The sequence below is a fragment of the Watersipora subatra genome, chromosome 10 (assembly GCF_963576615.1).
Source record: "Watersipora subatra chromosome 10, tzWatSuba1.1, whole genome shotgun sequence".
Lineage (NCBI taxonomy): Eukaryota > Metazoa > Bryozoa > Gymnolaemata > Cheilostomatida > Watersiporidae > Watersipora > Watersipora subatra.
The window spans coordinates 7,728,679-8,011,424 of record NC_088717.1 but is presented as its reverse complement, the minus strand read 5'-3'; the positions used below and the strand labels follow the sequence as shown (position 1 = coordinate 8,011,424).

The following is a 282,746-nucleotide window of genomic DNA, read 5'->3' as shown; positions in this document are numbered from 1 at the left end:
GAACATATGCAATTAGTTTACACTTTATTTTGCCAACCAAATAGTTCATGCTAATGATTTTTACAATGCAACAATGGCAGTCTAAAGTTTACCAAATTCATCATCAGAAATCTGATAGCAGCTGATGTTGTATGAGTGTGGCAGCACTGGCTGACCCCATTCTTGACCCGACTTGAGCGGGAGGAAGGTGGTCGACCAGGGACTAGGCCCAGCTGGATCGAGAGATCAACGGCTGGGCCCAAGAGACCAACGTTTTCTTCTTACCGCACTGATAGACCATCATATCGAAAAAACTGGACAAAGGAGGATGGCACGGCCCAGCCTGGCTGATGGACCAACAACAGCCAAAACGAGACGGTCGGCAACCAGCCAAAAAAGGAAAGACCAATTGCTCCTCTAGCCGGAGGAGCGGGCCGCTCTTCATATATAAGGACCCACTAGCACAAAGCCAACTCACTTACAGCTCACACCTCTGCTTACATTGTAAAGACTTTGCTTTTAGTAGCAAAATTATAATGTTATAACATTATTATTATTCAAATATACTTATTATTCACAAGCTCAAAGTGGCCGGTTTTCACTAGTGTGAAGGTGTGAACAGACACTACGGACCCTTTATATGAGCTCCAACAGAAATTTCCTCTCCATGACGCAAGTACCTGAAGCAACTCAGTTGCTTAGATTAAGTGATAACATCTTAGAAAGCCATAAATGATAAAGTAATTTTTCATCTTTTAATTTTGACAGATGCATGGAAGAATATGACAACCTTCACTAAAACTCTAGACCTTCACTCATATCATTATTATGAGCCACTGCCTGCGATGGAGGAGATGACCTTTTGTTTCTGGTTCAAAGGTTCAAACGAGGAAAGTTCCTGGACCAACCCAAATATAATGAATATTCATAGCTCAAGTATGTTTAGTACGGGTATTTAAGTTGTAGTAATTGTGCCGGAGTGGCAAATTCTGGTGTTATGTATTCTTGTAATCATAGTATACAATGATGATGGTGATGATGATGAGTTGTCACTTTAGCTACCATAGTTGTTCTTCGCTGAAGGCAAAGAACAACTATGGTAAAGCTGTGTAAAGCTAAACCTTTCAGCTAGCCTTTCATTAGCCTTTTTACTAGCCTTTCAGCTAGTGTAAAACTGAAAGGCTTTATACTTTCTTCAAGCTTGACCTGACACCGTTCAAACAACAATGCTGTTTCCAAATTTCCTACCTTTTATAAATTTTAATCCTTGGAAAAAAGCTACCATAATTATTATATAAAAACTGTAATTTCCCAGGGCTCATTCAACAAAATTTTACTTTCTGATTAAATATTATTGTACAGCTTTCAATCTGTTTACCATATAGACGTAAGAATCTTTGGACTCCATTATTGGCATTCAGAGTTCCATCTGGACATACCAGATATGGTATTCTTCTCAAATGCGCTAAGTGGTGATATCTTGGATGAAAAGCATCGACATTGTTGTACATGGGTTCGAGGCAGCCATTTTAAAGTAAGTATACTTTTATACCTTATATCTAACATACATTGTCTTAATGTGTGCAAGAGTTGATCATAGGCTAGCTCTGCAAGATGTTTCAGTATTTGCAGCAGAATCTACATGTAAAGTATATATTTTTTTTCAAAGTTTGTGTGTGTATTTGTGTATTCGTATGTGGATGTTATTGTCCAGCTATAGCTATTATTTTAGCACTGCACCCGCGCGTTACTATGCTTCTGCTAAGAAATTTTTTGTAAGGTTCAATTACTATACTATACTATACTATATGCGAAGCCCAATTCTTCTCATGCGGACAATTATATTTTCTTTGTGGGAAGAGCCTCGACATTCTCTCTCCATTCGGTCAGACAAAGCCAGTACGATATCTCAATATCACATTTGTACCAGTATCGAGAGGTACTAGTATCGAGAGGCTTTCTACCACTGAGCCATACAAGATGTAATGATCCAAGGCGTTATCATATTGGATATACTGTAACCATGCGCTAGTTATTTTAGCAATGCACCCACATGTTACGATGCCCCTGTTAAAAAATTTTTTTCGTAAGTTTCAAGTAATATATATGGTGTCAAGGCCAATTTTTCTTGCACGGACAGTTGTAGGAAGAGCTTCAAAACTCTCTCCGTTCGGTCAGACAAAGACAGCACAATCTCATTTTTACATTTGTACCAATATCGAGAGGTACCAGTATCGTCGTATTCAAAGTTTTGATGGGTAGCTTTTGGTGGAACAGTAACCTTTTTTATACACACACTTTTATGCAAGAATTGTTAGTATTAATTCAACATATTCAGGATTTTTATTTTGTTTTTTTCAGTTCGTATCAGTTGTATCATTACCGAATCATATTTTATTGTAATCGTAGCAAAACCGACTTAATTTAGCTATTACTTATTAATTGTTTCAAATTTGTGTCTAAACCTTTTTATACTTGTTTTATTTTTTAAAATTTATTTGACCTGCACAAAATATTTTCCTCATGAATATATTCCTTACATTCCTCATATTCCTCATATATTCAAAGATGTAAAGCAGATGCAGAGTAGATGTAGAGTAGATGTAGAGTAGATGTAGAGTAGATGTAGAGTAGATGTAGAGTAGATGTAGAGTAGATGTAGAGTAGATGTAGAGTAGATGTAGAGTAGATGTAGAGTAGATGTAGAGTAGATGTAGAGTAGATGTAGAGTAGATGTAGAGTAGATGTAAAGTAGATGTAGAGTAGATGTAGAGTAGATGTAGAGTAGATGTAGAGTAGATGTAGAGTAGATGTAGAGTAGATGTAGAGTAGATGTAAAGTAGATGTAGAGTAGATGTAGAGTAGATGTAGAGTAGATGTAGAGTAGATGTAGGGTAGATGTAAAGTAGATGTAGAGTAGATGTAAAGTAGATGTAGAGTGTTTAAACTGAAAGTTTAAACTCAACTCATAAACTCTCTTTTTTAAAGTTTTTTTCATAAACATTTTTTTAAAGTGGAGTGTAAACTGAAAGTTTAAACTCCACCTTTAAAAGGTAGAGTGGGTCAGATATTACCTCGGGGGGGGGGGGGGAGGGGAGGTGGAGAGAGGGGGGTTTAAAGTGTGTAGCTTCCATAATGTCAGCTGTTTTAAGCTGATCAATAGACTCCTTTCTTGTTATGACGATAATGACTTTTAGACTCAACCGCCATTAAGCTATTTTGAGGTATGTCGAAAAAGGCTTTTTTGTTTTGCAAGAATTCAAACCTGCAACACATCGTGAAAGAAAAATAGTTATTTTAATTAAACGAGTCATTTATGAAAATAGCCATTTATCTTTTGCGCTGAAAATCAAACCTTTCATGTTTCGTAGTAAAAAGGTATCATTTGATTAAGTTAAATTCTAATTCCAAACTTTAGCTTGATCAAGACTTACACTCTCTGTATTAGCTAGTTTGTTATTATTTTCTTAGGAATGAGTTTTTAGTGCATCAACTCATCGCATTGTTTAAGTTTGTTTAAGTTATTGTAAGTTATTGTTTAACTCATCGCCCATTTAAGTTTTGTGGAATAGCCAACTAAAGTATTAGCTATTTTTCTTGTGAAGGGTAGTTTTATGTTCTATTCATATTAGCAGCAAATAATAGATTTTCTTTATGAAGGTTGCTTCCGCATTCCCTATACATAGGGATCACGTATTTGCAGTGTGCGTGGGAGAAGTGTTGAGGAGTGTAGGAGAATAGTTGTAATTTGTTACATGCAATGGTTACAGTGGTACACAATCAAGTCAGATAGATGCTTTGGTCAGATAGTTAGATTGACAGTAGTTAAAAGACTTAGTCAAAGCATAATTTCAAATAATTACATGATTTTAGGCTACAATAACTATTTGCTTCAAATATTTTATAGAATTCGTTTATGAGTTCGCGATAGAAAAATTACCAAAGATAAATTCTTGTTTATGAATATGGGTAGAACTATACGAACATTTATTATGTACCTCATTTTGTAATCTAGGTTTATCAATATTTTGTCACACTCCCTCTAATGTACACATAGAGAACCTGAAAACAGTCATAATTTTTACCATTATAAGAGCTAAGTCTGTCCATCCATCTGTCCATTCGTTTGTCCGTCTATCTGTTCGTCTGTCCATTCGTTTGTCTGTCTATTCATCCGTCTGTCTGAAGCCACGCTTAGAGGCTAGGAGAAAAGATTATGTCCTGCTGGGTTGGACATTCAGCGACATTCAGCTTGCTAGACTGACACTGTAACACCTGCACTAATCAACCACCTACTGGCATTATGGCATAATTGTAGGTATACTTATTACACCTAAAGATATCTTGTGCTGCACTGAACTGACAGAATACTAGTACAAATAAAAACGCATTTAAAACCTCTCGGAATCTGCAAATGAGCAGATAGCATTATTGCTAGCTGATATGCTTAGCTCAAGGCCTATGCTAACAGCAATCCTTGGACTAGTCAGCAATATTGTGTTAGTTCCAACACTCTATAGTACAAAAGCAAAAGATTATTGGTGCACAAAATGTTTTTGGCAAAACCATCTAATGTGATTCAATCTTTAGTGGTACCTCGACAGACAGATACCAGGAGTAATGGAGCTTTATGGAGAGATTCCTCTGCAAGGACATGATCAGACAATTCCTGTAAATTCAACCCTCTTCCTTTTGACTGATCATGACAGCAACAGTATGTGAAGCTAAGTATATGCATGTATTCAGAGTTATAGTTATGAAGGGAGGAACTTATTTAGTGTGGGTGTCACGGGTTTCCTGTGATATAATGAATCAAAACAAACAACAACGCAACTGTATTTTACTTAGACTATGGATATCGGTAAGCCATTGCTATAACCATGACTCTTATTTTACAAGACTCTAATTAGAGTAGGCACGGCTAAAGTAGGTGCCTTTCTGAAAAAAATGGACATAATTTAAAATACATAGCTATCAATAAAATGTGACAGCGCTTATGAGTTTCGCAAAAATAAAATATTGGGGTTTTCATGTTTCAGGGCTGATTTAACAATAGAAAGATTAAAGTTAAGAAAGAGAAGATGTATGTAATTATGATTGAAAAAAAAGTCTCAGTTACTGGATTTCCACGCTTCGAATGGATTTGGAGTTGCTTCCATTTCGAATCATAGAAACGATAAAATCTACAGTGTAAATGGATTTGACTGTATTTTGCTACGAAAGCATTCGTGCGAATTTTGCTTCGCAAAATTTGCACGAATGCTTTCGTAGTGAGACAACTATTTGACACTAAGAAACGCTCACTGCAAATGGATTCAAAGAATAATGCTTAGCTAAGCTCTCTCCCCAGTGAAGGTAAAAATTCAGCGCATTCCATTACAGTCCCACGCGGGCATATTTCAACTAATACTGCCAATGATAAGTTGCTCATACGACAATGATGAAATAATTAACAGTTTTATTCATTTTGTTACGTTCTTCATTAAATAACTGAACCTATCGATTGTACAGGTTAACCACTGCACTGGTGCCGACCTCTTTCTAGGCTTAGCTCTTCTAGCATAGAAAACCTTTTGTTTTACTCATAGCGGTTGTCGCTCATGCGACCTTTGAAGTAATAGCTGTACAGCAAGTAGTAAATGCTGTGGCTGTTTTGTAATATATAGGGATAAAAATATTATTAATATTAAATAAAATTTGTATCAGGTAAGTTGGTTGAGTGTTGATTGAGTTAGTGTAACAAACCTGCGTGAATTGAAAAGTTACTGTGACCCAAAATCGAGCCTTCTTTATTTAACAAGTTCTGTTTTGAGAGGTACATCGCCAGTCTTGGAAATATTGATGAAGTGCAACTTCGAATCGTTGAAATGGTAATGAGCGAATTCATCGGCAGAGGTCAACTCTGAATCTATTCAAAGCATGAAAACTCAGTAATTGAGCCTAATCTGAACTCAATAAATAAATTCTAGTTTTTGAGTTTGAGCTTGTGCCTCTAAAGCTCTGAACCAACTTTCACCAACTAAGCTTTTCCCAAAGAGATTAATAATAATAATTTTAAAAAACAAGATTTCTGTCAACTATCATTATTAGCTAATTATGTTTTATTTCTTAATAATATTTCTTAATATTTATTTTTTGGTTTAAATACAGATACTAGATATATTAGGTATAGAATTTAATATTTTAAAGAAAATGAGGTTCTTTAAGTTACTGAATGACCTAAGGAGCATATATTTCAGTCTTTCCATGGGTGATGTTACTTGCTGATATTAAAAGCTGTCTTCCATCTGCCTCCAAGTTTGTTTTGCTCAGAATAGCAGTGAATCAGTAACCTTTAAGATGAGACAACTCCTTAGTACTTAACACATAACTGCTGGCAAAAAAAATATTTGTATAAGGTCTAAAAATACGTTTTTTGACAAACTTCCAAAATTCTAAAATCTGGCTGAACTGCTGGCAGCTGACATTAATTGTTTTTGTTTTATATAAGAATACTGAAAACTGTTCATGCAATAAAAATGTCTATTGGTACAAGCAGACAAAATCAGACTGTTTGCAAATAGAGTATTGCTAAAATTAGTTTTTCTCAAATAACCGAAAAATATTAGATTGCTAAATAATTGTTTCCCTTGGTGAAAATTTGGTTTCAATTAGATTTCACTTCTAAATTGGAAAAATGTGAACCTTTTAATAGTCTGTATAAAATATTTAATATGTAATATTAAATATTGCATATTAAATTAAATTAACAAATTAAATTATTACAATATTAGATATTAATATTTAATATTTACACTTTAATATGTGGGAATTATTTTGAAGACCATTTCTGCATCCTTTTTGTCTTTTCAAGTTTAAAAAACCCGAACTGCAATAGGTGCTTTCGATACACTCCTGATAGCACCTGCATGCATATGAGATATAAGGCCATCAAATTCCACTCCTGACAGCACCTGTCTACACATGACATATAAGGCCATTGAATTACACTCCACACAGTACCTGTATGTACATGTATAAAGCATATGAAGCCATCAAATTATACCCCTGACAGCACCTGTCTGCGCATGACATATAAGATCATCAAAATACACATCTGACCACCACATGCATGCATATGCCATATAAGGCTATCAAATTACACCCTGACAGCACCTGTCTGCACATGACATATAAAGCCATCAAATTATACCCTGCCAGCACCTGTATGCATATGGCGTATGAGGCCATCAAGTTATACCCCTGACAGCACCGATATGCACATGACATATGAAGCCATCAAATTACACCCCTGAAGGCCCTAAAATCCTACAACATTTCTTTATCACCACCATTACTTGTCTCTTCGATGTAGCAGCAAGTGAAAAGTAGGAATCAGGTTCTCTTATGTTACCATTATTTATGCTATCGAGGGCCAGTCATTTTAATCGAACGTAAATGTATTGAATTTGCAAATTGATTATCATGGTGTTATAGCTGGAGGTGGTCAAGATCATAGAATACTGTCTGGAGACTTGGCTGACTTCAACCTTTGGAACTATGAGTGGTCAGCAGAAGCAATACGTACAATGGGCTGTGGTTCTGTATCAGGGAATGTAGTGAATAGCACAGTCCTTAAAATGAAAGGATCTCTTGCTGTTAGCTTCCAGAATTACCAGTGTGGGTGTAAGTTTAACATACTTTTACATGTAGCATAACAAAAATAATGGAGTGGTCTCGTTTTAGTATCAGTCTTTTGGTGTTTTGATAGCAAATCTAGCTAGTAGCTTCACAAAAATTCATGTCTATTAGCAGATATCAAATCATGGTGGCGACAACAGATTAATCTGTATTTTGCCGAGGTGTGATCTCTCAGAGAATACTGATGCGTTGTTCTCCTTGAGCTTTCATCAAAGTTTATCCTTGTTAACTAGACATTATTTTTTATTGGTATGCTATTGCTGACCAATCTGCATTTTAAAAGGAGCGGCGAATTTAAAAGGTTACTGATGTCAAATTTTGAAATATTATATTAGAAATTATAAATATTTTTTATTATTTAAGATTTTTGGATTGTTTTAGGGAGTCTGACTATCAGGATTATTCAATATCAAACTCGGCAAAACTTGATCATGATCAAAACACCCAGAAAAAAATATGTGCCCAAACCTTTCTAAAATGACATAAGTAGTTATGCATATTGTTTATAAATGATAAATATACGGTCTCATTGGCATCGGATACCTACCTGTATGTGTTGATATAGCGTTTAAAGTATTTAAGGCATGGACAGTTTTTAACCGAAACTAAGCCAAACATCTTTAAATCATTTGAAATATTTTAGTAATGTATCCGATGTTATATTTAAAGTTTAATTCTAACAATCATGAGCAAATACAAAATAAGATATATGTCTATAAAGACATGTAAAACTGCAACCTGAACCAGCTAGCCAGCAAAAGAGTTAAACAAGAGGTGCAACTACTGATGCCCTTTGTTGAAAAAGTCTTTTTTTCTCAGAGATCTAACTGCAACCAAAGTTTGCAGATCTTAATTATAAAACATTTTGGCAGTCAGATTACCTAAAGCAACAAAAAAATCTCAAATGATAAAAAAACATTTATGCTTTTTGATAAAATATTGTCTCAAAAGCTGGCTAACTTTCATCTCAGCCAGGCATTCAAGCCTCTAGCTAGCCACAGCCTTACCTGGCACAGAGAAAGACAGCTTGGCTCTGCTGAATTGCAAGCTAGGCTGAGCTGGAGGAGTAATCGGTCGAGCGCCAGCCAGTCCAAAAAGAACTAAACGACCTTATAAAAAGAAAAGGACAAACCCAGATAAGCTAGCTCAAGAAGAGCCTACAAAACGAGTTATCTATTCTGTCAAATGTAATTTGAACAGTCAATGGTCAACTATCAACGGTAATTTGTACTTTGTACTTTATATCTTTGTACATAAATATCTTCATTTATTACTCAAACAAACAGCTGGTTTTGGTAGAGAGGAAAAGTGGTTACATTTCCTTTACACTGGTAGCAGCAGTTGGATCTTTTGGTATATCAGCTGGAAAAAAAACCATCAAACCCTGAAGGAACTTCCTGCAGCTGTCTGAAACATGGCAGTACGGTACAAACCCAGAGATATTGAGTACCACGAAGCAAGACAACTTGCAGACTGGTGGAGGCTGAGTCGCTTTAAAAGTGGCAGACAGCCCTCCAAACCTCTAAGATGTATGCTAGTGAGTGAGAAACCTCTGTCATAGAAGTCTAACATTCTTGTAGCGCAGAAAAAGATAAGGACTATCTGGCCGACGTGCTGAAAAGGCTGCTGATGGCGCTGTAGACCCTGGTCTCAACTCATCAGTTTAAAGAGTCTCAGCACACAAGTATCGATGATGTAGATTATTTCATAGTCTACTTCCGAAAGGTGGCTGGAGCCAACCAATAGCCTGAGGTCACCGCTCTGTAACATGTAACAAAGACATAGAAGGAGGAAGGGTAAAACTGTGGCTAGGTTTACCAAATCGAAACCATATTTGACACACTCAAGGTTTGGTTTAGCTTGTTTCTCAGGAAGGACTGGCTGAAAGAGCTGAGGACTAAGCTGAGGATTCTGATTACCCTCCAGGAAAATGCCATCTGAGTAGTATCCAACGATCTGCTAAACCCAATTCAAACAAAACAAATGTTCTGCAACACTATGAACAGCCCCATCCTGCAGGGACACTTAATTGCAACACTCACTCCCATGATGACCAAGGCAGTGCAGGCAGTGTTTCTCTAGATTAAGATTGAAGAACATAGGCAGCCATTTGTCAAGATTGTAAAGGAAAACTAATCCATTGACCAGCTTGCACAGATAATGCAGCTGCGAAGCAAGTCCTGCAGCTGTATGATAACAACTTTCAAGAACAGCTTCAAGGAGGCCACCTCGGCCAAATCCTTTTGTGTTGAAGCTGTGGGGAAAAAACATGATCAACAAGACTGCGCAACTAGTACACATTCAAATTGAAGAAAACACCAGAGGCCGCAACAGTAGGGCTGACTACTAGTTCAACAAAGGCTCCTACAACTTGTAACACTGGCGGCAGGCATACCAGTCAACGGACCAGACCAGAAAAGCTAAGGTAAGCTCATGCCCAAAAGATCATAAGGAGAAGGATAGGAGTCAAGAGGGAGGAGTGTTTGGTGTCTACTCACATCTATTAAAAGGCTCTAGAAAAACTTGAGTCTAGCTGCATGGACACAGCCCCAATTAGAGTAATAGAGGTTCAGCCAGAGATACTTCAGTCTAATTTAGGGACAGTAGAAGGGAGTAGACTATACCAATTGAGTACAAAAAACCCGGAGTCAGTGGCGTACCGGATACCTGTCTTGAAAGCCGCAGGTGCAGTCTCATTACCCTAGCCTACCGATCAGCTAGGCAAATCAGATGCCTGCCTTAAAATTTGCAGGCTCTTGAGCGCCTGGGCAGAACTCCATTGCCACAAGCATTTGATCAGCCCCACACGACTAGTTATTTTCTATTAAAAAAACTAAAAGGGCAATTCACTCAGATTTTGATTGACACTGGGTGCAGCACAAACCTGCTAAGCAAGCAGGTGTTTGACCAGTTTCCCAAATCTTTACAGGGTATGATAGAGGAGAGCGATAGTCATAGCCTATCGGATGACAGAACCTGCTCATTGTTTGACAGAGTTATCCTGTTGCCAATACAATTACCAGTTTAAAGGCTGATAAAGTCTTTGGGGTGAGCAACATCAGCAAGAAATGCCATTTTAGCGCTGCCATTTTAAGTGGCTTGCTAGTTTGATGAAATTTCAGTAGCCCATGGTTTCAGCGAGTGGAAAGTAGCTAACATGGACAGATAGGCCCCTGCTGCTGAGCAAGATGCAGCTAGTTAGAAACCTGTTGGTGCTGGCTTGGATTGAGATGTCGCCCGTGCCATGTCGGGTCACCACATGGAACTACTGTTTGTTGGGGTTGATAGAGCACTGTCCTGAGGGAAAGGGAAGCGTAGTCACACAGTGTCGGAATCTCACCGAGCAGCCCCTGACACTCTAATTCAATACCCCAGTGTGAAGATATACTGGCAACTGTACAGTTCAAGGCACAGGAGAACAAGAGCTAGGGCTGTCAACCCACCTAAAGAACTTGTTCCAAACTGAAATGAGCATAGACAGGCTGAGCAGCTAGCTGACCTTTTGAGGCAGTATTGAGTCATTTTCAGTTCGAAAAAGGGAAGGGCGATGTGAGCCGCATTTTTAAAGTGAAATGGCGAACTCTAGTTTATTAAAGGAAGAAACCAGACTCATATGCCAACACCCCCTTTTTTGGCTGTAACACGAGAAAAACATCGAGGCAGATCAATAAGAACAGGCCCTCCTGCAAAAGAGGTTTACCAAGCTCGCCCAAAGTGCCTGGAGCTGCTCCGTGGTGTTAGTCCAGAATATTGACAATAAGTGGCGGCTCTGCGTAGACTATCAATGTCTGAATGCAGTACCCAAGGAAGATGCTTACCCTCTTCTTCAGCTTGATGCCATTTTTGACACCCTGTTTGACAGCAGATTTTTTAGTATGCTGGACTTAGTCAACAGTTATTGGAAAGTACCCCTGGATTTCCAGTGCAAAGGAGAAATCAGTGTTTGCTATTATTTATGACCTCTGGAAGTGGAAGGTTCCAGAAGTGGAAGCTTCCAGACTTCAGACTGACTTCAGACAAACCCCCTTTTAGAGATTTATGTAGTGAGTCTTACATGGCTTTCACTGGACAGCTTTCACTTCGAACTTCATCTTCACTTCTCCACTTAGATAGCATCATTGTCATCGCACCGAATTTTGGAACACAGTGCACTGACTGGAAGAGAGGTTTCAAAGACTGAAAATAGTTAGACTCAAGCTCAAACCAGTTGAATGCAAACCACTGCAGTCTCAAATCTCTTACCTGGAACATGTGTTTAGCAAAGAATGAGTGGGCACTGACCCTAAAAAGACAGGCAGTTTAGGACGGACGTCTCTCAATAGCTCAGAAAGCCTCAAGGCTTCATGGTTGTGGTTGGATACTACTTTCAGTACATTCCGAACTTTGCTACTCAAGGCATGGGTAGCAATAAGGTGAAATAAAGTGACAAGCAAAGGAAATGTGTAAAAATAAGAAAACAATAGAGGGCCAAGCATCCTTTGAAAGTTTGAAGAACCGCAGATTTTTTGCACACTAGGGTATCCCAGTTCAAATCGTCCATTAATATTAGATATGAATGCCAGTGGATGTAGGGTCAGGGTGTGTTGTCTCAGATGCAGGCAGAGCTGAAAGGGTAATAGCCAACTTCAATAAAACCATGGAATTCCCAAAAAAACTACTGTGCTAGAAAGCTGTTGGTAGCGGTCAAGGCCAATAAGCATTTTCAGTCCGACCTGTACCAGTGCCTTTCCCAGTTCAGAAAGGAATAAATCATCCTACCAGATGGCTCAATGGTTGGAGATCTAAACAGTAATTCACTACACCTAGAACACCAGACATGACTGCGCCATGGTAACGCTGATGGACTGAGCCGGCATACCTGTGAGAACTGAAGGCAATGTAAGCTCATTGAGCTGAGTGAAAATCGACCCACTAAAAAGGAGCTAGCCAAGGAGGGCTGTATTTGTTATAGGATTTGAGAAAAACCCAGAAACTGAGTCAAGAGTTTTTAGGACAGCACATGATACTACCGGCTGTTTAGGCCAACCCCTGCCTTAAAAGTAGCAGGTAAAGGGGTTAGCTCGGGGCTGGCTGAAGCCTTCCTAGAACCTTTTGACATACCTTAAGTTAAGACTCGTAGTGTTGTGAGATAAGAGTTGGTAGAGTTGCAGGCAATGAACCAGGGACCTGTGACCAGCGTTTACCAGATGCTTGCGAGTGACGAAGAGCTGAATTGGAAATAGTTAAAACTGAGAGGACACGAACCCAAAAACTGCATAAAATCTAGGAATCTCTTAGGGTATGACCAGATGGAGTGCTAGAAGCCGGGCTATCTTTTATGACTAGCTCAATGGTGCACCGTTTGTCTACCGACTATATGACCTCACATAGGGTGACTATGGCTCATATAGTCACCTCTATCTGTTCTGATACTCGCCAGATCTCACCTGATACTGACAGCAACAGTGAGGAAACTGCTCAGAAGTTGCGAGGTAAAACAAAATGCGAAGCACAGTGGAACATAGACAGCCAAATGAATTTAGAGCTGCACGCTAGCCGACCATGGCAGAAAGTAGCAGTGGACTTGATAGGCCTCTACCAATAGCATGGAAAACAATGAATCGGTCAGCATGCTCACAGACCAGTTTATCCAATGGCAGGATGCGCTGGCCTTGTGAGAGGCCACTACACCAGTAGTAGCTAGCACTTTGGGTGAGAGGAGAATTTTCTACACCAGTTTGCCGGCACAGATCTACACAGACATGGGGGGCAGTTTGAAAGCCAAAAATTGGTGGATACTCTGCTAACTGTAGTTTATGGAGAAGTGGCACACCACCACATATCACCCCCAGTTGAATGGAATAGGCGAGCACAACAGCAGAAAGCTGGGCGACTCGCTCACGCACCGCCCCCAAAAAAAGATAAAGAAGAGTGGCAAGTGTTGCTGCACCAATTGATGAAGGAATGCACTCAACACCTGCCATAATATCCTGGTCAGCACCAAGCTGGGCCATACAGTCATTGATTTTCCTGTTAAGGGAAAACACTGCAGAGTTGAGAGGAGGAGAGATAGTTTTCCACCAGTACTCTTGTCGTAAAAACACTAAAGTTAGAACTGAACTGAGTGGATGCCAAGCTGGCTAAGAAAGCCATAGTGCGAATGGAAAATACAAAAATCCCAAAAAACCTGGAACCAGGTGACAGCCACACTAAAGAACAGACGGAACCAGTGCAGCATCTCTAGACATGTGACTAGCTATTGGAGGGTTTTTGGGTTGCCAGAACAACATCCTTCAGCACTTAGCAGTTCTTTTTGTGTCCTTGCACGAGGAAACATGTGTCTAAAGATCTTGTAATGCAACATCAAGTGAGACAGGAAGACAGCCGGTATGGAGATATGATGTACCACTTAAACTCGCCCCAGTAAAGCTATATAATCAGGAACTATCAATGGAGCTTTTATATGCTGAAGGAGTTGTGCACTCCCTTTTTAATCTCAGCTCACAGGCTCCGCAAAGGCCCACAGGTCTAACACCAGTTTTCAGAAGTGACCAACCCATTGGGAAAGCACACAGGCAACATGGAGTCTGGCCCAATCTTCACTGCCGGCTGAGCCCTTTTTCCAAATCTTGGTGTGGTGGCTTGCATGTTGTTTCCGAGAAAAACAACAGTAGAAGATCAGTCAACTGATGAAGGATGGTGACGTCTTGGCAACGGCACCCAAAGTTACTGAAGATGTTGCGTCTAACCTAGAGCTAAGCAGATAGAGCAAGATTAATGCAAGGGATTTACAGCTAGAGTGTAGGGCTCAGCGTCATTACCACTGGGCCTAGCTAGTGCCACTTCTTGCCAGCATGTTACAGCCCTCATGGACTCTAATAGGGGTAGTGTGACGGAAGCCAGCTAAAATCTATCTCAGCCTAGAATTTAAGACAGCAGCTGGCCACAGCTTTCCTCAACCGGGGAAAGTGGGGCTCGGACCTGCTGAGCCAAGAGACAGGTCGTTAAATGATATGTCACAATCCTTAATCAAAACATTAATGACCCTGTGCAATATTTTTAAATTTGACGCAAGTGGCCCTGCAAAGCCGCTTGTCTTTCTTGCTAGTACCAGTAGTTTGTAAGAGTATTGAGCGTACCTTTTATTCCCCAGTTGGGCACTCTAGACCATTAGGCTTCAAATTCTCTCTGTAAAACCATATTAGTTGGTTTAAACAAATTCACAACACCCATGAATATCATATTAGTTTTCAAAATGCTCATTAGTACCTGATAAGAATTGGCTTTTTATGATTAAAATATGTGTTATCTACGTATTTGAAAATTGTTGTCGCATATTGAAAATTGTGTCCATAAGCATGTTCAATATGTACTTGTTGCTGAACTAACATGTATCTCTAACAGGCCTTTAAGAATTGTATTTAGTATCTCATGTTTAAAAATTGTGAACAGTGTTTATCTTTCGAATAAGCAACTTGTCAAATTAGGAAAGCACATCCCAATACATAGCTTCCTACAAGATATTTAATCCAATTTCAGCATTGCATTTTGTTCTTTTTATATCATGATATTTTTTAGTTCTCGACTATGTGACAGAGTTAGAATTGTTTGTATCATCCAAGATAGTATACCCAACATACATCACGCCTAAAATGATCTTACAAGATTCATCTTCTCCTCTCTCAGTCAACATCGTGTCCTCCAATGACATCACTGCAGTTTATGAAGACGGCAGCCGTGAGACGCTTCTGAGTGATACCCAGCAAGCTATAGATGTTCCCTCTTGCTGGACTAATGTTTCTATTGATCTTCTTTCTGTATTACAGTTTTTTCAAAGTGAATTCCTTCCAGACGCTGTCTATGTCCTTTTTCCAACTAATATTTGGAGGCTTAATCTAACTGACTGCACCTTTGAAATGGTGTGTCAGTATCCATCTGGTTTTTTTGCAAAGCAAATGCAGCAATCATGTCAAAACAAGTCAATGGTAGAGGTTTTATCAATGGATTATTCGGAGTACCTGCTCATCAATGTCAATTCGGGCAAAATAATTGACAGAGTGTTAGCGCCAGAGTTTTCAGATAAGAATCTCTTTTTACTGAACAGCCCAGACTGTACTCGGCACCTAGAGGTGGCGTTTCCAGTGGATAACACTTATCAGCAAGAGTTGATTTGGGTTAACTCAACTTTGGTTCAACTTGATCTAAATACTGGTATATTGCGAAACTACAGGAACATGAGCAGTGAGATAACTCTCATTGATTCAATGACCGGAGCTATTTGGTTAGGTTCAATCGGGATTTTACGGAGAGGGTTAGATGGCTTCTTGATAGGGGCTGAACTTGGGACTCACACTATTATGATTCTGAAGAGTGACCTGCCTTTGGCTCAAGCAAGGTTTCATGTAGCCATCAGTGAGAAGCAAGCCGCCAGGTGCCTAGGCTCTGCTTCAGATGTCCATTTTAATCAGATCAGCCTCGACAGCTGTGGATATCGTTGCACTCATAATAAGGGCTGCGTAAGCTTCACGTATTCACCACCATCATGTGTGCTGCACTTCGTTTTAGGGTTTTTTGATGGGTATGAGAATGAATTGTGTTATGTTGTTTCATAAAAACTTTTAAAACTTTATGTGAATGTGGAAACAATAAATATACTTTAATCAGTAAAACATAGCTTAGTATGAGTTTTTTTCGATAAGCTACAAAATTTGTTTGCAATGATATCTTTGCTAAATTTTTTTGTAGCTTCATGGTTGATCATATTGTAGAGTTGCTTATATAAAGTAAGGCAATGGTTTGTATTTTAACTAGTGTATATGCTGAAATCGAGCAGTTTGGATATATGCATTATTCCGCATCATTTATTGATACGTTCCACAATACATCATTCATTTAAGTTCAAATGTATATTTGGCTACAATATAGTAATATGACGTAGCTGTTGTAGATTTATGATGATTATCTTAGGGTACCTTGATTATATATACATATGTATATACCTGGATATATATATACATGTATATATATATTGCTAAACTTGTAAGAGAAGAAAATTCCGATTTCTGTGGCTACATTGGGTCTAATAGTTTCTGTCTCGCTACCATGAGGCTGGAAATGCGCTTACTCACAGATGTTATAGGCGACTTTCATGGAAGTTACCATTGAGTGTGGCAGCATTTTAACAGAGTATCGAGTATATACATGTGTATGTATAATCTAGAGACTAGCATAGCAGTTATTAATTCAGTGTCACACAATATAACCAAATCGACATCATAATGCAGAGTAAATGCGAAAAAAACATTTTCAACACTGAGTAATATGCAAGTCTAAAGATATATAAATACAATATCGAAACAACATCCATAGAGTTATCACTTGCCATTTCACTTCTCTTAATTTGGGTACAGTTTTTATGCACAGCAGACGCGCTATCCGAAGATGGCTGGAAGAGGGCTTGGAGGTCCATAACTACCCCACTAGAATGAGAGTAGCGTGAGCTGACAGTTTCACAAAGTTAGAGGGTGAGACTGTGGCACTGGTTTGTAAGGCAGAGCACAGTCTGAATATAGACAGCTTTTCCATAGCTTATATGTCCTTCTTTGATGGAATTAGCTAGCTTGCTATTGTTCGAGAGTTACAAACATTGTATATGTTACATTCACTCTCGCTTACTACTGGTTCACTACCAGGCCATATAAAAGAGAGTCTCTTAGACGCAAGTAAACATCAATTTAAATAACATTGACGATAATGTAAGATCTAATTACAAAATAAGTTGATAGTAAAGAGGAGTTGGCGTCAAAGCTGCTTTGATCATTCATATAGTATAGTAGATGCTCTCCAAGAATTCAGTCCTGCGAATTGAAGAAAGGTTGTTAAAGCACCAAGGATATCCAATGTAATATTAGTACTCTCAGCCCGGTAATGCCAAATTATCTCACAACTTTTTCTGTCGTAATAGTTTCTTAGGAATCCAAGTCACAGGATGCGGAATAAGGCTTGACAACAAAACTGACCAAATACCGACGGCCAGTTTAGATTGAGCCATTTAGATTACTAGACGAGTCTTCATCTGCCTTTCTTCTACTAAATCCAGTCCTCATATATGTGTAGACTATGCACCAATACTGACTGTTCTGGAATTGCTAAGTTTGTGTTCCTGATTGTCTGACTTATTCCAGACTGCTGATTCGTCCTCGGATGGTGAACCTAAACCTAATTATTTTTCAATGCCACCCATTTCATGCAGGCAGGAGTTGGTTTTCTTTATAACGATTAATGTGTAATGACAGGTGTTTTTTTTTAAACTCTGTGATCAAAGATAGGTGTAGTGCTCTAGTTTTGTGCGATGACCTATTGACGTTATGTTCTCATCAGAAAGTCACAACTGATCATACAAGCTCGTTTGTAGATGCTCTATACTTTTTAGGGCAGCATGTAGATGTAGCCTGATTAAAGGCAAACAAGGTGACACAAAAGTGCACCAAGTTAAAAGATATGGCTTGTCTGAATCAAGCATTTGTCTCATATTGTCATTGCATAAATCAGTGTCAGCAAATGTCTGATTTTTGCGTTATTTTAAGCTTTGTTAAGCTAAAAATGAGTTCTGAACAACAACACTCGTGTAGGCCTAAATATATCACTAATTCAAAAGGATTTCGTTAAAGGTAGTTTACCTAAAAGGCATCTGTTGACAGTTTGCCAAGAAGCATTCAAAGAACATGTACAAGCATTTTTCACTTTCCACAAATCTGAGTTGAGATTCTTTTGTAACTATTCGCAGCCTATCAGCAAGTCTTTTATATATTAAGCTGCTGCGTGGAAACATTGGACTCATTTTAGAATGACCTTCCAATAACATATTCTATCATATATTCTGAGGGTGTCGGTTTTTCATCATTTTTCAAGCTTTTTTGTTTCATTCAAAGCAAGGGGTGCAAGATTGTTCTCATCTGTCATATTGGGTTCGTCAATAAAAACAAATAGGGACTTGCTGCCCCAGAGTCGGAAGCAAGGCAAAACCTCAAAAAGATATTTACTGTGAAGCGGAGACACAATAAGCAGTTGCCTGGTCTGATGTGTATCAATGGACTTAGAGTTGCTATTTGCTCTATTCTGCTTTCAACAATGTGTGTCCACCCAGTATTTACTCTCTCGCTCATGAACGGATTCACTATAACATTTTTATCTCACATCAAACATGTTTGTGGTAAGGCAACCTTTGGCTGTCGTAGCCTAAAAAATTATTTAAATAGAGTTTGAATCATTTCTTTTAACACATTGAAGCCTGGTCGCAAGATAACTAATTTGGGGAGTTGGTTTCTCCCTTGAATATACAATCGAGTAAACTCGGATGTGTAGTTTCGATATGCTTTTCCAAACTTCAAGTTACATAAATACAAAGTTTTTGGTTGTGTGCGTAATATGTTTACAGTATACTTCTGATGTTTTAAGTTGGTTGGACTGTTATCTCTTGCCATTTCACCAAAATACCAAGAACAGTTTTAACCAACTTAGAAATGGTAAAATGACTGTTGAGAGAACATTAGTTTCTCATGACACACATTAGTAAAAAGCCCTTTACTCATGGGCTATTTGTTTTTCTACTCGTAACACAGTAGTACACATTCGTACTAAATGTCTGAAGTACTGCAGTAATCTGAATGTCTCTACAGTTTCCTCTCAAACACTTTTTTTTTAAAGTTTGAAAAACAACTCTTTACTCTATTTTATTGTTGATTTTTTCATTGAGTTTTTAAAAATAATATTCAAGTCGAAAGGAATTGCGCTATTTAAGTACTTTCACAGCTGATGGAAAGTTGTTAATAGGGTCTATGATCAAGAGACCTGCTTGTACATACATGACTACATATCATGCACCATCGTGTCCCCAAATCAAGGAAAAATACCGTTTTTCTTCCAGAATTCTGAAGTTACACAGTTCAAGTTTGTAAAGTTTTGCAAGTCATGTGAACCTTAACTATAGGTATCCCAAAAAACCTTTAAAACATAACCTCTGTTAATTATCAATCCTCAGTGGTTGCAGGCTGCAACATCTGTTTCCTTGTTTTATGACCAGCGTGTTTTGCGAATTGTATATTTCTATTAAAGTCACCTGTGGGCCTCTTTAGCTGAAATAATAATTACTTAGTTGATTGAACCTTTGACCTCACTCAGTTAAAACAGCTACAAAGAAGCAATAAGGCATTTTCGCTATTATGGCTTTCAAACTAAAAAAATTGGACTAGCTCAAATTGCTTATTTTTATGCTTACATGGATTTAAAAAAATGATTATTTTTGTCTATTGATTTTGTAAAAAGTAATATATTTAAATGGAATAGACCAACACTTACTCGGACAGTAATCTTTTGTTTTTTTTCGTGTTAACTAACGCCTATAGAAGTGGTTACACATCTACTAAACCAAGCCCCTAGTATCGGAGGCTTCAATTGAAAGAAGCAATGAAAGTAGCCAAAACCTGAGTAAACCGTGCTCGATTTGGTTTGGTCAGGCTCAGTTGAAGCTTGAGTTTACTTGTTCAACTTGTTATTAGCAAATAAAATATTCATTTTATTTCATCGCAAATTATTGATATTGATATTCAATATTGATAGTGAATCCAAAAGACAGACCCTCTCGATAAGCCTAATACGACAGGAAATAGATAGAACAGTATTAATTTGTTTCGATTCGACTTGAATCTGGTTGGATTCTTGCAAACTTTGGCAGCTTTAGTTGAAATATGCAAATACGTGAAATTGGATTTTTGCTCTTTACTTATACTATTAAAGTTATTTAAGATAATTTCTGTATTTTTGTGGTTTCCCAGACAAAAACTTGATGACCTAAAACCGCATAAAACTGACCATATCAGTAGGCATAATAAGAGCTCAAGGCACAGTTAGCGGCGCTGACATACTTGTCAGTTTACCTTCCAAGTTTCCAGTCATATAGAGTCCATATATAAGTTCGCACTCATGTTAAGAAATTCAGTTATTAATCTTAATTGTCAAACTATTTGTTCGATTTTAATGGCTAACTGTTGCCCTTTTTTTACTATTGCTGTGTGACCCAGTTTGAAAAACATTTCTATTTGAAATGAAATTATTGCCAATGAAGTAACATATATACCTGAAACAATGCAAACAAGTTACGCAAGCTGAACAGGAAATAGCTCTAAACCAAACATATGAGTGTATACACAGAAAGTATTTGAAAATTTTAATCAATTTCAAATTGAGTCTATGAATGCAGTGCCTCAGCTCAAGTGAAGTCAGTCTGTAATTCTGCCATAATTGGGTTCAGCTCAATAATAGTCTTTAATCGCTTCATACCAGTAACTCATCTGATCCTCGCCATTGATCAGCGCTGTGCCAGACAGCAATGAAGTTTCTATTGGCATTCTCTCTCACCTTTCTGCTTGCAACTTCTTGCCGCGCTGGTAAGTGTCTTACATCAGTTTTCTGTAGGGAAGGAGATACGTGAAGCCATGAAGTCATTTGCTGATATGCTGGAAATAAATGAGGAGTGTTGTAACAATGAGTGATAAAGTAACCATTTTAGCTCATCTTGCAATTTGCAGAACTCTATGGAAACTAGTGGCTCCGCTTTTGGTGTGATTATCTCACTATGATCTCTTTATCTTTCGCTGTCAGCTTTTTTTTCAACAACATCCGCCGTATGGGTTATACTTTATCACTAACTTCCATGCAATTCTGCTTTTTGTTTCCTCTTGCAATCTGTTTGTGTCTAGTTTTCTCATCTTCATATTACGCTTAGCTACATATTTGTATCTTGGTCTGGATCTGCTCTGATTTCTCCTTATTTAATAGAGTTATGAATATAATAGTTGTCTATCCTTCATAGAGTTTTGAATATAATAATTGTTGTTGTAATCACTCATTATCTATTCTGTGCACATATCTCAGCCATCATAAGCCTTTTTCTATCAGTATGTTCGCCATGGACGGGAGACGAGGCCATCATAGCACTTCAGCATTCATGACCATATTTTTGACCTCACTATGATAAATGTGTAAAAACACACAAGATGTACTCACATTGGTGTAGAACTTCAACATTGTTAGCATCAACAATACTCCTTAATATTCTTAGTACAGAAAAGCTGTTTGAAATGTATGAAAGTTAATGGAAAACAATATTGATTAGAAATATAATTAATCTATAGCTATAAGTTAACTGTGTTATTTTGCTTTTGTTTTGTCTAGATTGTTTACAGTATCAGTATTCCTACTTCAGTTAGCTCTTAGATTCAAAGCTACTCATTACTTTTTTATGCAACCGGAACAGACATATTAAAACTTAAAAATATTTTGTAAAATGTATGTTATACTGTTACCTGATACACCCAAGTTGTTATATAATTGCATGACCATAATCAAATTTTCAAAGGTTTTCATGCATCACACTTACCGGGGCAAGTAAAAAGAGCATTACAACTTTTACTGGCAGATACAATTGGTACCCGCAAAGTTAACCTTTGTTTTTACTACTTTCAAGTCGTGTCAGTTGACCTTTTTATTTGTGGATCAGCACAAAGTAAATCAATGTTTAACTGAGTTTGTAATGGTTAATGTTCTGCAGCTGGTAAATTAGTTACACCCAATTGTTAATGCGTGTTAGAACCATTTTTTACAAGCATGTATTGTATAACATGTCCTTTGATTATTTGTAATTATTTCACTACCTAAGGATTCCGGTGTTCATAATTCTTTGAATTTACTTCTTGTATACGTTGTATGCATTTATTTTGAGTTATAGGTCATTATTTTATGGTTTATCCATGCTTTATTGTTGAAGATTAATATTTTCTGTTTATATACAGAATAATATAGTTTTACATACCTTTTTACTCGTTTCGATGCCAAATTGGGTAGAAATATGTTTGTAAGTTGCATGGAGCTTAACTGTTGTAGAATCTATTTGAACAGACATCGTATAAAACCAATTCATAGTTAACTAATCAGTGTAGAAAGCTGTCTGTGAAGTTTGTTAAATCTAATAACATCATGAGCGTAAGTAGAGAATATGATCAACAGGGCCGTATCCTTTTATACTGCAGCTACTGTCATGGCAGTACCATTTTTCTGAGACTCAAAATCTCAGAATTCACGTCATTTTTGCTTGATTTTAATCCTTTTGGCTGGGGAAATGACCAAACAGTTGTTTATCGGTTGCGTGGGGAAACAACGTTTATGCCACTTTCGGTAGACATTTATAAAGTTGTTGTCTAGTAACGTTAAACAAAGGATATGAATGCTAGTAAGTTTTAAATATCATCAACAAGATATTAGTCGATGAATTAAATTATGAAACAATTATCTGAGAGGTGTTGCTTTGTGCTAAAAGCTAAAGAAATCGTGCCTCCTTGGAAAAGAATAAAAGTTGGAAAAACTAGTCAAAATAGGGCCGACTTATGTACAAAAGATTTTGTTCATAGAAATAAATTTATATTTGAGCTATGCATGTAACATGCATAGCAATTTACTACTTGCTCAGTATTATAGACTATAGTATAAGTGCATTATTTTTAACATGGTTCTCTATTAATTTTACTTTTTAACTCTACAATTTTATTTAATTAAATTATTTCATAAGAGACTACTCGTTTCCTACACCATTCAGCATTGTATCCGGTGATAATACTACCTCATGCTAGCTGTGGCCAACCTCTTTAGCAGCTTTCATTCACATTATATTTTTAATAAGCGTTGTTAAAGACAATCTCAATAAACAGTTTTATATTTAGAAAAATATTTTATAATGTCAAATTTTCTATTAGAACATGTGCCCCATCAGGAGCCAAGTGTGCTAGATTTGTACCATTTTGACTAGTTATACTAAAAAATGTTCTGGGGGAGAACCCCGGACCCGGGGGGGCCCCCCACCGAGGGGGCACTAGGCACCCCTTTCGAACTCTTCTCGCAGTACCATTTTTAAAAAGGTAGATACAGTTCTGACGATCAATGAGCAGCAGGTGATAGCTGAAGACCTTTGCTGTAGACAACCCTGCAACATAAATAATTTGTTCCAAGAACAATTACGTTATGGGTATTTTATGTTATAAAATGCTTAAAACACATGTAGATAGCTTACTCCGTTCCAAGATCTTCTCAAATTCGCTCTTTAAACATCAAAAAGAAAAAACTAGACTTGAATTTTAATTTAATGGCTGCGTAGTAACTGTGGTATTATAATTGGTTTATACCGACCATTTTCCCTTTTTTCATTACATGCATTTGGTTCAAGGTCCATAATTACAGTAATGTTACATGTTATGTAATGTTGTAATGTAATTTATGATGTAATGTATGATGTAATGTTACATCAAGTTAAAGAATGAACAAATTACAATTTCAATTTAAATTGATCTTTTTATTTTTTTCTACAGCAACGCCTATACTGCAAAGAGAAGGAAAATTATTGTATATGTCTAAAAAAAAGTAAAAAATATTATATATGTAATAGACACTCCAGATACACTTATATACATTGGCAAGAGAGAAAGTTTTGTTTTTAAGGCTAACTATGGGGCTTTCGTTATTCAAATCGAGTTTAAGAGCTTGAATTGACTTGACGCTTGCGTTACATAAAATTTTTTATATAATTATTTACATTCAGTGGAATTTAGAAAAAGGAAGTTTATGTTATAGGTGCCTTTGCTGAACTTTATTTAAAATTTCTTTCTGCAACACGAGGTAATACTAACTGCTGCCCTCGGCAGTTTTTAGTCTATAGTTTGACCACGAGCTTCCGATAATACTGACTACAAAAATTTGTTCCAACATGTTTGCTATGCAGTTGCTGACATCAAATCCAGAACTTCATTTCCTATTTCTGTGGCATGCCTGGAATAGTTTTTAAGCCAGCAAACATTCTTTGCTGTTTACCAGAATATAAGCTTGACGAATTTTTATACATGATTAAAATTTAACTGTATTCATCAAGTTAACATAATTAAATTGCTACAGTTTGCTAGTACCCTGGCACTCCGGTGCGCTGGAAGACGCTAGTACACTATATCGCCGTATCTCGGCGTTGATGCCACAACACTTCGGTGATCGTCAATGATAAAAATGTTCACACTATCACAAACCCATGCACAAGCATTGTTTGCATCAGCAAATACTCCGTGACGTAGTGTTTTTATTTCTTTTTAAAGTTTCGCGAAAGAAACCTCTTTGTTTTCGTTTGCTGGAATACTAGTCCCACTGCAGCTATAAATAAATAAATAAATCACACTATCTGTGGCGAGGAATTACTATCGCCAAACTGGTTTACATTATACAGGCGGTCATCGATGCTCGACGAAATATCGGGAAAGTTTGACATCTGTCAACTTTATCGACGTGTCCACGTTGTTTCATTGATGCCATCAGTTTACGGTTCACATAGTCGACGATGAACGTCAAAAAGAAAACGTTGACATACGGCAATATAGTGAGAACCGGCCTCAAACACAAACAATAAGCATGCCATATACATAATATGTATATGCACAACTATTCTCAAGAGCTGAAATGTAGGTGAATTATAGCCCAAGTGTTAGAGTGTCAGACTGCTAAGCCAAATGTCAAAAATTCGAAACCATTACAAAGCACTTTTTTATACCAAACTCTAACCATGGGTTGGCACAGGCAGACGGCTACAGCTATGATTATAGCAAAGAAGAGTACCCTGGCTGTCCATTGCATGGTGAGAGATTGTCATAAGCAATAACTTGCAGCAAGTTTGTTGAGTGGTGCAGGGGAAAGCTTGCCTAGCCGCTAAGCTGAACACATGAGTTCAAAAACCATACCATGCAGTTTTTTCAATATCTCGCGGGGCTTTGGGCAGATGTACGGACACACGATTCTTATTATAGTAAAGACAGTTTAAAATTTTTGAAACATTTTCAAGCGGTTTATTTTAACGGTATCTTCGTAGACTCTAGTCATCATATGCAATGCACATTAATTATTTTACTGGGTTGTGCTGGCAGTTTAGTAGTTTGGTGAAAACAAACTACTAAAACAACTCACTGTCAGAATGAATGAGGAGTTTTACGTTGCTTTGTTGTAGAAGTACAGCACCGCGAGTTGGCCACGTACTCGCAAGCGAATACAGACTCTTATCTCTGGCAAGACTTCCTTCCCGAATTAGCAGAATTCACCTACTGTTTTTGGTTTACTGGTCACAAGAGAGTTCTGAGCGAAAGTCCTCAAATTTTCAGTTTTTCCATAAAAGGTGAATAAAAGAATTCAGCATCAGTTTTAATAGGTACAGCAATGAGCAAAAAGATATATGTAGCCTTAGATCTTTAGATATGTTTGTTTTAAGCCATAGATTTGAAACAGTTATACAAACTTTTGGTTCTATAGCTAATAATTTAATAAAAACTGCTCAACAACCAGTAAGTGAATGAAAGTGCAGTCTGTAGTTCTTAAAACTAGTTCATTCGTTAGTTAGGCAACTTTGCACTGTGTCAGTCTGATGCCAACTTCTGCCTTCAAAGTTCTGATAAAAATAATAAGTGTAGAAGAAGTAGCAGAAGGTTGGAAAGTAGGAAAAACAATGTTATGTTCTATGTATATAATATTGACTTAAACAAGCCAGTAATACGCTTGATATTTTGCGCTTCTTATTTTGTTATTTCGAACTTAAGGAATATTGTAAAAGTGTGTAACGAAAGTGTTTTTCCATCAACACACACAATCACAGGTTCTCAACTCATTTCAACTGCCGTGATATGAACAAGTTGCATACAATCACTACTAATTATTTTGAAAATATCATTGCCAGCTGCTTTAACAATCTTTCACCTAATATTCGTTCACTTAGCAGAGAAAGACATTTTAAACACTATTTGTCAAACTATTTATTCTAGTGGCTAACTGTTGCCTTTTTTGTTTATTATTGTTGAATGGGATAATTTGAAAAGCATTTCTATTTGAAATGAAATTATGGCCAATAAAGTAATGTACATATCTAACACTGAGCCGCATGGATGACATCAACTAAATCAATATCAACGTTAAAAAACAATGAGCCAGTTAGTGATATCTGTTGGTAAATGCACTGCTCAAATGGGTCTAATGTGATTAGGCAGTCATGGCAGTCATGAAAATATCTTTTTTCTGTGTTTAAATGTATAACTCGAGAGCTGGCTCCACACTTGTTTTTAAGTGATAATTACTAAATTTTCATACAGCGATAGAGTGGCAGTAGACCCTCATATGAGGCTGCAATTAATCCACCAAAACAGCCGTGTCAGTCTCATTCTGTCGTGATTCAGTGTTGCTGTTTGAAAACAGAGTACTTGTTCAATGCACCATCGTTGTACCATGAAAGCAACCTTAGCGACCAACGACGATCTCATTTGTGCGTGTACATAAGTCATGCTTTCTTGTTGCTTTATATGCAGACATATGCGTTGACATAAGGTGTCGCATAATCATTGATCCGCTATAGCACCCTATGGAAACATGATCTGCTTGTCGGCCCAATGTAGTGCCTTGACGCTGACACATTCAGGTGTCACTATACTATCGCTGTATAGAAACTTAGTTAATAAATGGTTTTGTGAGGGAGAACAAAGGAGCGGAAGCAAGTAGCTAAACATCAACCAATCATTGGCCATATAATAATGAGTTGTGGTAACATAATTCTAATGCTTTATTGAACCAGTTTGTATGTAATGTCTGATCATGGCTTGTTAAAAAGTAGTTTGTTTTGTTGATTGACATGAACAAATTCTTTGTTCGAAAACTTTCTAGTGAAAATTAATGTACCATTTGTGTTTTTACACTTGTGGTTTCAGAGATTGATTAGTTGTAAAGTCAGCCAATCAGTGGGTACAACCTTTGAACTATTTTGTTCAATGTTCGTTATGGTGAACACAGTGTGAGGAATAAGTTAAAAGGTTATTACTCTACATCACACCTCATTCCAACTGCTAACACTAAATTAGGTTTTTACTAATGTGTGGCCTGCCTTTAAATAAAAGAAATCATTCCAACAATAGTGTAGATATATTTTAGTGGTTTGTATGAAAATAGCAGTTCAGGGCAGCAATAAATTCGGTTTATCATTATTTTGAAGTAGCAAGCAGTTTCAAAAATCCGCTTAAAGATTTATTGCAAAATTTATGACAAAGCCACCAAAAAATATTTCTGATTACATTAGACAATGAGTGAGCTCATATCACTCTTATTTACTCACATGTTAGAACTGCGTTTGTTCTTACTTACATTACTTACTTGAATTACTTACTTACATCACCTACTTACATTACTTACTTACTTACCCTATTTACTTACATTACTTACTTACATTACTTACTTACATTATTTACTTACATTACTTACTTACATTACTTATTTACATTACTTACATTACTTACATCACTTACTTACTTACATCACTTACTTACATTACTTACTTACATTACTTACCTACATTACTTACTTACTTACATTACTTACTTACATTACTTACTTACATTACTTACTTACAATACTTACTTGCATTACTTATTTACATTACTTACTTACATTACTTACATTACTCACTTACATTACTTACTTACATCACTTACTTGCATTACTTATTTACATCACTTATTTACATTACTTACATTACTTACATCACTTACTTACTTACATCACTTACTTACATTACTTACTTACATTACTTACTTACTTACATTACTTACTTACATTACTTACATTACTGACTTACATTACTTACTTACATTACTTACTTACATCACTTACTTACATTACTTACTTACTTACATTACTCACTTACATTACTTACTTACATTACTTACTTACATTACTTACTTACAATACTTACTTGCATTACTTATTTACATTACTTACTTACTTACATCACCTATTTACATTACTTACTTACATTAATTACTTACATTACTTACTTACTTACACTACTTACTTACATTACTTACATTACTCACTTACATTACTTACTTACATCACTTACTTACATTACTTACTTACATTACTCACTTACATTACTTACTTACATTACTTACTTACATCACTTACTTACTTACATCACCTATTTACATTACTTACATTAATTACTTACATTACTTACTTACACTACTTACTTACATTACTTACTTACATTACTTACTTACATCACTTACTTACTTACATCACCTATTTACATTACTTACTTACATTAATTACTTACATTACTTACTTACTTACACTACTTACTTACATTACTTACTTACATAGCATGTACACATGATGTTGTTTATTTAGTTCTAATAGTAAGTAACATTGGCCAATCCGAACACACTTTTATAGCATATAATCCATAAACTTTCGCTTCCTTTTCTATCTGTTAGCACTATGATAAAGGTTACTACTTCACATGCTGAGAATAGTACTGAACTGAAATTTTGTATAAAAAGAAAATAACGAGAGGTTTTCAACCAAGTAATTGCCCCTAACTGCTCTTTTGTAAAACTTTCTAAGTCTGTTTAACTCTCTGCTCCATTTCTTTTAGGAGACATAGACCATTACGTAGTAGGATATGAATATAATGCTTGGGATCTTCAGCTTTATAGAGGTCTGAGAGGAAATCTTTTGAGTCCACTGACAACAGAAGAGCAATACATTTGGGATGAAGAACACCGGCATTGTTTTACATGGCAAAAGTACAAGTTGAAGGTAGTTATCTTCTATATTCATTCAGTCATATAATACTTACATGTATAGCGACTCTGTTAATTTAAGAGATCATGTGAATGATTGCATCAGAGATCAGTGCAATTTATTTAGATTTATCAAGACAGCTTCTACTGCAAGACTGTTTATCTCCGTTGCTATAACAACAGTCGTAAGTTGTAAATCTTTCCTCTTTCACAAGCTCTTTTGTAATTTTATCTCTCTTCCTTCGCTCATTCTTTTGCTCTTTCTCTCTCCTTTTTCTCTTTACCTCTCTTTCTCTCTCTCCCTCTTTTCCCCTCTCTCTTTCTCTCTATCTCTCCCTCTCTCCCCCTCCCTCTCTTTCCCTCTCTCTCCATCTCTCTCTCTCTCCCTCTCTCCTTCTCTCTCTCTCTCCTTCTCTCTCTCCCTCTCTCTCTCCCTCTCTTTCCCTCTCTCTCCATCTCTCTCTCTCTCCCTCTCTCCTTCTCTCTCTCCCTCTTTTTTTCCTCTCCCTCTCCCTCTCCCTCTCTCTCCTTCCTCTCTCTCTCTCTCTCTCTCTCTCTCTCCCTCTCTTTCCCTCTCTCTCCATCTCTCTCTCTCTCCCTCTCTCCTTCTCTCTCTCCCTCTTTTTTTTCCTCTCCCTCTCCCTCTCCCTCTCTCTCCTTCCTCTCTCTCTCTCTCTCTCTCTCTCTCTCTCTCTCTCTCTCTCTCTCTCTCTCTCTCTCCCTCTCTTTCCCTCTCTCTCCATCTCTCTCTCTCTCCCTCTCTCCTTCTCTCTCTCCCTCTTTTTTTCCTCTCCCTCTCCCTCTCCCTCTCTCTCCTTCCTCTCTCTCTCTCTCTCTCTCTCTCTCTCTCTCTCTCTCTCTCCCCCTCTCTCTCCTTCCTCTCTCTCCTTCCTCTCTCTCTCTCTCTCTCTCTCTCTCTCTCTCTCTCTCTCTCTCTCTCTCTCCCCCTCTCTCTCCTTCCTCTCTCTCCTTCCTCTCTCTCTCTCTCTCTCTCTCTCTCTCTCTCTCTCCTTCCTCTCTCTCTCTCTCTCTCTCTCTCTCTCTCTCCCTCCCTCCCTCCCTCCCTCCCTCTCTCTCTCTCTCTCTCTCTCCTCCTCTTCTCTCTCCTTCCTTTTTTTCTCTCAGTACTGAGATTGCATCTCAGTACTGAGAGAGAAAGAGGAACTGAGAGAGTTAATTTAACTTAATTCATACATCTCAGTACCATTAGGTTACTGTGGTAATTGCTGTATGAACCTAAATCAAATCTTCAGCTGCCATTTTTACTTTTGACGGTAAGAAAAAATTCATTTTAATTTTTGTTAACACTGTATGAAAGCATTAATTATTAATGGTTTATCGTAGTGATATAACTCTGTCACTGACGTTTCACAATGCGTGAAAATTGTGTTCTCTCTTCAAATTTTTTTTTAGATTATATTACTTTTGCATCATTCAACAGTTCTATTAAAATCTAGTATCAAGCTTGGTGTTGCCCAAAATTTCCTTTGATTTTCAAGCTTCAAATAATTTTTTCTAAAAGATTATTTTCCTTTTCAATTGAATAGTTCAGATTTTTAGTGCAAACTGGTATACTACTTTCACAACAACAATCCATGAATGCGTTCATTGAAGGAAATTGTATTTAATATATGCTAAGGTGCATTTTTAAGGTCAATTTAAAAATTAAGGACAATTGACCTTGAGTCAATTGTCCTTGACCTTGAGTCAATTGTCGTTGATGCATGCAAAGAAGCATTTTTGAGTTTGCAATCAGTGGGTGTTTAAGAGACTGTTTCTCAAGAAGCAGACAAAGTTTGAAATCAAATAGTTTTGGTATCCTTATAGAAGGCACACAGCATATGCTTATAAAGTTTGGATGAAATTAATCAAAAAATGTTGAGACGCATAGCGTTTATGCAGACTAACAGACAGACAAAATGACAAAGTGAGGTTTATTATTATAGATTATTGAGTGTCTTTGATTTTAATATTTAAAAAATGTTTTTCATAAAACACTAGGTGAATGCTCAGCGTTGCACAGGTAATAAAAAAGCTTTTTGCGCAGAAAATCAACATTTATTTATCATCCAATTTTTAAATGAAGGTGTTTGTTTATTTCTGTTGTGCGAAAAGTTTAATTAAGTTTATGCTATACCTATACGTCCGTAAAACCTCTAATTGAATGTCAGGACACTATTTTTTAATCCTTCATTTCTAGCGGCAGTCAATTGGAGGTGGCGTTCAAGTAAAGGCTGGCGTTGTATTTTTCAAATGGCTCGTAAGAAATTTGGAAAGATAAATTTAGCGCTTTTATGGACGTAGAGAATGGCGCCTATGTCTGCCCTCTTTTTGCATTGGAGCAATATTAAAGCTTTGGGATGCAATAAGTCTGCTAACTTACCTCCGACTTGTCAAATATATTCTAATCAATACGCATTGACAAATTGAAAAATATCTCTACCAGTTGATATCTTTTGCTTGCAATTAACCTACAATGATATTATAGCCTGTGTCCCGCTTTGAAATTTATTTGAGTTTCCAATTTTTATTTCATTCTGAATTTGGAGACATGTTTTTATTTTATATCTATATTTACCAATGTTGCATAAAAAAACTATTGCACTCATAGGTATGTTTGCTACAGTTTGCAGCCAAAACTAGCTTTTTATGTCCAATAGAAGAAGAGTTACAAAAGTCCATCAATCGAATAATTAGATTACTGCAAAGATGCTATCAAATAATATACTATAAATCTGCAAATTTATAACCTATATAATGATAATCTATCAAATGCTACAGATATATATTCATGAACAAGTGACATAAACTAACCATACTTATATTACATGCTGAAACAGAAATTAACGTTTTTAAAACAAAAATATTTGGAATGTTTGCTCGGATAGCTGCGTTCTTATCATTACTTTCGATGGAATGAACATCTTCTGGTTGTCCAATACCTTTCATGTCTTCTGACCTTAACTCTTTATCTGCACTGCATAACTAGTTGCTATTAGCATTCAAACAATTTTTTGGCAGACCAATACTTTTACGTGCTGCATTTAGCACAAATGCAACGCGTAAAAGCTTTACTCGCTAAACGTCACCTTTGAACCATCGTAAATGTAAATCGTTTTTATATGCATGTATTTCGAAGTATCAAGACTGCATTAAACAATGTACTACTATTAGCCAGAGACAGTTATTAATTATTTTTATGGTGCTGCTTTCAAATTTTCAACGAAATAAAGCTAAAAGCTTTGGAGTTGGACAACGAGAGAATCAATTTTTATTGATGTACTGTGTTCATTACAATTTTGTTGACACTTTTCTACTGATCCCTCAATATTATGGGTTCATAAAGATCAAAGATTTTCAAAGTGGCGTTCAAATAGAGGTGGCATTCAAATAGAGGGTGACGCTCTATTTTTCAAACCTTCCCTCATAGTGGCAGTCAAATAGATAACGGCGTTCAAATAGAAGTGGCACTCAATTAGAGGTTTTACGATATATTTATGCCATTGAAGGAAGTCTGGGCACGGACTTTTTTTCTGGTAAAATTTCTCTTGTAGCAAGTTAGTTCAAACATGAAAGGTAGGTATTTTAGTTATTCAGCATTAAATATTGACAAGTGCATAACTATGTGCACAAGTATTCTATAGTAAAGCCAGTTGGACGCGTTGTCTAATGGATAGCAAGCTTGTCTGCAAAACTGGAGCCTCAGAGTTCTAATCCAGTGTGAAGTGGATTTTTCATTTCTAAAACTTTAGGGCTGTAGCTGGACGCACTAGTGAAAAACACTGACATTTATATATATGAACACAAGGAACACTAACATTGTTGTTTGTGGCATGATTAGCAACTGCCCTGCAGGCGGAACCAAAAGAGGTAGTTTTTTCGTTTAGACGATCAACCCTTACCAAAATTTCTTGAACTGTTTTATTTGACTCACTGATTCAACTAGTGAATACATAAACTATATTTTGTACACTTCGGAATGCTAAACTTCTTTTGTAAACAATTGACATTTTTTGACTGATTTAACTTCATTTAAAAAGGAAGTAGCAAAAGGTATAACTTTCCAACCATATTGGTCCTCGTATTTCACGATTCTATTAAACCCGACATTGTTCGATCGTCATGAAACCTTAACAAATCCAAGTTTTTGTCCACACTACTTTTAATGCACGATTTCAACAAAAGAATTTTTCAAGTAAACTATAAATTAGTGATAAATCTCGATTATTATTGCTCTTGCGCTTGCCGCTGCTGGCAGATCTCAGAATTATTGACTTTTCAATTGCGTAAAGTAGTTACGTCCTCTAGAAATGACTGATCTATTCTCACTATTATCAAATATTGATTACTCTACCATGTCAGATTACAGCCATACAGTGATTATTTAATATTGATTACTCTGCCATGTCAGATTGCAGCCACGCAGTGATGATTTAATATTGATTACTCTGCCATGTCAGATTGCAGCCACGCAGTGATGATTTAATATTGATTACTCTACCATGTCAGATTGCAGCCATACAGCGATGATTTAATCAGAGTCAATTTGAACCGAGGATTTGTATAGCGTTATTTACCCAACATTGAGACTTCGAAATCAATAGTTAGGCAATGCTAGTTCAAACCATGCTATTTCGTTGTTTAACCAACCTAAATCAGATGAATAGCCGTACTTTGAATATACTGCCTTAACCGCTAGGATGAATCTGCACAAAATTTTAGTATATTTCATCAGAAAGTATCTGTACTTTTCTATTATTTGCGGTTGTTTTCAATGTTTAAAATGATTTAACAGCTAGAAAGTTTTAAGATTAAGATCGACAAAATTTGATCGCTGTTAAAATGCTCAGATCAAGCAGAAGTTGGATTATGACGTCTATTATTCGAACGATCCGCAAGTTGAGTTACTTAGCAATCGAGCGTTTCAATGAACACCTGGTGATGCTGATTTAACATCAGTACTTGACCCCATAGGTCAAGTATTAGCCTAATTAATGACTCTATAAATAGCTAAGCAGTATTGTCGCGCTTAGCTTAGTAGCGATCATTAGTAACGTTGGCGCATTGAGACTGCTGAAATCGAAATAAAAACGACTGAAGCGTGAAATTGTTTTTAATGTAATAGCCAACGATTATCTAATGCGCATTAATCGCAAGTACCGTTTCCATGATTTGCAAACACGATGGATTCGATAAAGTTTTGCGGATCGCAAAACTCGCTTAGCTTGCGAATTAATGCGGATAGCTTGCAGATTTATGTCGTTTCCATGACGCGGATAACTTGCGGATTGGCTCTAATTTGCGAATTATGCGGGTCATGGAAACGCAGTGTATATGAAACATGCGGATTATGCGAGTCATGGAAACATAGTGTATAGTCACGCAGCGCTGAAACTTGAATGCAGTATCTGATATCAACTATAGCAATGATAGCAACTAGTGATCGTATTTCGCATGTATTTTTCTTGTGAGTGTTTTAACTGAAATCAAGTTTTGTCGATATTAATCTTTAAACATCCTGGCAGCCAGATCACCTCAAACCTTTAAAAACAAATCTATTAAAGTTTTGTCTAAGTTTATCTTTAATGAGCTGAAACAAACGTGATACGCTGATGTTCCTACTTTCAAAATACTTTATCGGTGTCAATACTGTCTCACCAACACTCATTTTTTGGCTGTTTATAATTTCCAATTATGAAGCATTCATTTTTGTTCTGTTTCCGTTGTCATTTTGTTTTAATAACGTTTTATTTTATAACTTCTTTTAGTTATTAATCACTTTTAATTCAGGGTGGTTCCCTGCCTCTCCTATTTTCTGTGTTCACTCCTTTTTCATATATTTTTAAAGGTTTACAGATTTATGATTATCAAAGTGTTATGCAATCTTTGTTACAGTGGTATGCCGATTTTCAGTATCCAGGAAAAATGGAACTATACTTTGAGTTTTCTATCAACTACCCCTACAAACCTATATATGATGGGAGTGCATTCATTCCCCTTCATGACCAAGACTGGTATGCAACAGGTACTAAGTCTCTGTTATTTTCTTTTGAAACCTGATTGCTATTATTTAACTCGCTAATTGGCCTTTTTCATGCAAGGATTACCTGCAGGCAGTTTTCACACAAAGATGAAGTACCTACGAGCAGTTTTCAAAATGCAAAAATTCTCCACAAGCAGCTTTTACATACAAACAGTTTCTACACAAGGAATAATTACCTACAAGCAGTTTCTACCTACAGACAGCATTCAAACATGGATTAGCTACTCGCTGTCATATTAAACTGCTCAAAACACTACTAGGTTGTCCGAGTTTTTGTATGTTTCTCCACAGCTTCTTGGAACACAAATACTCAAATGATGCTGGGAAATATAGCTGATATGAACATGTGGGACTATGTGATGTCAGACGCTGCCATAGCAACATTAAGTTGTTACGCTCGTGGCAATGTTGTGAGCAATGCAACGATAAAGGTCCATGGAACTATGACTACAACAACACCAACCTACCAATGCTTAGGTAAGTTTTTGTCATCTCTTACACGCTGCAGCTTTTCAAAGAATAAATCTGTACGATAACAAGAGCTGTGCCTTTTCATCCGTCTATCGGAAGTCATATTTAGAGGTTAGAAAGAAGTGCTTTTAGCAGGATTCGACCTCATGACTTTCAGCTTTATAGCCTTAAGGTCCGGCCACATGTGATGATTTTTTCATGTGTTCTGACCAAAATCACAAAATGAATGAAAAACACAGCATTATTTGGCTGAAATTCAGAGAATTGTCAGAGCTGTGCATGCACACCGAATCGTCGACGAAACGCTTGACTAAACAAATTATTAGCAAGCACAACTTTAGCAGCTTTCGCAGTTTATATAGTCCAAGATACATAATGCGACATGCAAAAAAAATGCTAACCCGATTTGCCATAATAAATATGATGCAACTGACTTGATTGCGCTAAAGATGGGAACTCTTTTTACAACAGAACTTTTGCTGCTAAAAACAAATTGTTATTAAAAAAGAAACGATTTGTAGCTATGCTGTCCAAACGATAAAAACCAACAATAGCGCAATTTAGGCAGTTGCGTCGTATGTACTATGTTGAATTGCGCTGGTACTTTTATTGTGTCATAATACGAGTCTCGAACTATACCAATCGCAAAAGCTGCGAGAATTACGATCGCTAATCATTTGTTCAACCAGCTAAAAGCGTTTTGTCGTCGATTTTGGTGTGCATGCACAGCTTTGACAATTCTGTAAATTTCGGCAAAATACTTTTGTGTTTTTTGTTTATTTCATGATTTCGGTCAGAGCCAACAAAAAAAATCGTCAAATGTGGCCGTCCGTACCTTAACAGTTTAGCACTAACCAACCACCTGTAGTTTCAGAATAATTATGCAGGTAGTTGTTCTCCGTGCTTTACACTTGACAATCTCTCATTTGCCACTAGATTGCCTGAGTACTAGTACAAAGTGGAAGGAGGTTTAAATTACTGCGCCAAAGCTATAGACCCACTAATAGATGACACGAGATGTATATAAGTATCCTAGCTTGGTAAAAGTTTGTAAATCAAACATAAAAGATATAAGCCTTTTTTAATGGTTTTGGGATTGTACAAAACGCTAGACTACAAGTAATGATAAGAAAGTGTATGTTAAAAAATCAAAACTGTTCTCTGCTTACAGCTATCTCATTCATATCAGAGCTATTTCTGTTATTGTCTGAGACACTCATCCTCACTGCTCTATTTACCGCGAAAATCTATATGAAAGTTAGACAAAAAATAACATGTTTATACATGAGTCTAACAGTAAGTCTAGAGCCTGGTTACACGGCAAACTTTTTAATGGAGTGCTTCACTAACAGAGTGTGTACAGAACAGAAGGCTTCCGAGTTTGAAAAGCGAATTGATTGAAATATATTTATATGCATATTTTGCTCCATTAGTCATTGAGGTTGTGATTTCAGGGGAAAATAGAGGCAGCAAAACACTGGTCATCAACACGGTGGTTTATCTACCACATCACGTCAGACTAGTATTGGTTTCACAGCATCCTGTTAACTCTAGTAAATTGATAGCTGTTACCTCAGAAGACACGGTCATAGAACTGGACATAGAAGGGAGGTGTGAAACTCTCATCGGTGGAAGTCAGACGCTACAAGAGTTTTGTCCCGTCAAGAACAACTGCACTCTGAACAATCAGACAATGCCTGGTATTATTCAGTTATTTTATCACCAGTTCAATGACTTCGATAAGTTTATTATTTTGGTGGATAATGGTTATTTTACTTTCAGATATGACACATGCTATTTAGATTTTCATGGGCTTTTTGTGGAGTCTTCTTCTCCTCGATATATATACAGAAACTGTAGTAGATTAGCCATTGTACACATAGTCGATAACTATAACATGAATATTACAGCACTAACTATTCAGATTAAAAATGACATTTACAAAAGGACTGAAGATGTCCCAACATTTTTAGGCCGTTATCGTTTACCTACAAGCAATGTTGACTGTTCTTTGTTCTGGACTGTATCTGTCTCTGCCTCAATAGACGACATGTTAAACTTTGCGGCCATCAATTCCAAACTGGTATATCTCAACACAACGTCTGGAACATTGAGCTGGTATACGAATGATGAAGCGATGGATATAAGGCACGCGGACACTAACGTTTTGCTAGATAAAAGGATTGATCTCATAGCAGAAACATCTGGAGACCAACTCATTGCTAGCAGTTATGAAATGCACGCTGTTTTGTTTCTGTTCGAACAGGAAGACCTGAACTCAATTTTACACACATCCTTTCGCGTTACGTCAGACGCCTCGATGTGCTCTTTAACATCATTACAGCCAACGACTGACGCGAAGAATCTTGAAAGCTGTATGTACAAATGTGCGAAAGATGATTACTGTGTAGCATTTTCTCACAGATTTGATTTTACTTGTGGTATTTATTACAACAACACTGCTGGCAGTCTGATAGGTATTCAGACTCAATTTGATTGCTATGTCAAGTCTGCCAATGAAAACTGAGCGCCTAAAGAGTACGGCACTAGTAGAGCTTCATGATATGACGATTTGTTTAGTTATCATTTTTAATATAAATGATTTGAAAATTGCACTATTTAAAGAGATATTGTCAAATCGTATGAACGATATAACTATGTAATAGTGACTCATTTCACAACTGACAATTTTCAATTTGCAATTCAATCAGTGGGCGATACTGAAATTAAAACGTATGGGCTTTCTAGTTTTACAATAAGCTCGTTCAATGGCCTTCCACACACACGCTGGCATTCATAAAATAAATGTTTGTAATTATCCCGCCAACAAAACAATTTTTTCTTAAGTGAAAGTGTACAAAAAGTATTAGCAAAAATTTTAAAGTTTTTTACATAATAATAAACAATAATATCGCGATATATCGCAAATCATCTATTTGCATTATCAAATCGTATGCTGTTGTTTGCACATCGTGAAGCTCTAGTTGCTAGTAAATATCGCAGTGAGACAATTTAATGTACTTTTTTGCTTGTCAGCAATATGACAGAGACAGCATGCAGAGGCAATTTTATTGCTGTGACTGCTGCGTGCGATAGAAAATGTTAATACACTTTCAGTTTTTATACTAAAAGCACCAGTTACGTCAACTTTCTAGTTTAATTGATGATTCATTGCTATTTTTCTTTACAACAACTGCTATAAATATATTAAAATTAACTTTAAATCGTATTATGTATAAGATATATTGTTTAGAGCAAAGTGGGAATATCAAAAATATAATATGTTGGTATGCATGTGTATTATATTTATAATGGCTTCATCACTTATTTACATGAAACATTTTAAAAACGAATCTAAATTTAAATTACACAATGAACTCAGAGTTGTCTTATTTCTTCTATTACCTCCTTATTGCAATGTATTCTCAGAATTTTAGTTTTGTATCGGATTAAAATTAATGATTTTGCACAGTGGTTGACGACCTATTAACCTTTAGACCAACTAACTTCTTTTTAAAACTAGAGCTAAAAGTTCTTTCCAAATCTAGTTGACCAGGAAGTCCTAAAACTATTTATATTTTCCTTTGTTTTGTTTGCGAGCTACATGCACACGCCATACTCACAATATGGTCACTCACAATATGGCCACTCACAATATGGCTACTCACAATATGGCTACTCACAATATGGCTACTCGCAATATAGCCCCACACAATATGGCTACTCCCAATATGGCCACTCACGATATGGCTACTCCCAATATGGCCACTCACGATATGGCTACTCCCAATATGGCCAATCACAATATGGCTACTCACAATATGGCTACTCACAATATGGTTACTCACAATATGGCTACTCACAATATGGCTACTCACAATATGGCCACTCACAATTGGCTACTCACTATATGGCCACTCACAAAATTGCTACGCACAATATGGTCACTCACAATTGGCTACTCACTATATGCCCACTCACAAAATGGCTACTCACAATATGACCACTCACAATTTGGCTACTCACAATATGGTTACTCACATTATGGCCACTCACAATATAGTCACTAACTGTGCTGGTGTAAAAGAATATTTAGGCGTTTGATAGAAGCATTCAAATACAGACCTGCGACAAACAACCACTGTTTCATTCAAAAGATGATATAAATTCTGGACCATTATTATCTTGATATGGTAAGTGTCATGTTGAGTACCTTTATAATAATTGGTCAATGATTATTTACATATTAAACAGTTTGTCTGTGTGTGCGTGCGTGTGCATGCATGGATACATGCAGGTGCATGCATTCGTGTGTGCATGTGCACATATGCATGCGTGCATACGTGCTTACACGCATGCATGCATTCATGTGTGTAAATGCATGTGTGTATTGAAATGTGCATACATGTTTGTATGTGTGCATTCACATACGATTGTGAGGGTGTGGATGGTATTGCCTGATGTGAGAAATTTGTATATTAAGTCAAGCTGGCAGTCAAGCAGGCAGTCAAGCTGGCAGTCAAGCAGGCAGTCAAGCTGGCAGTCAAGCAGGCAGTCAAGCTGGCAGTCAAGCTGGCAGTCAAGCAGGCAGTCAAGCTGGCAGTCAAGCTGGCAGTCAAGCAGGCAGTCAAGCTGGCAGTCAAGCAGGCAGTCAAGCTGGCAGTCAAGCAGGCAGTCAAGCAGGCAGTCAAGCAGGCAGTCAAGCTGGCAGTCAAGCAGGCAGTCAAGCAGGCAGTCAAGCTGGCAGTCAAGCTGGCAGTCAAGCAGGCAGTCAAGCTGGCAGTCAAGCAGGCAGTCAAGCAGGCAGTCAAGCAGGCAGTCAAGCAGGCAGTCAAGCAGGCAGTCAAGCTGGCAGTCAAGCTGGCAGTCAAGCAGGCAGTCAAGCTGGCAGTCAAGCTGGCAGTCAAGCAGGCAGTCAAGCTGGCAGTCAAGCAGGCAGTCAAGCTGGCAGTCAAGCAGGCAGTCAAGCAGGCAGTCAAGCAGGCAGTCAAGCTGGCAGTCAAGCAGGCAGTCAAGCAGGCAGTCAAGCTGGCAGGTCTCTGTGTGTGTGGGCACATGTAGCACATAAATTACATAACTTTTTATTATATATTTCAATACATCAGAGACTTGGCTTTCGAATGAGCCTATATTCAATACACTAAGAATAATAGAACTATGAAAAACAGGGTGTCAAAAGTATGCCCTGCAAAAAACACTTGGTTCAGGTTCTCAAAATGTGATGTCATAATTATTATTTAGCCTTAGGTAATCGATTCCTTTCGCTGCCATTGAGGCTACGCTTTTCTGTGACAATCGGTGCTGTTAAACTCAGAAAGCGCTAATAATAAACTAGGATTCTAGATAACCAACAATGCCCGGGATCGTGCTAACGCCCGACCAATACAAACACATGTTCTGGGTTAATTAATCATGCTTCAATGAATGTACTGTCGTTGATAAAGGTAATGAAATCACATCGATTAAATTATGACCTGTGGTTTCGTGGCCCTAGAACTATTATGTCAATCGCACTTTCGCGAGATCGGCGCAATACTTTAAACTAATTAGTCTCAGTCGCGACCCTCATCATCACAGTAAAATGAGAGGGCTAGTGCATAATATCATCGGGGAAAACATAGTATGGTGCTTGGAATCTGATTTATTTATCATAGAAATAATCTTTACATGGAGAATTAATGACACTGATTCCTTTGTCATCTTCATTGGTTCTCTGGAGTTGTCCTATCTTCGCCTGACACTAGCGTCATTATCGTAGTTGATAAATATAAGCGGTAAGCAATAAAATAGGCGGAAAGAGCACACAACACCGCATATAAAAATTGTGATGTCACAATTTCCGAGCCTATGCCAGTAAACATTTTTGCAGTAGAGCTTTGGGGAAATCCTATAAACACCAACCAATGTCCGTCTCACCATGGCAAACAATAGCTCATTCGAAAGCCAAGACTCTGATGTATTGAAATATACAATAAAAAAATTATGTAATTTATGTGCTTTAAAGGTTGACTGGCAACAAAATTCGCATTACAGTTATTCGATATGAAAAGATTCACCATGTCTGCTCTGTTGTGTTGTAGGTGCAAAATATGTGGAAAGGTGATTACAAGCTCTTAAAAGCTCAAAAACGAACAGAAAATCGCAGCCACACGAGACCGCCGTAGTTTGGATTCCCTTTCCAAAACGGCTCAAATGTGATGTAGTTGTGAAAGATGGTTTCTGTTTACACCTTCTTGCAACTTTATTCATCGAAATATTTTCACAAATATACTTCACGCATTCAATAAAACTATGTCTATTGTTCTTACGCGTCTGTTTTATTGTCATTGTAATGCTGTCACTTTTAGCACTGATATCTTATAACTTACCGTAAAAAATCGTTAAACTTTTTAACCTTAACTCGAAGGAGTACATATCATTGTCTGATAATCATGACGAGCCTGTTGGTCACTTGTGATAATCGAAAAGTGCTGCAGAAGTTATTTGCGAAGTATTGGGTCACATGATCAGATTACGACTTGACGATTGAATAATACCGAAACAAAACTGTAAAGTAGCGAGCATCTATATTTGATACGGGGTCTTCGGTAAAACCCGAAGTGTTTGTCATAAACTAGTGCTACGATAAGTTTAATATTGAGCTTTTTATTGGCCTTTCAATTCACGTGAGAACATACGTGTCAAGATGATAACCAAATTGCGTGGTTACGTCATCAAAATAAAGAGATTCCAATCTACGGCGGCTTTTCGTTTTTGAGCTTGTAATCACATTTCCACATATTTGGCACCTACAACACAACAAAGTAAGACATGGTGAATCTTTTGATTCCAAATAACTGTAATGTGAATTTTGTTGCAAGTCAACCTTTAAGGGATATATGATGAGTGAGGATGTTTTGGGTGTGTAGAGTGTCTGGAGAAGTTTGCATGTGTGTAGAGTGTGGGAGAAGTATGGTGGTGTGAGAGTGTGAGTTTATGTTTGTATGAGTGTGTAGATGTGTTGGCGTGTGGGTGCATAAGTATTTGGGGGTGTTGACACAATGGCACATGGATGTGTATGCATTGAGGTTTGTTGGTGTGGGTTTGTGAGGGTACGTGTTTAGGCGGGTTTGTGCATATATGCTCGAGCAAATTTTGGTGTTCACATGACCTTTGTGTTAAAACTTTCAAACAGCTGCTCGGAATACTTAGCAACTGGCATGTAAACTATTGACCTTGCAATGAAGATTTTATAAACAAAGTTTTTTTGCATTTTTTAAGTTTTATAAAATTTGATCTTTATATTAAAAGTAAGTGTTGGTCTGTCATTTGTCTGTTTAGTTATAGCGATAAAATTTTAGGAATTAAAATGCATTTGAGAGAGGATTCGAACTCACAACATACAAATCACAGGACTACAAACAAACACACCTACCCACTAGGCTAAACTGTTCTCATCATTTTAAACTTTTTTAGTTTTCTTCAACTCGATTGCAGGTGACAAGCTAAATGTGTCATTTTATTATTAATTAATAATACCTTTCGTGTTTGTTTTTTTTAAATTTTTTGAGCCATTTCAAAGTCCATCATTTTTTAAATTTTAAATTAATATTAATTTAATTTTACATTTTTAATGTAAAATTGCATGTTTAAAAAAATTTTATTTTGAAACATGCGGTTTTAGATTAAAAATGTAAAATTAACGTTTAAAAATTTGTAATTTTTAAACGTGTATTAATTTACAAACTTTTCAAATGTGAGTGTAACTGCATATTTGAAATTGAAACGCTACGTTTAAAAATTTGTAATTTTTAATCGTGGCGTTTAAAAAATTTTAATCTTTTTTGAAAATTACAAATTTTAAACGTGATGTTTCAAATTCAAATATGCAGTTACACTTACATTTGAAAAATTTGTAAATTAATACACGTTTAAAAATTACAAATTTTTAAGCTTGTATTTGTGTGCGTGAATAATTGTCAACAAATAAGCAGCAATTTGTTAATATAGTATTTAAAAGCTTTTATCTGTGTTATGGTTGTTCTATCACCTCACGCCATCATCCCTTTTCAGTCTTTTGACAGATTACTGTCTATTACAACTTTTTTAATGTACCTTATCCGTGTGAAGCTACCAAATATATATACTTATTTCACAATGACATTTTCTTCCTAACACTACAGTTTTTCACTAACTAGCTATTTTTACATTTATCAAGATACAAATTGCCAATGTAATTCTATTACTGTGATTATGTCAAGTAAATAGGAGATAGGCTCGTGAATTATATAAAATCTATTGATTAATATAAATTTTTAAAAAAAGTTTGTTTTATTTTAGTGTTTATTTTGTATTATCTCAGCTACCTGATGCTATTGGAGTTAATAACTCGCAATTTTTGTCAAATGAGTTTATCTACATTGTGTCAAGCAAACCCTCTAATAGCAAATCCTTTACTATTGTTAGAGAAGGGAGCAAAACGTTATTGATATACTTTATATTGCATGTTTTCAATTAACCTCTGCAGCTGAAAGATCGTATTTTTGTGTGCAATGCCCTAGCGAGTCTATCTGTGACGTGTTAAACGGAGAGATTAACAGGCTTAACAAAATTTGTAGTCCTGCATTGCTTGTAAATTAATTTCAAGATTCAATTTTACTTTTACTCCCAGATAATATTGAAACACTAAATTATTTGTAAATATTTATGTGCAAGGTTCCTCTCGCTCTTTCTTTGCTTTGGGGAAATTGAAGTTTAAATGGGCTTGTTTCATAATTGGCTTTAAAGATAACTCAATTTTAGTAGCTTTTATCAAAAATAATCGGTTTTTTTTCTATCGATTGCAATTGTTTTTTGATGTTTGAGGTAATCTGAGTGGCAGAAATCTTCAAGATTAAAGTCAACAATATTTGACGTCAAATATTTGACAAAATGACGTCACTTGTTGTTGTCGTTGGTATAGTTGATACCAGTTATTACCTTCAAGTTGCAGCATGACGCATCTCTATTCTGTTGGTCTCTTTGCAGCTGTAGACGCCATAATGGCACTTTTGGTTGATGTGAGTATTTTAACCGTGATGAAGTCTTGTCGATTCTAATCTTGAAAATTTTTGCAACCAGATCACCTCAAACAAAAAAAATCAAAAATGATAGAAAAAAACCAATATTTTCTCATAAAATCTAATAAAATTTTGAACAAAATCATTTTTAACTCAAGCTAGTTTACTGAAATGCCAGAAGGAAACAACTCTTAAACTATCGAAGGTATACACACTACTGCAACAAACAAAACACCTCATACTTCAGCGGATCAAAAAAACATACAACCATCATCCAATTCTAATCTACAAGCATATTCGAAACCTTCAGTAAAAGTAATCCAAGAGAAAAGAGGCGTCAATTGTCCAGCCAGAAAAACTGCAAAAGGAGATTGGAGGTAATTACCTGTACCAGCTACTCCCAGATATGATCGCAATAACAAGCATTTATAATCTCCGCAATTCGGTACATTTCCCTGACATATACGAGCACCAACCTTACCAATGGACAATAAATTACGCAATAATGGCATCATCTCCTAATCGACCTGCAGCAAACAGATGACGTACCCATAAACAGCATTCACTTATATACCAACCCTCTGTAACATCTAAATACAAACCTGAGTATTCAGACGTATTCTCACAGGCTAGTGAAGACACCTATAAAAATAGCAGTTGCAATTGTTCATTCTCTTTTGCATAAAACACCTGGTAGATGTGCGAGACCAAGCTTAAAAATGAAATTGTACAAAATTTTAACATAATTTATCAGAAATTATTGATATTTTTCTATCTTTTGCAATTGATTTTGATGTTGAGGTGACTTGACTGCCAGGATGTTTGAAGATTAAAATCAACTAAACTTGGTCACGGTTAAAATCAGGGCTTCAATAAAATACTTTCCAAATTATGGCACATGTGCATCCAAAGTTCAATCGACTACATAAAACTCACTAATTTAGTACACTGCTACAAAATTTAAACATTGGCTCTATTTTTATTCATTTTAAAATTGATTTTGTTTAGCCTTGTTTTATATTGAGATATTCAAATTAATTTAACAGTATTTCTACACGGAAGGTTTGACATTCTCTGCTGTCGTAACACCAACAAAACATCAGAGAATAACTCACTCTATACTTTGGCTAGCTTTGAGCTTTGCGAGCAATCTATTTGGCAAAAAAACATGCAGCGTTCAATGACTGAATTATTCGTATTAACTGCAATAGATAGAAAACTTAAATGGGTTTCAACTGTCTATGCATTTAATCAGTCACCTATTTAAAGAATTCACTCGCAGTATCAAAAGACTTCATAGTGTATATTGATCAAAAGCATGAATAGGTCAGCATGAGTTCAGGAATTGCATGCAAAGATGAAATGTTATCATAAAATGCGCTCTGCAAATATTGATTATTTAACGAATCATGCACAAGTCCTTCAGGTAGCTGATACCAGCCGATGAGCCACACGAAAAGAATTATACTGCTTGCTTTGAACACTGTTTAAGAGAATGTAATGACAGCCAAACGTCTTATTCCTCTTGGTTTTCTGGCTTCTATACCGCTTGCAGTCTCCGAAGGTAACATATTGGTTCAATATTTTGTAATCATTTGAGCTTATAGTAAACTTTGAGTTTGAAGTGGTTTTTTTGGTAAAATAATATAATCAAGTATTTGTTCTCTACTATGAAATAGAGCAATGTGACGAATCTTCTGTCTTAAAAATGTTTTATAGCTGAGTTAGTATTTCCGCCGTATCGTAGCAGAAATTTTTTATGCGTAAATTTATGCACTTGCATTCTATTTTATAATCTTTTTTAATTTGAAAATATATTAATTTTCATTTGCCTTCAATACCATTTCTCTTTATTTTAAAACTCGTGATCGTTTTTACTAATAATTTTGCATATCTCTGACTAGATTTGCATAAGGCTCATCCATGCAATGTTTTGAATAGTTTCATATATAACTTGCTGAAGTTGTGCATCACTAAATAATTTTGATAACTTGTGAGTTGCAGAAGCAGGGAGTGAACAGCCATATGGCTTAGTACCTAATCATACAGGCAAAATAGCATAATTAACTATATATATACATATAATGTATATATATATGTATATATATCATACATATATATATATATATCATATATATATACACATATATATATGAATATATATATAGGGGAGGGTGAGGTAAGTTGAACCTATGTCCAAGTTGAACCACCACAAGATTTGCCTTTTTCTGGATAGCTTTTATCTAATTTATCAGTCACATGACTAGCGCAGCGTGATTACATCATTTTCTCTGAATAGTCAGCCAATACAGACTTGCAAGCTAAGCTAAAAATTTACATAAGTCAATTTTACTGCCTAAAAGTGAATATGATGGCATAATAGATTTTTAGGCTGGAAGGCAGACATTCATCTTGGCTGCTTAAAATTTTTTACTGGTGGATGTCTATTGCATAGAAAACAATTATTGGATATTGTTATTTCAATTGAACGCAAATTTTAGCTTTCATTTAGTGAATCATCCTTGTTCTTCTTTTGGGGCAAGTTGAACCAGGGCTGATGGGGTAAGTTGAGCGTATGTTCAACTTACCCCATCAGGAATCTTTGCAACTTACCCCAGATATTTATTTGTGTATAGGCATGCATTTGCCCTATTTTTGATGCCTCGAAATTATTTACGACAAGCAAATTCTGGCAACACAAGCCAAGAAGTGACGGATCTTGCTCTACTTGAAGTTGCTGTGGAAACTTCAGTTAGGAAAGTAGCTTTAGCACATGGCATAGATTGAATTACCCTAACACGGTATGAGTTGAAGAAAGAAAAAAATGAGCAAACTGTGATCAGCTATTCTGGCATTGGGATACCACACATGGTCTTCAGCAATAAGTTACAGAAAGACTTGGCCTCTCATATGAAAAAGCTGACCAATTCTTTCTATGGATTGTCTAAAAATTAAACTTTGAAACTGGCTTATGAATTTGCAATATAGAATCAGCTAAAAGTACCACCAAGTATCACCAAGAGAAATATTACCTTGCCCGTCATATGTCAGAAAAACATTGAACAGAGGAAGAAAGATGAGAAAGTTGGCTTTAATTACTGGCACACTTGTCAAAGAGGCTATTGAGATTGAAAAGCAAAGAAATCACAGCCTAAAGTCTCTTATGTTGAAAGTTATGAAGATTGTTAAGCACACTGTGGTCGAGAGTTTTGACACCAACCATGATGAGCCAGAACCTGTGCTATCCAAACACTCTAGTGACAATGCAAACACAGATGAGAAAGTTTAAGCCAAAGACGTTCAAGTGGGAACCTTCTTTTTTGGTAAATACAAAAGAAAAAAAACTGTTCCATGCTGCTCAGATTGAAGCCATATCTGGTCAAAAGTATGATATGGATTCCCTGAAAAGAGTTAGGCACTCCAATCGGTTTTATCATGCCCACAACAAAAGATGCTGACACTATTAGAAGTGGCAGAATAGTAAGTCCTAAAACCTATTTCAAAGGGCATTAATGGCTGCAACGTTGGTGGTTTCGCCTTTCAAATTGACATTAAAAACAACAATATATGCTAAATGTAACTTATATTGTTATAATTTACTGCAAGATATATTATTATTATTTGAAACTTTGTTTCTTATAACATTATTACCATATGTTCAACTTACCCCAATAGGTGGTTCAACTTGGAACAGGGTTGGGGGAAGATCAACCGATTAACAACCGTTTTTAAATATCAAACCGTAAACAAACTTTTATGGCTAATCACTTGTAAAGATGATGCTACATAGCAAACAGTCCTATGTTTCTATTATTACAGTTTAGGAAAGCAAATATCAATATGTAGTGAAAAATCTGCATTTTTGTAAAAATGGTGGCAACTTACCCCACTCTTCCCTACATATATATATATATATTTATATATATATACATGTATATATATCATATATATATATATATATATATATATATATATATATATATATATATATATATATATATATATATATATATATATATATATATATATATATATATATATATATATATATATATATATATATATATATATATATATATATATATATATATATATATATATTTATATATATCATATATACATGTATATATATCATATATATATCATATATATGATATATATATCATGTAATCATATACTAACAAAATTTGAGACAGTTTAATAAAATTTTAACCCAATTATATAATGCGACTAATTCTTTTATGCTTGTTAATGCAGACTGATTTTTAGGAAGTTAAAATGGATTTGATTTGTAAAATCTTTTAAACCATATTTATCTCAAAAGCAAATTTTCCTTTTTAAGTAAATTGATAAGATTATTATTGCTATTGTTCAGTTAGTGAAACTCTCCTCAAAATCTTTTTGACCTGATAAGCATTAGTGTTCTAGGATCTGTTTAGGATGTATGGATGGCAACAATGAATCGAGTACTCATTCGTTGATATTCACTTTATTCATTTAGTTGGTTTTATTTTGCCAATAGTGAGAAGTTATCCTCCAAGCACTAATACGAAATGCCTTAGTGTAAGTAGGTGAGTCAATAATGACTAACTGTTGTGAATCATATAGCATTCTGGAATATAACAATAATACTGTTAATTAATTATATTATTGTTAATAATGGAATATTACTGTTAATTCGGATGCTCCTTTTGTTGAAAAGTTGAAAACTTTGCGCACTCTCAAGTGATCCTTTGAGGTGGCCTCCCAAACCAGCTCAAAAACATTGTTAGAAGATAAACTGTTTATTTTAGCTAAAGTCATAAATAATCTAAATGGTTGTGACGAAAAGCTAAGCTTGTTAGTTTAATGAGAGATAATAATATTGCTTGCAGCAAATCGAAAACAATTAGTTAAAAATGTAGAACCTCACAAAAGCCAAGGAGTACCTAATCAAACTTTCAATGCAGATTTATTTTGGTTGCTAGCCAATTACAGTGGAGTACAAATGCACTGCCACTAGTTAGGACTGGATATTAGTTGTTTTCATGGGCTTCTTTGAAACCAGGGCTTTCTGATTGAGATGCTTACACCCATAAGCAATGCGAGCTGTTGTTCACAAAGCTAAAAGAATAGACTGTGAAAACAAATAAAATGCTTTTGTCATCCCAACTTGCCTGTATAAATCCGGGTTTTCATTTCTTCTAGATATCAAAAATACATGTACATATCATAATATATCAATAATATCAGAGATTATGCTATCGAACGTAATCTCTTTCATATATCAACATTATGATATCGAGATATCATAATGCTATCAATCCTGAAAATGATTAGAAAAGAGAAAAGCAAAAAAATTCAGAGTTTAGTGAGTTGGTTGTTTTTTATATGTTGCTGCTGTGTGAAAACGTTAAATTCTTTTTACAATAAGCTTTCAATAACATATTGTTATCATATATTCTTTGAGAGTCTGTTTTTCATAAATTTTTTAACCTTTGTTGTTTCATTTAAAACAGAGGGATGCAAGATGACTCTTATCAGTAATAGAAGCATTGACAATTTTAAATACATAGGGAGCCATTGTTCCACACCAATACTTTCATGACATCATGCGAAATAAACATAATTTTAACAGAAACTCGTATTTCCGAATGCTTAAAGGATAATAAACAAGTTAGTTTACATTGTTCACTGTATTGTATAAATTCAGATATTTTGACCAAAGGATGGGAGACATTGGAGCAAACTACAGCTGTGAGTAAATACTAAATACCTCTACCAATTTTATCTACCACCCATGCCAGAAACAACATTTTGTTTCTGGTTGATAGGAACAGAAGGTTTAAAACAACAGCAGTCATATATCCTGAGCATTTCCAGCCAAGGTTATGTATTGATAACAATCCCTCATTTTACACTGAGAGGATGATAGCAGAGCCAACGCTAACACATTTATGGTATGCAAAAGCTTTCTTTTTTGTGAGTACAGCAATTTGTAAAAACTCAATTTTGATTTTAAAATTACACCAAGTGCAATAAAAGTTTGAGACACTTTTTACAAGTGTGCTTTAGCCATTATTACAGCAATCCAACAATAAAAAAAGCATTTTTTATCTTTTTACTGTTATACATACATTTTGGGAATTATGTGACTTTGGGTTTGTACTGCCAGCTGAAGTTGAATGGTGAGAGTTGAGTTGCTCTGTGAGAATTGCGTTGATCATTGTGAGTTGATTTGATCGGTGAGAATTGGGTTTATCTGTGAGGGTTAAGTTGATATGTGAGAGTTGAGTTGATTGGTGAGAGTTGAGTTGATCTGTAAGAGTTCAGCTGATCAGTGAGAATTGAGTTGATCTGTGAAGGTTAAGTTGATCTGAGAGAATGGAGTTGATTGGTGAAAGTTGAGTTGATCTGTGAGGTTTAAGTCAATATGTAAAAGTTGAGTTGATCTGTGAGAGTTGGTTTGACCTGTTCGAGTTGAGTTGATCAGTAAGAGTTGGGTTTATCTGTGAGAGTTGAGTTGGTCTGTGAGAATTGAGTTGATCTGTGAGGGTTGAGTTGATTGATGAAAGTTGAATTGATCTGTGAGGTTTAAGCTGATCTGTGAGAGTTGAGTTGATCTGTAAAAGTTGAGTTGATCTCTGAGAGTTGAGTTGATCTGTAAGAGTTGAGTTGACCTTTGTGAGTTGAGTTGATCTGTGAGAGTCGAGTTGATCTGTCAAGGTTGAGTCAATCTGTAGAGTTGACTGACCTGTGAGGGTTGAGTTGAGTTTACCTGTCAGGTTCTGATTTTATGTGTGCTCTCAGCTTCTGGTGCGTTCAAGTGTATCACTTCCAGTGTATGTACAATAAGATAGCTTAGTCTAGGTATACATCTTAGTTTAGTATACAGTCTTTGTATTCTGTATCTATTAACAAGTGTTTTTGACCTGTAAAATAAATGTGACACGGAAAACATACAAACCAGTAAAGACTCGTACATGCAAAACACGTGTATGAAACAGTTTATGTACAATTGGCAATGGAAGCAGTAACACCCATTCAGCAATTTACAGACAACCATGAAAGCCTTGCTTCTAAGAATGATAACTCATATATAGACAGTCACTTGACCAAAAAAGGCAGCCTCGGATGTCGTTATAGCTTATTCACCTATTCATTGAGCCTGCATGGTGTTCTTATATATTGCCCTAAGTGATCTGCCTTCATCTATCTTTATGTAGCTTAGCTTTGCTTCAAGTTCGGTTTTTCAAAATCGCTAACCATTAGTAACTATTTTATGGGATTTCTAGCACGTGGATAGGATGTTCTACATGTATAGTTAAGAATTATTACAGACATCAAGTACATACCTGACACACAACAATATGTGTGTGTACATGTATATACTAAATCCATTACTTTGGGTACATATATACTAATGTACTGTGTATATTCTTGTATGTGTATGTATGTTCTTGTATGTGTATGTTCTTGTATGTGTATGTACTTGAGATATTTTGCATATCTGCATATGCATATCTGCATTATGCATATTTTGCATATATGTATACTGTGTATATATAATATATACACAGTATACAGTATATATACGTATGTATACACACTATCTATATACACAGTATATATACATATAGGCATATACATATATATATATATATATACAGTGAAACATGGATAACTCGCCCTCGGATATAGCGAACACATGGTTAACTCGAATGGATTTTCTTGGTCCGTTCCCACGCAATGATAAATGGCTCTATATAACTCGAACTCAACACTGTTAATTCAAACTGTTTTTTGCCCAACGGCTACCGAAACGGTTGCTATCGCTTTAGAAAATCACTTTATTCCAAGCCATAGAGGTAAACCTCAACTTTTCGTAATTCATAAGCGTCGTTATTACCTCCATCGGCAAAATATTTTTGTCAATGACTTTTCTAAAGGTTTGGTGAAATTTGATTTATACTGCTATACGATGAATAGCACGGGCTAGCCGGGTCACGCGCAAGGATTTTTGCCACGCACATACAAAACAAAAACAGCATGTTGTTTTTGTATTTGCGTGGCGAAAATCCTTGAGTGCGTGACCATGCTAGCCCGTAATAAATAGTTTTCCGACGTTGATTCCGTGTTGAATCAACGTCGGAATGTTGAATGTTTAAAACGTCTTAAAAATTGTTGTAATTAAACGTATACGTTGTCTTAGCTAAAAAAAACTATTCATCATTTGACCTAAACACAGAATACGTGTGTACATTCAACAAGTATCCATTCAAAAAGCGTGAGTGATATACAATGTACCGTAAAACCTCGTAAAACTTTTAATTTAACTGCCTCGGAGTGTTGCTCTTAACGAATCCCAGGTAAAGTAAGGTAATCTTTGCATAAACTTCAAGAAAAATCGGCAAAATTGATCGTGGGTAAAACGCTCAAAAGAAAAAGATGTCTTTTCTTTTGAGCATTTCAGCAACGATCAAGTTTTGCCAATGTCAATCTAAAAACGTCCTGGCAATAACATCACCTCAAACAACAAACCAATCTCAAGTGATAAAAAAATCTCTATACTTTTTGATAAAAACGTTTTAAACTTTACATTAGAAGCATTTAATTTGAAACAAGCCATTTGTGCTTTTGATTTATATTATAGTTTGTATATGTACATGTATCTACTAATAAATAAGTAAATACATAGACTTGTGACAGTGCTCTGATAACTTGAACGCTCTGATAATTCGAGCAGTTTTGCTCGGTCCCTTGAAGTTTGAGTTATCCGAGTTTCACTGTATATATATATATATATATATATATATATATATATATATATATATATATATATATATATATATATATATACATATATGTTTTAGGATGTGAATGAATATAAATATATATATTTATAAATATATTAATATCTATATTTATTTACAAATGAATAATATATATGTAAATATATATATAATATATATAATATATGTGTATCATAAATATATATAGTTATATATATGTATATTCCTTACATATATATAATATATATGTAAGGAATATACATATATATAACTATATATATTTATGATACATATATATTATATATACTATATATATTTACATATATATATATTCATTTGTAAATAAATATAGATATTAATATATTTATAAATATATATATTTATATTCATTCACATCCTAAAACATATATGTATACATGTATATATATATATATGTATATATATGTATATATATATATATATATATATATATATATATATATATATATATATATATATATATATATATATATATATATATATATATATATATATATATATATATATATATATATATATATATATATATATATATATATATATATACATATATATACAGTGAATCTCGGATAACTCAAACTTCAAGGGACCGAGCAAAAGTGTTCGAATTATCAGAGCGTTCAAGTTATCAGAGCACTGTCACAAGTCCATGTACATGTATTTACTTATTTATTAGTAGATACATGTACATATACAAACTATAATATAAATCAAAAGCACAAATGGCTTGTTTCAAATTAAATGCTTCTAATGTAAAGTTTAAAACGTTTTTATCAAAAAGTATAGAGATTTTTCTATCACTTGAGATTGGTTTCTTGTTTGAGGGGATGTTATTGCCAGGACGTTTTTAGATTGACATTGGCAAAACTTGATCGTTGCTGAAATGCTCAAAAGAAAAGACATCTTTTTCTTTTGAGCGTTTTACCCACGATCAATTTTGCCGATTTGTCTTGAAGTTTATGCAAAGATTACCTTACTTTACCTGGGATTCGTTAAGAGCAACACTCCGAGGCAGTTAAATTAAAAGTTTTACGAGGTTTTACGGTACATTGTATATCACTCACGTTTTTTGAATGGATACTTGTTGAATGTACACACGTATTCTGTGTTTAGGTCAAATGATGAATAGTTTTTTTTTAGCTAAGACAACGTATACGTTTAATTACAACAATTTTTAAGACGTTTTAAACATTCAACATTCCGACGTTGATTCAACAAGGAATCAACATCGGAAAACTATTCATCACTGGCTAGCCGGGTCACGCACTCAAGGATTTTCGCCACGCAAATACAAAAACAACATGCTGTTTTTGTTTTGTATGTGCGTGGCAAAAATCCTTGCGCGTGACCCGGCTACCCCGTGCTATTCATCGTATAGCAGTATAAATCAAATTTCACCGAACCTTTAGAAAAGTCGTTGACAAAAATATTTTGCCGATGGAGGTAATAACGACGCTTATAAATTACGAAAAGTTGAGGTTTACCTCTATGGCTTGGAATAAAGTGATTTTCTAAAGCGATAGCAGCCGTTTCGGTAGCCGTTGGGCAAAAAACAGTTCGAATTAACAGTGTTGAGTTCGAGTTATATAGAGCCATTTATCATTGCGTGGGAACGGACCAAGCAAATCCATTCGAGTTAACCATATGTTCGCTATATCCGAGGGCGAGTTATCCATGTTTCACTGTATATATATATATATATATATGTAAGGAATTTCCTTTGGATTAAAACAAACGAAAACCATACTCACTTTTGTTGCTTTTTATGCAGGATTTCTAACAATCTAGATCGTGCCTGAGTAAGGCCGGCAGAACCCTTTACAATAGTACTTCCCCTGTGTCTGACATCTATCTGCTCTCAGGCAATCGTTCATATTGTCAAAGAATCTCATGTTTTTGGTGAAATATAACACGATCTAACTAGTTCTTAGTGGGCCAAAATAGAGTTCACAAAAATAAATGTTTTTTCCCATACAGTTTCATATATTTTTCATTCCACATAAATAATTCTCTAATTAAATAATGCATAAGCTCCCATGACATGCGCACACTCATTCTTTCAATTCAGACTCAAATCAATGTCTGTCACAATCTGTAGTTTGTCATCAGGCCATATCCAGGATACGACTCAGCATTCTATTTGCCATCGGAAACTCTGTATGTTCTTTTGAACTATAAAATAAATTGTCTAATGTAAGTAGAAAGCTGATTGGCTTATTGAGTATGAAACCAGTGTGATGTCAGCGGGCAGCAGTTACATTGTCTAAAAGTTTAAAATGCTTCAAGTTGGATTATCTAAAAACTGTAATATTGGGCAAACCCAGCATTTTGAGAAGGTATTGCAGCAAACGAGAGAGCTCATAAAAATTTTTATTCATTGTGTTTAGAAATTGGCAGTACTCTAACAGTACAACACTCATTATACATTCTACCAGTACAACACTCACTATACACTCTACCAGTACAACATTCATTATACACTCTACCAGTACAACACTCACTACACACTCTACCAGTACAACACTCATTATACACTCTACCAGTACAACACCCATTATACACTCTACCAGTACAACACTCATTATACACTCTACCAGTACAACACTCATTATACACTCTACCAGTACAACACTCATTATACCCTCTACCAGTACAACACCCATTATACACTCTACCAGCACAACATTCATTGTACACTCTACCAGTACAACACTCATTATACACTTTACCACTACAAAACTCATTATACGCTCTACCAGCACAACACTCATTATACACTCTACCAGTACTACACTCACTCTACACTCTACCAGTACAACACTCATTATATGCTCTACCAGTACAACGCTCATTATACATTCTACCTGTTCAACACTCACTATACACTCTACAAGTAAAACACTAATTATAGACTAACAACGGGTCATGCTGACTACAAGAAGTAGATCTTACCGTCCGTTGAAAAATTTTTGGTAAACCTCTTATTTCAGGAATAGTTTCACAGATCTTTTCAGGATTGGAAGAATCATAAAAACTGTAACAGAAGTTTGATAACAACATCCATTGTATTGTGCTTTTTTCATTTTAAAAGAAAAAGTGCGGTTAAAAGCCTAAATTCCATGAAACAGCACCATAGCAGTAGTTCAACAATTACAAGCAAGCTAACGGTGACAAGTAATAATTTGTCTTACAGGTCAAATTGGCAACAATTTTGTGAACCAAACAGGATAACATCTTTCTCGCCCGTAAACAGCATAGAAATATTAGTCCTTTAGGTTTGTTGATAGACTATCTGGTTTTTAAGGGCATAATATTTTATTAGATTACCAAAAACACCAAGCGCAGCTAAAAGCAGAGCTGGCTGGAAACGTTGGATGAGACGAGACTAAAAACAGTAATTTTCAGTCTGACAGCATTGTGATGGCGATGCAAATGGTCTTTTAAGGTTTCGCCTCCTTAATTTTGTAGACGGTTAGATGGATTTGAGTGTGTGTTATATCTGATTACAAAACAGCTTTGTACCACTCGTCTACTAAAGCAGATTTTTGTAGAATTTTTGCTGACCCGTTACTTCCTTTGCAGCCACACAGAGATATGCTCATCATAATTGAAAAAGAGAATCTAGACTGATTTTCCTACAGGTAAAAACTTTCCCAATTCAACTAAACTATTATCCATCAGTCAAACTAAAACCAGGCAGGTGTATCCCTGTGTTGAAACAGATTAGAGAAATCCTCAGAAGGTGTAAATTCTATTTAAATAAATCCCACTTTGTCTTTGTGTATGTGTCTGTTAGTCTGCGTAAACTCAATGCGTTTCAACATTTTTTGCCAAATTTCATCCAAACTTTATTTGCACACCTTCGTGCCTTCCACCATGTTACCAAAATTATTTGATTTCCAAACTCAGTCTGGTTCTTGAGAATCAGCTTCTTAAACACCCACTTGATTAAAAACTTTAGAATTCAGTTTCCTTTGAAAACAATTGACCTCATGGATTGTTGGCGATAAACAAGTGTAGCAACTTGCATTGAAAACCTATACAAAGCAAGCCATTTAATTAAAAATGAAGATCTCGCACCCTCCCGTTCACCAATCCTACGCCTTACCAATGCAGCCACATGAGCTTTAAAAGAATTGTCAGGCGATGCCGGGCTTAATGCTAGTTATTGCTAGAAACCAAAGGCAGACTTTCAAATCTCTTACAGACAGTTGTACGGAAGTATAATATCAAACCTTAGATGACTGAGTGGATTAGAATTTTTCATGCCGTAGTTCCTTGTACAAAAGTCATGTACTAAAGATGTATTTCCGTCTATTCGTTGAGGTTTATTTCTCACATCTGAAATAGAAAGTGAATGCGTCGCCAGACTGTAACTGTGGCTTACAATTGCATATTTATTCTGCTTTGCATCAATTAACAACTTCTTTTCCCACTTTATACTTAGTGCGTTACCAATTTGTTTATACAAAAAGATTAATGAGAACCTGACAGATTTTTCTTTTGTCAAGAAATATGTTGTTCATAAACATGAATGGAACTCTTACTTCAAGTACAAAACTTGCTAACTTAGACATCGGCATGGCAAGAATTAAGGCTTTAAATGCTCAAAAACAACATTATCTCTTTTATATCCTTAACACTACCATCATAAACATAATTTAAAATTTTACCATAATGCTGTCAAAGTTTACGGAAAATTCTATTCATTAATAAAATAAATATTGTATGCTGCACCTCCTTCGCCCAAATTCAACTCCTTTTCTATGACCAGATCCCACCACAGTTTGTCCCTGACTTTGAGTAAGAGTTTGTTCGATGGCAATAGTTCGACGTCTTCACTAATTAAAATCTGCAAGATATACATAAGTAGTTCTATAACAGTATGTGACTGAGTTACTACAGGCACGCAACAATATGTGACTGAGTTACTACAGGCACTCAACAGTATGTGACTGAGTTACTACAGGCACACAACAGTATGTGACTGAGTTACTACAGACACACAACAGCATGTGACTGAGTTACTACAGACACACAACAGTATGTGACTGAGTTACTACAGGCACACAACAGTATGTGACTGAGTTACTGCAGACACACAACAGTATGTGACCGAGTTACTACAGACACACAACAGTATGTGACTGAGTTACTACAGGCACGCAACAGTTTGTGTCTTAGTAGACACAGACACATAACCAACACAGAACTTGAAATTAATCAAATGCCAACTATTATATATTCAGTTTTTATAGAAAAGTACAAGGAAGTCGTGCTTTTCAAGAAAAATTTCAAATATTGGAATAACTTTGCTAGACCTTTTATAAATTCTAAAGCTTCATGTTTAAACAAAGCAGCCATTCGTGTCAATTGGACAGGTATAAAATTTCTCAAACTGATGACTAATTGAATTCCCCACTATTCTACGCTACACGTACCTGAGGAATGATGTCATCATCCAGATGCGTGTATGCTTCAATATCATCTAGACATTCATAAATAGTATTACCCCGAATCTTTAGATAAGGTGCTGCTTTGATCAGTGCCTTAACAATCATCAACTCGATCGCTCTCACTTCTACATCATGGTAGACTAAAATTCACAAAAATGAAATCTTTGACGATAATTACGATACTCAAAGAAGTTATCTTCTCTGTTTATGTTTCAGTAAGCGCAAATGAGCTTGTCCACTTGTAGTTGTAACAAAAGCAACACTATTGCCTCTGAGAATATTATTTGTTCATTATAGAGTTGTTTTTATATAGAGTGCTGCTTGGAATTGGGGTTACCCTTTTCCGTGTATATTTTTACGTTACTAATATAAATGTTCTAATATAATACTATTTTGTCATAACAAATAGCTGTTTTGCTCAACTATGTTTTGAGCTGTTCATGTGTAATATCAGACTAATGGATTTATTAGATTTTTTTGGAATTTATTGGAATAAATTTAATTTTGAAATGCATCTAGAGAAAATTTGATCAGGGCACTGGTAGCGGTCTGAAAATGCAGCAATTATATTAAGTACACAGTTACAGCAACAAATATACTTCAATAGTTTTGATAACCTTCTGTATAAACTACAAGTTCAATGTTACAATTTCAGCCAAGTTTTAGTAAGCCCAAAATTTGGCTGAAATTTTGGGCTTAATAAAGCTTTCAGCTAAAACTTCAGCCAAAAGTTTGAAATTTTTGGCTGAAATTTCAAACTTCAAATGGCTCAAAGGTTCAGCTGAAAATTTGAAATTTCAAACTTTTGGTTGAAAGTTGAAATTTAAAATTTCATATTTGAAATTTCAAATTTAAATTTGAAATTTCAGATTCAAATTTGAAATTTCAGCCAAATTTCTACTTCATTGATTCTCCAAATTTCTTTCCCCATGCTTGATTCGCATAATTATTTGTTGCACAAACTTCTTCACAAGCTAACATACTGTGAATAGTTCAGAGAGTGCAAGTCTGATAAAATACAATTACTTGCATGTTGTGTACATCTGGCAGACATGCACTTGCGACTTGCTCAGACAGGTGTCGAAATTTAAATCCTAGCCTCGATGTCACTTTCACTATTTGAGTTTCCGGGAGATTAACTGCCCGGTCAACTTTGCATCATGAGTACCAAAATCATTTTTGATTTTCATAACTTTTGACTATAAACTATACGTACCTTATCTCATACTCTACATGCTATATAGTGCATGTCAGCAAAAATCTAGATATTTTACTAACTTTGGCAAAAGCTAATTCTATCATTGTTAGGTATTTTTATTTTTGCAGGAGCTGAGGTTTGGTCTCAGAGCCACACAACCCATTGTTGAGTATATTTCTCTATGACTAACGTCTGCGGGAGACCCTGCTCGGTCTTTCACGGCACAGTAACTAGTTCCCCTTTTACAGACTCAGAAATAATAACGCATGAGAGTGGAGTGCTTTAGTGTATATTTGCATATAAACAGCCAAAGACTACTCTGTCATCTCAGAAAAAGTGCCAGCCTTTTATATGGTTGACCCTACGCCAACAACAAGTGTTACATAACATGGTCAAACTCTTGATGGCAGTTAGGGAATTAAAACAATCTTAGATTAGTTTGATGTGAGTTCTGACTAACCTTCTGTGTAGATGTTATACCTCGCTGAGCACATTCTAAATATAGAGGTAGCTGTATCTGATCTCGCACACAACTGATTCGCTCCTTCTACTGAGATCACTCTCAGTCCTTCTATCCATTCATCAGAGCTAAATTCAGGCTTCATCGCTGACAATATACAGACTTGCTTTAAAGGTTGACTTGCAACAAAATTCACATTACAGTTATTTGGTTTTTAAAAAACTCACCATGTCTTACCCTGCTGTTTTGTAGGTGCAAAATATGTGAAAATGTGATTACAAGCTCTTAAAAGCTCAAAAACAAACAGTTAATCACAGCCATCACGAAAACGCCACAGGTTGGAATCCCTTACAAAACGGCTCAGATGTGATGTAGTTGAAGACGATGTGCTTCTGTTTACACTCTCATGCAGCCTCATTCGCCGAAATATTTTCACAAATATACTTCATGCATTCAATAAAACCAGGTCTATTGTCATTACGCATTTATTTCATTATTATTGTATATAATATAAATATAATTAGTATAATAATATGTATATACAAAAGTATCATTGTTGACAATAAACAGGCTTGCTCAAAGAAAACAGCCAGCTTATGAGTCATTAAAGCTAAGTTTGACTCATCATGATCAAGGTTTTGTTGAAATATATACAGGTTGTAGTTAGCAGATGTCATAAGACCTTGCGGGTAACTGCCCTCCATATTTACACTTGTTTAACTCAACACATGGCACTAATGCTATATTTACTAACTTTCCATACAGTGATAGTGTAGCAACACCTGAAACGCTACACACGTTGCAGCCATAGTGTAGTGACCCAGGTGAGAGCGCTTGTCGATTTTATACGGACTCTTGTTGAACCGCTAAGATGAGCCAACAAGCAAATCACATTTCCATTGGGCGATAGTAAAGCAATGGTTGTGTGACACATATAAAACAACAAATCAGCAAGACCTATACAAGCTCACAAGTACTGCGCCATTGGTTGCTAAGGCTGTTTCCATGACACAAAAATGGCGCATCGTATGGGTGTTTCACTTCTAAACAGCTACACTGAATAATGGCAACATGAGAATGTCTCGGCTGTTTCAGTGATGGTTTGCAGCTCATTATGAGGGTGTGATGTTACGCTATCACTGTATGAAAACTTAGAAAATTACTTTTCGTATTGACTTTTGCCCTACTTATTGTTTTCTCATTAGGTTATTCCAATACTCATCAACAAGCTGTTAGACTTACTGAAACTTACTTATTAGACTTACTGAAATGCTTGAGATTTTGGTGACAGTTACATATTCGAGTGCAACAAGTTTTGTATATTCGTGAAAGCTTACCATGGTTGCGCATAAAAATCAAATATGTGTATGGCTCACAACTGTTACATAATAAGCGTTAAATTTTGTCAACAGTGATATTACAGCCATAGCATAAGCGCAAGCAGTTTATATTCGTGTAATATAAATTGCTTTCAGATAATGAAACTGTCTAACTGTGAAAGGTTTTAAAAACATTTTAACTATGAAAGTTAAAACTTCATTCAAATCCTTAAAGTAACTTTTATTTATTAGATGTCATTTTTTTTAGAGGTACTGATGTACTTGCGCAAAATTTTAGGAACTTTTCTCAGAAAGTAATGGTATTTTTTATCATTTGCGATTGTTTTTGATGTGTGATGAAATCTGATGGCCAGGAGGTTTTACGATTACAATCGACAAAACTTGATTTTGTCGAAGATTTTGATTGTGGTTAAAACGATTCAAAGAAGAACGCGTGAAAAATGATGTCACTAGTTGTTATCGATTAGTGCGTTCAAGTTGCAGCATCACACGTCTCTAGTCTGTAGGTCTTTCTGAAACTAGGGACGTCATGATCACACATTCGATTGATCTGAAGTCAAGTGAAATTGCGATCTGGGAACCAAAAAAGTAAATTGTTATATACCTTGAAGCATCTAATACACTAAACCAGATCAAAATAACCAATTTAAATCACACTCATTTAAAGAGTTATGTTCTCTCTATTGAGCAAAAAGCAATAAGTACAATATAGCTTTGTGTTAACATAGAGTTAGCTAACTATGAAATTGGACCAAGTTCAAAACCAGAGCAAATCTAGTAGCAGCTGACTTAACAAAAGAAATATGATCTCTATCGATATCGTGTGTCAATGCATTCTGTCGATGGAGAACAAAGAGGATTAGAAATTATCTCCCTACCGTTGAACAGTTGCGCATATACAGTGGTAAACGTAATTATACGACCACCTAGTAATTTTTTGTGCTCTTTGACATTTATGGCATAAACTCACCTGTTTTATTATCTTAAGACCATTCATATTGCAAATATTTGACACAAATATTTTCGATGTATCAAGACACGCATATATATATTAATATATATATATTAATATATATAGATAGTCACACATATATATATTAATATATATATGTGATATAATATATATATCCCGGGATCACAAAACTATCCCGTGATCACAAAACTGATTTTGTGATCCCGTGATCACAAAACTAGATGGCGATTAAGCCTCATCATTACGCATTATATATATATATATATATATATATATATATATATATATATATATGTATATATATGTATATATATGTATACATGTATATATATGTATATATGTATATATATGTATATATATGTATATATATGTATATGTATATATATGTATATATATATATGTATATATATATATATATGTATACATGTATATATATGTATATATATACATATAATATATGTATATATATATATATATATATAATGCTGAATGATGAGGTTTAATCGCCATCTAGTTTTGTCAATTTTAATTTTGGAACATCCTGGCAGCCAGATCAACTCAAGATCAAAAGCAACCGCAAATGATAAAAAAATATTGACACCTTCTGACCAAATCTACTGATATTTTTTGTGCAAGTTCATATTTAAATCTAGTTTATTCCAAAGCGTTTAGCAAAAAACAAAAACTTAGTATTACCAGCGTTGGTAGCTTGTCGCTTATGATTTTCTTGTAATAGAAGTCGTTGTTGATCATAAATGTAAGTTACTATCTTTTGGATTAATACAGACAACTAACGAGTAAGTCATACCAAGGTCGCTAAGTTATACCAAAGTCATGAGGTCATACCAAGGTCATGAGGTCATACCAAGGCCATTAAATTATGCTTAAGTCATGAGGTCGTACCATGGTCATACCAAGGTCATGAGGTCATACCAAGATAAAAGTGATCACGGGCTAGTCCATCCCACCTGTCCACATCCATACCATTTCTCTTATTATTGATGATGTCATACATAAAGTTTTTACTCTCGTCACGTCCGGTCTTCTCTTCCTGTTGTACCAAAATTGGTAAAGCAATAGTTATTGTGCAATAGTGAAAATTTTATTTGCAAAAAGACAGCAATTAAAGCTTTATTATTTGTAAAAGTACATTTAGTTATAAGCAGAGTATATTTTTTATTTAGAGCATTTAAAAACTTTAAAGACTAAAGTTGAGTAACTAACTAAAAGTCAAAAAGCTAATCAAAATTTTTCCTATGAAATTAACTAATGTATATATAAATATAACAAAAATACATAAATTCATGTAAATCAAACTATTTTAGTATTATTTAGAGTAAGTTACACTACATACTTCTATCACTCACTCTACTCCCAAACCTATACATCATCAAACTTATGCTTTCATTTACGGGTTTTTCAATTAAAGTAGCACCAAAACCTATACTTACTTTATTAATTCCGTTTTGACACTAATTTTTTACAGAGTATAAAATATACAATGCATCTGTTTTAGTACTGTACTTTTTGAAGGATTTATTGCTGTTTAGAACAAGTTTAATTAAATAGAACACACTCCTAAAGGAATAAAAGCTCCTAAACAGCTTGAGATATGAAACAAATAGAGTTAATCTGCGGGTTGCTTTTATATTATTAAAATCAAATTTACCTCTATTGTTTTGCCTCTAATCAGTGATTTGACAAAATTATGGTCCTCTTCACTAAAACCTTCTGCACCAAAGGTACATGTGTTTCTGACGTAAATAAAGCTAAAAATGTCAATTGACGCTTTTTCATGGGTCCACTGTTTAGCTGGAACTGCAAATGTATAAGCAAGCTTTAAAAATTAGTTTGCTTGAGTATGATATGTACATATATACATGTACGTACATTTATTAGCAAATACTGTAGTAGGTCATAATCTATCCTTAATAGTTGTTAGCAAAGAAGATCACTCCCACAGTTTGTGCAAAAACACTTATCAATAGAATAATGCAATTACGTGTACGTTATCAACACACTATCATTTCTTATTGGTTAAATTCTACAATGCCTTAACCAATTAAAGTTACTGTTACATGTCATAAAATCGTAGAAAGTACTTTTATAAAAATAAAGAAGTACAAGTAATATACACAACTTTACTTCTACTGGCCACCAGTTATCATTTGCATACCAACTGTAACCTGTTCCACTTTCCTTACTAGTTGAAATACTCTAAAGTAATTACCAGCAATTGGTTTTTTGTTTAAAATAGGTTTAATCCTCCTATAATACAGAAGAGTTATTTTAGCTTTGTTATTGTCAGGGTACAGCAAGACAAAATACATTAAAAAGAAAAATGAGGATTCACCCAAGTGGTTGAGAAACTCTTCAAATGTATGGGAGAGGGGTCCGTGTCCAATGTCATGGCACAATCCTGCAATCTATAAAAACAAACATAAGCTGAACATCATGTGAGGCGAACTCACATGAAATTAAACTAATTTTTTGGAACTTTAGATTTTTGCGATTTGTCAACAGACAAGCGCTATGGTGGAACGTTGCTACTTGATTGCTACTTTTCATTATTTCTACCGTTGCTGCCTTTCATAGTTTACCCTAACTTACCAACTTAGAATACAAACTTATCTAATTCACATGCTGATAGGTTATGATGTGGTTTGAATCTTACTCCATACATGTAACTATATATCACCTCGACGCAGCGGATGTCATTGATGGAGATCGCAAGCTCTGGCTGGTTTTTCTGTAGAATCCTCATTACTCGTCCAGCAAGGTGATAAACTCCCAGGCTATGCTTGTATCTGCTGTACCACGCTCTTTCAAACTTATAATATTTCCCTCCAAGCTGAACAAAGATAATAAAAATAAATCGCAACAATTCTGATACGCTCATTGCAACTGTTATTTCTGCGAATCCAATGATCACAATTTTATGCATTACCATTTTGTAGCAGTTTTATGCAAGTTGGACAGATTTTTTTCAAAGTTTGAACACTGTCTGAGAAATTATCAACTGTCACAAAGTTTTAGAAGAGATGCGCTAAGACGGAGTTACAGAACTATTTACACACAGCGAGCTGTAGAGGAGTTGAGGTCAAGTATATTTGGAGATTAAAAAGTGTAGGTGACCTCTGATAGTCTTATATTATAATAAAACTTGTGTCCGTCTGTGTCTGTCTGTCTGTCTGAAGCCACAGTTGAAAATTGAGAAAGAAAATCGCACTGCATTGCACAGAGTTCGAACTCGTATTAATTGGTGACAAAACAAACCAAAACATATTTCAAAAAGGTTCGTACTGGTTGTCCAGTCTGACCACTAGAAACTAAGTTAAAAACGATGAATTGAAGCGTTAAAACTAAAACAGTTTTGTAGAGCCTTATTTGCTTGAAAAAGTTCTCACCTGGTTTATCCGATGCAAGCGTTGAAACTGCTCCGTGTTGATGATAAAGATAGCGAGAGGACATGTTATAGCAATCTCGCCGTACAGTTGATCGTGCTAAAATACATATAAGAGATAACATGTACATATAATTCAGCTATATTAAAGTAATATATTAAACTTGTAAGCATTATCATATTAGCTATCCTTAGACATCCAGTCTTTAGTCTCCAGTTTAGCAAAGGAAATTAAAATACAGTGTTCATTTTGGTTTACACATGGAAACTCGTTTGGGTAATCATACTTGACTAAACGCGATGTCTCACCTACTTTAGTTACCATGGCAACGAAGTATTTTACAAAACTCATTTTTATTGTTTATTTTTATTAGTTATGCTGTTATTTTTATGATTATATTTTAGGTAATTTTTTAAAGCGCGACTTCAATTATCCCATAATTGTTCAAACATGTCTGTAATCACAAAAACTGACAGAAAAATTATTTGACATTCAAAGCCAATTTTGACCTTGAATAAGGTCGGTTACTGAAAACATTAAGGCTGCAAAACAATTTACGGGGTGGTGCATGGTTAGCGGATAAGAATCTTACTACTCAACTACCTGTAGTATCATGGCTGAAGATTATCGTGAGCTCCGAAAGTTGCTTGTAATGTCAAAATTATATCGAAAATACTGATAGCGTGTAATGATGATGTCATATAACATAGTTTAGATTCTCATGAGAAAATAAAATAAATACATAAGTATTATTCACATATTTTAGGCATAGATAGTTTATCAGTATTATAACCATAGTTCACTCTCATCGATTCGCGATCTAAAAACTGTTTTATGGCTATTGTAATTAACCTTAGCTAACATATATTGAGGCAAATGCTAGAAAATAAAACACGTAAACAAAAAAATATAAAATTTTTGGTAGTGCTTCAATAAATTAAATGCCTTTATTATAAATAATTCTGGATTATCAATTAGTTGTTTACTTCTGGGTCAAACTCCCAAACACAATTAATGTTAGGAATTCAGAAAAACTCCTTTACGATGCGCCAGTCCAAACTTGCGTTCAAGATTGAGATCTATATGCTTGCATTTGTATGTATATATAAATCTCAGTGTTAGTTTGTCATCTGTATTCATAAGTTCAGTTATAGCAATAACTGTGTACAGACTTATTATATCGGTAAAATATGCACGCTTGAAAGGCCTGTGAAAATGCTATTGGTTACTACTAGCACGCTTGAAGATCATGATTGAATGAGAGATAATGATGAGTACCATAAGCATTACAGGCACAATTATAAGCGCAACGCTTATTATAGTGAAGAGCTTAAGTTACTAGCTCAGGTTACTAGCTTAACCTGGTTAACAAGGTAATTCGCTACTGTTTATAAGTGGTTTTAAATCTTGCACAAGCGCATATGTTGATTAAAAGTAAACGTTCTTTGCAAAAACTTTTTTTATTACTCGTGCAATGCCGGGCCTTTATCTAGTATATAATAAAGTACAGCTGGTACACATATATAAGTAAGGTGCAAATGTGCTCTGCTCTTCTTCCTGCGCTGACCTCTTGATATATGGACACGTCCTGCTCTTACTTTGCCCCATTCCAAGTCGTCTTGTCTTCTTTCATAAATTTGGCTGTTTGGTCTGAATCGAACCGATCTGAAAGTTGGACCGGGTACAAGACCAGTTGGCTCCGACCACATTATGACATTGAAATTAGCAATCAACTGGCAAAATATTCCTAACAGACTTATTTTTAGCAGTTTGATAGTTTCTACTTTAGGATAACTAAATTTTTACAGCATGCGGTTTTAAATATTATAAAATTATTTAACATGCTGTAAACTGGAAAAAGCCTAATAGAGCATTTGTTCTTATGGATATCTATTGCTATTCCGTAAATAAATGTTAAACCGAATTTAAAATATATTAATCAAGGCTATCTAACTTTTATTGCTCAAAATTTTTCTAGCGCTCCAGAATAGCTTGCCTGTAGATCTACTACCTTAAAGGAAACTGATGATTAAACACCTGTAACGTGTGTGTCAATTTAAACAGGATGGCACAACCCCAAACTACATTCTCTGAACAAATGGTTAGCTTAATGGTGCCAGGCAAGTTCATTTGGTGGTCAGATCGAGCTGCCAAAACTATAGCCTGAAAACCAGAAAAGCAAATTGTTATATACCTTGAAGTGTCTAATACACTACACGAGATCAAAGAAACCAATTTATATCACACTTATTTAAAGAGTTATGTTCTCTCTATTGAGCAAAGAGCAATAAGTACAATATAGCTTTGTGTTAACATAGAGTTAGCTAACTAGTAGATTGGACCAAGTTCAAAACTAGAGCAAAGCTAGTAGCAGCTGACTTAACAGAAGAAATATGATCTCTATCGATATCGTGTGTCAGTGCATACTGTCAATAGAGAACAACGAGGATTAGAAATTATCTCCCTACCGTTGAACAGTTGCGCATATACAGTGGTGAACGTAATTATAGGACCACCTAGTAATTTTGTGCTCTTCAGCATTTATGGCATAAACTCACTTCCTTTATTTTCTTAGACCACACATACTGCACATATTTGAGAAAAGGATTCTAGACACTATGTGTCAGCCAACTAAAGTATTCTCAAGAACTACAATTTATTTATTAGGCACCCATTTTATCCTATTCTGTGATTAACAATACAAACTAATATATTATAATGCTAATATACTATTCACCCGACTAAATATTAAAATACTTCTAATACTCGATTCACTGTCAAATAGTTACACAAATACAAGTGTTAAAAAGCATGTGAAATTTGGCCAACTTAATTGACGAATATGAGTTTTTTTTATTGAGTTTTTTGTCACGATGTACAGAGACCGGTATTATCCCAAAACCAGGCTAAAAATACAAATAAAAGTTAATATTTAATAATATTCATATGTAGAACATCCTTAGAATTCTATTGCTGTCAATATTTCTATAATTCAGCCAATAAATACTTATAAAAAACTATGAATTAATAAATAATAAGTAATTATGATAAGTAATAACATCAAGTAATAATAATAATGAGTAATAACCACTTTAGTTATTCACTACATGCTGCGATTTTACAACGGAGTTGTTCGTACTTGCTGCTAAATCTTATCTGTAAATCGTATTGTTTGTAGGGCATCAAGAAGATACGCAGAGTGTCTACAGCATCTGCCAGCGGCTGGTTCTCATTTACCCACGGGAGCTTCCCTAATCAGCTCTAATTATCCTCTTGCAGAATGAAAGAACCCATCTGATTGTAACCTTCAGTAACTTTAGGACTGGAAGATGATTAATGATATTCATGCATTATTTATGATTATGTTGTTTTATCACGCTTTTCTCGTTTGTTATATGCTGTAAAACCTTTATTTGAGCACCATGACACTGTGTTTTTCATCCTTTCCCTCATAGTGGCTTTCTATTAGAGGGGATGTTCAATAGGCGGTAGAGCTTGATTTCTCGACTGGCTGGTCAGAATTTTTGAGAAAATAACTTTAACTCTTTCTACAAGCTAAGCGATGCTAATGTTGCCTATATTGTGAACTCTTCTTAGGGCAGTGCTGTCAGCGTCAGCATGAGTGCTAAATGGTTTTTAAATGTTCGACGAAGTTGAAATCGATTCGTTCATTCGTCTTATTCAATTCGTCATATTTACCAACTGGTAATTGGTTTGTGGTCCGATTGTAGACTTTGTTGGAAACCTAAAAAGCTTATACCAGATTAGTAGAGTGTTACTTACTCCTATAAATAAGTACAGAGGTTGTAGATTTTTAGAAATGTTTAACAGTATATCATAAATACATTGGTATATCAGCCTTCGCTACAATGTTGACCAAGTTGATGAGCAAAGATATGCGATATTACAGACCATGCTAAATGGCAATCCATTGCTTACAAGAAGTTCGCTAAATGCGAGGATGTAACATTTGTCCTCAATAAGCATTGGACTGTCTCTAAATTGGTTACACTTACACCAGGACGATCTATCAAAGTTGTTTCTATGTTTCCATGCTGACAAAGTCTGTTTAGTGTAAAATGAAAAATGGTTGTACAAAAGGCTTTGTCTCAGTTGATGATGCAACACAAGATTGGAAAAATGCTGCATAGTGTTTGTTTGTTGTTTACAGCTGTCATTGACAAAGTAAAACATGGAATTGACCTATCATATTTTGCAATGTTAATAACTCCTAAAACACAAGCAATTGGAATGGATATCGGTGGTGTGCTTCATTGGCTATAAAAAGGTGACTCATTTGGTACGGCCAGAGTTTGAGTAAATTTGGAGTGAAATCTTAAAAAACAATGTTTTAAGTCGTAAACAGACTATAAGTCACTCCAGCTCTCGGCAGGAATGCTACTCTGACAAATCATCCTGGTTTAAACACACCTTCAATTCTTTACTAACAGTTGCTTGCAGTGTGAGAATAGCCTGGGTAGCTGAGATAGATTATAGGTTCAGCTCCTGAGACACCTAGCCTTAAATAAACCTTTAAACAATTATTGCGCTACGTATAGCCTATTCAGCATCTGTGGAATAAGTAACTTTGACAGCATCATTACCAATACATAAGAAAAAGTTGTAACTTTGGACTAAACATTTTATTTAAAAAAAAAATTTGCATGATTATTATGAAACCTAAACTAAATTTTAAAAGTTTTCTGTGAGAATTTAGCAATATTTTTTACATAAAAGGAAGGGTTAACAGCAGACATCTTGAGCTCATCGAAAATGGATTTTTAAACAAGCAAAGTTTTCTCCAACTCCTCTACTTCTTTTTCTTCTTTCCTGACTTTTTGCCCTTTCCTTTCTTTTTCTTTCCTTTTTTGAACGCGCCGAGACCTTTCCGCACCATAATTCCTCGCCACCATGACTCAAGTTTGATGCTAGCCTTCAGCTCGATCGCTTCCTGCTCCTCCTTTCGTCTCACCTTCTCCTTTTCGATTCTGTCTTCAACTACCACTTGCTCATACTCGGCGTACTGCAAACATTAAATTTAATTAAAATTAAATTTAATTCTTTGTAAATTTAATTCCTTTCAACTTTCCAATTTTTTGTCCATAACCAACTAATTTCCGAAACATTTCATTACTGTTATTACAATCGAGTTTAGATATTTTTCTTTACAGCTCCTACATTTGTCAATGCAAATACTGATAGAGCGTGTAACTCTAAAAGGTATGGTAAAATTTCAGTGGTTTGAACATAGACCTATTAACTATACTTAGTTAATAGGTCTATAGTTATAGGTATTGTTAATAGGTCTATGGGTTTGAAGGTTTCTAAATACTCAGGTAAGTCATTAGCTGCAGTGAACAATAAGACTAGCTCTATATTTTCGTAGAACAAACAAAAATAAAATGGTCATAAATTCTGAAACTAGGATGATCTTTATTTGGGAGAGTCCTGAAATACACTGTCTTTAGTCTCTCTTTTTACCTCATGGTAAAAACAATAACTAAAGTCAAATGTTTACTTATGATCACCTCTACATACAGATATTTGGAGATGAGACATGAATTGTAACCATATGCTTGATTTGACATATGAAGCAACTTCTCAATACAACAAAGTTTTGAGAGTAAATGTAAAAAAGCCGATAAAAATAACAAATAAAAAATGGAAATAATAAAAATATATACATAGAGTTAATTTAAACTACCTCCGCAAGTTAGAGCGAATTACACCAGACATTTTATCACTCTCTCCCACCAGACCTAAACATTGCCAAACCTATCAATTCACATGTTTCTAAAGTAAATCAATAAAAATAAAAATACAATTTTTTTCACTAAAATAAAAATATTTTTACTAGTTTTTACTTTATTAATTTATTTTTTGTAATACTTTTACATTTTCGCATTTTGATTTATTTTAAACTGGCGGTTATCCTGGCAACACTGGAGATTTTTTCATTTTCAACCAAAGTCAGCAAATCATGCGCGTCATGGAAACTTAGTGACTGTATTTTGTTCAATTTGTTCTAGTGCCAAAAGGCAGTGGCAGATATCTCAATTAATTACTTCTAGCATTGCAGGTTGACTTGTAACAAAATTCACATTACAGTTATTTGGTATCAAAAGATTCACCATGTCTTACTCTGCTGTGTTGTAGGTACAAAATATGTAGAAATGTGATTACAAGCTCTTGAAAGCTCAAAAACGAATAGTTAATCGCAGCCATCACAAAAACGCCGTAGTCTGGAATCCTGTGCCAAACCGCAAGTTAACTGCATCATGGAAACGGCATAAATCCACAAGCTAAGAGAGTTTTGCGATTCACAAAACTTTATCGAATCCATCACGCTTGCAAATAATGGAAACAGCACTTACGAATGATGCGCATTAACATACCGTGACAGCTATTAAATTTTAAACATTTGCACTACTTCTGATATCTTTTCTCAATTGAGTTTCTCATGTTTGCGTTGCTAACACAAGCATCGCTAACTGCGTCGATGATTATTAACTTATAGCGTACAATTCTTTACCTTTTTTCGCATCATACGAATGTCCATAGAAACACTTAATTCGCAAGATAACACAACTCCAAACTTGCATGATACACGTCATGGAAACACAGTAAGTGAAAACTTATAACATTATTTACCCTAACATGCGACTAGTTTTGACACACTTTGCAAATATCTGAATGAGTTAAAGGTTGACTTGCATCAAAATTCACATTACAGTTATTTAATATGAAAAAATTCACCATGTCTTACTCTGTTGTGTTGTAGGTGCAAAATATGTGGGAATGTGATTACAAGCTCTTAAAAGCTCAAAAATGAACAGTTAATCGCAGCCACACGAGACCGCCGTAGTTTGGATTCTCTTTCCAAAACGGCTCAAATGTGACGTAGCTGTGTTAGATAGTTTCTGTTTACACTTTTATGCAACCTTATTCGTCAAAATATTTCACAAATATACTTCACGTATTCAATAAAACCATGTCTATTGTTCTTACGCGTCTGTTTTATCGTCATTGTAATGATGTCACTTTTGGCAGTGATATCTTATAACTTACTGTAAAAATTTGGTTAATTTTTTTAGCCTTAGCTTGAAGGAGTACATATCATTGTCTGATAATCATGACGAGCCTGTTGGTCACCTGTGATAATCGAAAAGTGCTGCAGAAATTATTTGCGAAGTATTGGGTCACATGATCAGATTGCGACTTGCCGATTAGTCCAAGCCGAAACAAAACTGTAAATATACTGCATCTATATTTGATACGGGGTCTTCGGTAAAACCCGAAGTGTTTGTCATAAACTAGTGCTGCAATAAGTTTTATATTGAGCTTTTTATTGCCCTTTCAATTCACGGGAGAATATCACGTGACAAAACGATAACCAAATTTCATGACTACGTCTGAGAAATAAAGAGATTCCAATCTCCGGCGGCTTTTCATTTTTGAGCTTTTAAGAGCTTGTAATCACATTTCCACATATTTGGCACCTACAACACAACAAAGTAAGACATGGTGAATCTTTTGATACCAAATAACTGTAATGTGAATTTTGTTGCAAGTCAACCTTTAAAGTATTCCACTATTTCACATAGGATTTTACTGGATCTGCTACAATGCACTGATTATAGCAATAAGTTCTAAAGCGCCTCTTGACATGTAAGTACTTACTAGTTTGGTGAGTTCCTGCAGACGTTCCAGGTCTTTGGCTTTTGAAGACTTGAGGATGTCAAGCTCTCTTGATTTTTCCTCTGTGTCTTTTTCGTATTTAGCTATCCAGTGCTCAAGCTTCCCCTCAAGCAGCCCCTGATGAGTGCGGAGGTACTGCAAAATGTCCTCATGGCATCGCGATTCCTCGTCCAACTTGTTCTTGATTCGCTGAAGTCAAACATGACTATCAAAGGACCTGCTTTAACAATGAGCGAGGACAGCTACAGCTAGAAGACAACTCCCAATAAGGAAAAGATCCATCTAGATAGCAAAAACTTCTAGATAGTCAATCATAGAGGAGGCATAGGACGCAGCGTAGAAATACAGCACAGCGTAAAACAGACAGAAATAGCTTCTCATTATCTGCAAAGTGTAGTCAGATCGTTGCGAGCTTGGACAAGTTTCAACTAATATTCACAAAGAGTCGCGAAAAAAAGGCGAGCTAAATTACTCTACGTACTTCTAATTTTTTACCGATGAGTTTGAATGATTAATGAAGTCACTGGCAGCTACACAACTATTGCATTTAGTATTTACAGTGAGTTGAAACTCACTTGGATTGAAGTGAATTTGAAAAAATAATTTGATTTTATGCATCAGATTATTCAGTAATAAAATAAAATAAACTCTGAATTTGTCTGTGTTCAGCACAACCTGAGTTGCTGGAATCATCATCGAATGTAGGTTTTTGTGAATATGTGTGCAAACCCATACGCATGTATACGCGTGTGCAGATACATACTTGAACAGATGAACACATATACAAACGCATTTATATGCGCACACACACACACACGCATGCACGCACAGGCAAGCGCACACACAGACACACGGGCACACATGTCAGATAGCTATAACAAGTGAAGTTGTATGTATCACAGTACTTACATCAATCTCATCCTTGAGCTCCTTCTCCCCCATCGTGCACATCTTCTGTGTCTGGCTCACCGAGACGTTACACACCTTCTTTATGTATTTTTTCTCCATGCTTGTTTTTGCCTTCATTTCCTGCAGCTGGTCCTTAAGGTGGGCAATCATCTCCATTCTCATCTGGATCTAAAAACAAATATTGCACGACGAGTCAGACGCTTATAAGTTACCAATCCATTTGACTCGGGAGAATATCTGGTTTAAATTGTTATTTGAAAAGTAGATATGACATCACCCGCTTCCCATTATACGATTTAGCGATTTTGTTGCGTAACTTTGAAGATCCTCAAAAAACAAATACACAGAATAGAGAAAACTTTCATAAGGTAATCATTTTAATAAATCGGAATTTTTCTCCTACTATTTCTATTTAGAGAAATTACATTATTGCGTTTGGTAAATAACTGACAAATTAAAAACAGTCTATGTGCTTAGCAAGGTTATTCCGTATAAATGAATTACATCTTACCTCAGATTCCTTCTCCTTGCTAACATTAATTAGCTGCTCTTTCAAGTTTTTAATGTGCTTTCTTCCCTCTTCCTCTCTAGAAGAAACAATCTCATGTGTTAGTATACTAGATGAATACCCTGCGTTGCACGGATAATTAAATAATTACGCGATGAATTTGAGTGACTTAAGCTAGTAACTTTAGCAAGTCTAAATCTTTACTATAATAAGAGATGTGAAGCAAGCTTGATGTTATGGCCGTCATTGCGTTATGCATCAGTTATGCTAGCACAATTATGTGCACAATTATTAATTAGTATTATTGTTACTACAGTGGGATGGGCAGTGTAGTGGGTAGTATGCCTGTCGGGAGAGCCAGAGGATCTGAGCTCAAATCCAATGCCAAGCAAATATTTTTGTTCCTAACACTTTATCACCATAGCTGGACATTTGGATAACAAACACTGAGATTAATATATATACTAGCCGAATGTCCAGCGTTGCACGGGTATTAAAAAAAGCTTATAAACAGTCGCAGTAATGCAGTTGCCTGCCACTTGCCATTAGCCTGGCATTTTGATAATGTCTAATTTGAGTACGCTACTATCTGAATTGCTAAACTTACCAATAAGAGCCGTGAGAGCAAGCTTTAGTGACATTGCTTAACGCAGAGTGCTATGCGTATTCTAAGCGACATAGCGACTCATGTCGCCTAATGAAATCATTGCCTCTGGCGTAGCCTAATTGGGAAGATTATCGCCTGGTGATCGAAAGGTTTCCGGATCAAATCCAGCATGAAGCGGATGTTTACATGTATTTCCTAAATTTTAATAGCTATAGTTGGACACACCGAACGACGTACTTTGAGATTTATATATAGAAAAAAATAGATTAGAGAGTAATCCTAAAATTACATTGCAAAGTATATTATGTATAATAGATTAAAATTTCATGGACAAAACAATAGGCTGAAAAAAATATTTTCAACACCAAAATCTTTACAGCGCGTTATATAGTCTGGGATTGTAACAAAATGAATTGATGGTTTATGGTGACTGCACAGACTACCACAAACCCCTGTTATGAATTATGACTCACTTTCGTATTGTGTCTTGCAAGCGCTGTTTACGCACTTTCTCATCCTTGACAGCATCCACAAGAGCATGGTAAGTGTTGGTATCATTCAGCTCATGGATAGTTTTTATTACTATACTCTCTAGGAAGCCTCTGAAGTGTACAAAATATAAATATAAGAACAGGTGAGCTGGTTAACCGGTAGAAACATCTATTTCCATTAAATCTTTAAAATTTGTGTAAGCATTTCTGAATAGAATGGTGTGATGTACAATTGATACGACGCGTCGCTGGCTTTGCATGAAAATTTCATTTTCTTGATAATACGATCTGTCAAGACTTTGAAAAATACAAAACAAAAGACACCTGCTGTAACAATTCAAAAGGTAGCTTAAGCAGAAACATTAAAAAGGGCGAGTTACAAAACATGGCCCTCAGGCTACAAGATATATTAGCTGAACCAAAATAAAAACAAACCTGCATACAATATGATGACCAGCTCGCCATCATTGAACAACTGTCAAATAAGTTTCTGCATGGGAGAACCAATGTTACTCAATAGGAAACAAACAGAATAACAGCAACTGATAACATGAAACTTGAACAATATAACCAAATAGTAACATGTATACCAAGAAGAGCAGCTATTGATCCTAGATAACATAGACAAAATAGAAAAGAAATATTTTGTGAACGATTTTATAAAATACTTCTTAAAAACCTTTTGAAATGAGTAATCATTTTGATGATTTGTTTTGAATAAATTTTACATTACCTAAATTATTTCACAATAACAAAGTTTAAACAGCAAAAGATATGCATTCACCAACCCATATTTAACATTTTGTAGCAAATAGTTTTGTTGCATGATGATATTATATGCCTACATAATGAGTAGATATATATTAGATTGTAAAAGCTAATGAGATTATTATGTACACATAATTGCATGCTACTTATCAACTGCTCGTGAAAAACCAGCAGATGATTATTTCCTTTACCTGTCTTCTTGAACCTTGGACAGGTTATCCATTGTCAAAGGATTTTGTTTTAGATTTCTTGACATGACGTTGGTTGAGTTGGTCAATTCCTTTCCAAGTTGTTGAGCTTTAGCTCTGCTTACATGTTTAGTGGCAGAACCGGCTCTACCATGAGCCACTGCCCGATCAGTCATTACTTCTTCATAAGCATTCTCAAGATTTTTTTGTTCATCTACTAAAGTGCTTATTTCATCTTGCACAATCTTCAAATACAAACAGCGCTCTGTCGTAATTATACAAAACGATACTTTTCAAATTAAGGGTGGCCTATATTCAATTGATGGCATGTGTATAGGTCAGTAAAATTGAAGCTGCCAAGCTGTTTCAAATATTGTTGAATGTAACAATATTTTAAAGTTTTGCAGGTTCAATGTTACTGATTTAACTTATCTAACGGGATATCAAAGCTAACACAAATACCTGCTTGGCATCTTTTCTTGATTCATAGCTTCCTGGCATAATAGCACCTAAAATAGCTAATTGATCAGCACAGTCCTCCAAAACTGAAGCAGTACATATTGCCTCATACGTTTTTAGTGTTGCCAAAGCTGCACTTTTTCTGCTACTGGCCGACCTATTTTTCTGCAAACCACGGCTGCCACTATCCGCCATGATTGAATAATGTCGTCTTTTATCAAACTCAATTTAGTGATAAAACTCCAAATTCTGCTACTGCTCCAAAAGGTGAAAACATTATGCGGATTACAATAATAAACAATTCGATCGGCTGAAGCAATGTTATTCACGTTGTTGTTATGACAACTGCGCAGGCGCATAAGGAAATTCATTTTCGCGCAAGGCAAAAGGAAGCTGGGCGGTTTCCGGTTTATTTGGGTCAGTTTTGTAGCGTATAGATGTTTGTATTACCGAAATGATTTAGAAGTTTGTTTCTAATCACCATGTCGCGCTCAGGTCAGGCTAGAATTGCAGAGAAACTGACTATTCTCAATGATCGTGGTGTGGGACTGTTAACACGACTCTATGACTTGAAAAAGACTCTCGCAAATGCGGAAACTCGTCCTGAAGTATTCACTGACAAAAGTTTGGATTCGGTAATTAAGGCACTCGAAGGGAAAAAGTTTCCTAATATAGGCAGCAACTATAGTAGCCAGATCAACGTAAAGGCTAAAAATGCAATATTGCAAACTCTTCATCAACATTATTTCACTTTAGTGGATATGATCGAGTTTAAAGACAATGTTGGAGAGTTGTTGGTTATCATCGATGCTAATCAAATCCACTTTGACATATCCCTGAACTTTGATTTGACAAAAAGGTATTTAGACTTAGTAGCTACATACGTTTCAATGATGCTTATGCTATCGAGGATTACAGACAAAAGAGCACTTTTAGGACTATACAACACAGCATATGAAATGCAAAATAGTCAGCAGGAGAGTTCATTTCCACGGATGGCACAGCTAGTTCTAGACTATCAAGACGTGCCTATTAAGAAGATGTGTGAAGAGTTTGTTCCTCATGTCAAATGTCTCACGTATGCATTGCTATCGCTCAAGGTAATTCTTCCACATTCAGCTCACTTTTGAGTGCAACCATCGATATTAGATCTTCGCAATATTGCCTTTTTTATTGCTACTTTTTGTGATTTTTGAGAAGCCAACACTTTTTAATGGCAACTTGAAACCTTTTGCAAATATCGTGTGGTTATGAAGAAAGATTTGGGTTCAAGATTGCCTACATGTTAGTTTGGTTTTATTTGCACATTAGTTTCACTCTGTAGTAAGTTCTTGTTTAGCTCTACCGGTCTATTAAAGCATACCTTACATTAGTGTTGTGTAATGGAGGTCACTTATTTAAATTTTTACTCATTGCACCAATTGCATTTACATGCGAAGATGTAGGTTTGTCACACTAGTAAATGTTCTCTTATTGCCTTAACAGTGATATGGTTTTTTTAGGCTGAAGCAACTAGAATCATTAATTAACCATGATGATTTTTTACCAGTTCGTTGCGATATTTGAAATTATTTTCTACAAATTTGATTCATTTGTGCTTAATTTACATTTAGCTGCTGCTAATATATCACTACGTCTTAAATTAATAATTGAAAAATAATAATATGGAGCTACTTTTTGCATGCTTAGAGCTGATAATGATCAACAATTAATATAGTTTTTCTCGGTCAACATTTTTACTCCATTGTATATGCTTTATGTACTATGAATTAACAGGAAAAATTGGTGAAAGCTCTTTTTTTTTGTTTCGTCAAAAGACAGCATTACTGTGTGACATCACCGCTACTCAGATGTTTTACGTTATGAGCCTTTCTGATTTAAAATAGATGTATGACATATTGACAACAGGCCTTGCTATAGCACAGGACGTCTAATCTTTGCTCTCTTGTTGTACTTTCTGCAGTCAATCTATCAGCGCCGAGACTTATCAGCCGATAAATGGCGATCTCAGCAGTATCTCAGCGTCATTGCGGAGCCCAACAAGCTCATGGAGCCGGCACGTAGTGAGACTGTCCCATGCGAATACCTCTCTATAGATATTATGCAACGCTGGGTCATTCTCGGCTTCCTTGTTATTCACCAACAGGTACCGTAGTTATCTATCATTTGTTCACTCCACTCAATTGTTTCAGTCTTATTCAGTTGGTTTTTTATCTATTAGGCAATATTTTGTACAAAGATCTGCAGTGTCCGAACTTTAAATCTTTAATATATTGTAAATGTTATATTTTAATGATAATTTGGTACAGCGTTGCCATACCAAATTTATTAATCATCTTTGATATTTCAATGACTGCCCTAGTGTATTGTTTCTTTGTTTTTATATGTATTGACTTCAACCATAACTGCCACGTACGACTTTTATCGTATTTTCCATGTAAATCTGACACGCTGACTCTGATTTTGTACTCAAAACAAAGATTGGTCCATTAACTTTCAATGTCATGAAGGCTTTTTTAAAGCATTTCAATATCTGTCCCAAAAACAACAAAATCGGCGTAACAAGCTTGTGATAAAATCGCGCTCTTTTGAGCTCATTTTTCGCGACGTTCAGCCTATTAAACATCCTGTGACAAGCTACGAGCAATTTTAAATATTTTATCTACCTTTCATAAAAGACTGAGAAGATTTTGCAGGCTGAATCTAGATAATAATGGGTTTTAAGTCACCCATCTCAAGCATTCTAAATCGGACTGAACATCCCTAACTTCCGTTCCTAAAAAGCTAGGCTACGTCAAATATTTATGGGCGGAGCTTGTTGTGCTGTTTGTGTTGTTTTCGAGACCGATATTAAAACACTTTAAAAAGCCTTCATTACTTTGAAAGTTAGTGGATCAATCTTTATTTTGCGTAGATAATCGGAATCAGCGTGTCTGATTTACCTGGAAAATACAATAAAAGTTGTACGTGGTAGTTATGGTTTATTATGAATTGTTTTATATTCATATTTGTACGAATCAGTGTCACCAATTGGTTTGCTGATACCAGAAATATAAGTTTTGCAATGATTTAGGTTATACAATGAGTGCAACCTGAGAATTTTGCATACTTTTTTCAGTAATATTACTTTTATATTTTTGTTAATGTCAAAACCAATTTTGGTTTTCCGAAATAGTGTATTCAGTTGCCTATACAATATTTTATATAACTGAAAAAAATAGGTTTTTGCATTTTAGTCGAGCTAAAAATGGGAAATTCTGCTTACAGTGTTATGTAATATTTAAACCCATTGAAAACAAGAATTCAACGATAAGTGAATTTTGCTAGATTTACCTGCTGTTGTAATAGCTCTCTATATAACATTGTTCATGTTGGTGGGCAACCACACTCAATGGACTTGTGGTAAATGCCTTAGCTACGTTTCCAAAAGACTAGATGCATCTATACATTACATTAGTAAGGAGTATGTGAAGTAAGTAAGGAGTATAAATGGGTGATGTAGTAATAATGTCGTGTCCTTAGCATTAAATACTTTCGACACCATTGCAGCATTACAATTGCAGCATTACAATTGCAGCATTACAATTGCAGCATTACAATTGCAGCATTACAATTGCAGCATTACAATGAGTTTGTCACTGTGACCTGAATAGATTATATACCTTTACATTTTAACATTTCGTTTGATCTCCTAAAATATTTTGATCAATTATTCGCTCAAGCGAACTATGTCATTCAAATATCTGCTTAGTTCTCTACTTTAAGATAAATAAATAGTGATATTCTGCTCTTGGTTGAGATTAAAATACTTCTATGATTGTTTGTCTAGCTTATCCATAGAGGTAAGCTTTGACAATAGGCATGTTCAAACTGCAGAAATAGTAGGCATTGACAGGTAGTGTCATTAGGCATCTGCAGTCAATGACAATAGTAGACACTGGTCCCCACTGACAGGTGGTGCCTACAAGCCTTGACATTAATAGATAGTGGCAGGCAGTGACAGTAGGCATCTGCAGCCAGTGACTATAGTAAAAAGTGACAGGCATCTGCAGGCGATAACAATATCAGGCAGTGGCGGGCAGTGACAGGTATCTGCAGGCAATGACAATAGCAGACAGTGGTAGGCAGTGACAATAGGCATCTGCGTATAATGACAGCATTATGCAGTGGCAGGTGTTACCTACAAGCATTGACAATGGTAGACAGTTACAGGGAGTGACCTTAGGCATCTACAGTCGGTGACAGTAGTAAACAGTAACAGCAGGCACTTGCAGGCTGCGACAATAGCAGACAGTGGCAGGAGGCCCCATGCAGGTAATTAAACTTGACAAACACACAATATGAAGTATTTGATTTGGTTTCTAGTTGGCAGAGAGCAACGCACTTGAGTTATGGAAGCAGGCCCTAACCTCTGGCTGGGTCGTGCAAATATGGAGAGATGAAGTATTGCATGTGCATGTCTACGTGGAGAGATACTTTGAAAAGCTCAAGGGTTAGTTATACTTCTACTAGGTAAAGGCCTGTAAGTTATATAAAATCACTTGGTTTCAAAACGTAGCTTGACAATTATGTGTGATTAGTCGCTAACATTGAAATTTCTTTTCGTTTTAATTTTGCTTTTTCAAAATATAACAAATTGTGGAATACAGCTCTTTGTAGGTGATTACACAAAATCGTGAGTAACTGTTTCTACGAAATTGAAGGGATCAAAGGTTAAATATGAATCATTAATGCTTCAAATCATTTTGTGAGTTTATGTGAAGTTTTTCTAGACACGATTGCGTATAAACTCATAAGCAGCGAAAGATCACATTTAATACATTCATGTTTCACTCTATGTCAAGGATCAATTGAAAGTCAACCCTTTTGCCAGCTGCTTTAACAATCTTCCACCTAATATCCGTTCTCTTAGCAGAGAAAGGCATTTTAAACACTATTTGTCAGACTATTTATTCAATTTTAATGGCTAACTGTTGCCCTTTTTTGTTTTTTTTGTTTTACTATTGTTGTTTTGTTGTATGGCCTAATTTGAAAAACATTTCTATTTTTGAAACAAAATTTTTGCCAATAAAGTACTATATATATATAAAGTTTTCGCTTTAAGTAGTTTAAATTGCTATTGTTAGCATACGTGTATGGTGTGATAATACTATAATTGATTAATGTAGTGAGGCATTTACTTAAATGTTTTCAAAGGTGGTCAACTTTCATGACCACAATACTTGGACAAAAGGAGGTGTGTTTACCTTCCATATGCTACACAGTCATGGCAGTGTCAACACTCTCTACTGATTACCGTTTGATGGTTGCTTAGCCTTTAACAAACATTTCATCAAATATATGTACATGTTTTGATACGGATGAGCCTACATTGTACATGCAGTTTTTATAGCACAATAAATACTATAAAAATTGTTTTATCTTGTTTTTGAAATCTGCTATGCGCATTTTTATTACTTTTTGGTTTATGGATATATTAGTATATATGTAGGATATAGTATATATATATTAGGATATATTAGTTTATATATAGGATATAGTATATATATTAGGATATATTAGTATATATATTAGGATATATTAGTATATATATAGGATATAGTATATATATTAGGATATATTAGTTTATATATAAGATATAGTATATATATTAGGATATATTAGTTTTGTACCATCTGATTCCCTTTTCACTGCTGCCTTGCAACAGGCTATGAGAAACGCGCAAAAGAAGTGAAAGATGCCCACCAGAAGGCACTTGTGGAGTCTCCAGTTTTTCACAAAGACCGAAGGAAGTTTCTTCGGATGGCCCTCAGAGAGGTGATTTACACTTGCTTCTACTTCGAAGCTTGACAATTCTTTATAGGCCTTGATTGCTATTTGGGCTTGCAAACCAGCCGGTGTCTGTGTAAATCCTTTTTATAGTTGATAGGTTTTTTGCTACTTCATCATTTTCACTATATCTAACCTCCATAGGGTCAAGTCTTCGTAAGGTCAAGTCTTCGTAAGGGCAAGTCTTTGTAGGGTCCTTTCGGGTGTCTTCATAGGGCCAAGTCTTCGTAAGGTCCTTTCGGGGGTCTTCATAGGGCCAAGTCTTCGTAAGGTCAAATCTTCGTAGGGTCAAGTCTTCGTAGGGTCAAGTTTTGTTGGGTCAAGCCTTCGTTGGGTCAAGTCTTTCTTGGGTCAAATCGTCGTATGGTCAAGTGTTCGTAGGGCCAAGCTTTATATTTTCACGTCTTCATACATGTTTAATAGAAGGATGCTACAAATGACCCATATTGAAGTATGGCAATGCTGTGATAGAGTTTATCAGTGTCGTACTCTACGTGTACACTTTTTATTTCATCTCGTCATTTGTCCATGTGAGCTTTCTCTGCTCACTTCCATACTAACCATTTCCTGGCAAACCTGGCATTCTCAGCTCATTTGACATTTGCAGTAGCCTGCGCAAACTGCCGGTTGACATACATACATAGACATCACATAGCTATGCTCCATGCTATGCTATATTGAGGAACAATGTATTCATATAATATTTTATTTGTAATCAATATTATAATAAGAACAGTGTTCGTCTGTCTGTCCAAATCCACTCCAAGAGCGTTAGGAATAAAGTTGTCTCGGGTGGGATTCGGACTCCAGTACTCCAATTCGGTACTTTAACCACCACACCATTAAGTTATCGTATCTGCACTTGAAGGAAAGGCAACAATTATCTACATGCGTTGAACTGATAAAAAATATGTCAACAACTCCTCTTGCATAGTTTCGCTTTGCAAAATCTTGCAAAGACAGATAACATCTTTGCTATTTAAACAAGCCTAAAGTCTTTAAGTAAATAAATCTTTACTTAATAAAAGCCTTAGCACCTTACTATGTGACTAATGGGAATTATTGTGTTAGTCCTGCATACATGTGGTCAGCAAATCAACAGGCTAACAACAAAGCAAAGATTATTTGTATGCCGAAATCTGAATATGAAATTTTACATTTTAAAAGTTATAAAGTTCTAAAGACAAATTATTTTTAAATTCATTGCAGAAGCTATGGAAGTATCTCCAAAATGTTTAAGTATTTGTAAAATGAGTTTACTATTTAGGAAAGCATATTATTTTAATTAACTTAGTGCAAAATCTGAAGATTTTATTGTTTGCGCAAACATGAACTTAGTACAGTGTAGTGCAAGGTGTGTTTTTTGCATTTAAATGAGCTAACATTTGTGTGGGGGTATACTAACTTCCTTACCTTTTATTTTTTCTTTGTGAGCAGAGTTTTCTCTTTGTAATGAGAAGCTTTGAAGTCTACCAGCATAAACCTTATGCTCCTATAGTCTAAAACAAAGCAATCACCTGAAGACATTTGGTGCGCCATTTTCATGAGTTGTAAACCGAGTTAAACCTTTCTATTTGAACTACATGTAAGCTGTATTCCGGAAGTTTGTATGAGCTTTCAACAAACCAATCAATAATTAGTTTTTATAGCTTAATTAAAATACAACGAAGAGTCAGACATCTAGCTGAAGCTTAGCTCTTTCTACCAAGTCAATATATTTTATATGATTAGAAAAATTCAAATTAAGTAGAGCAAATCGTATTGCTTGACTTAATTATTATTATTAATTCTGTTATTATTATTATGACAGCTAGTATTCCTTATTTGTAATATTGTTAATTCTTCAGTTCTTACCTGTTGAATACCGTTCTTTTCCAGCTTGGTGATATTTTCTTGATCTTGGTAGTCTTTTTATAGTTCATAAACAAGTTTTGTTAATCACATAATCCGATTTAATGATTTATTGCAGCCAAATTCACCATTAGCAATCTTAAGAAATCCATATAAGCAGACTAATCTGTGAGATCACATGATTTCCCTGTACCCAGTGGACTGGAGGTCGCACCATACTCATATCACATAATACAGGCTAATATCAAAAGCATAATAAGGTGTTAAAGTTAAATAACTAGACAGAGGTTTGTTTCAATTCGACCGACTAAACATTTTTCATTGACTCATCACTTTATTTTATCTTCTTATCTACACTTTGGTTAGTTTCGCTGACGGGCATTCTGATCATAAACCTATCCCTTGAAATTTGGTTTGTCTTCCTTCATAAAGGGGGTTAAATAGATGCTTTTAGAAAGCTTTGAAGGTTGAAAGTTTCTTAGAATGCTTCTTTTCAATGAAACTTGAAGTTTATCCATCCACTTGGTGTTTCTTTAATTTCATGTGTAGTCACCCCCTTGTTCCAGCTGACACTCTTAATCTTCTACGGGATATTTCTCGTGTGGCCACCACCTTATTCCAGCTGACACTCTTAATCTTCTACAGGATATTTCTCGTGTGGCCACCACCTTATTCCAGCTGACACTCTTAATCTTCTACTGGATTACTGGCAAATCTGTTTTAAGCATCGCCATTTAAAAATATTCCTTAAAATCATCATGCTGCCAAGCGGCTAATGGACTGCCTCCGACATACTATGCATGCTTGATGAGAATGTGAGGAAAAATGTACCTGTACATACCGATTGTTTGCAGATGAACCTGCTGTTTATTGATCAGCCTGGCCTGCTTGGACCTAAGTCTATGCTAGCCTTCATCATGCTCAGCCATGCTCGTGACGAGATCCACTGGCTCCTTCGTCACGCTGACAATCTTCCTCAAGTAAAGGGTAAAGCAAAACCCAACCCTGAGGACCTCAATGATCGACATCTTCCAGAGTTACTTTTTTATATAGAGGAACTTCGAGGTATGCGTAAATATGACCTTGTTTCTTCCCTGAGCAAGAGATTTTGCTCGGAAGTCTAGCTTCCTGCATTTATTGCGCTTTTCATTTGAGCAATAGGTTGTGTATGGAAATGGCTATGGTTGAAATTAACCCTCCAATCAGTATTTGCAGATAACACATGTTGTTTTTACTGCAAATTTTGCTATTAACCCTTTCACTGCCGTACGTGCATTTTTGCAAATTTCCCAGCAATTACGTAGTAACTTAATTGTATTATTCGTTGACAACGTAACCAAAGATCTTCAAGACTTTTACGGGGTTGACAGTGTTGTCTGAAGATTTCTCTATAAAATTAGCCAAAATTCACTGGGCAATTTTAAATTTTTGTTTTTGGAATTTCCAACTCCAAAACGTACATTATTTTCTTTCTGATGTTCGAACTATTTAGTGTTATTATGGCTTTCGTAAGTACCGCCGAATTAGAAAACAAAAGATTACTTATGTTGATGACATTATAGCCGATTCAGATTTTTGTGATTACACAGTTGATTAAAGTAGCAGCACTGACTTGGATGATGTTGAAAGTAATAGTTTTGTAAGAGTAAGGAACATTGTAGAGTGTTTTAACTTCGTAGCGATTGTAGCTTCACATAGCTTTATCGATGCACAAAGTGTAGATACATTGAATTTTTTGCATAGCAATATTTATTAACATGTTGGAAAAATAAAATATATAACAAAAATGTTCTAGATAGAGTTTGAAGTTGAAAAAAATTGTATACATATTATGAAGCATAATTGGCAATTTTTGGTAAAATGACTGGCAGTAGGCTGATAGCTAAATTTGTACACGGATGGCAGTGAAAGAGTTAAACTAGCTTATCCAAAACTGCCTCAATGCATTTATTTAAAAGGAAACTGACTACATACATGCTGATTGGTGAGTAAAATAACTCAACAGTAAAAAAGTGTTAATGCTTAATAGAGGAATTCATAGTGAAGACATTGAAGTGTCAGAGTTATGTGCATCGATCCATTGTAAGCCGAGTTTAGATAACAGCGATGATGCTATCAAATAATATGCTATAAGCCTGCAAATTTATAAGTTATATAATAATAATTAATTATTAAATGCTACAAACATATACAAGGTTCAAGCATATTCAAGATGCTCAAGATATTCAAACATATACAAGATTCATATACATATTCGAGAACAAGTGACATAAACAAACCATAGTTATAATACATACGGAAACAAAAATTACTATTTTCGAATCAAAATATTTGCTTCCTTTGCTCGGCAGGTTGCTGATTGTTTTTATTGTTGCTTGTGTATGGAATCATTTTATCTTCTGGCTGTTCAATACTTTCCGCAGTGTCTTCTTGTCTCAACTTTTCTTTTGCACTACTGAACTAGTCAATATTAGCTTCCAAAATGCATATATTAGCCTCCGACGCATGCGCAAGTTATCGTCTGAAAATAGTAGTACCAGATTCCATCGTAATTGTAAACCGTTTTTCACATACGTCGAAGTATCAACTTATCAAGACCGCATTAAACAAGGAACTAGTATTAGCCCGATACAATTATTAATTATTTTTATGGCGTTAATTTCAAAGTTTTAAAGAAAAAAACCCCAAGCCTTGGAATTGAAAAATGGTCTTCGATTCGAACAGCAATCACGAAAGAATTCATTGTTATTGATGTAATTGAGTCATTATTAGTACTATTTTGTGGACACTACTGCCGATCACTTGCTGTCATGGGTTTGTAAAAATCAAAGAATGTCAAAGTGGGGTTCAAATAAAAGGTGAGGCTCAATTTTTTAACCCGGTTTTTCAGATAGTGGTGTTCAAATACATGTGACATTCGAATAGAGGTTTTAGGGTATATGTGTCATGATCGCAGAAACCATGGTTAAGTCGGGATTATAAGATTTAGAGTTATCTACACTAGCAGAAGAAGAAATTTCTCACAGCCATTTTGCAAAAAAATTTTGATTCTAGCTTAATTACAGCAGATTCTATGGTCAAAAAACTGAATGCACGTTTACCATTAGTGCGAAAACATAGTTCCGAGAAAACTTGCGTTAAAGTTTGAGAAACGAAAACCAATGCATAATTTTGTGTACATTTCAAAACGTCATAGCAACAAATATCAATTAGCTGTGATATTTATCTAGATTTCTGTATTTATATTCAAAAAATTATGCTGAATTTAAAAATCTAAACAGATTTTAGCTGGTTGTCATAGAAATAGCTTTATATTTATTAAAAAAGAACGTATTACTTAATTTTGCAGATATTTAAAACGGCTTGGCAGTATCGCGATATTGGGCACAGCCAAACCATCAACAAAATCTTTAGAAAAATAACAACAGTAACATATTGCACACCATCGACCACTATAAACTTCAATCTTGTAAACTCGAATGATTGTTCTTAAAATTAAATCTGAAAACAATCTTATAAAATCGAATAATTATTCTTTCAATTAAATATTGTAATAAGCTTGTAAGAATTGTTAGGAAAATATCATCGTAATTCCCTTTACTTTCACTGCTTTTGACGTCAGTTGGAATACCAAAGTACTCATTATAAGTGTCCAAAATGTTAAAGTTATCTTTAAAATCGGCAAAAAAGAAACGATTATATTTATCGGACACCATTTTTCAGTACTTCTTGTTTAGCATAGCAACGGTTTTAAGAGGGTTTTTCCGAGGGTTAAAGACTTATATTGGCTAAACTGACTTCAGATTCAGAAAGATCACTCTTTGATTAGTCCATATGCACGTGTTACAAAAATCGTTACCAATATTATAAATTCAGTTAGTGCAACTTCAAAGTCGGATAACTCAACTTCGTGATTTGCGACTTAACCATGGTTTCTGTGACCGCGACCCATATGTATCCATGTATAGATAGATTTTTACAAGGAAACATCAATATTTTGAATATTCATGTTGTTGATCTTTGCGCCCCAAGACCGAATAACCACTTTGTATATTCTATTTTGTAGTTAGTTTTCCCTATTACTATACCTGATTTATTCTTTTATCACTCAATTTCAACTATTCATTTACGACTATATGAAAACCGCAAGCAACTCGGATGCAAAATTATACGGATAATCACAGTTTTGGCGTGTAACCATTTATGGGGAGCAGCTTATCGAAGCCGTCTGGCGTTGACTCAGCTAGTTTTAACAATTGCGCACATATTAAAACTAGTTTGTAATACTTGCGCTAAGATCCATCCTAAAAACCTTTCCTGGTTGTTATGGACAGACTGAAACTGGATCTGATTAGGTTCTTTCATAAAGTATGCTCTCCGGAAAGCTGATGTTCGAGGTTTTATTGTGTAATACGCAAGCAATAGTACTGTATTGCAGTATTATTACTCCTTGGCACTCGCTGTTGTAATAGTTACTTGTTGAAGTTTGGTGTGTTGCTTTAAACATAGTCTCCTTTGCAGGTTTGGTGAGAAAGTACAGTCAGGTGCTGCAGAGGTACTACGTGCAGTATCTCAAGGGCTATGACTTGGCCGAGCTCACACAGGTCGTTTCGGGTCTGGCAGATATCGGAGAAGATGACAGCCACATCCTTTCCACTATATCTCACGCCCTTGATGATCTCACTGTCACGCAGGTCGTCGAGGGTGCTGAGTTTGACTTCAATGGTATCCGCTTGGACTGGGTGCGTTTGCAGGTAAGACGGCTTAAATATGGAGATAGAATACTTACACTACCGTACCCGCTTTATTATATTAGTGTAAAGCCTTTTATGGCAGCTGTTTCCTGTTTTGTATCCTACAGGCCTACACCAGCATTCCTAAAAGTCACCTGCCTCTCAGCAAAAACAGAGGTCTTGCCAAGCTCCTAAATACCATCATCTTCCACACAAAAATGGTCGACTTTGTTGATGAGATACTCAATGAGACATCGGATTTGAGTCTCTACTGTTTCCATACGACCCTCTTTGAGCAGCAGTTTAGACAATGTATGGAATTTCCAGCGCAGCATCGGTATGAAAGTTTCAACGCATATTAAATCTGGTTTTCCCCATGTACTTTATTCAAAATTTTAAATCTACAAAGCACTGAACTGTGTGAATTTTCCTTGCCAGTGTTTGCCAACATCAGTCTATGCTTCCATAGTTAGCAAGTTTTCACTGTTGGTCAAGTCTGGAATTCAAAGATGAACTTGCACAGAAGTCTAGTAGATTCTATCAGAAAGTATTTTGTTATCATTTGCAATTGTTTTTGATGTTTGAGGTGATCTGACTGCCAGGATGTTTTAAGATTAAAATCAACAGAACTTATATATAATATCTGATAGTTTAGTGTAAAGCAATTATATTTTTAAAAAGTTTTTTATTATATTTGCTCTGTTTTGGAGAAATTTAATTTTTTAAGACTAATTTATTTTAGTTTAAAGTTAGCTGATTAAATATTTTGTTTCTAAAGCGTAAAGCAACCGTTCAAAATAGCTTTTAGTTCCCAAAAAAACTTTTGATGCAGCTTTTCAGGATAGGTTTTACTTGGGTTCAAACTTGTTTGCTCATTGTTGGCAAGAATTGAAATATTGCAGCTGATACGCAAGTGATAAAAATGTCTAGGTATGTATATTAACATGCAGACTTGAAGCTAAGTTGTAAGTTGAGAATATTGGGCATTACAACTGTATGAAAAAATACTAATAGCAAATGATGAAATAACTTTAGGAAATTGAGGGATCTATGACTAAAGTTTGTTAGAGGGCATTTGTTAGCTAATAGTTCATTTCCAATGAACATGCAATAAAAGACACTAATAAAATATTCATTTCATCTTCTTGTAACGAGTTTGACACACACGTTTTATCATTACAATAGAAATAGCAAAGGTTATGCAGTAAAATTTTTACTTATATTATAATTACCTATATCACAGCATCAGACAAATACATACAACTAACCAATGAATTTTAACAAGGAGTCGCCTACTTTTTCTATGAAAAAAGTTTATGTAATATCAATTTTATATTGACTTTTTCTGATCCCATTTAGCTAATCTCTGTATCAAAACAGGGTTAAAATTGTTAAGATCACGGTTAAAACGCTAAAGAGAAAAATACGTGCGGAATCGTGTCACTAGTTACATTCAAGTTGCAGCGTCACACGTTTCTAGTCGGTCGGACTTTTTACAACTATAGTCGTCATAATTTCACTTTATTTGAGTGTTTTAACCGTGATCAAGTTTTGTCGATTTTAATCTTGAAACATCCTGGCAGTCAGATCACCTCCAATTTTAAAAACAATTACAAGTGCAAGAAAAAATAGAATACTTTCTGGTAGAATCTACTAAACCTTTGTGTGAGTTCATCTAGAACAACATATGCTAAATATAATTACTATAAGAGATTGGCGTTACGTTCTATGATGTTCTTTGGAGTTGTACCATCCTGTTGTTGCAGGTACAGCGTAGCATTCCCTCTCATATGTGCTCACTTTCTTACTACTGTTCACGATGACCTTTGTCCTGAGGAAAGGCAGTCCATTGGTCAGACAAGCGTGCAATACTGCAACTGGTTTCTTAAAGAAATGTCTGACGAGGTAACAATAAGCTGCTTCACCTGCTGTGTGAAGGATGCTTAGATTTTGGAAAATGTTACAGTGGTGATTTTTGTGTGAGATGTCATTGGTTTCACTTGTGTTGTGATTAATTTTGTTTGCGATCTCATAGAATTTGAGCAGCTTGTAAGCTGCAGACGTTCAACATACAACTTGTATGTAATGTTGCGTGTGTCGTCTGTGCATTATCCAGAACCGAAAGTAACAATCGCTGTTTACACGCTTCGAATGGGTTTGGAGTTGTTACACTCCGATTCATAGAAACTGTAAAATCATTGAATGCCATTTCTCTTCACTAAATTTGTGTGAAGGCATTCGCTGTAATGAGAAAATCTTGGAAAGAATTTTAGAAATTTATAGTGCAATTCCGAATCTTTGAACTGATAGGGTGCAAATTCGTCAGCAGTGGGCAACTCCGAACCCATTCGAAGCATGGAAACACAATGATTGTGTTGCATTCCAACTGTCAAATGTTGGCTATATTGTGCTGCTCAGTGGAATAAGCTGTTGATAGTTTAGGTTCTCAATGTGTTCTCAATGTAGTCGTGTAATCAGATTGCTTTCATTAGCTGGTAGGTAATATTATTACCAAGAGCAAACAACTGTAAAAACTTAATTTTAAGGCTGGTCATATTTGGTATGCAGCCGTGGAATACGCGTTTGTTTTATTTTCTCCCTTCAGGTAGTAATACAACTATAATGAACCCAGGCTAAATCTAACACATTATTCATGTCTATTACAAGGTGCTTCATCAAAGTTTGTTGTTTTTATTAATAGAAATTAGCTGTTTTCTATTTTAGTGTATGAAGGCAAAAGCAATTAAAAATTGTTGACTTTCCCTAGCTATGTACTATAATTGTAATTGGTAGAATTATGTTGTTTGTGTTGCAGGTCAATCAAGTGATAACAGCAATTTGTGAAGAACAAGTGATGCTGAATGATAAGGTGCTGCCCAAACATTGCGTGCAGAAGTTTCTCTTGGACTCTCGACGTCCTGGTCAAGGTTTGCTCCTCGCTCTTTTCTGTGTTTGCCTGTATTATTTTGCTCATAGTCTGGGAACTGTATAATATATCAATTAATGTTTGTGGGATTGGGAGATGCTTTATTAAGCGATCAAATTATCTCACAAGTACATGTAATCTTCTTTTTGCTAATACGGATGCTGTAACTTAAAAACTAGTCTTCTATAGTCTTCGAGTTGCTATAACTACTCGAATGATTCTTTGCTATAACTATTCGACTACTTCTATGCTATAACTACTCGACTGCTTCCTTGCTATAACTACTCGACTGCTTCCTTGCTATAAATACTCGACTGCTTCCTTGCTATAACTACTCGACTGTTTCCTTGCTATAACTACTCGACTGCTTCCTTGCTATAACTACTCGACTGTTTCCTTGCTATAACTACTTGACTGCTTCCATGCTATAATTATTCGACTGTTTCCTTGCTATAACTACTCGACTGCATCCTTGCAATAATTAATCGCTGCTTCCGAAATTTGTTAAAGATTTTGGTTAATGAAATTTGTTAATTTGTCAGTTTTTGCAGCTTTAGCTGTTGGAAAAACACTTCCTTCTTTCACAAATACTCGTACTCACTCTAGTCTTGGATCCAGGATTTTGAAACTGTAATAAGAAGGCGCATAGACTGTTTAATATTATTCCAGACCGTAAACACAAACCATGTGCAGGAGAACTGCACTCATATGTACTGCTTTACAAAATTGCAATGTTTCAATAACTGCAGACAATGTTATTGCTCCGGAATATTTTGAGATGGCGAGCAAATTTTCTAGCATACCTTGAATTATGTTAGTATCTTTGATAAGGATTTATCGCTTCTTCAGCCGCTTAGTTGTTCTTCACGGAGTTACCACCTTATGCTAACTAGTCCTGGCACTGCCTCAATTTATGGAATTGACGGGTTTTGGAGAAGTGACAGCGACGTTCAAACAATAGAAATAAAATGCGCTGACTCTCATGTTTAATTAACTCGTTACACAAACAGGTAGAAGAAAGAACCAGCGCACGCAGTCATTCAAGACTCCTGGTGAGGAGAGTAAGAGGAGACTGCGTGAAGAATTTAGCAAGTTAGACAAGCTTCATATGGCCCTGACTGAACTCTGTTATGCGCTCAACTACTCTACTGTCATCCAGGTCTGGGGCCATGGCTTTGTGCCTCGTGAGTTCTTCATCCACAACCTTGAGGCAAGGTTTAACAAAGCTCTGCCAGGTAAGCATCATGTTGATATAAGGCTTTGCGTTGTGGACTCGGAAGTTACTGCTGCCCTGTGATTTGAGAGCAAAAGACTTCAATTGTAGTTTCATATTATACTATTACATATTATGTTATTTTCATGTATAAAAAACAATTTACCTTCATATATTATAAATGCTATTCTAAATACATTTCACTAATGTTAGTTGTGAAATTGCGGTTTAAACATCTCTAACGAAATTGTTGCTCTAGTTGGTTATCCCAAGCAGTAACTGTAAAAGTAGCTCAACTTTGGTACTAAATCTTTGAATGCTTTACAATAATTTGAAAAATCAGACTGAAACATGGGAGATAATCACCCAAGCTGTCTCTTATCTAGAATAATTTTTAAGAACATACAGGTGCATCAATGACGTGCTATGAACTATATCTCGTTTCTAATAAACTCTTTTGGTGTTATTTAAATCCTATTACACGGTAGTCACAGTATACCATGCATATAAAATCTTATCGCATTTCGCTCAGCAACGAGATGATGCTGACATGTTTCCTCAAACAGGAATGCTGATGCACACTCAGGAAAATGATATAATAGCTAAGCCATCTGAGGTTCTCTCCGGTGTGAGGGCGATGATGGATGTACTGCAGACACTAGAAGACTATATTCAGATAGATGTCTCACGGATATTCAACAACGTCTTGCTGCAGCAAACGCAACCGGTTGATGGATACATCGGAGAGCCTACCTTCACCCAGGTGGGTTAACAAGTTCCTAACATCATTAAATCTGTTCATATGCCAAAATAATAAAAAACAATCAATATTTATATGATACTAGATGAATGGCCGGCGTTGAGATTTTTATATAGTCAAGTCTCCATAACTAATGCACGTCTTGTGATCAAGTAATAGTTTGTAAATAAAGTTTAACTAAATTAAAATTTAAGTCAAAATTGATTTTCAAATACAAGTTAAAAAGCATTTTAATGGTTCTGTGATTAAAACATGCCAAGTTGAGGTAGTGTTATTGGTTGTAACTAAAATTTGTGGGTAATTGTTAGCTGGTAACACTCAGTTTACAAGAAGTTCATATGCTAATCTGGTGAGTCATTCAGGGAGTTGAAAATGCAATGATGCATCACCAGACTAAGGCCTCAAAACCACGGCTCACCAATGATTATTTTACACTGCAGACATCTAATTTGGCCATCATTACTCTTTTTGTAATAATACTTAGGCTTTAAGGATATTGAGTGAGTGTTTGTGGGTGAGCATGCTCGCACTGATAAGGGATATGACCATATAGTGATATGACAAGAGGCCAACAGTCCTCTCACAATGCAAAGTCTGCTTTTTGCAAAGCTTCCAAAAGCTCTGTTTTCACTATAAGCTACAGCAATAACTGGTTGTTATTACATTGAGTGGGCAGGAAATAAATTGCTTTCCTGTTAAGAATCAGTAGAAAGCAGTAAATATGTAAAAGAACCCCTAGTTGGATACTGTTCAGTTGAGCATGAATCAAGACTTATATTCAATGGTATGTCGCAGTTGCTGCTTGTCTCTCTGCTCTTAAAAATCCAAATAAGACTTCACCTTAAGACCTCCATTCTTTGTATGAAGAATTTGACCTTATTGATCTATCTCTGAATTGTCATAGATAGATCAATAAGTGACTAGATAGTAGTGAGTCACTCAGTGTGCACTGAGTCACTACTAGTTAGTCACCAGTGACTCACTAGTAGTGAGTCACTAGTAGTGACTCGCTACTAGTGAGTCACTCACTACATACTTTCACATATAGTCACTCACTACTAGTGAGTCACTAGTGACTCAGTTGACTCACTGAGTCACTAGTGACTCAGTGCACAATTCTTGAAGATTGAGATTAGAAAAATTTCTTGCTATTTGTTTTTTTCTTGTATAAGTTTATAGTTGGTTGTCTTGTATGTTTTGTAGAAATACACCAACTGGTATCTAGAGGTTTTGTTGCGGCACGTTTCCATGGGCCACATCATATATTCACCTCTACAGAAGGCCTTTGTCAGTCTTTCTTCTGAGGAGAAGCTTCCTTTTAGTGCTGAGGAGTTCTCAGATGTGAGAGAGCTGAGGGCATTGAGTGAACTTCTTGGGCCTTATGGTATGAGGCATTTGGGTAAGAGTGCTTTTAGAGCTTCATAGCATGTGACACATAGGTAAGGGTGCTTTTAGAGCCCTTAACACGTGACACATAGTTAAGGGTACTTTTAGAGCCTTATAGCATGTGACGCATAGTTAAGGGTGCTTTTAGAGCTTCATAGCATGTGACACATAGGTAAGGGTGCTTTTAGAGCCTTTAACACGTGACACATAATTAAGGGTACTTTTAGAGCCTTATAGCATGTGACGCATAGTTAAGGGTGCTTTTAGAGCTTCATAGCATGTGACACATAGGTAAGGGTGCTTTTAGAGCCTTTAACACGTGACACATAGTTAAGGGTACTTTTAGAGCCTTATAGCATGTGACACATAGTTAAGGGTACTTTTAGAGCCTTATAGCATGTGACACATAGATAAGGATGCTTTTAGGGCCTGATGACATGTAATCTGCTTGATCAGGAGTTGGTTTGTTGTTCCTCGGAGATGATTTGTTTCTCTATTCTCTATACTTTTATCTAGGAGAGCAACTCATGTACAGGGTTGCCTTGCAAATCAATGAACTGAAAGCTTTGGTGATTGCTAATAAGTCTACACTAGCCCAAATCAGGACTTCTTTTGAGAAGCCGGACACGATGGCTGAGTTGACAAAGAAACTGGAAAATGCTGATAATGTTCTGCAAAGGTTAGGTGGTATTCGATATTTGTCATTTTCACTGTGGCTTAGAATCTTAGATTGATGAAGGACTACATGTACACATGATTGTACACATGTACACATGTGTACAATCATGTACACATGTGTACTACATGAATGACTACATGTACACTCCCTGTGAATCTCGAGCGCTAATTTTTCACTAAAATTGTTTATATTGTTATATTTACTATAAAAATGTGTGAAGTGTTTATTTTTAATTTTTTTTTCACACTTATGTCCTCGGATAAAAGCTTAAAAGTTAATTAGACCAAGAAGATAAATAGCTTGCAAGTGCAACATTTGATCGATGTGTCATATTTTAGTAAACGGGTCTGGCTTCGATTTTATTCAAATGTCATAAAAGTAGCATTCAGTAGGGAATCACTCAATCACTGAGATTTAATTTTCATTGAATTCAAGTTATTGTAGCACCAAAATATATATTCAAGTTATAAGTGTAGCACCAAAATATATACTCAAGTTATAGGTGTAGCACCAAAATATATATTCAAGTTATAAGTGTAGCACCAAAATATACTACCGTACTTTTCGGACTATAAACCGCACCCCTACATAAGCCGCATCTGCTTTATTCTCCAAAAACGATAATAAAACAATACATAGGCCGCACCTTTGTATAGGCCGCAGAACTCAGGGCGGTGCTTTTTAACTCGGCAGCAACTTTGCTGTTTAAAACGGAACAGCGTCTAACGGCACTGTTTCGTATTAACCGATGCTTTTTAACCTAGTGCCTAACGGAACCGTACCGTTAGGCATTGTTCCGTATGTTCTTTCACCGCTAGAGGTGCACTAACCGGAGATTCTGGTTAATGCGCCCTAGCGGTGAAAGAAAAAGCCACAGATTAGCCACACCCTTATATAAGCCGCATGGCTCAAATCATCAGAAAAAAGTAGCGACTACTAGTCCGAAAATTACGGTATTTAAGTTTGGATTTTCCAGGTCTTCGTATAATGGATTTATCTAATGAGCGATATTTTCACTCAACCAAAAGGTAACACCAGTATTAGCATTGAAAACATGCTAATACTGGTGTTTCCTCTAATTTACTGATAAATACTTAGTAAATACCATAGATATAATAAACCCATATACAGTCAAACATGGATAACTCTTCCACGGATAGCTCGAACACATGGTTAATTCGAACATTTCCTTTGGTCCGTTCCCACGTAATGATAAATTGCTATAGATAACTCGAACTCAACACTGTTAATTCGAACTGTTTTTTTGCCCAACGGCTACCGAAACGGTTGTTATCGCTTTAGAAAATCACTTTATTCAAAGCCATAGAGGTAAACTTCATCTTTTCGTAATTCATAAGCGTCATTATTACCACCATCGGCAAAATATTTTTGTCAACGACTTTTCTAAAAGTTTGGTGAAATTTGATTTATACTGCGATACGATGAATAGCACGGGCTAGCCGGGTCACGCGCGCAAGGATTTTCGCCACGCACATACAAAACAAAAATCGCATGTTGTTTTGTATGTGCGCGGCGAAAATCCTTGAGTGCGTGACCCGGCTAGCCCGTGATGAATAGTTTTCCGACGTTGATTCCGTGTTGAATCAACGTCGGAATGTTGAATGTTTAAAACGTCTTAAAAAATGTTGTAATTAAACGTATACGTTGTCTGAGCTACAAAAAACTATTCATCGTTTGACCTAAACACAGAATACGTGTGTACATTCAATAAGTATTTATTAAAAAAGCGTGAGTGATATAGAATGTACCGTAAAACCTCGTAAAACTTCTAATTGAACTGCCTCGGAGTGTTGCTCTTAACGAATCCCAGGTAAAGTAAGGTAATCTGCATAAACTTCAAGAAAAAACGGCAAAATTGATCGTGGGTAAAACCTCAAAAGAAAAAAATGTCTTTTCTTTTGAGCATTTCAACAACAATCAAGTTTTGCCAATGTCAATCTGAAAAACGTCCTGGCAATAACATCACCTCAAACAACAAACCAATCTCAAGTGATAGAAAAATCTCTATACTGTTTCATGAAAACGTTTTAAACTTTACATTAGAAGCATTTAATTTGAAACAAGCCATTTGTGCTTTTGATTTATATTATAGTTTGTATATGTACATGTATCTACTAATAAATAAGTAAATATATGGACTTGTGACAGTGCTCTGATAACTTGAACGCTCTGATAATTCGAACACTTTTGCTCGGTCCCTTGAAGTTCGAGTTATCCATGTTTGACTGTATATATAATATATCTATGGTTTATATCTATGAGTTTACTACATCTATGGTAAATAAACTAATTTGCTGAGCACCAATGTAGATTGGATTTGAAACCTGGTCCTATTGCACTTATTACCCCATTTGGTGGTAGGTAAATTTTGTGTGATGCGCTCTGTGATCCAAGCTGCGAATTACCTAGGAGCTCTAGTTTGGTATCCATAATACTTGCAGGTTGACCATCATCGGCATGCTGTTATCTTTTCGGCATATGCTTCAGGAAGTTCTATACGACAGTATGGTTGCCCACGCTCCATTTCTCATGTCCTCCATCAAAGATTTCTCTGACAATGTCCCTACAGGCTCTGACAAGATATATGTCAATGAGATGGCCGGCTCAGCTGGTATATTCTTTTTCCATACTCTTTTGGAGTTGCCCTTGCATTATTCGAAAGTTTGGTTAGTCGCATAGGTTGTATTCACTGTAATTGTTATTGTGTCCAGCAGTTATTCTATTAGATTATGGGAGTGTTATAGATTATAATATCGTTATGGTAATTTAATGATGCATTTAGCATTCCAAGTTTGGGACTTCCTGGTTTAGCGGAACTTGCTCAGAGCGTTCTTCGGCTACAGCTCAGCACGAACCATTCATCAACACCGTGTTTTATAGATCCATTGTCAATGCTTTGATGAAATGTCAGGCAAGGCATTGATTTCGTGTTTGATTGTCTCTTTTTGCTTCCAAAAGCTCGCTTTCCTCAACCAAAAGTAATTTGAATAAAGCCCTGGATTGTTTCACCCGAGCGAACTGCTTGTATCGAGTATAATAATGTCAACACAATAGCTCAATTATAAAAAAACTTTCAAGACAACTGAGCAATTATAGTTGAGGCCAGCACTGTATACACTGTCATACACACTTTATCGAAGATGGGCAACAGTAGATAGGCTACTGTATGAAGCAGGGATGGCCAAACGGTTTTGGTCATGATCCGTTACAGCCAAATCTGACAAATTAAAGATCAACAAGCTGAAGATGTGTATTTTTATTTTTACCGTACATAAACATGCAATTACTTGTGCACATCTTAAAACAAGGCCTCAAATATGATTTAAAATTTTTTTGCTTGTATAAATAATTTGACTATAAATCAGTGAATGAATGTGCTGCAATAACTATGTCTGATATTAGTGAGAAAAATGATGAGTTGGGCTCTGACTTCACAATACTATCAAAAAGCGGTTTTTACTACTTCTAGCGACTCTTAAAGTTCATGAAGATGAGGATTTGTGAGTCGTGTCCTATGATTGTTTTTTACAAAATTCATTGCTGAAAACAATGAATTTACAAAATTCTAAGAAAAAGTTACAAGTTTTTTTAAACTAAATTTAAAAAAATACTTGAAAAAATCTTTTTGACAGGCAACTTTAAAGATTCACAAAAAAACTACAAAGATCCAGCTCTAGATCCGCAATTTGGCCGCAGCTGCTATAAAGTGTGTGAAATTATTTGGCTTTTTAACAAATCCGGCATAAAAAACCTAGGCGTTTTTAGTGTGGGGTCAGCAATGACCTGTTTTCCAATGGCGCTTGCTTTGTTTGACTCCATGGTCATTGTTTTCTGTGAAAGTTTATTTTCAATAATACTAGTACCCTGGTTCTCCGATGCGCCATGATAGATCATTATGTGTAATGGCTTTGTGCACAATTATTTTAAAAAGTAGCGAGGTGGTCGAGTGGAGTGGATGATAGCGGGTCTGGCTGCTAACTTGAAGTTTCAAATCTCGGGTGATGCATTCTTTTTCTCAACCTCCAACCGTTGACTATTTGGATAGTCACGGCTATTATTTTAGTAAGCATGTTTAAATGGTTGACTGTTAATTTCTGTTTAGCTGTGGCAGTCATTATCCTGTGATTCAATTGTGTTAACAGTGCTGTCAATTAAATGTTTGGTTTCTTCCGTAAAGATTTTCTTTTGGCAATTTAGGTAAAACCCTTCAGCTTCAGTGTGCTTTTACCATATGGTCGTAATTATTTCCGTGATCAATTAGTCCTCCGTTTCTATGCAGGGTTTGAGTGCTCCGTTGATCCCCTTCTAGTTGCTGCCATACGCAATCAAAAGCCTGAGCCTAATGAGGATCAATATAATATAGCTTGCCTGCTCATGGTTTTCATAGCCGTGGCCTTGCCTAAACGCGCATCTGTTGCAAGTTCTACATTTGAGCCAAACCTGCAGGGGCACAGTAACAACACACACTGTATCGGTGAGTAGACAACCATGTTTGGTCTCTTCTGTTTTTCTACTAGTTGTAAGGTCTGCGCTAGAAGACGTTGTTGCTTAGCTCTATCCGATTTGTTTCTAGCTTTGCGAGTATATTTAACTCGTAACCGCCAACAAGCTAAGTTCAATCAAAGTTTGTAACTTTATAATCACTACAAACTTTTTAAAATCAAATTTAATAAACATTTTACCAGATGTTTCCTTTCACAGGCTTAGACAGTTTTAATTCACTAAGAAACCAGGATGTTTCACTTAACTGTGTTAGTCAATGTACTGTTAGCTGCATAGGTTTTGCTAATGCTGATTCATAGCAGCCTTTGAGATAAATTTGCTTGAGCAGTTGTTTACTACATAATGTAGGCAGCATCCCTTAAAATTCGCCTCCGGAAAATGGCAGATCAGCAAAATGCAAATTTTCCTCTCAGCTTTACTCAAGAGTCTCTTGTTACACAGGGTAAAGTTTTCTTTTTGCGCTTTTAATGATTGGAGTGTGAAGTAATTATTAGATGGATTTCAGTATAGACAAAACTGCTGTACTCACGTAAAGGTAGATTTAATATAAAAAAACTGTCCAGCCAGTTTTTTCTAGGTAATACCACCAATAAAAAGCTGCCACAAGTGTACTAAATAGAATGTGTAATTTGGGACATATTCAGGATTTCAAACTTATTATATATTTGTTTGTCTTTAGTTTGTTGAAATTTTATCATGTTATGTTCTTTCACCAGAGTATCCAGTTCTTGTTGATTAGGATAATCTAATCATAAAGTTCACCATCTGTTTACCTTGTTATACAAAAGGAACTAGTATCAAGTCTTAAATGAATTAGGTTAGGTCCAATGATTGCGTACCGTAAGTCTTCATGCTCAAGTCGCGCGGCTTGGCGTTGGGCGCAGCTTCTGGTTCAAGATCATAGACCACGGCTAAAAGCCATTCTTTTAAAACTTACGTGGGGCTCAGGGCGGTTTCTCGCTAAATGCGGTCTTTGCTCAGCTCTCGCGCTATAACCATAAAATCGCATTCATCGTACACTTTTATGTACGGGGGTTTTGGCGATCTACTCGTTTATTTTCAAGGTCGTGTTAATCGAATACTTTAGACTAAGGAAGAATTTATCGCTTTAAGTCGAGATGAATTCGTGACACATGAGTGAGCGACAAGTGGTTGGGAGCGGGTTAATACCTGCTGACATCGAAGCAGAAACTATGGACCAAACTTTCCAAAATATGACCAAACGAAGATTTTCTTTAGTTTGAATTCATGACATCAAAATTCTTGGTGTTTTTTTTGTATTTTTTTAAAATTTAAATTCCAAAGGAATCTTCTATCTATGATGAGGTATGTTTAACTCACCACAGTCTTAGGTTATTAACACCTTTTCATTCTTGACCGGCATCTTTCCATAAACATGAAGCCCTCTAACAGCGCAATAAAAATCTAGCTGAGACATGGCAAGTAAGTTCTTGATGCAAGGGTTCAGGAATTTTAATTCGAACTTGGAAGTAAAAGAAAATTCTTTTCACATGTACTGATGTAGCCTGTTTCCTTATTCAAGAGGACGGGGGTATAGCGAAACCTGTCTCAACACTCTTGCTCTTGAAGGGGTCAAAGACGACAAAACCTGTCATTAGCCGCGGTCTGTGGGCATATGCGGCTTGTTGGTAAGGGCGGCTAGATACCACAGACGGCTTGTTGGAGGGTTATCTTTTCCTTTGTGAGTCATCTGTTTGCAAGCAGAAGCCGCGCGGCTTGAGCGTGAGGATTTACGGTAATGATTTTCCAATGGTGTGATAACATGCAATGTTTTCATGACGCACATGATGCAGATTTGGAGTTGTGCGCTCATTCAGTTACCGTGCAATAAGTGCTTCAATGGACATTCACATGATGTGAATTAATGCCATGGCTTTGTTAAAAAGGTAAGAAAGGCGACAAGACTACCTCGCTAATTATTGGCCCATAGGGCAATAATTAGTGACACAATCTTGTCCCACTTAGCAGCGTTGAAACATTAGCACATTTGGAACTGCTCAAATAGAAATAAAAATGACTGAAGTGTGAAAATGTTTAGAATGGAATTACCCGCGCAATATTTTCTAACGCATCATTCGCGAAAGCCGCTTGCATCATCCGCAAGCTTGAAGCGTTCGATGAAGATTCACCAGAGACAAAGTCACAAAACTCCCTTGACTGGAGGGTTTTTGCCGTTTCCATATTGCGAATCACTTGCGTATTGATGCAAACACATGCATCATGGAACCATGGTGATAGAATAAAATGTTAGATAGGTGATTTTGCGTGGCTAAGTCCAAGATGGTGCTTTCGTATTTGTTGTAGCCAAGGCGATAAACCAGCTCGCACAAGCCATGTTTCTTGTGCATTCGCCTGACAACGATGTGGAGGCTCGACTCAAGGAGTTTTTAGCCTTGGCTTCTGCAAGTCTTCTGAGACTCGGTCAAGAGAATGAGAAGGAGGTTATACGTACACGAGAATCTGTCTATCTTCTTCTTCACATCATAGTTCAGGAGTCTAGTGTAAGTAGAACTATACATGTATGTGCAGTTTCGACCGCTTCATGCATGGATCGTTAATTGGTTGGTCTTTGGTTAGATGAGAGCACCTGTTGAAGTTTTGCCGCAGGTTTTACTTCAAATTTGTAAGTTTTAATACATGCTGGGACAGTTATTTTTAGCAGGTTTTCTACTAATAGATGTGGAAATGCGGGAGGCAGCTATAATCTAATTTAGCCCTCATGAGTGTACCTGATCGCTATCAAGTCATAGCAGCCTGTTATGAATGTTAGAATAACTACTAACATAGGTTATCACCTGAATGGCCCTTTTTAACTACTGTACATCCTATCACATTATCGGACAGTTTAAAGCTTGTGATGATCATAGTAGTGGCATGCTAGTAGTAACTTCACAGATGCTCCAGAAAGTTTATTTTATCATCAGGATTTTTGTTAAGCTTTTAACTCTGACATGTATTCAAGCCTGGTTGTCACATATCCCACAAGCCTTTTCAGTCACATCATTTGATTTTAATACATAGCAATTCATGGAGGTCGCAAGACCATGCTTTCATATTTGAAGACCTCAACAGAAGAATGATCAATGTCACAATCGTTCAAACTGGGGATATAGCCATTTTAAAGTTTAAAAACTTGGACATTGATCAGTTTTGCAAAGAGCTACGTAGTTTATTTTAAGTAGAGATATCCCTAAACCTGAATCATTTTTGGTGAAAGTTTGTCACAGAGACTTTGTGGCCAGAATTATCTAATGAAAGATAAACCTAGTATTTTGAGGAAATGTGACATTGATCATTCTTTCGTTGAGGTCTTCATTTTATTTTGTACCTTTCATTGGATTAGCGTATTGTCGATGATACTTGTTAGTGTTGTCAAAGCCCGAATCAATCTTGTATCTTGTCTGACACTTCAGACCTGGAAAAAAGCTTTACCAAAAGGGCAATTGTGTTTGTGTGTGCATTGATTTCCATTGATCCTAATCATCACACAATTTGTCGAGGTGTGATTGTATGGGTTTGGGCATGCTCTGTATTGTACTGAAAGTATATGCTGCAACTCGCTTCATGGTCGTAAAGTGAGGTGCAGGTCATGATATACATGCACATTAGCTGTTTTTTTATTGCAGGTGTTGAGCATGGATTTATTGGAGTCGTGCTTCCCATATGCACTGTTAAGACATGCCTACAGTGCGGTAACAGGACACAATAATACCTCGAGCAACCGTTAAGTTCTCACAGCAAGCATTTGGATTAAAATTTACTTGTGAGATGGGAGCTATTTCACTGGGCCAATTCTACATTAACATACACTTTCCTAGTTTGAGTTTTATAATTACCACATATTTCTGTATTTTCTCTTCAATTTAATGAACTCATGCATCATCAAGAAATCACTGACTAATTTCTAAAAGAAGTGACACAGTGAAATCTGTCCTATTTCTTGGGTTGGATTCTGTCTGTAAAATTAGCTTGATAATGGACCATATAGATATCATCATGCCGGTATTGTATTCCATTTGACATGTGCTTGTCAATTTTCTCTTTTTTGCGTTAATATACTTACTAGGCTGATTGAGGTACGACAATTTTTTTTCTGTTTAGTTTTCGGTATGTTGCCATTTTAGTACTATGAGGAAATTTTTACTTTTCTATATTTCTTGAATGCTATTATATTATTAATAAGGTGTCTATAATTACACCGCTTAGGTGAGACCAGCACTTGCATACATTCATCTTCCACAACTACCACCTGCAAAATAATGTGAATTGAGTATGTATTACTTGTAGGCAGTCTGTATCAACTAACCAAAGGCAGCTAGGAGTTAGTCTGTTGCAAGCAGAATCTTTTGCTAGTTGACCATTTTTTACATGGTTGTAGTGGTAGTATTCGGTTTTGCACAAAAAATTTTCAGATGAGCATTGAACCTTTTTTCTTATAATTTTCTATACTGGCGCTATTTCTAACCATTTTATCGCCAGTTAAATAAAGTAAAATTACCTTATAGCGCGGTGATTGTTGTAACGTTTTACGCGTGATTTCTGAGTTGTTTTCTTCGCGCTTCGCAGTTCCCGTTTTGTCACACTTCTCGGCGATGACCATATTTTTTTACAATATTATCCCACAAGTTTCCAGTGTCAAGGACGTCTAGATCTGGCTCATTTGTCGATGGTCTGAAAGAAGCCCTGACTAGTTGTATAGACACTTAGTCTACAACGTGACAAAACTCTGCACACCATATAGCCGAAAGGTTTGCAAAGTGGATTCTTAGACAGCCATGCCCTTGAAATTCTTTATAATGACACACATTGTATATGAAAGTATTTGTGAGTTGTCGACTGGAACATTGCACACAAGCCTTGCTGTACGCTGACAGGCGAACACAAGCTCCCATTAAAATCTTTTCCGAGCGCTAGTCGATTTTGCAAAAAAAGTTGTTCCCGTCAGTATGGAAGCACGCGTTATCTAGAATTTGAAACAATTTAGCAGCATAGTTTCTATTAACATTGTTTAATATAGAGTTGCGTAATATTTTGCTTCCCATATATAATATTTCGTATTCATCGGTTCAAACATCATTGTTACTTCATGTTCGCTACTTGGTTACGTGTGAGGTGTTGCGATGTAATCAAATACATCCGTTGGCTTTAAAGCAAGGAATAAGATGGCGAGCGACGTTTAACACCATCATGCAAAAATGAAACCAGAACACTTTAACAGCGATAAATTATGTTTGTAGGCTTTTTGGGATCAAAATAAAACCACGTCAGATGTGTCCGATCGAATTTCTCATTTCCGAACAATTTGTTATGCATATATCTCCCTGCTAAAAAACTATATGCGCTGGCATTTATTGTAGAACCCGGACAACTACATATATTTAATATTCATTCATAGTGCTGTATGATGTACTATTTACTTTCAGGTGTTGATAAAGTTTAGGTAAGGAACTTACAGCTGGCCAGCCTCACTAAGTTCTGTTTCACTATTTTCTTTTTGTAGCAATCTCAGCGCTTGTTCTTCTCTCCCAAAAGCTCCTTCAGGGATGCTGTGTATCGAGTTGACTTACTGAGAGTGGGCAACTCCAAGATAATATTTTTTTGGTTCTCTTTACATTCCAAGACAGGTAAAGTGTTGGTGTGATGCATTCGCTTGTATCCCAATCGATAGTCAAATGAATGAATGATGAGAACAAAAACTAGAAATTGTGTAATCTGTACTACAGGTATACTAAATCATGAAACGTTGAGTGCATAACCTGCAGTGCATGTTATTTTTGTAAACAAATTGCCAAAGACTAGCATCATCGATTAGTTGCTATCATCTGGTCATGTCAGAGGGTTGTTTGAAAACTAGCTGATCCTTTTCACAGTGTTGATATTACATTAATAGATGTTGCACCCAAAGATATGCAATCACAAATGCGATATTAGCTACACCTATACCATAAGGTTCTCAACAATTTTTTATTAACCTGGTATCTGTGCTTGCTATATGGCATTTTTTCCAAACTCAAGACACTGTGACCTGAAAGACAGTTGCTTAAAGACTGCTTTTTTGCTTGTTCCACACATCTTTTTACTTTTCTTATTTGTGCAACCTTTAGCCCTTACGAATATTGTGCCTCTCCAGGTCTTTTCTAGACAACCCCGTCAATGCTTTCAGATATCATTTACATACAAAAAGCTCTTTGATATCATCACCTTGGAAAGACCCATTCACTGGGGTGACACAATTTAATGAATCACCTCTATTATTAGATGAATGACATGCAGCTTAGCAAATGGTAAATTTGCACTGCAATCACTCATAAATTTTTTAAGGATTAATCCACTTGCAGACAGTGCATCATAAAAAATGAAACCTCGCTTTATTATTAAACCATTGCGTTGTGTTACAAGCCATACTTGATTCCGTTAGGCGTAATTAACTTTATTTAGCAATTTTTACAAAATGTAGCATTTTAGCTCAAAGATGGGAATCACCACAATCATGCGAACATTGAGTGTCTATCTAATGTCATTTGGAGCATTCCATGAGATTTTTCATAAATGACCCATATGACACCAATCAGCTTTGAACTCCTATATTTTTGGACCTCCGCTGTCTTACAACTTATGCAGAACTTCAAACAAACTTCTGCTTACAAATACAAAGGGCATCTGCACACGGACTCTGTCTCCTATGCTCGTTGCAATCTTGATATGCAAAAGGGTGGCAAAATTAGAAGTGATAGCATGTGGTAACACCATTATGGATAAAAAATTGCAATCTGTAACCTGGTATAAGTTTTCCTTGAAGATAGCCATTATTTATTATACATCTTCTAGTGTGACAAGTTATATTATTTATAACAATTTGACTAGATTGAATACATTTGCACAACAGGTTTGTTAGAACATTTTTCTCTATGGACATACAAATGTTATAGTAAAATTGAAATGCACACAATTTGTGCATCTGCATATTTTTGAGTTCGTACATATGACACTTTTGGAAATGGTCACTTTTGCACCACCTCCTCCACCGTCTTTGCATCATATAGTTATAGCCTTTACAGCCACCATCACTTCACTTTGTTGCAAACATTGCAAATCATTTTTTTTTAAATGTTTTCTCAAACGGCGTCTTCTTGTCTTTCTTGCATCGGGCTTGTCAATACTTGGTCTTCCAACATGATTGCATTGCTTCTGTTAGTCAGTGAATAAGCCTTTTACAATGCTAGTAGTCTATAGGCTTAAGGTCTATAGTCTAAGGCTAGTAGTCTTTCGTTCGCCAGTCCCGTTTGAACTTTATGTATCGTGTGTAAGCATTTGTCATGGTTCCATCAAGTATGGAAAATTCTACCTTTTTACAGTTCACTGCTTGGATTCTCCCTGTGCCTATCTTCTAATCATTCAAGTCAATGCCTATCATTCCCTTATAGTAATCCTTGACTATCTGGGTATCATTTAGGTATGATCAAATCATTGCTGCACCACTTTCACTTGTCGAGCAGAAGCATCAGTGCTAAATGATTGTATCTGTGTCAGGCCTGACTTTTTCAAATTTTGGAGTAATTATCGATTCGTATCGTGAGTTGATTCATATTGTCCATGAAGTTTTGTGCTACTTGTATGTTTGGAATTACGCTAGTAAACCACAGCTTGAATTCCAGCTACTGCTCGAAACATGAAAACAATCTCAAAATTAGTTTAATGTCTCCAGATTGAATGCCTGTTTGAACAAGCAGAGTCATAAAAGGAGTTGAATTAGAAGTTGCCAACAGAATTCGTATTCAAACATGCTGATAAAAGCCTGCTTAGTTTTCTCATCAATATCTTCCGCGAGCTTGCCTTTACAGTTTTCTATAATATGGGATTCTTTGCAAGCAGCACTGGTGACGAAAATTTGTTCCTTTTACTATGACCTCCTACAGTTTTCTACCCTGAAAAGATTTTATCAAAATTTTCTGCAGGCTTGTTGTCATTCATGCAGTAAAAAACAAGGTCACTCAATTATCACTCCAAATCCAGCCAGACTCATCACTTTCAAATGCAACGCGCATTAAACAATATTCCCATGGTAATAAACTGCGTGCATTACTTTGGTCACTCCATTTGACTTGTTAAGTAGTTTTCCTAAAGATATTGTTAGTCACAGATCTGGGGTAGTTTCTACATAGTAATAATACAAAAAATTTTGTAATTGTCTTGATGGTAACCAGCTATTTTAGTATAAATTACAAACAGCAGTATAATTCATTAAACAAAAATTATTCAATCAAATGTCACTTTGCTCAAACCCAATAGTAACATTAATCTGTTTTTCTCACAAAAAAGTTAATAAAGTCTTGAGATTTTGCATATTCCATCAATTTGCTAGATTATCTGAATTTTAGCAGAAGTGAACAAGTTGGCAACTACTTTAAAACTCATCTTTAAAATTCTTCTGATATAGTTTTTACTCATGCATATAGGGTAATAATACTTGTACATTCAGGCTCATATGTACACCATTGAGGGCTTAGTTTCTACTTACCAAGTTACTTTATTATTTTATAAACATTATCTACAGGGCACTGCAACACAACAGTAAATCCAATCTATGTGGACATTATCTTCTTGTAGAGGTATTACAATACCAGCTAAATGTTGACAGAGTAACAGGTAAAGATGAAGTAGTTGGAAAAGAGTGGCGCGGAAACTGAAAATCGAAAACAGTGTCAGTTTAGTCTAGCACTATAAAGAGTTTATCATAATACTTTTTGTGCAATATTTTGGGTCTATTAATAACAGATTGATAAATATTGTGCACAAAATGATGGGTAAACGTAGATTATAAACTAGCCAATAATCATTTATAAATGATTATTTGTTTTTTTTACAAGGAAATGCTTCCAGGGCAAACTCATTTTTAAATACAGTGGTACCTTGCGATAGGGAGTTGAACACGTTCTAGTCCCAAGATCGGATTAAAAAAAACTTGTATTCCAAACAATTATTACCCATTTAAAATAAAGGATATAGATTTACTCTTTTCGAACTCAAAATGCTCCTAACCCATCCCATAATCACTCCCATAACTATTATATGCACTGTATGTACTATACAGGACATTTGAATGTGAAACACTTTTTTAACTAACAATTTAAAATCAAAGAAATATGTTAAATAAAAAAAAATACAGTATTCTTACCTTCAAGACAGATGAATACACTAGCTTATAAATGACAATATAGAAAGGAGTGAACAGAGGAATACAAGTGGAGGAGCATGGCATACAAATACAAAATACAAGGAGCAAGTGTCGATACTAAATGTAGGTGTAGGCGTACTCTTTACACACGGTATTTTTGCACTTTATAAAACAAATTGAAGTTGCAATTCCTTAACAGCAAAGGAATTTCTTAATAAAACAACTGAAACAGACAGAACTTTCCCTTTTTAAAATTAATCATGCTGCCTTTCTAGATCACAATCGTCATGCTTGCGTGTTATTTGTTACTTTATTTTGATAGGCCTGCATCTTTTCTAACTTAATAGTCTTCTTTACAGACTTCTTAGACGCCATGGTCACCAACACATAATTTTACCAAATATGGGATCAATTAGGGCGCAATAAATAAATTATATGCGCCGATGCAAGCCAATCAAAAAAGATATCTAGATATAACTTAGTGGGAAAATTATGAACTAAAAGCTTCTGTTTTGCACTAACACTGCGAGCCAAGCTCATTTCAAAATTTATTTTGGGTTTTAAGCCGAAATTCAGCTTGAATTTGGACGAGGATTTAAAAAGAATCGAATTTAATGTGGCTCGTAATTCATGATACCACTGTAGTCAGTGTGGAGCTGTTATTTCTAGAGTAGACTATTCACATGCTAGAAATTTTATGGCTACTTTTACATGTTCTTTTTAACAATTAGCAATGAGTCTCATATTCAGTCATATTGGATAATTATAAAACCAACATTATATTTCAAGATATTGTAATATAAAACTACTATAAGGCAGCCATCTACAAGTTAAAACACTTCCCTAGTTTAATTACACACTAGTTTAGTTGGTTTTGCTGCAAACCTAAATACAATGAAACATGGATAACTCGCCCTCGGATATAGCGAACACATGGTTAACTCGAATGGGTTTGCTTGGTCCGTTTCCACGCAATGATAAATGACTTTATATAACTCGACCTCGGCACCGTTAACTCGAACAGTTTTTTGCCGAATTCACAAACGTGGTTTCCGTTCAATTTATTTCGAAGGAGTTTCCACTAGTCGCGGAGCTGAGACTACTCTGCTTAACGAAAGCGCTTTTTATACGCGTATAGTGTGCATATAATTTCCCCCGTATAATGGAACCGAAAAAGAAATCGTATAAAAATGATTAATAGGGTCGCTAAGACATTCGCTTAGTTACGGCCAAGCTATAAACGTTAGAAGGTATTAGCGATAAAAATTTAATAAAGATAGACACAGCATGCAAAATACATAATGTAACAGTGATTATATGCGGATACATAAAGATAAAATGTCACAAATAGGCTCGTGGCTTGGCGTCCGCTGCAACAGACATCCGCTTTACGATGGCATCACACAAGTAAAGAAAAGCGTGGAAACCTTTTGACAAACTTAGAGTACTCGAGGAAATCGAAGCAGGACAAAAGCTATCAGCATTATCAAAAAGAGAAAATCTTCCAAAAAGTACAGTGTCAACATGGATTAGACAAAAAGAAAGAATAAGATCGTTATGTTACCAAAATTCATCAAGGCTAAGAGATCGTTCAACGTCGCACGATGATTTGGATGGTGTATTATTGACATGGTTTAGACAAGTGCGTGTAGTGAAGGCGTATCTATCGATGGGCCAATTTTGTTAGAAAAGGCTAACAAGTTTTTAAGGACTATAATAACTGTTTAAAATCTATTTCTACAATAAGTCACACTGTTGATCTTTGTCAAAAAAATACCTTGGCACAGACTACACTCGATAAGTTTTTTAAATGAAACAACTGATCAGATGTAAAGCATGCTTTTTGCATTGGTCATAAATGTTTACTTATGTCCAGTTTTAAAAATTATCAGAAAGAATAGATATTTTTCTATTGGGCTGAGATTTGTTTGCAGTTTTAGGTGATGTGACTGACAAGACGTTTTAAGATTAAAGTTGGCAAAATTGATCTCGAGTAAAACACTCAGAAGAAAAAATGTCTTCTGAGCGTTTTAACCGCGATTAGGTTTTGCCAATTTTAATCTGAAAAAGTTCTGGCAGTCACATCACCTAAAACAACATACAAATCTCAAGTGTATAAAAATATCTATACTTTCTGATAAATACTTTAAAACTCTACATCAGATGCCCTTTAACCATTTCAGTCATACAAGCCTCTGTGGAGGCTTGGAGTTGTCTGCACACAGTCCTCCTAGCCTCTGTAGAGGCTTTAGTGTAACTATATTTGGCATAGACTAATTTCAGCTTTTGTCTAATCCAAATGAAGTCTTAGAGTAGCCAACCAATAAGAAGAGATGCTAAGCTTCCCTTATTGGCTAATATTGAACCATGTTACAATGAAAGTTTTCTGAGTAAAGGCCAATGAAAATATACGGAAGAAAACTCACAACTACGCGGCCATTTTTGATTGTTGAAAGTTGTAACATTTTGAAGTGCTGGCTTATTTATGGATTTTTCTAGTGATTTTGAGTATGATTCAAATGATTTTGTGGACAATGCTACTGGAGCTCATCCTAGAACAAGGGACATTGTTTTTGATGCTGACACTGGTGATGATGGCTCACAATTAGGTGCTGATTTCGACTGGGATTCAGATTTTGATCAGCTGGACTCAAATTCTACTAGTACTGCTACTACTAGTAGACCTACTAGTACAACTGTTACTGGAGCTGCTAGTACTAGTACTGCTACCAACATTCCTACTGGAGCCTCTGGTGATGACGGTAGTTCAGGAAATCTGGCAGCACCAGGTTATCTGGGATTCATCCTGTCTGACTTGGATAATACCCCAACACCCACGTTCGACTGGCAGCCTACTGAGAAAGTAATGTGCAGCCCTAACTTTGACCCAGCTGCACCACATGGACCAACAAGAGTAATGCCTGCTGATTCAAAGCCAGCTGACTTCTTCATGCTGTTCTACGATGAGAAACTTTTACAATCAGTATGTGATTTCACGAACGAGAATGCTGCCAGACGAAAGATAAGCGAGAGTACCATCCACAGCGGTTATGGAAAGTGGACTAAACTCGAGACAGACAAACTCCGAGCGTTCTACACGCTCCGAGCATTTATAGAAATGTTCTGCAAGGATAGGCAGCGAAGTATCTGGAGACCGCAGTACGAGCTTCTCCAGATGCCTAAAGCTTCAACTGTCATGTCATTACGACGGTATGACCAGATAAAACGTTACCTGCATTACTGTAATGAAGAGACGTCAATTCAGGATCGTAGCCATCCTGAATACGACAGACTTTACAAAATCAGGTTCCTCATCAACCACATGAAAGAGCGATTCACAGCAGAGTACTCTCCCTCCCAGGATCTGTCAGTAGACGAGTGCATGATTCCTTTTCGGGGTCGCTGGAGTGGGAAATGTTACGACTCCTCAAAGCCAATCAAATGGGGAGTGAAAGTCTGGATGGCGTGTTGTGCTTCCAGTGGATATGCGCTAAACCTAGATGTCTATTCTGGGAAGGACAGAGACTTTGAGGACTTGACCACAGTGAAAAACTCTGCCGCAGTAGTACTGAAACTAGTTCAAAGTTACTGGGGTCGAGGCTACCATGTAGTTACTGATCGCTACTACACGTCACCTTATCTTCTCCACTGGCTACGTGAGCTTCAGATGTCTGGTACTGGTACATGTATGACCAACAGAAAGGAGTACCCGAAACAGCTAATAGCCACCAAAGCGGAAGCTCGGAGGTTGGAGCAAGGGGATTCTAAGTGGCTCCAGTGTGCGAAAACAGGAATCGTAGCAACCCGCTGGAATGACAAGAAACCGATCTACTTCCTGTCAAACTATGTCAGAGCTGAGCTGTCTGAGCAACCAACTGTAATCCGTAGAAATAAGAAAGGTGAGAAGCTGACAGTGAAGGCCACACCATCCGTCATCGTATACAATCAGATGATGGGTGGTGTGGACCTCAATGATAAAATGGCAAGACTCGATCGCTCTCGAAAGTCATATAAGTGGTATGCGCGAATCGACCGCAAATGCTTTCACTGGTCCCTGTACAACGCTTATGTGCTCTATAAGCATGGCCAGGAAAAGCCGATGGAATTCAGAGACTTTGTCCTGCAGATACTGACGACATGGATAGGTGAAAAGTCATTCTCTCGACAGTCAACTAGGACAAACACACCAGCTGCCACTCCCAACAATCCGGAGATACGTCTAGACATGAGCAAACTACACTGTCCCGAGTGGCCTACTGATGGGTCAAAAGATCACCGCTGTGCAGTCTGCCAGAAAAAGTACCTGATAGAATCGCAGCAAAATCCAGAGAAGGCTTACAAAGACTTACAACACAAATCAGTCAAGAGTTCAATTCGGTGTGAAACCTGCAACGTGTACTTGTGCATCAAACGCGGTTCAGACTGCTGGAAAGCGTACCATACCAGAGTTCAGTATTGGAAGTAAAAATCGCGAACATTTTCTCTTTTTTTGCAACTTCGTCAATCCTCTGTTATGTTTTCAGTCATGTCATAATAATAAAAATAATGTCTTTGAAATCATGTACCATTGTGTTTTTGTCAAATTTTTATATTCACCAAGTTTGACATTCTATACATTCTTCAGTAATTGAGCTACAATTTTGCTACTTATACCATTAGAAAGCCCAAAGATTTCTGATTTGAATGAATATAGGTGTTCTTATAAGAAAAGTTACTCCCAGATGGTCTAAATGACAATATTGTAAAATGAGACATAAACCTTCACTCTAACAACGAGAATGGAGAATAATTAGATAATTGCTTAATGGCTTGGGGACTGAAATGGTTAACTTACAACAAACAACGTATACTTTAGTTTTATATATACGTGTAGTTTGTATATGTATCTACTGATAAATACATTCACTTGTGACTGTGCTCTGATAACTTGAACGCTCTGTTATCCATGTTTCACTGTACTTATAAAGACTGATTAAGCTTGCTGGTAATATTTGATGATTATTTTCAACAATCAAGCTCAGCAGGGTCAAACATATGAAAGTAAAGCTGTTATCACACTGTTAATTGTAAAACGTTATGGCCGGATGATAGAATTTGTTTATATGATTTAGCTAGTGCCTTGTGCTTTCTTTTACTTGGAGTTTAAGTTTGTTGCTGTCGCTCTGCACTTTTTTGTATTTAGGGATTTTGCAACAAATTTTTTATAATTATTTGTAATCAAAAGCACCTATTATATCAACGTAAATTTTTCCCTGAAACCATAAGCTGCAAAGGCTCTTTTCAATACTGATCTTGGCAGATTTTCATGCTGTTAATAGACTGGTTATGCACCATGACACCGTTCTAGCATCTATTAGCTGTCAAATATTCCATAGAACAGTATATAAAGTCAGTAGATTAAAAAACCGAAATGCAATTCTGGTCATTTGGCTATGAGGTTTGAAAATTTTGAGAAACATCGTTTTATTAAACAGAAAATGCTGCTTCAATTGAATGTAATGATTTTAAGAACTTATTTATATTTGCACAATTTAATTGCGCGATATGCAAGAAATGCTTCAAATTTCGATCGAACAAGCATTTTTTAAATGCAAAATGAAGGTTCTTATTCAATGCCTTAAAAATTTAAATTTATTCTGATATGCCCATATATGCAAAATAGATTAATTTGTAATCAGCCTGTAGCCATTACAGCATTCCTACCTACAACAATGCATTGACCTAAAATGCTGTAAAATAGGAAATAGCTAAAAACTATTATTCATTGTTCACTCAATGCAATCATAGCAAGACGTCACGATCATTTCTGATTGTACGCTAATTGAGTCTGGATAAAGATACTGTGTGCCTTATCAAAATTAGAGTTTATTTCTGTGTGTTTTTGTTTATAGAGTGGTAAGTACTTTTGTAATGGACTCACTTCAGGCTGGTATCTTCATAATACATTGAAAATATCTTTGTAGCTTTACCTTTGCAATGTGTAAATATAAAATACTTTTTTATCTGTGGCAAGCGAGAGATTGAAAAAGCTGTATACAGATTCAGGGAGACAATAACTTTTGTTCCTCATACACTCCTTTCAACACATGCTTTTTTGTTCATGTAGAGTACATTATAGTCTACACTTGAGTATTCGCTATGTTTGCGATGTTTTTCTATTCTGCATGGCAATGCATGAAGCTTGACAATGGCGATAACAACATATTTCCCTAGTAGTTCAGTATTTTTAGTATTAAATCTTGTTGCTTTATAAATAATTTTTAAAACTTACGATATGTATGGCTTGCAACCGATTTTGAAAGTATGCAGGTTTAATCAACTAGCTACATAAAATGAGGCAAAAAATGATAACAAGAAGTGTTTTTGAGGCTGTTTTATTCAGTCAAATCGCATCTTAGGATTAAAGCTATGTGTGAATGTGTTGGCATACCATGCAAGGTTTGAGCTAATATTTCTATTGACATCCAAAGCAATTTCTAGTGTATGATGCCCAACATCTAATGATAATTTTCAATTTCATATATGAAAATACAAACACTAGTCAAGATTAATAATAAAATACAAAAATTAAATCTTTGCTATGATCAGAGATGTGTCTGTCCTTCTGGCTGAAGCCATGCTAAGAGATTTAGGAACAGATTTACACGAGTGAGAATCTAACTCAAATATTCCATCTCTCAGTCAGGCATGCTACCACCTGCACCACTTGATCACCCTGCTACACCACGCAATAATTGTGCATATAGTTATTACACATGTTGATCTTTCATGGTGCTGGGACCGGAAGCATACTAGTAAATTATAATAGCCGTAACAATATCAAATGCAAGTTGAAGAGAGTTATGTCAGGCATTTCTATTACTCATTCTGCGGTTCAATCTATGCTTTGTTGAGTGTAGAGTTTTCGTCAAACTCAAAAACTTCTTTTAGTGGGATTACGTGTGAGGATTGATTTCACTGATTTTGTTCTTTATTTCTTAAAACCGTGAAACCTGTAAGGTTAAAAATACAGGATAGTACAGGATATCATATGGATATGGCATGATAAACTTGAAATTATCTATCAATTACTAATTAGCAATAGTGTAATATTTATAATGTGCAAAACAATAATAATGTATAAAAGAGAAGCTAACCTGTTCTCTGATAATCCCATTTAGATTTGATTCCGTGTATCTGTATCTTGTATGCTATCTGTTTGTTTGGCTTGCTAAGTTCAACTGTTTGTCATAAAAATACCACCCAAGTTGTTTAAAATACCACCCAAGTTGTTTGAGTAACAAGTTGCTTGTTACCCAAATCCATCGTGATTGGCCGGGCAGGCGTCAGGCAATCAGTGCAGCACACCCAACCCCCAGGAAGTGCGGTGACCTCAGACTCACCGCAAAACTACAGAGGGCCAGTAGGGCAACAACAAAACAAATGGCTCTAGCACACCTTGCTCAATCTTAATACTCCCACCTAAATTTCGATGAGAAATTTAATGAGTAAACGTTTATTTGTTTTTTTTTTCGATATACAAAACTGAACATAGTAGTAATGAGGTAGAAGGTTAATATGATTATTCACACAATAGTACAACAACCTTTTGTATAGGTCGTTTTAAAACTAGGTGGTTCCATTGATAATCCCTTTTGTCCAGAAATCGGTTTCCCAAAGTTATTGTAATGTTTTGAACTAGGCCATCCACTCCTGGGGCCACTTCTGTCACTCTTTCTATTTTCCAGTCATTTCTTGTGGCATTCTCGTCTTTGATCAATACTACATCTCCGTCTTTGACATGCTCCTTGGCATTTCTCCACTTCTGTCTGATTGTAATGCTTTGTAAATACTCGGTTCTCTACGCCTTCCAGAAATCTTCTGCTGCTAGTTGAGCTGCTTTCCATCGATTAGAACTGTACAGATCATCGTCTGAGAAGTGTCTAGGAGGGGGTGCTAGCAGTAGCTTGTTTTTCATGGTTAAGATATGATTTGGTGTTATTGCATTGCCTTCGGGGTTGTCAGTTAAGGTTGTTGTCCAAGGGCGGTTATTGATAATATTTCCGGTTTCGTAGAAGAAGGTTCTCAGCGTTTTGGTGTCCAGTCTGTTCTTCAATTTCATGGCCATGGAGTTTAATACTGCTCTTATCGAGTGGATCATTCTCTCTGCAACACCTTGGTGGCTTGCGCTTGGTGTGTCGAATTTGAAATGGATGCGATTCTCCAGTAGATAATGCCTCATTTCCACGCCGGCTGTTTTCAACTCCATTTCCATTTCATTATTTGCTCCAACAAAATTTGTTCCGTTGTCGTAATGGATCACCTGCATTGGTCCTCTTAGCGCCTTGAAGCATCTCAACGCTTGTATAATCGAGTCTGAGCTCATATCCTCTAAAATCTCTACGTGTATGGCTCTTGAATAGATGCATATTATTTGGAGTCCCCACCTTTTGAGTTCAGTACGTCTGTCTTTAACATAGTAGGGTCCGAAGACATCCATTGCTATGTTTTGTGAATGGTGGTGTAGGTTCCAGCCTTTCTTTGGAGAGCTCGCCCATATGTTGGGTTTCAGGCTGTTTTCTCAGTCGAGCACAGCTGACACAACTGGCTAGTAAGCTCTTGACTTGTCTGGGTTCATTTACGATCCAGCATATTCCAGCATCCCGAATTGCAGCTAGGGTGCTTCTGCGTCCAAGATGAGATATTTGCTCATAACAGTGTTTTGTCAGCATGTACGCTAGATGGGAACGTTTGGGAATGATGATTGAATGTTTTTGTTGGTAGGTAAATGCTGTAGAAGCTGAGGCTCTCCCACCAACACGTACTATACCTGTGTTGTCAATCTTTGGGTTGAGTTTTCGTAAAGACGCCTCCTCCTTCAGAGGGTAATGGACTGTTTGCACAGCTGCTATTATGAATTCTTCAGTTTTCTCCAAATCGCTGATGCTCAATTCTTTGAGTTTCAGTTTTTTTTGTTTACCACAGCTCTTCAATATTGCTATACTACTCACCAATTTCTCCCAACTGCTGTATCGTTTGAATATCTCGACGACACTACTACTGTTAGTTGTTGCCATCGTGGCTAGTACCTTGGCTCGTACTTCTGGGTCCATCTCGTCAATCACTTTTTCTACTTGATTTCCTTGGATGAAGTCTGGTATGTTAGACTTGCTAAGAAAATGTGGTCCCTTGAACCACCTTTCATCATCCATAATCTCTTTCGCAGATGTTCCGCGAGATGCTAGATTCGCTGGATTCTTGTGTGGGAACATAGTTCCATTGTGGAGGTTCAGTTGACCTCCTGATCTCACTCACTCTGTTAGCGACATACAGGTGGAACTTCCTCATGTTGTTGTAAATGTAGCCTAGAACGACTTTAGAGTTCGTCCAGAAAATCTCTTTGTCGATTTTCATCCTTAATGTCTTGCGCAGGGTGTTTGCCAGCCTTGTAGCTAGCACTGCTGCTTGCAGCTCAAGCCTAGGAATTGTTGTACTTTTTTTGAGGGGCTACTCGAGATTTGGCTAAAATCAAATCGCAGCTGATTGTGCCGCCATCCCTCATTTGCCTGATGTAGGAGCAAGCTCTATACCCAGTCAAGCTGGCATCAATAAAGTGATGAATTTCTGCAGTAATCACATTACCAGCTAACATCTGTTGGATGTCACACGTTACTGCTATGGGTTCTCTCCGAAATCTGAGGAGGATTCTGAGTAGAGAATTCATGTAGTCTGGCCCAGATAGGAGCATGTCATATAGTGAAACTCCGCCAAACTTGGCACTGGCATCGAACACCACTCGTAATTTTTGCTTGTTTGTGTCTAACCCCAAAATGGGGTATGTACCACATCTGTCCGTTTGCCGTTGTGGGCGGTGCTTCTTAGGCATGCCCAGTCTCTTTTAGATTGTCTATGAATGTCGCATACTCTGCTTGATATTTTGAGTTGGTCGACAACTTCCGGAGTAGGATTTCCAAGCAACTCAGTACTTGCTTTCTATTGTTAGGCAATTTGGGCAGTTCTGATTTGAATGGCAGTGGCATCACGTAATTGCCAGCTTTGTTTTGGGTGGTTGAGGACTCGAGTGTTTTATGAATTGCATGTCGTCTTGTGAGATGTACGATTCTTCATTAGTTTCTTGAAAGTCCCGTTCTAATATACAGAGTAGCTGTATTTCTTTGGATATATTTGCTTTATAGGCGGCTCTGCCTTTGGTCTTCTCCGTTGATTTTATGTACCCACTGCACATGGTCCATCCAAACAGTGTCTTCACACCATAGGCTTTTCCTGTCTTGCAACTTGTTGCTGGTCTGGTTTCAAGTGGTTAAATCACTTCGGTAGAGTCCATCCCTATTAGAAGCCCAACTGGGATATCCAGAAATGAGGGTATCTGATTGGCAATGTCTTTTAGGTGAATGAGTTTTTTGGCCTTCTCATTTGTCGGTAGTTAAATCTTTATTGCAATATATTCCATCACGCTTTTAAGCACTGATGTATGTGTAGCTGTTCATTGAATACTCGCATAATATTACGTCGTCGTACCGCTCTGTTTTCTGTGATGGGTCCGTTGATGGTGTGGATAGTCACGTTCCTTTCTGTCTCTCTAGCCTTAGCTCCTACCATTTTAAGAATGTCCTTTGACATGTAACATGCATCCGACATGTTGTTGAGGAGAGCATAAACGAGTATCTCTGCCTGTACCAACTGAGATGTAAACTGGCACAGCCATGCTTATTAAGCTGCTTTTCAATCCAGTAGCTTGGCAGTTTAGTGTCTTGCTTGTGCTGTGAGTTTTCAAAGTCTCCTGCTCTTCAGGTCTTTTGGGTGGTGTATTAGTCATGCTTTCAAGCTTGTTCTGATTGTTGCTTGAGGGTCTTCTTTCTTGGTAGTGATTGTCGCTCCAATTATTTTCGTGGTTGGCCGTTGCGTATCACTTTTTGCACTTGAGACATTTTAGCCTTTTATCACAATCCCTGAATCTGTGTCCAGACTCCAGACATTTGAAACATAACCCATTCTTGCGAATGAATTCTTCCTTTTCAGGTTTTGTCCTTTTTTGCAATCGATAGCAATCTGAGCTGCTGTGGTTTGTGAATCTGCAATAAATACATCCATTTTTGTTTTCAGCTGTGGTAACAAAGCTTTTAATTGCTCTCGGGTGTGCTGTAGTTCTGTCTCGTTGTTGCGCTCCTTTAACTTGAGTTGCGGATGATCGGGAGCTTGACGTGTTCGAGCTCGTTCTCTCTCTAGGTTTGTTGGCGTGGCTTTACAGTGATTGGGATATTGGCAATGTCATTATGTGTGCTTCTTCGTTGACAAATTGCGTAAACTTTTGAAAGTCAGGATGTTGTCCCTTGGTGAACTCGGCCTTAGCTACAATGAGTATCCATTTCAGTTTTAGCCATTCAGGTAGCTTCTCGACCATTTTTTCGTTTTCCAGGTAGTCATTGAGTACTCGGAGTGTCTTGATTGAGGTCATTGTACTTTTCAGGTGTCCAAGAAAATCTCCAAATTCTCTAAGTCCTTGTCCTAGATGGTTTACAATTCTCAATGAAAAATCTCCAATAAATTCAAAATGAAAAATTTCCAATAATTCAAGATTCAAGTTAATTACTTGATCTAATAAGTTGACTGATTTCTTAATCAAGTATTGTCAATGTTGTACAACTAATTAGTGTCATTCACTTACTGCCGGTTGAATCTAGTATATCTTGTTACGTAGGCCTATCACGTTGCTATTATTAGATTGTGTGGTTTAGTCAGATCTTACCAGTCTTTGAGGTGGGCTGTTTACCTTTCCTATTTCACCTGGTAGAAAATTGTCACTTTTAGAGGTATTATAGCTGGTATTGCGCTGGTATTGCTGTTTACAGTTTATCGGTTTGCTTTGGAATAGTTGTACTGGATACAGTTTGTTGTTACTCCCCGCAATTGTTTTTTTAGCTCTTGTGTAGGCTCTTTATTTATACACTATGGCTGGTTGACTATCTCGAAAGTTTTTGGTGTTATTTACAATTTATCTTATTCGCTGCAGCTGTTTAGCTCTTGTGTAGATTTTTCATACACTGTGGCTGATTACTGTTTGTTTGGCTCTTGTGTCGTTTCGTTGCACACTGCGGGTGGCTGACTATCTTGAGAGTCTCTGGTTTGCTGCTCTTGTGTATGTTTGTACACTGGCAGATTGACTTTGCTTAGCTTAACTGTGTCCTTTCTTTTACATTCCGGTTTGTTGAACTTTTGTTTAGCTCTTGTGTATTTTTCCTATACACTGTGGCTGGTTCGACAGTTGGTTTATTTTGTGTTTAGCTCTTGAGTAAGGCCATTTTTGGCAGGGTTGTGACACGCGGGACATTTAAACGCTTCCTCGCATACTTCTCAGCTCAAACGCGAAATTCTGGTGTCATTCATACTGTTTTAGAAAACAATTGACATCGACTATCACTGAATGAGATTTCATCTTTGTCATGCAGTGCATTAACAAATTATGAACCATTAAAGGTGGTGTGACGCGCGGGACCATAATTTGGCATGAAAAACTATTCTTTGATCAATTGGACAAATCTTCTGAAATATTGGACTCATAACATTATTATTTGACGGGATCAAAACTCTATTGCCCTTCTATTAGGAATACATACCATTTTCTTTCCAGGCCAAAGTTTAATGATTCTGTAAGGTTTGAAAGAAGACTACCACCTGTGACGCGCGGGACTGTGACGCGCGGGACTGTGCCGCGCGGGACAAAAATAACATTATAAAAAATTTAGCATTTTTCTATGTTTTGTAGTTGTCATACCACAAATTTTTATGAGTTGCAGTTGTAACATTGAATATACTCGTGCTAAACCAACCAATAGTTTAAAATTGCTATATACAGTCAAACATGGATAACTCGAACTTCAAGGGACCGAGCAAAAGTGTTCGAATTATCAGAGCGTTCAAGTTATCAGAGCACTGTCACAAGTCCATATATTTACTTATTTATTAGTAGATACATGTACATATACAAACTATAATATAAATCAAAAGCACAAATGGCTTGTTTCAAATTAAATGTTTCTAATGTAAAGTTTAAAACGTTTTTATGAAAAAGTATAGAGATTTTTCTATCACTTGAGATTGGTTTGTTGTTTGAGGTGATATTATTGCCAGGACGTTTTTCAGATTGACATTGGCAAAACTTGATCGTTGTTGAAATGCTCAAAAGAAAAGACATTTTTTTCTTTTGGGGTTTTACCCACGATCAATTTTGCCGTTTTTTCTTGAAGTTTATGCAAAGATTATCTTACTTTACCTGGGATTCGTTAAGAGCAACACTCCGAGGCAGTTCAATTAGAAGTTTTACGAGGTTTTACGGTACATTCTATATCACTCACGTTTTTTTAATAGATACTTATTGAATGTACACACGTATTCTGTGTTTAGGTCAAACGATGAATAGTTTTTTGTAGCTCAGACAACGTTAAAGTTTAATTACAACAATTTTTAAGATGTTTTAAACATTCAACATTCCGACGTTGATTCAACACGGAATCAACGTCGGAAAACTATTCATCACGGGCTAGCCGGGTCACGCACTCAAGGATTTTCGCCGCGCACATACAAAACAAAAACAACATGCGATTTTTGTTTTGTATGTGCGTGGCGAAAATCCTTGCGCGCGTGACCCGGCTAGCCCGTGCTATTCATCGTATAACAGTATAAATCAAATTTCACCGAACCTTTAGAAAAGTCGTTGACAAAAATATTTGGCCGATGGTGGTAATAACGACGCTTATGAATTACGAAAAGATGAAGTTTGCCTCTATGGCTTTGAATAAAGTGATTTTCTAAAGCGATAACAACCGTTTCGGTAGCCGTTGGGCAAAAAAACAGTTCGAATTAACACTGTTGAGTTCGAGTTATCTATAGCAATTTATCATTACGTGGGAACGGACCAAAGGAAATGTTCGAATTAACCATGTGTTCGAGCTATCCGTGGACGAGTTATCCATGTTTGACTGTATATTGTATTTATTTTATTTAAATATAAAACACATATAACTTGAAGATTGTCAGACTTTCATGCAGTAAACTATTTTTTCTTAAAAACATATTCTGCCGTTATGATTGCCTCATTTTCTAGTACAAAGTGTCTCAGTGACCTGGTAGTTGATGTTTGAACAATAACTGGAAATACTTCAAGAAAAAAATTCCTGTGGGTGGTTCTTATGTCGTCGAAGTTTGGCCACGTGAACTGCTTGCTGCTTACGTGCACGGTGTATGCACTTTCTAGTGTAGCTACCTTCATTAGCTTCCCCTGTGAGAAATTCTCCAATGCTGACTTCGGAGGCATAGGCCACTGCGACCAGCGTTTGTGGTAAGAACTGAGTCAATGTTTGTGAAGTATCTCCTGTGGTCACCTTTTGATGTGATGGCAAGATCGAATGCCATGAATTGGAGGTGCAGTGGACCAGCGTTCTTTGCAGATCCTTGCTGCTTTAGTGATCATATTTTCTGAGATATATAAAATCATCATTGGTTTCACTGATTTGAAGTTATTATTGTTGCAGCTTCTGCAAATTACTTTGCTGAGTTTACGACATACCATCCTCGATATACTGCTATTAGAACCTGTTGTTTGATGCTTTCCCCAACACCATCTACTCTACCTTTGCCATGCGATGTCTCAAAAAACTCCAGTCAGCTGGCATTCCCATTTCTTCCTTATGGCCAATCAAGTTTTGAACTGTGAACCGATTTTTGATTTGCGAAGCGGATCCATCACTTATATAATGAATATGTTGCCAGTTATTAGTTTCTGCTTTCAGAAATTTCACAAGTTCTCTATTAAACGTGTAAACAGCATCCTTAGTGTGTTCTAGGCTATCATTAGCTATTGCACAGCATTTGTGGGCTAGGACTCCATCAGCTTATAATAAGTCATGACAGTGAATACTGTCACCCCTATTGTGGTGTAGTAGGTGCTTTGGATTTCTGTTGCTTGCTTACAGTTAAAGTTCTCACTGAAATCTTTGTGAATGATCACTTCCCCATTTTTCAAATTCTGTTTGAGGTAACTGATTGATTTGTGTTGACGGTTGGAAGTGTACATATGAAGGTAAAGTGATGTCTGTTGGTATTTCAGCAGCACAAGCAAGTCAGACGATGGCATCAGATCTTTGAGCCTGTTAAGGAAGCCGTTTTCACCATCTCTCCACTGATAGAAATTCACATGTTCTTTAGCGCTAACAACCAAATTATCGATTGGATCGGCGCCACAAGAGTCACATTCCCTCTTTACACATGATTCATTTTCCATGTTACACACAGTTCTTTTCAGTAGCTCATGAACAGTAGTAGGAATTTCCAAAGAACAGACACTGGCCTGCCGCGGTCCCAGTAGAGCTAATTCTGCATTTTCGCAGTATTTGCAAGCACAGACAATTTGATCATGTCTAGAAACTGGTTTGCAATTTACTGGGCCCAACTTTTTAAATTTACTAGGGCTCACCTTGACATCTAGATATTCCTTACTGAAAATCTCAACGATGTCATTCAATGTGTAGTTAAGCAGGTGTTTCCGAAGCTTTCGTCGCTTGTGGACAGGAAGAGTGACATGATATTAACAGCAGTTTGGCCGTCATTAGAATACATACCAGTTCAGAAAAAAGTCATACCGTATCTAGAAGGGAAACATACTTTCTTTACTGACTGAAAATTCAATGCGTTGGTGAAAGAGAATTTTTGTGACCGTACTTTAAAAATACACATTTGGTTCAAAGATTACCTCATGATTTGCACACATGTTTTTGTGTGTATCAGAAGAGTAGGCTAATATTGACAAGCTCCAGATTCTGAGTTACAAAACATCGTAAAATAATTCTAATTCATTATTTTTCTCAAAGAAACTGGCTTTTAGACTTGGAATATTTAGCATTATTTTCACATGCCAGGGTACCAAAGAGCACTCCCAAACAAAGACAGACATCACCATATTATTAAAAATGTCCCGCGCGTCACAAATACTTCCATGTACCTATAAAACAGAAACTTGCAGTATTTTCAGCAAATTGGCGAGTTTGGCTAAGCTATAGCAGCCCAAAATCGAATTTTAGATAAGAACTTTTCATCTCAGATAGCTTAGGAAGAACAGGCTGCAACTAAATGCACTAAAATTGTGACGCGTGGACAAACTTATTTTTGCTCACCTGAATTATAAGGAAAAATTTGCATTTGCTTAGAAAAAACACCTGAGCTAGAAAATCCACCCTTGTATTGATTATAAAATGGAAGCAAAATTTATTTCAGAATGAATTGCAAAGTTTGAGAGGATATGATCAGTTGTCCCGCGCGTCACACACCTTACAGTAAAAACCTACTTGCAGGCCCAATATCTTCATGAGAAAAGATTTCATTGTGAAAACTTTTGTGTTTCCACATGTCTGAACATGTTTACTCGCTAATTAACTGGAAATTATGGTTGCAAAAGGCAGAAAAAAAATTGCCTTTGTGTGTGACACCATGCTTGGCCTTGCCATCTTGTGTATTTTTCCTATACACTGTGGCTGGTTAGACAGTTGGTTTATCTCGTGTTTAGCTTTTCAGGCCTGCTAGCAGAGCAGCTGTTTCTTCATATCACTACTCTTCGGTGTGTGGAGGGCGAGGTTTCACTGTAGAGTTTTCGTCAAACTCAAAAACTTCTTTTAGTGGGATTACGTGTGAGGATTGATTTCACTGATTTGGTTCTTTATTTCTTAAAACTGAAACCTGTAACGTTAAAAATACAGGATAGTACAAAATATAATATGGATATGGCATGATAAACTTGAAATTATATATCAAATTACTAATTAGCAATAGCGTAATATTTATAATGTGCAAAACAATAATGTATAAAAGAGAAGCTAACCTGTTCTCTGATAATCCCATTTAGATTTGATTCCATGTATCAGTAACTTGTATGCTATCTGTTTGTTTGGCTTGCTAAGTTCAACTGTCATAAAAATACCACCCAAGTTGCTTGTTACCCAAACCCATCATGATTGGCCGGGCAGGTGTCAGGCAATCAGTGCAGCACACCCAACCCCCAGGAAGTGTGGTGACGCCAGACTCAAAGCAAAACTACAGAGGGTCAGTAGGGCAACAACAAAACAAATGGCTTTAGCACACCTTGCTCAATCTTAATATTGAGTGTACACTTCGGTTTACGGGGTATCTGCGGTGAAGTAACAATAAACACCACTTTTTACAGATCATTATTTTATCAATTAATTATTATTGTCATTAATTAATTTTACAAATGAGGTTTTATATTTTATTTTACTGGGGTTTATAATGCATCTTTCACTACTAAATAAAATGACTTGAAATATTCATCATTGGTTTTTGTCTAAGGAACAAATTAAACAAAAGTCGGCGTAATCATAACGCAACGTAGATGCCGGTTTTCACATGCAAAGCAAATATTAAGGTACATTAACTTTGTTTAATAAGGTTTGACTACTCAAACTAAAACATCCTATATTTTACCCACGATCACACCTTGACATGATATTGCTGGAACTATGTTAAATAGTATGTACATACAAAAAGTATACATCTAGAAAGGAGTAAACAAGTATACTCATGAGCATGACGTAGCACCTTGTAAATGGGTAGTGCATAAAAGTTATATATTGCTATAATTCTTTCATGGGTTTTTTAATACTGACCCCTTTTTGTCTACCTATAAGTCTACGTTTTTGTGGATTTGGGAAAACTCACCCCCTTGTGGTCATACGAACATCTGCCTTTTTTTGGGCATATGCACTCCTGCTTGCTCCTCTTTTAAAAAACAACTGCTCCTTCATGGACCTTAAGAACACCTGATCTCTTTCTGGTCTGAAGAACATTACCATTTATGGGCTTACAATACCTGGGGATGAGAATTGCTTCAGTTGCTAAACACCTACCCTTTTTAGACTTGCAACCACATGCCCCTCTTATGAGCTTACGCAAACTGCTTCTTTCTTAGGCATAAGAACATCAGCTCTCTGCTTATCCTTAAGAACACCTGCCTTTTTTATGGATTTAAGAACTATTCTCGTTTTTCCTTACAAATATCCAGCCCTCATTTGGACTTGAGAATATATGTTGCCTTGTGCTCGTACTAATGCCTGTCCATCCTTTAGGTCTGAGAACAACTTCCATCTTTTGCCGTATATAATACTTAGATTTTCTGTAAACCTGAGAATATCTACGCTTGCTGTGAAATCGGAAATGTCTGCCTCATTTTTGACATCAAACACATGACCTTATTTGGGCTTACAAACACCTGCCCTTGGATTTAACCTTAATTTTTTCATTGATATTCAAAGTATGCAATTCCAATTTTCCCTCATCTGTGAGTTATTGTTCATCCAAGTCTCATGAAATTATTAACAACACAACTATTTCATCTTAGATTAACTTATACCATTGTAAGGTGATAAGTCTGCGGCTGGGTTAGATGAAGGTGCATCAAAATGCAGTTGCATAACTTCTGTATTTGCTTAGTTCATGGTTCAGGTCTGCAGATAATTTTAAAAGTATAAGTTGTAGGAAGCTTAAATACAATTAACTATACTTCTTGCTACTAATCGCATAAAAGTCCATCAATGTATTAGATCTTGCCTAAAAACACTGGCAACTACACTATTTTAATTTTTAAGAAGGAAACAATTACATGCTGAACACATTAATCGTGTCAGCGGAAACCCGAGCTCACATCAGAAATCTAACTAGCGTTATTACTGCAGTTTAATCCGACCAGCATGTTAAAGTTAGTTTCCACTATATCGCCGTATGTTGGTGTTCATCCCACAATGGTTTAGTGATCGTCTGTAATAGCAACGTTCACAATCACATCGCAAGCCCATCCACGTTTACAACAGCCAATAGTCCGCAGCATAGCATTCTCATTATACAATGCGGTCGAGGAAATGGTTAGATACTAGTTCAGAAGTTTGCTATCCTTCGTTTTTTCGTGACGTAATTTTATCCCTGTCGGCCATCTTTATAGACAATTTTATCGTTAAAAATACGAAGCTTTTGCAATAAATGTTTGAAAACGATGCTTTTGTTTGCAATTATTTTATTATAGTATCGAAACAACACAAAAAAGTACTATTAAATAAAAGAAAAATCATTGTTTTCTACAAATATGGCGGCTTTTTCGTGAACGAGCGCATGTGCAAACGGCTGGATGACGTCAAAAAAATGATGAATTGGCTCTAGAATGAAATAGGCAGCTTTTACTGTCACTTGGATGAAATAACTTTTTCTATAACTGTTCTTCATTACATGTCAGTGATTTATTCTTTTAACAGGCTAGAATTCTGCACATTGAAGAAGATTTAACTTTGTTTAGCAGAAGAACAAAGCTAAGCCGGTGTCTTCAAGCTAAAGCCTAATGAGATTTGAAATACGGTATATAGACCAGGTAAGTTATTTTGTATTCAACCCATTGCATACTCTGTATAGACTAGTTTATTAGCCAAGCTACATAGTTATCAAAGCTAGATAGCTAGCTAAGCTAGACGGCTAACTAAGCTAGATAGCTACCAATCATTGAATTTCAAAGCTACATCCTTGAATCAATTTTTGAACAAAAATCGTCTAGTAGTTATTTCAAGGAAAAATAAAAGTGAACACAAAGCGATAAAATGAAAGCTTAAAATGGTTGAAAGTGAAGAGGCTGGACATGCTAATTGAAAATTGCGGTAAACAAGTATCAAATACAAAAAAAATATATAACTGAATTATATTTGTTGAATGTTTTGCAGTCTAAGTTAGAGTTGCGCCATATCTCTATCATCACATCTACATTCATCCCATCTCCTGTATCAGCAAGGCTGAACCTTTATTCACCAGAAAAGACAAACCGACGATTACAACATTTTTGTTGAATATCATCACTCTTTAGTTCTTTGCACATAGTTTTGTATCCCGCATTTAGTTTTCTAAATACATAGTCCCACAACCAAACAGAGCGAAGCGATTGGTTGGGAGATTTATGATAAATGCACATGTGCACACAACTCCCAAAAATTATTCATCAACGATGAGACAAACCCTTGTATCAAAATTTCATCAACAAATTTAACCATCGTTTTGTAGAGTCGTTAAAGTATAATAATGTTACAAAACACATACAAGCCTATTTAAATATGTTACCAAGTCTTTGTAAACCGTCGTTATTATCTTAAAACTTACCCATCTGATCGGATTATACACAAATAGACAGATTTATTTGGACGAAAATTGCCACAAAATGCTTGAAAAGCTCGGTTTAATAAAAGTTAAGACCGAAAATTGAAGCGCCAATAAAGCCGTGCGACAGATTGTCGAACTATTTAGCAGTGCGCATTTCACGAAAAAACCTTACTAATTTCACCAGTCTATGGCCTTGTTTACTTGTAATCGAATTTATTCGAAGGTTTCTGTAATAAACGTAGACCGTTTGAGGGTTAGACCAATTTACAGGTATAAAATTGTGGTACACAGTTTATCAGCCTATGTTTTTTTTGTCAAATCACTGAAGGTTTCATTGAACTATTTAAAACGTTAGCCGAAATTTTTTACAACTTATGTACAAGCTAGGGGCGAACTACAATGCCCCTTTATGACGAGGCATTCCTCTCGATCTAGCATGGGGTTTGGCAATACACAAGTGTCAAGGTCCTACCACGGCTAAAGCTGTCATTGATATAGGCCACCACGGAATGACCGCTGGAATATCGTTTGTTGCTCTCTCTCGAGTTCGAAACATCAATGACTTACTTGTTAACAACTCCGCTAGGGAGCGCATCACTCGATTAGCTATCAATGACCAAATCTTACAACGCAAAAGAGAGGAGACTAGACTGCGCGACATTCAACAGATACTGTATAGCCTACTTATAACAGATATTGTACTATCAACAATTAACCAATTACTTGTATACCTGGTTTCAACCCAACTTTACCTCCAAAATAAATTGTTAGTTACACCTTTTTAGAGTCGTGCTCCCTCAAATTTATTTTATATCATCTCAAACAAGTCTCATTTACACTATACTCTGTCAATTCCTGCTGAGAACTACTTTTTCAACAATCAACAGTACCCTTTCTTTTTTCCATTATCACTTTGATCGTGGGCTGTATGACAGTGGAATTTCTAGTTTTATATTATTAATTTATTTTGGTGTTTGCCTAAAATGTTTACTATTAAGTTTTTTTTTAATTGTGGACCGGCTTAAGACATACTAGAACTCATTTTATGAAAATCATTACCAACTATCAACGATATCACCATATGAAGTAATTACTGGAACATAACTTTGAATGTCAAGGTGTGACTGCAATAAAAGCACAACTTTGATAAAAGTAAAACTTTAACACAATGGTAAAGTATTGCAATCGCAAACTAACTTAGGCTTGTCAACCCCGCAATAGCTGACCTTTGTGGTGAGATCAGGTCTATGTCATTTGCACGGCTCTCTTTAATTTTAGTTGCAGCTTGTGTAGGTTAAGATTTGGTTCGCCTAATTGGTGTCATAGCCTTAGATCCAATAGTTGAAACTTGATATATTTTTTGTCTATCCTGCTAGTTCACAAACTTAAATAGAATAGCTGCAGCATTCGCTTGTTCAAGGTGCAAACCTAATTGTTATTATGAAGATTTCAGGCTATTTTTTTACTTAAAAAGCCAGTTTGCATAAGCGTAACTAATGAAATTGGTCTATTTATATTTTAACATCTCAATAGCTTTGCTAAAACCTTCAGAGTACAAAAAGTGAAATGTTTTAGTAAAGACCTAGTGGTCATTATCCTCAAATCAAGTCGGAGGTTGTTTAGATTTAGTTATTGCCGTGTAGTAGAGGAGTCCTTTCATTCTTCAGACTATTTATGAGTATTAAGACTTCTCGTAACATATTGATATACACCAATGCTGCTACGTATAAGTATATCATCTATAGGTATTTATAGTTGTCTTCTCAATTGAGGAGACAACTCACTACGTCATTCACATTTTCCATAAAATTAGTAGATCTTTTAAACCCTTTGTTACTACGCATTCTGTAAAGGTAGGGCCACACGTATCGTGTAATTTCAACTAATCTGGGAAATTCCATTCGTACGAAATTTCTGACCTGCCACACGGAGTTTCCCCACAACGGATTCGTACGAAACTAACTTTCAACTAGCCAATCAGAACGCGGTGATAAGTTGAAGCCGATTCCGTTTCAATCTTTCTGGATATGCGCCAAAGAAAACGACCTTCAACATTCAACTAACCTTTTCAACCGACCAAACAAACAACGATTCGTAGGAATTTCTGACGTTTCGTCCAATTCAGGATTCGTTCATCGTGCGCAACCAACGATGGATGAATTCGTCCAAATGTCAATTCGTACGAATCATTTCGTCCAAATTTCGCCGATTTCGTGAGAATTTCGTCTCGTGTGGCCCTACCTTAAGGGTATCCCATGTCATTACTAATGCCACTCTCTGCTAGTAATGATGGTCATTGTCAGGACTGTCCAATGCTGCTAGTAGCTGTGCAAGCTGTCAGCTTTGGAATATGCTACAAGTAGCTAGCAATACCGTCAGTCATTGAGCTACTGACAGTAACCTATAGTATGCTGTCAGTAGCCTAACACTGTGACAGTTGTAGATTATTTCTATGTAGACCATGTTGTTATCAGTCAGAGCGTGCTGCGAGTAACTGTATACTCTTTGAGTCTTTTATGATAAGAATCAGGCTGATGAGCTCACACTTTCACGGTTTTTTTTCCATATTATGCCTCACCCTAGTATGTGACCACACCCTTTCTTATGGTGTAGGATCAAAAACATTTTATGAGAAAGTATTACATATTAACATTTTACTTTGCAGTGCTGAGCATTAAATGAGGTGTGAAAGTGACAAAATCAATAAACTGAATTTAAAATTGTTACAGTTCAAATAATCTGCTTAATCTGGAGTACTTTCTTTGATAAACAACTGATGATTGTTAGGTGATTTTGCTAGCAGACAATAATGCAGGTTAATTACAAATGCAAAGTTATATGACTCTCCACTCAACTCACTAAACAGTTTAATGCTTATGGCAGTTCACCATTTTCTGCTCTCTTAGGATTTAAAAAACTTTTAAATAGATTAATGTGACTCACTAAAACAAAGCTTATCACTAACATAGTTATGCATACATTTTCTTTTTACCTGATATTGGATACTCCAAAGAACGACATTTAAGTCTAATGCTAGCATTATTGTATTGCTATTACGATTAATCAAGTTGGCAAAGTGTAATAAAACTTATTTAAATGTAGTGACACTAAAATATCAACAGCAAAATTTTTTGACTTTTCATTATGCGCATATGAGTATTGTATAGTCAGCAACAGACATGCATAGTTGTCAGCATTCAATAGCTCATTGCACAGTGGACTGATCAAGGGAGACAAATCATTTGCATAGGCTTAAACTGAAGCAAAAAGTTATTCTGTATAAAGATGTTAAAGCATTTGTGCTACATATCCTTTAATGGCAAGGATAACTCGATGGCTAGCCTAAAGCAATAAGCGCTATGTAAGATGTTTGTAATTTAGTCTCTTGGGTAGGAGGCAGACAACTCCTAGTAAATGTGACAATTTGTAACAACCGTATAGATCCCTTTGCTATGGCAAGGTATATAGTACTACCACGTGCTGAACTCTTGGCGTGGTAGTTTCTCTAATACTGTGAAGTTATAAAATTCTATATGCATTGTTCATGGACTTTTTTATGAAATCAATGATCTATCAAGGAATGGCTAAATTCTTAAAAACTCTGTGTTGATTATCAAATTATTATCATTAATAATGTTTCTGTGCACGCCAAGTTCTCTTTTCAACGTTCAATACGTTAGGTGCAGGCCATCCTGACAGAATCTCTACTATCCATCGTTTTTTTTGACGTCATCAAGTCGTTTGCACATGCGCTCGTTCACGAAAAAGCCTCCATATATGTAGAAAACGATCGTTTTTCTTTGATTTATTAGTACTTTTAAGTGTTGTTTTGATACTAAAATAAAAAATTGCAAACAAAAACATCGTTTTCAAATTATCATTGCAAAAGCTTCGTATTTCTAACGATAAAATTGTCTATAAAGATGGCCAACAACGATAAAATGACGTCACGAAAAAACGAAGGATTGTCAATGATTTCTCTCTTATCATAATCATCCTTGTATAAATCTGCATGTCACACGCTTAAACCTGTTGCAGGTTGCACTTGTTTGACTGTACACAATATTAGCATAAACAGAGGAGTACAAGAAATCATATTATCACATATTTATCTCATATTGTAGAAGGATAGGCATTCATGTCTATCAATGATGCATTTAAGAAAAAGTAATTAATTTCCATCAAGTTAAGTGTACAACGCTCTAAGTTGACACTCTTTAAGTCACTGCATAAGGGAGATGTTCTGTTAGATTCTAGGATTTGGAGCTAGTTGCATGTTTTTCTTGGAGTCCGGTTGGTTACGTGAGACTGTTCACATGTCATTAATCAATGTGACACTTCCTTCAATTCTGTCCTGCGTCTTTGCTTAAAGTAGTACATAACTACTGTAAAACGTATATTTGAACGCCATGGCGCTCTATTTGTCAACCCTTGCTTTAGAGTGGCACTTTATTGAAGGCAAGGTTCAAATGAAGGTGCCGTTCAAATACAAGTTTTACGATATTTGTCACACTTGGAGTATTTGTAATGTAGAAAGGTACATTGCTGAGCTAGAAGCCATTTTGTAGGATGTGAAAGGTCTGCATATTCTGATAGTCCAAGCAATGTTAGATGTAAACTATTTACAATGGTTGTGGCAGCAAACCAACAAACAAAAACATTCTTGTACTTTCAGGTTTGATTATTAAATACATTGTGGTTCAGGGAGGCTGTTTGAAAAGAGAATTGCTCAAATTCCTTTACGATTTTTCTTATTACGATTTTTTCAGTTATTGTAATGCATTTGAAGACAGGGAAAATCAAGTTACTGCAGGCAACATATGAAGTACACTGAATTTCTCACAAGTAATCAAATAACAGTTAAGGCTATACTGAGAATGTATTATCCGATCTCCTACCCAGTCGTCGTTTTTGCAAATTCTGGTGTAAAATAAAAAAGTGTCGAAATGGTTTATGTATCTTATTTAAAAAAAAGAAAATAATGCCCTAGTACACTATGATAAACACCAAATATGGTCTGTACTTTGTGAATGATACAAAACATGACTGAACACGATGGTTGAATTTTAAAGATAGGGACAACGGGTCAGTTTTTATCTTGGTAGAAAGCTATTCAAGTTTTGAATTTTTATTCAATATTTAGAGCAAAGTATTGAAATTCTAGTTCGATTTACGATTTGTTCAAGATCTGAGCCGTTCGAAAACCGAGATTTGACTGTACTTGGGATACTTACTGTAATATTTTGGGCAAACACTTTGTTTGGTTGAATACTTAGCGCAGTTGATGTTCGAGAGAGTTGTCTGCAAGGTCTGCCGAGATGTAAAGTTCAGGATATACCTCTTGCTACATTCAAATGTACCTATGATTGTACTCAGCTCATATCTAATTAATTTGATATGTAGACACGTAAAAAGAAAATAAACAGAGCCTACCACAAGAGAGGAGATGGCATCTGAAGGCATTCCACTCCCATCCTATGGTCTACCCGTTCCTATGGCAGATGACACAAGGTCTTACCCGCAAAGGTCTGTTTCAGGTTTTCTTTGCCAGGCAGTTAATGTCAGGGAATGCATGAGGTATAACATCTGTATAGAGTTTAAATCCCTATCATTATTTTTTGAATATTTTGTAGCTTTTTATGTTTATGAAAACCTACAATTAATACCTAAAATGTTTGTCAAAAAAATTTTTTGTTTTACAGTAAATTAGAATACCATGTTTTTTAACAGAAAATGGCGGTCAATAAAATTCAACACGTTTCACAGCAGCAATTTGCAGCAATTCACAGCAGCAATTGACTTTAAAAAAGCTTCGATCGCAAGGCGCAAGTTTAAAAAGATTAATAAGTGTTCATGAGATTTGAAATTCTTAGCAACCATTGCCGTCTCAAATTTCATTCGTACTGAAGGCTTTACTAAAAGGTGTTGCTCTATAACATCCACAACAACTGTTTGTCATCTGCTCCGTGAATGCTGTCCATTACTACGTCATGTATTACAAGTGTGATACCGTCGAACGCTTTTAAAACTAAATGTTAAACAAGAAATCAATTTGGTAAAAATGATTTTTACATAAAATATCAGTCGTAAAAATGAGGTTAAACCTTACTTTTGCTCTATCAGTTCATGTTTGTATGAATTGTGGTTTGTATTGATCATTTGAAAGCTATCGCATAACTAATCTCAGATGGATTAATCTGGCAGTTATTATCTCAATAAGAATTCTGATTGTGACCTTCATTTGACCTTCTATTTCTTGCAGTTTTAAAATTTTTGGTTTATCCAGTTTTATTGAGCTTTGTTTAGTAGGAAGAAATAATATACAGAAACATGCGCAGTGATGGCCATAAATCAAAGGTTAACAAGTAATAAGATATTCTCTAAGTTTCCATGATACCGGTAATCTGCTAGTTTACGTTATTCGCAAGATAAAAGCGTTATTCGCAAGATAGAAGCGGCAAAAGCCTGCAATTCAAATGAGTTTTGCTACTCGCAAATTTCTATAGAATGTTTCACTTCGGCTTTTACTTAACTTGCGAATGATGTGTGAGAAAATTCCATTTTAAACATTTTCACACTTCAGTCGTTCCTATTTTGAAAGCGCGCTGGTAAGTGTGTCAGGAGTGATCCGCGATGAACTCTCGCATAGAATTCCTAATATTTTCTAACAAAGCGCTCGCATTAATCCGCAACTTGTGAATATCCCAGTGAAAAAATTTAACGCCCGGTGACGCCATTCCACACAATGGAAACATAGTGATGGAAAAACTTGTTTTTTACAACTGTTATTACATATCCCATAATCTTTGGCCAAATTTTAGGCCATAAAGGCGACTGAAAATGCATTTTCAAAAAGTGGCTCCAAAAATGCACAAAAACCTGCTTGATTTTTTTAACCTAATCTCAGCTGAAGTTTCTAACCATATATGCTAGGTCGAGTAGTTTGGAGTAGTTCATCAGCAGAACACATCCGCTTTCATCAACATCATTGCTTAATTTTGATATGAGCAAAACCAATTTTTTATCTTAGTTTGGTTGCTTCTTTGAGTAGGACAACTAGCTGCAGAGTCTCACACTCACAACTAGCGATTACTATGATTAATTGATTGCGAGAGAGCCTCGTTTGGCCCTTCTCAGCGACAGGAATCTGTCATTCTTTTGTTTATTCATCTATTAGTATTCAGGTTTGACAGCGCCTGCATGCAACTGGACCAGTTCCATCGCTTGTTTGTTATCCTAGCGCCATTGCCAATGCGTATTGGCTCCCATATTTTATAGCCATTGTCTCCACAGCATTTGTTCAATAAATACCGCTGCCTCAATTTACCAGCTCAACCACCGCTGACTCTATTTTTAGCCTTCCAAGGGAAGTAGACTTGGTAAGAGCTTTGTTGTGAATGCGATATGTCAAAGCTCAGCCAGATCTGACCATTTCCTTTGCTATTTGTTCATTGCTATCACTGACTGGATATTCCTATGTGTTTCGGTCACCGCACCGATACACCTGGACGTCTTACGCTTTACCAAGACTCTCTTCTCAATGATTTATGTTGTCATGCTGCTTCAAGAGTGTGCCGAGCTATTGTGAAAAATATGCTGGTTGTTTGGTGTGGTATATAACATTAGCACGCTTGCTTCTAACCGGTTTATATCCATCCCCTTTGACTCTTACCTTTATAGCACGCAGTAAAGGTGGTTGCTCTATTGTGGTTGCTCTATTGCGGTTGTTGGCTCTGATGCTTTGATCCATTCCCTTTGGCTGTCTAACTTATTTTTGATGAATATTTTTTTCATCTCTTTTATTAAATTGCAGATTCAACTTGTTTAAATGAGGTCTAGAAATGATCACGGACTGTATGCTAAATTTTAAAATGAAACAGTATTTTATAAACAGTATTGTTAGAACTCATGTGTCTGAACCAATTATGTATTTAATGGGGAATAGCAATAGCACTCACTGGTCATACTCAAGAGCCAGCTTTATATTGCTTCTGTCTGGTTTAAAATATATCAGTCAGTGAAAAGAATTCTTATTGTACAGTTCGTAGCTGAAGTGCAAAAATTAAATTAAATTTTGAAATGGTTGCCCTTTGAAATTCACCAATTAGATTTTTTTAAATAGAAAGCTCAAGGACCTAACCGAGCCTCCAAAGCCTGTGAATTTGGAAGTTTTAAGCCAGTAAACGTTTTTCTGGGTGAGCTTTCCATTATTAGTCCCTATGTGACATACACCTTTTGTTAGTTTGTCGCAGGTTGTTTTGTAAATTTATGCTAATGTGACACTTGTAAATCTGTTATGTAAAGTCATTTAAAAGTAAAATTATATACATTTTCTCCACCACATTTGGCACATGTATCCTTGTCAATGTCATAATCTAATATGAATAAATGTTCAAGTTGTTTCTCACATAAAACACCTAAACGTGATGAAGTGAATGTATACTGTCTATAGACACGCACAGAAAAAATGCCTTCTTGTGTTGCCCTAGCCTAATCTCAAAATAGTGATCGTAAGGGTTTAGTGCTATTTAAGTTCTTCTACTCACCCGAAGGCCATATGACTTCACTAAGGCTATGATATTACTAGTTTATGACCTCCAGACATGTACCAATTATATACTTCTAACTAGTCAGGCATTAACTAAATAGCGACGCTGGATTATGACTGCAACATCTATTGAAATGTTTCAAAAACCAGATGATTTAAAGTGAACTCATAAAACATTTTGTTTTAAAAACATTTCAATTGGCATTTTAACTTTAGTAACATTCAGGCTGCCCGCTCTGGCCTTGGTTGCTAAGTTATTCCCCTCTGAACTATTTAAACCAATATACAAGTGTCAACATTAATACTGTTTAGCATTTGCTAAGAAAGTAGGCTGTTCACCAGCGTGTTAAAGAAACTTGCGAGATGGAAGCAGGTTTATAAATATCAGCAGGCTTATCTTAGCTCTCAATTACTTCATTATAAGTGAAACACAGTTCAACTTGTATATATTCGAGCGGAGTGACTCCACATGTTGCTTAGCATCTGATAATCATGTTTGCAAACAATACTTATTCAGCGCAAATTGTTACAGATTTTTGTCCACCTTTTTCGGGCTGTACAAATCTGTCAAAACAACTTCATCCAGTTATTCATTGTTGTTTTATTCAGTTATCCTCCAGTAATATCTACAGGTAGAAAGTAATTTTGTTCTTGAAATGATTTACTGAGACCAAATTCAACTATACTTTTGAGTATTATTTTCTCTGATATGGCTTTCTTCCATCGCTGTCATCATGTTAGGATAATGCATCACGATTTTCAAGTGTTTAGTAGGTGTCATTTATATGTTAATCATTTAAACATGGAGACCGTACTTACTGATTGTAAGGGGAATAGTTTTTGTGAAAAAGTGCTTCCTAACTGAAATTTGTTTTAGTTTAGTAAGATCGTATACACTTCGTTTTGACTCGTCTTAACACAAACCCAATGATTACAACTAATGCATCTGGTAAAATTACTCAACATATGGCTATAGAACTGTCCATCATGAGAGCTTTGCTTGGTAAATCTATTGAGCTGTCAGTAAAGGATAACTTAAAATATCAACAGCAGCACCTAGTTATTGTTAATTAATCGTACAAGTATACATGTGCAAAGGAGAAGATAACTTTTGTAAAACGCTTGACAAGTTACATTCATGGAGCATAGTTTTGGTCCTGCATCTATTGGGCACCATGCCAATCTAACAACTTAATTCTTTTATGATCAGCAGAACAGAAAATCATTCTAATTCCATAACAGTATGGGTTATTTCTAGCATTAATTACTTCTACTCCGCCTCGGCATATACGCGGGAGGTACTTTTATTCATTTTGTTGTCTCACACCTTGTGTGTGCAATTCATAGCTATATTTTTCTTGGCCGCTTGTTATGTTATGGTAAGTTATTTAATAGATTGGTGTAGGTGTATGAAAACAAGGTAAATCATCTTAGCAAAATGACTGTCATCGGTATAAGTATTTTCAGCTGAAGTGACTTACGCAAGATCAACAGCATTCCTGTCAGCTTGTATCATAGAGTTTTAATGTCCTTATAGAAATACTACATGAGATAGTAGCTGTGCATAGAGTAACAATGGGGAAGTACTAGAGATCTGAGCTTTTATTGTTTATTCACTCTGTATACAGAAAAAATCTGGATGTTTTTAACAAGTAATGGTTAAACCCGCAAAGGCACACACTATTTATTTATTATGTTATTCTATGTAGCCAAGTTAACTTAATAATTCTAGCTCTAACTTTCTCTTAAAACCAACAAACCTATTTGAAATTAGCCAACACACACATATTTAATATTGGACCTAAGGTGGTAGTGATCAAATCTCAAGGAGTTGTCCTCACAACCTTTTGCATCCGCTACTGCATTACGCATCACTGAGGTTTTGCACGCATTTTGCAGCAACTAAGCGTACTTTTAGTAATCTTTGTTGGTTGCTAAGGTTTTTAGTTTTTAGCCCTGCGTTGTCCAGGATTTAATTCATTCTCGATCAGATAGCTCGCAGCACACTGGTAGATTTTTAATGCAAATTGCTACAACTGCTTTCGCAACAACAATCTGTGACCACATACATTGAGGGTAATTGTCCTTAACTCATGTGAAGGTGCATTCTTGAGTTTCTAATATGGGTGTTTAAGAAGCTGCTTCTCTGCACTCAGACAGACTTCTGAAACCAGATGCTTTTGGTGAAAAGTAGGGAGCATATTCGTGGGAAGTTTGGATGAAATTTGGCCAAAAGTATGAAGAGGAATTTAAAATGGAGGCAGATCAGGACGAACTCATGGCAGATGACTGCTTATAATCAAGCTGATTGAAGATCTGCTACCATACACAAGTTACAGCCATAGACGGTCTTAATCGCTTCGACTGACTGCAAGGGAGGGAAAGATTTTGCAAACATAATGAGTCCTTCTACCCAATTTCATGACTTGAAAATTTTCGGTTAACCTTTACAAAGTATTTTTTAAAACAATCTTTCATTGGAATAAACCATAATATATCCTTTTTAAATTTAAACTAATTTTGATCAAGTCGACAACATCATATTGTTACGCAGACTAACAGACAAAATTTATGACAAACTGGGATAAATTAATAGATTTATTATATATAATATTAATAATAAATTGTTCATAACCTAGTGAATACATCATAAATTGCTAATTAGGGCATGGATATCGGATATGCCAACTGTTTATCCTAGATTTTAGTGAAGTAGCTTTCATCGATGTACAAATAATAATAATATTCATTACAACTAGTTAAGATTAGCATGCCTTCTCTGGTGACGTTTTTGCATGTTTTCAAAGTGCCAAGCTTTTGTGCAGGGGACTTGTCTTACATGTATAGGCTCTTTTGCACTCGAGAAATGGCCCACAGTGTAGAACCAAATATATAACAACGATGTGTTCAGTGGCCGGAACTGATGGGTCAAGAGATTTGCAGGTGGTCCAGGGCAGCGGGTGTAATATATCAATCATAAGATTGTCTCACAGATATTTGTGGGTATTGCGTGATCGCTCTTTGGCATCTGCTTGATCAAATCAAGACACGCTTGCTTATGAAATGTTCATCATAGTGTTTGTAATATCTAGAGCTTCTATGCAGATATCTTGATCGAAGGTCATCGTAAAATGACTAGTTGTACTTGGAAATATGATGTTGTCGACTTGATCATAATTAGTTTAAAAAGGATATATTATGGTTTATTCCGGTGAAAGATTGTTTTAAAAAATACCCTGTAAAGGTTAACGGACAACTCAAAAAGGTATGAAGGCATCATTAGTAGTACCTACATAATATGACCAGTTGGTGTTTCAATGTTTCTTGTGTAATTTTGACCAATTTATCAACATTTTCAAGTCATGAAATCGGGTAGAAAGACTCGCTGTATTTGCAAAATCTTTCCCTCCCTTGCAGTCAGTCGAAGCGATTAAGACTGTCTATGGCTGTAACTTGTGTATGGTAGCAGACCTTCAATCAGCTTGATTATAATCAGTCGTCTGCTATGAGTTCGTCCTGATCTGCCTCCATTTTAAATTCCTCTTAGCTAAATCATAATAGCAGAGTCTAGGCCTTCCCTGATTTCCCTTACTGTCACATAGTTGCGAGTATAGTAGTTGATGTGGACGTCGGTGACACGGCCCAACCATCTCAGACAATTTTCAATAAAGAATTCAGCCATTTATGATTCACCTGCCTGGTTTACGATTTGTATGATCCTGTGCTGCCACTTGATGTTCATGATGTCCCTCAAGTGTTTCATCATCACAGTATGTAGTTTATTTACTTGTGCTAAATTGTCCATGTCTCTGCGCTGTGTAAGAGAGTTTGATATTTGCAAAATTGAGCGAATTTGTGTTTCAGTCGATATTTGCAAAATATCAACCGAAAAAATTGCGATGCAGTATAATCGTATTAAGATCACTTGTGAATGGCTCGGAATATGATCAAATTAAAATCACTGTCTATGTGTTGGATTATCTAAAGAAATGTATGTTCAAAACCCTTATTCACGAAAGGATAAGTCGATAGGTTTGTGAAATATGACTTTTGTGAATAACTAATTTTTATGGACAATTTTTAAATTTCCATTTTGTGTAAAGGAGGAATCTAGTGTTAGTGTACTAGTTGTGGGAAGACACAAGCCGATTGGTGTAATTCTATAACAATAATTCGAAAACCAATGCCGGGCGTATAAATATGATATAGACCTTTTCGGTATTTATACAATTTGCTCTGACCTTGAATGATATCGTGAGGTGGTAAGCTGATCGCCATGTTTTCAACTATAGGCCGATAGCTTATAGCAGTGCTCAGTAAGTATCACTAGTGATAATCTTCATCTTACTAGGAGTTGTTATAGCTAATATATTTGTAAGATTTTATAATGTCTGCTGTGATGTACAATGGGTAATGGCGAAGTAATGACCAAATCGAGCTACATTGTCTCATTTTCTCTCATTGGCTAGTATGTGGCGTTGACATGAAAAGTTCATGTTTGTTTTGCAAAAAATGGCCTTATGTCACAGCCAACAGCTTTCCTCGCAAGTGTTTTTGTCTTTCAGACTTGCTTTATGCTATTAACAACAAAATCATTGATAAAAAGCGAAATGTCATTATTATATTGTTATGAATAAACGTAATTGTAAAATGTTGTCAGTTATCATTTAAAGTGGATACTTTTTGGTGATTTAGTCAATCTAAAGTTTCATATAGCAAAGTAATGATATTTAGCATCACTATAGAGCAAGGTTAGAGCTAAAGCTAGCAAAAGGGAGCCCAGCCAATGTTAGTCTGCTCTGGTTCTGTTACTGAAGGCTTTAATAAGCTACGTAGCACTATTTAGGCATACCGACCAAATTTTACAATGTGGCTTGCCAAATGCTGCACACGCGAAGTTTCACCTTACAAAAGCTGATAAGTTAAGCTAGAAGATAGCTATCTGGTTTCTGTTTACGATACTAGTAGAGCTGGCTTCAAACATGACAATCAGGTTATACAAGCCGTAGTTGTCCATATTGTCATGCCACAGACACAGTTAACACAATATTCTTCATCATCTTTAAGGGCCAGTCACATCAAATTTTAAAGTATTTTATCAAAGTGTCAACATTTTTCTATCATATGATATTTTGTTTGTTTTTTTAGATGGTCTGACTGCCATGTTTCAAGATTAAAATCAGCAAAACGTGATCGCGGTTAAAATGCTCAGAAGAAAAAGAGGTGCTTAGACTTCTCTAAGAATGATATCAGTAGTCATGCATATTGTTTATAAGTGAGAGATATACAATCTCATCGGGATCCATACTCATATGTTTACACAGCATTCAAAGGAAAACAATGGAAAAAATCCTAACCAACCTATCTTTAAATCATTTGAAACACATCACAATGTATTTGAGGCTATATTTAAAGATTCTTCTCAAGCAATCATGAGCAAATACAAAATGAAATATATGTAAATAGAGCCGCGTAACATTGCAAGTTGAGCGCAATAGCCGATGTCATCATACGAGGAACAAACAGGAAGTATGACTACAGACATCACATTTGGAGAAATGTTTTTTTCCTGAGCGTTTAAACTGTGGTCATGTTTTACCGGTTTCATTCTTGAAACATCCTGGCAGTCAGATCACCTAAAACAACCGACAAAAATCTCAAACGATAAATATTCTTGATAAAATCTTTTCAAATTTGGCACAAGTGACCTTTTGAATATCCTGAATGGTAACCATAGTAATGGCTTATGTCATTGTTCACAAGTAAATACAACTAAATTAATTACTTTATTTTCATACCATCATGAGTCTACATGTACTAATGAGGCTATATGGACTCATTAGTACGAGTGTACTAAGGTTAGTTACAATGTATGTTGCCTTAGGTCGCTTATGAGTGGTTACATAAGCTCAAATTGAGAAACAGAAAAATCGTATATTCAGATTGTCTGCACCACTTCAGTTATGATAACTACCAATGAACTATTCATATTCGGCTGAAGCAATATGTCTCAGCCAATCGTGCAACAGCGAATTTTAACAGTTTCCCAGCGATCACTCATTGATCAACATTGCACATGAAAAATTTATTTCATAAGTATTTAGGCTGTCAATATTTATATTAAAAGGAAGCGCTGAGATGTGATCTATAAGTATCATTGGATGTTGTATAATGAATTGTGTTAAGCAATGCCTAAAGGAAATAAATAGTACATTAACATAACTTGTATATGCAGTGAGTCACATGCGGACTCAAGCTGTGAATCTTTCAGGAAAACAAGTATCTTGGAAGGTTTTTCTGAAATGTTTCTTATGACCCGTGTGTATGCGTACCTGTCTTTCGAAAGGCGTACCTGTCTTTTGAAAGGCGTACCTGTCTTTCGAAAGGCGTTCGGGTACCACTCCCCCTTATCATATCAATAAAGCAATTAGGCATTTGTGTGTCACACCTCAGATGGTATTACTACCTGCAATTGCGAATCCTAGCATTCATGTCAATAACAAATAATATTGACTTTTCTTTAAATACACAGTACGACATAACTGAAGTAAGCATTTATTCTTTGCATTTTATCATTGTATTTGCATGCTGTTCCACTGTAGTTAAAGATTTTCATAGCCATTATTTTTGAAGCAAAAACAATTATGCATGGCTTTTTCCTTCAAGAATTTTCCTGTAAGACGATTTACTGTAAGATAAGATTTCTCTAAACTTTAAAAACACATCTCATAAAAAGCACAATTGTTTTATGACAAAATTTTATGTTATAACTTCTAATTAGCTAACAGTAACGGTGGTAATAAATGTTTGTAAGAGTCGGAAAAAAATATACAACATTATTCCAAATCAGAGGATTGTGGACATGGATGTCATTGTAATCCCACGAACACACGAGCGGAGCGGAAGTGTGGGAGTTTTTATGATAAATGCATGTACACACAACTTACGAAAATTATTCATCAACAATGAGACGAACCCTCGTCAAGAAATTTCATCAAAAAATTTAAGCATCAGAATGTAAAGTCGTTAAAGTATAATAACGATACAAAACACATTTAAACCTATTTAAATATGTTACCAAGTCTTTGTAAACCGTCGGTATTATTTTAAAACTCACCCATCTGATCGGATTATACACAAATAAACAGATTAATTTGAACGAAAATTGCCACAAAAAGCTTGAAAAGCTCAGTTTAATAAAAGTTAAGACCGAAAATTGAAACGCCAATAAAGCCGTGCGACCGATTGTAGAACTATTTAGCAGTGCGCATTGCACGAGAAAACCGTGCTCATTTCATCAGTCTATGGCCATTTTTACTTGTATTCAAATTTATTCGAAGGTTTCTGTAATAAACGTAGACCGTTTGAGGCGTAGACCGATTTACAGGTACGAAATTGTGGTACACAGTTTATCAGCCTGTGTTTTTGTCCAATCACCGAAGGTTTCATTATTTGAAACGTTAGCCGAAATTCTTTACAACTTATGTACAAGCTAGGGCCGAACTACAACGCCCCTTCATGACGAGAACATTTTTTATTTTGCTACATTTTTATACGCGTGAATGCTCCTACCCGCTTTCTGTTAAAGATCGCTTATCAAAACCATTCTACATTCAACGCAACCAACTTTCAAACTGTGTATAGTACACAGTAGCTTGCCATTTTACTTCTAATTTTGCATTTCAGAGTTATAATAAACATATTTCTTTATTGTTGTTGAATTACATACATTACAGTAAATTAGGCCTACAGCTTTATAACACTTTTATAACAGTTTTTATTTTGCTGCAGTTTGCAGAAATCTTCGAGACGCATGAACGCTCATAGGTTTTCTATTATTGCTGTATTACTATATTAACAATATTGGTTATTTCAATAATATCAGTGCATTTTACTTATAATATTGGCCAACATTGCATTTCTCCTATTGCAAGGGAGAGATATAAACGTGTAATATTTTCCTTTCATTGTTGTTGTTTGTCATGACCAAACACTTTTTAAATAGATTTTCTAAAAACCTATATAAATACCACAACTTCTCGATATTGCTACCTATTACGTTTTGAAATGTAAACAAAATTGTGTATTGGTTTTCTATTATTACTATATTAATAAAATTGATTATTCTAAGAATATCAGTGCATTTTACTTCTAATATTGGCCAATATTGCATTTTTCCTGTTGCAGGGGGAAAATATAAACATCTTTTCCATTCATTATTGCTTATTGTTGTATATAATAACACCCACACCCAGTACATTACAGCTACCATTGTAGTTATCCTATTGCACTGCAGAGCCATTTGATTGCTAATATTGCATTTCTCAACCATCAGTACCCTTTATTTTTTTGCCAATATCTCTGGCCATCTCTTTAGTCGTGGGCTGTATGACAGTGGAATTTCTAGTTCTTATTATATATTCATAAAAACATTGAAATGTCAGTACAGCTGGATGTCTATAAGTAATTACTTTATGAATGTAATAGCGGGTTCATACTATTGAGAAGACATCTTTGTTAATAGTTAATTTCTAATCAATGTGTGTAGTAGCCTACAACTCACTGAGGCTGCACTTTAATTAATATTCTATGAAATTACTCGTTTTTGAAATCTAAAATTAGTCCCAAACTGCTGCGATTCAATTTTTATATGTTATTCCGAAAGCATAAAGAAATGAGATTGTTTTCTTCTAAATGTTATGCTATATTAGCATTGGCCCTACATATACCTATACTATTCAAATGTACAAATCACAAAGTGCATGTAGATAATAATACAAGAGTTTTACAAACTTTATTCAGTATTATTCTTTTATTATTCTGTATGTCAGACCTAAATTTACATTCAATATTTTTCCCACTCCTTGCACGCTTCCTTCCCTTTTCCCTCACCCACATCTTCCCTTTAGGCGAACATCTATTTAGATGCTGCCTACCACTTGTGCTGACTCTGCATTACCTCATGTAGGCCTATATATAGCAAAGATTTGGAAGGTCAAACTGTTGTCATATTCATGTTGCAGCTGTTTGTGTATCTTCAGTCATTGCTTTTATAATATATGAATAACTGTAAGGAAAGCAAGAAAAATTAAACAGTAATAAATTTTGCTTATTTTTCAAACAATATAATATTAATATTTTTAAACAAAGTTTTATAAATCTCTAATTAGAAACTGCTTCAGTCAGCTGAGTAGATAGTAGTTCGCATTACTATAATGACAATATGTGTTTAAATTACAGCTCGCTTGCAAGCTTGCTGAACAACCGTAATTTGTCATGAGGAAGCTACTGATTAAAGTGAAGTTGTCTGTCCTTACCCATTGTAAAATGCTTTAGTACGCAGTTGTCGTATACCCTTTACTAGCATTACTCATGTGTCTTCTTATCCATTAATCATTGGTTTTTTGTCAGAATGAAGCCTGTGGTTTTGGTTATGTTATGGTTTGCCTATTTATGCCATTGACTTAATATACATATCTACAGGAACACTGCCACTGGTAAAAGCCTCAGACTTCTGTTGAAGTATTCTTACAATTAACATTTATCAACAAAAAATAAGACTAGCTCACTATATTAAAAGGCAGATGGTGCAATTTGTATTTATTTTTAAAGATTGCATTGCAAAAGCTTGTTTTACTTGTGATAACCACAAATAACATCTTTAAATCTATTAAAGACCAGCTTCAGAGATTTTAAACGCAAATGTATTTCTGATTGTTATTGTTATATCGTTATTGTATTGTTATCGCTGATATGTTGATGAAGCCTTAAGGTACAAACACGCTAGGTGATATTTAGTGCGATATTGTGCTGCGTGGTGCCAATCTGCACTGGACTCCACTGGATGAGTTGATGTGAGCGATAGCGCTAGACTTGTTTAATCAGAACTTTATCGCTCGCGAGGTGCATTTTGATTGGTAGTTTTTCCCCCAGAATGTAATGCTGCGGCTGCTAATTTTTGTGTCAATGTTTATCAACGTACAGCAACAATATTTTGCAATTTTATTACGATTGAAACATCAAAATGAACACAATTGTTCATAGATTTAATAAGAGCACACCCAGTTCTATACGATTCATCACACAATAATTACAAAGATACCAATTACAAGATTGGAAGTGAATTGATACGCAGGTTGAACATCTTGAAAATGATAAATATTTATTATACTGAACATTAAAAACTACTCTAAAGTAAATCATATAGATAAGTCGGGAAATAGTGTCGTTAAAAAATAAGAATCGTTTTGTTATGTTTTGTTGTAGTGTGCGATTCATGAAAGTGAGATCGGCCCAATAAAGCATAAGTTTTTAGAAGGCCCCAGGTTTACTTAAATTTATTAACAACTCGGAAGAAAATAGTGATACGGAATTTTATTGGCTGTTTGCGAGTATGCCCGCGTTATCGCTCGCTGGTGAATCGCCCAAGTGTGTGGGCACATGACAGCGATAATTCCGCACTCCTCATAACACTTGTGATAAAATCGTCTAGTGTGTTTGGGCCTTCCAAAAATGAGTTGATATGAAGCTCTAGCAGTTGATTGACATTTATTTGTTTTAATCTTTCATATGTTCAAAAATATTAAATTTGCATTCTGAAAATAATGAAAGGGAAAGATATTTGCAAAACTCTAAACTGCATGTGTATAAGGTGATTGATTACGTGTTTAACTTATGTGGTCGATTATGCAAGCCTGTTCAAGGAGAACATAAATTACTAAGTGATCAAGAAATTAGGATGATAAATCTCTCTTTTTAACCAAGAGCCATTAAAATAGTGTTGTAATGTTTTAAGCTGTTCTAAAATAGATTAAGTAATGGCTTGCAGTATTTTCACAAATATTTGTTATACATTACATAAAGAGATATTGATAAATCCTCTATTTGTGATGCTCTAATACTAATACATCTATCAGACGGTACAATAAGAAATATTGATATGTAGGCCCTCAGACCCGATCAGTCATTTTGGAAACAAGGAGATACATATTCTGCAAACCATTAACATGGTGTGGCTGGTTAAAAAATCAGATTAAACTATGAGGCAGCAACCACACACGAAAATACCGATAACTCTCTATCAATTTAGCTATTTACTGTTTACCATCTCATGAAAGTAGTGCATATAATTTTCTCTGTCTACTTCTTTTTCGATTGAGAAAATAGTGTTTTGGGTTTGTGGAGGACGACCGACTACAGGATGTGGAATAGTCTGTACACTCACTCATTATCAATCTTTGTGATCATCACATCCGCTGTGGACTCTAATTAATACTGAGCTAGTCATACCATTGTTCCCTCTGTCTCTTTCCTCTTCCTACAATAGGCTCTAGCCACGAAGTCCTTTCAGTGTCTGCATGATAAATGGCTCTGTAATTTGACTGAGGGATGCCAGAATGTTCGATGCAAGGTTTTCTCTATTAGAAACCGATTGCTATTTTGGTATGTACTTGTCCTGATTTTTGACGTTTGGCTCGTTCTCCATGCAATGGAATGGCTGCATAAGTTAGAGAGAATTAACATACCAGCAAGCGCCTGGAGCCGCCAATCTGTCTTTCTTCATCCTTTGTGCCTTTCTACCATAAGTATTCAATATCTAGGAAGTTCCCTGTATAGCTATAGCATTTATCCTTTTAGCGCTTTGTTATCTGTCCTCAAAAAATCATGAGTCGCAAAAGCAGAGTTTTTTTACTGTAAGGGGTCAATCAGCAAGTTATGGGCTTCTTATACTTCAAAACCTTCAATTTCGTTCGATGATTAGTCATAGTTTTTATGATTTATTCTTTTTGAAAATAATCAACACTTCAAAATCCAACTAGCCTAGTCTAGTAGATCACACATATTTAGTTAGCAAAGTCAGCTGAGCTTTTAACGCAGTTTGTTAAAAGCTTACAAATGTTATCAAAATGGTCAGTTCCTCCTGGTTTTTTTATCAATCACTGCTTCATCATGCTTCAAACGCATGCTTCCTAGAAGTTGTCATTCCTTCATGAGAGTTATTCATTCGAAGATTAAATTGTATGATTTCTATACAGTCAGAGAAGATCCAGTTGCATAAACTTCATTTGATTACCATGCCAAAACTAAAAGAGGGTCACTAACTAATGAATCAGCTACCCGTTTTATGTTGTTATGAGCCTCTGTTTTCATCACTATTAACTACAATGTCTGCAATGCTTTGAGGTCATTTAAATTAAAAGTTTGCTGGTGTCATCATCGATGATTTAGGATTTTCATCTTGAAACATCATTTTTATGGCACCAATTTTTTATTTTAGCAACCAGATTTGGATGGCTATCGTATAGCGCTGAACTACAACATGCCACCTTGAATACAAATCTTGTATCTATATTTGAAATATTTTAGGACTACTATTCCATTTTGTAATGAGTCCTTCTAAGATAATGTTCATCCAAGAGTGAACAGCATAAAAAAGCTTCCTTCAAAGGATAGCCATAGTTTTTTTTACATTTTTGTCTATAATGTTATGACATAGGCTTGTAAAAGCAGCGACTACAAAAAGGTCATAGCATAGTAAATAAATTCTGGTTGCTCCTGTGGCAAAACATGATTATGTCGTCTGACGTTGCGACCTTTCTAATTTTTATTTGCGTTCAAGTTTTTTCAAGTTGCTGGTGATTTTATTTTTTATACATAAAACTTTAATGTATTTATAATTTTATAGTAAAGTAATACCTGCCAAGAAGAATCATTTCCAGAGGTCTATCCAGTTATTGCTAAAACTTATGTAGTGGTTACGCTGTATATTTTAGCTTTCTGTTCGACCAACCTTTTTCTTTTTCAGTTGAAACTTGAGATTTTAAAATTATACGCACCAAATCACCATGAATTACGTTTAAATGTTAGCTATTAATATTGCGGTATCAGATGTAAAAAAAACTATGGTATTGCTACTGAATGAGTGGGATTTTGAAGTTGCTTGTTCTGTTCTCATAGGACATCCTGCTAAAGCACGTTTTTAAAGTACGCAAGTCGTGTCATTCATTAATATATTGTCATATATATGTAAAATATCAATATATCGATCAATATTGTCAAATGTACATGTAAATTTCGCAAGAAGCTGTCAAATCTTTTCAAATTTTATTTTCAGACAAAATGGTGATCTTATAGAAATGAATATTGGTGGCAGTAATAGTTGGTGGGTAGATAGGCTGAGCTATAGGAAGTATACAGGGACGATCATTGCACGAGCTCTGAAAGAGGAGGTGCGCATGCACCGTATCATCTACTGACTTTGCTATTACGAGTATAATAGTACTATTAGGAGTATAGTAATACTAGGAGTATAATAGTACCACTAGGACAGGGATCTGCAACCTTTTCCACTCAAAGAGCCATTTGGATCCATTTCCAGCAGAAAAGAACGCAGTCGGAGCCACTAACCAATCCCCTTTGATATTTTATATTAAAAAAAACTACATGTTACGTTTTTGTTTAGCTTTTAATGCTTTTATACCATGTTTACAACATAAAACGAAAATGTGTGGCATGTATAATGATCTAGCTGCTGAGAAAACAAAATTACACTTTTGAAAAGAACTATAAAATAGCTAATAATAACTTGAGCGTAACTTGAAAATATTACGTTGTTTTTAAGGCTACTTTCAAGAAAATATGCAACTTAACCTTTAATTCAGTCTTTCTTTTAACAAAACGTTTGCAAAAGTTGACAATAAGATTTTTTTGTAAATTTCTCATTACATATTAAGCAAACTGGTGAGCCGGTATCATCAGCAGTAAAAGCAAACAAATCAGCCCACCTAGGATTAAATGTTCTATATTCCTCCGTCTTATTTCTTTTCTTAGTATTCGCCATAGTTTGCTTACCTGAAGTAAAAAAATCAATAAGTATCGCGTTGGCTGGTGTAATTTGGCAGTTCTATTGGAGCATAAATGATGGCGCATAACAAGCGACAATGTTTGATTTATCATCACAATTACAATTTTTTGAATTATTTTATAACATATAGTGATAAAATTCTATATTATTATGATTTACTTGGCGTATGGTAAAAAAGAATAAAGGAGAAAATTTAAAGTCAGAGAGAGCTGCAGTGAGAGGATGAAAAAGCCGCATGCGGCTCTGGAGCTGCAGGTTGCTGACCCCTGCACTAGGAGTATAGTACTACTAGGAGTATAGTACTACTATGAGTATAGTACTACTATGAGTATAGTACTACTATGAGTATAGTACTACTATGAGTATAGTACTACTATGAGTATAGTACTACTATGAGTATAGTACTACTATGAGTATAGTACTACTAGAAGTACACTGTATATTACTACTAAGAGTATAGCACTAATAGGAGTATAGTACTACTAGAAGTGTAGTACTGCTAGGAGTATAGTACTACTAGGAGTATAGTACTACTAGGAGTATAGTACTACTAGAAGTACAGTACTACTAGGAGTATAGTACTACTAGGAGTATAGTACTACTAGGAGTATAGTACTACTAGAAGTATAGTACTACTAGGAGTATAGTACTACTAGGAGTATAGTGCTACTAGGAGTATAGTGCTACTAGGAGTATAGTACTACTAGGAGTATAGTACTACTAGGAGTATAGTACTACTAGGAGTATAGTACTACTAGGAGTATAGTACTACTAGGAGTATAGTACTACTAGGAGTATAGTACTACTAGGAGTATAGTACTACTAGGAGTATAGTACTGCTAGGAGTAGAGCAATACTAGGAGTGTAGTACTGCTAGGAGTATAGTACTACTAGGAGTATAGTACTACTAGGAGTATTGTACTACTAAGAGTATAGCAGTACTAGGAGTATAGTACTACTAGGAGTATAGTACTACTAGGAATATAGCAATACTAGGAATATAGCAATACTAGGAGTGTAGTACTACTAGGAGTATAGTACTGCTAGGAGTATAGTACTACTAGGAGTGTAGTACTACTAGGGGTATAGTACTACTAGGGGTATAGTACTACTAGGGGTATAGTACTACTTGGAGTATAGTACTACTAGGAGTAGAGTACTACTAGGAGTATAGTACTACTAGGAGTATAGTACTGCTAGGAGTATAGTATTACTAGGAGTATAGTACTACTAGGAGTCTAATACTACTAGGGGTATAGTACTACTAGGAGTATAGCAATACTAGGAGTGTAGTACTACTAGGAGTATAGTACTGCTAGGAGTATAGTACTACTAGGAGTATAGTATGGCCAGAAGTATGATAAGAGTTAAAATATTGATTATCGGTTGATCTGATGACTTGAAGTTGAACAATAAAAGAGTGACCAAGATTTCAGTGCAAGTTTACATGCTGGCTGACATGGACCCTGCAACTCGTTTATGAAATAAATTTCTATCTAAAGATTAGACAAGTGAAAAACGTTTTAACCCAGATTTGTTGAAGCTGGTCGCAGAGAAGTTGCCTTTGCCTCACTTTGACCTTGTGTAATCTAATTACTGTTGTTAAATTAAACAGTTTATACATGTCATCATCGGACTGTATATAATTACTTGCGCGTTACACAGCTTTGTGTTGATTTGCTGACTAGCTGACACTGCCGTGCTGACTCGACTGAGATGCTTGTCTCATATCCTGCCTCAACTAGAATCAGGATTTTCTTTATCCCCTACGTTCCCCTCATGCCAATGTTATTTCTACTGGAGAGTCTTTTGGCAAATGTGTGTTGTGCAGAATAACTGCCATAGACTTGTATATAATTAGTGGCTCTCATCAACTGCCTAGGACACATCGTACTTTTTGCTGCTTGTGTAAACTGCTGCCGCTCAGCCACATCCTTGCCGCGTGCTTATCTGCTTGAGCAAGATATTTAAAGGTACGATCTATGAGTGGGTAGCTTTCTCAGTTTATGAGTGACGCTGATATCTTTTCTGTTTTTTTATATTGGTCAATGGCCATTACACTCTAAAAACCATAATTCGGCTGGAGATATTTTCATGTCTTCGATTTCCAATGATTTTTTCTCAAACTCTAGTATGGATTTTTCTTATTGGGTTTAAACCTTTTTGTAAAAACCTTTTTGGTAATATAGAGAGTGGTTGATGTCAAGTCGTGCTTATGAAGCATTCATGTCACTGTCCACATCGTCAGTCGACCATCGCTGTTTGTCATAGTCTAAGAATGTTTTTCTCGGCTGACTTGCGCAACGAGAGTTTGTGTTTAAGCGTTTGGGATTTCTAGTTTATAAGGAAAGCTTTCTTAGGTCAAACGATTGATTTGTTTGACAGAATAAAGCAGATTTTAATGACAAGGTGTGTTTTATGTTTAAAACTAGCCTGCGTGTATACGCTCCTGGTTTTAAATCTCAAGTTTCTCCCATACTTCCTGTCATTGTTATGATAATGTAGGCGAACTGTACTAGGATTTTTAGTTGAGAGGCCTTTTGTTTTTTATGTAAGAAATTAAATAAAATTTTTCGTTTGTTGGGATATTGGAGACTTGCCTCAACAACTTTAGATAATCGATTTTGCTTACACAGAGAATGAGGGTTGCTGTTACAAACACTTGAAATGTTACGGAGTATTGCACTTGAGGTATTTTCATGTATTTGTTGTCAGTTCTTTATTCAAAATTTCCCCTTATGCGTTGTTCAAGTTTGTTATCAAGATGCCATCATTTCTTTTATCTACCCAGTGCCATTGTCAAAATGTTAAAAAGGTTTTAACATTGCATTCCAGTCTTTCAAAGTTTTTGTACTCTTCAAGCCATCTTGAATGTATTTAGAGCGGATAAAACATGTCTGGTATATTATTCTGCACTTGCCTGAAACACGGCCTGCCTGCTTGTCCTTCACCAACTAGAGGTCATTGCAGAAGCCATTTCATGCGTTTGCTTGTCTGAACCGATGAAATTGCCGTTTACCTGTACTAATTGATATTAAAAAGGCCAGTTTAGTAGGGCACTCGCTGCAGGTGTCATCGGTGGCTGTCTCGTGTCCTCTCAGCCTCTTTGTTTACACAGCCAGCTCTGAGTACTGGAAACCGATCTTCTGACAGATACTTTATAGTCCAAACAATATCAAATAGACTGTCAATGTAACTGTCTCGTCTCTCTTGGCTTGTCGCTGCCAGCGATCTATTACGTCAGCAATTGCCTTTTATGATTAGTCCTAGTTGGTATCATGTCAAGTAGCTGCCAGAGATTTCTATAGTTTCTATTTATTTTGCATTTGAAATATAATTGGCAGGTTATTAGTTTTTGAATAAATCAAAACTTGGCTATTTTTAGGGACAAAAAATGCTTTGAATGGTTTATTTTTGTACTGCATGAATCCTACCATTTCTATGATTTTCCAGTACTTTGTCGACATACTTGGAAATATTCGTCAAATGACCTCCAACAAATAAGCAATTTTAATCATTTCAAGTCACAAACAACACTTTAATTCACGCCAATTGTCGCTGTGTATTTTTTTCATCTAAATATATTAACCATCTGCTAACCAGGGCCCAGCAGCATGACTAGCTATCTTACTGCGCACTTGGCTCCTCATTACGCCTCCTTTTTTCACTGCTCTGTACTGTTTTTGATGAAATAAAACAAACTTTTCGTTTAACCATTATTATTGCCATAGTAAGCAGTTTCCTTTTTACTAAAGGTCATTTGCAATCCGATGTTTTTTTCTAACAGACTGGTTGTAGGGTCTTCAACAACTATGTAATTGTCTATAAACAGTTCCTAGCTGGCTCATGGTAGGTTTTAAATACATTCTGGTCTTATTGTTATATTTTCCAACTTAATCGGCGCCTGCATGTGTAATAGTAATTTATGCCTTCCTATTTGCAACAGTTGTGATATTTTACTGTATCAACACTACCATGTCTGATAACGTGTGTAATTTAGTTGGAAATACCTTGACATAGCATTGCAGGTACACCTTGTCACCATTCAGACACTTGCTACAGATTGTTATACTGCGAGTCATTCTAATAAAATTATCACACTCTATATCAGCACCAAACACAAAGCACTAGACTTCTCAGCACCATTGTCATAAAATTTGTAACCTTTCCTATGGCAGCAAGAGGGTTAATTAACTTTTATTGCAATTATTCACAAAATGGTAATGTTGGTCCTTTAGTGACCTCTTTTCGTTCATTGGGCTTGCATGGTGACATCGTAGCCTCTAGATGCTGAAATTGTTTAAAATGGAATTGCTATATCGAGTATTGCGTCCACTGCACATTACGTGCTGTTCTTTGTGTATATACATGGCATAAACTGAGCCCAAGAAAAGTTATCACCTTTCCTTCAAGAATCTTACGGTATGATCAGCCCTATTAGAGAGTTTAGTAAAATAGAGTCCATACTTAATAATGATAGTAGGGAAACAAAGCGAAACTTTGTAGCCAAGTTTTCTCAGATAGGATCTGATGAGTAAACAACACCCCTAAAATGTCTCGGGCCAAGGCTTCCAAGTGTTGAAGAATTTAGTAAAATAAGGTCCATATTTCATATGGAAAGCCTTTGACATACTCTTTAATTATCTTAAACTCCTGCAAGTTCTTTATTTAAATTTATTTTCCATTTCTCTCATTGCTTTATAGCAATATCATCGCATATGCTCAGGTCTCAGTTCTTGCGTCTACTACTACAGGTGTTATGTCTATTAGTACGGGTGTTACTTCTACTAGTACGGGTGTTACTTCTACTAGTATGGGTGTTACGTCTACTAGTACGGGTGTTACTTCTACTAGCACGGGTGTTACTTTTACTTGTACCGGTGTTACGTCTACTAGTACATGTGTTACATCTACTAGTACGGGTGTTACTTCTACTAGCACGGGTGTTACTTTTACTAGTACGGGTGTTACTTCTACTAGTACGGGTGTTACGTCTACTAGTACGGGCGTTACTTCTACTAGTACGGGTGTTGCGTCTACTAGTACGGGTGTTGCGTCTACTAGTACGGGTGTTACGTCTACTAGTACGGGTGTTGCGTCTACTAGTACGGGTGTTACTTCTACTACTACGGGTGTTACTTCTACTACTACTACGGGTGTTACGTCTACTAGTACGGGTGTTACTTCTACTAGTACGGGTGTTGCATCTACTAGCACGAGTGTTACGTCTACTAGTACGGGTGTTGCGTCTACTAGTACGGGTGTTGCGTCTACTAGTACGGGTGTTGCGCTGAAGATGAAAACAAAGCTATTCTTATATGGATTCCTGTTTTGTTCAAGATTTCGTCAATTAGAACTTTATGTTAGGGCAAGTCTATATAGTAGCTATGTTTAAATTTATTTAAATTATTATTTGTTATATATGAAATTTTTATCTAACAAGCTTATTACCTTAGTGTATTGTACATAATCGTTTTTTCCAAGTAGATAACCAACTATAGCTCATCTTGAAAAAGGCTGTATATTGCAGCTATGAATACAAAGTCCACTAGTTAAAAACAGCTTACAAGGTAGTTTTACAACCTGGTAAAGCAAAAAAGGCTGTAAATGATGATGAATGTATGAACATTGTACGGCAACCTAAAGATTTAGGCAATAGCTGATTTCTGTAAGTTCTAATTGTTGTATTTTCCTTGCGTCTTTTCTTTCCGATATGTTAACCTTACTAATGAATTCCAATGGTCGACCAGTTTGCACCCAGATATATATCCAGTTGAGATCAAGCTGGAAGTTATTTGTATCTGCATGCTGGCTTGTGTGCAGCGCTATATGATTTGCTATAGACATCAACAAAACTTACATAGTATATAATTTCAGCATTATGTTACCCGTGAGATTCACTCTAGTGCAAAAATTAAAATAAAATTAAATAAAAAAATTTTGTAACCAATCTAACTTGGGTTCCATCAATTTGTTGCCCTCAGAATCATAAATGACAGCACCCTATCTGTTGAGCAGTATTTGCAAAACTGCAATGTTATCTTTTTCTACATTCTGGTTTATATTAAAACTAAATTTAAATTTACTTTCCTGTTTCTACCCGCTTTACAGTGATACATTCAAACGCTGCCAACTATGCACTTTCACTACTTGCTATGTAATAGCTCATATGAGCATATTTAGCAAGAATAATCTTTTCCATTTTGAGCAATTAAAATAGGTTTTGCATGATTCATTGTTGTTTATAATGTCTAGAAAAATTTGATAAAGAACAAGTTCAAAATTGAATAGCAAAAAACTTTGCTGACGTTCAAAATATTGTAGCGGTAACACGGAGAGGCGCAGTTTAATAGACAGTGATTTTTGATAAATTTAATTTGTGGAAACCTTTGCAAAAAAATTTGCATAAACTTGAATCTTAAAATGTTCTGTTTTACAAAATGATGCAGTAATAACACTCGACAGATTCCAGAAAACACTTTAGCTAGCTGAGTTGATAGTCAGCACTTTCGTTGGTGACAATATTGCTACCGATTAGAATAAAGCTGATGGGCAATGTGGAATTGTACCACTGACCTTATCGAGGTGGCCATTGCAGTTTGAAATGATTAAGAGTGGTTGATAGTTATTTATATATGCCGCTTGCCAGTAATCATGTAAATAGAGGGTAGCAGGAAACCCCATACACGCCGCAGCACTTCATCATGAAATAAACTTGGCATATTCATGATAAATTGAGTAAGCTAGGCGCCGACTATAAACCTCCCTCTTTGGAGTTGTGTTCTTATAATGCAAGCACTTTTTTATTGTAAGGTCATGCCCTTATAATACCTCCTTCCCACAATGCATCTTAGCATTGTAATACCTAGTGTGGCTAGCTACTAGTGCGCCGATTAGCTGCTATTTTTTGTGCTCTCTGCTTCAATGTTTTATGATAGGCGCTCGCTAGCATACATAAGTTAAGCTCTGATAAGTCATTTTACTCACGAGTCTGCTGCCAGAACCACAAGCCAGCTAGTCTTGACCGAAGATAAACCTGCAATATACATGTGCTGACATTCGTAGAGCGCATAGTTCACCTCGACTACTCCTTCCTATTACGTGTTATCAACAGAGTTTACACATAGCTGTATGAATGGTGAGGTGAGTGAACACGATTACATAATATGCTATTATATAACTGCCGTGGGGTTGATAACCTAGGAGGCAGTCATTGATGCCTTTAACCTCGCTGATCCTTTTGAATTTACATGTAGCGAGAGGTTTTTATAAATGAGCTATGAGGGAATCATGCAGTAGCTATGTGTAGGCTTTAGATAAAATGGTAGCACGTGTTGTGATATTTTACTGTATCAATACTACCGCGTCTGATAACAATGTGTAATTTAGTTGGAAATACCTTGACACAGCTTGGCGGGTACCCATTGTCACCATTCAGACACTTGCTATGGAGTGCAACACGGCCTTGAAGCTTAGCACTTTCTATTTCTATGGCAGAGTGAGTGTCTGCAGTGTCATTCTGCTCTGGATGTTGTAGGAGAGATTGCGCCGTAGGCTTAATTTGCTTTGTTCATTCAAGGTCTAACAAGTTCTGCGTTCGTTTGGCGTTTGCATTCCAGTGTTTTTTCAAACTATTTACTTTTTCCCTCTAGTTGAAAAGAGAAGAAAGTCGAATGGGAAATGTAATTTCTGTAGATTGTTTGTACTTCTTTGTGTGCATTTTGTATGTGAAGGTTTTTTGAACCTCTAGTCACGACTTGAAGTAATGAAAGGCTCCTTTGTGTTCAGGTGAATAGCAGTCAGTAGTCAAAGAGTTGGTTAATGGACGTGTTTAACTATAGTCAACACCGCGTTTGTCCCAGTGAACTATTTCTCTATAGCCAGCTCTGTTAATCCTCTTAAGATTACTACTCTGGTCAACATCCAGCGCGGCCCTGATGAGTGCTTGTTAATTAACAATTTCCAAATACTAGCTAGTGCATTTTTGAATCTAGAATCTCCCGAGTTATGTTTAAACAGCCGTCACGATGAAATTGAAGCTCGGTGTGATGGCCAACACTCTAGCCTAACATCGAAGGTGTGACGAATTCTCGCCGACGTAGACTCAGATGAGGTAGTACTGATGAAATAATCTCAACCTATGATTGATGGTAGCATTTGGAGAGTTGGTCTTTTGATTTGTGAAACATCTGAGGCACTTGGCATTTGGTTTGACAGTTGGAAAGCGTCGTCCTTTCTATTTAATCAACAAGCTATTGCTGCCAAGGTACCTTGACAATTGATCACCAAATAATAGTATTGAGAAAGTGAGTGTGGTCTATAGCCCATATCTAGTGATGATTTATGAGGAGAGATTGAAACTAGGGCAGGAAGCAAGACTTGTTACTACCTGATAGACAAAGCACCAAAAAGAGTCTTTGAGATGCGACACGACCAAAAATTATCTTTGAGATATGACACAGGGCGCAAAAGAATCTTAGAGATGTGACACTGAACTAAAAAGAATCTACGAGATGTGATCCAGGCTAAAAAAATCTATTACGTGTGACGCCAGGCCAAAAAATATATTACATGTGACACAGGACCAAAAAAGAGTTTATGAGCTGTGACACAGGGCCAAACCAAATCTATGAGATGGGTCGTCTCGTCGCTGTCCCATTTTCATTGCTATAAAAATATCGATAGCATCTATTTGCACAATGAACGTGTATTTCATGGTAGGCGCAAGTCAGCCATGGTTAATTGCGTTTCTCTCATGCGCCTTTTATCTGCTTTCACATCAGCATTGAGTATGTCTCGCGGCTGAATAGAGGGTTTGTAAGGCAGCTAGAGAGAGGCAGTAGAGCAGAAAGTGGCCATTGAAACAAGACTGCTGAATAGAATATAAGCTATTCTTGTTTTTATCTCATCCACCTTACTTAGGCCATGGGGTGAGCGACTTCTTTAGGGTAAAGTCTATGTCGGTGACTGGCTCCTGGTTGTGGCAATTTGACTGTCAAGTAATTAGAGTGAGGAGGAAGTCTTGTTCTAGTCTTGGAAACAATTAGGCTCTATGTAATGGCTTGTACTGGATGATGGCTGTACCTATGATGATGGGCTGGAGATCCTCGAGGAGCTAAAAAGTTTCCTCTAGGGCATCATGACTATTCAAAGCCGAGTTAACTGTTGCGATTTTACAGAGAAATAGGGAAAGGAAATATGCAATGCTGTCAAATGCTGACAGCAAGTTTGGCAGTAAGGTCATGCCTCTTTACCAGTAATTCTAAAGATTTGATGTTTTGGTTTCTCTCACTAGCCATAGCTGTTACATAATTTTTTAGTTGCTTTCACTGTTTCAATTCAATATTATGTATAAAATGTAAAATTAAATTCATACTCTATTTCCAGATCTGTATAAACACTGCAGTTTGCTTCTAGAATCTTTTACTGTTTCAAGGTAATGTTCATTTTATCCACCCCTGAAAAAAAGCTTAGTCGATTGCTGGTGTATTCAGTAGCTGACCCTGATGACTGCCATTGACTTTATAAATATTTGTCAGGTAGTCGCTGTATATATAGCATTACTGGAATAACAATCATTCTTGCGAGATGCCCTACTCGTGTTATTTTACGGGCTTAACCTCTCCCTCGACACGCGAAACTGTCCATGCCTATGGCTCCTTGCTGTATCCTATTGCATCATTGTCTAGCCGTAACGCTGACTCGGGGCTTCCTCATGGACATTGGCAGACATATTTCCATCATCGTTACGACGATTACGCCGGCGTTACGACTTTTAGCTAAACATCCAGTTTAACAACTGTAGTTACCTAATATTTGTAGGAGGTTCTTTAGATTGGTGCAGACTGTCGCATAATTCGCCAAGGTAAATGTTGGAAAAGTCTCAGCGTGGAACGTCCTCGCTCTGCTTCTTAGTGTCGTTAGTTTTCGACTAGACAATTGGTTGAAAAATGGAAAGGCTCGACAACAATTCTTTGGCTCAGTGTTACGGTTCAAGCTTGTTTCTTTTACACGAAAGCCTTTTTTAAAACCTAATGTCGATAGCATGCGTCGCAAGGCTGAAGCCTGAATTGTTCCAAGACCGAATTAACAGTTTAATGGTACAAGCTATATTGTAGTTTAAAAGTGCTCAGAATAGAAACATAGTAATTTATGTAGTCTAGCTAACTCATAACGTAGTTTTTTATAGCTAGGTTTTAGAAAATGTTACAAAGATGGTGATTGAATTCCTTCATATGTTCGTTACAAATATTTTCAATATTTCTGCAACTTGTATCTTTATATATTTTTTCAGATTTTGCAGGTTAATTTCTATCACATTGTGTGTTGTGATTCTTAAACCTCAAAATACATTTGTAGTTCATTTTAATAACATCCTAAACTAGTACTAGTTCCATGTTTTAATTTCTTCCTTTGTTGAAATAGTTTATTCAATTTATGGCAACATTTTAAAAAACTAAGTTTTATTGTAAAAAATAGTAAGTCGTTCATTAATTTTAGATTGCTCATAAGTAGCATCTTGTAGTCAGGGACTTGGCTATATGGTCTATAAAAAATATGAATATGGACCGTGAAAACCGAGCAAATAATAAGTCTTGTGCAATTCCTCACGAAACCAAAATATCCATAATTGTGTTCAGGAAGATGTAGGCGCTTATATTTGCTTGCTGCTCCAGTGCAGACTTATCCTCGAGAGTTGTGTCGTCTGAAGAAGGCAGTAGGTACTACCACTCTATAGTTGTACAACGAATAGCTTGTGTTTCCCTTGCTTAAACTGAAATTATAGATGAATTTTAATAGATTTTCTCAGAAAGTATCAATATTTTTTTATTATTTGCGATTGTTTTTGATGTTTGAGGTGATCTGACTGCCAGGATGTTTATAGATTAAAATCGATAAAACTTCACGGTTAAAATGCTCAGAAAAAAAATGTACGAAATGATGTCACTAGTTGTTATCGTCGCAATAGTCGATATGGGCTATTTCGCTCGAGTTGCAGCTTTACGCGTTTCTATTCTGTTGGTCTTTTTACAACTATAGACGTCATAATCGCACTTTCGCTTGATTTGAGCGTTTTAACTGTGTGAAGTTGCCGATTTTAATTTATAAACATCCTGGCAGTCAAATAACTTCAAACATCTAAAACAATCGCAAATGATAGAAAAATATCGATACTTTCTGATAAAATGTACTAAAATTTTGTTTAAGTTCATTTTTAACAGTAATTACATCCATCTCACGCATCAACTTGGCTCATCTCATATTGTTTGTTGCTGTTTCTATCTAATACTCTGGTACCAGATGATCTTCCATCCATATCTGTTAGGAGGCTAGTTTTGGTACGGCGCTGTTTCTGATGGTTTTCTCGAGAAGTATATTAATTGCCTAGTTTATCGTCAATTTAACTCTCCCGGTACAGTATCCGCGCTCGCATTGTTTTTGTTAAAGTAGTCGTTTGCTAGCTAGTAATCAACTTCAGTGACTATTCAAGCAAATTATTGAAAGCAGTCGATCCAAATGAGATGTTGTGAGGTCACCTCTATCGACTACTACTGCAGGTGCTTGTAAGAGGAGTAAATCATATGACCACATGACTTATTTTAGATGACCCTCATCTTCATTAGGCCTATCCATTACTCAAAGCTTGTAATCCAGTTATAGGAAGTTATCACTCTGCTTCAGCCATCCATGCAAGTACTGAATAAGTATTTGACCATATGTTAGACAGATATACACGTTAACCGCCAGCTGGTTCGCAGATAGAAACTCGAAGGGATGTGCTTGAGCCATTAATAATAAGGGGTTTGTGGCGCTAGAATATTGTGTCAACACACGTGTCAACTGATGGAACCAGAATGAATGATTGCCTCACTGCCGAGGTGGCTAGTACTTCATACATGCATTTAACTCATGCTAGAAATAAGAATGTGACCCAGGAGGCCTCATGGCACGGCTAACTTTAGAATTCACACAAAGCTTGACAAGCCATCTCATGGGAGCTATGATAAATAATGCGTTACGAGTGGAGAAATGCATAATGAAAGCTTCTCAAGCTTTTGTGCCGGACAGCAGCCATATCTCGCCTGCTCATCGCCACGGGAATTGTGAGACCTTTGAAAGCTTTGTATGCTTCTTCATTTGATATTTAGATGTGTCACTGCAGTGGTCGATATGTTTAAATGTAGTATTCGTTCTTTGGTGTGATATGCTTATTGGTGAGATCCTATCTATGTGTGCTCGCTGTCGATTTGTTACATTCCGCAGTTTTTTTGTCATTTCTATTTGGGTTGTCGTGCCATCCTGTTTAACGTGCGTTGAAAAAAGGAGTATGTGTGGCGTGAGAAAGACGAGCTTGCCAAGATACCTAAAAGATGTCCACTAGCAAGATTGGAATCGCCGGCCTCCAATAACTTGCGCTGACACCTCGTTATTGAGCCACTTACAAACCTGTGAATGCTCTTGTCATTTGTGATGAAGAAGACAAGTCTGTCAATTGCCTATCCTTTCCATGTTCTCCCTACTTTCTCTCTCAGCCTCATTGTTGGCTCTTCATTCATATATATTCAGAAGAGGTCGCCGAGCTGGAGTGTTTCCTGTCGTGTATGTCAGTTTTTCCTCCACATTAGCATGTTTTATTCCCGCTCATGGGGAGGTTCTGAGTCAGGGGTGGTACCCGCTGGCTGCTGAGAAAGTTAGATTATGCATATGATAGTGTCAGGTTATATAATTACATGAGGGAGTGAGATGCAACCGAGGGCTAGATATAATCTCTAATCTAGCAGACTTAATGCAACACAGACAGCCGATGCCGAGCGAGGAATGGGCTAGGAGCTAGGGATAGCTAGTCAGTCCGCTCAATCTTCATCTTGTTACTCGCATTGTGACTAACCATTTGAAACATGTTTTTTGGCATTTGGGAGATAAGATAACTTGGTATGTAGAAAAGACTGCCAGCTGAGCTTAGCAAGATGATACTGCAGAGAATTGATTCGCAATGTAAGAGACATGTGCTATGGGCTGATCTTTCAACAGTAATCAAATGACGCTGCCGACTCACTGACTAGCACTGAGTTTAACTTAGCTCAGCATGCCATATGTATAGCATGTGTGCATGGATGGGGAGTGTGCTAGCAGGCATGTTCAACTTCTTACCACCCTTCATTACCCCTCATTACCCTTCACCCTCAGCCTCACTCTCCTTCAGCTCTCTTTGTTTGCCATCTGCTCAAAAAGGGACAATAAGTCATTTTTATTGGTTCTCTTTCACACAAAAATAACAATAAACACAGCCAATCGCAGCTCCCGCAGGTCTGTCCACTCACCCTTCTCCACCGTCCCTTCTTATTGATTATGTAATGAAAGGTCAGTGGCTCAGCGACTGACCACTGGACAGTATCCTTTCCTCAAGGCCATACACAAGCTCTGAAACCAGCTAAAAACTATAACTGCATTAGTAGCATGCATTGTTGAAGCGGTTATTGCATAAATTTTATCATGAGTTTATCACTATGACAACGATTAGCACAGCTTTTGTTATGTAGGATTTGGCTTCCTGTACTGTTGCCGAGGAAAATTCTCATGGTCTTGCATTGAAGTGTGATGAGGCACTCTTATGGCTTTGTTAGGCTGACCACCTTGTCAGGTCCTCGGTAGCGCCCTAAAATTCCATTACAGTCTAGTTTACAAATATAGTATTTAAGAACCTTTTAGATTTTCTGGAAAAATCATTCGTATAGACAAAATAGGAGTGCTGGCTGCGATTGTCATTGCTGTGTTCCGAGCTTGCTGACCATTTTTATTAGGGAAAGTCTGCATTCCAAACACTCATCGATGTTATTAGGGTGATGGATTAGATACAGAGTGTGGCACAAAAAACAAACGACAAAACAAGTTTGATATCGATAAATAACAATGAGTCAACCGTATCAGATGTCAATTTGTCACTCACTTGCTTCTAGTTGTACTGAAAAAGTTTAATACGCTGTGCATAGGGGATAGTGGTAAGGAAGGATATGGGGGTCTTGACCGCTCATGAGTAAGTTTTTCTTAATATCTTCTAGAACAAAGAAAGGTTTTTGCATATTAATAAAAAAAAACTAACCATTGCTAGATTTCAAAATAGTCTCGGGTTAGCGGCAGTAATTGTCTTCTCTCAGTTTTTTACTAATTCTGTTAAAATAATGGATGAGGTATTCGCCTTTGCTTGCAATCAACCATGATTTGATATCATTCTTTCCAGCTAATTGGTTAGAACGTGCACTATCCTTCTTGCCGTATGATGGACGCGCTTCTGTTGGATACGTCTTGGATACAATTATTTTTACTAATTGATAGCATAGTAATTGATATGGCGCGTATTCCGTGCATGATGGGGAAACAATATTCTTCTTTCAAGCTCCCCAGTTAGTCGGTTGTGCACTAGATGCTTGTAACAGTTGGTAAATAGGATTCTGTATTACAAATGCCAAACATGTCACCGAGCATTAGGAATAGTTCTTTCTGTAATGAATGGATGACTAGATAATGTCATATGCTCTCCTTCGCAATTCTACATTGTCGCTAAATTAATGAAAAACCATGCAAATACTACAGTAACATGTAGTAAGTATAATATTATAGTTTTAAATTAAAGACAAGCTTTCATAGGGTTGTCATTATCATGTTTGCAATCAGTTCCCTGAGCTTATCCAATAAGGATATTGTGTACATTTGTAAAAACGTGAAGTTGAAAAGTGAGCAGTAGGAAGATAGTAGAGTAGAGATGATACATAATCCATTCCTCGATGGAAACAAAAGACCCAGAACTTCTAATGTCCCAGATCGCATAACAGTTAAAAACCCGACTACAAGATCTCGTCTTCTTATTTCCACATTTGTGATGTTTTAGCGGAACAGAATTGACGCCAACTAGCCCCAAGCCTGAGAATCCGTACGTCATGACGACACAGGCAGCTTTACCGCAGGCAGCGCTGCTGTTTAATAACTCTAAGGACTCAAGATGGCTGACTCTGGAGGTTTGCAGGGAGTTCCAAAGGAACAGGTGTACCAGGACGGAAGAGGAATGCAAGTTTGCTCACCCTCCGCCACACGTCGATCAACAAAATGGCCGAGTCATGTGCTGCTTCGATAGTATAAAGGTTAGTATTGTGGTCTATGAGAAGGGTCAGTATAGATGGCAACATAGACTACCAGTCTATCTGTTGTAACTAAAAAGAGAGTTACTACTACCTAGCAGCATTAACTCGGTGATTACTCCGTAAATTCTTTTGTTTCTTTAGAACATTGTATTCGTTATACTTGCTAAAACCAAACTAAACCATTTCATCATCCTCTGATGTATATTACACTCTGATAAATGTTGCTAAGCGTGCTAAACAAATTTGTTACTCAGGAATTGTCTGCCCGCTTTTTTCATATTACGAGCGTTAATGATTCTTATCACCGTCATGTCATCTCGACTGCTATTCATCGACTCACAGATAGACATATTTAGAGCTTTTCTTTTTATATTTGACAGCCATATTGCGTTGACAATCCTTTCTAGTTGACAGCGCTAGAAATACCTGGACTCAAACGCAAGATATTCTACCAAACCGGTTGTTGTTTAACCGTGAAATGACCCTCAATGGCTCATTAGCTCAACAAAATTATTTAGAAATTTTTTGATGTTACAAGACGAGTATCGGTGGTATTCTTTTTCGTGTTCAACTGAATGTCAACTATAAACCGTGAATTTCTGACACATCTTTGATGACTGGCACTTGAATAATATAAATATTTGTTCTTTTCATGCCAACTGCTTCATCAGAACATAGTTGAGATGGCTGTTTTATTATTTGCTGCCCTCTTATACCTCTGAAAACTTGACCTATCAGTGACAAAACTTCATCCAGTTACGCTTGATATCCTGCAATGGCTGGCTGTAGAGAAGACTTGACTGGCTTTGTCGTTTCTTTGGCTGCTCGATGGGCCTGATAGATGCATCTGCTAGGTTTTGCTGCAGGCAATCGGAGAAATGGTGTTTGCTTTCTATTTGTTTGATGATATAGGTTAAAATTATCTCGCGTTTCACTATCAATTGCTACGATGAATTGGATAAAAAACGGAGTTTGTCCAACTGTCGATACGGTATTGAAAGAATCAGGCACTGGAAGACAAAATAATCGAGTTAGTTATGTGTACGCTTGCGTCGCAATTCTCTCCGATGTTTGCACAACGCTCACTCGACACTTGTCTGCATCCACAGAGCTTTATTGATCGACAGAATGCTGAGTGCACTAGACTTTATTGCTATCCTTAGAACAAGAAGTGCCGTGCACAATGAATTAATGTAAGCTTTTTTATTGGGATCACTCAAAGCTTGCACATTGCTCTTGTCTCTTGGGACCACAACATTGTCTCAATGTTCTTCCAGGCTGGATGGCTTCTCTCAACTCCTCCTGTATCAACCGTTTGCCTTCGTATTACTTAGTAATATCTAAAATGCTTGTGTATAAATCAATGCTGGTGAGGTTTGTCTTAATAAAAAAGATCACTTTGTGATAACTAATGGTTGAATCACTTTTCAATGCTGTCCAGTCATAGGTCAGTTTTAATCTTTTTAAAGTTGTCTTCTTTCTATAAAAAAAGGGTGGACAATTCTTACGACAGAATAATTTGTTTCTTCATTGCTAATAAATGGTATAGGCTTTTGCCAAATGTGGTCTATTGTAAGATTAACTGTTGTAATCTCTAGATTAGTTCTTGGTAATAGCTAGAATGTAGCAATGTGCCAGTTAAAGCGGCAAAGCTCCGCAAAAAAGGTCTGGCATTGAAATCTCATGATGGCCAGATAGTAGAGGTGGAACGGGACAGGTTTTTTAAGTTTGAGACGAGACTCGAGACATTGTCTTGTAAAAATTCGAGACACGAGACAGTAAAAGAAGGAGCATTTGGTGATGATTTCACTACACAAGGACTAGCGCACTTGATATATTAAATTGATAAACCTCTTTTAAATTGAGTTTTCTCCTGGTGTAAACGATTTAAATACAACATTTTGTTGTATTTTGTAGTTTGTTTTGTTTGTGTATTAACAGTAGTATGTGAATTATATTTAAATTGTACTCATGAAATTATATGAATTACTGTATATATTCTTACCTTACATTAAACTAACAATAATGTCATTGTTACCCGGAAGACGGACTATGGGTGATACGGCCTTTTGTTCGTTTCTCCAGGTTCGGGCAAGTTTTATCCGCAATTGGTGGTATATAAAAGAGGCCCGAGTTTTATGAAGGTCAGTTGGTGTTTGGACACAATACGATAAAATACAGATATTTTACCCAGTACAATCTTTTTTATTAAATCGGATTATCCGGAGGGTAATTGGGTACGACCCGGTATCTGTTTTAAGGACACAGAACCGGACTACAATATATTAACAGGGCCATTGTCCGGACTACATGATTAGACTCGGTGGCCAACATAATCAATAACAACAGGTAGTAACGGACCTGGTATAACTTTAAAGTCAGTTGCCCGCAATCCATTACGATATATGGAGTTGTTGTTACCGCGAGAAGCGATGTTTTAACAGCCGTGCGCAAGCGCTCTAGTTCTATTTCCTGTCTCGAGTTTGGCAATAGTTAGGCCGAGACGAAATCGATCCGAGACGAGACAGGTCGATACTCGAGATGTCTCGTGTCTCGTTCCACCTCTACCAGATAGAGCTTTTGGTTATAAATGGCATACATGAGATGAGAATTGCTATTGTGTATTTGAGAACAGCAAAAATCTTTACCCAAGTTTAGTCTAATGCATATTCAACTACAAAAAGTTCCATCCATTTGTGCTATGAAAATGCAGCTTGTGTAAAACACGAATAGTGTCTTTGTCTTCTAGTTGAAGAGTTCTGTTGAAAAGTGTTCTCATTCATTTCATATTAAAGTTCTTGACAGAAGCATCAATGAGGCAAAGTCCCCCGGGCTCTGATAATTTTGTGTTGGGCAGAGATTCAGGCTCCCAATGATTATTAAAATCGGGATAGAGGATATTCGCGATACACTGACTTCCTTTACTATTCATCTAGACGATATCAATCATAGCAGTGTATGGGCCTGTGCCACTGTAACATATATGGCAGATAGTTATTGCATAGTTTAATTTTTTTAATGCTAAAACCGAATTAATTGTTTTTTTAAATCGCAAAGCATAACTGTAGATTAATAATTTTTTTTCTCAAAAATCCCAACTATAGTTTCACATTCACATAGCTAGTGCTTGGAAAATTCTATTTTCTACTTCTCTTTGGGATTCACTGCTCCTGTTGTAGCTTTTTTGTATAGCCTGAGTGTTATCGCTTAACAAGCAGCAGACAGAAGCAACCTATGGTATGTAATATCAGCTTACAGGAAAAGGCTGGCCCTAAAAATAATATCGCATACGCTAATAAGTGTCCTGATTGAGTAACCATTGATGCCTATTCATCAATTGATCTTCAAAGCATTGTTTTAAACTTAGCTTTTATGTAGGATTGGCAAGTAAACTAAATTTCTGTAATACAAAGAGTTGTCAGCTCTTGCCCTAGTGTTCGAATTTAAAAAGATACTGTTTAATTGTGTGTTTTACAACTAGGAGTGAATAACTACTAGTTATTACAATATGTATTTGCGAGCCATTCATCAAACTGTTACACGATTTCTTGTTATTTGTATACAAAAAGTTGTACTAAGTTTTAAAGTATTTAAAAATTCAGTTAATTATATACCATTTTAAATCTATAATGGATGGCAGTGCTTATCTACCCTCTCCCCTTCTCTTCTCTCCACCTACCTTATTAAGGTTGCAACTATTCATAATAACCAATAATGAATATTTGTGCTTGCTTAGCGCTTGTATGACAAATTACAGCGAGTACGTAGATTTTACAATGGCAATATTTGCTCTGTTTGCCGGATAGAGATAAGTTTTAAAGTGTTTCTTCTTCATTAAAGCAAGCTTAGTCTGACTCATATAAGCCTAGTGAATTCACTCTTTTCTATCCTAACCATCTACTACATACCATATATTGATCATGACATTATCTTGTCTTGTACAAATGTAAAGGGCATTCTCTGCAAAGAATGCTCATCTCCCTTGGATGTCGAGTTCAGTTTATCATTCATTGACCTTTGGGACAGCGTAACCACCCTGCTAAACAGTTTACCAATTCTTTCTAACCCAATTTCAACATGATCGTTGACAAAAAATGCAAGACCCATATTGTTTACATTGAAGCAAGGTAGGCTGCCCAAACATAATTGTATTTGACACAATGTAGCCTTAGAACCATAAACGGTAGCATCTGTATGCGAGGGATTTGTGGTTGCAGTTTCGTTAATGTTAGCGTCTCGTCCTACAGTTCTAAAGCGTAATTAATCATCATAAAGGTTTATAGTTTTATTTCGTGGTCAGGTTGAATGCAGTTGGCAGACGTTTGCCTGGTGATAGCTTTCAACTAGCGGCATGCTTTGGCACTTAGAGACAGGTTCTCGTGTAACTAAGTCGTAGGTGATTGGTTTGCCGAGCTACCATCGTTAGCAGTGTTCTTATCTATCAGTTTATAAACTAGCGGGCTTGCACTAGCATATGCTGGTTACCGCTGGCTGTTGAGAAGTTTATCAGTTACAATCGAACTACGAGTGAGGCTGGACTAGGAACTATAACTTGTTAACTTTTCTGCCTCGAGTTACTACTTTAGCTGGTGCGAGGAGTTTACCAGACAGTAATAGACTGGCTCTAGTGTAGCATGTATCAGGGTAACTGGATGCCAGCAGGGCAGGTCGGTTCACAAGATCCATACGCAGTCTACAACATGTCAACTCCTCAGCCTTCTCAGGAGGAACAACCGCCAGAGGCAGGGGTAACAGTCTATATTCACCTTATTTATTTCTTGAAAAGGAGTACTTGAACGCCGCTGTTTGTTTGGTTCATTCTCTTAGACATTCATACGAAGCCACATTAAATTTCATTTACAAGTCTTACCCGCTTCAATTTAACAAAATATTTGGATTCAATTTTCTAAAATTTAGTATTTTCCTGGTTTAAGAACTTCTGCCCAGTGTAATCGTTTGCTAAAAGCGATACTTTGGTGTTTTGTACAATGAAATACATACGAACATGTGGCCGCTATTTGCTTTGACTGATGGTTTTATAGATGAAAACTTTTGACTAGTGGCTGTGCGCGTTTGTCTTATCACTCTGAGTCAGCGTTCGTAAATTCTGTCAAGAATTTGATGTAATCAGCAGAGCCTAGGCTCAAAGGTTTTTTGAAGATAGTTTTGTTTTGCGTTGAAATGTCATTCCCTTTTATATAAGTGAAGCTTATATGTTTGTAGAATTTAGCAGGTTCATTATGTTCCGCCATATTGTCTATGGTACTCGCCCGTCGGTACACCTCACTCTCTTTTCTTTCGCATCGAATCACGCATCTAATGATTTATGGACCACAATGCTGTACATGCACTCAAGTCTTCTCTGTCAGGCATAGATGTGTTAACAGGTCTCTCTCGCAATATTGAGTTTTAACAATCTCACTGATAGGTCCTTTCATAACCTTTTTATATAGTCCAATATGTTCATTGTTTTTACCCTTTGTTTTGGCAATAAAAAAGTCAGCTCTCAGTTGAAACCTGTGCTTCTGCATTCCAATTAGGTTGAAAAGCAGTGCGGCCTTCCCTATGCCTCCAATCTCTCTAGTATTGCAACATCAGCTACTCTAGTTGTTGAAATACATTCATCTCTCCTCGTTAATTACCCTCCACTTATACATTGCTGCTTCAACAAAGCTGCTAAGTATTTGTGAATGTCATCACGGCAGCATTTGATGGCCCTGCTGACATTTCCTAATGAACTTAAAGCAGTCATTTTGCCATAAAGTAGGTGAATATGAGCTATTTTGGCGCAGATAACACCCTCACTGGTGGCTCATCATTTGTACACGGTTTATGCTGGTAGCCGACAATGCAGTCTTTAGGCGTGTTATGAATATGGGAATAATCTACAAGACAGATTGTAGGAGATGCAGTCAGTCTAGTTATGCGCAGACTAGCAGTGATAAGTGATACCATGGTAACTGTATTCTTGAACGGTCTGCTTTTGAAATCTGTAATTGATAGCTTTCTCACTGTTGGCTCGTCACTGTCTTCTCCTAGTCGGGCTACTATTCATGCAAGCATCCTATTCTACTAACTCTGGCTTTGGAAAACACGTAAGCTCCCGAACCCTAATGATAAACCTGGGAACCAGCAGTGTGTCAACGAATGACCTACTTAGTGCCGTCGGCAGGCGAAATTTTATGCCTTTGTCATCTATAGAATTTTGAGTCCTAGTGTTTAGATAATCACTCGCCTAAGGTTTGGCATAACTCAAAATAAAGTTGTTTAAACTTCTGCGAGAGATCACTGTCAAGGCAAGTTACAGATGGAAGAATTTGAAGGTTTGTTTATGGTACTGCTAGCTCATCAGCTGTCAGCAGTTCTTTAGGACGCTGCCTTACGGACAGAATCACAGTGACGGGGCTACGACCTAATAATGTCTCTGTAAGGCTGGCTCGTTTCAATTCAACATGGCGGTGTTGATCATCTTGAGCTCCTGGACTACCTAGCCCATCCAAGGCTTTGATACACCTTATCAAACAACTTGTTGGGCTTAGGCCACGCTCATGGCGTTTACTGATAAGTTTGTTGGTTCAACCTATCGCCGCACGAAGATAGTAGCTAAAACTTCTTCATCCGTTATTTAGCTTGCAAATTTGGGATAGATAAAGCGCAAATATCAAACTATAGGTTACAATTTACCATATCAGCGGGCACTTGATGATTCAAGTGTAAATCACTTGCAGTAGCCTGTCAGACCGTTGTCATAATGAAATAATGGTAGTCAAGGTGGACGATAGGTCGTCGAGCAAAGCTAGCTGCGTTTTTCAAACTCAAACAAAAATTGACTCCTTTTTTACATGATGATTCGGACTTACCCAGTCAGAAACTTGCTTCATTGCGTTTCAGCTACTATTCGTAAACCTTCAAAACTAGTCTTGCCATGGAGTGTCTGTAGTCATTCGCATCGGCAGCAGTTCTCTAATATAGTGTCGATACACCCTGACATTAGGCTGACAGGACACACTTACATCACTGTGTCTTATACCAACATATGGTTCCAGTCACTGCATATGGTTGGCCCGAGAATATTATTCCCTTTACATTTTGTATATAATAGACTGAAGTTAAACCTTATTCGTGTCTATCACAAGCCGTTTTGTTCAAAATTCCCTCATTGGCAATGCCAGACTCAATTTCCTACTCAGTGGACATGTAGAAGTATGAGTCTGCTAATCCTACTGTCATTGCTAACTGTCCTGGACAGGGTAGAAATTTCAAGGAGTGATTTTGAGACATTTGTAATGTTTTGGAATCATTAGCTAAATCTAGCAAGGGTAGCAAACCTTTCACCACCATGGGTAGTTATACCACATTGCTGAGCATAACCATAACAGATGTCCACGCTAGAGATTGGTAAGGCAGCTAAGATTAGTAAGGCACTAGGTTGTTGTCTTTAGCGATAACTTCAAACATGAAATAAATGTGTTATGGCTATGATGAATGGATCTACATGTACATACGGCATCTAGCCAATCTCCTAATGGCTGCCACCATGGTCTGGTCGACCGACTGGCTGATTATAGAGATGAATAATCAAAGTTTACAAAAACACGTCAAGGCAAAAAACATGCCAAAGTTAATAATTTAAACAGTCGCTGTCATATTTGTTGTCTCAGCTGCAGTTGCTCTTCCTTCCTCCCTCTACTCTTCTACTAGAGGTTTTCTCATCATCTTACCCACTTTACTACATTATGACAAGTTGTGAGTACGCCCTCTCCTCTCTCTCCTCTCTCGCCTCTCCTCTCTCGCCTCTCGGGCATTAGCTACTTGAGGATATCATTGATCAGGTGGCCGTCATCCCTTACAACGCGGTACCGTTTGGCAAGTCTTAGTAGATAAGACTTGAATTTTCTCACAACTCACTTCAGCCATCTTGTATTTGTACACAATTGGGTGCGATAGCCTCAGTGATTCACTTATTCACCCGCAGGAGCTCACCGTAAGGTGGTCAGATAGGTCAGAGACGAACAAGGATTTTTAGATGCATTTTTTGCTGTAGGCTATAGTATTACAGATATACCATGTTTATGTGTGTTTGTGTGTGTATTGATGCATTCAGTTGGTAAGTAATGGACAAGCCTGTGTTCTATTACAGGGAAAGTGCCAGAGAAAGGAGCCACCATGTAAATATCTCCATCCGCCTCAGCATCTCAAGGAGCAGTTGCTACAGAATGGAAGGCAGAACCTTGCCATCAAGTATGCTTTTTACAGTTGCTTTGTTTGAGTTTTTGCTAGCTTTAGCTAAGTCCGTCATTCCCAAGTGCCAATATAGCAACTGCTAATATGGAATGTATTTCACACACACATATATATATATATTGGTACCATGATAGCATGATGATGTCAGTCCTTCGCATTACTCGTCTCTGATTGGTTTGTTCCGTTTGGGACGAACATACCTTTTACATTTTTACAAAAATACAACAAGTAATACGGTTGCTGCCGAGATACGTATTCATTATTTGTTCGCAACAATCAGCAACTGCTAGTTTTAAATTGCTGTAACGTATAATTGCTAATGTTTTAGTCGGGTAATCACAAACCATTACGTATACGAGGGCTCTAAAGAAACCATCCTAGAAAGATATTTTCCAGATTCATAACTACCTGTTAAACATGACTGTGTTAGCCTAAGTACCCAAGAGTAGTAGAAGCAGAAGAGCTCGTAGTGTACAATTTACCGGCGCGTGTATCTACCTAGGGCCATAGCATTAGGCTGAGATTGTTCCGCCGCTGGTGAAGCTGCTTTGACATAAAGATTGCTTCTTGTACATGTAGATATGACTGCATTGTGTAGAGATATAGCATTCTCTTATTGCTCTCTCTATATATATATATATATATATATATATATATATATATATATATATATATATTATATTGAGAATATATATTATATTGAGAATATATATTATATTGAGAATATATATTATATTGAGAATATATATTATATTGAGGATATATATTATATTGAGAGTATATATTATATTGAGAATATATATTATATTGAGAATCTATATTATATTGAGAATATATATTATATTGAGAATATATTATATTGAGAATATATATTATATTGAGAATATATATTATATTGAGAATATATATTATATTGAGAATATATATTATATTGAGAATATATATTATATTGAGAATATATATTATATTGAGAATATATATTATATTGAGAATATATATTATATTGAGAATATATATGTATTGAATAGATAATATAATACATATATATAGTCTACAAAAAGCCTTTACATATATTGGATTGAGAATATATATATTATATTGAAAATATATATTATATTGAGAATATATATATTCTCACCAGCATATGGCTTCCTGATCCAACCAAAATATTGCATACAGTGATCCCTCACTTATGAGGACCAGAATCCCCCACGATAAGTGAAAATCTGCAAATTAGAAACTAATTCTGTTAATATATCTACATACAATCCAAAATTTTTACACCGGAACACATGAACTGCTTTTTAATTATGTTATATTTATTTCTTATATAATAAGTAAGTAAATTGAAGTTATCTTGATTGACTGTCAGTTGATATTTCAACTTCAGTTCCAGTATTTTAAGCCAGAGAATAGTAGTAGTTCAAACTTGGCCTGGTCTGTATATTTGTACGTGTGATTAACTGAATTCATTGTAAAATGAAAGTCACGCTCGTAAATGTATTTTATGTATGTATATTTATGTATTTTAATTTTATTAATGTTTTTTGCTGGTAATTTTCTTTTGTTGTTTCGAACGAAAAACTTTAACCGTGAAGTACTGAAACCATACCCTAGGACACTTTTATTTCACTAGTATTTAGTTTCGTGAGTAGCACACAGTAAAATTTCGCTGCAGCTTAATTTCGCGGCTTTATGAGTGCAAAAATATAGTGATGTGAAAATAAATGCAGTGGAACAAAGAGATTAGATTCCTCAGGTCCAGTTCGCTAGTAAGTAAAAATTTTCAATTTGGGACTAGTTTGTATTTGTAAACCGCAGGTAGAAATGTGTGGGTGAGATCGATAATTCAATTTGATCGCTTGCTGCCATTTGTTTCTTGGACTATCAATGACGTCTAGATCCCTCCCATCGTGACTTTCACATGTCTTTCACACTCAAGTCCCAAGAAGAAGAAAATGGATAACAACCAATTTCACAACCAAAACTATAACATGGTTGGACCTGGTGAGGGTTGTTATTGTTTTTGGTTGGTAATAAAATTCATCACTACAATAATTATTATTCAATTTTATGACTTCACCTACCAGACTTTCATCCTCATCAGTTACAACTTCGGTGACTAAACTGATATCATCATCTTCTTCATTTGTCTTGGCTTTTCCAAAAAAAATTGTAATCTTAATTTGCTTTGCCATGCTGCTCAGTCGGTGTATTAGCATTTAGCTGTAATGAGTTTAGCAGAAATTGCCCAATGGGCCCAACCACACGACAATTACCTGCATTTCAAATAGGATGATTTTATTGTGGATATCAGTGAACAAAGCTATTTAATTTCGCGTTGTCGCTCGTTCGTTATGATAGTTTAGTTTCGCTCATGAAATTTATGCGAGAGGATGACTCCGTGAAGATGCGAAAGTAAGATGTCGCGAATACATAGGTGTCCTAGGATACAAAGGTGAGCAGCAAAGTAGCTGGGGCTTACTGTGTGTCAGTCTTGTCATGCTCTAATATGAAAAACTGATGGTTGTAATCTAATCGCGTATTCTGCGCCATACCTTGACACTGGCTGCTGCTGTTACTTATAAGCCCAGACCATAGCCGAACAAACATCACCTATACGTGCACTGGTAGGGTTCCCTGTAAGGAAAATGTGCTGTTACCCTTTCCATGCATATCCTTGCAGGTATCACTGGAACCAAGTATTAGCACAGAACCAGATTGCAGCACAGATGCCTACCGCCGCGCCCCTGATGCCTAGTATGACTGGAATACCTGGCATGCCTGGCATGGCCGGTCCCATAGTAAGTACCAGCTCTGCTCCGTGCCTCCTCATTGGTCACTGGCTTGCCACCTTTTGCTGCTCACCTCTATCTCGATTCATTTCATTTCACCGACTCTGCAACCAAACCCTGAGACTTGAAGCTGTGTAATGTTAGATAAGAGGTTGTCTCAATTCGACGGTGTCAAGGTTGCAGTGTCGGTAGGCGGGGGCAACTCCCAGGTATTAATGTGTTTCTCCCGCTTGTTCAGTCCAGATTGCCCGCTGCTTAATAATATGATTATTTCCCACACATTGGATTGGGTTTTAGAATGCAAAGTGTGATTTCTTCACCATGTTGCTAACTGCAAGGTGCCGAAATTTATAAGTTAGTACGAGAGTTTGATTTGCCTGGCTCTTGGTCTCTAATGCTGCTACATCGTTCCTCTATTGCTCGTATTATATTTAGCTGACAGTGTTTCATCTTGCTTCCGCACATGCTGCCAGGGAATCTGTGCTCAGCTCTCAGCGGCAGCCGCTGACCATGCAGATTCCAGTACTAGTTTACTATTGGCAATGATTAGCATGTATGCTGCCAAACATATTTTAGCCTTGGGGGTCATATTGTAACATTTGTAAGTGTAGAAGATAAAATCTTTTCGCTCTTCTACCCATGCTTTCTATGAGTTTCAGCAGGCTCGGTATAACTCACTGCATCTACAGCTGAGCTCTTAATTGCATTGTGGGCAAAGAACGGGTGTATGCTCGCTGCCCCATCCACGATTGTGTTGCTAAAACGCTCATTGATCACTATCTGTATCTTTTTCTTGCTGGCCCTGGATGGTAGTAGATATTTGAGTGCTGCCGCGACTGCCAATGCTGGTGTACTGCATACGGGGCTAACCAATCAGCAATTGATAACGGTTAGTACAACCTGACCTTGACCTGCACTCTAGCCAAGCTCTCAAATCAATAACTCCTTAAGTCCTCCCCTAACCTTTTTCTGGTCACAGCTGGTGTTTATAACCTGCTCCTAACGCTCGTCATGCCTACCCTATAAGCTTTAGCTCAGCAGAAAATACCTAAATCCATTATTTATTTCCGGCAGCATCCTTTACTGTAGTCGATATTGTGTATGGCCAAACGTAAAATATGTTATTCGCTAGCCACTTGTTAGCTCAGCGCTCGCTAGCCAATCTCCATGTCTTCCTCGATAAGGCGCTTGCAAAAAAAGTTCCGAATGTTTTTTTAACAGGCATGAGCTATAAACGCATGTTTGATTGTTCCTCGCACAGAAGTTACACTACAAATTGCTCAGGTCGTAGTTATGTTAGTTCATGGAACTGTGTCGGAGTAGTATAAATACCGCTTTATATTCAGACCAGCAATAGATATCTACATGTGTAGCAACAGCGTCGAATGCATATTATCATCTTGCTAGATACAGTAGTTCATAGTTATTCATAGATAGATCATTCATTCATAGATAGATCAATAGATCATCCATTCATAGATAGATCATTCCTCTGTTCTAGCGCTTGCATGTTCTTCACCTGCTTTCACATTCGCAAAACCAGAAATGCTTCTCGCTTGCTACCAACATCGCTTTGGTTAGACTTGTAAAAGTGCCTGCTTTTCATAGATTACCAGCTCGTGTTTAATCTTTGCTAGTTTACTGAATGCATATTCTCCTTGTAGAGTAGAATAGAATCAGAGCACTTTGTCTCCTAGTCTGCTACATGTATATATGCGTGTCCCATGACCAATCAGGTAGATTGTTACATTGGTCTGCTCATGGATTCATTTCTGAAGATATTTTAATTTTTTTATAAAATTCAACACCAAATTTCATCAACTTTTTGCATCACAGTGTTATGTTCCCTTCACTAAAAAGGTTATATTTTGTTTATGTTTTTGGTTTATTATGTTCACTGCTAACTACTGAGTGGTTCACGACAGAAGCAATTGCGGTAGTGATCCTCTCACCATTGTGGATTCACCATACATTCCAAATCAATTCTCATTTTCATAAGCGTAAACGGCGAGTAATCATTGGGGTTATGAGCCATGAGCAGACAACTTCATGGGATTCGCGTGTTAGGCAACCGACTCTTTGCATATGTGTGGCTCTATTAGTTATTTCATTGACTCTTGCTCAAGTACTTTTACGAAACCATATAAATGCATCGCAATGATTATGTAGTGGCTCTAAAGTTCTCCTCAGTTCTTAATAGCATCAGCATCCATTTTGTTTTTATCCACTCGAGTGTATAAACTAAAATAAAAGCTTTGAAAAGTTTTATTAGTTCTCCGTACAACTCAGTAAGCCACCCTTTAATGGTCTTGCTTTGTATTTAGCAAATAAGGCTTCAAAACTCAGTCTGATCTATGAAATTTTGCTCGTTCGTTTGTTATGGAGAAGCATTTGTAGCTACGGGGATTTACTTGTTGCTCTCCTTATGTTGCAGCCTAGTCCGTATTTATATAATCAGTATCCAGGGATGCCTGGGGCACCAATGCCAGCTGGCATAGGACAACTCCCACTACAATTTGCCGTCTCTCAAGGTGCGCCTGCTGCTCCAGCTGCTACGCTAGAGAGTCAGGGTACGACCTTAGCATGACCTTATGCCTCATTTCTGCCTGAGACTGCTGTTCGCTTGTCTCATGCGTTTCTCACCATACTTCCTCGATCAACCTCTCTTAGATGATGTGTATCTGTCAATCTATGCATGAAGAAAATATGAACTTGGTTCACTACCTTTATTAAAATGTTGTTATTTAATTTATAATTGCTCAATTGCTACTTATCGGTTAGTTGATTTGAGATTTGATAAGAATGTCATGTATAATTAAGTATATAAGAATGTCATAGCATAATATAATAAGATCAGGTGACAGTTACAAGCTTAAAGATGAACTTGCCCAACATTTTTAGTAAATTTTATCGGAAAATATCGATATTTTTCTATCATATACGATTGATTTTGATGTTTGAAGTGATCTGATTGCCAGGATGTTTCAAGATTGAAATTGATCAAGCTTCATCGTGATTAAAATGTTCATATCAAGCCAAAGTGTGATTATGACATCTATTGTTGCAAAGAAACTGACAGAATAGAGACGCGTAATGTTTCAACTTGAGCACAATATCTGATATCAACTATTACAATGATAGAAACAAGTGTAGTCATTTCGCATATAATTTTTTATTCCGAGCTTTCATTTGCGATTAAGTTTTATTGATTTTAATCTTGAAACATCCTGGCAATCAGATCATCTTAAACATCAAAAAAATAATTGCAAATGATAAAAAATGCCGATAGTTTTGATAACATATACAAAAATGTTGTGTACGTTCATCTTTAAAGGCTGCACACTTATCAATCTTCACTTTGGAAATTCTTTTGGTCGATTTCACTGCGATAGATGATAAGAGACGGACAGTGTTGACTGTCTGCTAGTACATGTTGGTTGGTAACAGTTGCTCGAGCTGCTCTTTTAACCCCCCATTTCGTTGCTACGCTCAGCTCTTGCCTTTTTCCAGCTCTCGCTGTCTTATGGTAATCACCTCGCATTGTTCACAACTGAGCACGGTTGCTACGACGATAGTTTTTTGAGATCGCTTGAAAATTTCATATATTTTGCCAAAATATGGTTTCTATGGTAAATGGAGCATGTTTTGTTAAAAAATCTTAAACTAAAACTGTGAAAACTAATGAAATACGTTGATAAGTAATGCAATCAGCTCAAGAGATCGAAATTGACATTATTTCTTTATTGCTGTTGTAGCCTTAGCCCAAATTCCTAGCTCATCAGCCTCTAGCACAACCCCTACAGCAAATGGACAGAAGGCCCCAAGAGCTGATCGACTGGAGGTATGTTTTGCGGGCTGGTTGGTGGTAAATTAAGACCAACCTCTCCGTTGAGTCACACCGTTTCTCCAGCAACCATGTCATTGATGTATTGCAGGGCCGCAGCTTCATGGTCTGGAGTTTTCTTCCCTTTATTATTGCTAGACGCGTAGAATGAGTTCCAGTGGTTTGCCTTTCCCGTGTTTGCTCATGTTACTCCCTTCTATTTTACTAGTAACCGAGTTGTCCTGCTAGGCCTCGTAGACTGCTTAGTGCCGCCTAGTCTGCTCTCTGTTCTCTCCGCAGCTCTGCCGCCGCTCTCCCTCCAAACGCTGCGTCCTTCAGCAGTCCTGTCGCGCTATTAGCCTCAGCTCTTTAGCGTCTCTTTTCCATATCCGCTTCTTAGGCTACGCAGTCTTCTGTCTCTTTCACGCCACACTAAAAGATGACTTCTCCACGCACGCTTGTTAATGAGCTCTGTTATATTTTAAGTTTGTCTTGTACGCCAGTGTATCGGTGCTTAGGTTCAGTGCTGCGTAACCAAGGTCGGGAGCAGACGGCGCGTACTGAGCAGGTTACTCGCCACGCATTACACCAAAGCATACCTTTTTCTATTACACCTGCCAAACTAAACTCTGAGCCAAGTTTTAATCTTTCTATTAATATTGAATATGCACCCCTTTGCTATGTCAATATTGTATAGCTTCGCCTATTACACTGCCAGTTGTTTGAAAATACGATCGCTTTTGTTACTAGTCCGATCATCTGTTACGTCTGAAAGTGTGAAGTTCTCTTCTTCTTACAAATTACATGAGCGATGCTCAACTTCTTCATCTATGAACCAACACAAAAATTTTAGAGCTCATGATGGGGCAACTCCCGATATACTCTTCACACTTTCAGTAGTAGCATAGATTTTGTGTTTGACCAGCGTTAGCCCTAGTTTCTTTTAGAGAGTGGAGTAGTCCGATTTTCTCTGTTTTACCCGCAGTTCCCTGTTACTAGACTATTAATCTCTACTACCTAGTCTGTGCATTAGATGTTGTGTTGCCCGCTTGCCTCTTTCCTAGCTTTAGTGCAGATCAATGTTTAGGTTTGTACGGAGTTCAGCAAAGACGGGTCGTGTCCCGTGCCTGAGTCAGAATGTGATAAGGCACATCCGCCTGATTATGTTCTCACTGAGAATGACCTCGCAATTGTCTGTATGGACTTCGTCAAGGGCAAATGTTCGAGGGAGCACTGCAAATATTACCATCCTACTGCCAAACTGTTAGCTAGAGTCAACCAGAATCGGGCAGCGGTCGCTGCCGTTAATCAGGCAAATACTCACGCAGCTCAACAAGCCCTAAGCCAGGTGCTGGCCGCGGCTGCCTTGCACCAACCCCCAGCAGTTCAAACGGTACAGTTCACTCTCCTTACTTTCTCTTGCGCACCAGTAACGGCCAATGACTGCTAACTCTGTACAAATATCAAACGACAAAACTTAAAGTTACCAGAAGGATGTAGTCGCTTTACATTTCTAAACATTTTCCTAGTCCATGCTTCCGCCTGCTGATTAACCCATCGAGGTTTGCAGCTTTGACTGCCATCCTCGAATCTTATTGTTTACTTTTAACAACTCACAATTGTATAACCCTCCTCGCATTGGCTTTCCTTTATTCTAACCAGGCAGAAGTGTGGATATCATAGCGGCCGTCTCTCTTACTTTAAAAGCTTTGCAGTTGTTGTGTTACGCACTACGTAGTTGTTTTTGTGTCCAGCGTGTGCACCAGCTTTTCCAACTGTTCTGTTTATGGTTGTGAGTCGGGCTTACCCGGCAGTACACAACGTTTTTCAGACCTGAAATACAGTTTTAATATATTATGTTTAGATTTTTGAGAATGCTATCTCTGCTGAGTTCAGCAAACTCTTCTTGTCTAATGAATATTTGTTTTGTAGGTCGGTTATACCAGTTACATTTTACACGAGTTTGTTTTATTTTACTCGGCTGAAATGACGGCCCTGGTGTATTTTTTACTTTTAATACTGTAAGCAACTATGGGCTCCCAACTGGTGAAGATTTATTAAGTATTCGTAGCGATTGTTCGCAACTAGCGCCAAAATAGTTTAAGCTTGCATCTATCGCAGTTCTACTAGTGCTACACATTTATTCATTAACTCTATGCATGTAACGCATCAACTTTCGTTATTTCTGTCGAAGTTCACTAGCGTATTGGACTGCTTCCGCTGTTGGCATTGAGAATTTCATTGATAATGCTTTGTTTTACTTTTGCTAACACCGATTGCAAACTTATGGCCGCATGCCTCATTGCCTGTTTATTTTCTACTGCTCAAAGGAAGGATTACAACACTGGGCCAGTTATGGAATTGTTGACTTTTTGGATTTGTCTTTTCTATGCAGTCATTATAGCGGGGAAGATAACACTAAATTTTCACTAAAATGTTCAAATTTCTATTTAACCATCGCAATATGACGTTTAATATGTTGCAAGTGGTGACCATATTGGCTCCACAATTTTTTAGAACGGCTATGGCTTACTCATGTTCCAATTCTGTGCTTTTGTGCAGGAGACGCCATGTTGAAGTGTGTTTGGTTGAATGCCTTCCAACCTTTGGTATAATGCAGGCTTTAAAACTGCTTTCATATCTGTATGATTAGAGTTTGATGTTACGAGCACGGCATTGTTACCTGCACCAGGGTGTCGCTCAAACAGGCAGTGACTGAGCTCCAGTTGTCTTGAGTATCAGCATATCACCATTGTAAGCTTCGGCGCTATGGTGGCACTGACATTCCAAGCACTGGTTCTTGAGTGTCACTAAAATGCCACCTGTTCTGTGACATCACCGGCACTTGTGACACATCACATTTACTCTAGATGGCATGCTCAATCTTATCGCTGCTCAATTAGCTGCAAGCACTGCTTTATTACTCTCTTATGGCTTTGCGTTTCTTAAATCATCGTGCCTTTGGCAACCACACCAAATTGCGCGACACAGTTGAGCTTTTGATGAGGCATAAGTACAAAGTTTCAATATTTAAAGAAAATTTTCTAAATTAAATAATTATAATATTAGCTACACACGTTTGTTGCAGTGATAAGATTGAGTGTTTCATACGTTTGCCTTGGCAAAGGTTTTCAAATAGGCAGGCTCTGTAGAATTGGAAGCTAGATTGTGGTTTATCATTGGCATCAAGTGGAGGCAACTCGTCAACTATAGGCTAGCTAGCAGTTGCCTTTGCTCAAATTTCTATTTGCTATTCTCTCTGGCAGCAGCTTGGCTACCAGCACAGTACAAATGTACTCTTACGAGGCAATCTGGCCTGCAAACTTCCTCTCTCAGTAGGTTATATTATTCAAGATGAGCTAGTTGGTGGCCAGGCTGCTGTCATGCCAATCTTATGTTAGTGCATGTTCTTAAGCTACTTGTCTGGAGTAATCTTGCATCGTAAGCCCGACTTAACTGGGTGCCATATTTTTTCTCTTTTTATTTGGCCGCTTCCTCTACTACCACACAACGTACCAAACATTGTCATCGTGGGTGAACAAATCTCTACACCTGCTGACTGAATCGATGATCGATTGCTCGACCTGACTGCTGCTGTGTGCTGCACCTGCCCTGCTGTTGCCTGCCTGCCTCGTCCGTGCCACTGCTATGCTACTGCCTCGCCGCTCTCTCCCTCCTCCCTTTCTCATCCTCATTTCTTCTACTCGGCTCTGCGGACCCTTTCACACGCATCATTTACCGCTGCTCTGGTTGCCACCAAACACTGCCCTTGCACTCACCATGGGATGTTTCCACTCTGCAGCCCCAGTCTCTGCTCGGACTCGGCCATGGTCACTCCGCGAGTGTAGCACCTGCCGCCGCTCTCTCAGCTGCTGTGTCCCAGGCGAGTCAGGCGCAGATGAATCCATACGGCGTGTACCATAACGCTCTTGGCATGCACGCCGGTCTCGGCGCTGGGCTCACCGGGGCATATCAGTCTGGCTTGGCTAATCCTATGGCGTCAGCAGGTCAGCTGTCAGCGGCAGCCGCAGGAAGTGCGACTGGAGCAAGTCTACAAGCCGCGGCGGCATCAGCTGCATCCCCAGATTCTGTGCTTAGCCAACAACAGCAGCAGGCTAAGAAGAGACCGAGAGACGACGAGCTACTTCTGGTACTTAATACTAGTCTACTTAGGTCCAGTCTGTCGGTTGCCTCTTGCCTAACTCGGCCTTACTTAGCTGGCAAGCTTGTTGATTCACGCAAATCAGCTAGCTTGCTGCCGATGCTCATGCTCAAATAGGCTAGCGGCTAATCGAGGCTTCCACATTCATACATTTCCTCAGCTAGTTGTCCTTGTAACGAATGGGTTCTGCTTGTCGCTTTACTATTCGCACTCACCAGTTGTTCACTATTGTGTTTGCATTTATTTCTACTCACTGCATGATTCTGGCCAACGATGCGAAGAGTCGTGCTCTCCTGCCTACCAGAGAGAAGACAGAGGGCTAGCCTCTGTTATTCTAAAACTTGCATTTTCCAAATAAATTTCTCTTTTCGTTAGCGGAATCCATTCGGGACATAGCAACTAGATTATTTTTATTTAAACTTATAAGTAAGGCAGGCTGGGTGGAAATTGAAGCCATAACCGCGCAATGAATCTAACAATTTTTCATCTATGATTGTAATGACTGTTTCTTAATAGAAGCTTTGCGTGTTGAGAAATGCCAGCTATGAACCTCTCTCATCAAATCTTTATAATCAGCCTTGTAGCTATTTTGTTGATTTCCGTAATATCGAGTTCATTCAGTACTCTGTCATTTCTTCATGTCCGCCTTATTTACGCTAGTGGCTTTCTTTGTGCCGCTGCAAGACACGTCTTTCTCTGCTCGCATCGCTGCTCCAACCTACAGAAGCTGCTCTCAGGCATGCTCCGGAGCTATCCATTGCTGCCACGCTGCCGGCAGTATTGTTAGACGGCTTTCCCAGCTTGCCTTATTTGAATTAATTTGTGTAGCACTCAAACATACCCCTTTTCCTATCAATTTGACCATATTTCCGTTGAACTTTTGCCAGAGCGTACGCCTTGACCTTTGGTTGCGGTATCATTCATTGCTAGCAGAGGAGTTTAGCTTTTATCCAAGATTTCTTTAGGTCTTGGGACACGTGCATATATTCCCGCTGCGTCTTGGTTGTTAGTATGATGAGAACTAACCGCATGGCTGTCGGCACTCAATTCTGTACATCCTGCCTTCACTGAGCATTCGGCACTCCGCACTCAGTTGACGCGCAGACACACTATTTGTAATCGTGCTTGCTTGTACTAGACTGAGTGAAAGAATTCAAACCAACTGGCTTGCTGCTATCGCTATCACTTAGCAAATGCACTTCGGCGTCTACTCAAAAAACACTAATCGTCATCACCGGATTGGTTAAGCCTGTAGTTTGATGGTGTTGCTGCCGGACGAGTAGCTTCGTTACATTTCTGACTATAATTATTGCAGTCCATGCAGGGTATGCCAGGTGTTGGCATTCCTATGAAAAGACCAGCTCTCGATGCCAAAGGTGGTCTTGTGTTCAATCCCGCAGCCTATCCACAGTTTGCCTATGCGCAACAACAACCGACCTATGTGCCATCCGTTTCCTGTAAGTATTGCTAGTACAAGCAAATGAGTAGTTACCCTCACCATGTGCATATAACTCCGTATGTTTAAATTATTTTGTATTAATCTCGTTTACTTCTCTGCCTAACACTTCATTTGTTTTGGTGCAGCAGCGCAGGTTGCCAGCTCACCTTATCAGTTACTCAGCAATGGTACTGCGGGTGGCAGCGTCAATGGCGACCAAAGTACGGCTGCCGGGCCTGCTCCTCGCATACAATTGATGAGTAACAATGTTGATAACGTCAATTATTACGATGACAACTCTCAGGTACTTGCTCTCCGATGGCTGCATGTTGGCGGGTGTCTATCGTTATGGGTGGCAGACATAGAATTGCGTATCCGGTAGAGATTGTATTATGATTCTGGCTAGGTGGCTAGTGGGTTTTGAACAAATCGGGAGGCCAGGCGGGTGATTACTTCCAGCGATTTTTCTCTCTGTCTGTGATTTTAGCGTGCTAGACACCAGACTCGCTTTTGTGTCAACCTAATGTACCTTTGGACTGATTCATCTGAGTCCTACCTAGTAGCGCTCAGAGGGCTAGCATCTCTCTATCAGTTTCTAGCTGACTGCGTTTACTATTATTATAAATATTTACTGATTCTTCATAAAACCACTCTAGATTTCTGAGGGATTACAACTTGTGATTTTTGTGTTTGTAGCTTCTTGTAATTCTGTTTAAGTTGTTGTTACGTCATCTCAATTGTTTCATTCTCTGCCTTTTATATCTACTGTTTTTCTCATTTTCTTCATTCGTCAGTCACATACCTCTATCACCTCCAGCTCTCTAGGTCTATGCTTTCAATGAAACGAAGTTACGTACATTTTCTGTCGTGCAGGCAAGATATTATACTCTTTGCTGTCTCTTGTTTTTAGTCTATGGTTACGATATGAGTCAGCACACACCAAATTATATAGGTCAGTTTCAAAGCTATGCAAATGGCTGTTGCTTCACGCTTGTCTATATGTTTAGACTCAGTTTCCAAAATAACCATTTCAGGCGATACAATGGGTTTGCTGGTTTGCCTTGCTCAAATTAGAAACTCGCCTAGGCTTTAATAAAATGGACATTTGCATGAATTCTACACATCACAATTTTCCAATCGCACTATTCGTTTAACGATGGCCATGTCGATACTAGACCATTTCATTTACTCTTCTCAAGCTCTCTCTCTCTCTCTGTATCTTCTATGTGCGTTCACCCTGTCATTCCTCTGCCATTTCCTCGTGATTCGTGTATTCATTGCAGCTGCTCAGATGCCTCCTGCTTGGCTTCTGCGGTTAACTTGAATTATGGCCAGTCGCCATCTTTTCGCTGCTGTCACAGCATTTCCTCGAGCTACGTGTAGCGACCTTCCTTGCTTTTCCTCGATATATTTTTATCTTTAATATTATACTTTATTCTTATTAGTCGTATCATTTATACTTCTCGTTGTTGTAGTTGCTGGACACCCTGCCGGTGTGCAGAGATTATAGATCGGGTCAATGCAACCGCCCGACCTGCAAATACATTCATCTATTAGACGGTAAGTTTTGAACTTTTGTATCTTTACACAGCTTGGTAAGGGGGGGAAAATCCTGCTTTGGTCTTAATGTTATTATTTTGTGCTCATCCATGTCTGATTATGTGATCAATAGAGTTGATTGCTTCTGTCTGGCTAGCCACACTTGCATGTTAAGTACAATTTCTATCAAAGGTTGACTTCAGCTATAAGTTTAAAATTGACCTTTCGTGTTACTCGTCAAATCTTCTTGGATATTCATATGCCTACTTTTTGTGTTTTTCTTGAAAAAATTGTCTGTAAAGGTGAGAAACTCAATCTTGGTTTGAAAGTGTTTTAAGTGAGGCCACTTTTAGACTTCATGCGTTGAAACCCGAAGGTATTCATCATAGACATGGAAATCGTTGTGAATGTCTCATCTCAATGTCTGTTGTTTTTAGATCATGTAGAGGTATCTGATGGCAAGGTGACGGTATGTAGGGACAATGTTAAGAATAAATGCCTCAGATCTAATTGTAAATATTTTCATCTACCGTGGTACGTCCTCCTACGCCCGACACAAAACCAATAGCAGCCAGTGCATTAACACTAACTACACAGATTTATGAGTATTTTGTTGAACCGGCCAACTCACTTGTTCTATAAGAAGCTCCGTATAAACGCAACATCTCAGCTCATTTTGAAGGGTGCTGATAAATGACTGCATCAAATCAAAACCAACACCGTATATTGACCAGGGAAACGTTGTGACCTTGTCAAGGCCGTTTGGCAAGGCATACCTCCCTTGAGCCCAAAATCAAACTGCTGAAAGCGAACATCCTACAGTCAAAAATAGTATTTTAGCATTTGTAAACATTTTAGTAGAAGGAGTCGTGGCCTGCCATTCTCATTGTCGTTGCCACACGGTGTTTGGATGTATTATTATTACTATTATAAAGATGTATATTTTATTTGTTATAATTAGCATTGTTTAAACAGGTTTTCATCAATCTATTGTTGAATGTTATATTTTAAGAGAATAGTTATTCTATGAATTTGAGATTTAAGTTACTATTATCGACGTTTTAGAAGTTTACGAACTTCGTAAGGACTTATCGTATTTTTTGTTTGATGTCTGAAATCAGAACATATAATGTTCTTTCAAGATATTTTCTGTATTCACCAACCGGTTTTACCCATTTCTGGAGACTGATCATTGTTAGAACAAGTCGAAAGTGCATTGCAGTGTGCAAACATCTACAACTGCTTGCTGCTGCTGTCGGCTTTGCTAGGTGCCACTTTGCTTAAACAAATGCTGACTCAACGACTTTGATTTAGTCAGCATTATTATTTGAGCAGCTGCTCGAAACGCTTCTACTAGACAAAGTGCTGGCGGGTGGCTCGCCGCGCCCCCGCAGTCTTCAGATATTGACCAACGCTTAACCCCCACTTTACTTACGAGTAGTGCGCCAATGTTGCTTATTAAATATCTTGAAAGAAATTTTTGCTTGCATGTTTTGTTATTAGTTACAACTGTATCGTGCTTGGTTTATTCATTGCTACACCAACTTGTCTTTTCCCGTTTAGCTTCTTAGTTCAATAAAATCTACTTTCTTCTCAACCAATCAGCAGCTAGTCTGATTTGTATCAACCAATCAGCAGCCAGTCTGATTTGCTTATGTTCGCCTCCTGCAGTACATCTGCAATGCTCGGTGTGGTGCCTGCTCACAAGACAATCACAGATACTTGCGAGGGTGCGCGTGCGGCTGGTGTGCCAGTGTGACAGAGTCTGAGAATACCTATCTATCTTTGTTACTCAGAGCTTGGGCTTGGCTGCTCGTGCTATTGTTGTGCACCATCCATCCCAGTAGCTGACACCTTGAGCTCTCTCACTCTTATTCCAGCCATTTTTGAGAGACTTCAGCTTTTTACGCATCCATGTTCAGCAAGTTTTCGTTTCACATTTCGAAGTGAATTTAATTTTGCTATGACTTTCATTGGGCAGAATCTAAGCGCTCAAACTAATCAAGCTTTCGGTCTATCATCTCGTGGTCATAGCAAACAGTCATTTCCGTAGAAAGTTCAAAATTTGGTATTCTTTACTGTTTGTAATAATGCATCAAGGTATTACCATGTGAGCCTTCACTGTAGCTGCTTGTAGCAGAGGAATATGACTTACTGTTTTCTTATTCCTCTCCGCTGCCGCTATGCTCGCTGCTGACCTCATTTAAAAGTCACTGTTGAGAATTTGCATTTCTCTGTTGCGAGCCACAGACTTGATTTTATCAGCTGGTATATATTGATTCTTTGCAGCAAGTGTGAACTCTTGGGCAGTTATTGACTGCATGCGCTTTTTACTTGTTCCTACTACACATAATAGACTGCTGGCCTTAATAGATGCTACGCTTACCAGGGTGGTGTTAGGTAGATGCCCCGCTTGGTAAAGCTTCAAATCGCTACAAGTTTTAGCACCGCTAGATTGCCCACCACTACCATTTTGCTTCCGACGTGCACAAGACAATTTTGTTTTGACAATGAAGTAGCCCAGCTACTTATAGTACTATGTAACTGTATATTCAATTTGTTACTTTTGCATATTTAAGTTATAAGCATGAATTATATAGCTATGATAAATTATTTGTAATTGTTAGGACTACATTTCTACTAGTGAAAAGTATTGTCAATATTTAATGGCGAATAATGGTGAATATTTTTATATGGAGAACTTGTTAGTCTTCCAATTTGTTGAAGGTCAAGGTTTTTTTATAATGCCAAATAATTTGTTGGCTGTTTACCAATTCGTTGAGTTTAGCAGTAAATATATACCAACACAACTATTCGCCGGCTTGTTTCTAGTCAAATGTTTGAACATGTTATAGTGTGACTAAAAATGCTCTGTGGATATCAAGTGAGTGCATATGATAATAAACAAGCAAAACCTTCACAAGACTAGAACAAAACATCATAAGAAAGAAGCAGTCATGCGCGATATGGTAGAACAATTATGGCACGATGTCGCAACTCCTTCAATTATTGCTTACACTTGTGTATCTCTGCTTTAGCAAGCATTTAGGGTTGTTAAAGGGTGAAAATGAATACTGGCACAATAGTTGGTTCCAACAAGTTATGGTAAAGTCTTTATAGTGAGTGAAGAAATATTCATAGAGTTCATAGAGTAACAAGTTAGTAGCTGGTAAAAACAAATGCATCATCATTTCAAAAGAATGCACTGTCAAGATTTTAGATCTCATACCACACTCTTCTAGATCACATGGTTGTAAGCTCAAAAAGAGACAACCTGTTTTGCTAAAATCCAGAGAGGATAGAATTGGTGGACCAAACAAAGATTTAATATTTTCTGTCAATAATTTTAATGTTCCCTTCATTAATAAGTTGTCATGCTGTAAAACATGGCCACAGTCAAGAGCAATGTGGAAAATTGCAATCTGTTTGATGAAGACAAATTGGATTTGCAGTGGCTTTTGTCCCAACCGATACACGATGCATATGCCATTCCGTGAGCTATGAATGTTTGCTCATGGACGCCAGTGAATAAGTGAGACATAGGTCCTCTGGCATATATGGCCACGTCTTCTCCTGCATGGGCTGCCGATTTCTGGTGAACCAACGCTGGATACTCTCGGTCTTCCTCTAAAAATATTAATGTTGCAGATAATCGCTGTTCACATATGTAGGGAGTGCATCCTTGTAACACAACAAATTGAGAGGCCAACCTAAGATAATTTTTACAACTTCTTCATTCCTTGCTAGCTTTCAAAAATAGTGGCTAATCACTGCGGCATAATTCATGGCGCAGACCATTTTTATGGCTACACCAAAATAGACAACTATGCAGAATTAAATAGTTACTATGCTTTCATACAGCGATAGCATAGCGGGACACCTTTATATACCGCTGCAATGTCATTATGGAAACAGTCGTGTCACTCTCACTCTGTCGTGATTCGGTGTTGCTGTTTCGAAGCGAAACACCTGTACTATGCACCATCTGTGTGCCATAGAAACAGCCTTTTCGACCGACAGCGTCGCACTTGAGAGTTTAAGTAAGTCTATCTTTCCTGTTGCTTTAAATACAGACATATACCTTAACATATGGCATCATGGACATACAGACATCGCTCTACTATAGCACTCTATGGGAACATGGATTCGCTTGTCAGCACAGCGCTTAGACACTGATGCAGCCAGGTGTCACTACACCATCGGTGTATAGAAACTTGGGTAATAAGTTGATGGATAAGAATGAGTGATGTCCCTGACATTGTTGTTGAAATTTCATTAATCGTTACTGCAGCATCATCAGTATATCAATTACGTAATCTCAGCAATTTGTGATGGTGGAGTTTGAGATGTGGCTCATAGTGTTATCTTTTTTCAACCAAAAAGTCGTGAGTCGATAACAAAAATCACAGATTCGAAAAAGGGAAATTTGAGTTTGTGAATTGAACCAAACAATATAAAAAATTGCGTTTTCGATATATTATTTTATATATATTATTCAGCTGAAGAATGTTTGAATGAAAGAATTTGAATTAACAACTTCGATTAACATCTGAAGCTTTCACATAACTAGTACAAAAAAGAATATTTTTACCATATGTAGATAGCTGTTTCTATGGAACACTAGAGTTGTTCAAATTCAACCTTCCAATACAAACAGTTGTCACTGAAAATGGATATAATGGCGTCGCTAGGAGACAAACTCTTTCAGTCAATCACCGATGTGCCAGTCATTCCTGTGCTGAAGAAGACCAACACATGTATTCAGCTGCTACTCATAATACAAACTGGTTGATTATATAAACAGGCTTTTTTGCCGATGTTGGTAGCCTTTACTTGAAGGTTACAGACACACAAGCGCAAAATTCAACTTTATTCAAGGTTGTGCTATTTCGAGTTACTAAACCTCTGGTCACAAATTGTGGCGACATTGTACTTAATTACAGCTTTTGGAATGCCAAATAAGGTAGTCTGGCTAACGAAGCGAGATTATTCCCTTGAATTTATTTAATAAATACAATAAATGATTTGAACTTTAGCCGCCTAATTTTTCTGATGACAATACGCTTCGCAACGCAAACAGGAACAACCGCAATGTGTTTACTTAGTAGCAACACATCGAGGAAATATATGTAGACACGAATTTCGTAGGACGTTTTGTAATATTCCGCGCTCACATATCCGACCAAAAAACTGACAATGTTAGGTGCTATGTGCAATATTAAGCTTGAACATAGACATCTGTATGAGCATGCATTGTTTGGGTCTCATGCACTGTACCATAGTAAGTGCCACTAGCATTCACTCTTTCATCCTCTGGTCTATATCCTGGTCCGTGGGCGTACGAGAGAATAGTATAGAGCCTTCCGGAATAGTCAAGTATGGTATCCTTGTAGCTATTATTAACCACAGATAAGATGCTCTGTCCCCTTTCTGTGTAGCCTGCAGGATATACATTAAGGGAATCGCACACCTTCAGTTTTATTTTCAATCAACTTTCTCCTTATTGCTACACAAAGAGGCCTATGTTGTTGTAAAGAAAAAAATTTGCATGTGTAAAATAAAGTAAAACAAAAATATATCTTTACTATAGTAAGAGCGGTATCGGTCTGTCCGATGGCTACTCGAAGCCAAGGTTAAAACATTGCTTTCACCGAGACTCCAACTCGTGACATTCACCCTGGTAGACAGACACCGTAACACCTGTATCGATAATCGACATCGTGCTGCTACTTATTCTCTGCACTTCATCGTCACATCTGACGATCTCTCATGCCACGCTAGACTACCAGGGTTGAATTATATATAATAGAAATACCCCTATAAATCGTTCTCTCTCTCATATACAGCAAGAAAGCTAAAGATATTTTTAAACTATTTTAAATTAATTTATTTGTTGTTTTGTCATAAGTGTGAGTGCTGATAACTCCAACGCCTGAAAAACATATTATTCAAAGAGGCAAACAGCAGCTCAACCAGCAACAGGAAGTCTATATAGGAACCCACAAGGCACGTATGCACCAAGCTAGGACCTGCCTTCCTGTATGTAAAGCCTGAAGTGATTTAATATTTCATGCTTGCAAAGAAGTTCATTCTGTACCGTTAAATTTTTATTAATTCTGTTCATCTCTTGCTAGAATATTATACTGTTAGCGTACTGAGCAGCCCCAACTGAACGTAAATAATAAAATGCTAAATTAACTCCGGAAAGTCGGCAAGCCACTCCCGACAGCTCTCTGACATTTTGCAGTTCAATCGCTTGTTGTGTCGCAACCAATAACAATTCTTTTGCTGTATTTTCCACAAAGTTCTCTACAAGATGCAATGTGTTTCAAGTAATATACATGTATCAACAAACTAAGCAATTTTATTTATTATTTTTATTTCTCATAACTACAAAATGCGTTGCGCAATCAACATGATCTTTGCTATGTGAAATCTCCAGGAGTTTCTGATTCTGCGGCAACAAATCAAAGGCGTTTTAGCAAAGCTTTTAGTCAATCGATCTGACGGGTAAATTACTCTTATCTCGCTGTCATTTCTTACGCGCTTTTGGTTGTGGAAGCTTCTCAGAAGTATTAAGTCTAGAAACGGTTTCTTTTTTTAAATAGTTTAGAAGTAGACCAAGTCAAGGCTTTCATATTGTACAAACATTCAAAGAACCTTCCCACTCTAAGCTTCAAGCAATACAAAAGAGCGTTGATCACACAACCTCTACAATCCCACTCATAACTCATCGCGGTGTTTGATGGAAACATGTCCTCTGTAGTGAAAAATAATAAAACTACTATGATGACGAGGTTTCAGTGCCCATCTATTATGTACATGGATAACATAAGAGGTCCCAAAACATGTGTAACCCTATTTTTATGTTCTTATAATATTCCTGCATTTTAGTGGTGGTTTTAAAATTATTTCTCCAAACTATTTTTGTCCTGTTTTTATGGAATGGAAGAATTTAGTAAAGCTGGCTAATTTGTACATCATTAGAAGGGGAATTTTGTACTGAATAAGATGCAATTTTCAATTTGAGAATATACCAGTTTCTTCTCAAATTATGAAAGATTAGTCTATATACGATCATGTCGCCTTTTGAAATTTTTTGGAAAACTAATTACAACTTTAAAGAGTTAATAGCTTCATTTTCACATAATTTAGTACAATAAATACCAAAGTTTACATTGCATCAACCCGCAACAGCATAGTACTTACTAACATATTCGGTATTAAACCACCACAAAAACTATGATTGGTTACTTTTTCAGTTTTTTTTACTTTATTTGCAATAAAAGTCAAAGCTTCTTTTGAGCTTGTTTAGTTTAGCTGGTTTCATTTGCTGAGTAAAAATTTTACACAAATCACATTCTCTACATACAGACGACTTACACCTTTGGCACCAGGTAATCGGAGAAGGCTAGATATTTGTGGCATTATAACAAACTCTCAATATATTATTAAAATTGTTAGCTCAAAAGAGTAGATAATTCAAAAATTTACCATGTCAGGCAAGTTTGTCAATCAACTTTGATGCAAGGAAACCAAGTGGTGTTGATGAATTTTTATATTATTCTTTGTTATTTTTGTTATACTTTTCACTTTATCTCATTTATAATCTCAACATAGATAGTATCTTACCAAATAATTTTATTTGTAAAGCTTATGCCACATAAATTGAAAACAATAAATACTAAATATTTTTTGCCGGTCCTTATTTTATAAGTCAATAAATAGCCTTCATATATTTAGTCTCATTTTCACCATGAAAAATGGAATCCAACTATAACGAATTGTGTTATCTTACCTCCAAACATAAAAGAATGTCCGTGGTCAGCAGATACAACAACCAGAGTGTCATCAGTTGATGTCATGTTCATAACGGTGCTGACGGCATCATCGAATGCAAGTCCTTCTTCCAGGGCTTTTCTCGCTCTGTTCTCATGATGTCCTTTATCTATGGCAGCTCCTAACATTTGCACAAGTCAAATAAAAATAATGTATTACTGCTGTCATACCGACTTTATAAAATCTAAAAGTCATACTGATAATTTCATTGAAATTTATTTGACTAGCTCTTTATTTTTAAATCTGGGCACTTGAATCCGACAGATTTCGTATTTGATTTCAAAGGAATCTGAATACCGGTAAAGTTGTTTTACTTCTAGTATGGTTGTACATTAATCCCACACCCCTCTTAATTTATACTTGGCTTTCAGCTATCATCAATTTCAAAGATGCAGTCTTTTTTGTTACCAAATTGTACTTTAAATGAATCATACTGGGTGTTGAGTAGAAGGCTGACCTGTTCACACCCAGTATTCACTCATCAGGTTGTTCAGCCTAATAATATGAAAGACTACATCCTTAAAATCAACAGTAGCTGAAGGCTTTGTACAATGTTTATCAAACTATTTATTGATTTAGCTCCATACTTTATGTTTAGCACTCGTTATTAGCTTCAAGTAAGTATCTTATGGATAGTTATTTACTTCAGAAGTATATATATATATATACTAGCGGAATGCCCGGCATCAGCTATTAAAAATCAGCTTATAAACAGTGGCAGGTCATGTAATTTCTTACCATTAGCCTGGCATATTGCCAATGGCTAATTTCAGTAAACAAAACTAAGTAATAAGAGCCGTGAGAGCAAGCATAAAATGGTGTTATGCTAAACGCAGAGCGGTATGCTTATTTTCACTCATATAGCGACATATATTGCCCAATGAATCCATCAATCTCACAAAGTTTAATTGGTAAGGTATTTGCCTGGTGAACGGAAGGTTCCAAGATCAAATCTTCTGCGATACGGATTCTTCATTCCAAAATTTAAATAGCTATAGCCGGGCATACACACATACAAACTTTGAGATTTATATCTATCTATATACATTATGTATAATATATATTATAACTTATATTATAATTATATTATAATATATTATATATACCATATATAAAATGAGAAACTCCTATTTACATATATTTTCTGCTATATATATTTATATATACAAATGCATATATATATATATATATAAAATTGGGTAAAAATAAAAGTTAAAGTTAAGTTTAAAACAACTTTATTACTAATAGTTTCATATTGCCATGCAATAATCATCAGATAAAATTGTTAGCACTGAAAACGACTTATATATAGATGGAAATAAAAGCGTAGGTCTTAAAATACCTAAATACACCACTGATACGTAGGATTAAAATTAGCAAGCAACACGATTTAAAGCCTCAACAATGCAGAAGTTTAAAAGTTAAGTCTTAAAATTGCTTAAAAGGAATGTGCCAGTATGTCTACATGTTGAAACTAGTTCACAGCGTTTGTTTAAGGTAGCAATGTTAGGATTGTATATAATATAAAATTTCTCATACAGACATAGGTTGCATCTGCCTGTGGTCTTGTTGTATGATGTAGCTCTTTTGACTATGCTCCACTTGATGTTATATTCTATGCCTTGGTCTTTTAAGGTCCATATGTGCTTACTGAGCTCGGTGCTTGATCTTTTCTCTACATTTCTAAAGGTTGTCATATGATTGTAATAGCGTTGTTTGAATGTGGTGTCAGTCAATCCTATGTAAAGTTCGTCCGCAGATTGATCATTGGTGGTGACTGTCGCCTTATATATAATTGACTTGCTCAGGCACTTTCCTTGTAGTGGGCAGCCATTCTTATGTCGGCAGTTGCATTCTCTTGGTTCTGTAGTTATAGGGGTCTCATTGTGATGCTGCAGCAATCTGGTATTATGAGCGCTAATGATACTGCTCACATTGTTCATACAGCTGTAGCTTAATTTCACAAAGTTTCTATTGAAGATCTTACGAAGAGCGTGTGATTTAGGGAACTCTGTGTCCAGGATATTAAAGAAAATCTTACCGATGTTATTAGCTACATTTTTGCTGAATGGCGGGTTGTACCATAGTATCGGTCTTCGTCTGGTATTCTTGTCTCTGTTTTGCGCATTGTTAGTCGGGGCAGGCTGAAACACAAGCTTGTGTTTGTGTCCGCTTAGATTGAGTGCCTGCTGGTATATGTCAGTTTCGGTGGTAAATGTGGAGTTGTCTGATGACAAGCTGCTCAGTCTCCTATTCATTGTCATCAGACAACTCCACATTTACCACCGAAACTGACATATACCAGCAGGCACTCAATCTAAGCGGACACAAACACAAGCTTGTGTTTCAGCCTGCCCCGACTAACAATGCGCAAAACAGAGACAAGAATACCAGACGAAGACCGATACTATGGTACAACCCGCCATTCAGCAAAAATGTAGCTAATAACATCGGTAAGATTTTCTTTAATATCCTGGACACAGAGTTCCCTAAATCACACGCTCTTCGTAAGATCTTCAATAGAAACTTTGTGAAATTAAGCTACAGCTGTATGAACAATGTGAGCAGTATCATTAGCGCTCATAATACCAGATTGCTGCAGCATCACAATGAGACCCCTATAACTACAGAACCAAGAGAATGCAACTGCCGACATAAGAATGGCTGCCCACTACAAGGAAAGTGCCTGAGCAAGTCAATTATATATAAGGCGACAGTCACCACCAATGATCAATCTGCGGACGAACATTACATAGGATTGACTGACACCACATTCAAACAACGCTATTACAATCATATGACAACCTTTAGAAATGTAGAGAAAAGATCAAGCACCGAGCTCAGTAAGCACATATGGACCTTAAAAGACCAAGGCATAGAATATAACATCAAGTGGAGCATAGTCAAAAGAGCTACATCATACAACAAGACCACAGGCAGATGCAACCTATGTCTGTATGAGAAATTTTATATTATATACAATCCTAACATTGCTACCTTAAACAAACGCTGTGAACTAGTTTCAACATGTAGACATGCTGGCAAATTCCTTTTAAGCAATTTTAAGACTTAACTTTTAAACTTCTGCATTGTTGAGGCTTTAAATCGTGTTGCTTGCTAATTTTAATCCTACGTATCAGTGGTGTATTTAGGTATTTTAAGACCTACGCTTTTATTTCCATCTATATATAAGTCGTTTTCAGTGCTAACAATTTTATCTGATGATTATTGCATGGCAATATGAAACTATTAGTAATAAAGTTGTTTTAAACTTAATTTTAACTTTCATTTTTACCCAATTTTACATCGCTCTATTTTAATATTGAGCACTTTCATGCAAGAGACTGTTCATACTGCATCTACTGTGTATATATATATATATATATATATATATATATATATATATATATATATATATATATATATATATATATATATATATATATATTTATGTCTTAACAACTCTAAGTTTTTCCCAAACTAACTTTTTTCAGCCCTTTGCACAATGCTAACAACGTGACTATCAATTAGACAATATCTGACTATATTTTCAAGCAACAAATTAAAAGCATCTTTGGATTTTCTACCTGCGAGAGTCACGCATGATACAATATTACAAGTACATGCATATCTATCGCGGAATAGGGTATTTTATACGCATTTGTTTAGTCTTATGCATATCCATAAACTTGGAGTTATCTTCTATATGTAAGTTATAACTCGAGCATTTAGTCATCATAGTCCAAAGGCATTACAATATTTAGGAAGATCTCGGGTCGCAACTTTTGTCAATGGCTTTCCATGAATTTGATTATTTACTGTCTACAGACCCTACCTGAGTCTTCTACTGTGCACTATCGCGTACAACAAACAAGCTACAGAAATTCGCCTGAAATTATGAGGTGTACGCAGTTGAAATTGGAATGCCTCACGTGTATAGAATCGAGTGCCCCGAAGTATAGGGAATCTGAAAGCTCTTTAGACATCCCACTCCCCTACCCGTACAGACTTGCTGGTCTAGGCATCTGTTGACGGGGATTGACTAAATTAATTGTCTATGCACAGTTTTGTAGCAATACTCAAGCATCTTTCAGTTGTGAGCTAATATACATATTTTTAATAGTTTCATATCAGTACGGCCTAAAAGCACATACTAGTGGATATCCTACTCTGCCTACTCTAAGGCTTTAGATATACCCGGTAGCTCGATTGCCAGAGACACTTGATGAGGAATACGATCTTCCTCATCAAGTAGATAAAGATCTTATTGTTTTGCCTTCCTAGCCAATGATGCGTCAAAGTATTTCATCATAGGATGGGCTGCAAATAATGACAAGTACGACAACCATATCATACATAGAGAGCTCATATCCCAAACATTAGTTAAATGTTGTCGTTGGTTCCTGTCACAGGATTCAATATGTTGAAGACCTTGCAAATAAATCTTTATATATAAATCTCAGTGTTTGTATTTTTGTTAAACCGTGTGTCCGGTTATAGCAATTAAAATCTAGCTATGAAAAATTTGCGTAGCACTGAGATCTAGAGGCGGGCGAACCTAACCATTAAGCTACAAGGAATAAAATTGATTCATTGGGCAAATAGTCATTACATTGGTTAAGATATTCATGCCTAAAGCTTATGTTGGGGTTAATAACTAGCACTGTTGACCTTTACACTTAGCGATTGTTAAGCTGGCTCAAAACGCTGGTATTGTTTTAGAAGAGTTTTGTAAAGATCTAGCTTTCCAGGTAAGTTACTCAAGTTCATTAGGTAGTTATTCTATTACCCCTGCAACACTAGACATTCCGCTAGTAGGCAATCAACAGGACCTTATCAAACTGATGTCTTTTGGTATTACGTATTTTTATTGGTCGTATTTGATGAGTCATACTTGCTAGGGCATGTCTATGCATATCTCAGGCATTTGTATATGTTTGTTATGCCCTCGTGTAACAAGTGCTGTCATTGGCGGGATGGCTAAATGATTGCTTCATTTATTCTCATTTGTACACCATTATGCTGTTTTATGGCATAGCTAATTATGCTTATTTTTCCTTTTTAGGTCATGATGCATAGACACAGTACACCGTCTTAACACATACCGAATTCCGTTTGTCTCTGCTGTGAGTCAGTCACTTGCAGTTTGCCAAAGGTTGTGGCACAAAGACAGAAACACATCCATTCAGCAATGCCTCCCTCCCTTATGGAGTGCCATTTGTAAAATTTTGTGATATCCACAATATAAAAACTTTTTTAGTATATAAGTTTACATGTTTAATTTAATGTCAAATTTTACAAATGGCACTCCATATTCCCTTGAATTAGCTATGGTTATATTTTTAATGAGCCAAATAACTAAGTTTTGTAGGAAGAACACTATTTATTCGAGCATGTCACATTTTTTGTACCAAAATACCATCAAAAAATCAGGTGCAACCTTTGCAGGAATAAATTTTTCTGAGGTATTTTTTCGCTATCGCTTTCTACAAACTATCGTATGAGGCATGCATACCTAATTAAAACATGCCTTTCTATGTGACTAAAAGTGTCAACAAACATTTCATTTGCAAAATTTGCTTGGCGCTATGCGTTCCAAATGAAAGCGTTCATATAGGAGAACTTAAAACAGCTGCAGAACATAAATATACCATATCCAAAATGCTTTTTTGATATTGGCAAGATCGAGATCGTGATAAATAATGTCAAAAAAAATGTTGTACTGTTTTTTATTTCATATATGGGGTACATCTAATACTCGAATAAAATTGGTAATCGTTCCTTTCATGTTTCTATTGAAAGCTTACCTTCTAAAAAGAGGAAGAAGCCATTTGGATTCCTGCTCAATATATTGATTGCTCTTTCCGTCATCTCGGCAAGGGAAGGCTCAGTGTTATTTACACGTCGTGCTGTTTCTTCTTGCATTCTCTTCGGTTCAAACATGCCCAACAGGTAGTCAGGGTTTGACTGTTTCGTATCCGTAAAACTCTGCAAATCCGTTACATATGCTGCATTTCTACCCTTGCCTCCTTGTTGGTCCAACCACTCCTGCAATCAACTAAATGTTAGTTTGGCTATGTCATTATACTAGCCATAAAGTAAGCAGATATTGTGAGGAGTTTTCTTTCCACTGTAGATTCCCACTCTATGGTTAATGCTACGCTACAATGTTCAACATAATAGATTGTGAATATTGCCATTTCTTAAGTACAATGTACTAGCACCAAGTTTGCATGATTTCTGTATATAAACAAAGCATCTCTAAAAACTATAAAATTAACTTTTTTTCAATTTAAGATAATTCACAAAGCTTGAGAATGAGTGCGAACTCACAGTAATACATATCTTTAATTTAGACTAGCTTTGAGTGGTCTTCTTAAACGCTCCTTCTGATTGGTCGATTATGCAATACAACTACATATCACGAAGACTAACAATTAGATGATCTCATTCATGATTGACCAAAGCAAATATATACCCGAACATTAAAAAATGTGATAAAGTGTAAAAGATTTGATGAAAACAGTTACTATACCAGAAATTACTAGAGAAAGTTCTCATTACCACATCAAGTAGAGTAAACACATGTTAGCATATATATGTTCTTTTGCAGAAGGGAAACAACTCCTAACGTGAACACATGTTGGTATATAAATGTGTTCTTTTACAGAAGGACAACAACTCCTAATGTAAACACATGTTGGCGTATAAATATTTTCTTTTACAGAAGGAAAACAACTCCTAATGTAAACACATGTCGGCATATAAATATGTTCTTTTATAGAAAGACAATAACTCCTAATGGAAACATATTTTGGCATACAAATAATTATGTTCTTTTACACAAGTAGAACAACTCCTTAAGTAGAGAAATGTATTTTTTGTTTAGTTTTTCTTTGTATGGTTTTCTTATTAAAATGTCTATTTTACTGTTTTGCAACAAAGTGGTCCTTTATATAAATAGATTTTAGTGTTTGTCTGTCCGTCGTTTGTGTGTCCAGTTATAGTGATTAAGTTATAGGAATAAAAAATTCGCTTTGCACTGGATTTGAATTTGAAATCTCCAGGTCTGCATACAAACACGTCTATCCACTAAACCAAACCCCGACATTGCTAGACAAAGGAGCTATTGGGATCATACTTATTACAACTGCCAATCTTTAATATTGATTGTTCAAAATAGCACGTTTCACACTTCAGATGAGCATGCTTGTAGATCATGATTGTGCGAGAGATCATGATGCAATCTTTCTTCCTAATGCTGACTAAAGCTATAATAACGGCTTTTATTATAGTAGAAATATAGACTAGCTTAAGTTACTCCAATTCATTGGGTAAAGAAATTTAGCCAATTGACAATACTTGTTTTAGCAAACACTTTTTTATTATTCGTTCAATGCCATGCATTCAGTTAGTATCCTATAAAATTATATCTAGTTTGAAAAAATGATCACTATCAGCAGGTTTGAATCATTCACTGCACTACTTTCTGACTGCTTCCCAATAAAGAGGGATAATTATTTGGATTTTTATTGGGTTTTAATCTACCTTTACTAGGTTTCTCCCATCTGTTCTAACCCCAAATTCACTAGGGTGCTCTGGATCAGCAGTTGTATTAGGGAAAAAGTATTTCCTTCCTCCACCAAGCAATACCTAAAACATGCAAATTTGGCCTTTTGCTATTGCATACAAATAGTAGTAACTTGATGAAATACCATTAACTTTCTACTTGAACGCCTTTTCTAAGAGAACGCCACTATAGGGAAAGAGTTAAAACATACAGCGTCATGGTGCTCAAATAGAGGTTTCACAGTAGGCTAAACTTTGTGTAAATGTATCATACCTCTAGCTGTATATGCGTGTATTGCATACTCATAAAGTTGAGGATGTCATTTCAAAGAAAGGTAGCATCCATATAACCATACAGGGAGTGGGGGCGGAGGAGGGGTTGTTTATGTTAGACTAAGTACTTAAAAAGCTATGCACTAGTAACGCGAGCGATAGAAATATCCCTCCACCCTTTGAGGAAAGCATTGATAACTTGAGCTTCTCGCAGACAGTAAGCATCAAGGCTGTAGATTTTAAAACAGGCACAGCTGGTATTGTAGGTCTGGTATTGTAGGTGTTATCTGAGTAGGTTATCTAAATAGGCATTATCTGAATACATTGTATGTCAGAACATTGTATGTTAAAACATTGTATGTCAGAACATTGTAAGTTAAAACATTGTATGTTATGGCTTCATATGCTAAAAATAGCAATTACAACATTGTATGATAAAACAATGTGCATTAGAATTGGCTGGTATACAGTAGTATTTATAATCTTTAATCTATTTTAACCTGCTGTAACACTGACAATTTATGTAATTATGAAAGTAAAATATTGTATCAGGTTATTGTACCGTCACAGTGCACTGTCATTATGTACTCTCGTAGAGGGCTATTATAGTAGTTTATCGAAGCGTAATCTTCTGAAGGACCCTTAAAGTTGACTATAATAGAGTGATTTTGTAGTGTACTTTCATAGAGGAACATCATAGTGTCCACTTGTAGTAGACTCTCATGGTTGAGCTATAGAGTAGAAAGATGTAGCGGATTTTCGTAGAGGTCCTTCATAAGGGACTCTCACAGTAAACACTAAATATATATTTTTTAGAAACTTCATAGTGAACTATCATGGTATATTATAGTATCTTTGGTGCTTCGAGCACTTGGAACTACCATACAGTTTAGCAAAGTACAGCCTTCTTTGCGAGACTTAGTAACTAAACTAATGATATTAGCTTAAGCCTAATGTATTCTGTCAGCTCAGCTGATGAATAACACGCTACTTACTTTGCTGATTGAATATTGCATGTAAGTTTGGTTTAGAATAGATTTTCCTTCATGAGAAGAAAGTCTTGAAGTAAAAACTATCAGTGTATTCCGTGGTGCTAGCTTTTGTCTACACGTGAGAGAATTTACAGAAAGTTACAACCCAATTCCACACCTGAATGTCTAAATTATCTTCAACAAGCTGCCGCGCTATATCTTTACAAACACCCCTCGCCTCTTCTGGTAGGTCTCCATCTGATTGCCAGTCTCGCTGCGCAGAATGAGCGTATGCAGCTGACGGGGATCCACCTACTAGAGCATCTGTCGTCACAATCCCGACTGACTTGCCTAAAAGTAATTATAAGTTGTCAAACATTGAGTTTTTGCTTTTAAGTATACTCTTTGTGTAGGTTTAGTAATTTACTAGCCATTGTAAAAAGATTTCAGATGATGAGCAGGCAATTTGTAACAATTTCAAGCAATGTAAAATTGACATGTAGTTAGTATGTTGACAACAATTGTAGAAAATTTTGTAACGAAATGCGGATGCTATGATAATTACGTGAATGACTGCCGACAATTCAAAGTACAGTTAAACCTCTAAGTGAATGCCCCCTCAATTCGAACGTCACCTTTATTTGACAGCCACTATGAAAGAAGGTTTGAAAAATAGAACGCTATGGCGTTCAATTAGAGGTTTTACAATACATCCCTCTGGCTTTTTACCGAAAAAAGACAGTGAATAGACTTGATCTCAGGTATGTAATAACTATGACTGTCGATAATGGGTGAAAGTGGGAAAAATTACGTGCTGCCGACCAGCAGAGTAACTACATGTATATATACACAACGTTGGATATAAATTAGCAGAGTTTATATGCTTGTGAAATACAGCATATAAACTCTGCTATATTTAAACTCTGCTAAAACATAAACAGAAATACAATTTGGTGCACAGCGACACTGCAGGAGATATGGATTTTTAACTTTTGCTAAAAATACACGAAAAGGGCCAAAAAGGGACAAATGGATGCACAAGTAGCATCAGTGCAACCTAAATGCATAGGTAATACAAATGGGTATCACTAACCAAACTTTCTATTAAAATGTGGTCTCATGACAGCAACTTAGGCTGATTCACACTACTGTATCGCAGCGTGTCAGCGCTAATCCCACAATACATCAGTGATCATCTACACCGTATGATAACATTGTTCGCACTATCACAAAACAATCTTCATTTACATCAACTAATTAGCCATGGCATAGCTGAAACGATTAAATAATTTTCTATTATGACATAGAAAAGTTCCGCCGCGTCTATCATAAAGGGAAATAAATATCAAGCAACCCGTGACAGCCTATCAGCGCCGCTGAACTTATACACATTACATTACGCTGAACTTATATGTGTTACATGTTGTGTTGAAATTTTGAAATATCGTGAAATTTGAACAGCTACAAAGTTCCCCAACATTTCTGTGTCGACTAGACGAAGCCATCGGTCTACGGTGCTCATAGTTGACGGATAATATTTAAGCGGACAGCTCCGACATACATTATTATGTGAACCAGCGGTAAGTGAATGATTTAGGTGATAGATGTATTTATGTTCATTAGCTTTTTTCGTTTTATATATCTTCCTTAAAGGTTGACTTGCAACAAAATTCACATTACAGTTATTTTGGTATCAAAAGGTTCACCATGTCGTACTCTGCTGTGTTGTAGGTGCAAAATGTGTGGAAATGTGATTAAAAGCTCTTAAAAGTTCAAAAACGAACAGTTAATTGCAGCTATCATGAAAACCCTTCTCTATCTTTATCTTGAAATTTCTTTATTTTGACGACGTACTCAAACACCGTAGTTATTGTTTTGACACATGATGTTATTATGAGAAATAAAAGGCCAATAAAAAGGGTTTTACCAAAAAGTCCGTATCCAATATAAATGCTCGCTACGTTACAGTTTTGTTTCGTCTTGGTCTAATCATTTAGTCCTAATCTGATTGTGTGACCCATACATCTTGCCAAATAGTGCAAACAATTTCTGCAGCATTTTTCGAATATCACAGGTGACCAACAGGCTCGTCATGCTTATTAGAGAATGATATATATATACTCTTTGGAGTTGAGGTTAAAAAATTAAACGAATTTTTACAGTAAGTTATAAAATATCAGCGCTCAAAGTGACAGCAATACAATGATGATGAAATAGACGCGTAAGGACAATAGACATAGTTTTATTGAATGCGTGAAGTATATTTGTGAGAAAATTTTGAAGAATGAGGTTGCATGAAAGTGTAAACAGAAGCCATCGTGTTCAACTATGTCCCATTTGAGCCATTTTGGAAAGGGATTTCAATCTACGGCGGTTTGGTGATGTCGGCGATTGACTGTTCGCTTTTGAGCTTTTAAGAGTTTGTAATCACATTTCCACATAAGTTGCACCTACAACAAAGCAGAGTAAGACATGGTGAACCTTTCGATACCAAATAACTGCAATGTGAATTTTGTTGCAAGTCAACCTTTAAAGAAAAACTAGCACAAAAATTTTAGTGAATTTTATCAGAAAGTATTGGAACTTTTTGTCTTTTGCGATCGCTTTGTTGTTTGAGGTGATCTGACTGTCAGGATGTTTCAAGATTAAATTGGATAAATCTCGATTGCAATTAAAATTCTCAGATCAAGCAAAAGTGCGATTATGACATCTATATTTACAAAGAGACCTACAGAATAAAATCGCATAATGTTGCAACTTGAATGCAATAACCGATATCGACTTAGTTGTTATCGTCACAATGACGATAACAACTAGTGATGTTATTTCGTACGTATTTTTATTCTGAGCATTTCAATCAGGAACACGTCTTGTTGTTTTTTATCTTGAAACATCCTGGCAATCAGACCACCTCAAACATCAAAAACAATTGCAGATGGTAAAAAAATACCAATATTTTTTGATCAAATCTACAAAATTTTTGTGTATCTCTGCTAAATCGACCAAAATTTGCTAAATTATTGTCTTTTCCATATGTATAGCTTACTATAGTTACATTTGTGCACCAGCACAAAAAACTTACCTTCTTCCAAAGCAAAGTTAAGCACAGATTTAACGCTGGCATCCGCTACAGTTGAGCAATCATTCCATTTGACAGAGTCATCTACTCCTACACATTCAAACTTGGTCTTCACTCCACAGAGATAGGCAGTGGCAGTAGACGCTGAGTCAGCAACCATCATATTTGTACTGTACGTCTAGTAGTGCGAATCATAATAGAAGTTGTTTTTAAAAACAGTTTTGGTAAATCTAGTTTAATCGATGGCCAGACACCTCTCCAAAAACTTTATTTATCTAGAAAGGCAGCGTGAGCTGTAGATGGATGCTGAGAAAAGCGAACGGTTGCAATGAGGTAATCAGCAACAATTAAAAGCTCTTTTCTCTGCTGATAAAGTAAGATTTTGCAAACTTCAGACAAATCTGTTTTTGTCAAAAGCTAAAATTCAATTTGTAAAATCGGTGCTTTCACTTACGAAACTGTAATATTTGGGAAACTCTTTAACTATTGAATTTATAGCCAAACATTTGGTCTACTTTCATATTATATGTCAGAATATTGATGTTAGAGCAGTGTATGTTAGAAAATTGTATGTTAAAACACTTTATGTTAACACATTGTATGCTAAAACATAACATTTAAAACATTGTATGGTAGAACATTGTATGTTAGAGCAGTGTATGTTAGAACATTGTATGTTAAAACACCGCATGTTAACACATTGTATGCTAAAACATAACATTTAAAACATCGTATGGTAGAACATTGTATGTTAGAGCAGTGTATGTTAGAACATTGTATGTTAAAACACCGCATGTTAGAACATTGTAAATTGGAACATTGTATGCTAAAACATTGCTTGTTATTACAGTGTATGTTAAAGCATTTGTATGTTGAGATGATTGTAGTAACTAGTGGTTTGATTGTAAGTTTCTTTGATGAATGTAAGTATATCATCCTTAAAGCAATGTACTTAGTCATTGTCTGACAAGTAATTATTAACTTATTTCGTGTTTTAACTTTTAACAGCTAAATGAAACTTGTGATCATTATATAGTGAACTCCAGATTTGATCCATCTTGTATACAGATAATACGAAACCTTTCCTACACAAGTATGTCTCGCATAAAAGACTTTACGTCTGGCTTTAGCTATGGTCACGATTGAATCGCTCAAGGATTTTGTAACATTTTATAGAGGTCTTCAAAGGCATAACAGACCTTGCTAAATCCAGTGTGTGGAAACTTGTCCCACGATAGTAAAGCTTCCTCTCCTATGAGTCCGTTTGTCTGCTGCCCTCTGAATATGCGGATTGCTGCAACAAATCACTAAATACCAGTTACTACATTTAGACCTCTCCGGCAGACCAGAGCAACTATCCTTGTCATGTATGCTAGCAAGATAGACAATTAGTTGCCTAGCGGAAAGTGTTGACTCATTATTCTTTACCATGCCCTCTCTAACCATAACTCTTCACAGTTTTCTCTAAATAGCTAGATAAATTGCCTAGTAGCATAAATGTTTACCCCAAATGTTTACATTGAGACCTCACAACATGTTAAAACTAAATATAAACAAAATATAACCAGCTGAAACAATCACGGCAGTAAAACCAAAGATGAAATCTGAAATAAAAACATAAACTTAGTGGCGGACTAGAACCAGCAAGTTAAAAATATCAAATGCGAAACTTTCCAAAATTCAGAGGCCTAAATTGTTCTGTTCATTCGTTGAATACACAATCTCTCAAATCAGAGGGTTTGCAAGCTCTGAGGCTTGAATCTCAAACACTCCACGTTATTGGCAATCATCCAAATAGCCGAGCAAAACTGCTCAATGAAAACACACTTCACTGTTTGTTTTCTCTCATAGCTCTCAGATAGGTACTGTATAGCTTATTTATAAAAATTTGAATTGACCAATGAGAACTCAGATGTCAGCAGATGACGAATTCAATAAATCTATATATATAAATCTCAAAGTTTGTGTGCATGTGTGATTTGGTTTGTCCAGCTATAGCTAGTAAAGAATATTGGAATGAAGAATCCGTATCGCAAAAGAATTGATCTCGCAACCACTCGTTCACCAGGCAAATATCTTACCAAATAAGCTACGCGAGGTTGATGGATTCAATGGGCAATATATGTTGCTGTGTGGGTGAAAATACGCATACTGCGCTACGATGCAAGGTCATTTTATGCTTGCTCTCACAGCTCTCATTAGCAAGTTTGCGTGGTCGAATTAGCCATTGGCAATGTGCCAGCCAAGTAGCAAGTGACAGGCAACTACATTAATTGTCACTGTTTAAGCTGATTTTTAATATCCGTGCAACACCAGATATTCCGCTAGTTATAGACTAAAGGAGCATTTACTCTAGTCGCTCTGTTGAAAGTGCAACTAGCCGTTCTCATGGACATAAGTGTTAGTAAATCTTCGTGTTTCATCAACCCGACTTAACGATGTGTTCAAGCTCACTTTCATCTACACCAACCTACTGTGTTTTTATCAGATAAAAATACTGCTGCAAATGAGTTAACTTACTAACTTTACCAGTTCGGTTTTTTGTTTATGAGATCATAGATCATACCATAGATAATCACAGCACTCATGACAACAAACACCATTTGCAAAACTGAACCATAGAAATTTACACTCACACCTGCTGCCGTTTGCTAGTAGTGTACAATACCCACCAGTAGTCGTGCTGACACCCATTCCATCTCCAATAGCCAGTACAACATTCTTCGCAACATTACTGTTTGTTTCAAGCAGAGCTGTCTTCAATTCTTCCGCATTATTCTGGTACCAGAACTTCTTCTCTGTAATAATTACCTTTCTTCATTCAATATATTAGATACAATATATAATGTTTAAATAACTTTACAAGCACAGAAAAGATTTCTTTTTGGTTAATGTCTTTTCAGCAGATGTCAGCACTAACGGTCAAAAAAAAAGCAAAAACAGCCAAAATGTTGAAATAAAGTAAATAATAAATAAATATTACACATAATGTATATACATGAATAAAACTGCCTAATGATTATGTCTGATAGATTCCTTGAAGGTCGAGAATGATGTCTGCTTAGCTTACGGCAAGAAGAGGCTGTGTGTGTTTTTAAGAGCCATTGTTGTACAAACATTGGCTCTTTGGTTTTAGCTAAACACGTCTGAGTCCAATGGTAAGAGAACCTCGAAGACCAGAGACATGCTCAGCTGCCGAGAGCAATTAAAGGTTGAATCCCATTCCTGTTTCCACCGGCAGCCTTTATGGGAAATGAACCTCAACTTGTTTATCCTTGCGATTATATCCTCGACTATCTGAAGCAGCGGATCAGGTTGCTCATAAAACTCTCTTTGAGAGCTATATCAATAAGCCTAGACTAGTCTTTGTATTAGGTAGCTGACTCAGAATTTTTAAAGTTGAGTGATGCTACACATAAATTGAATGTCAAATCTTTGATAACTGGTTTACTCAATCTATCTTTTATCTGTATATATAAATCTCAAAGTTTGTTGTTATTCCTCTGTCCAGCTGAAATGATGAAATTTTAGCAACAAAAAATAACCTATATACTGGATTTGAACTCACTACAATGAAATCCTAAGTCTACTAACAAGTGTGCGTAACCACAAGGCTAAGCCATTATTTTCACATCTTCTGCTCTTACCATAGTATATATTTACCATATTATCATCACTTATCTTACCATAGTATATATTTACCATATTACCATCACTTATCTTACCATAGTGTATATCATTTTGCGATTGCACAGGCTAAATTATTAATGAATACAGAGCGCCAACGGGTTACGTCGTACCTGTTATAAGATATTGTGCCTTAATCTATGAAGCACAATGCTTTTTCGTCCTCGCCATACTAAGGCGAGTTTTTCCGCCATACGATATCAACAAAAAGTTTTCTCGAAATTAAAGTTTGGCAGTTGGTTTACTAATTATGACACAAATGCTGATATGCTATTTGCTGAAATCCCTCCCAAAATGCCTGAATGAGATATACGATGCTCGCTTTCTCAGTTCTGCGTTATTTGTTGTAAGTTACAGTAAAAATGAAACCGAAAACAGAAAACTGATAAAATTTTAGCCTATGACAAATTGAAGTTTAGTAAAATACATACTAAAACTTATTTTTAAGTATTTGTTTAGCAAGCTAAATTCATTTAAGTGAAATTCAACATTTAACATCTGTTTCAAAGGTAAGAGCTCCCCCAATATGTACTGCATGTAGTACTTTGTAATGTTACATTTTTTTGCAGTTCATAACCACTGAAGTTACTGTAGGTAACTATAGTTAATAAGGTTAACATATTGTTTTGTTACTAATTTTTAATATGTACGGTACATATATAAAATTTGGATGGTTTTTACCAGGGGGTGTTTGCATTAGATAATTTCTTTGAATTTCTATACCACTCTATACGATATTGTTGCTTTACCAAGTCAACATTGAAACAAATTCAAACCATATCATTGTATACCAAATCATTTTCATTGTAATCATGGCACAACAGACTTTATTTGGCCTTTACTCGCTAATTATTTCACATTTACATTTAAACATCTTTACAGTTGCTTTATGTTTTTTCTTAATTTATTTAAACGAAAAACTCTTTTTACGATATTAAATTTTAAAGTTTTAAATGTTTGAAAAAGTTTGAAAAATTTGCAAACCTGTAGTTGCCTTAGTTTTTTCTCTTGATTTATTTAAACTGCACAAAACACTTTTCTCAAGATATGAAATTTGAAAGTTAGAATGGTAACCGTTGTTATATGTTAAATAAAAATGAATTTTTTGTGTCAAGACTTTTTTATTACTCGGACAAAGCCGGGCATTAATCTAGTACTATAATAAGAGCCATATCCGTCCATCTGTCTAGAGCCACAGTTGGTGGTTGGGACAGGGGACTGCGTTGTATAGGATTTGGTCTCACCATATTCACATTCACACTGCCACCTGCACTTATCAACCACCTTTCGGCATTTTAGAATAACTGTACAATTACTTATTACACCCGACAATCTCCCACAGCACACAAGACTGTCAGGGTACTAGTATAATATAACATGTAGTTTGAATTTACAACAAATTATTGATGTATGCTAAATACACATAACAAACCCATAACTTAGGGTAGAAAGTCATACGGAAGGACTGGTATAAAGAATTATGAAATCAAAAAAAAATTTTTTAATGTCACAGAGTGGTTATTAAATAAGCACTCTGTGACATTAAAAATAAAAAACAAAAGACAAAATAAAAAATAAGACGGTTTTGGGTTTTCACTGTCTTATAACTATATGAACACCTCTGTAAATATAAATAGTCTATTGTGTGACACATTCATCATAATATTATATGACTCAGAAATGCCCTGATACGTTGGTAAATCCTATTTTGTACTATTTCATTGTCTCTATATTAATAAATCCCACTTTTTCATTGTGTGTCGGTCTGTGTGTCTGTTAGTCTGCATAAATGCTATGTATTTCCACTTTTTTAATGATTTCATCCAATCTTCAGACACATTTGCTCCGCTCCTTTTGCCAGGTCACTAAAATATTTGGTTTCCAAACTCTGTCAGGTTCCTGAAACACAGTCTCTCAAACACCCGCCTGCTGCCTATCGGATTAAAAATAAAATAAATGGACATCCCTGGGTTCACTGCTACTTGATGCTAAATGATAATAATTGTGTCATTTTTAAAAGACGTAAGTCATTAATTTTGTTAAAGGCTAGTTTAAAGATCTCTAAGTTTGTTTTTAGCAACTAAACACCAAACTAAATGATGAAACACCACGTCGTATTTCCAGAGATTTCACTGGTCACCCAAGTCATTGTTATTACAGAGCCTTTCCCAATTAATACAGATTGCAAGGCTATTTCAATCATATAACAGTGAAAAAACTATTAACTGAGATAAGCAGGAAGAGAACCTTTAACTATGTTTTTATTGCAAACTGCCAAAAAAGTCAAAACTTTTTCTCTGAGATAGAGCTAAAGATGCTATTCTATAATAGAACAATTCCAGATCAACAAGGTCAAACAAACTTAATGTTCTAGTCAAGTTCGCCAACTCAATTAAAAAAAGTTATGTTTTTATAAATTCAAAAACATATACTAGATATTCTCTAAAACAAGTCAACACTCGGCTAGAGAGAATTTGTAGCCAGGGGCGGATCTACTGTGGTGCATTTGGTGCAAATGCACCACCATAAATATGGCCAAAAATTTTAAAAAAAGATTTAGAATCCATCAAGAATTGAGTAAATTACAATTCATTTCACTGAGAACTTGCTTTGGGAGGAAATGAACAAAAATGGCCTAGTAGAGCTCGTTATAAAGAACCAGTTTTAATAACATTGACCTGAATTTGTTTAGCTTATAAACAAATGTGAGTGGTTCCAATTAGAGATGCCCCGATTCTAAATTCACCAGCCGATTCAGATACCGATCCGATATACCGATCCTAATTGAAAAATAATCCGATTCAGATACCGATTCAGATCTTTTGTGTTGCATAGATAGTAGCTCATTTTATTATGCAAATACAAACATAATGCAAAGAAAACATGAATATTATTGTATTTATTTGTTTGCATTTATGGAAAAAATATATATACATATTCACATACTGACATACCGTGCATGTAGTAACAAAACAGTCCATGTTTCTTGTAATTCGTAAATAAAGGTAATTACTGTTAGTGGTACAGTTCTATCTGTGATAACGAAGTCCCTCTTCTATTGTTAGATGAACTGCTGTGCCTGTACAAGTTTATAGCAAATCAATGTTTCCTTTAAAAACCGTTAGTGATTCAATTATCTCAGTAAGACGTCTCTTTTCTTCCATCATTATCAATGTAGCCAAGCGTCCTGAAGGGGGATTCCCTTGCAACAGATGTTGGAGGACAGGCTACATACCGATACGCCACTGGGGTTACCGTTTTTTGTACAATACAAACGATCCATTGTATCGTCAGGATCAAGAGAGTGATAGATAACTTTATGCGTCGACTGTTTAAATTACTTTCGCAATGCTAGTAAATAGAAATATTACACTGTGTTCTTGTTTCCCATTTTTGTTATCTTGTTCGTGATTGCTTGCAATAAAACCTATCGCTGTAATTGGGAAATACCACACTTTTTGTTTACGTTCTGGCTAAAAAGTTTCCTTCGCTGTGTTGATCAGGCTATAGACATGAAATAAATTGTGTGGCAGGCCTGAAATTCATTAAGTAAAAGTAAGAAGCTTACAGCTGATGAATTTTTATTAGTATAGCAGGTTAAAATACAGTTTTCTGCTAAATGGTTGATCTGTAAAAAGTATCGGCAGGTTCAGATTTTTTAAGAAAAGATCGGCCGATACCGATTCAGATACTTGACACTCATATCGGCACCGATACCGATTCCGATACCAAAATCGGGGCAACTCTAGTTCCAATAAACATCCCCAATTGAGCCACAACTTTTTCAAAAGAAGTACTACAAGCAATTTTAAAAGCAAAAAGTCTCAAAAGTAAGGTAAAGAATGAACTTTGGATCATTTCTTTTGACGACAAAACAACAGTTCAAAAAAGTATGCCCTAATAAGTCTGTTTTATAATAGCATCGTTATGTAGCTAATACATGTACTACGAAACATTTATTTTGGTAGTTTGCAGAAATAATGGCTAATTTCTGCACAGCCAAACCAAATAGCTGTTGAGGTGTTGTGATTGATTTTGTCTTGATTTTATTTTATTGCACAAATGTTTGTTAACTTTCTGTTTACATGTAATCTTGATATACATAGTATAAGGAACATTATAAAACACCAATTTAATTAATAATATCTAATGTCAATTTTTACCTCTAAACTTGTTGTTTGCTGCAAATAAATGATTATACTTTTTTGGGCTCAAACACACCTCTCCTTCATTCTAAGATGCCTAAATTTCAAAAATTTCCGCTAGTGCAAGACCAGGTAACGGGGCCGCTCCGTGCACCCCCTCCCACTCTAGATATATTACACAATTTTTGCACCACACACTTTTTTTCCTAGATCCGCCTCTGGTAGCTCTGTACTAATCTTTAATTTATATATAAATCTCAGAGTTTATTGTTTGTCTGTTTGTTGGTTCATCATTCGTGTGTCCAGTTATAGCGCTAAAATTTTAGGAACAAAAAACATGCTTTGCACTGTATTTTAACTCGGATCATTTAGGTCTGCAGACAGATGCTCTATTCACTAGGCCAAACCACCTACATTGCTACACAATAGAATAATTGTGGTCATATACATTACATCAGTCAAAATACTGATGCTTAAAACGCTTGTAAAAGTACGTTTGGTTACTACCAGTACACCTGAAGATCATTATTGCGAAAAATATTATGATGCATAACGTAACTCGTAACGATTACAATCTGGCTTCACGGCTCTTATTATTGAAAAGATTTAGACCAGCTTAAGTTACTAGCTTAAGTTACTCAAATTCACCAATTTTCTAATTTTGCTATTAACTAATTAGCCAACTTAGCCAATGGCCACTACATCACCTGTCACTGTTTATGCAGCGCAGGACATTCATCTAGTAGTAGAATACAATAGACTCCTACACAGTGACCTTACACAGACTCCTACAAAGATTAACTTGCATAAACTTTTGCAGATTTAATCAGAAGGTATTTTTCTATCATTTGCAATGGTTTTTGATGTTCTAGGTGATATAACTGCCAAGATTAAAATCAACAAAACATCTGATTCTTTTTTAATTTCCAACCAACTCTGTTTCCCACTCAGCCGAGCGAAGATATTTAATGTAAGAAATCCCTCGAAGACGGAGTATGACGTCTGCTTAGCTTACGGCAAGCAAAGGCCGTGCATGGTTTAAGAGTCAGTGTTACACAAAAAATGTCTCTGGGATCTTTGCTGGATAAGTCTGAGTCCAGTGGCAAAGAAACCTCTACAAGTGAAGGCATTCTCAGTGGCAGAGAGCAATTTGAAGTTGAATGTCATTCATGTCACCATCAGTAGCATTTTTCAAGAATTGAACCCTGACTGTTCAATTCCGCAGATGTTGATTTCGGATCAGGGGTTCCAAACCATTAGGCCACGGCTGCCCTCTTAGCGATTTGAAACTCTCCGAAATATATTTTTAAATAGCAATACAATTGCTGAGTGTTTACATTCTTAAAAATTTGCTAAAGTAAATGAAGAGAAACCAGCGGACAGTCGATGAGAAGGAGCTAAGTTATATGGTACAGAGTACAGACATACCTTGGCTTACGGCAGTAGAGACTAGTAGGATAACTAGTAGAGCTGCTTCCCTCATCTCTGCATGTAATGACTTCCAGCTAATTGGCCGTGATAGAGCTATGTGGTTAACTAAGCATGGGAAGATGCTGGCAGGGGGATATTGAAGAGTATTTAGTATTCATATACCATACATAACACAGTATCACATGCTGTCAAGCAAATGACTCCACAAAGAATACCTACCCTTATTATTGTCATTTGTTTGGTGGAGCGCTCAGTTGGCTCCTTGCTAAATATATCTGACTACAGTTTCCCCTTTTGACACTGTCAGAGTTCAAAGCTGCAAGCTAGGAAGAGAATTATAGTTTAGAAGAGGTATTTTATGTACAGCCTACAAAAATTTGTTTTTTGTGCACTTTGTAAAAAAATAGCTGTTTTGTGCAAAGTCTAGTTAACTTATTATTTCTGCATGTATGAGGACCAAAAGGTTTTAGAATGGTTTAGATTAAAATAAAAACAAATATAAATGAATGTTTTAAATTTAGTATCACTAACGTTGCTTTTGTGAATAATTGTTTTTCCAAAAGTGTTTTACGAAAATATATATTTTACTAGAAAGTTTTGATGCTGGAAATTAATATGTTGGAACTACTACCTTGGAACGTGCTATGGCAGCCCTTCCATACACTCAGTCCTTAGTCAATAATACAGAAGTAGATATAGACGCCATCTGATGACCTCTGAAAAACCACAGCCATATTGGGACAGGCCTTGTTGTCATAGCGACATCTACACTCTGACAACACCAGTCATCAACCAAAATCAACATAGTTAATAACTCACTGGGTAGCTTATGTCAGAATGATCATGATATCTTACGCAGGCTTTTCCCAAATAGCCACAAGTGAATGATATCTGTATGTGATATTTATACAGCACCATGAAAGTTATCTTTTCACTAGAATTCTACAAATCTATATTCTGGTGCATATTATATAATTTTTTCTGATAGTCAAACCTTTTAGATTAATGCCAGAAATAATAGTCTGTTCTATACAAGAACAATGTGGTAGATAAGAAACATTTCTATTTTATCTCTACTTGAGCACCGGGTTAGTATTGTATTATTTGGTTAAACAATTGATTATTTATTAAATGATTGCATTTTAAGGCGCTGCATTTCTCAGCCCTTTAGCCCAGATTATCAACCTGGTGAGACGAGTAACCTTCACTCAGAGCATAAAATGGTGGGAAAACTCCAAATGAGGACATCACCCAACAAAGGCAAGTGTAAAAAATCATTAATTCTGTTTAAAAACCTCTGTTTTACCTGAACTGGTTGAATCTAATTAAATATTTGTCTCAAACCAAAACTTTGCTCAAATTAACAAAATGAAACATGTTTACTTGTCTGGTGCATGTGCTTAAGGTGAAAATTATTTCATTTAGCAGAAGTATTAGGCAGTGATGTAGTGCTAACCTGTTTTTAACCATAACTGTAAAGTTGAGATAAGTGGATGTAGGCGACCAAGAGTCGCAACGCGACTCCACCGCTACATAGTGGTGGTTAAAACAGCTGGGGGGGGGGCTATAAGCCCCCAGTGGGGTACGGGGCGGAGCCTCGACCGCCAAAGCCTACAGGGCTTTAAAATCATGTAATACGATATGAGAAATGAGCACACCTGTAGTAATAAATAAGTTGAGAAAATAATAAAAAACAATGCCTTTGATTTTTGTTCTTTAGTACAAATGCTGACTGCCATTGGTTTGCTCTAATCTGATCTTAGCCTTTGTTTGTAGACAATCAATTAGGATCACAATCTTGTCATCTTACATGAACATTACATCACTGTATTGTACTGTATAATGCTTTTATATTGAATGGCCATTGAATGTCAACTATAATGGCATTAGTGTACTTGAATCGATGAAATAGAGCTATAATATCCCTTGAGAATTGGCGAAGTCTAAAAAATTTTTTAACCCTAACTATAGGTATATTTAAAAAACACACAAATTTTCTAACCATAACTTAGTTAGGGAGAGTTAAGGTAGCACTACATCACTGGCATTAGGTTAGCTAACTTACAATAACTTACAACCACTTCTAAAAGTTTAGTTGGTAAGTTCGAAGAGTAAATAACCTCGGTCCGCAGTTTACATACGAGAACTAGGGCTAGTCTACTTTCGTTTAGCGTGAAAATTCAGTAAAATTTCAAAAGGAAAAATGCAGCAGTTTTGATAAATATTACAGACTTTATGATTCAATCTTTTATAAAAAAGACCAAATGAAAGAAACACCATATATCTGACAAATGTAAAAACCATGTTCTTCAAATATAAGATTATGTTTTATTCAAAGTTCACATCTACTAGACAAGAGCCATTTGATGATAGTGTTGTAGGCCTATGTTATAGTTGTATAGAATTCAAACCAATAATGATTTTTGTGAATTGGTATTATATCAACCTAGATAATTTTCTGTACAAAACATTGATCTACTTAAAACTCTCAACTGTCCATTTAAACAATAATTATTGACCAGATTTATTTAATTAATAAAAACATAAATTTCACAAAAATATAGTATAACTGTAATAGATTTCCCTCTCAAAGTAATCAGAACTTTGTTTACACAATAGTCTCTCAACCAAGAATTACATCTGCAAAAATATAAAGTTGATTTTTCTAATTTTAACCAAAGACAGTTGCAGAGAGCAGGTGAAAGTTTCCCAAATTAATGAATAATTTGCCACAGCAAAACAGTGCCCAGCATGAAAGCACTTGTTGGCAGGTGTCTGACACCTTCCGAAGTGCTGCTACTTCTTGGCAAAGCTGAAGGGGTTGGGCTGGTGGTGCAATGCTCCTTATTTGTGCCAATACAAGCGGCGTAGGACATGCCATAGGCTATGAAGGTCTGCTCGTGGACTCCATTGAACAGGTGTGACATCGGACCCGATGAAAAGATCACAACATCTTCTCCGCCATGTGTGTCATACTCAAGAGGAATAGCAGAGAGGTAGGTCTGGTCTGTATCTACCAAATTACATAATGGTTAAATGACTATCCGAATGCTAAAAAAAACACTTGAGGCAGAGAATGTCAGCAAAATCACTTTTCTTGAAATTTATACTTTTTATATTCCATTACAATGTTTGTAACATAAACTCAATATTTTTAGCATACGTTTTTAATAATCTTTTACAGTTTTTATGCTGAATTTATTGTATTATTTCAAAGGACTTTATTATGAACATTTATATTTATTTATATTATATTATTTTATCCTATTATATATATTATTTTATTTATTCATATTATTTACGAAATTTTTATTTTAAAAAGCTTTTATTATTGAAATAGTACTCTGGTCATGTAGTTTGCTGTGAGAGATCATCAGATGCTATGATAAAGCACAGAGAATAGATATCTGTAAAATTATTCTGACTTGCTGGAAAGCTTTTGATTAGTACAGGCATTAGAGCGCCGGCCTACAAAGCTGAATATCATAAGTTTTTATGATAGTTTTTGTGTTACGACCCTTATTATAGTACAAATACATTTTAAAAAGCACTCTTTTAGTGCTTTTGAACTTCCTTTTTAAATATACTCAATGAAAATCAGCTGGCCAATCCTGGCAAAGATGACAGACATTCATAACAAGTCATCCATATAATTATAGGCGATTCCCTCGTGTACAGTCAGTCATACCTCGGACATATGAGAAAATTGAGATACGAGCAGAATTTTGAGTAAATATTTTCCTAGAGATATGAGAACCCTTTGAAATATGAGCATACGAGCCGGTTTTCGATAGCCACTAAATGACTAAGTAAGCGAGAGGTCATTTTTGAGAACAAAATTGCTTGGCTGATCTCGGGGTATCAGTTTGAAAAGTTTTTAAAAGGTTATCTATAAGTTATAGTAAACGAGAGTCAAAAAGTTCCAAGCCGGACATGGAAAATTTTTTAATGAAAAATTAAAAGGAAGACAAAATTAAAGTTAAGTTAAAGATTAAACTTAGCTTAAAGCGTTTAATAAAGTAAATTCATTCAAATTAATTTCAAAGTTTATGTTGTTAGATAGCGTCACAAGGCTTGTGTACCAAATGCCTTGCAGTCAAGTCTCTCTCACACCACCGTTAGCCTCTATGTCTGTCTCAAAGGTAAGAACTCCATACTGTCCTGTACGTAGTAACCTTAAATCTTAAAAATCTTAATTTATCATAGCAACAGAAACATCCTTCATATTAGACCTATCATAGCAGGCCTATCATATCAGGTCTATCATAGCAAACCTATCGTAGCAGGCCTATCATAGCGAGCCTATCATAGCAGGCCTATCATAGTAGGTCTATCATAGCAGGTCTATCATAGCAGGCCTATCATAGCAGGTCTATCATAGCAGGCCTATCATAGCAGGCCTATCATAACGAGTCCATCATAGTAAGCCTATCATAGCGAGCCTATCATAGCTCGTATCTGATATTGTATCACTGATATGAGTATCATGACAGATCTGTATGATGGCTTTTAAACCAAACAACTTCACAACAAAACGTTCCATTTGCAGGTGCAAACTGTATAAATTAGCTTCCCAGGTTTATAATTTTGAAAACATTGTCTAAATTTCTTAGCTAATTTCCTATTTTTTAGAGAGGATTTTTACTCATCCATCATAATTTACATTTTATGCTAACTCATTTTTTATCTTCTATTTAGTTTTATCATAGTCTGATGCAAAATATTGTTTGCTAGCAACTAAAACCTTTTTATTTCTGGTAAATAAACAGTTTTTTTCAAATTTATTTCATCTTGTTTTGATGCTAATAAAAACTTATATAATCTTATTATATAATACATTGCATATGTTATATAGTATAATATAAAATATAATTATGTAATCTAAAATTATATATTAAAATAAATTATCTAATTTCAACATGCGCCAATGGCTAATCTTTATATGATAACTTGGCAGTTATTCCTTCTTGATCCTAGTTTTAAAAGTTGGCCCTTACCTAAATTGCCGCTACATTCTATTACTTTTGTGTATCTACATGTATGCATTCACAAAGATCCTGATTGGTTGATACTTACCATAGTAGTCTGTTTGGATAGTAAGATTTATTCTATCCTCTAAAGACTTAAAACCCGGTCCATTTCCATACGACAAGACAGTGCGGTAGTTACCTGTCTTGTCCTTCAAAGGGTAATAGGTGCTGTTGGCTATAGACAAAATGTCCAATCCTCTACGACTGTAGCCTAGACAAAAACAATGCTTCATTATATCCTAAAATGTATTCGGTCATGATTGATGCTTGTTGCTCTGACCTAGCATTGCAGGATTTTGTACTAACAGGCAGTCATGAACAAACACTCACGTGTGTGTATAAAGCAAAAACAATCCTAGGGAAAAACAAATTTAAACAACCATAGATTGAAATAAAACCATTAATGATTCGATGGCGTCAGCATAAATCTTGGGTGCTAAACATTGATAAAGTAAGCATAAATTTTGAAATAATGTATTAATATAATGCGCCAGTATTCTATATTAATCACAAAAGGTTCAAAACTAGATTAATAGTTGTTTGTTTGAGAGTTGTTTGAGAGGGAGAGAGAGAGAAAGAGAGAGAGAGAGAGAGGGAGAGAGAATGAGAGAGAGAATGAGAGAGAGAATGAGAGAGAGAATGAGAGAGAGAGGGAGAAAGAGAATGAGAGAGAGAGAATGAGAGAGAATGAGAGAGAGAATGAGAGAATGAGAGAGAGAATGAGAGAGAGAATGAGAGAGAGAGAGAGAGAGAGAGAGAGAGGGAGAAGGAGAGAGGGAGAGAGAGAGAGGGAGAGAGAATGAGAGAGGAAAAGAGGGAAAATGAGGGGGAGAGGGAGAGGAGACAGGGAAAGAGAAAAGGAGAAAGAGAAGGAGAAAGAGGGTGTGTGAGGAAAAGAGAGGAGGAGAGAGATAGAGAAAGAGGGGAGAGCGGGGGAGGAAGGGGAGAGAGAGGGGGAGAGAGTGAGTGATACACAAAGGGTTCAATTATAGCAAACGCTACGACCTGAGAACTTATCGATATTTTACCAATTTCAGATTACAAAAACCAATTGCTTGCTTTTAAACAAATGCGTTTGTTGTATGATATAAATGAGTGTTGCATTACCACTAACTATATGCTAAAAGCAGCACAAGATAACTCCAAGTTTATAGATAAGAGCAGATCTCAACAAATTTTTATGATGCACCCTGTTGTACCAAATTTCTTTATTACTCTTATTATAAGTACCCCTCTAGGGTATGAGTAGGGCATTTGAAAATACTAAATGTTTTTGCAGTAAACCTATATTCCTGATCAATTCAACCAAATACTGCCAATGCTGCCTATTATTATACATACATACACTGAAACAGATTCCTACCTCCAAAAGAGAAAGGATGACTATGGTCAGCAGAGACAATAACCAGAGTGTCATCAGCTGATGTCATATTCATAACAGTACCGACGGCATCATCAAATGCAAGTCCCTCCTCTAGCGCCATTCGAGCTCTGTTGCCATGGTGACCAATATCTATATTGGCTCCTAACGACAGACAGTGTGTAAATTATGAAAGACGAGCGATTGTCATTGAACTTAGATTTAAACACATTTACTACTCATTGGTGTTGATCAGTACAGATTGGTTAGGTGTAACCTCAGGCTAGGGCACCGCTTGAGAAATTTGCCTGTGGAATATTTATGTTACATCTTACTGTATTTGGCAAAATCAATCATATCCTGTGTCAAGTGTGTCAGGTTTTACTAGATATAAGCATTGCATATAAGGTAAACTTACACAAGACTTTAGGTGATTTTATCAAAAAATATTGAAACTTTTAGATCATTTGCGGATGTTTTTGATGTTTGAGGTGATTTGACCGCCAGGATGTTTTAAAATAAAAATCGACAAATTTTTATTGCTCAGATTCAAGTAAAAGCTCACTTATGACGTCGATAGTTGCACTTCAGCAAGGAGACCAACAGAATAGAGACGCAAGATGCTGCAACTTGAATTCATTACCTGATATCAATAAAGAGAGAGACAGGCAGCCGCTAAACTAGTGAAGACATCATTTTGACATGTATTTTTCTTTTGGGTGTTTAAGCCGCAATCAAATTTTATTGATTTTAGTCTTGAAAAATCCTGGCAGTCAGATCACCTCAAGCATCAGAAACAATCACAAATGGTGAAAATATACTGAGACATTCTAATAAAATCTCCTAAAATTTTGAGTTAGCTCAACTTAAACCTTGTTTTTGTATAAAGCAGAGATCACATTTGATATAGCCACTGTTTAAAATACAGAGTGTTTAAGATTGGGATTGCTTCTCACCCTCCAAAAAAAGGTAAAATCCTTTAGGATTTTTGCTAAGTATCTCGATAGCTCTTCTGGCCATCTCAGCTACTGAGGGTTCCTGGTTGGTCTTGCTCCTTTCAGTTTCCTCCTGAACTCTGTCTATTTCAAACATGCCAAATAGGTAATCTGTATTGTCAGCGGTGGCAGCATCAAACTGCTGCCGGTTTGTGACATAATGAGCTTTTCTGCCTTTGCTGTTTTGACTTGCCAGCCAAATCTGCAAAAAACATAACGCACCATGTAGGTCTGAGCTCAAATTGGTTGAAGTTCCTGTCCAAGAAAACTAGAGCTTTAAGAATTTAAAACTAAATACATATCTGATTTATGTAAGCTTTAAGGCTGGTTGACAAGTACTCACAGGTGCTTTGGAAGCAACCGTTCAGTTCAGTTGAGCCGTTTGATAAAACTGTTATGAGTTGAGTCTATGATAAATGTATTTATGTATTTAGATAAAAACCTTTAGATTTATATAAAAGTTCTGCAGAGCTTACTGCGTGACCAGAACTTTCGACTATTCATACAGTTATTCATTCATTCATTATTCATGTAATTTTACAAGTAGTTCATGTCTTATGAATGTGACACTGAGGGCCCATAGTGTGGTAACAAAATGAACTCGCTATCCCAACATTTTTTAGCTGATCTGTAAGAAAGTAATAAGGGTCAACAGGTCAACTAGCACCCTATGCAGAGCAACTGCTAACACCATCTAACTATATACTTCCTGTACAGTTACTCAGTGTGCTACAATGTTTTGTTTTTTTATTTTTTGAGGCGTCCAACTTTTATGCTTGTTGCTACATGCCAGTTTATGATTATGAAATTTATGCTCAATGTTGCTGACTAGAAAGAGCGACGTTTGCCTACCACTTATTGGGCAGACGAGAGCTGTTTATTCTTTCTATGAGGTAGACACTTATTGTGAGTTAGGCTGGCACACATATGAAAGAAAATCATTATGTGTAATATATTGACACCTCTTCTCCTTTGATGTCCTGACAATTCAGTATAGGACAAAGAAGGTTAGTGTCGACTTCGTACTTGAATAACTGATATACCCTAGGACACTTATGTATTCGCCTCATCTAACTTTCGCGTTTTCGCGGAGTCATCTTCTCGCGAAAATTTCATGAGCGAAACTAAACTATCATAACGAACGAGGGAAAACGCGAAATTAAATAGCTTTGTTAATTGATATTCATTATAAAATTGTAATATAGAAGGACCTAGACGTCATTGATAGTCGAATAAAAAAATGGCAGCAAGCGATCAAATTGAATTATCGATATCAGCCACACAATTCTACCTGCGGTTCACAATTACAAACTAGTCCCAAATTGAAAACGTTTTTCTTACTGGTGAACGGAACCTGAGGAATCTAATTATGTTTGTTCTACTGCATTTATTTTTACATCACTATATTTTTGCTTTCATCTGAGCTGCGAAATTAGGTTGCATCAAAATTTTGCTCTGTATGCTACTCACAAAAGTAAATACTAGCGAAATATAAGTGTTCTAGGGTGTTAACACTGTTTAGGCCATAAAACAGCTTGTTAAACTGCCACTACTGTAGTTGGTTTCTCTTTTCCCGCCGGGTACACAGAGCAAGAAAATTTTATAAAAAGAGGGTCAGTAAAGATTTTTTGCTATACTATGAATTACAATCAGCTGTTATTTCTGATGAAACAAAATCTGTCAACACATTTAAAAAAAAACAACATTCAAAACCATGAAAAAAAGCATCCTATTTATACCTGTTGTCAGATATCAATTTACAGAAGAAGCTTTTAGTTAGCACAAAAGTCAAAGTTTCAAACATGTAACCTAGACCTAAACCTAGTAGTGCAGAGCATCTGACCTTTGAACCTTTAAACCATGTGTTAGGGTTCATTTCCCATCAAAGCCCTTGGTGATGGCAAGAAAGGCATTGACCTTAACACGCTCTGGGCCACTGAATATGTCTCCAGTCATCGAGGTTTTTTTTGCGACTGGGCTCAAACACTCTTAGCCCAGATCCATTGTTTGTATGACAATGGCCCTTTCCATGCACAGCTTCTCTTTCTAGTAAGCCAAGCAAATATCACACTTAATAAAAACAACATCTTTATCAATCGTAAGTAACCAGGTGTTCAGTTTATATACATTTCTGACAACTCAAGATAAACCAGGCTTATAAGTGATGATCAGACAGCACTGCTACACCGTTCCCCCAAATTGTGGATGTGTTTTGTAACAGAATTGATTGCTAAGAAGTTGTCTTCTCTTAGGCAGCTTCCTCTGATAAAACTTGTAGCAGAACCATAATTAGTTAAAAGATAACCGTAATTCTACCAAACCCCTGAACACAATTTTAATCATAAAAAATCCTTAAATTTTTAACAACTCATATGACGTTTATGTCAAAGACAAAAGAAGCAAGATTACTTTTGTAAGGTCCATGCCATCAGTTCGAGATCCATTTTTATCAGGATACTCCGGATCTGACTGATTATTTGGGATAAAATACTTTCTTCCTCCTCCTAGCAGCACCTATACAAAAGATAATTACACAATTACACAGGAACCTTACATCATTGTCACTTCTAATCAAAATTGACGTTTATCACACAAACCCTTTCTGAATTGTCTTTCCTTGTATATACACTTTTACTAAGTTTCTATAATGTGATAGTGTAGTGACACCTGGGTGAACCAGTACCTAAGCGTAATGCTGAGCCGACAAGCATATAACGTTTCCATAGGGTGCTATAGTAGAGTGATGGTTGTGTGACACCTTATGTCAAGGTCATATGTCCGCTTATGAAGCAAGAGAAAATCAAGACGCACAAGTATGACCTCGTTGGTTGCTAAGGTGGTTTCCATGGCACAAAGATGGCGCATAGCAAGGTGTTCCGCTTCTAAACAGCGACACTAAATGGTGACAGAATGAGCGCGACGCAGCTGTTTCTATGTTGACAATGCAGCGCCATATGAGGGTGTGTCACCACGCTATTACAATATGGCAACTTTGTACTTGTCTTTTGCTGCTGAGAAGTTTGGCTGCTGCTTCTGGACTTGTTAGCAGTTTAAAAAGTCATCTTAAACTTGCATGGCAGCACTGGGATGAGTAGTAAGGGAACTAGAGGGCGAGAGACTACGGCTTATCTGTCTATGTTAAACTGCCTTAACGTGAAATAACATGAGAGAGTACTTGACATGCTTTAGGTACGCCCTAATTTAATGTTTGAGGCTTAATGTGTGATATATATCCTTATCTAATGTGATAAGTTACTGTCAGTCCTCAATTATGGCTTCAACTGACTGCTGTAATGTACACTCGGGCTCCAGCGCTTACGGAACATAAATCATGAAAAGCTGTATGAGGAATGAAAAATAGCCATGCGCATTAAGTCTTCTGCAAAAGTACAAATATTTTGTGTGTGGATTGGTGAAGGAAGGTTTGTGATAAATAGCAACCATAAAATGCAGGCGTTAATAGCTTAGTGAGTGGTGCAGACAATTAGCTAAGGCGAAAATGACAACTAATACCATAGCTTACGCATGCACCTGTTTCTATATGACCAGGAGTTGGTCAGAACTTAATACATACAGTAGTTTAGGGTGGGGTCAGGTCAATATTAGTACCGAGTTGTTTTTCTTGCGAAGTCTATTAAACAGTCACATGCAGCTTTTGATGTCACACAAGCCAGAAACTAAAAGCAGCCAGGAGTTCCTTGCAATTTCTAGGATGTCATGAAGTTGAAACCACATTCATCTAGTACACAAGATTGTTTTCATATTTTTTAACTCGTGGTGCAAGCGTGTGATTTGAGTTATTCTTGAAAACATGCGTCTGTTATTCTATATTGTACACATAATTTCTGGGAAACATGGGGCATTTTATGATAAGATCTTGGAAACAAGCAGCCTCAAACAGAATTTGATCATAGCCATTAGATGAGATGCCATTCTTTGCATGGTTGCTACAACTCTCAACATGGTGTGCGCCCTTTACAGGTTCATATAATCTTGATTTACAAGATGCCCATAATTTTGATAAAATGCAAAGTATACCAAGAAAGAGCGCTCTCTTGCACGGAGGAGAATTACTATTGTGGTGAGCTGAGCCAAGCCGCTACCGAGGCTAGCCAGCCAATCAGTATTCAACAAGTACGCCTCCGAGCACACCACCAGCCAGACGTCAGCTAGCCGAGTGAACCAAAGGGCGGAGCCTAGTGACGGAGAATACACGAGGATTGAACAGAGACTCATATATAAAAGACGATGCTCACCTAAAAACTTTAGAGTAACTACGCTGGTGTCTTACACTTGTGCATTGTGTTGTGATTATATTTATGTTATAAATATATCGTAGATTAATACTGTGACAACTTGTTATAGCTAATGCACATAGAGTTGGTAGCAATTCGCAAAGCACCTAGACTTCCACCCACGTTGAGTCACAGACTGGCTGGAATGTAGGCATCCTTTTCACTATTATACAAATAACATAGTCGTGTTTTATTTGGAACAGGAATTGCCAGTTATACAAGAAATTCTACAACCATCTGCTATTTTATTAAATAACAAAAACAGGTCATGCTCTGACTGCCAAGTAGGAAGTAGAACACCAAATTGTCTCAATTTTCTTTACCTGAATGTCAAGGTTGTCTTCTACTAGTTGTCTTGCAATGTCTTTACAAACACCTTTAGCGTCATCAGGCAGTTCATAGTCAGCTCTCCAGTTTCTGAAGGCAGAATGAGCGTAAGCTCCAGAGGGTGAAGCACCAACCAATGCATCCGTAGTCACTATTCCGACAGACTTGCCTACACAAATATTATTATCCTTTATTTCAGTCACAGTTCACTCATTAATTTTATTTAGCCATACATGCGAGCCAACCAGGTCTTATATTTCAACCTGAAGGAACTCTATAAAAATCAATAAAGCCGCAAAACTAAATTATAATTCAAGTTGACTCCAATTTTTGTGAAGAGCAAAAAAGATTGATCTTTATGTAGCACTATCAAGCACCATCAGGATCACACCCGACTTTAAGCTTTTGATAAAACTGGTTGAACCTTTCTCTCTTTATTGGCCACTACTAAATAGGTCATTGTTGACAATATTCCCTAACCCACTTCTGTCTTAGTGGCCATGGCTAAATAGGCCATTGTTAGCAATGCTAGTTGAACCACTTCCTCGTTATTGGCCACTACTAAATAGGTCATTGTTGATGGTACTGCCTGAACCACCTCTGCCTTGGCAGCTATGGCTAAATAGGTCATTGTTGGCAACACTAGTTAAACCACTTTCTCCTTATTGACCACTGCTAAATAGGTCAGTGTTGATGGTACTGTATGACCCACTTCCTCCTTAGTGGCCATTGCTAAATAGACTATTGTTGACTACTTATGGACTGATATGAGAATGTTGGCAATACTTCTTGACCTACTTTTTCCTCAACTACTAAGCAGGTTTCTGACCTTCAGCAAGAGCATGATCTAGCACTGATGGTACAGTGGCAGCTTCCACAGTAGAGCATTGTTTACGTAGAGCTTTGTCATCCACTCCTACCATTTCATACTTGGTCTTTACCCCACAGTGGTAGGCTGTAGCACTTGCTGCCGAGTCGGTGGTGGTCATATCTGTGCAGTAGGTCTACCATATACGAGATGAGCAAATAATTAAACTAGATTGTAGCAAGGCAGGCTAAGGATAGACAGGTAGATTTCATAAGATTCATCTGACATATGATTCTTGGGAAAATTTAAGTAAAATATCTCCAGTAAAAACCTTAACTATTTTTAACTGCGAATGTTTGTTTTTCATCTCGTTTGTGATGATATAATACTAGCCACAACTTATATTGGTAGTATATAGTGGGGTCTGATATGTATAACTATGTATAACTACAGTTGTATACATTGTAATTTATATAACTATTTCATATATAAAACATGGTTATATAACAATATATCTACGCCATATATACAACTATATATAACATTGCACCTACTGATAAGGTGCTATTCGTGGACATGCATCGCTAAGGAAGGTGGATTTAGTGCATGTGGCTGTTTATTATCACAAACATTTTTATCTGCAGCATTTTAAAAACCTGAAAAAACTGTCAATTCTCATTTTTTAATTTTATTTTCTTAAAGCTCAATCAAATAATGTATAGACAATGGAACAAACAATTTATGTGCAAAATCATATTTTTTCTACTCCGCTAAAAATATGAAAACGACCTAATTCTTTATTTATTTATTTGTACATACATGAGTTATTATTATTATTTGGTCAGCATTAAAGTCAGCAAGATGGAAAAGGTAGGAAAAAAATGGAAGTTTAATTAAAGTATAAATCAGATTTGAATAAATAGTGCAAAAAGTTAAAAAAATTCTGGCTCCTTTAATTGTGTTTCAATTTCCAATCAAGTTTTTATCAAATTGCAAGAAAAGCGTGCTAGATGGTAGTAAAGCCCTCAGGCTACATGCAAAGTATAGGAAGGGGATGCTACCAGCGTAGGTACGCATCAATTCTAACGCTAAATGTATTAGCAGAGTTTACCTTGCTGAGACCGGTGTAAGGAAACTTGTCCCAAGTTAAGAGAGCCTCTTCTCCTAACATTCCGTCAGTCCTCTGCCCTCTGAGCACTCGAATTGCTGTAATTAAGGTACACAGGCTTGATATTCCTAACTTATCCATAATAGTGTAGTTGGTAACATTGTTTGTATTGCGATGTTAGGATATGCCACATTCCTGCAGAGTGCGTTGAGTTTAAACATAGTGAAGGGCGGAGTGAACACATTTCCAAACCTCAAGTAATGATTTTGTAAATAACCTGATTCAGCTATGTAACTTCCTATAGGGTAGTACTTTTGACCTAATTCAGCTATGTAACTTCCTATAGGGTAGTACTATTGACCTGATTCAGCTATGTAACTTCCTATAGGGTAGTACTATTGACCTGATTCAGCTATGTAACTTCCTATAGGGTCGTACTATTGACCTGATTCAGCTATGCAACTTCCTATAGGATAGTACTATTGACCTGATTCAGCTATGTAACTTCCTATAGGGTCGTACTATTGACCTGATTCAGCTATGTAGCTTCCTATAGGGTCGTAGTATTGACCTGATTCAGCTATTTAACTTCCTATAGGGTCGTACTATTGACCTGATTCAGCTATTTAACTTCCTATAGGGTAGTACTATTGACCTGATTCAGCTATGTAGCTTCCTATAGGGTCGTACTATTGACCTGATTCAGCTATGTAACTTCCTATAGGGTCGTACTATTGACCTGATTCAGCTATGTAACTTCCTATAGGGTCGTACTATTGCCCTTTGAATACTTACACAGGTTTTAAACTGCAAGTGCATTTGCCAATAGCAATCACAAACAACGCGAAAAGTGAATTTTTAGTTACTTTTTGATCGGTCGACAATTAAAATTTTTTTAAAATGAGTTTCTGATCCAGGTTTCTGTCAAATCTGTCTCATTGGTGACTAATGTACATATTAAAGTTCTGCCTCATTTTCTAAAAGTTAGCTAAAGCATCTTTTGTGAAGTCGGCAATTTTAGTAGCTGCCTTGAAATAAAACGACAGCTGATATGCTGCCAAAATAAACTGAACTACAACATGACAAGTTGAACCACCATTTCTAAGCAATATATCATGTCATATTTATATACTGTCAGCTGCCGAGTGCTACTTCAGATATTGGTCAAAAATTACAGATTACAGAAATATTTTTAGTTGACAGATGCAACAAGGGAACTGTTTGTACAGTTTACTAAACTGCTCTGTGCATTGTATTTATGTTTCAACTGACTCAATATAAATGGGATCGAAATGAAAGTTTGCTGAATTTTTATAATACAGTAGACGCTCCTATAACATAAATTTCTCATAATGTAAACAACTTATGCAAAGCTTTTTCTTTGTACAATGTTAAGAGTTTCATATAACGTAAAGTGTGAAGTCGGTGCAAATTATCAAATTCAATTTGAATATTGAGAACCTTGTAGTTTGTACTAAAGATATCGATATCTCTGGCCGCTCTTGAAAGAGAAAACAACATACATAAGGCTCTCTCTCTATTATTATACTAGAACTCTGACAGTCTAGTTAACCGTGAGAAACCGTCAGGAGTGTCGACAAAGCAAGAAATTAAGTGGCCGTGCAGTTATTCATAAATATCTAAGGAAGATCTATTAGTGCAGGCGTCTGAGTGTCGACATACCAAACTGAATGTTATGAATTTTAGTTTTGTAAAAAGCTATATTTTATTCCAACCTCAGATCCTGGCAACGAATGGCCAGACAGACACTGCTCTTAACACGTATAGTAAAGCCATATTCTTGTTTTACTTTCGGACATTTTTGCAATATTTTGGCATAGCAGAATAATCTAGTAGGTTTGCAAATCAGAACTAAAAACAATGCTTCTGCAGTAATATCTTAACATATGAGTGTCAGAAACATAAGAGAAGTTTGAGATACGAGAAAATTTCTGAGCATAATTTCTGATTTGAGATACAAAACGAGTTTGAGATAGGAGAAGGTTCCTGATGCTCCGAAAGCATCGCTGGAGCTTTTTCGCCTGATTAGTTTGTAGTTTGCATTTTTTACACCCTATTTTCCTTTATTCAGTGTACATTTTTAAAGAGAAACAAAAGAAAATATTTCAAGTTAGGTTTATTTTAAAACAGTCGGTTGGAGGTGAAGGTGAAAGAGAACCAACAAGTGAGTCAAAAAGGGCCAAACCGGAAAAAGCAGAGTAAAAGATAAAAATTAAAGCAATATTAGAAATAAGTTTGTGTAACGTATGATTAAAACTTATCTTGAAGCATGTGTAGTAAGCTAAGTTCATTTAAGTTAAATCTAAAGCTTATGTTATGTTACGTAGTGTCATAAAAGTATAGTTTACGGCTGTTAGCTGCTACCGTCTGTCTCAAAGATGATAACTCTATACTGTACATAATACTGTTATATTTTATTGCAGATCATAAATATTTGATGGCTAATTGTTTCTTTGTGAGCGTAAGTGATGAGTTAGAACAATTAAAGACACATTTTCCATTGTAATATACTAATCTGTTTTAGTCTTTCAGGAGGTAAGAACGAATTAGCTTGTATTTAATTATTTTATTTAAGAAATATTAAAATGAAAAATTAGTGAATTGATATATGAACTCAGGCCTCGTATTCTTTGTTCCTGGGACAGTAACATTATTAGCTGATAGCAGAAATTCGTCTTGTTTAACACATGTCTATATCTAAGTCGTACAAAAGAAGATTGGAGTTGTAGCTGGGAGGAGACCTTAGGAGCATTTATATGTAGCTCTCCAGGTCGCTGCCTTTTGCTGCCATAAACAGTGAGATGTTGAGTACATGTTGCTGATGATATTAACTAGTCAAGGGTAGTGTTTGTTCAAAAGTTTTTTATCTCTTCAGATTATTAGATGACTTAGAAGCAAGCAGACTTTGTTTAATGGATTATTACTGAAAATAAGAAGTGGTATTGTTCAGTGTCAAGTGTAAATACTAGAGGATAATCGTCAGTGACCTCAAAACATCAATTTTCCATCCAACCTTGTTAAAATACTATCGACATATGCATTGTTGGACAACTCCTGTTTTATGTAAAGCATCGCAGAAAAAATTGATTGGTTGGTGAGGAGAGCCACTAAGGCAATGTCTTTAGCTTTAGTGCATGCATCGTTTTGCAGAAACGTTGGCTATTTTAGCGACTCCTTTAGCAAAGACTTAAACCTTAAACGAATAACCTAGACTCAATTCCGTAGATTTAATCATAAAACTAAAAGCAAAAGAAATAGACATGTACCTGTGGTAGTTGTCATCCCCATGCCATCTCCAATAGCCAGCACGAGGTTTTTAGCCACGCCCATATTAGGCTGTAGTTTCAGTCTCGATGACAACTCTTGGGAGTTCTTATCTTTCCAGTATGCATCGTCTGCGAAAATGTAATATGACACTTAGTAAACATAGTAAGGAAAAATAATTTACTGCTAGCATAACAGCAGTGACCCTACCCAGCAAATGGCAGCGCAGCGCCTTGAAAGGTCGGCGAGGCCAGACACAGCGTGAGTAAAGCTTATGGAACCTGGTTCACATTAAGCTCTACTCTAATTTTGCTCAAGCGACATTACTGTTCCTGAAGCTAAGTTCAAATACATGTGTGGAGGGGATGCCGTATGCCTAGTCTTACACTCTGCCTAGCCCACTATGTCAAGTGCTAAGTTTGAGTGGGTCAAAGTTATTAAAATTAAATATTGTTGAGCACTATTAATTTATGTTTACAAACATACATAGAACACGGTCACAGTTTTTATGGCAAAATAACTGGTTGTATGAACATTGTTGGCCAATATAGCTAATAAGAGACTTAATGACAGAGAGATTTATTTCAGGTGTATTATATTCCTGAATAGGATGGTGTTAGATGATACCCTCTATAGCATTTTGACTTTAGGCTGTTTGCATACTTTAGTTGATAGTAGACCATGAAATAAAGAAACAGCTAAATTGCTACAATAATAGTAGTGCTTGATAAACCGACTTTATAATGCCTGTTTAAAAATAAACTTACAAAATTTTTTTAGCAGATCTCATCAAAAATATCAGTATTTTTTTTATCATTTGTGATTGTTTTTTATGTTTGAAGGGATTTGATTGCCAGGATGTTTCTAGATTACAATCAATAAAACTTGTTCAGGGTTTAAACTTTTAGAAGAAAAATACATCTCAAAGTGATGTCACTAGTTGTGTGGCCGCCTGTCTCTGTCATTATTGACATCTGCTATTGTGTTCAAGTTGCAGCGTTACGCGTCTCTATTCTGTTGATCTCTTTGCCGAAGCGCAACTATAGACATCATAACCGCACTTCCGCTTGAATCTGAGCATTCCAAGAAAGGTTTTCATTCCAACTATTATATTTCTGAACTGGGTCGGTCTACAAAAAAAATTACATCAAATCGGAGCTTACTGTCTCAGCTTTTTGTATCACTTGAATAGTGTAAGTTCTCTTTTAACCTTTAACCTTTGTTATTATTCGCTGTTGCACATCTGTGTGTTTGCTTTTTCTGCCACAGCCAACATAGATCGGCAAAATCATTCTGAGCATTTGGGAAGTGTTATAATGTGGCTGATTAGATCAGTTAGTTAGAGTGTCAGTCTAATAAACTGATTATCATGAGTTCAACCCTCCAATCGGCCTACATTTGTGTCGTTTCAATAATTGCATGCACAGAAATTTGCGATTGTAGGAAAGCTGACATATTTCAAACAACTGCTATTGTAACACAAAATAGAAAGCTTTGACCTGCATGCTGCAATTTCAATTTCTGACAAGATAGCAATATATCACATTTTTAATGTTGAATCTGTGAAACTTATTAAAGGTTAACTGAGAGTACAATTTTTTATTGCAATAACAGCAGCGGGAACAGCTTAGATTGATGTTTCAATAATTTTTTCTGTAAATTTTCCTAAACACTAGGTTTTATCGACATTTTCAAGTCGTGGAAATGAACAAAAAGATTCACGGTCTTTGCAAAATATAGACAGGAAACAGCTGCAACGCAATGCACCTAATTATATTAAATCCCTTGTTAACCCAAATTAAACCTTGTTAGTTCAAATCGCTTGTGAACTTTTATATTGTACTAGTACAGTGACAGTTTAGCGTTTTGTGCCGTCGACTGTGCCGATAAAGTACAGAGCATGACTTTTTGCACAGTTATCCATAGATGTCTGCAGTTGGTTGATAGGAGCAGATGTGAGAGAGTTGCTCTACCAAGCTAAAAGTTGGGTGTTCAAATCCTGTCACAAGTAATCGTTTTCTTTCTAACATTTGAGTGTGCCAGAGCTCTTATTATGGTAAAGATTTTACGCAATTAATTCAAAGATTAGGGACTATTATTATGTTGTAGTTTGAGTTTGGGTAATTATAGTTTTGTTTTAATTTAGTAAATATTATGTAACTCCCCCCAAAGAAACTGTGTTTATCGTTGTAACAGTTTCCATCGGTTGAGCAGAGCTGAACAGTTTGAATAACCCAAAGGTTCTTGCTTGTACCCTACAGCAGGTACCAACCTTTTACACCGATAGTTACATCTCAGTCCAATGAGTTTTCTATCAGTGCAAATAGCATCAATAATCAACTAGGATTCAGTCACTTACCAGTGGAAATATTTCTGCTGAGTTACCATGCTGAGAATGCACGACATATTTACTCGCAACTCTTGCGAGATGAATTCATATTGAAACGTGATAACTCTATGAATAACACGGCTGTTGACCTGATATATGAGTGAAGTAACAAGAGACTATTCCCTTGTCCATGAATAGACATGGCCTAATCGTATAGTACCACCTACATCAAAGAATAACCGCTTTCCAATCGCATTTCACGCTAAGAAGATGCAACCCAGAAAGTTATAGCAGTCACTCGCATCAAGTTAGTGTTTGTTTCATGATAATGCAGAGCTGAAAAACTTTATATTCATTAGCAAATAGTTTAATTACTAAACTTTTGCAGAGCAAATTTTAATAATATAATTGAATAATCATTGAGAAAAAATAGAGAAAAGGGGCACTTTCAGATTTCGTAAGTGCACCCAAGGTCTTGTCATTAAAATTAATGACTAGGCCCGGTTACTCGTTTACAATGGTTAAACCTTCACATCGTGTAGGTGCGTGCGCTAACCGAACGCTCGGCATGTAGATATTATATTGGAGCTAGTAGGGTTTTAAGCTTAACCTGATCACGATACTAGTGATTCAATGCAGAGATATTCGATACTTAAAAATTTGAGGGTATGGAATTCTGTACTGAACTACCTTGTCTCATGAAAGCCACAATACTTGAAAGAAATTATGGAGTGCAAATAATATCTAGCAGAATTGGTGAATGATTACAGGCAACTGAAACCCCATCCAATGATATTGACAATATAAACACATGAGTGCATAAAAATAACAAAAATCAGATAACATCTATATATATTTTTTTTCAAAGTTTGCGCAATGCCGGGCAGTCACCTAGTTTTGTACATGTTTGAAACTGAAAAGCTAGTTGCTAGTAGCAATAAATCCATGCCCGTCTGGAATTTCCTGTCAGCCGATTTCATTCAAGCAACAACTCGCCACAATAGTTTATCGAATACCCATTTCAAGGTCTTTAAAATTTCAGTGAAGAAATAAATAATTCTTTTTATTTTTATAAACAATGCAGAGTAAAACTAGATGGTGTAATTGACAATATTTTAAAATCTGTTTATTGCATGTGTATAAGACCCAAAAGCGCCCTAAAATGAACCTGAAAGTTTAAAAGTCGAGTGCAATAAGATTTATGAAACACTTGGCCCTCGGACAGTTGCACTTCCTCTGTTCATGGCTTTTAAAGATGAGCTTACACAACATTGTAGTAGATTTTATCAGAAAGTATCGATATTTTTCTATCATTTGCAATTGCTTTTGACTTTTGAAGGAATCTGACTACCAGTATGTTTGAAGATTAAAATCGTCAAAACTTGATTACGGCTAAAATGCTCAAAAAAAAATCCCCGCCGAAGTGACTTCCTTAGTAGCTCGGTTACCTGTCTCTATCGTTATTGATACCGGCTATTGTGGTGAAGTCACAGCATTGCGTGTCTCTATTTTGTCAGTATCTTTGCAACTACAGGCGTCATAAGTGTACTTTAGTTTGAAGCTGAGCACTTCAACGGCGATCAAGTTTTGTCAATTTTAATCCATAAACATCCTGGCCATTAGATCATCTCAAACACCAAAAACAATCACAAATGATAGAAAAATACTGATACTTTCTGATAAATTCTACTAAAACATTGTTTAGGTTCACTTTTAATGAGCTTAAGCTAATGTTATACTCTGATGTTCCTACTTAAAAAATATTTTATTGGCGTCAAAACTGTCTTAATCAAAACCGATTTAACCATGATCACGTTTCATCAGTTTCAATTTTGCAACATCCTAGCAATCAGATCAATGCAAACATTAAAAACAATCGTGAATGATAGTAAAATACTGATACTTTCTGATAAAATATACTGGAACTTAGTGTAAGTCCATTTTTAACAAACTAAAGCCTGTCAGACACAAATAGTTTAAAATGAACTCATGGCGGCACTAAAAGGTAGCAAGAGTGAGGCAACGAACAATCAGATAATTCGTGATAAGCAATACTACTTATCTTGAGTCCCTAACATAATAATCATAAAGTGAAGCTGGCCTAAAGTTTATCAGCTTTAAGAAGCGTTTAGTTACTTGCACTTACTATCTATATCTGAGTGAGCAGCAAACACTGCAGATATGCAAGGTTTCAGTAAGATAGTAATTTATAAAAGGGCTAGGCAATATGAAGTATAGAATCGTCCCATGGCTGACTCTACCGACTACGACCAGAATATTTTTGTATTCTTTTTAATTGGTTTCAGGAACAACAAAGCATTAATTGTAATAGATAAGAAGATAATGAAAGCAAATTCTGCTTATGAAAATGTTTATAATTAGTAGTATGTATATATGCATATAAATAAACACGCATATAAATATATATATACATAGATGTAAATAGTTATGCATATAAATAAACACGCATATAAATATATATATACATAGATGTAAATGGTTATGCATATAAATAAATATTTCAATGTATGTAAATGGACATATAAGCAAATAAATGCATATAAATATATAAATGTATAAGCATATATACTTGTGTGTACATGTCAAGAATTATCATTTTAATCTACAGTATGTATAAAACAAAAATATTGAGTAATACTTTGCATTTGTTGTGGCAGCGCAAACACAACACGATAATAATGTACATACATGTAGAACCATTTCTTGTTAGGCATACATAAGCTTTTACTCTGAATTCCTTTTAAAACAATAACACAATTATTTTTTTGCTCATAACTGGAGAAAAACTGTGGTTGAACAATGAAATTTATTATTTTAAGAAAATTTCTAAAAATAACAATAGCTGTTTTTAATAAAGTAGAATTCTGTAGAACAAATTATTTTACAAAGCAAGCAATCATCTATCTGACATACCAGTCAGTAAGAGGCATACTTAAAATCTGTGAAGTTTTAGCTGCCTTTTGCAGCATTGGTGCAGCTCTATTTGCTATGAATTGAGCAAGCCATATAATCTGTAGCTTTAGGGTTTATCATCTTTAGAGCTACATTATAGCGATTCCAGTTACATTATTTGCCAAACTTAAAGAAGCTTTGGCTGGTGTCCTATTTTGTTAAATAACAGTAACTGTTACAGATTTTTAACTTACATGTACACCATGCAAACAAATTGCACAAAACATCTAACAATTACTTAGAAAATATAATAGCCAGCTGTTATAACAATTTTTCTTAATATCTGTTTTCTTAGAAGAGAAAGGTATTTTAAATGCTGTTTGTCAAACTATTTATTTAAATTTATTGACTAACTGTTGCATTTTTTTGTTTTATGATTTTTGTATAACATAAGTTGAAAATCTTCTGTTTTAATTTAAATTATTGCCATAAAAGTAATATAGTGCTAACAAAGATATTTTGCATATTTTCTTTCTTTAGTACAAACGTTGAACTGTAAACAGTCATTACACGGTAGATTTAGCTGTTGACACAAACTCATGCATGAAATGCTCATCATGAGAGATTAGCACCCATAGATAAGCAAGCAAGTATCATATGATAATAATACTTCAGCCTCAGGCATAGTTTAAACAAAGCTGTAACTATAGCTTACAGCACAGATAACGCTAGTCAACTGACTGCATCTCTGATCACTCTGAAGTTATGATGATGTCAGGTACTTCTAACCCTACAAATCTGTAATCTCATGCTGATCGATATGCCAAGAGCGGTTTAGAATGGTGCGCACCTACTTTGCAAAGTGATTTTATTATGGAACCAATAAATGACTATCCTTGTTGTTTTACCTCATTTATATTTTCGATTTGCAACAACCAAGTTGAATCGAGTTTTGCTAATTTAGTGAGAGACAGGCTGTTCTAAGAAAAATCATTTGTCTATATATATAAATGTGACTGTCTGTCATCATACGTCTGTCTAGTTATAGCGAAAAAGTTTTACTAAGAAACAATCCATTTTACTGACGATTTGAACCTGCGACATTTAAATTGCAAGTCTATAAAAAAGCTCGCATAGTTAATAGGCTAAGTCTTTTTATCATTTTAAACTCTTTATCTATCCTTATCATGATTGCAAGGTACTAAACTTTTACAAATAAAAAGTACAAATATTTACTTTTATTTACCCTTTGCGGTTTTTTTAATTTAAAAAAAACTATTTTAAAGTCCACTATCTATTTTTGTAACTTCAGATTTTCAAATGTGCCGCTTCAATTTTAAATGTGCCTCTACACTCCTATTTCTGTTACACTATTTCTATTTATTACGCTCCTTTCTTCTATTTCCGGTTTCTCTCCAGGCCGATTGCTAAATCTACAAAGTACTAAGACAAAGTACCCTCATGCACTGCACTGCTATATGTTTGTATCAGTATTGAGAGCTACCAGTATCATCCATCAAAACTTTGATTACAACGAGCTTCTGCTGCAACAGTAACCTTGTTTATGCACACACTTTTATGTATTCTTTATTACTATTAATTCAACATATTCATGATTTATATTTTTTTCTCAGTTTGTATTAAATGTATCAGCATCAAATCATTTTTCATTGCAATCATTGTAGCAAAACAGAATATCTAGCCATTACTTGCTAATTATTTCACGTTTGAAAACCTTTACAGTTATTTTAGTTTTGCTCTCAATTTATTCGAACTGCCCAAAACACTTTTCTCATGATGTGAAGTTTATAAGTTATAATGGTAAATGTTGTATACTGTATGTTAAATAAAAATAAATCTTTTGTGCACATGCTTTTTATTACACATCTGGCATTTACCTAGTCACCCGCTAAATAAGAGTTTTCTTTTAGACAAGTTGCAAATATCAGAGGGAACTTTGCCGAAACAGTATTAGCAAACTTATCATTTTTTGTCGGAAACAACATCAAAATAAAAATCGAGGATGTTACTGCGACAGTGAGAGGCATAACGAATACTTGGTCTCTAGGAAGGTTATGTATACATAGGCACTTGGAAGAAAATCGAAGCAATTTGGGGTTGAATTTGCGCGTTGATGTGTTGCTGCAGTGGCTGATGCTAGCGGAATGCCAAGTCAATTGTGAGGATGATGTAGATTTGGAATTGTGCGCACGTTGAGCTAATAGATGATAATTTTTTCAATGGATATTTTCATATTGCGTATTAACACAGGGGATTTGTTACAAAAGATGAAGAATTTTAGGCTGAAGGTCATAGCCGCGGCGAACTACTGTCTTGCTTAAGGCTGGTTCACAGTGTTTCGACGTATGTCAGCGTTTTCCTTTTGGCATTTATCGTCAATTATGCGAACCGTAAACCGATGACATCGATGAAGCAACGCTGACACATTTAGAAAGTTTACAACTGTCAAGTTTCCTGTCAAGCTTTCTCGATACTTCACCGAGCATCGACGACCGCCTTTAAAATGTGAACCATTTCGGCAATAGTAATTCGTGGTTGCGGATGGCACGATTTATTTCTATTTAAGATAGTTGCTGCGGGATTAGTATTTGTTTCCAGCCGGCGAAACCAGAGAAGTTTCTTGGCGAAAATTTAAAAATAAAAAGGAGAACACTACGCTACGGGGTATTCGCTGATGCAAACGCGAATGGGTTTGTGATTGTGTGAACATTGTTATCATCAACGATCACCGAAGTATCGTGGCATCAACGCCGAGATAAGGCTATATAGTGTGAACCAGCCTTTAGCACACACCTCCAAAATAGAAGGTATGCTGCTAAAGGCCAGAACGACCAAAGTGTGGACAACGTTTAAAATGGAAGATCTTGCACGGTATATTGTTGTGCATCACTCACAAATGCCGCTTCCATCGTACGTAAGAATGAAACATATTTAATAAAAAACTAGCAAATAACAAAACTCTCTTGACTTGCTGGTGTTTGCCGTTCCCATCTTGCGGATGACGAGAACTTTGAATTAACTACATCATAAAAACATAGAGTATAAAAACATAGAGTATAAAAACATAGAGTATAAAAACATAGAGTATAAAAATAGAGTATAAAAACATAGAGTATAAAAACATAGAGTATAAAAACATAGAGTATAAAAACATAGAGTATAAAAACATAGAATATAAAAACATAGAGTATAAAAACATAGAGTATAAAAACATAGAGTATAAAAACATAGAGTATAAAAAATAGAGTATAAAAACATAGAGTATAAAAACATAGAGTATAAAAACATAGAGTATAAAAACATAGAGTATAAAAACATAGAGTATAAAAACATAGAGTATAAAAACATAGAGTATAAAAACATAGAGTATAAAAACATAGAGTATAAAAAATAGAGTATAAAAACATAGAGTATAAAAACATAGAGTATAAAAACATAGAGTATAAAAACATAGAGTATAAAAACATAGAGTATAAAAACATAGAGTATAAAAACATAGAGTATAAAAGCATAGAGTATAAAAACATAGAGTATAAAAACATAGAGTATAAAAACATAGAGTATAAAAACATAGAGTATAAAAACATAGAGTATAAAAACAGAGTATAAAAACATACAGTATAAAAACATAGAGTATAAAAACATAGAGTATAAAAACATAGAGTATAAAAACATAGAGTATAAAAACATAGAGCATAAAAAATGCTTTATAATATTGTCTTGTCACTTGTCATGATTGGCTAGCTAATTATGGAAAATTTTAGCTTAAAGGATAAATGACAGCATTTTAAAATAATATTTGTTCATACCGATATGATCATGATATTATATATATGATATTTAGTTTTCAGCAATGATTTTGATGTCAGAAAAACAAAAAAACGAGTTTTGAAGACAAAAATACTCGTGATGCAAGGCCCAAGACGGGACATAAGGGAGGTCATTTGTTTTGACAAGCACAAACTTTTGAATTACGATGTCAATGCTGATGACTAGCCAAATTTGGGAATTCGAAACAAAAGCACTTCTGTTGGCTGCCATTCCGATACATTTTTCTTCCATCTAGTCACCATGCAACATTCGCTGCGTTTCCATGACGCGCATAATTCGCAAATTTGAGCCAATTTTCAAGTTATCCGCGTCAAATTATCCGCGTCATTGTTATGGTTACCAAAAAACTCTGCGCAGTGTTTACATGTCCCGTATTAACCTTTCAGAAATGGTTATAGAATTATACCAACTGGCTTTTTTACAATCTTGTGGAGACACAAAAATATTATTCAACCACCAATCTGTAATCTTATCTGCTATTGTTAATGCAGTAGATCTTGTGATGTCAGTTAACCTTCAACGGGGTCCACCATTACTATACTAAAGGTTTGGTCGCTTTAAAACAACCTAACCCCAATCCGAAACACAATTATTTTCCAAAAAAACCTTCTGAATTGGATTCGAAAAAAAATTCCATTACAAGTATCATAATAAAAAATGGTGAATTGAAATGTTAAGTACAAAACATTGGGCTCACTTCCACACATCCGTACTCACATCCAGTGCGCTTCATCAAGTTTTTGTTGACATGCTAGCACTAGTGCTGTTTTGCAACCTGTTTATTTTCCTCCAGTGCACTTCAACCTTGTATCTAGTTTTGGGTAGATACAGGAGATGGTACAAGGATCAGGATGATTGCTGCTACTTTAAGTGGAAACTGCTGAAGATTATCATGCTGTTGTTTGTTTTGAATGTTTATTCGTTGTTCCTATCTTGCTAGTTATCTTAACAAGAGCTAAACGCTTCCAGATATGACAAACTGCCGACACTGCCATGATAAGGTCTTTTAAGGCTGGTTCCCACCCTATCGCTGTATGTCTGTGTTAATAAAGCAACACTTTGGCTACTGTCTGTGATAAAAATGCTCACACTATCACAAGCCTATCCCCTTTTACACAGTGAAATGTCTGCGGCATAGAGTTATCGTTATACAATGCAATGTCCATAGAGTTATCGATATACAATGCAATGTCCATAGAGTTATCGTTATACAATGCAATGTCCATAGAGTTATCGTTATACAATGCAATGTCCATAGAGTTATCGATATACAATACAATGTCCATAGAGTTATCGTTATACAATTCAATGTCCATAGAATTATCACTATACAATGCAATGTCCATAGAGTTATCGTTATACAATTCAATGTCCATAGAATTATCACTATACAATGCAATGTCCATAGAGTTATCGTTATACAATGCAATGTCGATAGAGTTATCGTTATACAATGTAATGTCCATGAAATTATTGTTATACAATGCAATGTCCAAAGAGTTATCGTTATACAATGCAATGTCCATACAGTTATCATTATACAATGCAACGTCCATAGAGTTATCGTTATACAATACAATTTCCATACAGTTATCATTATACATTGCAATCACGGAAACAACAAAATACAAGTCCTGCAGAAACTGTCATAAAAGAAAACATGAATTGAGGAGCCGCAATTGCCAAAGTGGTACGCATTGCTGCCATGGATGCTCAGCAAACTATCGTACAGTTTGACAGTTCCAAACTTTTTCGAAGTATCTGCGTAGCTCAGATGATACCTTCGAGTTACGATTTGCATAATCGGCGAATAATCGCTGAGGGGACAATGCCGAGGTAGTGTGAACCGGCCTTTAGCATAATTATAAAATGACTATCTATTCCTTCGCATACATGTGCTATCCAAAGCTTGCTAAAATACACCAACCACTGACACATACTGGTACTCTATCTAACTAGCTGCATTATAGAGCACTCACTGAGCGCTGCATTTTAAATGGATAAAACAGTTTTGTGGCCCAGTTTGTGAAAATAAAATCTGACATCAACTAAAACAAGAAAAAATTCAACATTTCCTTGTTTTAGCTGAGACAGCTTCATGGCGAAAACAAACCAGGAGCTAGAACTAGTTTATAATTCGCAGCAAATCTGGCTCAAGTCATGACCTACAACTACCCTACAGGATGAAATTATTCGCAGAGTTGAATTTTGCGAAAATTGTCTTTTCATGCATATTCATAGACTAAATTACTCGCGGATGAACCCATTGACGAAAAAATTAATCCGTAAAAGCAGCTAGCAATAAATTAAAACCTTGCATGCGTATACCACGTGTTTAGGTTTTTATTTAGCTGAGAAATTTATGGCGATCATGTTAAGCTATACATTTTTGGCTGCATTCACAGGATTTCATGAATGTTTATCGATTTGGAGGCCTTTGATGAACTAAAAAATTGTGGTAAATCTGAGTTTTTTTCCACGTAAAGAACAGCAGGAGATTTTTTTGACGATGAAGCCGTGCCGAATTCCGAATAACTTGTGACAACCTTGATTAATTTTGTAAAGAAGTGTAATGATGATGATGCCTCGGTGATGAGTTTACAAAAGTTTGGAACTCAGCTACGTTTACTAACTCTGCTTAGCGGCTAGTTTTTAATTTGAGATAGTAGTTATTCTCCCTTGTGTTAAAAATAAAACTTATTATTTACAGATTTTAACAATTTGCGGAATTGATTGTACGCAAACTCGCGAATTATTAAATACATCGAATAATTTCATCCTGCAGGGTAATCTAACCCTTAACTGTGACATATGAACCTCTTGCTTTTCAAAGACTGACTGTCTCGTTTGATACATGATATTTCCGATTTATATACTTTAACAAGAATGGAAGAACAGACCAAGTTTAGATGAAAACAAAGTCAAAACAGCTAATAAATCAGATAACACATGGCAATAGAGTAATGAGCATTAAAGGACACGTGTTCTACTCCTAGCGAACTAAAGGGCTGGCACTTTAATATTACTCCTTTGTGAATTCGATGGCATCATCTACATCGAGCTTGCTTGGAGGCTTCTAGCTTCATAAAGAACTGCGGTCATAAACTGAGGTTCTACTAAATACTAGAGAGCTGCAGTCATAGACTGAGGTTCTGCTAAATACCAAAGAGCTGCAGTCATAGACTGAGGTTCTACTAAATACTAGAGCTGCAGTCATAGACTAAGGTTCTATACTAAATACTAGAGAGCTGTAGTCATAGACTGAGGTTCTACTATAGACTAGAGAGTCATACAATAAGAATGTTTATATAGCCTTCAACTTCTTTAAATATTTCAGTTTAAATTTGAAAATTGGCAGGTTCCTTGACTTTTATCTTATGTGCGTCAGTTTCATGTAGATCCTTATCATTCTGTATTACATATAACACATAGTATGTTTGCACTAGAGTAAGTCACCTTTTTACAAAACAATAAAACTATCATTTTTCAAAAGTGCATATTATCCCTTAGCATTATTGAGGCTGCCGCTGAACACCATCTCTACATTCTTATGTCACACTATTTACCTTATTTTTAGTACTTCAAGAGATTTACCTGCATATTTGTGGAATGATAGAGATTATAGAAGTTGTTGAATTAGTAAAAATACATCAATTGCTTTAGCATAGATTCTTAGTAAATGTTCTAACAATGTTTTAGACCTAGTACTATAGAAAGTGGCTACAGGTGTTCAGCTTTGAGTAACTTGTTCAAGACAGTCAGCAAATCCTATGATTACCCCATTATATCTGCTATGAATTAATTAATCGTGGGGGAGCAAGGCCTCTAAACAGATGCGTATTTCTAATGACACTGATTCTACTGGCGACTATTAGTGAAAAGGATGACACAGGCAACATATGATATAGGACACGTGGCTAGTGAGTGGTGTTACATGTCACAATATTTATGCCTAGTTCATAATGCATGACTCTCCAAGAATACCTAGGAAGAAATGACAAAAAGGACGTCTTATCAAAATCTCTCAGGGCATTTCACCTGACTCACATATTCAGCCAATGACAATGTGAGTTATATTCAGCCCAAGCACCTTTGCTTTCGCACACAAAAGTTGACCAAAACCAACTATCTAACCACACAAAAGAGTTATGACAAAAGCGTATAACTCCCAATCATATAGTTTCTCTTTTCTAACGAATTTACAAAACTGAGCATTGCAGGATTGTCACAAAATCCTGAACAATCTATTAATTTGGCAAACAAAATTTAATTACTAGGTTTCATCTTACGTTCCATTAAAAACACTGGTGGCTTCCTAAAATGTGTGTTGTGAAGGCAAAAGAGCCAGCAAAACTTTTATTAAGGTGTGAGTAAGTAGGACCCATGATGGGAATTGAAACCAGCAAATACATAGTATTGGTTGTATTAGAATGTATTAACACTCATATGAATGTAGGCGCAAGGTGCTTGTTATAATGACAGGACTGGCAAGTACTTTAAATACACATAAACAGTTATATGTTCTTGTTTACATGATATATTTAAACTTAACCTTTCAGTACTGGCCTGGATATAAAAATGCAAGCTTTGTAATGGTAATAGTTCATGCTGAGTAAACTGTAAACAAGGTAATTGCTTCATATTGCTACCAACGAACTTCTATTTGAATGCCACCTATATTTGACCACCACTATAGGGAAAGGGTTGAAAAATAGAACACCATGGCCTTCAAATATAGGTTTTACGGTAATTATAGTTTTTTGCATTCTGATTTGACCATTAGAGTGCAGCTTAACTAAAGATGTAAGCCTAATCTTTTAAACTGCAGTGCAAAGGGTTTCTCTCCTCCTTGTACAGGCAGAGTAAACCATAAACTTGGTGAGAATGAATTTTCTAATTGAACTGTTTTGTAACACAACTGAGAAAAAAGCTCGGTGCGCTGACCTCACAGACAAAATGCAGAGCAATTGTTGAAATATTGTACTTCATAGTATTGTTGTTTTATTTCACACTTATGCATTTGGACCTTAGTCTATCAGGAAGTCTGAAGGTTGAATGAGGTCAGTGCAGATCCCTTTAGACATCAATGAACTTCATATGAATAAAAATTGTCTGCTTGTGAGCTAATTTCTTAGATTGGCGGCTGACTTAGTTTTCTAAGAAGGAAATAATAATAGTAAATTACATAATACAAGTTTTTTTGTAGCAACCGAAACTGAGAATAAAAGCAAATGCATTGCTGATCATAGGAAACATTCATATAAACGCTGCCGACACCCCTATTGCTGTCGGCAGCATATACTTCAAAGTTTTGAGGAGTTTACCATCGATATGCTGAACTACCAGTTAGTAGAAACAAGAACTACCAGCAACAAAATTTTCATTAATAAAGTCAAGTTTTTATTAGCACTGGAAATACAAAACTGATAGCAAATCAGTGAATAACAAGTTATAGCGTTGTACAACTCACCCCAAGTTTCACCGTAGACCAAAGCTACTATTAGAGAGGCAACAGCAACAGCGACAGCACCCTTCTTGTAAGCCATATTGCTAGCAACTGAATAAAGCTGGTTGCCAGGTTTTGACTGTCTTCTACAGGCAGTCAATGTGAAATTGCGAGCTCGTTATGTGAGAGACTGAGTCGAATCGTTGTGCAAAAGGGGCGTGTCTTATTTTTGAGGACATGCTATGCAATGAAGCTTGCCATACAAACGTAACAACAATGATAATATTCCAGTAACCAAGAATAGCCTTGCCTAAGAATTTGTACTGACAGAGTTAATTGCTATTGCAACAGAAAAAAGAGACAGATTAGTGTATATCCTCTACAGAGCCACCATATAGCCGACCAACACAATGACTTCATAATTTTTAACGTGGTTGTAAACTTTATTTACTGCTGCTGAATAGTTTAAAATATAACTTTTAAAAAAGTTATTATAATTGCAGAATCTTGATTTTTTAACAGAGTTACTAAACTGATGCGTTGAAAGTAAAAAATGCTTTTGAAAACGGTTATTAAAAAGAAAAGCTTATCCAGATTTTTATTCGATTATTATTGTTATTCCTAAAAAAGTTTTTTTTGTAGGTGTTTGTTTGTAGGAGTAAAAAACTTCAATAACTGGTAATACTTCTATGGATGTTAGTACCCTTGCAGTCTAGTCCGCTGTGAGAGAATGTCAGGTGTGGCACAGAGAACAAGTATATTCACAGTCTTTACTATAATAAAGGTCGCGTCTGTCCGCCCTCCCTTCCATCCATCCGTCTGAAGCCATGCTAAGAGCATAAGGAGAAAATTTTGCACTACATGAGAATTATACACGGATATTTGAATTTCCAGTCTAGCGCATCTGTTCTACTCCACCACCTCGTTGCATCTAAAAATAATTGTGCACAGAGCTATTACGTGTGACAGTCTCCCAGAGCAGCCAGCCTACTAGTAGTTATAAAACATGGAAGGCAAATGGTTATAGTATTATTATTATCATTGTTATTCTAGTAAAGATTTCATATTAGCTCAGATCCTTGGGTAAGGACATTTAAGATCTCTGGTGTCTTTGTCTGAATGTCACTAACTCTCTTTGTCGCAGCGAAGGCATCATCCAATAGGCTGTTGAAACCTTGTTTACTTAACTGAAGTGGCTACTTTAAACATTCAAACGGAAGTCCATCATTGTTTATCAGTGAAAAAAAACAAGATCAACTTTGATGAGGAATTAGTGCTTTGCAGCTGCGTGCCTTAGGACACTTGTCGACACTTGCCAACAAAGCTAGACGTTTATTTAAATGTTATCTATCATGGCTGGTTCATAGAAGAGAACCTAAAGGACCCATTCAGTCTTCTTAAAAAAATCAAAAAACTTTTTGGAACTTTCCAGGATAAACAAGTTTATAGGAAAATAAACTCTCTCCCTGGGTCAACAATAGAAAAATTATGGAGATTTTATGGTAATTCCCAGATTTTTCAGTTTAAAAGGAAGTTGTGAAATAGTCATTTTTTTATTGAGCTTGTAAAGATTGTAAAATAGAGTTAGTTAAATGTCAACAGCTTTGTACAATTGAACGATAGACACTTTATGTTTTAAGACACACTGATATTTTTAGATATTGTTCTTCAAAATGACCTTGACCTGTCCAAATGCTCATATTAACCCTTTGAACCCTGGCCATCCATGTCAATGTTTGTCTGTAATACTGGGCAATTTGTCAAATGATTCATAGATTTTAAATTTCTTTCAAGTATATCTAAATGTGCTCATAATACAACAATAATAGGTAAAACACTAGTAAAAAAAAGTTGGGCAACACACAGCAAATGTCACCAAAGAGAAAACAAAAGTGTTTCACAGCTATTCGGGCTGAAACCATAAAAATTCGTACAATCTTAAAAACTCGTATAAATACTTACAGCAGCATCATATTCATCAAGCACATGTTCATCATCGTTTCATGACTCAAAATAAACTAGAAAGTTATAGTTAGTATCATATAATTCTTCATTTGCATCACAATCATCCATGACCTACGAACAAACGAGTCGTATCGATTTTTTCGCGATATCGTTCCAATAACGAAGGAAGTAGATAAAGATATTTGAAAACGATTAAAGAATAAAGTGAAATTTTTCGTTCTATTTACCTGTCCAAGAATTAATTTGATTGGTTTACATTGTTACTTAGAAAAAGCATTTGTAAACAGAGCCATATGAATGCCACTATTCGAGCCGTTAAGGTTTTAGACACGCCCTATGCAATGCCACTATTCGAGCCGTTAAGGTTTTAGACACGCCCTATGCAATGCCACTATTCGAGCCGTTAAGGTTTTAGACACGCCCTATGCAATGCCACTATTCGAGCCGTTAAGGTTTTAGACACGCCCTATGCAATGCCACTATTCGAGCCGTTAAGGTTTTAGACACGCCCTATGCAATGTCACTATTCGAGCCGTTAAGGTTTTAGACACGCCCTATGCAATGCCACTATTCGAGCCGTTAAGGTTTTAGACACGCCCTATGCAATGCCACTATTCGAGCCGTTAAGGTTTTAGACACGCCCTATGCAATGTCACTATTCGAGCCGTTAAGGTTTTAGACACGCCCTATGCAATGCCACTATTCGAGCCGTTAAGGTTTTAGACACGCCCTATGCAATGCCACTATTCGAGCCGTAAAGGTTTTAGACACGCCCTATGCAATGCCACTATTCGAGCCGTTAAGGTTTTAGACACGCCCTATGCAATGCCACTATTCGAGCCGTTAAGGTTTTAGACACGCCCTATGCAATGCCGGACACCGGCCATTACAGTCCAAAGGGTTAAGGACTTTTGATGAGTGACCAATCTCTCATATACTAATGCAATATAGAACGTTAGGCAAGCAACAATAATGCACACAAATAGTGCACACAAATAGTGCACACAAGTAGTGCACATAAGCAATAATAGTGCTCCTAAATACTGCACACAAGCAATAATAGTGCACACAAATAGCGCCCGCAAGCAATAATAGTGCAATCACAATAGTGCAGGTATTAAAAAAACAGCTTATAAACAGTGGCAGGTAATACAGTTGTCTGCCACGTGCCATGAGCCTGGCACATTGCCAATGGCTAGTTTGAAGTGCACACAAATAGCGTCCGCAAGCAATAATAGTGCAATCACAATAGTGCAGGTATTAAAAAAACAGCTTATAAACAGTGGGAGGTAATACAGTTGTCTGCCACGTGCCATGAGCCTGGCACATTGCCAATGGCTAGTTTGAGCATGTTACTATCCGTATTACTAAACTTACTAATAAAAACCGTGAAAGTAAGCTTTAGTAACGTTTCGTAATGCAGAGTGCTATGCGTATTTTATTCCAGATAACGACTCATATTGTCTAATGAATCCATTGCATCTCGCGTAGCTTAGTTGGTTAGGTTATCACCTAATGAGCGGGATGTTTCGAGTTCAAATCCAGCAGGAAGAGGATCTTTCATTCCTAGATTTTAATAGCTGAACAGCATATTTTGAGATTTATATATAGATTAAGGTCTCTGCAGTCAATTGCATTCGACTTCCTTGTCTGCTCTTCTTAAAAGCTTGATCAATGATCCTTTACTAATGATTCACGGAGTATCTGCTAGGCAACCAAGTTCTAAGAATTTCAACTACAACCTGGTATATCAATTGGTAAATCGGTTTTCCAGCCTTCCAGGGCTACGCAATCTATCCAAAACTGATCAACCTAATCACTTTCACGCATCTACACGTGCGACCCTTAAAAGGAGGCGGACTCCAGCACTGTAACCGGAGGTTTAAATGTATTTCAAGTAGAAAAGCTGGATAGTAGAGTAAAGGTGGGATGAAAGAGAACAAAGGGAGGTGTTACAAAATGTCTTCTCCAGCTAGACGTGAGAATTACAAATCTAAATTAACTGAAGGAACACTTCAGATGGAAGATCATGTTCAAACTGGCCATAAAACCTGTGAGAGATTCCATTGCGCTTCCGGTACTTGCACCTGATTAGGTCAATTCTTAATTTTTTGTTTTACTGATACAAGGGAGGGTAATTCTAGCATTATATTAGCACCTGCATCTAGAGTTGGTATACTCTATTACTGCATCATACTAGCATCGAAAAAAGAAAAACTCAGACAATATCACAGTACCTCGATCTCTGCCAAAGTTACTCTCATCGTATTATATTAATGAAAAGAGAAGACAACTAGTCCTGGTGTTACATGTAAACTTTTTTAATTTTCTGTAGTAGTAACTTTTTTATATTTTGATGTAAGTAAAAACAAATTTAGATTTTCATCTATCAGTTTGTTTTACATGTAGGATAGCATAGAACAGGGGTGGGCAACTTCTTTTGCATGAGGGCCAAATTCAGAAGTCAGCCAAAACCATAGGGCCACATGATCAAACTCTTTGGAAACTGTCAAACCATACCACTATATAGCTATACATGTATATAGCATTAATAAGGCAATAAGCGCAACAAGGTTAATTTGAGATTCATATAACATTATATTTTTTATAAATGTCCAATGAACACACATTTCAATTGTACACATATCACTGCTCATGAGAAGTTGCTGTGTTGTCGTAGTGACGTAGTAGGTAGTTGCGTCCTCAGCATTTCATATCAGATCAGTGGGATAATTGAGGCCGCTTTCGGCTGTTTACTAGCTCCCTATAATCCACCTCTATCTTGCTTACCGCTACAGTTATAAGCTGCTTAGTATGCTGGTCGGTAAGAATACTTCTGTACTTATTTTTTATGAACACCAGTTTACTGAACAGACATTCACACAAGTATGTGCTGCCAAATAAACTAAGCAGTTTTATGGCAACTTTTGACAGCAGAGGAAACTTCTCATGGACGATGAGCTGTGTTTAGAAGAGTGATGGTGCTTGGGTTCTGTTTTGCTCTCGAATACAGTTGTCTGACAAAAATTCACATAGCTCCAGTTCCATCGACGCTAGACTAACCTCCACCATAAGTGTACGCAATTGCTGTTTCCATTTGTGGTTTTCCTTATTATCAGGGCATGCAAATAAATCGATCAGGAAATTCAAATCGTTGAAAGTTTTGAAACGACGATTCATTTCATCGATAACATAAGCTATGAATGTTTGTGGTTTGACAAGATCGACAATGTCAGGGTTTTCTAATGTGTGCATAAAACCTTTTAGCATTGGAAAAGGATCCAAACCACTAACAATATCATTGTGGAATACTTCCAACTTTCTTTGGTAAGCAGATATCGTTTGCTAAAGATGAATAACATATTTTCCATCACCTTGCGGCTTGACATTCTGATCATTCATGTAGCTGAGGAAGTCAACTAGAACCGCCATGTCTACCATCTTCTGTTCAGATCGCGGAAGTTCCAAGAATAAGTTAGCTTCTTCTGTATCAATCTCACTAAGGAAGCTGTCTACCTCATTTCTGAGCATCCACACTCAACTCAGAGCTTTGCCTTTGCTCAGCCACCTGCAAGTTGGCAAATTTAAATCATTATTAGAAATTGAAACTGATATAGATATACTATGAGTTATTGTTTCACCAGATAACATAAAAACAACATAAGGAATTCAGTTTTATGTGCTGCCAAGCTTTGTAAACAAGTTGCACATGACTTTTACATTCATTTTATAGACGTGTGTGTAACTTACCGGACATTATTGTGAGTAAGAAGCTCATCATATTCTGCTTCAAGGTTCTGCAAGAAGGCTCTCAGCTGTCGATGGCGCAACGCTGACTTGTTTTTAAAAAAATTTATCATTCTCATGATATTCAGCATAAGGTTCTTGTAGTCAGCATTTAACTTAGAGCGCAACATATTCTTGTGAATTATGCAGTGGAATGGAACTACAGTAGGAGTAACATCCATGAGATGTTTTACAAAGCCTGATTGTCTCCCCACCATCGCAGGCGCACCATCAGTTGCTACTCCTATTATTTTATCCAGAGGTATATTATGAGTATCCATGCCTTGAAAGCTTTGTAAATATCTTCACCTGCACTACGACTGGTTAGTGGAATCAGTGACAAAAATTGTTTTTGGAACGCATTGTTGGCAAAGTATCGAACAAATATACAAAGCTGTGCAACATCATTAATATCCGTACTTTCATCCAAAGCTATGAAAAAAGCAGTGCATTCTTTCAGGTCATTCACGACTTTCTCTGTTAGGTGCTCTGCAATAGTTTCAATTCAGTTGGTGGTAGTTTTGCTTGAGAGCTGCACTCTTTGTATAGCCTCATGGATATCTTTTTTGTCAGGAAATAGGGTTTTAACAGTGTTCAGCATATATTCTTTGATAGTCTCCCTTTCAATATACGGAGCCATGGCTTTACCAAAAATGTGACCTACTTGGTAACTAGCAGCAGTGCATCTTTTCTGAATAGAAGTTGCAGATTTCATCATATTCATCTGACCACGCACTTGCTGTAACAACTTCTGTAGATGCTCCTTTCTTCTGACAGTTCCAGTTGGATATCTTCCATCATATTCTGAGTGGTTTGTATTGTAATGTCTGGCGAGGTTTGATTGCTTGTTTATAGATATTGTTTTAGAACAGATTAGGCACACTGGTTTATTCCCTACTTCATGGGAGAAGAACTTTTCGGTCCAACCTGTATTGAATGACTTGTTTTTCCTGTCGAAGCAATGTTGTCAAATGTCTCTGGTTATATTATATTCCAAAAATGAAAGCTTGGCAGTGTATAATGTGGTGAAATTTCTAGGCCATCTAGGGAAATCCCCAGAACAAATGTATGATTGATAGCACATTGACTCATATAAGGAATTTCAAATTTCCGATAGAAAATTTTCCCATTTGGAGAGAAGGAAAATAGTTAATCATCCTTGTCTATATTGGTGCTACTACATTTACAAATTGACATGTTTGTACGCATATTAAATTTATTATAATAAATTAATTTGTCACCAAACCTATGCTGTGCTAATCAGAATGCATATAAATTTTTTTTACTTATCTTAAGCATTAAAAGGGCCACTGAAAAATGGGCAAAGTGCCACAGTTGGCCCTGGAGCCCCCAGTTGCCCACCCCTGGTATATATGTAGAATACTAGGCTATCTCAAAGCGCATGTACTTGAAAGCTTGAAAACAATAAAATGGGTTTGCAGTAGTTCCTATCAGCTGTACTCACTACTCCACTAAATCTTTACTATTATAAAAGTTTGTCCATCCGTCTGTCTGTCTGTCCAAATATGGCTAACAGGAGAAAATATTGCATTGTACAAGAGTTGAAACTAAGTGTCAGAGGTGCTGTGTATTTACTCATTCTCTATGTATTATTGGCACACCTGGCGATCTCTCAGCGAGTAAAGGGTGGCAAGGCTACAAGTCCATCTGTCTCTAAAGCCAGATAGACCAAACGATAGAACGCTGGAAAAAAATTGGTGTCGCTTGGGACTCGAACACATGCTGACATTCAGCTCTCCAGTCTGACTCACTTATACTCGGACTGATTGTTTTTCTTCCAGCAAATCAAAATAGTTCCGTGTATTCTTACTTCTCATGCTTCATTGGTACTCCTGATAGTCTCTCACGGCACTCCATACTGTCAAGGTACTAGTAACTATAATAACAACACTCCAATGTTTTTCCTTGACCTTCATGTTAATCCTGCTACTGCTCGTTGTAAGTGTGTCAAGTGAATATAAATCGTTTTGTGAAGAAATTTCTTCCTGATCAAAATTAATTGGTTAACTTTTAATGAAATGCAATGATAGCTGAAGCCAGTTATCTCATTATGATTGTCATTTTAATGAAAAACGTATTCTTCGGTTAAGGGTAGTTTTCTAATTCTTGCTGAAATGTGATTGCAGGTTGTATTATGATCCAATCTATCGATTTTTTTTTCAGAGCGAACTTATTGTCTGCCTCTTACACATAACACGAACACTGGTTAAAGCCATCTTTATAGCCAACGTGCCAACTGACCATTAAAATTGAGCTGCCATGGAGGTCTTGGGCTAACGCAGAATATATGGCATATGACTAATTTAATATGGCACTTGTAGATCACTCTTAGGAGCATTTTAACAAGGAAAAAACTTTTATAATATATCTTAGCATAAAATGGAGATGACGATTTCTATAACAACATTCCTAACATCGACTTGGTAGTAGACGTTTATATAAAACCATTTTGAAACTAATTTGAAAACTGGGAAAAAAACTTGTGAAATTGACTTCAAACAAGGTAAAGACTTCACTCATTCATGAAAAGTTTTTAGTGCTACAGGTATTCATCTTTAATACTTGTATTAACAGAACAAGAAACCAACACTAATAGTTTTATAAAAGTTTTTATGGTTTTGTAGGAGTCCTAAATATGCAGTGAATGTTTTAAAAAGAAATGAGAATGACAATGATGAAACGTAGAAGAAGAGCGATATGCCACGTACTATTGAGTGATTTAAATGCAGATGGGGTTGTGATAGTGTGAACATTATGTTATCATAGACAATTGATTCCTGATGTGTTTGGTGATTAAAACTGACATACCCATACCAGCATAATTGTGAAGACCAGACTATAACATTAGAGAGATAATGGATGATTACATGATCACAAGTAAATCTAAAATTATGCAATACAGACACAGCAAAACAAATACAAATATAGGTCATCGGTGATCCCAAGTACTATAAAACAAAGCCAAGTCTCAGAAAAATCAAAAAATTTAAAATCATAATTCAACAGATTTAAGTCAACATATAAAGTATCCGAACAGAGATAAATTAGAAACAGCAGTTGAGTGTTTCTACAGACCCTGTAAATTATTGCAACTGTGTGTCTCTAGAGACCCTGTAGATTATTGTAGCTGAGTGTCTCTAGAGACCCTGTAGATTATTGTAGCTGAGTGTCTCTATAGACCATGTAGATTATTGTAACTGAGTATATCTATAGACTCACAAGCATATAGAATGGAAGCACAGCTCTTATTGTAGTAGAGAATAGTACAGCAGAAGCTCATGTAATGTAAATTCAAGATAACTTGAAGAAATTATGCAAATCTTTTCCTTCGTACTATGTAAAACATTTTATACAACGTAAAGCATCAAGTAGGGACAACTTCTCAAATTTGATTTGAATGGTAACATATCTCGCTGCACTTGTGAGCAAAAATGACGTACGTATGGCGTTATATCTATTATATATACAACTTCTATAAAATTTTAGTTTGTTCTGATAGATTGTCAGATGCGTCGACGAGACAATAGCTGTGCAATTGTTAATAATTAATTAAAGATGATCAACCGTCCGGTGTAACAGTGCCAGTCTACTAATCTGAAATTCACAAGTTGGGTGTATTGCCAAAAGTTATCTTTTATCCTAACCTCGACTCCTAGATAAAGATAGATAGATAGAAACCATTCTTTTTTTGGTAAAATTTTATATTATATTGCAGACATATAAAATGTATGTTACTTTCCAGAATAGACTGCTATCTAGAAAAAATGAATAAATCGTTGTGAAGGGATGTCGAATATGTGTGTTCCCTATCAACTTATTGTAAGATTACTGCAATCATAGTCTACAAAACAGGTGAAATTGATCAGAAAAAGGAGACAAGTTGTCGATGCGAACTAATAATATTACAGCTGCTATGCAGCCAACAAATTAAGCAGTTAAGTTTAACTTTTTTCTTTTTGTATGGCCAAAGGAGTGAGTTTGGAAAGATCTTGGAACAGATTAGGCAATATACATGTACGTTACTGTTCGTATAACGTAAAATCCCTGTAACGTAAACATTCCTGGAACAGATTGTTTACGTTGTAGAATCTTCTACTGTATTTCAACATGTTAGTGTGCTATGAGAGATTATCAGGTTTGCCAATAAAACACAGAAAATTACTATGTGCACAATTATTCTGAAATGGTAGAAGGTGGTTGATTGATGCAGATGTAAAAGTGTCAATCGTCGAGTAGAATGTCAAAAGTCTGAATCCTGTCCATAGCAACCCTACATATTGACCCTTAACTGTGGTCTCAGACAGATGGACAAACGGAATGACACAGCTCCTATTATAGTAACGATACAGCAAAGATTATTTGTGACCGCATTATTAGCCAAAGACAACAAGTCATTAGTTTAGAAGAATTTATACTTGACCTCATGTTAAACTCTGTTTTATTACGTAAAGCCAGTATTATTGAGAAGTCTAAATGACTTCTAACTAACAACATATGATATCACTTACCCCATGAACTTACTACTGAGAGTACGTATTGGGAAGTAAAAGTTCAACTAATTGACATGGCTCCAGATAAAATGCATGGTGTGAGCATTGCTAGGCATGGCCATGAAATGTTGTAAGCCTTCTAAAGTAATAATATATTGCTAAGGCATGGAAATAATACTGTGCTCATGCAACATCACAGATCAGAAAAATACAATATAAAAGTTTAAATTGATTTGGTCAAGTTAGGATAGTACAACCTTTTCTTATAGTGTCACGGATAACACTGTAGCCCTACAGTGAGTACATCGCTGTAATCCATATGAATCCATCATATTTTCTAAATAGCATATTCAACATTTGTGACCAAAAAGTTGTTTTTCATAGATCTTTAGTTTTTACCAACGTATTTGCTAATTGTTACTTTAAAGTTGTTTAAGGTGGTTACTAAAGAATATGGCAGTTCTTTCTCTAAATGGTCATCTTAAAGATGTAGGTCTCAGAATCAGCATACTGTAATTGCTGTTGAGAACAAGTGATGATAAGGTAAGGACAGGTGAGGACAGGTGAGGACAGGTGAGGACAGGTGAGGACAGGTGAGGACAGGTGAGGACAGGTGAGGACAGGTGAGGACAGGTGAGGACAGGTGAGGACAGGTGAGGACAGGTGAGGACAGGTGAGGACAGGTGAGGACAGGTGAGGACAGGTGAGGACAGGTGAGGACAGGTGAGGACAGGTAGGGACAAGTAGGGACAGCTAGAAACCTGTGATTGCAGGTGAAGAGATGTAGAATCAGGAAATGACAGATGAAAACAGGTAAAAGTAGGTAAAGTCAGGTGAAGACAGGTGAAAACACGTAAAGACAGGTAAGTTTAGTTAAAGAAAGGTAAATACAAGGGTAAATACAGGGGTAAAGACAGGGGTAAAGACAGGTATGACACAGAGTATGACACAGTAAAAGTGGTAGAGAACAGCTAGGTGTAAAAAAGGATAATCAAAGAGGACAAAGAACTTGTTGATGAAAGTAAAACAGGAACACGAATCTAATGATGACATGCTTATCCACGTTTCATCACCATTTTAAACTATTCTGCAATTATAGCTAAAACCAAAAGAGCATCCAATGGGTTTTCATGGAATTGATTGATCTGTCAAGATTAAGATCAGGCTCTGTTGCTAGGAAATATTAGTAAAAAAATTCCCCTCCAATCTACAAAAGGTTCCTTGTCAGACAAACCCACAATTTCATCACATCCTGCCTACTGTTAGTATAAGAAGAAAATAGTGTGTATCCATTACCATATACTAAACAGTTTAAACTGAATGATGTTGACAGCGAGCATAGTAGTTATTCTTTATCTTGTACACTCAAAAAATGAACTTGTACAAAACTAAACAGAGTTGAAGATTGATTGTAAGATTCTATGTGTATTAGAGGTCTATGTGTATTAGAGGTCAGTGAAATTTTTACACAAGTTTATTAAACAAGTAAATGAAGCACAGCTTAAGGTTATGTTCTCCTAGAGCGATTCATGTCAGCCACAGTGGTTAAAGATTCTAGAAACTACATAATTTAATCAAGATTACCATAAAACCTCTATTTGGTACCATAGTGATGTACTGTATTTTGCAACCTTTCCTTTATAATGGAATTATATTAGAGGCTCTTTTAGGGTTCAAATAGAGAGTAGCGCTTTATTTTTTGACCAACTGGTCAAAACATTGGGAAGAAAAATATAAAGCTTTTACAGACGTAACGACGTTCATGTCTCTTATAGTTTGCACTTTCTCTCAGGCAAAATGACATTAATGACGTCGGCATCCACATTTTTACTAATCGGGTTTTGATAAATCGAGATAACAAACAGAATTAAATAAGAACCTACTTTGGATAAAACATACATTAAACGGATACAGTTATTACTTACTTCGAAGATGCTGCTTTTGAAGTTTTGAGGTAAAAATGCAAAACTTTGGAGTTAGAAAACAGAATTCGATACCCTGTAACGATGGCTGCTATTATGCTGGGTGCTGTTCCTAAAGCGTATTCTCACCGATCATCGAAACGTTTTAAGGTCTTCACATCAAGTTGTAAACTACCTTATGAACAAATCTGAAGACAAAGAGTTTAATTTACACCTTGGTGATTTTAAATCAGATAGTAGTTCTGATTATTGTGGCGGTCGGTAAAAAGTTCACTAAAACTATGGCAACCATTACAGCAGTGGTTTGTAACCTGGGGTCTTGGTACCCTTTGGGGGTACCACTGAGTGTATCGAGTGTTTTGTGAGTGTATGATATACATAATAACTACTATGCTTGCTGTAAACATCAATCAGTTTAAACTGTTTAGTATATGGTAATGGGTACACAATATTTTCTCCCTATACTAACAGTAGACAGGATATGATGAACTTTGGTGCTTGCCTGACAAGGAAACCTTTGTAGACTGGGGGGACTTTTTTACTAATATCTCCTAGCAACAGAGCCTGATCTTAATCTGGACAAATCGATGGATATCTGAGTATCTCTTGAGGGTACCAAACACTGTTCTAGGCGGTACCAAATGCAAATCTCGTTTATTAAAAATTAAATTAAATACATGTGTATTAATAATTCTAGAATTTAAGCAGCACACTTTAGGAGAACTTTATTGTTAGTTGATCGGCAGTCTTACGTGCTCTATACAGAAGTCATGACAAAGTACAGATAATCTTTATAATAACATTTTAAGAGTAGTTTTAGGAAGGTTCTGTCACTTGTTTTATAACATATTCATAATGAAAACTAAATATTTTTAAAATTGTGCATATGAAAAGTCAAAAAAGTCAGTTCCGTATTATACCACACAACACACAACAACTCTGCTTATTACAAACGGTTAATTCGGAATCGAATATGAATTATTTGTGCAACAGTTTTTGGGATGTGAAGAAGTTAAACTTTGATTACATACAAATTTAGAAATTTAGAAAACATTTTTGTGTTCTATTGGTCATGTGAAAGAAGTGCCAGTGGGATGACGCCTATGTTCGGTATAAGTTTACAATCAAAACTAAAAATGACAGCACCCAACATCCTCAATGTATTTTGAGCAGTGCTACCTTTTCAAACTTGTGTCTTAAACCGTCAAAGCTTAATGAGCATTTTTAAAGGAAGCACAGTGGTGAAGCTGTATACGGAGTAGAACCTTTGAAGGTGAAAAGGGAGTGATTTGAGCGTGGCAACACATTGCGTAAGCTTGGAATTGTAAATGTGGGTGAGCCTTTGCTTCATGCTTGCTATCTGGTGGCGTATCTAGTGGCCAAATCAAGAAAGCGAACCAAGTGGGTGAAAAGCTAACCAAGCCATGAGCTCTTAAAATGAATAAATGGTACTTGGCCAGGAAGCACAATACAAGCTGAAGAAGGTGTCCCTCTCCAAAAACTTCTTCTCTAAACACGTTTCTCTAGATGTCATTGGTTAGGTATGTTTTGACAGGGCTCTAGCCACGCCCATTGTGGGCCCAGTGCCTCGACTAGCTGCAGTGCTACTGCGCTTGTGGGCCTCATTTTGTTCAACCTAATCAATATTTTAACTGTCTTTATTTTTGCGTAATGTTATATTTCTACTAATTGATGAAATAAAACACACACGCACGCACACACGCTAGGAAATTTCTTAGGATTTGCTGCTCTCATGTAAAAAACTCAGGAGATAAAATCACTCATTGTGTCCTGCACAGACATGCTCTTGTAACAAAACAGGTTTTTCAAGAACTGAAGAAAACGTTGGAGTCATGTGTAAAAGTTGTTATTACAATTTGGAGTCGTACTATCAAATATACCGACTGTAGTGAAAAACTAATTGCATTCAAGGAAAAGCTGGCGTTGTGAATGAGGTGAGTTGGAAAAGGCAATCACTCAAATTTTTCCTTATTGGATAGCATTTGGGATGCTGAACCCATTTTAATTTGTGATAGAGGGCCTATTTAAGTAGTACAAACGCAAGTGAAACCTTGTGAACCCTCGGCTACCAGCATGAAACAACTGATCAGGAAAAAAATCATTTGTAACTTTTATGGCTATTCAACCATTGTATTCTATTATCATTTTATATTATTATGCCAAAATGTTACAACTAAAATAGCATGACTCTGTAGTAATTGGCAAACAAGAATTTTATTATTAGTATTCTAGCTACTGTCTGCTTTTGTATCTCTCGTCATTGCAAAAGCTTTTTTCTAAGCCAATACAAGCAGCATAAGACATGCCATAAGCTATGAAGGTTTGCTCATGGACTCCATTGAACAGGTGCGACATCGGACCGGATGCAAAAATAGAAACATCATCTCCACCATGTGTGTCAGCTTTGAGAGGAATCACGGAAAGGTAGGTCTGGTCCTCATCTGGATAGACAAAACTACTTAAATGCTTGTCCAAGGTGACCAACAATAGCGTAGAATGTAAATGACGGCATGTGAGCGGCTAGTAAATTTTTACCCTGTATAAGTTTAAGCAAAACTACTCTGTTACGATGTAACTTTTAGCAATTCATTATTACTACAACTTTGGTGTAATAAATATGTTCACAGTTACTCAGAAAAGCAGCAAAGAGGTTGAGGGGGCATGTTTGAGCATGCCTAATGCATGCTAGCATGCACTGTAGCATCTAGCGTGCAATGTCAACATGTTAATGTTAAAGGTTGACTTGCAATAAAATTCACATTACAGTTATTTGGTATCAAAAGATTAACCTGTTTTACTCAGTTGTGTTGTAGGTGCCAAATATGTGGAAATGTGATTACAAGCTCGTAAAAGCTCAAAAACGAACAGTTAATCGCAGCCACGCGAGACCGCCATAGTTTGGATTCTCTTTCCAAAACGGCTCAGATGTGACGCAGTTGTGAGAGATGGTTTCTGTTTACACTCTCATGCAACCTTATTCGTCGAAATATTTTCACAAATATACTTCACGCATTCAATAAAACCATGTCTATTGTTCTTACGTGTCTGTTTTATCGTCATTGTAATGCTGTCACTTTTAGCAGTGATATCTTATAACTTACCGTAAAATTCATTTAATGTTTTAACCGTACCTCGAAGGAGTACATATCGTTGTCTAATAATCATGACGAGCCTGTTGATCACCTGTGATAATCGAAAAGTGCTGCAAAAATTATTTGCGAAGTATTGGGTCACATGATCAGATTACGACTTGCTGATTAGACCAGGCCGAAACAAAACTGTAAAGTAGCGAGCATCTATATTTGATACGGGGTCTTCGGTAAAACCCGAAGTGTTTGTTATAAACTAGTACTACGATAAGTTTTATATTGAGCTTTTTATTGGCCTTTCAACTCACGTGAGAACTTACCTGACAAGACAATAACCAAATTTCATGGCTACGTCAGATAAATAAACAGATTCCAATCTACGGCGGCTTTTCGTTTTTGAGCTTTTAAGAGCTTGTAATCACATTTTCACATATTTGGCACTTACAACACAACAGAGTAAGAGATGGTGAATCTTTTGATACCAAATAACTGTAATGTAATTTTGTTGCAAGTCAATCTTTAACGTGTTAACATCAACACGTTAACATATTAATGTTAACACGTTAACATTCTAAGCTGAATGTTTGAGTTCAAATCCTGTGCAATGTAGTCTTTTTTCCAACATCCAACCTTCAACAGATGGACAACCAGTCACATTTCTTATTATAGTAAAGATTGTACTCTTCAGCTCTATATAACCGTTTAACAAAGGATTTTAGCGGCAAATGAACTGTTACAGAAAATACTAACTCTAATAAAACAGATATATGATTTACTGAAAGCCACGGATATCTACCACTAGTCAGTTTTATTGATAAACATCGCAAAAAGAGGTCTAGCAGAGAATCACAACCTCAACATGTAAAGTACCATTGATTTAGGTGATTAGGACTGCTTGAAAGCACTTTCAAATAATATTTTTACCATTCGCATTCAATAACTTTTAACAACTTCCCTTAAAAGCAAAATAAATAGATTGGGTCTTTTGCAAAATCTTTTGGATTTCTGAATAGTAATCTGTACAATAATAAGCGCAGTGTTCGTCTGTCTGTCCATTTGTCTGTTCGTCTGCCCGTCAAAGCCATGGTTTGAGGTTGAAAAAAGAACTGTGTTGTACAAGTTTCAGTATAGCCAGCCACCCCCTTAGCCTCTGCTCCAATCAACAACGCTATATCATTGAGGAGTAATTGTACATACAATTGATACCTGACTGCCAGGGTTCTAGTATAAAATTAATAGAGCATTGCATAGATCTATAGTAGATAAACAGAGTGTATATTTGTTGGGTTTTGTTTTATGGAATTTCTTAGTGAGATGCACTCCTGCTTCAGTCTTAACCATGATTTGCTGATGCAGTCTACCTCTGTGGCTGTACAAGTGAAGAAGATAAGAAGATGAAGTCTTACCATAGTAGTTAGGGTTAGCTGTAAGATTGACTCTATCTTCCGCTGATTTAAAGCCTGGCCCATTACCATAGGACAGGACGGTGTGGTAGTTACCCGTCTCGTCTTTGCTGGAGTAGTAGGAGTTGTTGGCGATTGATAAAATATCTTGGCCTCTTTGAGTATAACCTATAAGGTAAGTTTTAGTAATAATCAGGATTGGGTGGGAGTGAGCAGAAGCCATGTTTGAAATGTTGATTATATTGTTGATATATATTTATAGATATAAATTGATATTGATATACTAGATGAATACCCGGTGTTCTATGGATAATTAAAAACAACAGCTTATAAACAGTGATAGGAAATATAGTTGCCATTGGCTAAGTTTTACTATGTCTTCTCGAATAATCAAAGTAGCCAATTTGAGTACATTAGGCTAGAACATTGCTAAATCTATTATAATAAGAGCTGTGAGCCGTGCCTCAGCCGTGAAGCCAGCTCTATGCGTATTTTAACTGATGTAATAACTAGGCGCACAATTAGTCCATTGGATCGCAAGTAGCCAGTGTGAATTAATGGGTTAAATAATTCACTTTAAAAAGTCGAGGTGCCTTTGTGTTCAAATCCAGTGCAAAGTGCAGTTTTTATTTCTGTAGCTAGACACCTGACAGTCAAATTACAAACACTAAGATCTATATATACACTAGAACAGTGGCTCCCAACCTGGGGAGTTCCGCCATGGGGAAATTTGGCATTTTAAAGGGGGGAATTTTAGTTTTTATAATTTCGCATTTGGCTAACGCGCTTTTAAGCCTTAACAAAATCCTAGATGTGTTTTCGGTTCTTTTTCCTCTTCTATTACATGTTTTTTCTGGTTAGGGTAGACCAAGTACCTTTTACTGTGCATACATTGTAATACAGTCTGCATGTACTGCGCATGTAATAATCTTTGCCAAAAATTTGGAAAAATTCCAATAAGCCAGCTTGACCTTAATTAATGACCTTATTAACTAAAGTCAAACTAAGGCTTAGTTTGACGGTGTGCTGCTCACAGTGCACATGTATTTGACACAAGGACACACTCACTTATCAACTACTGCATCACGTGTGAAAGAAAAAAAATCTGGTAAGATTCTTTGTACAAGTATGATTACGTATATGCTCACATTATTGTTTCCTATTATCACTCATGTTATGTCTTACTTGCTTCTCTGCAAAGAAGTCAGATAATCATGCATCTATAGTAGTAGATCAAATAAGAAATACTAATACACTCACAGATTAGTATTACTGTACAGACATATACTAGGTCGCTTATAATATTTTTCATTCGCCGCTTTATTTTTAGAACTATCAATTAGTGCAGGATGTCAAAGGCAAAGAAACAAACCTACAATGAGAGTTACTTGGATTATGGGTTTTCGTATCTCATGAAAACGGTCTTCAGCTTCCGCAATTTGTGATATGCCTGAAAACTTTCAGTTGAAGCAACACTTGCAAAAAACTTACCCACACTAGCTGAGAAAGCCCGGAATTACTTTCAGTCCAAAGAGCGGCAAGTAAAGCGAAGTAGGCTTGATGCAAGTGGAGATCTTTATGCTCATAGTAATGCACTTATTACAGCTTCATACGCTGTTTCCTACCGTATTGCTCAGTGTAAAGAGGCACATACAATAGGAGAAACCTTGATCAAGCCATGTATGTTAGACTGCGCATCAATAGTACTTGGAAAATCAGCTGAGCAAAAGTTTCAAGACCTCCCGCTATCCAACAACATTGTGAAGCGACGCATTGGCGATATTGCAGCAGATATTGAGGAGAAATTAGTTGCTAAGATTAAAGCATCCCCATTTTGGGCCATACAACTTGATGAGTCAACTGATGTTGCCAGTCTTTCTCAGCTATTGGTGTATGGTAGATATGTGCATGACACATCCATTGAAGAGGAGTTTCTGTTTTGTCAGCCCTTGCTTAGAACAACTTCAGCAAGAGATGTGTTGAAAATAGTTGAATATTTCCTTGAAAAGACCAAGTTAGGTTGGGAGAAGTTAATAAGTGTATGCAATGATGGAGCACCTGCTAAGTTAGGATGTAGATCAGGCTTTGTAAGACAGATCAAGCAGAAAAACCATAATATAGAAGGAGTGCATTGCTTCATTCACCGTGAAGCATTGACGTCAAAAACTCTTCCACAAGCGTTGAAATTGAACTTAGATGTGAACATCAAAGTTGTCAATTACATCAAAGCATCAGCACTAAATACCAGATTGTTCTCAGCACTATGTTCTAAAAGTGATGTCATGTTTACAACTTTGTTATTTCATACTGAAGTGAGGCGGTTGTCCAAGGGAAACATGTTAGGCAGGCTCTTTGAGCTACGATCAGAGGTTATGAAATTTCTTGAAAGCAAAGGCCAGCATGAACTTTTAGCAGCCATGAAAGCTGATAACTATGCATTTGAGACTGCATACCTGGTTGATATATTTGCCTAGCTAAACAAGTTGAACTTGAAGCTACAAGGGAGCAATCATCATGTCTTTGCCTCTCATGACAGCATTGATGCTTTCAAAGCAAAGCTGGTACTGTGGCATACACAACCTGCACTGGGAACGCGGTATCCTTTCCCACACTCACTGAATTATTGGAAGACAAACCTGCTCCTGGTAGTCTAGTGGCAACTATTACTGAACACCTGTCTGATCTCATAACAGAATTTGGATGCTACTTCCCTGAGCTACCTTCAGAAAAAAAAGAAGATGCTCAACATCACATTAAATCCATTTCAATGCGCTGTTGAAGAAATTCCAGAGGAGCTACAAGAGAAGTTTGTTGAGTTATTGAACAATTCTGCACTGAAAGAAGATTTCAGATCAATGTCTATTGACCATTTTTGGCTCTCAGCAAGAAACATTTCTCCACTCATTGCTGAAAAGGCAATAAAGATTATGATGCCATTTAGCTCTACCTACCTATGCGAAGTAGGATTTTCATGAATGCTGCACCTTAAACTGAGAAAAAGAATCATCTTAACCTTGAGAGCGACTTGAGATGTGCATTATAAAAAACAAAGCCTTATTTGTCTAAACTTGCACAGGGGCATCAGCAGCAGCCGCCTCATTAAAATCCATAATCTCACCCCACACCTGTTGAGTGTAGCGGAATAACAATAATGTTGACGCGATTTATTACTATATATGCTACTCTCAGTTATTTAACAAATAAATGCATGTATATATGCTGCTGACCTACATATGTGTACCTGTGTAGCCCTTTCAGTGAATACAATATAGTATAGGTTCACACTCCACTTTTTCCAAGGGGGGAATTTGTATTTGAAAATTTTGCAAAAGGGTAAAAGCGAATAAAAGGTTGGGAGCAACTGCACTAGAAGAATGCTCGGTGTTGCTCGAGTGATAAAAAGTCTTTGCAAAGAAAATTTATTTCCATTTTACATATACTACATTTACCATTCTAATTATTAAACTTCATATCATGAAAAAAGTATTTTTGCGCAGTTCAAATAAATTAATAAAGCAAATAAACAATGGGTACACGAAAGAATGTGTATAAAAAAGTTACTGCTCCTGCAGAAACTCGTTGTATTCAAAGTTTTGATGGACAATACTGGTATCTCTGGGTACTGGTAAAAACACAAAAATGAAAAATCGGAGATTCTCTGTCTAATACTTTGTCTGACCAAACAGAGTGAGAATGTAGAGACAATTCCTACACCAGATAATATAGTTGTTCACATGAAAAGCATTTAGCTTTTACAAATTTATCAAAATATGAATGTAACTGCACATTTGAAATTGAAATGACATATTTGAAAATTAAAAATTAACAAAATAGGTAATGGTAAAAAAATTAGCTTTTAAAAAAATTCAAAAAGATAACAAAAGCAAAAAGTAATATTGATAAATAATAAAAAATGCACATTTAATGTTTGCAATTGCAAAAAAGATATATGGTAAGGGTGAAGGGAATGACACGAATAGATTAGCCTTGTGGTTAGGGGCGCTTGTTAGTAGGCTTGCGATTTAAATGTAGCGAGTTCAAATTTACTACAAAGATTATTTTTTATTGCTAAAACTATATCGCTATAATTGGACAGACAAATGACAGACAAACATTGAGATTTATATATAAACTAGCTTAATGCCCGACATTGCCTGAGTAATGTCTTTGCACAGAAAATTTATTTTTGTTTAACATATAGTAACAGTTACCATTCTGACTTTAAACTTCATATCATAAAAACACTATTTTGTGTAGTGTAAATAAATTAAAAGAAAACGTAAAACAACTATAAAGGTTTTAACTTTGTCAAACAACTGCAACTTTCAAACTTCATATCATGAGAAAAATGTCTTGTGCAGGTCAAATAAATTAAGAAACTAAATAAAATAACTATAAAAATGTTTAAATGTAATTGTGAAATAATTAGCAAGTAATAGTTAAATTAGGTTGGTTTTGCTATGATTACAATAAAAGATGATTTGGTAATGATACAATTAATACGAACTAAAATAAAAACAAAACAAGTTCCTGAATATGTTGAATAAATGATAATAATTTGTGCATAGAAGTGTGTATGTGTGTATAAAAAATGTTACTTTTCCAGCAGAAGCTATCCATCAAAACTTTGAATACAACAATAGTAGTACCTCTCTGTACTGGTACAAATTTAAGATGAGATATCAGATTGCCTTTTTCTAGTACTTTGTCAGACCGAATGGAGAGATAATGTCGAGGCTATTCCTACTCGAGATAATACAATTGTCTATGTAAAAAGCCTTTACCAATTTAGAATTCAAACCCTACAAAAAACCGGAAATAGAAGTGCAATGGCACATTTGAAATTGAAATGACATGTTTAAAGATTACAAATTCAAAAAATTACTTTTTAAACAATTTTAAAAAACAAAAATGCAAAATGTAATATTATTTAATAATCAAAAATGCACATTTAGTGTGTGTATACAGTATACGGTACATGATAATATCGATAAAATGCTAAGGACTGTATAGCTCAATGGTTAAAAGCATGGTTTTAAACTTGCGGCTGCAATCTCTGTGACTTCAAATCCAGCACCCAATGAGCTTTTAATTACAAAGCTTTAATGGTTATAGCTGGACATATCAAAGTACACACACACAGACACAAAAAACTTTGAGATTTATAGATTGATATAAATAGTAATATATAACGGTGATAAAGAGCTTTATATTGCATCATAACAGCTAAGGTACTGAATGCCCTTCGTTGCAGGAAGCTGAGTCCTACATAATACACCTAGTCTATTTTATGCATTTTTACCTCCAAAAGAGAAAGCATGACTGTGGTCAGCGGAAACAACAACCAGAGTATTATCAGATGAAGTCATATTCATCACAGTGCTGACAGCATCGTCAAACGCGAGTCCTTCCTCTAACGCCATTCGGGCTCTGTTCTCATGATGTCCCACATCAATGTTGCCACCTTATAACGAGTCATAACAGTTTATATTGTGCTTCACCACAGCCAAGCAACAAAGCAAGATATGTTTTTCGGGGTTTGATATTTGTCATCTAATGGCTGTATACATTATGATTAAAAAAAAACTTTTTGTATGAAGATTACAAGCGAGTAGTACTTTTTAAATAAATGCCAGTGACAAGCACAGTATAATAAAATAAAAAACAATGTACACTTTTTGAATGCTAAAATAGCCCATTTATGCAGGCTACTGTAGTATTACATTCATGTTACTAAACTATAGTTTTCGAAGTAAAGGAATATCCAATACAACTAAATGCGGTTTTAGCTAAAATAGAGGACTTTTCAATTTCACACACTCTGGTCTCTGGTATCCAGCGTATAACAGTGATTTATAGTACTTTTCACGTGTTGCAAAAAGCTACTAGCTAAAATATTGATGGTTATTTAAACTAAACTTTTTTGATAATCTTTTTCCCACCTTCTATGAAAAGGTAAAATCCTTTAGGATTTTTGCTGAGTATTTCGATGGCTTTTCTAGTCATCTCAGCAACTGATGGCTCCTTGTTTGTCTTTCTTCTTTCTGTTTCTTCTTGAACTCTGTCAGGTTCAAACATTCCAAAAAGATAGTCTGTGTTCTCAGGAGTTGCGGCATCAAAGCCTGCTTGGTCAGTGACATAGCGAGCTTTTCTACCCTTCTTCATCTGACTATCTAGCCAGATCTACAAAATATATAGTATTTGCTCAACATGTTTAACTTAACTTGCCTAAATAGTTTACTACAAATCGTCGGGTGTTAATGGGTTGTCGGAAGTATATCACAATAAACATCAAATGCAAGATCATGGGTTACTGGGAGGTTCTACTGCAGTTAATAGCTAACTGCCAAGAGCAGCTAACTCCTTTAACAATGTCCCATCTCATATCCATCTCTTAACAGAGGAAGGTATGTAAACCATTTATTTGATTTTATTGACTAACTGTTACATTTTTTGGTTTTATGATTCTCGTATGAAATAATTTAAAAAACATCGTTTGTTGAATTTAAATTATTGCTAATAAAGTAATAATTATATAATAATATAATACAACATATAATAATAATATGTATATAATAATAGTAAAGTAATAGTAAATAAAAAATATATAACTGGTACAACATTTCTTTTGAAATTAAAATATTGCTAATAAAGTAAAATATATAATAATATATAATAACAGTAAACGTAACAGGAATATATTTATATAACTGGTGTAGCTGTTATATATCTAACCTTTGTCAGATCTTTCCCATCTGTTCGAGATCCGCTTTCGTTCGGATACTCAGGATCTGATTGGTTGTTAGGCAGAAAATACTTCCTTCCCCCTCCAAGTAGAACCTAAAAGAGTAAATGCTTCAGAATGATCCTGCATTGAAATGCTGGTCATGAGCTACAAACAGGCTCTGAATGCAGTGAAATATTACCAAGAACTGATATCGTAAATCTAGCTTACATGAATGTCAAGGTTGTCTTCTATCAGTTGTCTTGCGATGTCTTTACAAACTCCCTTAGCATCATCAGGAAGTTCATAGTCAGCTCTCCAATTTCTGAAAGCAGTGTGAGCGTATGCTGCTGATGGAGAAGCTCCGACTATCGCATCTGTGGTCACTATTCCCACAGACTTGCCTAATGGAGAGACAATGTTGAGAGTAGAGAATAAGATGAATGGGTGTATGAGCTGACTCTTAACTGCTGACTTTGACAAGCTGATTACCATTGTTCTTGTGCTGCTCTGAGTTTTGACCACCCATTGCGGCCATTGTATTTTACAATTAATATTAAAGTTATTTCAATTAATCTGATTATTTATTGCATTATGATGCTAACAATTCTTTCATAAAATAGTATAGAGCGTACACTGACCTTCAGCCAGAGCATGATCTAGCACTGATGGTACAGTCGCAGCTGCCACTGTAGAGCATTGTTTACGTTGAGCTGTGTCATCTACTCCTATCATCTCATACTTGGTCTTTACTCCACAGTGGTAGGCTGTTGAACTGGCACCTGAGTCTGGTGTCATCATATCAGTGCAATATGTCTAAAAGACGAATCAACTAAACCTTGCATAATATATAATATAGAATATGTAGTACCAAATGTAAAAAATATAATAATTAATATAAAAGCCAAAAAATGCAAAATATAATGTGGAATATATGATAACTAATCTGTATATATCTATAAATCTCAAAATCTGTTCAGCTATAGAAATTTAGGGATGAAAGATTCGTGTCCTGCTGGATTTAATCTCTGAACCTTCAGTTCACCAGGTAACCTAACCGATTAAGCTATGAGAGATGCAACTGGTTAGTTAGGCAATATGAGCTTAATCTCAGCAATCACAATTAAAATACGCATAGTGCTTCTGCGTCACTAAAGCTTGCTCTCACGGCTCTTATTAGTGAGTTTAGTAATACGGATAATAGCATACTCCAATTATTCATTGGCAATGTGCAAGGCTAATAGCAAATGGCAAGCAACTCCATTACCTGCCACTTGTTAATAAGTTGCTTTTTTAATACTAATGCAACGCCTGGCATTCGGCTAGTATATGATATTTAAAATAGTAGGCCTATATATTATGGAATAAACAATATATAATATAAAACTTTTAATATATATTATATTTAATAAAAAAATACAATATAAAATGTAATAGAAAATGTTTAACAATTAATATACTATACTTAATGTATAGCATATGACATACATGTATAATATACTGATATGATGTTTAATATAAAACAGCATTACAAATGTTTACTATAATAAAAGGCGTGTTTGTCTGTCTGTCTGTCCGAAGTTACAGTTAGACGTCGAGAAAAAGATTGCATCGTATAGGATTCAAACCCACATTATTCAGCCACCCAGCACACCATCTTCACCAATCATTCATTTTCACAACTTTGGAATTTTTATGCACGCACTTAATCTCTGTGCTTTATTAACGCACCTGACAACTTGTCACGACATACCAGACTACCAGGGTACCTATATATTATACAAAACGCACAGCTTTTAAGGAGGCTATATCTCTTTGTGTACTTCAATGAAATGTACAAACCAAAGGCTGTGTTGCGTAAAGACATTTTATTACGCTTTATGAAAAGATAAATCAGTTGACCAACCTTACAGAGACCCGTGTGTGGAAACTTATCCCAAGATAAAAGTGCCTCTTCTCCCAACATGCCCGCTGTCTTCTGACCTCTGTAGACTCTGGTTGCTATAGAAACAGGGTCATAAACACAAGCTGTTCTTAATCTTTGCTGGCATGCAAACAAACTTAGCATCAGTAGTTTTTTTGTGTGTGAATAATTAAAAGTTATAACACGATATGATTTTTATAATTGTACTCAACACACCATGTTATGACCAGTACAAGTTATGTCTTTGAAACAGGGTAATTGCACATTGATAATTGATAATAGTTTAGTAATACGGATAATACAATGAATAAGAGAGATCTAAGGAAAAGCTGACAGAAATATGTATAGCTTTTAGAGAGAACATGTACATATCTAAGGAAAAACATACACAAATGTGATCAGTCCTTAAAGAGAGCATGTGCAGGTCTAAAGAAACTCCAGCTTGTCGTAGATCTCTAAATAAATATGCACTGGGAAGCTGAGAAATATCTCTATCAGTTAACATCTATTGCTTGCAATTAACCTACGATGGTCTTGAAGCTTGCGGTGCAATTTGTTGGAGCGTTAAATTTTTTATTTCATTCCAAATTTGAAGACATTTACAATTTTTAAAAGACATTTAAAAGACACATTAAACTTTTAATTTATAAATATATTTAGCAATGTTGTATAAAACTTCATTGTACTCATCGATATGTTTGCAACAGTTTGCAGCCAAACCTAGCTTTTTATGTGCAATAGAAGAGGAGTTATGAGCATTGATCTATTGTAAGCCAAGTTTAGATAACTGCAATGATGCTATCAAATAATAAGCTATAAATCTGCAAATTTATAAGTTGTATAACAATATTCTATCAAACACTACAAATATATATTCAAGAACACGAGAGACCAACTATATTTATAATACATGCGAAAACAAACATTAACATTTTTGAAACAAAAATATTTGCATTGCTTTTCTCCGCCAGTTGCATTCTGATTGCTGGTTTTGTTTGGGCCCACTTCAATATCTTCTGGCTGTTCAATACTCTCCACACTTTCTGCTGACCTCAACTTTTTCTGTATTGCTCAACTAATCAATATTAGGGTCTTAACAATGTTTTAGCAGAGCAAAACTTCTACACATTGCTGTTTAAAATGCTTTTACGGGAATAATGATAAACTTTTAGCCACATGAGCGTTTAGCACAAGATTCAGTCTCAAAATTCCACCGCAAATACTAAAATGTTTTCACATAGCCCAGAAATATCAAAACCATGGTAAACAACAAACTACGATTTGCCTGAGACAGTTATGAATGATTTTTATGGTATTGCATTCAAAGTTTTAACGAAAAGCTTTGAATTTAGAAAACGGCTTTGATACGAACAGAAACAACAACAGAGTCATTATTGGTACCAACTTGTAGAAAGATCAAAAACTTCACATAGTGGCGGTCAAATAGATGGGGCAGTCAAATAAAGGAGCTGGTCAAATAAAGATGGCGTTCAAATAGAGGTGACGTTCAAATACAAGTTTTACGGTAAATACATTTGTTGTATACTGAAACATAGACATATATGTTTAAACTGATGACCAATCTAGAGCATATATACTGTATATATTATGGTAAACTATTGTCTGCTTTTCTATAAATCTAATATTGCTTCAATCATGCTTCAATACACTGAGAGCAAATAAAATATTTTTTGAAGTTTTTGCAAAGATTTTGTAAACACAATCTAATTGTTTGATAAATGACATGCTTATAAATGTTCAATTAACTGTCAACTCTGTACTTCAAACTCAGAGATGCTGGCGCAAACATATGTGAAGATGCTCAGGACTACAGGCAGCAGCTTTAGTTTGTAGCTTATGATAGCTACATGATCTTACAGTTGTAGAAGATAGTAAGTGCAACCATCTGTATTACCAAAGAAAATTTTGTTTTTAAACTTAATGTAGCCTGTGTTTTATTTGCAAAATATATCAGCTTTTGATTCATTTAAAAGCAACACATAAAGAAAGCTAGTTTTTACAGAACATTTTGAACAAAGCAATTTATATGTATCGTACCTGTAGCAGTTGTCACACCCATTCCATCACCAATAGCAAGGACCAAGTTTTTAGCCACGCTCACTCTGGACTCCTGAAAGGATCTGTTAAGTTCTTCAACATTTTGCTTCTCCCAGTATTTTCTATCTAAAAGATGCAAATACTCAGGTGTTATGAGTTGATGATGTCACTTCCTCTTTTATAATATTTGCAGTTCTTTGTTAAAAAGGTTGAAACACAGTTATGTTTGTGACATGAGCAGTTTAAAAAGCCAACAATTCAAGGGTTGATAACGGTAGCAATGGTTCATTTGACTCAGCCATAAGAATAAGAGATACCTTGTGTATGTAGAATTTACGGTATGAAATATCAATTTATTTTGAATATGAATTGAACTCATCATAGTAAAATCTAATTAAACAGAAAGTTGGGTTTGGCTAAGTTAATTAAGGCCACAGAAATATCTACACAAACTTTAATGCCCATCTTCTCAATACGTAAATTTGCCCAGATGAATCTCTTGTTTGCTCAGCAAGCAAACTGTAATTCTTGCACTCAAGAACTTAAAGACTAAAGAGCACAAAATACTTAAAGATAGTGCCACAGTGTATTTGATTTTCTCATATCAGTAAAGAATTTTAAATATAAATAGCTGAAAACTTGATAACATCTATTTACATTAACAGAACTCCTTAAAATAACTAAATTTTTCTATCTACTTTTATTCCATTGTCATCAAACTTACTGAAAGTGATTTATTTTAAACCAGAACTACCCAAGATGGAAATGCAAGCATAACCACATACACAGTTCTTAGAAATATTGTCAGAGATGATCAGCTTGTGTACCTATTCTTAGAATATTTTAAGCTATTAAAATAGACTAATGGAGCACAGAATGAAGGATATAAGTGTCTCCGTTAAATAGACAAGTGTGATATATGAGATGCAAACTACATTTTAAAAAGTTTATCTCTGTGGAAGGTTAATCAACTTACTGAAGACTTAGTAGAACAAATAGTAACTCCCAAGTCTGACATTCTCACTAGCAGAGAAAGTAATACATTGTACTTAGTAGAACAGATAGTAACTCCCAAGTCTGACATTCTCACTAGCAGAGAAAGTAATACATTGTACTTAGTAGAACAGATAGTAACTCCCAAGTCTGACATTCTCACTAGCAGAGAAAGTGATACATTGTACTTAGTAGAACAGATAGTAACTCCCAAGTCTGACATTCTCACTAGCAGAGAAAGTGATACATTGTACTTAGTAGAACAGATAGTAACTCCCAAGTCTGACATTCTCACTAGCAGAGAAAGTGATACATTGTACTTAGTAGAACAGATAGTAACTCCCAAGTCTGACATTCTCACTAGCAGAAAAAGTGATACATTGTACGCAGATAAAATAAAAGTTAAAAATGGTTCTTGAAATTTTGCTCTACCATACACATCCTTTAGCATGCTTTGGTAACTATGTACAAGGAGAATCTAGAGAGGCCGGAGCACAGTATTGGTTAACAGGAAACACATCCTGTATTTATTGCATTGTTAACATATTGGAATAGCAGTGCAGAGGACAAGTCACCAGTATATTTCAGCCAGTTGATTATACATTGTTAGCTACAACCCCGAAAATCCAGCAACCTAGAAATTGTTGTTTCTTCATATTGTACTACAACTAACTGAGAAAAGAGCCAACAATGTTTTATATTTTTTGGTTTACATTCACTACTGAATTTAATAGTGATCAAAATCATTACTCTAAAAACTATTTACTATGAGTATTTGGAGAGCGGATTGTTACCACTGTTCGTTACCATTTTTACCATGGCAACAAAAAAAAGCAATTAGCATATATAAAAAAGAGAGATGAGGTCATGACTTTTATTGCAGTACTTTTTTTTCGTTGATTTGGTAGTTTGATAGACCTCACCAATTTATTATAACACATGTAAAAAGAAAATATTCAAATCATGTGCTGAAGTTTTCCTCAATTTCAATTTTACTTTTGACCAAAATATTAACGAACATTACATCATTTGGCAAAACTTTGGATACAACGAGCTTCTGCTTCAACAGTATTTTTTTGTATACGCATCTCCATGTACTCATTGCTTAATATTTTTCCTAATTTATTTGCACTTCACAAAAATACTTTTCTCATGATACGAATATTGAAAATCTGTGCAAAGATTATTTTATTACCTCAGCAGCGCCAGGCATTTGTCTAGTTACTGTAATAAACTTCATCATAACTTTGAGAACTCTATTGGTTCTCTTGTTGAATGTTGCTCTGTCAACAAATATTCACTAGAGATTAGCTTAAATGACTTCAGTTGAGTTTTGAGTAGTGACAGCAAGCTTTGAGAAAATATTCGGGTAGATCAGCAATTTAATTGGTATAGAACTGCCGGTTTTAAGAAAAATTTAATTCATTGTACATCGAGTTGAACAATGGATAAATAACATAAATGCAATAAGCAGAGTTTTTAGTCTAAAGTAAGCACCAGCTGTTGGTCGCAATCTCATAAATATTTACCTATTTTAATCTTCTATCAAAACAGCTAATCATTTTTATATTTTTACTTCCATAACTTCACATACATTAAAAAATTACATAAGTAATGCTTTATTGCCGAAAAATTTTGTTATCAAAAACTATTAAGCTCCAGCGTAATTTTTAAATAACATAATTCTTTTAAATTAAAAACAGATCTAATATCATCAAACTTCCAAAACTTGACATGACTAAACCCGTGTAAGAAATGACTAGGACATCTTACCAAATGTTTGAGATTTGATGATGTTTACACTGGCAAGCAGAGCAGCTACAGCAAACACAACCTTTAGTGAAGACATTCTGTCAGCAACTGACTGAGTCATGGGGCAACCAGGGCCTATTCTCCAGCTTTATGTCGAAGAACAAGGGGAAGATCAACATTTCCTTCTAATAGTCACCTACTTATTGAGATGGGTTTGTCATGAAGCATGTAATGAAGTCATCCTATGCCTTATCTATTAATGTATTGCAACTGAGCCTTGTCAGTTTATATATGCATATGAAACATTTAGCTAGGCAACAAAAGGCGGTCAATATTTTCAAAATGACCTCAGGTTAACTCAATATTCACAAACCTAACTATAGCATAAAGTAAAAATTAAAATAATACATCACAACAAATGTGTTTGTTTGGGGAATGGGAAGATGATGTGCAGCGTAGTGGTGTAGTGCACTGTAGTGTGATGTAGTATATGTGTTTGCGTGCATGAGTGCATGCATGTGTGTACACTGACACACGCATTGCTTACAAGTTGTAAAATAATGACATCTGATTGCAGTCTACTAAATAGTAACTGACCGAAAAGAGCCAATTTGATTTATTATTTTAGTTCAATTTATTATTGAAGCGTGTTCATGGAGCCTTTAAACAAATTCTCTTGATTTATGCCCGTACAGCAGCATCAACAGTATTGGTAGTCAGGGTAACAAAGTGCTGTCGTATATGGAAATCTTCACGGCATGTCAAAGAATGATGCTTCATGTGTTAAATATACAAGAACATTGGTAAATATTTATGATTATGAGTCCAAGATAAAATATATATGTATATATTATTGAACTTTTTTAAG

The 282,746-nt window shown here is 36.2% G+C and overlaps 9 protein-coding genes across 17 annotated transcripts; 4 read left to right on the top strand and 5 right to left on the bottom strand.

The window, feature by feature from the left end:
* The first annotated feature begins 15,290 nt into the window (after nt 1–15,290).
* LOC137406721 (uncharacterized) lies at nt 15,291–38,371 on the top strand. Its single transcript, XM_068093337.1, has 7 exons — nt 15,291–16,154; nt 25,300–25,357; nt 25,724–25,888; nt 29,183–29,346; nt 35,226–35,355; nt 35,665–35,850; nt 37,299–38,371. Exons 1-7 carry the CDS (start codon nt 15,291–15,293, stop codon nt 38,369–38,371), a joined length of 2,640 nt encoding a protein of 879 aa, XP_067949438.1.
* Nucleotides 38,372–71,176: 32,805 nt separating this feature from the next.
* Nucleotides 71,177–78,449, bottom strand: LOC137405915 (dynein regulatory complex protein 9-like). Its single transcript, XM_068092381.1, has 7 exons — nt 78,155–78,449; nt 77,696–77,937; nt 76,719–76,847; nt 75,642–75,717; nt 75,131–75,298; nt 74,204–74,410; nt 71,177–71,546 (listed from the first exon to the last, which is right to left on the bottom strand). Exons 1-7 carry the CDS (start codon nt 78,344–78,346, stop codon nt 71,334–71,336), a joined length of 1,227 nt encoding a protein of 408 aa, XP_067948482.1. The 5' UTR covers nt 78,347–78,449; the 3' UTR covers nt 71,177–71,333.
* A 129-nt stretch (nt 78,450–78,578) lies between these two features.
* LOC137405617 (nck-associated protein 1-like) lies at nt 78,579–106,575 on the top strand. Its single transcript, XM_068091938.1, has 17 exons — nt 78,579–79,251; nt 80,115–80,297; nt 82,517–82,643; nt 83,859–83,968; nt 86,686–86,896; nt 90,353–90,585; nt 90,693–90,901; nt 92,331–92,469; nt 93,380–93,491; nt 94,501–94,725; nt 95,270–95,466; nt 96,667–96,862; nt 97,366–97,528; nt 99,991–100,160; nt 101,829–102,023; nt 104,378–104,574; nt 105,700–106,575. Exons 1-17 carry the CDS (start codon nt 78,634–78,636, stop codon nt 105,799–105,801), a joined length of 3,387 nt encoding a protein of 1,128 aa, XP_067948039.1. The 5' UTR covers nt 78,579–78,633; the 3' UTR covers nt 105,802–106,575.
* Nucleotides 106,576–113,733: 7,158 nt separating this feature from the next.
* LOC137406720 (piggyBac transposable element-derived protein 4-like) lies at nt 113,734–115,713 on the top strand. The gene has a single exon (XM_068093336.1). It carries the CDS (start codon nt 113,734–113,736, stop codon nt 115,711–115,713), a length of 1,980 nt encoding a protein of 659 aa, XP_067949437.1.
* A 3,985-nt stretch (nt 115,714–119,698) lies between these two features.
* Nucleotides 119,699–120,499, bottom strand: LOC137406718 (uncharacterized). Its single transcript, XM_068093335.1, has one exon. The coding sequence runs from the start codon at nt 120,497–120,499 to the stop codon at nt 119,699–119,701; it is 801 nt and encodes a 266-aa protein (XP_067949436.1).
* Nucleotides 120,500–155,688: 35,189 nt separating this feature from the next.
* On the top strand, nt 155,689–192,589 carry LOC137405558 (muscleblind-like protein 3). Of its 9 annotated transcripts, none has more exons than XM_068091848.1 (12): nt 155,689–155,823; nt 168,738–168,987; nt 177,128–177,228; nt 179,918–180,035; nt 182,461–182,596; nt 183,782–183,867; nt 184,937–185,242; nt 187,652–187,999; nt 189,327–189,468; nt 189,596–189,753; nt 190,925–191,009; nt 191,426–192,589. In XM_068091848.1, exons 2-12 carry the CDS (start codon nt 168,787–168,789, stop codon nt 191,554–191,556), a joined length of 1,812 nt encoding a protein of 603 aa, XP_067947949.1. In that variant the 5' UTR covers nt 155,689–155,823; nt 168,738–168,786; the 3' UTR covers nt 191,557–192,589. The 9 variants fall into 9 exon arrangements, 7 of the variants coding, with proteins under 7 accessions (XP_067947949.1, XP_067947948.1, XP_067947947.1 ...); XR_010979778.1 differs by lacking the exons at nt 155,689–155,823; nt 189,596–189,753 and adding exons at nt 160,730–160,993; nt 190,360–190,401 and having other exon boundaries at nt 191,426–191,564; XM_068091847.1 differs by lacking the exon at nt 155,689–155,823 and adding an exon at nt 160,730–160,993 and having other exon boundaries at nt 182,461–182,557.
* Nucleotides 192,590–193,893: 1,304 nt separating this feature from the next.
* On the bottom strand, nt 193,894–251,901 carry LOC137406717 (uncharacterized). The gene is made up of 20 exons (XM_068093334.1): nt 251,755–251,901; nt 237,193–237,321; nt 233,909–234,003; nt 232,819–232,993; nt 231,986–232,158; nt 229,777–229,881; nt 227,329–227,569; nt 226,376–226,537; nt 225,059–225,223; nt 222,713–222,995; nt 219,980–220,104; nt 213,392–213,517; nt 211,919–212,013; nt 210,723–210,897; nt 207,819–207,991; nt 206,376–206,480; nt 204,635–204,875; nt 198,787–198,948; nt 196,266–196,427; nt 193,894–194,615 (listed from the first exon to the last, which is right to left on the bottom strand). The coding sequence occupies exons 1-20, from the start codon at nt 251,828–251,830 to the stop codon at nt 194,350–194,352; spliced, it is 3,234 nt and encodes a 1,077-aa protein (XP_067949435.1). The 5' UTR covers nt 251,831–251,901; the 3' UTR covers nt 193,894–194,349.
* A 5,139-nt stretch (nt 251,902–257,040) lies between these two features.
* Nucleotides 257,041–257,762, bottom strand: LOC137406716 (protein FAM200C-like). Its single transcript, XM_068093333.1, has 2 exons — nt 257,446–257,762; nt 257,041–257,218 (listed from the first exon to the last, which is right to left on the bottom strand). The coding sequence occupies exons 1-2, from the start codon at nt 257,760–257,762 to the stop codon at nt 257,041–257,043; spliced, it is 495 nt and encodes a 164-aa protein (XP_067949434.1).
* Nucleotides 257,763–266,036: 8,274 nt separating this feature from the next.
* On the bottom strand, nt 266,037–281,975 carry LOC137405905 (alkaline phosphatase-like). The gene is made up of 10 exons (XM_068092355.1): nt 281,900–281,975; nt 279,134–279,259; nt 277,058–277,152; nt 275,793–275,967; nt 275,383–275,555; nt 275,163–275,267; nt 274,370–274,610; nt 273,730–273,891; nt 268,431–268,595; nt 266,037–266,376 (listed from the first exon to the last, which is right to left on the bottom strand). Exons 1-10 carry the CDS (start codon nt 281,973–281,975, stop codon nt 266,168–266,170), a joined length of 1,527 nt encoding a protein of 508 aa, XP_067948456.1. The 3' UTR covers nt 266,037–266,167.
* Between the last annotated feature and the right edge of the window lie 771 nt (nt 281,976–282,746).

Coding starts and splice junctions, on each gene's coding strand:
- LOC137406721 (XM_068093337.1), top strand. CDS start 15,291: ATGATCTTACAAGATTCATCTTCTCCTCTCTCAGTCAACATCGTGTCC. Junction 25,358..25,723: donor CCCTGGCTGTCCATTGCATG/GTGAGAGATTGT, acceptor GCTTTGTTGTAG/AAGTACAGCACCGCGAGTTG. Junction 25,889..29,182: donor TTTCAGTTTTTCCATAAAAG/GTGAATAAAAGA, acceptor CATTTCTTTTAG/GAGACATAGACCATTACGTA.
- LOC137405558 (XM_068091846.1), top strand. Junction 177,229..179,917: donor AGGCAGAACCTTGCCATCAA/GTATGCTTTTTA, acceptor ATATCCTTGCAG/GTATCACTGGAACCAAGTAT. Junction 180,036..182,460: donor CTGGCATGGCCGGTCCCATA/GTAAGTACCAGC, acceptor CTTATGTTGCAG/CCTAGTCCGTATTTATATAA.
- LOC137406718 (XM_068093335.1), bottom strand. CDS start 120,499: ATGTTCCCACACAAGAATCCAGCGAATCTAGCATCTCGCGGAACATCT.
- LOC137405905 (XM_068092355.1), bottom strand. CDS start 281,975: ATGTCTTCACTAAAGGTTGTGTTTGCTGTAGCTGCTCTGCTTGCCAGT. Junction 275,268..275,382: donor AAGACAACCTTGACATTCAT/GTAAGCTAGATT, acceptor TTACTCTTTTAG/GTTCTACTTGGAGGGGGAAG. Junction 273,892..274,369: donor ATTTTACCTTTTCATAGAAG/GTGGGAAAAAGA, acceptor ACTCGTTATAAG/GTGGCAACATTGATGTGGGA.
- LOC137406717 (XM_068093334.1), bottom strand. CDS start 251,830: ATGGCTTACAAGAAGGGTGCTGTCGCTGTTGCTGTTGCCTCTCTAATA. Junction 234,004..237,192: donor GGGGATGACAACTACCACAG/GTACATGTCTAT, acceptor CCTTAATTACAG/CAATTCGAGTGCTCAGAGGG. Junction 232,994..233,908: donor CTTACACCGGTCTCAGCAAG/GTAAACTCTGCT, acceptor CGTATATGGTAG/ACCTACTGCACAGATATGAC.
- LOC137406716 (XM_068093333.1), bottom strand. CDS start 257,762: ATGGATACTCATAATATACCTCTGGATAAAATAATAGGAGTAGCAACT. Junction 257,219..257,445: donor CTTACTCACAATAATGTCCG/GTAAGTTACACA, acceptor GTGGATGCTCAG/AAATGAGGTAGACAGCTTCC.
- LOC137406720 (XM_068093336.1), top strand. CDS start 113,734: ATGGATTTTTCTAGTGATTTTGAGTATGATTCAAATGATTTTGTGGAC.
- LOC137405617 (XM_068091938.1), top strand. CDS start 78,634: ATGTCGCGCTCAGGTCAGGCTAGAATTGCAGAGAAACTGACTATTCTC. Junction 82,644..83,858: donor ATACTTTGAAAAGCTCAAGG/GTTAGTTATACT, acceptor GCCTTGCAACAG/GCTATGAGAAACGCGCAAAA. Junction 97,529..99,990: donor GCTGATAATGTTCTGCAAAG/GTTAGGTGGTAT, acceptor TAATACTTGCAG/GTTGACCATCATCGGCATGC.
- LOC137405915 (XM_068092381.1), bottom strand. CDS start 78,346: ATGGCGGATAGTGGCAGCCGTGGTTTGCAGAAAAATAGGTCGGCCAGT. Junction 76,848..77,695: donor TCCAAGGTTCAAGAAGACAG/GTAAAGGAAATA, acceptor TGTACACTTCAG/AGGCTTCCTAGAGAGTATAG. Junction 71,547..74,203: donor TGCAGGAACTCACCAAACTA/GTAAGTACTTAC, acceptor TAATGTTTGCAG/TACGCCGAGTATGAGCAAGT.